The following is a 268362-nucleotide window of genomic DNA, read 5'->3' on the forward strand; positions in this document are numbered from 1 at the left end:
TGGAGCATTTTCTAGAACCTATCTCCTGCATTTGATTGACTGTATCCCTTCTTGTAAGTATAATTATGAAGGAAAGGAATACATTAACGGTAAAAAGACAGAAAGGTGATTTTAAAGAATTTCATCCTTTGATTGCCTTGAAGTTTGAATACGTCATTTTCTTTTAATAATTTTTTTTTTACGTGAAATAGTTCGGTTTTTCTTCTTACACTTGCTGATGAATTTCCTGTTGCAAAATAACTACTTAACCTTGATCTCTCTATTGCTATCCTCTGTTACACGAACTTTATAGAAAAAATGTCGAAACAAGGTTTTTTTTAATTTATTTTTTTTATTTGTTATTGTTTTTTTTTTTAATTCCTGTTTCGAAGCTCGAGAAAATTTTTAGTTTGCTGAAACTACATTAATACATGTATATATTAGATCCACACAAGAGTTGAGCTTTTGTAACGAATGTCGCCCTGTTCTGTTATCATTAAAACCATGATTAGAAGTCTAAGGGGTCATTTATTTCATTATCTAAAAAATATCAAAGAAGGGGTATCAACGGAGTGAAGGGCAGTGATACGTTGTAGGAGAAATCATAAAGGAAATGCCGTTATTTCTGCTATGTATTGTTTTGGATTCGTTCCTTGCAACGAAATGAACTAAATGTTTTATGTATTTTTATATTTGAACACATGATTTATCGAATTTTCTCACGTGTCATTTTGATATTTGCAAAAATGAGGTAATGACCTGCACCCCCTTTACATTTGAAAGATGATATATCAACAAAATTTATAAAAGTAAGGTTTATTTTATAAAGAAAACGGCAAGAAAAACTTATACAATACAAAGTATATAAAACATTTTTACAGTTGATATACATTAAGTAAAATAAAATAAAGTGAATACTCTTCATGCGTTTTGAATAATTCATATCTTTTTAATTTTTGGACAATATAAGAACGAAATTAATACTTTAAGATGAATACAGAGTCGAAAAAAAATTTCCATGAATTTCCATGAATTTCAACAAAATCTTGTGTGTATTTAAGACGACATCTTGTAGATCGTGATTTTTACATTTTTAATTTCTAAAACAAAATATACAAACAAATAGAAAAGTATATCAAAACGTGAAATACGGACTATCATAAACGATCAAAATGAATGAAAATATACATAAATGCAGTTACATGTAAAACATTATATATACTTTATCATTAACATGTGTCAAGTGAAACCAGTTCCTTACACAGGAAGACATTCTGTAAATTTTCATGGAGCTTAAAATTTTTAATGGCGGTATCCCATGTTGATATGGACTTGATCTGGATTTCTAAAAATAGAGAAAAATAATTAATTGGCAATAATATTTAACATCCTTTCAGTCGTTGGGTAGGTTTCATTTCGCAATTCGTTAACATTGTAAGTTCTATATACCAAATATATTAAAATAAATTCTCAAAGTGAAATTAACTTTTGCTTAAATAAACTCAAAATCTAGAGATAAGAATTCTTCAATAGATAATTAAAAAAAACGCTGAAGAATACATTGCACTTTGTCGGTTTTGACAATAGCATTTGATGTACAGAGTACTATAATATATGTGCATGTATATTTGATATATTATCGGAGTAAAAATATATACTGTGTATAGAATAAACATGCAGTACTATATTTACTATACTAGGTTTTGCCACTATAAATGCTAAACATGAAAATTTCATGCCTAGTACATTTAGCACTAATCTAACACAGGAATACTAGTACATAAATAGTGGACAGTAACAGGAAATCAGTAGGATATGATTGGTACGAGGCGTCCGGGAAAATTGAGGCATGCTGTGAAAACGAAAGGTACATGCACATGAAGAAGGAAACTTTTGGGGAAATGCAGGGATGAAGTAAAAAGAACATACGTTTAACTTGCATGACAAAATGGAATTATAATTATTTTTTTAAAAAAGCTGGCATTCATGATGCCAATTCATTAAGTAAAGAGGACACAAGTTCATGAAATAATTTATTAAAATACACCAAAATGTTATCCCTCCTTGATCGATATGTACATAGTTTGAAGAAAAAGACATTTATAATTGATAATTATATTTTTTCATGAACCCCAGTGAATTACAAGCAATTTGAATTTTTCAATAAAATTTACTAGTGTTGCCTTTTGTACAAAGGTTTACAGGACAAATTCGATTTGATAGTAAAGTCAAGACCGTTGGAACGGAGGGGGTGTTGGGTGCCCCCCCTCCTTAAAAACACGTGAAAATATGATGTTTGAAACAGATCAATTTAATTTTGTTTATTTTAACATATACTACAATATTTTGGTATGTTAAGAAACTTCTTCAAGATCGCACCAGAAGGCACGAAAACTGAACACAGGACACTGGTTATGAAAATTCTGGCTTTGAGAAAGGAAGAACCCTCTTAGACCCCCCTCCCCAGTGCCCCCTCTCCCAAAAACTTGTTGATGGCCATGAAAACACATTACTCACATAAATGATTTATTCATATTTAGTTACACGAATTTCAAGTACCTTTTAAAAAGAATATTCCTGTTTTATGGAAAAAAAATTCATCCAGTCAAGTAAAATCTTAACCTAAGCTACATTTTGAACGAAATCCCCTTTCTGTTACTGAATGAATAAAAGGATAAATTTTATATAAGCAAGCATGCATTACATAGCAGAAGAAGGGACATTGTTGTCAAAAACGCCGCTGAATTGCCTTGTATTGCTGTAAAGGTCCTCTTGGTCATTGTCGTCTGGGACGGGAGGTGGCGCGCGACGTCGTGGTCTCTGCAGACGTTGCGTCAAACCACGTGATCTACGCTTCTCAAACTTGGCTGCTTTTGGTGCAGAAGGAGGCTCGAATACCTATAATCAGAATAAAAACATATTATGAAAAAGAGATGAAAATTTAAAACAAAATGTTTTGGGAGGTACAAGAGTAGAGTGCGTTCACGTAAGCTCTGATATAAAAGCAATAACCAAGAAAGGATTTTTCAAGAAGCTTTAAAAATGAAAATGGGATCAGCAATCAACAACTAGTGTTGACTTTGAATCTACTAGTATATCATCAGGTAAAGAGTAGTGGTGTTCAAACCAGCACTATGAGAGTTATGATTTAAACAAAAACAAATGATACATAAGTACTGTAACGTACTGGAGGTTCATATATTTCGTCATCGTCGTCGTCATCATCTTCTGCCGCCGCTGCTTCAGAGGTTCGTGGCGGGCGGGTGACGCTGTGACTGCCATTCGGTTTTCCGTCCACAGGGGACATTTCCATGCCGTTCTTTTTCTCGATAGTATCAAAATTATCTCCTTTATCAAAAAGAAATCAAGAGAAAAAGTGCAATATTTACATTGTCATTATAAGGGATTTACTAAAGACCAAGAAAATTTTTTAGAACACTACCTTGTATAAAATTGTCATCCTGCAGAGGGTCGACACCAAAGAAATTGGTGACTAGTTCCGGGAATCGGAGATCGAGGATCCAGATAATAACACCCAATACAATGCATAATAAACCTAAAAATCATTTATTTTACTATGTTGTATATCAATATTAATTTTGAAAAGGAACAATAGCAAAATTTCACTTTAAAGAATAATTCAAGAAAACTGTCCAAACCTGTGATCAAATTTAAATAAAAAGACGGTCCGAAATGAAATTCGAGCTTGTGTTCGGCACTAAACGGAATTAAAAGTTCGTTAACATTTCTTATGGTGGCCCAGAGAATATTGGCAATCACCATGACACCGCCGGTCAACATGAGGAAATACGCGCCATATTTTAAAAGAATGAAGAAAAGGATTATTGTCAGAACCCAGAGAGGAAGGGCCAACCTGAAAGATGAGGGTAACATTTAAATTAGTATGACTAGGGACAATGGTAATTTGGGAACAAAGAGTGATGATTACAGGTAGTAAGTAATTTAGATTTGAAAAATATTATATTAAAATGAAGTAAAATATTTTAAAGTTTAATGCGTACTTACCACATCATGATATGGGCGTACCACCCTGCCTGTCTGTAATGTCGCCCCCATCTGATCCCCTCCCCGTCAAATATAAAGTACTCAGCAATCCAGATAATGGGAAGGGGGGTTCCTCTAAACTGAGCAGAGCGAAACTCTTGTTGAAAACGACCAGCTATAATGATGAAAAATAAAAAATATAGAAAAGTGGGTTTTTTGTCATGTATATTTTCGATATTGCAAAGATTTATGACAATAACAAAATGAATCTGCACACCTTTCTGATATTCATGTTATTTTACGTTAGATGTTATACTTACAAAATATACCGAATCCTATTCTGCCCTGCTCCCATCTCCAGTCGAAGTGTTCGTTGTAGTTTATGGTCTCATTAAAAGGACCGCGGTTTTCGCCCTCAGCTGGAACCAAAATTTGAATTCAAAAATGCACATACAGCTTTTATAGTTAGTTAAAATTTATTATTTTAAGATACTTTAAGTTAGATTATATTAACTAAACACAGCAGATGGGTTTAAGTTATATACTTCGATCCAAATAAAGCTGCTTAAACTGGGTGAGCTTTTATTCCTCAGGCCAAGCCAGTAATTATATCTGGTAGAGCTTACACAAAGCAAGCTTTCCCAAAGGTGGAATGGGCTACTATTATAAAAATAACAACTGAAAAATCCTATTTCGGGGGTAGGGTAGATCTTTCTATAACTTATTTATCTATAACAACACAGTTATGCATTCACATTTTTGAAATAGAAATCATAACTGTAGTACATATTGAACGTATAGTCACCCGCGAGGCGCAGTGGTTTGAGTGTCTTGAATTTATCCTTGTGTCTCGGGTTCGAATCCACTACGGGACGTGGAGACCGGTCCTTCGGATGAGACCGTATAAACTGCGGTCCCATGGACAACCGCAATAGGTGTTGTCACGAAAAAGATCCCTCACTGCCCAATGGCCCAAAGTGCCGAGAGTAAGTAAAAATTTGCAGCCCTCAGCCGGTGAATGGTGGTGTCTCCATATGAATGAAAACTTTTCGAGAGGGACGTTAATCAAACAACAAACAAACAAAACACACACATTACTCATTGATATAATGGGAGCCTGGATCAGATGACATTGGAGTAATTACCTTTCAGTGTTACATTGATCCCTCGGAGGCCCATGTATACGGCGATATCTGCGGTAATCTCCCCTGCTGATCCCGCTTTATACTTGGTCCTTACGTTTTTGGCCTCGGCGACTTCCCATTCATATCCAAAGTTAGTCACTAGAATTGGAAAGGTTGTCATTAGAATTGTAAAGTAAATAACTGGAATTGTAAAGTTAATAACTAGAATAATTGTAAAATTTAAATACAGAATTGTGAAGTGTGCCTCAAATTTTAAAGTCAGTCTCTAAAATTGTGAAGATAATCATCTCTAGAACTGTAAAGTTTGCGACTAGAATTGTAAATTCCGTCACTATAATTGCAATATATCTACTGTGCAGCAGTAATTTATACTTTAAAATATGTGCAAATTATTACATTTACGTGGATATCATACTTACACATAATAACTCCTCCAATAAATAATGTCACTGTTACACGTATGAACACAAAAATTCTCTGAAATCGTAAACGATACCCTTTGAAAATCTTGAATATAGCTTAGGTGAATATTTGTGAAAAATATATTTTGTAAAATAGTTTATGTTGCGTTTCTTAATTATTATCTATTTGACATAGTATGGTGTATATGTACTGTCATACACGGTCATGAACAACTTGTAAGGCGGCAGCATCTTGAACAAGTTAAGACAGATCGTCAAAATTTCCATACCTCTTTGCCTCGAATTCCAGGTAGGATGATGAAGAATGAAAAAGCTAATATCACAAAGGCGTAAATAAGTCCAGACTCCAGAATATCCGCCATAAAAGGCGTCTTGTCGGAGTCGTAATAGGTCGGGGCGCCATTGGATCGAAGGGCGTCAAACAGGCCCGGAGAAGACATTTTGACTAAATTTTTCTTCTGTTACGTTTCCTCTGAAAAGAAAACAAACAAAAGTTGATAAATTTGCAATATGAAAGATATACATCATATTTACGCATTGGACTATGCAATAAAGGTACTCTAATTAAACTTTTCTAGCTTTATTTATTGGTTGTTTTTTTTTTGTAGATACTATTTAGAAGATTGATTTTGTCTTTCTGAAAATAGAACTTAATTTTTGAAAACAACGACTATGTAAACATGGTTTAATAACTGGTTTAAGTAGGAAGTATTTCATAGAAATTATCAATCCTTTCTTTTTTTCAAGCAATGAGTGATGTTTTTGGGATTTTTTTTAATCGGTTTGGGGAGGGGTGGGGTGGTGGCGGTCATTCAAATTACAAAAGAGAATATCATCATTCTTCGAAAAGGAGGGGGTTGAATGCATGCATTTGTAGTCTGGTGGCAAACCCTATCGCTGTGATGTCTCGTTAATTTTCATACTGTCCGGTTTTTAAGCACAGGTACTCATCAGAGGATGATATTCCACTTGTCCCTTGTCTCACAGGAAACTTAACTGATGTCACAATTACATGGTTAGTATAACGTCGGATATGGCTAAGTGTTAGACGAGGCTTACATTGGATGGTGGTGGTCATGACTCAATCCTATAGTCTTACTTGTGAGAAATATCATATACTACGATGCTCCCCATGTTATACTGAAAAGCCTCCTTTTCTAATTTATTCAACTTTGAGTAGTTTAAAGCATTTAAAATTCTTCTGAAATAATAATGGGAATAAAAACACAGCTATTGCTTATGACATTAACAAGCACTGTTAAAATTGTGTTTCACTTGTATTTATTTATTTTTTTTCATTTTTAGAAAATAAATTTTACATTAAACTGCATTTAGGTACTTAAATCATGTACGGGAAACAAGACAGTTTCCACTCTAGCATCATAAGATCGTATCATTCCTAAATCACCCCGAACAAAAGTCGTGGTATTTAAATTTTACAAAGGTGGAGATAATATTTAGCTTGTCAAAATTCACTTCCCCTTTCATATTTTAGTTGTAAATACCAAAGGTCAGTGATTTTAAACGAGGGTTAACGTTACTTCTTTGAAAACCCATCGTCTATCTATATTGGAAAGCCATATATATAGCAAAGAGGAAAAGTTCGGTGTTTACTTACACTTATTGCTAACAATCTTTTGTGATTGAATGTATATCTCTATATGCATGTAGAATATTAGGCAAAAAAATATGTAATAATAACATAATCTATCAGTTATAAAATCATATCAATAACATTTTTATCAAACAAATACAAAATAGAGCAGACAGCAACAATGTGAAAACAGACAAAATGTGCAGTGTTTAAGATTGTGGAGATTTCGCCTTCACATAAGATAAATTTAGTTTACATGCGTGAACAGGATAAGTTTCTTTAAAGCACTTATAAAAGATACAAAAGATTGGTTTAATTAGCAGGAAGCTGATTAGAAAAAATGCAACAAAAACTACAACAGTACCTACCTTATATCGACATTTCGCTAAACAGCGTTTTAAACTTCCCGTTTCGGGCTGATAGGTTTGTGTCACGTGATACGATCCAATTGGCAATACACCAAATGCGGAAGTACATATTTTGGTGAGACAAGTTGACTGAAGCCCTCTTCAGAAATCACGACAGTCAAACTTTTTTTCTTTCTTTATTCTTTAAGCCAAAGGCTCATCAGATTTACATGTACAACATATAAACACAATAAAGAAAACAGAATAAATATTATATATACAAAAATACACAAAGGATATAGATATCAATAGTAGTTACAAATTCGACTTTCGTAGAGCAGTAGCTTTATATAAAAATTTCCCCAAATTAGACAATTCTTTAACATTTTCGCTACTCATTAAACATACAACTTTAAAAACACTTGGTTTGACATAATAATATTTCTTAATGTACATACTTCTCAAATTTTCATAAAATGGACATTTTAATATGAAATGAAATTCATCTTCAATATCATTACAGGCGCAAAGTGTGCAAATTCTTTGAGATCTAAGTGTATTATTATATCTACCAGTTTCATTTTTTAATTGGTGGTTTGATAATCTAATCTTGGTAAGCATTCTCCTATATCTATCATCAATAGGTTTTGTTAAATATCTTTGTAAGACAAAATCATTCACAACATATTGGTACAATTGTCCTTTTGAAGATGAAGTTACAAATGAAAAAATATTTTGTCTATAAATATCAGTCATCCTTTGTTCAATTATTTTATATGTACAACTATCAACAATGTTAGATTCCCATAAATAGCTCAAACCTAGTCTCTCCAACTCTTCTTTAATACACATAATCCACTTATCGTTACGTAAAACCATATCTTCATAACAGGCCCTAATTATACAATTATCAGTCCCTCTTAACTTGAGCCAATATTTGAAAATTTTTAATTTCATTTTTACTGCTAGTGGATATCTTCCTAATTCACAATATATGAAATTATTAACTGTTTTCTGACCCACTCCTAAGACTCTTTTACAAAAGTTAAGGTGGATTTTTTCGATATCAGTAGCTTTATGCCATCCCCATACCTCTGATGCATTTAAAAGTACACTACTTACGTAAGTATCAAAGACCGATAAACAGTTTTACCTACCGTGATTTCATAAAGTGCAGTCCCAGAAAAAGCTCATCATATTGTTTATTTAAATAAAAGAGGGGGGGTTGGGGGTTGGGGTTAAACCGGCCACGAGCACGATTTCATATTTGATTTGAATATATTTAAATTGATGGAAAGGGAAAAACAACAAGCAAACAACATTGATTTTAAAAAAATTGTAATTTGAAAGATTTTTAATATTTATTGATTCATTGAACTTGTCTGACTAAATGGTTCCAAAGATTTTACTTTAAATCAAATTAAATGATTTATCTACCCGGTTAATAAAGGGAGGGGGGACTTGTAGACCGAAAACACGGTTTCAGATATATGAAATTATTTATTATTTTAAGAAATAAAACGAACAAACAGCATAAGAAGAAAATAAAACAAAACAAACAAGATGTGTTTGTGAAACCCCGATGCCCCCGTATGATTAAAGTTTCTCAAATGCAAGCTACGCTCAAAGGTCAAAGCCAAGAGATAAAAATGCTGTAACCCTAAGAAAAGAATTCAAAAGACATGCCTGGTAAATATGAACGCTCAAACACCAACCACTCAAACGGTTAATGTTTCCTAAAAGTGGGTCAAAGTCCTAGGTAACAAATCTTGTCATAAGAGATACACGTGCAAAATATAAAAGCCCTAGCACCAAAAGTTCAAAACTTATAAGGTCAAGGTCAGAAGGTCAAAAATATTTACACCCGTGGAATGGTCTTGTCACGATAAAACCACATGTGAAATATGAAAGTCCTGCGTAATCCAACTGTTGAAAAGTCATGACCTAGGTTAAAGTTTAATAATTTTTTTTTGCAAAAGTGGATCAAACTCTAAGGTCAAGGTCAAGAGGTCAAATATTTTGGTACCTAAAGGAAGGCCTTGTCACAAGGAAGATACGTGTGAATTATGAAAGCCATATCTCTACACAATCAAAAGTTATGGGCAATGTTAAAGTCTGTGTGGACAAGCAGACAGACGGACGGACAGGGTAAATATATGTACTATATACACCCGAATCTTCGATTACGGGGCATAAAATGTGTGAGTTTTTTTTAATATAATTATGAATTTAGAGATTATAGTATTTATTGATTTATAGATCTTTTCCATGGATACTTTCATTGATTTTTCCTGTAAATAATTGATCTAGTCTGTAAAATATTTTAACAAATCCATCCAAAGCAGATACGATGATTAAATTTTAACCTTGTAATATTCCTTAATCAGGCTAATCGTGCTCTGATAATCGATGGAGTTATTTGTTTTCAACTTTACAAAAACCTTCAACGGATATTTGATTAATATTTCAATGTTACTTTATCTTTTTACATATAATCTGATACTAATTATACTGGAATTCTTATGGGGATCATTGATACATTATTGCAATATTGAAGCGTTTTTTATTGCATTATGTTTTTGTAAAGAAAAGAATGACTAAACAGATAGTATTCTCCCTGTCGTCATTTTCTCCTGTTTGTCACTCAATTGTGTGTGTGTGTGTGTGTGTGTGGGGGGGGGGGGGGGGTAATACTAGGACACTAGGTAGTTTGGTCCGACGCTTGCCAATTGCCAAGTAAGTTTTCTAGGTCCAAGATATGCCCCCTCTCCATCTGGATCAACCCAGACTATTTATAAACAAAATGTAACAACAATATATAGAAACTTATACTACTATACGGTATATATGTTTGAGCATTGCTTACGATCATTAATTTATTTTCAAAAACTATCTATCAAAAGAGAGGGGATGTAATATATAAACCATCATAACTAAAATTCTTTGTTAGATCCACTTCTTACATATTTTTCCATTCTTAAAATGTTTTTTTTTTAAATCGTCTAACGTCTTCATAATAATTTTTGAATTTCATCTTGATATACAATTTATTAGAATTTGTTGGGGAGGAGGGGGAATACCTTGGAAACATCAAGACTCTCCTCAGAGCAGTGGAAATTTAAGTTTATGTGTAATCGATCATTTTATCGATTGCTACGCCATTACTCATTGGAGCAATATTACTTTGTTTACGCGTTGAAGCCATCTCGTTACATTTTGTTGCTGGAGAAATTGGAATCGGTTGTCATGGTAATATATTTTCGCGCATGATCAGCAAGCTGACATCCATCGCTGTCTGCACTCTTAGACATTGATGCGTCTGAGTCTTTTCTTCTAGATTACATCATTAAATGTTCATTATGAAATTCCAGTTCTTCGAGGATTAATGGTTTATACATTCACTGCATTTCTTGTAAGTATGATTCTTTCCTTGGTATAGATACACTAAGTAAATATCGATTCACCTTTTCAAAGAAATTGGCAGAATGTATGTGTTATCGCCTTCGTACGTGTTGATTTGTTGATTATAACTACTAGTATACTCCCAAAGAAAAAATATCATGGGCGGATCTAAAGGTATTCTCTATTAAGAAGTTCATGGCTCGTTTTAATACCCCCCTCCACCCTTCAAGGAGTATTAAAACGAGCCACCAACTTTTCAATAGAGAATAGATTTGAAGGGTATATACATGCAGCGAAAGATATATAATACAAAGAATCGGCTTGCTTGGAAATCTCAGAGTAAACAATTTTAATTACATTGTATATAGCCATACATAGTTTTACCAGTTTAACCTATTGACCCATCCATCCCAATGTGAAAAGAACAAATATCCTTACACTGTTCTTTTGTAAAAAACCAATGATAACGCGCACATATCACTTGAAGGCAGTTGACGTGGGACCAGAAGTAATTGTATGTTTTAAAACTGGGGTGGGGGTGAGGGTTCATATGCAAGGTGATGTCTCTCTCGTAAATGAATGAAGTACTGCCACTGCTGATATTTTGTATTCAGTAATTCGTATGGTTATGAATAGGCCTAACTGATGTACGTGATGAAATACAACTCCGTATCAAACTGTCATTTAAAGTGGAAGTCTAAAAACTGGTATATTTGAGCATTGAAAATACCATAAATTGAGAGTAAAGAGACTTAAATTTCAGTAGATGATTTGCGCTCCAACAATTATTGAGCGACACATACAGGTACACATGCACTGCTCCTTAAGCTACTGTATTATAAAATTGAATTATTTATAAGCCGTTGCAAAATCAAGCATTGTTCTAGAATCCATTCATTCGAACCTGACCTGTGCTGTAATATTTCATTATTCTGAAATCTATTCATTTATTCATAAAATCGTCATTTTTGAAATTGAAATCATATACGAACATGTACCAGTAAAATGTATACATGTATCTGCATCACAGGCACCTGACTTTACTTATTTTTCTTTTAGTAACAAAAAATCTATCCCTTACCTTACGTGGGGGGGGGATATTTTTTTCATAAAAAGAAAAATAAGTAACGTCAGGTGCCTGTGATCTGCTGGATAAATCACCATGCAATTTTCGTGTGTCTCAAAAGGGGTAAAATTAAATGCTTGAAAATAAAGAACAAAAATTATGATTAGTAACCAACAGGATAAATCAATATAAACGTGTGAATGTAGATTCGAGGGAGGGAAAATATTTAGGGGAAATTCATATTGTGGACTCAAAGTCAGAACCAGGAATTCCAGTGGGGCGAGGGGACCACGCGCTTTTAAACGTACTAATTTATACTATTAAATTAATTTCTTTAAGGGTTGTTGCAACCCCCCCCCCCCCCAAAAAAAAGAAAACAATACTGGACGAAAAGCAGCATGCAGTAATCAGTTTTGTAAAAATAACATAGGAATTACTAGTAATTAAAAGCTAAATTTCATCAAGGACAACAAGAATAGCCACAAAATTCTTACAATACTTGGTCCTGATGAATGCAAGGAATAAAATTAATCGCAGTATCAATATAATTGTTAGTCTACAAACTTAGTAATTCAATAGCACGGTCAAGAATCCAAGAAAATCGACCGTGCCTAGCTAAATGCACGTAAAAGCCTTAATATAAGCGTACAATATTATCAATATTGACATAGTGCCCATACATTTCAGTGACCCATTGACCAGTGATGTAGGGAAGATGAGACAGCGAGAACCTGCTACATGTGTACTTACCATATTCACAGGACTGCTACTTTGTTCTTACAGTGGTGAGTCGCCATCGTGTGTTCAGTTAGATGCAAAATTTTATATTAATTAGAAATTTAGAATGCAAGATGTGTTCTTGTTCTCCCTTGCAAATATCCATATCCACGGTCCGTATGAAGCAATCTCAGTTAATGGGAGAGAGAGGGCAAAAGAAATAACCTACTATAAGCAAAAAGTATACGCTTTTATTGAAAACTGCAACCGTAATATAGCTATTGATATTAATTTCTTCTCTTTCTAGCGAATGCCATTGGATGTTTTGTTTGTACCTCACTCAACAGAGGAAACTCAGGTTGTGAAGACACTTTCAATAATACAGGGAAATACTACAGATCCGATTGTAAAGCCAGCCGAGACGGGAGAATGGGGATGTTTCCAGCGACACAGTGTATAAAGATGGTGGCCGAAGACAGTGAGTAAAGAAAGTATTACTTTCAGTTTTAGCTCACCTGAGCCATTCACTCAGGTGAGCATAATGGACCATGGCCCTTCATTTCGTATGCCAGACATATAAATATGAATGACTTTATTTCAGCTGATGCTGGCTTTTCTTTGATTGTGAGAGATTGTGTAGTGGACAATGGCGGTACGACGTCAGAAACAGAGATTGGGAGACAGAGTCACTGCGGCTGGATGAAGGTCATTAAGTACAATGGACGCCGCATGAGTGGCTGTATTCTTAGTTGTGGACAAGATGGTTGTAACATGGCTAGTTGGAGTAGACACATATCAGTTGTTACCGTTATGCTGGTTTTTATTATTACTAAAACATTGTGCTAGTTTTGAGTGAAATATGTATATATATACAAATAAAATCAGGGGAAATTCATCAATATCATTGTAACAATCCATCCAAATTGTACTATATAAATCATTTTCTGCAAATATCAGATAATACATTAATTCCCTCCTGGATATTTAAATATGAATATTAGAATTTAGAAAAACATTTATGGTATTAAATTGGTTTTGTTTGGGAAAAAAGAGTACAATATTGAATCCTATAAACAAGGAATATTGTATCCAGTATAACTTCTACATGTACAGTCAAACTCTGATTTCTTAAACTCAAATGGGTCAAGAAAAAGTTATGAATATCCAAGGATTTAAGATATCAAAAGTAAAATACTGAAGGAATGATTATTTGGGATTTCCAAATCACTTCGACTATTCACGGTGTTCAAGATATCAGAATTCAAGATAATAAGGTTCAACTGTATAAGGAAATATAGCTACATAATATTTTTAAAGTATTCCTAACTGTTTAACAAATTATGTAAAAGTTAATCTTACCAATTGGATTTTACCTTAGTACAAAACTCATACAGTCTTTTCAATATAGTTACACAAAATGACATTTTTTCTAAACTTGTTAAAAGATCTTGAAGCAGATATGTGCCAAATTTTTTTGAAATAGAAATTTCAAATGGACCATGTATACTTCTAGAAAATGTTATTTTGTAACCAAAGTTTTATATGTTGCAGAAAAATGTTAATTAATAATTTTTGATTGTACCTATATCATTTATTTAACACTACCTTAATTATGATGTTAAAGTTCATAACATTCTATACTGCAAGTGATCTTCAATTGTGGAAGTATATTTTTCCCTCTTTGCATACATTATTTTGCAAAAATAAAAGAATGAAAATGTTACTTTAAATATCACCTTTTCAAGACTCTGTGTTGCAGCTTTGGGATTATGTATATTGAATGTTCACATGTAATTCTTGGATTCATTGTAATGTCAAGATAATCTCTATTATCCTGCCTAATTGTTTTAATTGTATTGAAGTTATTCTGTTGTGTCTCTTTTCAAGACCTTTTTTGTATAAAAACATTCAAAAAGATGAGGAATATATACAGATGTTGTTGTTTTTTTCTTTGTTCACTTACTTGCATTTTTAGATTTTCTATACAAGTCCAAACACAACTGCCAAGATACACTTCATAACTTTTAATTTTTTTTTCTATGAAATATAGAAATTGACATATCATTGTGTGGTAGGAGCAATATTAAAATAAACATGATTTAAAATCTTGAAATCACTGAGTTAGAGAAATACGCTGTACAAATTTTCACACAATATAAAAAGCTGACAACAAGTGTGGCTCAAACCAACTCTGAAGGGTGTGTTCCGCGAACGTCTAAAACCTATATAAACAGTATAATTATCACACTCAATTAAGAGGCCCTCTGAGGGGCAAGGGTAGCGTTTACCTGTGTTACCTGTGTCTTAAACTGTATGAATAAACTACCTGCATTTATATGACTCTTTCAAAGACTTGTAAGTTATATTGGAAAAATCTTAGCGATAAGTCCTATAAAATGAATTAAATGTTGTTCAAATTTTTAAATATTTTTTACTCATATGTTCAAAGTATTTACTAGGTATTTTAGTCAAGCTATATTAATCAATGTTTCAATTACCAATAATTCCTATAAATTGAATTAAATGTTTTTCAAATGTTAAAAATATTTTTCTACTCAAATTTTTATAGTATTTATTTTAATTTTGTAGCATAAAACTACCTTCATTTAGATTAGAAAAAAGTTTATTTTATTGTGCTAATTGATCTTGACATTGTAGATATATATATATATTTTTTTTTTCAATGTTGAATTCTTTTATTTTTTTTATCTTAATAATTTTCATGTCCGTTTTTAGCTTAAGTTTTAAGCATTTACTCTGAATACATTTAATGTAATAACAATTTACCATTTTCAAAATCGTTTTAAGTCTCCATGATAAAACTTAAATCTTAAGACTATTAATTTTATTTTATGTATTTGTGAAAATGTAAACATGTAGCATTCAATAATTTGAAAACAAATCACTTTACTGTGAATTTTGAATATAATTTCAACTAACAACATAAATTATGAATAATTGGTATTGAGACTGGTTAGATCAGTTCACTTTGAAAGTTAGATAAGACTTTTTCTGTGACTCATTTTACACCTGACCTGTCCCAGCCTCAAAATCTGAGCTAATGAGATGAGAGATTAAACCCAATAAATGTGAAAAAAGTTCTAATAAATGTAGAGAACTGAAGTGATATAAACTCTGCTTCCCACATTAATATAAGATATGAAAAGCGTATTAAATAGTACTTAAAATGTGATTTTAATGAAGAGTACTCAAAGTGTTTTATGTATTTTAAAAATTAAATATTTGTAAATAATAAACTTGTCATCACTTTACATATTTGTATGAAAAAACACTTGTTTGGTGTCTTGAAATATAGTTATTTAATCAAATAAATTATGGTTTGGTTCATATTCTTTCTCAGAAAAATAAATATATTTGATTTAGAATATTAAAGCAAGATAACTTTCTCAAAAAAATAAATATATTTAATTTAGAATATCAAATCAAGATAACACAGGTAAACTCTACCTGTGCCCCTCAGAGGGCCTCTTAATTGAGTGTGATAATTACGCTGTTTATATAGGTTTTAGACATTTGGGGAATAAACCCTCTGAAGTGTTAAAATGAAAATTCATTGTCAATCATAATGGATTCAACAAAACAACAAATAAACCAAAAAGTAACTTGATTCCATGTACATGTCTGTTTAAAATTGTCATAATTGATATTTTGTATGCTCTCATGGTCATTGATGACAATTAAGACGTAATAAAATTCTCCACTTTTTTTTTTAATCCAAAGAAATTGAATAAATCACACTAAATGTAGTTCATAAATTGTCCTGCACAAATTATGATTCAATCTACAAAATTACTAAATTAAAAAGAAGAAACAATAAAAGAAACTTTAACCCTTACTAGGTCATAGCACCAAACTAACCAGTACATGTATTTCTGATCTAGACATGTACCAGGTAAACATGGAATAAAAGGCCTTGTCTGAAGTTGGACAATGCTGGATGGAGTTCTCTCCCCTCTAATGCACAAACCAAACAGGTCAGGTAAATATGGAGGAATAGGTAGGAATTTTGGATTTCAGAATCAAAAGTGAGTCCTAAAATGAGGTGGAAAAAATATTAAAGAATATCTTATCCATTCAAATAGATGGGGAAATTCACCACTTATTTTTATAATGATCAAGTTCAATTTATTTCTTTCAAACCAATTAATGGCACATGAGGTTCTATGTACAATATATACAAAGACCTATAGACCTATTTATTAACAGAAAGTGATTCCTAGGGTATTTAATGTTGTAGTGTATTTCCTAGCTAGTACCGTATTTAAATTTAGATACAGTAAACCTAAAATGAAGAATGGAATATTAATCCATATAGTTTTCATGGATTTAGATGACAAAAAACACAAGTATTCTTTAATTAAGGATATTTAATAACTAACCTTTCCACCATTTTGTTCCAATCGCTGCACCACCTCAGTGATACGATCCTTATATTTCTTGTCCATCATTCTCTTTGATACCTAAAATCAGAGACAGGAAAAAGATGTTTTTGTTGCGACGTATCTACTTTTCAGAAAAATAAAAGTGCAGATATTGGGAATGTTGGAGATGCCTACTGGTACTAATATTGTCTTAAGATGTTGATTAAGCTCTGGTCCCACAACATCACTCAACTGAACTAAAGCATCAAGGCCGCCTTCAAACACCGAGTTTTCTTTGTGGCTCTACAAAATAAAGATTAAAAATTTACCTTCGTTTTCAACTTTTTATTTATACATAAACTTGTGCAATAAATCAGAATATAATATTAGCCTGTTGATAGATGTTTTATTGCAATACATGTACTGATCCTAAAAATGGAATGTTACTTGTGTATCGATATTATCACCTCACTTCCTTTTCTACACTTAAACACTTGTTTCCTTATATTGTAATCTTTCAAGGAAGATAGAGGCACATTGTACATTCCATACAAGCATTTTACTTTAGTGAATGTATATGTATTAAAACATAGATCACCAGTGCAGCTCTAATGGAGAAAGTGATTTTTGGCAAGATAGGCAGGACTTTCTGTTGGGCTCCGTCCACCTCTAACATTTCCTGGAAGCCAACCCGGGACACAAATGTATAGGGATGTACAGTCTCCTTCAGGCCCTGTAACCATAAATATAATCTTGTAGCATTATCATCTTCCATATTTTCTGAGCTTTTTTTTTTTTTTAATACATTTCACATTTTTTTCTCAAACAGAAAGCTTCAGATAGATGAAACTTTGATCATTCCTATTTAAATGTTTAAAAAACAATCCAGAGTTATATACATGTAGCTAGATAAACTGTAAGTGAAAAAATCCTACATCAGCAAGAGTGACTAGAACTGGATCAAATGGGAGTTCATCAGGTGGAGTGGACCACTGTAACTTGTGTTTCACAGAACCATGCACCAATCTGTAATATACAATGACCTTTATTTTTATTTTTTTTATTTTTTGTCATGGAGAAATGAAATTTAGTTTGGCAAAAAATAATACATGTACACCCATGTCTACACAGAACATCTGAAGACTAAGGAGTTTCTATTTCCTTTTGAAGCATAAAAAAAGTTGGTCATAAGCTCCATGATAAAATAAACAAAAAAGACTATCTAAAATTCATTCATACTCTGAAAGAAAGCAACTGAAATCTTATATTATACATGCTATAGTTGCTATGAAGGAAAACCAAACAGCAGTTGTCTGGCAATGCATTATTTAGTTATTTAGATGATGTGCAACATGGCCACCATCATATCATTTTCCTCTCACAATGGAGTTGGAGGATACAGTAATGTGTGTGTTGGGGGAAGAAGGGTTTTGTTTGTCCTTGTGTGCATAATGGAAGAGATGTAATTGCAGGCATCGGGATCTATATTCTCAAATACTGCCTTGATTTATGCCCTTTTGCATAGGGATGCTCCACTTTGAATGGGCGCCCATACATTTTTATGATTTTAATTAAAAAGTTCACTGACCTGCAAGGAAGACCACCAGTCATATAAACAGATGCAAAGGCAGACTGATTTTTTGTGGTGGCTGCAAACTGAAAAGAAAATAGACAATAGAATTCTTATTACATGATACAGTGTTTTCCCTTTAGGCCTAGAAAAAAAGGATGTTTGTTTCCGCTTTCAGGCTGAAAAAAATATAGGGTAGGTCGGTAGGCAAATTTTTTTTTTTTTGAAAATTATTTTTACTTCTTTAATCAAAACGTGTATAGAAGTAACATTAATGACAAAAGAAATGGTGTTTTCAAGCATTTCTGTGACTTAAACTTATAATAGAAAATCAAACTTCTTTCTGTCTTGAAAAGCTTGCGAAGTTGGAGACTATAATTCCCTTGAAATCTTTACATGGGACAAAAGCATTAAAAAATTTTTTAGGGTCGGCACTATAAATTAGGGTCGGTCGGGAAAGCGGAAACAAACATATTTTTTTTTCTAGGCCTTATTTCAAAGTAAAGGGTTAGAGATAAGTTGTAACAGGCTAGGGGCTGAGGTTTATGAACAAAATCTCTGTGGACCTTACAACAAATTTTTATTTCAAAGCAGCATTTTTGTCAATTGAAGCGGTCAATTTGGCTGGTAGCCGGTTCTTAGGGAAAACACTCTGATATGATTTGAAGAAAAAATGAAGATAACTTTGGAATAAACACTAAACAGATAAAGCCTTAATTTGCATGAAAACCATCCCTATCTCCCCCTCACATTCCAGCATCAGTTAAAAAACACAAAATCTAAGTAACATGAATTGATCCATATCTGAATTTCTGGACAGTAGATTTACTAAGGTTTTGATAACATAAATAAGTGATTTTAAAAGGATGGCTTTAATTAATGAAATGATGTTCCATATAGTCTATGTTGTCCAGATAGGATCAATTACATAAGTTCAACAGTGCTCTCAGAAAAACTTGGCAATCGTGCTAACATACAACATGCAATTATGCCAACATGCTTTCAAACAACACACTGTTGGGCTTACAAAGCTTAACACAACTCACAAACACACAACAAGTCGTCATGCTAACAAAATTTAACACAACTAAATGTCACGCTAAAACAACATCACACAACACACCATCACACAACATGCCTCTGGCTTACACACAATTAACACACGGTCACACTAACACAATTATATACAAATGTGTAAGTGAGACCGTGTGTTGTGCAAACTTGTATTAGCTTGACAGCGTGTTGTTCAATGTTGTTAAAGGGCAACTATGCGTTGTGCGTTAGAGCGACAGTGTGTTGTGTATAAGTGCAGTGTGTCGTGCGAACTTAATTGTGTTAGTGTGACAGCGTGTCGTTCATTATTGTGTGTTAGTGTGTTGGGAGAGCTTGTGTTAACGCATTGTTTAATGATGTGTTAGTTTAATGATGTTCATTTGTTTTGTGTTAGCATGACGGCTTGTTGTGTGTTGAATCGTTGGCATGTTTTTCTGAACACTGCTGAATGCTCGTGCATGCTGTTGAGCTTTTGCAATTGCCCCAATCCGAACACCATAAAAGTCAGATAACCAAGGCAATTTGTTTCATCAATTTTTTTCTGTTCACGAGAGATATAATAATATTTGAACAAACTCATTTAAAGTACTAACTGGATTAACAGTCTTTGGATTAAGCTTATCAGATGGTCTTGATAGCTTTTGAGGTTTTGTATTCATCAAAGTTTCTGATGAACTTTTCACTGATTTGTGTTGGCCACTCTTTTTCCCTGCACTACCGGGTGTTGACATGGATCTTGAAGATGCCATTCCAATGTGTAAATATGAAAAAAAAATCTTGATCACATTTCTAAATTCAGACCATGTTTACACCGGAAGCAGGTTTCACATGGATCGGAAGTAAAAGTGTTTCTACGACAACTTAAATTAATACGCCATGTGGAAAAATTATTCTTAATAATACAAACAGTGAAATTTATACAAATAAATTTTAATTCTTATTTAATTAATTTTGCATAAATTCGAAGAATATACTAGATATAGGCCAATATCTAAGATTAATCATGATATAGTTTGCACTTATTCTTTGAGCGTAATGGTGGAATTAGTGTAATAAACAACATGGCGGGAGTCGGTGCTCGACGGTTTCTTGAAAACTAAAAGAACTTGATTTCTCGTTTAAATTTGAAAGGAAGATTAGTAGGAAAGATGGATACAAGTATTAGAACATTGCTTACTAAAGCACAGGCAGTTATAGGTGCATATTATTTCATTTTCTTGGTTTTTTTTTTTGATTGCATCAATATTCAAAGTTCGAATTTCCTCAATAATTCTGATAGATTTGAACTACCTTTTTTTGTAGCATTTGCATCACAATTAGTAATTACGTTATTTTGTAGCCATTTTTATTAATCGAGTACAAACTTTGATTCACAGGACAGGAAAACAATCAGCATTTACAACAGGCCTACCAGTTACTGAGAAATGTTGCTGAAAGCAAACCAGCCGTTGACACACCGGAATCTTTTGGTTCAGATTTATATGTCATATGTGCAGAGACTGCATTCCAGGTGTGAAATCTTCATAAGAACAAAATTAAATTCATAATGTTTACAATGCACTATATCTTCCAAAATGCCATTTTTTGCACATAAAGACTGTGATCTTTATTTAAAAAATTAGAAATTAATACTTCTTTCTCAAACACAGCATCCAATAAATAGAAAGTAAAAATGAAAAATTGAAATTTCTTTAACAAACATATATTCATAAGAAAAAACAAATTAAATTCACATTCAGACACATTTGACTGTATGTTGTTATTTTTCTTTTTTTCTGATTAGCATACATGTTAACTCTACAAAATATTTAGGAAAAGGGTCTATACTCTATACCTTCCAAAATGCCTTTTTGCACATAAAGATGATGATCTTTATTTAAAAATTAGAAATAAAAATTCTTTCTCAAAAACAGCATCTAATAAAATAGAAAGTTGGGTATCCATTTTTAAGCCACTCTCATAAAACCTCGATTTAATATGTTTAACAGTGTTTAATGACGTTTATAAAAATAAAACTGCTTTTTTTGTATCGATGTGTACATAGATTTCAAGCATGAATTTGACAACGACAACAGCACAAGATTACCAGTGATTACATTGGTTACGCAAAAGTTAGCCTTGGTCATACACACTGCCATGAAAAAGGAGATACAGCTTTTAATAATTAGATGAAAACGTTTTTTTCTATAAAAGCACATGAATACAAATTTTATCATAAAATTAAAGTCAATAGAAATCTCCGGCCCGGGTTTTGTTACACATTTTATGGCACATCTCCCGATGTGTAGTTTGTCTACACACGTGCATGCGCAGGGATTGAAAATTCCGTCATTTATATAACACACACAGAATGATTATTTTTTTTTTTTAGGAAATATATGATAATTAATGAACAATGTAACATGATTTTTTTGTTGATATAGTACAACCAATTGAACAGTGAAAAAATATCAACCGAAGAATGACCTATATTCTCTGTTATCAAACATGTTAAAAAAAAAAGCTGAGGAGGGAAACAGCCAATCACATTTTTTATTTGCAAGCAAAGTGATGAGCATGAAAAATATTTGAATTTTGTTTCAATTTATGTCAGCAATTCTTATCAAGGACAATTATGTTGTTTCTACTTATTAATGCAGTTGATATTTAAGATCGAAACAATTTGTGTGGTTTCATTTAAGGTAATATATCATGTATATATTGCATGAAATATATTAAAAATGACTTTCTTTAATGTTTGTGATCTTCTGAACAATAACAACATCAAAATTAAAATTCAGACGTTTGACTATAGTTTGTTGTATTTTTTTTTTCTGAAGAAATTAATAGAATTAGGATGATCATCATGATAGATTTTCTATTTTAATAAAAATTCTCTTTTTTCTTGGGGTATATAATATAAACATATTGTTTATAATTTAGAATGGAATGCCAGATATGGCCAGAGAATGTCTTAAAATGTACTTTATGAAGCCTCCACCAGCCAACCAGTTCTTCTGTAGAGCTTACCTATGCCAGGCTCAGCTCCTAGCTCCCAAAGAGGCCAACAATCCAGTAAGATTGCCTTTGTGCTGATTCATTAATCAAATCATAACTTCTTCTAATAATTGTTACTTGATCATCACATGAAAATCTTTATAAAGGTTTCAGGGAATTGTTTTTTGCAACTTGAGTTAACCCTGTAATCATGCATAGTCATGGCTTATAGATTTAATACATGTACCTCGTACTCAACACAGAATAATCATCTTTAACAGGAACAACTGGAAAAGGCAGTAGTGTACCTTGTAAAAGCAATATCATTTGCCAAGAAGAACCCAAGGTGAATAACTCATGACTGAAGTTTATTACTGAAGTTTCTATTACAAATTTTTAATTCTGCATTCATGTACAGTACCTAATTTGTACCTCATGTACATTTACATGGTTTTAGTAATTGTTTATAGTGCTTTAAAGCTTACTGATTTATTTCCCTGAGGTGAAGACTCTGGGGTTTTAAATTATCAGACTCATGAAATTTACAAAGCAAAAGGGGTAAAAAATTTCAGCTTAACGTAGTACATGTATTCAAACTTTGTTTTATTCAGATATCATTTCCTAGTATACAATGCTTCTGTGATATACTGGCAATTTTGCCGACCTTTTCTGAAGCCTAACTATCGTCAGTATCTAGCTCGCAGTTTGCACCAAGTTGTCAAGGCACTGGATGATATTGATGACAAAGACTTTGAATGGCGGGCACAGCTGATGATGTATGTTATTTATGAGATGTAGTTCTTGAAATGTTCATTGTGTAACTTTTTTGAAATTAACGAAAGTTGCTTTTTAGCTATGATATCAATACATGTTGTTCAAAATGTTGATATAAAATTTTTAAATTAAATTTGTTATAATTTTGAAGCATCTCATTGCAACAGTTACTTTTCTTGAAAAGAGCTGAACATGGTGATTGAATAAAATTTCCATATTTGTAGTGCCCTGATGGAGTGTCATTTAGATGCTGGGAGAAAAACTGATGCCTCTAGTGTGGCAGGAGCTGCTGCTACATTTATTAAACAGAATGTACCTCACCTCTATAAACAAGTGTTTGGTCTGATTGTAAGTTTATATTTGTACTTCTGCTTTCATACTTTTTATTTGTCTATTTATAGCTAGCACAATTTCTACTGCACAAATTAAAGTCTTCAGAGCAAATATTTCATATGAGAAACTGTTTGAACTTAAACATATTTTATTTGATGTGATTTTTAATAATTTTTTCTTGCAGGTAAGAAACCAACTGTTGGATTCATCAAAACTTCATAAAGATGTCAAGAACTCTCCTGAATTGTCCGTCTATTACAAAATTCTTAAACTCAAAGTGTATGTATGCAAATCAAATGAATATTGAATGATTTTCTTGTAAATTGTACATTTGTATTAAGTTAACCAATTTTATTTTATCTAAATAACTATATTAATTGGTGTAGATCTTGTGACTTGAATGAGCCTCGTGAGTACTACAGTGAGATTCAGTCCATTTTGAATCAGATGGGCGTCGCTCATACCAGTATAGTTCAGGTGGAAACGCCCACTGGCAAAGGGTCAAAGTCCAAATCTATCAGGACTCACTCCCCTGCAGGTCCCACCAAAATGGAAGAATTAGAGAAAGACAGGTATGATGAAAAAAAATGAAATAGAGAGATAGATAAATGAAAAAGGAAATATTTCTAACTTAAATGATATAGTCAGGAAATCTAATGGCCAACAATGACACAATCTTGAACTCCTGTTAAAGTTGATTTCAATATAAATACTGTAATCCTTTATCTAAAAATAATTTTTAAATATATATTTGTGAAGATTTCTTTCTCCTGGAAATATGTGAGTCTTATTACAAATGACCCATTTAATTAAAAAAAATTACAGTGTTCAGTTATTCAATTTACAGAGTTCAATTTGTCTTTATGAAATGCTCTTTTTTAAGTTTCTCTTTTTTTCTTTATTATTTGATCCATGCATTTTTTATTAGCTTTGCTCACTTTTTTTTCATATTTTAAATTTCAATTTTTTTAAAGTATCAGTAGTTTCTATATACATTTTTAAAAAGTGTGTAACAATGATTGAAATCAAATGTTTATTAGAGCTGATTAAAATATGAATTATTGCATTTGATAATACCATTGAGAGAATGCTGTATAGGAGATAAAAAAAATAGATTAAAAATATCTATTGAAAGATAAAATATTTCAGAGTCATTGATACTCATTGGAAAGAGGAAGAAATGATTTGCTATCCCTTTGTGCTTTAGGAGAGTCACATTATAGTCGCAAATATGTTGGTCTGGAATATTTGAGATATTTTTGTCCACATCATAGCCTATTATGTCTGTGACACTTATTTAAATGAAACTGATTCTTATAGATAAGATTCGCCCAAAATATAAATAAATTATCTAATTATCTGCTACTGTTTTACCCTGAAGGGCCTCAAGCTCTGCTGGATCGGTCTTGTCAAACATTGACAAAGATCCGGGGTCCAGGGTGTCTCAGTGAGTATATCCACCGTGTTAGTTACCAGTACACAGATTTACACTGTCTAGTGTGGACACCAACCTCATAAACAAAGGATCTTATATAATTTGGAAATCAAAAATAGACCCTTCTTTACAAAAAAAAACAATTAAAACACTGAGTTATGATTTTATACAGTTGATAACAATCCGGTATCTGTTTTCCTCCAGGTTTGCTTTTAACTTCCAGTTTTATCCAAAAGTTTTTATAAACAATGTGAATTTCCTTGAATAACATATTTGCCATAGCATTCATGCCTCAATATGAATTGTATACTAGAAATTTGTCAACAATTTTTATTTTCTAAGGTATGTATTTTTCAACCAATGTGGCCATTTAACATGTTGCAAAGTCAGAATTAATAGACCTACCCCCAAAAATAAATTCAGATAAAATGATCTATATCTGTTCATCCTTTGACATCTGTCCTAAGTTTCAATTCACATTAACAAATCACCTTTACGTTCAACAGTTCAGAATTAAGTCAACAAACTTTAAGTGATCGAGAAAATTCAGAAGAGTCTGATGTGTAAGTTCTTTAGATGAACCAGTAGCTAGCATGTGATGTGTTTGAACCTCGTGTTCATAGCTGTGTGAACATGGTTGAATGATGTTTTTGTACCCTTTTGGGGCACTAGGCATTTTGAACTCCAACCAACAATGCATGATTGATGAATGAATATTTGATTATCTTGAGCATGGAATAGTACTAGTAAATTACAATTGCCAGATAATGATTAATGCATGCTCAGACAAAAATGTACTGTTTAATACAATAAATGTACTAGAGGGAAAAAAAACTTACAGTATTTAATTAATGATCATTAAGATCAAGACAGTATATACCGGACACATTTCCCCCATTTCAATCACTTGATCAGTAACTAATGCTTTCATTCACAGTCAACAAAAAAGATTCTTCAAAATAATTGCACAATTAAAGTGTTTTTTTAAAAAGATTGAAATGAGTGGCTTAATTTTGCCTTGGAAATTATGAGTTTAGTAACACTTGGTGATCACATGTATTTGTACATATATTGTACATGGCATTCTCTGAATATACTTTCGAATTCTGCACCAAGTTAGAAAGTTACACATAATTATTTTATACATGTATTAAGTACTGGTATGTGAAAACCATGTTTTAACTTTGAATTCATCCTTACCATGTTTTTGGAAACATTTTTCTCCCTTCCAAAGCTTTGGCTTCTGATGTGAGTTTTAGATGTTGGTTCTATGTTAAAACATGTATATATATACTAGGTATACAATACCATAAGTGTTGAATCATTTTGACAAACAACATGATTTCTCAGAAATCATATGAAACTTAATTCACCAATAAAGATATTTAATTTGTGCCACTTATTATTATAGTAAAAAAATTGATAAATAGTTACATAATTTTTTTAACTTACTGTTTATCCATGTAGTTAGCCAGAATGTTTGAGTAGGTTTTAGGTTAGTTTTATATAGCTATAAACATTACATGTAGCAGATTTCACTGAAAAACAAAAGGTCAGTTTTTCAATCTTTAATAGAACAATACAAAGTCAAAAGGCCAATTTTCATTTACTAAAGCATATTAATGACAGTTTAATCAGCTGAGCTTACTTTTGTTTACAAATATAAGGAAGCACATGCATAGAAAATTTTACAACTTTTGCTCTAGCATTTAAAATAGTGTAACTTGCTTCATGTACTAACAATTTTATTATGATAACCTTTTCATCAGAAAAAGCCCCACCAAAGGAGCTGGGCGGAGAACCCCCACCCCCACCACAACCAAGAGACTGGCCACTGATAGTGCAGATAAGTGAGTCATTATATAACATTGTGTGGAGTCATTATATATTGGTGATTGAATATTTGAAAATATATTATTGGTGAAGGTTGCAACCAATAGTTGATCTGATGGTGAAGTCTTTCTTCTTTTAATTTTGAGTTTGGAATGGTAATGTAGAGAATCTTTTACCTACAAGTAATTATATCAGAAAATGGAAATTTCGCAGCTTTAACTTTTTTTTTAAGACATTAATTTGTTTGGTTCTTTAATATCGTATAGAAGAGTCATTCTGGTTTTGTATTATGTTGGATAGTATTATTGAATTAAATGTCTTGCTCAGATTTGTACCTGTCCAGTAATTCAAACAGTGTATCTCCCAGTATTAGGAAAAGAGTCCACATGACTGGTTTTTATTGACAGGCAAAAGGCTTATTTGCTGCATAACTAATCTTTTAAGGACAGAAGATCTTTTCAAATTGCTCATAACATTATAAACTGTTGCACTAAGACACAGTTCTAATGCTGTGAATTTGTTAAATAAATGTAGCATGAAACTTATAAGCATGTTTAGCATGCCAACTAATTTGTTTCTATATACATGTGTACTTAAAAATATGATTTCAGAATAGCATTGCCAGATGCAGAAAGGTTGGCAATACTTTCTTAGTGTTGAGTTGAATTGTGAGAATTTTATGTTCAATTTTTGTCTGTTTTTATTGCATGCATGTTTTTTGATGAAGTTTTTCATGAGATTATGTTATCATACATAAAAATTTGATTACAAAATGTGTGGATGATAAAATGTGTGAGTTGATTGATTTGATTAGGATATTGAATTTATTTTACATCTGAGGTTTTTTTTCTGCTGCTTTAAAATACATTAGTTCTGTTATTTTGTAAAATAAAAGATATATCTAGACACATCTTAGTAGAAGATTTTTTTTAATTACACACTGCCTTAGAATCTAGCAAAGTTAGATTGGCACTTTTTTATACCAAGTTTATGTTGTTTTCCAATTGCAGCTTTATTACCCATCTTATAGAAAATAAAATTTTAAATCTGAAATTTGTATAGTATGATGTACCCAACTATGTAAAAGTAGTCAAACTTGGTGGGCTGTTTATCAAAATTAGCTTTTCTTTAATTCCAGACCATACCTTCTTGTGGAGTTGGCCAGGTTTTGTGTTGAGTTAGACTTCCCAGACTTGGCACAAAACTGTGTAGATCATATGAAAACCTGTGTTGTTAAGGTAACAAGCTTAATGTTGTAGCTAAAATCTAGAATGTAGAAGTCACTCATGTTCGCCTGCTGGTAGTCAGTTTTAATTTTCTTTCTTTCTCTGTAACATTTGTGATTGGTTTTGTAGGACCCCAGCTTTTACCTTGAGTTGGAGTTTCTTCAGTGTGAGCTGATGGTGAGAAGTCTAGGAGACAAACAAGAGACCTTCAATAAATCTGTGGTGGATGTATGTTCATTTGTTTATATCTATCTTATCTTCCATTTTTATATAGTCACAGAAAATCATGTTTATAAATGGCATTACTGCAAGATATGTATATTAATATACAGTTAATTCTCCAATCATTGCCATCTCAAAATCGTAATGCATATATATCATTTAAATGAATTTATCATATAAGAAATTGCAGGAAAGTTAAAGCACTCAAACAAAACATCTGTTGTTTACAGCTGAGAATACAAGCCATTAAGAGATGTGAGGAGACAATAATGAATGCCATCAGACAGGGGGACCCCAATGTGATACAGGCCGGTTGTGTGACCCAGTGGAACCTTATCCTCCCCCTCCTACAGCCAAACCTCCGTAAACATGTCAGGAAACCCCTCACCCTGCTGGCAGAGGCCCTGGAGGATATACAGAGGTACAGGACAAACATAACAGAGGAAAGGGGAAAAAAATTCTATCATAAGACAAAGGATCACTTTGATAGACAGTTTATCTATGTGAATTTTTCACTAAGAAAATGTAAAATGCTTATGTTTTGATATGTTTTCTGTGGCAATCTTTTCTGCAAGTTGTTACAGCAATTTATAACCTACCCACATGCAAAATGGTTATCAGGTGATAAGACTTGATTTTCTCCCTTTCAGCTTGTTAATCAGCCTGAGGTGTCAAATTCACACGGAACTCTCCAAATGTGAGGAAGACCAGGAGCAGATTCAGGTTGCCATGGAGCACCTCAGAAAGGTACACAGTAGTTTCAGTGCTTCTATCTTAGCCATCAATTCTTGTATGTTAACCATTGTCTTATTTCCGCTCCTCCCCTTTGTTTCTAGGCCCTTTCTCTGGATGATGGTGGCCTCTATAAAGAGAGACTGGAAGTTGCTCTGCACAGGCTAGATCTCCGATCCCAACTTTACAAGCAGCCAGAAAGAGCAGAAGACATTGCAGCCATGATCATTGAACAAGTAGGTTGCTGTCATGAACAAGTAGGTTACAGTTATGAATAAGAAGATAACTGTCATGAACAAGAAGGTCAGTCATGAAATAGTAGGTTACTGTCATGAACAAGTAGGTTATAGTTATGAACAAGCAGGTTACATCCATGAACATGTAAGTTGCAGTCATGAACAAGTAGGTACCATCCATGAACAAGTAAGTTGCAGTCATGAACATGTAGATTACAATCATTAACAAGTAGGTTACATCCATGAACAAGTAGGTTATAGTCATGAACAAGTAAGTTACATCCATGAACAGTAGGTTATTGCAGTATGACAGTAGGGGCCCTGATTGAGATTTACTGTATGAAACTTATTTTTAGAAAGCTATAGAACATCAAAGGGAAGAATTGAATATATTTCCTTATTTGAACTTCTTTAAATATATTTGAAAATAAAGATTTAATGAGCTGTTGTGATTAATTCTACCACGATTACTGAAAACTTCAAAGGAAACCGACGGACATTATTCTCCAATAAATCACGAATGTCATAAAAAAATTATCAGATCAGAAACACGTATCAAATCTGAACAATTCAAATGCATGTTTGGCTGTAGAATGAAATACTTGTTTACACCGCATCGATGTGTTGTCTTTTGCAGTATAAACACTGTAAATTGCATCAAGTTGCTGATGAATGTCGGTTTTTATAGCTAAGCGGGGCTATTCCACGGACCTCCCTACATATTAAACAACGTTTTAGCAGTAAAACAGGAACATGATTTTGTTATTGTATGTTCATTCTAACTGATCAATACATATTACGAACAAATTTGTAATCTAAAAAGGCTATTTTTAATGCAACGAAAGCTCAAATTGTCTGCATTCTATACACAGGTAAGCAAACAAATTTTACTTCTGGTGTTAAATGGAACAGTGAAATCGAGACATGGTGACCTAATTCATTTCTCTATAGAGGAAACGATCAGCAGTATTTATCGATCTTGGCAGAATAGAAATAACGTCCTTTTTGTCTATGAATGATGCAGGAATAACTTCTTTACATATATTTGAAAAGAAATGCTTAATTGTTGTGAAAGATTAAAGAAAAAGCTCTCGGCTAACGCCTCGGCTTTCATCTTTCAAACAACATTTTCGACCTTAAATTAAAGGTATATGTCTGCAACATTCACGAAAACGCGGACTTTATTTCTTAAAGAGAATCCACTCTCTGCTTATCACAATATTATAATCTTGGCCAGTGGTGCTAACTATAAATAGGATTTTGGTCATACAGGATCAAACGTAACTTTTGAAGGTAATGAAATTTAAAATGTATTTGTTAAAAAAATAATATATACTTGTTAAAGTAATATAATGGGACATTCATGATGCATAGGCATATGTTTAGTTCAGAAAGAGAAAAGAATCTCAAATGAACAGTCACTGTAATCACAGGACTTCTTTATTGCTTTATATAAATACAGACAGTAAAATAAAAGAAAGTGAAATTTTGATATGAGGTAAAAACAAAAGAAAAACAATTTTTCATTAAGATTTGGATTTTTTTAGGCCAGGAAAGCAGACTCAGGAACAATGAGAATGAAGAGGTCCCTGTTGGTGAAGGTGGGGGAGGCCTTGGCCCCTGATGCCTTCCAGTTAGTGTTGGACAGTGAGAGCGACACAAAAGGTAGGGGGAGGGGGAACATTGTACTTATTTTTACATACATGTTCTTCTCTTTGTATATCTGTGAATGTTTGTCTATTTCATTTTGCATTGTGCCAGAGCTTTGTAAATAGTTTTTGTCAATTTTAAGAAATGGTTTTATGATATGCTTTTATATGTCATGCTTATGTATGTTTCTTTTACTTGCATCAATATACTACGATATTGCTTACTTTTTGATCCAGATAAAGCTGTTGATTACCATTAAATGTTAAAGGTTTTGTTAAACATTTTCAGATGTTCTTTTATTATTGAGTAAGGGAATAATTCAAAAATGCATGATTATAAGTATTAAAACTAAGATTACGGCATGAAAATAAATTGATAGATAACTTAAAAACAAAAATTATATTAGGAGTGACTTAATACAGAATTATCACCAGTCATAATAATTTGCAGTTCTTTGTGCTAACTCTTTAAGTTTTGAAAACAAAAAGCTGTTACCATATTTGCTTTCAATAAAAAAAATCTTGTCTCTTTTCATATGTTTATTAAGTATAATCTGCTTGAACAAATATGATATGCTTTTTCATGTGTTTTCACTCTTTACCGGTACTTTTTGAAACATGGATGTTATTCATGCAGCATAGTTTTTAACATATTTATTGCTTGCTTTTATTTCAGAAAAAAGCTCAACTGAAAACAAAAAAGGTTTTAGAACACATTCAAATTTATATCAAAGTTGTCATTGCTTGTTTCCAGATTTTCAACCTTCTAAGACATCATGGCATACAAAATCTCCATTGAATGGAAAATTGAATTTTCATTAAATGATAGACTTTGTCTTTTTCTTTTTTAAAATCTGGAAACAATCCACAGTGACTACTATTATGGTTATAGTTCTGTTCTATCAACCTGAAAAACTAGGTTTGGTGTGACTTCAGTCTTTATGTTTCAATAGTCCTATCACTTGAATCCAAATATTAAAAGGAAAAAAGTCTTCTCTAGCGAAAAATAAATGAATAAATAAAATAAAATAGGTTTAATGTCTTTAATAATGATCCATTGAGTTTGAGTGCACCTCAGTTTTTTGAAACTGTAGAAACCATATAATTTCTTTGTAGTAAAGTTTTATTAAATGTGAACTTTGTCAGCAAACATACTACAATCATTTAGATTTTTTTATTGTGGAAATTAGAATGTTGACATGGAACTATAGAACAGGACTAAATCAGAAAAAAAATCAATAAACCATTGCATGTAGTTGCAAAATTTTAATATACAAAAAAATCTAGATGCACCATTAACAGTTTAGATGGGAAAATTTTTATCACATGTATTCTAGTATCATATGTGTACATATAATGTAGTTCAAAGCTACTGGGTACATGTAAAAAGTGAAAGTGTACATTTTACACTGAAAAAAAAGAAAACATAGATGACTTTAAAGCAATATAATGCCCTCATATCCATTAGAGAGTAGTTTTTAAAATTCAGAATTTAGTAATTTTGTATTGGATAGTTTATATGGTTCCTATAAATTTTAGCAAATATATTGAAATAATTATTTGGTAAAGTAGGAAATTGAAAGAATTTTGCACATTCTGTATCACCCAAGATTGATACCAAAAGAAAAGAAAAAATATTTAACCACAATTAGAGATTTTCTTAATGCTATTTAGATGTCATAGATGTATCAGTAGATTAACATTATATAAAGAACTGAGATATCTGCAATGAATTTAGTTTGTTCACATTGCATGTTATTGGTGTTCTTAAGATTTATTTTTTTTTATTGAAGCAAAATCTGTTTTATCGTAGTTTGCATGATTGCAATCAAAGAAATACCCATACTTGTAATATTTTTACAACTTACAGTTCAACAATATTTCATCTTTGTTCATTTAATTTACTTCTGGATTTATGGAAAACTCTTTCAGATCTAGTCTTTTAACACTGGAATTGGCATTCTTTGATCAATATTATATTGTTGGAAATTTTGGGGGAGCAGACTTTCTTTTCTCTCTTGGTCAGAAACTATATATATTAATTATTGTAAGGTACACAGATGATTTCTATTCTTATTAAGTCATATTTAAGTTTATGTTCCTTTTAATCAGCTGTTGGAGGAGTTACCTGCCCTTAATCGTGGGTCACACAATGTATTTTGTTGCTTATTTAAGTTTAATATTTTATCAGATGTCACAGGAGGTAAAGCCCCTCAAACAGCAATCCAGAAACTGGCAAACAAGGCTCGACAGTTCAACAAGTGTGTAAGAAAAGCAGAGGGGCATCTAAAGAGACTCGGGGACGAAAACGACAGGGAAAGGTACACATTAGCGAACAAGACAAGTCTTTAAAAATAGGTCAACACATTTTGAAACTCTGGCCCTCAGTCTAGCATTTTTTTCCTAATTAATAGAATAAAAACTTGCAGAATTTGTTACAATTCTGATTTTTTTTATCGCATAGTCCAGTTTGTTTGAAATTTATGTTTTAAGAATTAAACAAATTTTGCTTATATCCTAAGACAGATATTTGATATATTCTAGTCCTGTTGAGTTAGAAGATACACTTTAATTTGAATACATCATTGCACTTTTCTAAGAATTTAGAATTCATTTTAAGTACATACATGTATATTATATAAAGTAGATTGATTTGTGAATTAAATTTTTTTTTTCACTTATAAACAATCAATTGGTTCCAGAGTTGAAAATGATAGAGAACAGTTAAGTATTGTGTGATAAACTACATACAGCTAATAAAAAAAATCCATTTGCTTAGTCAGCTGTTGGTATTGTTGTGTTGTAGCTTTCAAAAAAAATCATATTCATAAAATTCATAGTAGTATGTACAATGTACATGTAAAAATTATTAAACCTCCTAATTTTGAATAGAGAATAGGGATTTTGAGTCTGTAATTTGAACAACCCCAGTCCATGTAATAAATATTAACTTTGAAATATACTATAATTTAGATTATGGTATAAATTGTATTAATGTAGAATTTTAGTTAGTGCTACATATTTACACAATGTAAATTATTTGATTTTCAACAAGATCATTAATTCACTCTATTTATCATCAAAGGGTTCTTAAAGAATAAATGGATGAAAATTTATTTTATATTTTTAAAAAGAATTAGATAATTGTAATACACTTGAAATACTTAATGTAAACAGGAAATACTAATGACATTGACAGCTGCAACTTTTAATTCATTAAATCTATTAAACAGATTCACTGCATTAAACTTTAAATGTTTGAACTAATGATATGCATGAAATATCATAGTCTTTGACTAAAAATTTTAGAATTTTATGAATTTCATGATTATTTCTTATAAAGTCAGGACAAAATCCATTTTCTACATAGTCTTACATGTAGATTTTTTTCAACCCCTGAATCTTATATTGAATTAAGATTACATTTAATGATTTTCAGAGCGAGACTTTGGGGAGACTTGGCAAAGACAGCACGTAAACAGGAAGTCTGGGATGTTTGTCGAGTCGCTGCTCGATTCTGTCTCCTATATGATGATGAACGATGGAAAAATGTCCCACCCCCTAAAATGGAAAGGTATGGCTCAGAACTTGGTTTAATTATTTAACTGAAAAATATGGTTTTTAAGAATATGAATATATTGCAGCAGTAATTTTATGTTGGTCTTAAAGCACAGTGGCATCCAGATGACAGTCGCTTCTGGATGATAATTTTGAATACATGTAGTGTATTTTACAAAGCTTTTACAAAGGGGATTTAGTGATATGGCAGGTTTATCTATCCTCTGCATCGACTTTATTCATAATGAAATATTCATATAAATCTTTCATGATTTGTCCTTGTGAATGATTTAAGAGTATGGTAATTCTCTTTGAAATTTAATTTAAACACTATTGTTTTATTTGTGGTGATAGCATAACGTAAGTATAAATAAATTGCATGCTCTTTGATGTGGAAGCTAGTCAGTTTTTCAATCAAAATCATGAAAAATGTCATTTCTCAGCTATTTCAGTCAGCTATTTCTACCTGCAGTGTGCTGTGGTATAAACTGTGATCCTTTGCTTTTTATCTTTGTCAATGCATATACCAAATTTGGTATTCAGTGAACTAGTAAAGTTTTAAACATATATGATATTTGAATTGTTTTTCCATTGATATTTTATCTTCAGTGACAGAAAATCTTTTAATTTTTGCTAGAATACATAGTAAATAAAAAAAATTTTGTCTCTAAATTTCTTGTGATACCTGTATATGAATTTAAAATATTTATATTTTGGTAATGCATAATTATTTTAAAATATATTCAAACCGGTCAAAATTTTCAAATTTTTACCTAAATATATATATTTTTAGCCCAAAACCTTCAGAGAAGGCCAAGACTCCGGCGCCACCTGTTGAGCAGTCTACCACTACAGCTGGGGGTGAAGTGGCTCCCTCTACTGTTGACATGTCAGACAGGAAGAGCCGCATGATGACCCAGCAGTCCATGGGAGGCAGTCGACCCACAAGTCCAGAGCGGACCGTACCACTGTATGACAAAGATCTCATCAGAATGCTGGCAGAGGTCGCCTTCATTCAGGGGGAGGTAAGCAGCATCACAGTGTGCGCGAAAAACTTTTTTCAGCACTAGCAGAAATCGAGAGCTAGTTGTCCAGAACAATTACTAGCCCGAATCAGATTTTGCTAGCCCACATACTTTACAACAGTAAGTACAAGTCATGGTCTTTTTCACCTCGTGGTATTGCAGCCAAGGCCGCCCCTCCTTCCACTTGATTGAATATTGGTCTTGTCCTTTTGACTATATATATTGAAATTAGGAATGTCAACGAATTCTGTCGACTATCGTTCTCATACCGACTATCGACTAAAATTTCTTTAGTCGGTTATTCTTAAAAAATGTATTTCATCAAAGTAATTTTGAATTCAAGGAATAAACTTATATTTGCCATCATTTACATGTAAGTAAATGCGATATTTTCATATGTAAAATAAGGGTATGGTATAACTATTCAAAGGAAATTATTTGTACCTCGATGTATGTTCGGCAAACATGTCTATTAGGAAGAATTATATTAAACTAGTAAACAGCTATTTCAAAAATCGTAAATACATGAAACAGTTTATATGAGAATAATTAAAACGTATTTTATTACTTTTGATATTAGATTTATACAATCAATAAATGTAAAATGCATGCAATTTAAATTTATCCCAAGCTCTTGCTCTCTCTTTGTTTTTATAAGAGGCGCGCTTTAATTGTTTACCTGTCAAAGATTTGACGGACACGCATAATTGGCTTCAATTATGGGGCACATGTAAAGATAGAACAAATTTTTCGTGTGATATCTGCATTTAGATAAAATTGCAGCTAGTATATGAATTTTGAAAGAAATGACAGATACATATTGATGTAGTTTTTATTGCACTACGTACACGTTTACAATTCAGAAATTCGTTGTACTAGTATTATGGTGATAGCGTAGGTTAAATATTGTGAACTAGTCTGTGAAAGACAAACAGTGAAACTGATACGAAAAAATAATTAAATTAAACGAATATTCAACTATCGTTCGACTAAAGCATCCGACTATTGGTAATTCAGGAGCATATTGACTATATATATTGAGATATCATTTCAAGTTAGATTTTAGTATAAATTATGTCCCACTTAAATTATCAGAAATTAAGATCATGTGGACAAGTCCTATGTGAGTTAAGATAAGATGAATTTATCCTTTATCTTATCATATTTCATTGAATATAAAATTTTACTTTGAATCAAAATCCTTTACAGTGATTGGATAAAGTCTCTGTCAGCTGATGCCACTCAGAGTTTCCTGAGGGGTCTGGAGTTGGGGGTGGAGCTAGAGGAACCCTGGCTTGTGTGCAGTGCTGCAGCTTATATCTGGAACTATAACAATCATGTTCTGACACAGAGGAGGCACAGAGAGGTCATGGACACTTTGACAAAGGTCGTAGAGGGCATTAAAAAAGTAGGACATGATGGGTAAGCAAAAGGTCATATTGGCCTTTATGATTCATTGTATTTAAATTTGATTTCAATAGGTAATTTCATTGACCTCTTTTTTCATGATATTTATTTTCTACATATTTTATGTCCTTTTATGCAATTTTATTTTTTTTGAAAATTAGAATTTTAAAGTATTAATGACTATTTTGTTTTACTTTACTTAAACAGAGAAACCATGATGTTGGTGAACATTTGCGGAGCTCTGGCCTTCGCTTTGATGTGCCCCTGGATACCAGATGAACCAGTCAAAGAAATGCAAGAACCCTCCTCTCCCTCCCCCACAGCTGCCCCATCCCCAGGGGGAGGCAAAAAGGGGGGTAAAGGAGGACCCCCTGCTGCTGCCTCCCCAGCCAAGGGAAAAGCTCCCCTTCCCAGCAACCAGGTCACCATCAGCCCTGACGCCATGCCTGATCTCAAAAAAGCCATCGAAGTATGAAAATTTTATGTCTGAGAATATTGATCATAGTTGATAAAAGTGTAGTATTTATTACACAGCACTTCAAAGGAAAAAAATTACCTCCTCTGCAAATGATAAGTTATAAAGAGAATATTTAGGTTAGTGTTTTGCTATTTGACTTAAAATGTTGATATTATTATCGGCAAGCACCAGTGTTTCTTGAAAACCCTCGAAGTACATGTATTTCCAAGATTATTGTACACATTATCACATTATTTTCACTACGTAAAGAGTAGAACATCTATGTATAATGGTAATTGTAGGTATGTGACTATGCTATAGAAGTAACCAATGGCAGTAAGGAGGCTAATGTTGTTCCTATTGGGGTGAGACAACCATTGCTACAGACCTGGGTCCTGGCTAAACAGATGGCTCAACAGCAGATCCCCAAGACACTGGGAGCTGATGACGAGGTAAAATATGTGTCAGGGCTGTAGATCTGTAATGAGGGTTAGTAAGCTCCTAGATATACACACTGTAAGGAGAAGTATTTATGTTTTTCGAGGACCAATAAATCTGCCAAGGTTCTATGTCTCCGATTTTTCAATGGAGCTATTATTAAAAGCATAAACTGATTTCTTGCTATGCTTATTCATCAGTGAAATACATTAGAACAATGTTAAACTTTAAATCAACTGTTTAAGATATAGATTTTCCTGTTTGTAGCCCTACTCTGAGGGTCAGAGACAGATGACCAGGGCTATTGTAGCAGTAGAGCTGGTACATGTGTCCAGGAATGGAATCATGGAATTCAAAGAGGCACCAAATTGCAATGAGGTAAAACACAAAGAACATCATTTACTAGTATTTCTAGTATTAATACTAGCTAGATAAGTACAAGTTAAGTACACATTTTTGTGTGTTTTTGGTAACTCAAATTTTTTTTTAATTTCCAGATTGCTAACATGATAGAGGACTGTAAGTGGTCTGATAAGTTTGTGGAGCTCCAGCTGTGGACCCGCCTGGCCTCCCTGTCCTACCAGGCCAAGAACCACCAGCTGGTGGTGCGGTGCAGCAAGAAGGCCCTCAGGTTCGCTACTGTTGGCACTCAACCAAAGAACAGGAAAATGGACGCGTAAGTCTCAGCTAGCTATCTTTTAAAAAAGCTGAAAATTAGGCTGTCTTTTTAATCTGAAAGTGAACTTTTTTCCACCTGAAACTAAAGCTATCTTTTTAATAATTATTGGTAGGTAACTTTTAGATTAATTGTGCTTTGATGTATTGTTCTCTGCATAAATATTTATCATTTTTATTATTATCTGTGTCAAAAGATTTTATTTCCATTTGAAATAATTTGTTATTAAACTGATTTCTTTCAGTCACCGCTATGCGGTGGAGCAGGAGATGTTGTCCTACGCCAGTGGTGTGCTGGGTCAGAGCCTGATAGACAACATGTCTGGTAAGAACGCCATCAGACGCGAGGCTCTGGAGGCATTCCTCAACAGCGCAAGGTAAAATATCTCAAGAAAAAGCTCAGTTAACAACATACTCTGAAAACATGAAAAATGAATGATGATTTTAAAGTGAAACAATAGAGAAATGTTATAACAAAGTTTTCCAATGTCATAATATATGATTTTTATGGATGCATCAAAGAAATTCCCAAAAATACAAAAGATTTTTTCATGATTTATATTGATTGTTTTTCTTTCAGATTTGCAAGAAATGCAGAAAATTACGATCTAGTGATGACAGCTGTCCGTCACTACTGGAATGCCTGCCTCCCTCTTGTCAGTCAACCAATAGAAAGAGAACTTCTCAGAGAGCCAATTAAAGTCATGCTCCAGTGTATAACAGCCACAGCAGAAAAAGTCAAGAAGACTGAGGTATGCCTCTTATGCTTAGGGAGGGAAGGGAGGAGCCTAATCCTTGTCAAAAGATTGCAATTTTTTTTTAATTTCATTTTCTCCAAATGCATTGTGGCAACGCACTTTGAAAAAATTACGCACTTTGAAAAAAATTTTCAAAGTGCGTTAATTTTTGGGATCATGTTAACGCACTTTGAAAAAAAAATTTTTTTTTCAAAGTGCGTTAATATCGACCATATTAACGCACTTTGAAAAAAAATTCTGCATGGCTTAGTCAATATTCCTACAAATCTCAGGTATGATAAATTATCATTTGAACCTGATTTGATACTTTTTGTCCCCCGCTTGAAAAGTGGGGGACATTAATTTGGGTCTATCTGTCCGTATGTCCGTCTAGCTGTCCGTCCATCCGTCTTTCTGTAACGCTTTCGTTTCCACACGATATCTCGACAACCCTTTGAGCTTTTGCAATGAAATTCAACATAACAGAATCCTTGTGGCCTTAGGAAGACCCCTTTTGAATTTGGGGTCAAAAGGTTAAGATTCAAGGGCGTAAAGAACTACGAAGGATAGTATTATTCTTCCGCCTATCTCTAAGTCAATTCTCAAAAGTTAACATATTGGAATGATTCTCAAAATTTTTATAGATATTCATATGAATTTTCATAAAACTTTACTTATTTGGGATACCAAAGAGAGATAACTCTATAATTTTGGCAAAACTTGTGTTTTCACTATAGAAATCAACGGAAAACTGAAAAATATTTTTAAAACATACCCCCCCCCCGTGAAACAAAAATTCCTTATTTACCGGTAATATGGACTGTCATTTTACAAATTTATGCCAAAGCTTTTTGTGTTTCACGGGGGGGGGGCATATGTTTATAGACAAAACACGAAAAAAAAAATGCTTATTTTTCACCAATTTTAAAGCTATTTAAAACTAAATAATTGTATTTTATTAATGTATATATGCTTTATTTATTTGCGTAAGACATGAGAAAAGATATTAGATACATGTTATCATATTTATGATTATTTCAAAATATGGCGATTCTTGAAAGTTCATCACTATATGATATATCCCATCATACGTTGCGAGGGGATAATACTGTTGTCTATTTCTAAAATATATGTCTAATTCCTTTTGTTTCATGAAAATTTTTTCAAAGTGCGTTAAATGTTTACATGGTGTAAAATTATGATGTACAGTCTTAACGCACTTTGAAAAAATTTTTCAAAGTGCGTTGATTTGGTCCCAAATTCAACGCACTTTGAAAAAATTTTTCAAAGTGCGTTAACCTGGTCCCAAAAATTAACGCACTTTGAAAAATTTTTTCAAAGTGCGTAATTTTTCAAAGTGCGTTGTAACAATGCATGTTGATAAAATTGTGTCTAAAATTTTTCATTCTAAGTCAAGTTGAATTATTTCATTGAGGTTGTAAAAAGATATGTTTGAAATTAATAAGAGATGTTATACATGTGCATGCATTGTTGCAAACCACAGCCAAAATGTACGATCCTCTCCCATTCTGGCATGAGAAGAGAATATTTCTTAGCTCATTAAAACATTGACCAATGGGAGTAAAGCATAGTTGGATAATGAACTTTGAGGCGACCTTTCAATACCCAATCGCAGTGTACGAAATACCGCTGATGTAAATTGTTGATTTCAAATTGCAATGGAAACAAAACTTGTCATTGACTGAATATGATGTCACCATGGAGAGGCGTAAATATTCAAGATTGTGTCACTTTTTGTGATCAAGCAGCCATGGGTAGGAGAGAGCTGTATGTGGACTCCGTATTGTGGCTTGAGACGATGATGTGCATGTTGAATGTACATATATAATCGAAAATGTCAGATAAGCATACTAGTCCAGTTCTGACATAGAAATGTAAAGCTTAATCTTTTATTTATATTTATAGGAGAAGACAGAGGAGGATGAGGAGGAGGGAGGTGAAGATGATCAGGGTGTGGAGACAGCCCCAGAGAAACCAAAGAGTTCCACCATCGGCAGTCCCGAGGATGACCTGACTCTGAGGGCCTCCATGTATGGAGTTCTGTTTCAGTCTTATGCTGACAAGGTGAGCTTACATTTAAAGAGTTTCCCAAGACTGGGGTAATAAAAAAAAAAACAACTTATAAAAACCAATTCAAAGTCTTACATTTAGTATGTACCAAGCATGAGTGATAAAATTTAGATGGAATTTATATTTAATAGTTTGTCACCTTTATAAGACATTGTCTAAAAGAAAGGTGATTTTTTAATCCTTAAAAATATTGGAGAAGTAAGATAACTTTGAAATTCAATGATTTTTGGATTTTTTCATCAGCAACAATGGGAAGAGGGTCTTCAAGCTATGGACCAGGCCATTAATGACATGCCACGAACCAAGCACAGACTGTAAGTGTATCGTCAAACTATGAAGCAAGGCACAAATTGTAAATATAATGCCAAACTCTAAATGACATTGATTAACAAAATATTTCTGCTGTATTTTCATTGCATTGAAATTAAAGTGCTCAATTTTGTCAAACTTATCTACTTTAAAAATTCTTAAAGATCATAGAGGTTATGATGTTATAAATTGCAAAGAAATCGAATATTTAATAAAATAACTGTCTTTTTTGTAGATTGATATTTAAGCACAGGGTTATGACCAAAGCAAAACTAGGACGAAGAGTTAATATGGATATTCAGAAATTCAAGGTAATCTTAGAGTTTATAACTGTTGCTTCTGTCATCACAGTTAATCTTCTCTAATAACATTTAGTTTTGATGAAATTCCAATGTTTCAAAATTAAAATAAAACTTTATAATGATTAATATTGCATCTAACAAATAATATGCATGTATATTCAATCCAAATATTGATATATATCAGCTTTATGGAAGAAGAGTAAGTGAAGTCATTTGAAAAATTATCTTCATCTTGATTTAATTCACAGAAAGTTGCAAAGTTTTTGTTTTTTTGGTGCAATTATTTATTTCCAGGAAGTTATTAATTTTATTATAGTGTTTATAGAAGTGTTTTAATTTCACTAGGTATATGCTTGTCTTTTTTCAAAAGTTGATTTTAAAATTTTAGTCTTGCTTGACCAGTTCTTCATATAAAATATTATTTCAACCTTTAATTTTTTTTTCAAAATAATAGTAGTGATTGTGTTTTTCTTCAGTTTTATATGCATTTGAAGATAAATGCAGTTTTAAAAATATATCATTATGGTTTGATAAATGACGTACATTTCCAGCTTTGATTTTTTTTTGAAAGGGGGGGGGGGGTGTTGATATGAGCATTTTTTTTTAATTTTGATTTGTTAGATTTAATTCTAATAAATGTGATGTTTTATTGCATCTGCAGGAAGAGGTAAAACAAACAGATTAGAAACTGTAGCTTGAATAAGCGACAATAACTATAATAGAGCTTACACAACACAGATGCTAAGATACATACTGACACTGCCTTCCTACAAATTGTGTGTCCCTCCATAGCGTAGAAAATAATAAGTTTCAGTTGGAGTTTGTATATGTTTAAAAGAACAGGAAATGCATGGCAATGTCCTGATATTAAGGGGTAAAATGATGTACTGCTTAGCACCAGAGAATGTCAGCCGTTAAAATGCAGTCAGCACAACCCACTTATTAAACAAATTCCCTCAAAGCTTGTTTGGCTTACATTTATTTTGAGTTTTGTTGCAAGAATTTATACATATCAAGTTTAAGAAAAAAAGGCAGAATGTACCAGTAATGAAAAGAGATAACATTATAGAAAGTGTCTAAAATTTTTAAATGGGGCTATTTGATGATTTCATTTTGCAACTCATTTGGACCCCTACTTACAGTTGTACCCCACACTTCTATAATGCTGCAAATGACCAGAACATCAGTAGGATTTACATGTAGTTGAAAAGCTCTGTTCAAATTTCCAGTGATCAACTTAAAATCTGAATTTAAAAAGTATACATATACATCATGCAAGTGTGGATTTATTTTTACAGTGACGGTAGAGGATATATAGAATATAAACTCTTGTTTAACATTAAAATCTGTATTTAGAAAATATATATACATCATGTATTAAATATGCAAGTCTGGAATTTTTTTTTACAGTGACTGTAGAGGATCAATGTAAACTCTAGTTTAAAAAAATGTAATTTCAAAAAAATATGAACATCATGTGAATTTATTTATTTTGTAAACTCTCAATATTACTATGTAAAGTGTTATAAGCCTTTTATGTACTTTAAAATATGTCAGAGTTAAGCCCTGTGTACACGGAGAATCTGTAGATTTGATTCTAGTGAATTAAATTAAGCTTACAAAGAGAGATAGAGTAATGTTGAGATGTATCTCCCCTCCTTGCTTCAGTAAATCCAGTGTTTCCAAGCAATGATAGTTGTATATCTGTTAACTTGTGTAATCATGAAATTAGACATTTTAAATATTTTTTATTAGAAGCTAATAATACATCGTACAGATTTACATTACTTCTAATGATAAAAGAATGACATTTATCATTTTTAATTGTTTTCTTGAGATTGTGATATGAAATTTTGAATACACAGCATATGGCTATAACCTAACTTTTAGTTCTGTACCATGATATATATTTTGATTTTATTTTACTAATTTATTCTGATTTCCTGTGACAGGATGAGAGTGAGGACTATGTAGCTCACATGTGGAGAAGAGTCGCCCTGAGCTCAAAAGAAACACTGGAACAGCTGATCTCCTATCAGGCAGCTATTGAGGCCCTGAATGTAAGCAAACTGCACATGCCTATTTTAGTCCTTTAAAAAATTACATGAATTCAAAGTTTAAATAGATTTACCAATTACTGGAAATGTTGATACAATTAAGATAATATTTTTTCTGTCATTCTTTATTCATTACATGACATTTCCACCCGAAACTCCCTGTGTGAAGATTTATGCAAGGAAAATGGCATTGTTTCATATTTAATTAGTATTGTAATACACTTACTTTGTTCAAAGAAAAATGTCAATCTCCGGACTCATTATATTAAACATTATCAATTGACCATTTCAGAGTCCAAGCAACGAGTGGCTTAAGGTGGACTACCTACTGGAGTTTGGACAGTGGCTGTACTCCAATGAGTTCCCCCTCCAGGATGCTGTTGACCAGCTGGAGTGGGCAGTGGACATCATGTTAAACATGAAGACTGAGACCGACCTCAAAAAGGAGGCAGAAGCAGGTCAGAGAACTATACACTCTAAAGAGATTTTCTTTTCGATCATTTAATCAGAGTTTTAAATATTAGAAAACCGTCTAAGTGATGTACTTCATTCTGGAAATGAGTAAGTGTAGAATGGAATTAGAATCAATATAGAAAGAGGAGGTTAGCTTTTTAATGTTTTAAGGAAAGAAAAGTTTCTGAGTATCCTGTTAATGTATTACTATCTGCGTATTTTTGTTGACTTGTAACCTTCCTTACAACAGCATTATCTTCAGTTGATGTAAAATCTACTCGTAAGTGTGTTTCCCGTGTATAATGTGTAGCATCCAGGAGATGGGCTAGAATTTTATTGCTTAGCTTTCATCTGTTTCAAATCTGTGATAGAAAATCTGCCGGTTCAATGACTTTATCTTGAAATTTAATATATAAATGAAAAGTTTTCAATACATGTATTAGAAAAAAATAAAGGGGAGGAATAATTTTAAGATATTTAATATTTCTTTAATATGTCAAAAGTAGTGCTAGTTCTGCTCTATACTGTAAAATGCTGAAGTTTTTTTTTATTATCTTAAATAATTAGTTACATGTAAACCAAATAATTATAAACTGATTTTAGTTTTTGTGCTCAAAATACATATCTGTTAATTAGAATATTTAAGCGTATGAAAAACCTATTTAAACAAATTGAAAATGTCTGCATGCAGCACTTGTTGGTGTCACGGACACGTCATATGTAGTATGACACAGCATGGTAGGGTGTTATGATGTGTTTTGTTTTGTCGTACACAGCAAAAAAAGGCTCGGCTGCTGGGAAACGTGGCAAAGGTACACAGTCAATGTCAGGCACACTCTTCACTCCTTGCACTCACTCTCTTTTGTAGCAAACCTTTTAGTGATGAAGTATTCAATATTTTCTTACCCATACTCTCTATAGAAAAATGTAGTTCCATAAGTGTATCACTTGTAGATGTATTTTATCTAATATTGAACAAAACAATCGGAAATCAGTAAATCTGCACATCTGTCTGGAGTTGCAGTAATCAAAAGAAGCTTATAATCTCCATTCAATAACGTATGCATTTGATATGTGTATGAATACTCTGTATTGCTATGATTTTAAATAGCCATCATGAAGTGCATGTTGATCTGTTTGAGATTTTGAATTGTAAACCAAATTTGAGTAGTTTTATAATACCTTGCACATTATGTTGTGAAGCTATTCTTTTTCACTTTGAAAAGTGAACATTTTTGCATCTTTCTTTAGAAGTTAATCTTTGCAGATATCTGTTTTAGCACAATCTCATACCTTTGTTTTTACTTGTGTTTAGCATACGATCTTATTTTCCTTATTTGTCTGTAGTTATTATAAGTTATACAGTAAAACATGCTTATATTGAACAGTCATCTGAATTGATGCAGCAAAGTGATTATCATTCCCCATGACTTTAATATATATTAAAACTTAACTGATATAAAGAATTTTGCTTATAACAAAGCATAATTGTCAATCCTTGGCATTTTGTTTTAAGCATGTTTTACTGTATTAATTTATGGATTTAGAGATTGAATCAAACTACAATGTACCACCTTAACTAGGAGTTCTATATCCCCTTTTCTATTAGAATCTTGAACATATTTTTTTCTCAGTGGCAAGCATAGCACTCTATCATTCATTAGTCTGGATTTCATAAACAGTGACTCTTCATCAGCAGTTTAATCATTTTCCTTGCAAATCTTTCTTTTACACAATATGAGCTGTTCACTTAAAAGCAGTTTTTACTACACTATCTACTGCAGGTTTTGTAAATGTATAATGAGTATGTTGCAAAAGATTTTCAAATATAAAATATGGGTCTAAATTGTAATAATAAAGATATCTTTCATATTTTGTTGAAGGATTTTACATTAAAAATATTACATAATATAAACCTTGTGCGTACATTTTATGACAATCCAGGAAACAAATTATATGTTTGAAGTGTTCCTAGATTAAAAAAAAATTTACATCCATAACAGGAGCCGCAAAAGGAAAAGCCGACAAGAAGAGGCCAGGAAAGGGGTCCGCCAAGGCTAAGCCACCCCAGATGCAGACCCTGAGTAAAACCCCCATCCCCGGGGACAAAGCGTCTGACGCTGCCTCTGACAGTAAGAGTGTGACCAGTGAAGCTGACAGTGACCTGATGGCTGAAGGCATCATCCCAGTGGCTAAACAGGCCATCATCGGTCAGTGATAACCCCAGAATATGTTTGTTTAAAAATTCATTCTTTGCTCTTAAAGTCATTTTTTTATGCCCAGTCTTTGAAAAAATTACATATGAAATAATGTTATTTATAGTCAAACATACATTGTATTTGTACAATATTTTGCTCATAGTAGAAATTTGCAACACATAAGTTTTTAACTGATTTTCATCATTGTATGTTTTCTGATATGTATACCCCACGCAAGTAGTTGCGGGAGGTATAATGTTTTTGACCCGTCCATCAGTCAGTCAGTCCGTCAGTCAGTCAGTCAGTCAGTCAGTCCTCTTTTTTTGTCAGCGCAACTCCTATTTCGTCAAACTTTGCAGATATTTAGGACACAATGTGTAGATGTGCATATTCCCAGGAAATTCCGATTCCATTATTTTTTCCGGGAAATTCTGCACTTTTTAACTTAGGCATTTGGCCATACCTTGAATATAGAGATGAACAGTTTGTCAGCGCAATTCCTCATAAACCGCTGCACAGAATTTCGTCAAACTTTGCAGATATGTAGGACACAATGTGTAGATGTGCATATTCCCAGGAAATTCCGATTCCAATATTTTTTCCGGGAATTTCCGCACTTTTTAACTTAGGCATTTGGCCATACCTTGAATATAGAGATGAACAGTTTGTCAGCGCAACTCCTCATAAACCGCTGCACAGAATTTCGTCAAACTTTGCAGATATATAGGACACAATATGTAGATGTGCATATTCCCAGGAAATTCCGATTCCATTATTTTTTCTGGGACTTTCCGCACTAAATACTTAGGTTTTTGGCCATACCTTGAATATAGAGATGAACAGTTTGTCAGCGCAACTCCTCATAAACTGCTGCACAGAATTTCGTTAAACTTTGCAGATATTTAGGACACAATATGTAGATGTGCATATTACCAGGAAATTCCGATTCCTTTATTTTTTCTGGGACTTTTCACACTAAAAACTTAGGTTTTTGGCCATACTTTTTACAAAGAGTTGATAAGTTTGTCAGCGCAACTCCTCTTAAACCTCAGATATTTAGGACATATTAAACCAAGAAAAAATACTCACCCCCTCCCCAACCACTTCAAATTAATGTTTGGATTTGTATAATGCCAAGAAATTTTTATTCCATTATTTATCTAGAAACTTCTTTACACATTTAAATTTCCTCATATGCAAGACAGCTCACCTCAACGAAGTTGGGGGAGCTTATGTAATACCCTCGGCGTCGGCGTTTCGTTGGCGTCCCAGGTTAAGTTTTTTGGAGCAGTTTTCTTTTTAACTACTTCTATGTCCTATATGGATTAGACATTGGAGGATGGTTCTGGTGTGTTTCACATTCAAAGTTTCAGATGCTGCAATTTCAGCAGGAATGACCAGGTTAATGGAGCAGGTTAACAGAGTTTTTGGTGCAGTAACTATAAGCCCATGTTGACCAAACTTGCATGGATGATACATCTAAGGATGCATACTATCGGGCTTGCTTTTGCTGAATTGACCTACATTTTCGGGTGAACAATGCAGGTTTCATTTCCACACTATTTATGTTGACCAAACATTTTAGGCCATATTTTGAATATACAGATGAACAGTTTGTCAGCACCACTCCTTTTAAACTGTTGTACATAGTTTCGTCAACCTATGCAGATATTTAGGACATATTCCATTATTTTATCCCAAAGAGCTTTGCCTATTTTCCAAGAAAAAATACTCCCCAAACTTCCCCAACCACTTCAAATTAATGTTTGGATTTGTATAATGCCAAGAAATTTTGATTCCATTATTTATCTAGAAACTTCATTCCACATTTAAATTTCCTCATATGCAAGACATTTTGATGTGAAGATTTTTTTGCAATTATTGCCTTTTTTGATCTATACTATGTATTTAAAGTGCACTAGCTGTGCCTTTCATTATGTGTTTCACCATCAAGTTTTGGGAGAGCGTGGGGTATGTGAGCTAGCTCACTTTTTCTTTCATTTTAATTACCAGGGTAATAATGTTTGCTATTTTACCTTTATTTATATAGGTGTGTTGCCTAACAACCCTGGCCTGACCATTAATGACTTGGATGACGTCAGACAGATTGATGGACTATTTAGGGCCCACGTCCTGCTGGCAGAATTAGCTGGACGCTCATCTCAAGACTACAAGGATTATCTCCTCATGGCCCATGCCTATCTTGTTAGACTTTGGCAGGTTGGTATCTCTATCATATGCTCCAAATTGCACAGTTATGATACTTGTAAGTAAAAGACACAAATCTTAATGAACCAAAAATAATTCAATTTATAATCTTGTTATTTGTGTCACACCTAACTTTTTTAAGTAGAACCCCTGAAACTTCTTTTAAAAAAGCTTTAAAAAGTGCACTGATCTCTTTTAGATCACAGTTCCAATATCTGGCCCAGTAATGAAGGAAATTGCCAAGAATCCCCCCGCAGCAGCTGATGATAAAAATGCTGCCTCAGCCAAGGGAAAAGGCAAGGGAGGGAAGGACGACAAGAAGGAGCCCGTCAAGGAAAAGCCCAAGAGGAAGGGCCCACTCGACATACTGCCCACCACCGTGGAGGAATGGGCACAGTATGACATCCCTGATGAGGTCTGTGTTTTCAGAGCTTATTGTTTTATACCCTGTATAATTGGGTATTGCTGGTAGGATAAGAAGAAAATGTTGCAAAATTGTTCAGCTGTCTTACTCTAATATTCATTTTTTTTTTTGTGACCTTCTCCAGATTATTGAAGCATTCCATCATGATATGATGAAAGTGACAGGAGTTAACTCCCATACCATTCAGAAGCCGGTAAGTTATTAGGGCCCCACAAGGATTTGCGGGTGCCCTATAGTAATCACTCTGTCCGTCCGTCTGTCCGTCTGTCTGTCTTTCTGTCTGTCTGTCTGTCACTCTTCCGTCCACAAATTTTCTGTTTTTTTCTAAGAACTTTTTTTGTGGTTGCCCAATCAAGTTCAAATTTGGTATGGTAGTTCAGTAGGCAGAAATACATATTTTGATGCAAAGTTTGGTTCTCTATGTCTTCTGGTTTGGAGCTGGGGTGGTGTGTTGCATAAGAATGAATGGGCAACTTTTTTTATTGTTGCCCAATCAAGTACAAATTAGGTATGGTAGTTCAGTAGGCAGAAATACACATTTTGATGCTAAGTTTGGTTCTCTCAGTCCCCTGGTTTGGAGCTGGGGTGGTGGGGTAGATTCCTTAACTTTATATACGAAAGCATTGGCAAAGAGAGATAACTGCTGAAGATGTTCCCATTGTAAACTGAATGCTGCTATGAGTCCCTTGGGATTAATTAGCTTTCCTCCTGAAGAAAATCCAGAGCATTATCTTTATCTGTCAAATTGAGATGAATTACCACCTCTGTCTGCAAATGAAGTTTGTTTTGAAGTTAAGTCAATCTGGAATGCTATGAACACTCTGAAATGTGGATTTAAATATAAATTTTTATAATTTAAATTTGTTTAATAGTTATGATTTCATTGAATTCTAATAACAAGAAATAGATTAAAGAGGATTTTTTGATTTACTTTTTTCACTTTATGTTAATTCAAGAATATTATTAATTTTTAGGATAGTTGTATAAAAACCCCATTCTAACATTAATACTGAAAAAGTTCTTTTGTAACTGAAGAAGAAAATGATGAGAGAGGTACAATTAATCCCTTGGGATTAATTATCTAGCCTGCTGCAGAAAATTTAGTAGGCTTTTCTTTATCTGTCACTTTAAGATTAATGAAAACCTTTGTCTGCAACTGCTGTTTGTTTGAAGTTAAGGTCAAGCCTTCATGATATTTGCATTCATTGAAGGTTGGCATTTTATATAACACAAGCTTCATAATTGTTTAAATATACATTCAATGTTAAGTTGTTCTTTACTGCCTAATGTAAATACAAGGATATTATTTTCAGGTTTTTGAATATTCAGGAATAATCTTGAAATTTTAAGAATACAGTTGCTGTTGCTTATTCTTCGTACATTTTTTAATCATTCCGTAAGCTGCACCCTATTAATTCTACCCCATGGCAGGGCCCTTGCTGACTGGTCAGTTTTCTAGTTGTTCATATTATATAGCCACTGTTAATAAGATGTAAGGTGCAAACAGTTTTGCTAGCATTGGATTCATTTTTGTTGCAGGCTTATGTTATACATTATCTTTTTAAAATAACTTGACTGTCTTTAGATTGACATACTCCAATCCATATTGCTTCTTGATGCTAATGTTATGATTTCCTCTGTAGATGCTGACTCTGTACTACCTGGACACTCTGGTGAACTGTTTGAGGGACATTGGCTACAACCACCTGACATTACCAATCCTGGCCTTTGAAGATCTGATGTCCAGAGATTTACTGAAGAGTGAACCCCTCCATGTCCTAGTTCATGCCAAGTATGAATCTAGACAGTCTCACTTCTGGAACTTAAAATACAGAAGCTGTGATTTATGTATCAAATAATTTCTTAAGGGAGGGATGAATTCAAAGTTTTTATTTATTTTCGGAAGAATGACATATGAATTTTCAATTTTTATTCCCAGGGCTGCTGAAGTGTGTTTGGAGCTGAATTTGAAGAATGGGTACAACTTCCATGAGAAAACAGCGGGCCCTGTTGTATTGAATGAGGAGCATCAGGCACTGTGAGTTATCAGTTTAAAAGGACATTTGTTTCCAGGTTTTGATTTCTATCGAAAGTTTAAAAACAATTTCTACATATTCATTTGCATGGCTTGTGAATTCAGTAAATATCAATGGCCATCTGCATCTGTTTGCATCCTTCAGAAGTAAAATCTAATGATAATTTGTCAATTGAATTATTATACCTAGATAAGTGTATCAAACTTGCAATGAAGTTACTGTGTTATTTTTGCATTTTATAGGTCTAGAGATGAAATAGCCCTGTGGAAGGAGAAACAGATGCAGGTGGAGAGAGAGGAAGCCAGAGTAAAGGAGTCATTGGCCAAACTGGCAGAGGAGAGCAGGGGGAGTCAGCTGACCAAGAGGACAACCAACAAAGGAGGGACATCCCTCCCAGACAACAAGGTAAGGTTATAGGTCAGCTGACCAAGAGGGCCACCAACAAAGGAGGAACATCCCTCCCAGACAACAAGGTAAGGTTATAGGTCAGCTGATCAAGAGGGCCACCAACAAAGGAGGGACATCCCTCTCAAACAACAACAACGTAAGGTCATAAGTCAACTGACCGAAAGGGCCACCAACAAAGGAAGATCTTAATAAAGGGGAATAATTAGGGAAATCAGCTGATTTAAGAATGGACAATACATGTGATATATTGAATGATTTTTTTTATAGGAGGAAACAATAGAGTCCCATCTTGGTAAAACTTTGGGTAATGTTACATACAGAGATGTGTGGACAGACACCGCTGAGCTGCTTATCAGACAGGTAAGATTATCGCAAACAAATTCTATTTAGAACTTAGTGATTTGTCTACAAAATAAAAAAAATATGAAAGAAGTCAGGACTTAATAGTATTTTGTTATTTTACCATTACAGTGTCACTACCAGAGTGCTAGGGAATTCCTGAATGAGGCCAACAATGCAGCCCTGGTAAGAACCTCAGCAAATCAAAATATGCTACTTCTATCAGTACTGCATCTAACAGTTAATACAGAATTTATCCAATAATTATTTGGGACATGTTTATTATAAGGGTTTGTATTTTTTAGGCCTTTGAAGACAATGTTTTACGAGGCAGAATCCTGTATCTGTTGGGTCAGTTATCATTAGAGGAAGCCCAGTACAAACAGGCCTTTAATTTAGCTCTGGAAGCGCAGGTTTGTATCCATGCTATGAAATAGATCTGATTTTAGCAAGTCTTTTCAATTCATGCAGAAGCGTAAAATGCCTTCATCTTTACACAGAGAGAATTTAATGGTGATGAGATGTTCTGGTACAAGACAAGCATGCTGATGGTGGAGGCCACTTTGAAAGATTATGAGAATCGTAAAGCACAGAGAATTGTGAGTTCAAACTGTTTATAAGGATTTTATAGAAATAAATACAGCTGGAAATGTCCTTAACCTGCAAGCTCTAATATTTGTACGGGATTATAAAGCATAATGAAATTATTGTCTCTAGGCCCGAGGAATACTTGTCCACAGTATCAATGATATCTGTATATGATTATTATAAATATTGTCACCAGGCCCGAGGAATACTTGTCCACAGTATCAATGAGTTCCAGAGGATTGCTGACGAGAGACCAAACAGAACAAGTGTCAACACCTACATCCTGGCCATGATGGAGGCCAAGTAAGTAGAAGAGGTTCTTATATAAATCGCTAATTAGCTGAAAAAAAGAAAGACATTCAGAACTTCATTCACCTGACTGGTTGATAGATTAGTACATGTACAACAATATGTGAAAATCTGATTTTATATTTGATTGTGATGATAAAGAGGGAGGGATAAACTGAAAAATATAGGGAGATAAATACTGATAGATATTCTGATTTTGACAGACTGGCCAGTGTCCAGACTCAGGTGATACTCAGTGGAGACAAGGACATCAATGACCCGAAAGTCATGAAGAAAATGCTGGCCGCTTGTGAGGTCAGTCGGATTACTATGTGAATTCAGGTTGTTCAGGGGAAACAACTCTGTGATAAGTAAAAAAAAAAAATTCTGTAAATGCTGATAATTTTCTAAAAAGAAACGCAGGCAAATTCAGTGTGCAAAATCTGATACAATCTCTGCTAAAAATATTTTTTATATGATAGAAACCTCTCTCCTAGACTTGTTCATACTTCTTTAATTTAGACATATGGAATGAAAAGTTTTGATGATTTCATCTCAGATTAAGACTCTTTTAACTTGGAAACTTCATGAAAAAAATTGCTGATGTTTTTATCCTTTTACATGTAGAAATTTGAGTCTTCCTCGGAGAAACTGATAAAGTTAGGCTACAAGAGGGAAGCTTTCCCTGTGATGAAGGAACATGCTATGGTGCTGTGTAACATGGCTAGACACTCAATAGAGAAGGAGATCATACACACATACTATCTACAGTCCATGATGGTGCTGAAGGAGGGGGTAAATCTGGCCGAGGAGACCTTCAGAGACACACTCACCCTCACATCACTGCAAGAGGTGACAGAAAAGTTATCTAGATAATAGGAAAATTTTAATTGATCTCTCAATATTTAAATTTTTTCTTTGATAAAATATTCTTTTGATTAAGTTATTTTTGGTCCCTAACAGTAACTGCAGTAGTGTTATAGATATTAAGATCATCTTAAATGTAAGCACTGACATTTTTTCATGAGATAATTTTGTATATTCTAGGTGCGTAATGTAAGCCTGCCCACTCAGAGAGAGCTAGCAGACATGTACATCGTGTGTGGAGAGATCATGCTGGAGTTGTTCAGAGTTCATGCCAAGGAAACTCGATCTCAGCAACTGGAAGATCTCAGGAAAGGATCAGTGGTCAAGGTAAACTCAAACTGGAACTTCAAATCAAACACACTAAAATAACTTCTCTGAACGCTTTACTTATTATCTGTCTGTCTATTGTTTGGAAAATTGAAGTATTGGGCAAATACTTTTTTTCTTTTCAAAAGCTAACGGTACATTTATATCCATCAGATTTTCTTATAAAATATCTTTTCAGAAGTCTGTGGAATCAAAATGACTTTATAATGTTCTAGTAAATGCATTAAGTTTTTATTTTTAAGATGGTGGAGGACTTTATCAGTACAACCCCACAGTTTTATTCTCACATGGAAAAAGAATGGCTAGAAGCCACAAAGTAAGTATAACTTTTTTGTAGCATTGAACAATGTAATTTTAGAGTTATTTAATTTTACATTCTCTACATTGATTACTTTTCTAACAAAATATACTCTGTGTTTGAAGGGTGATTGCTGAGGATGCCCTGCTGAAGTTTGTTTCTGCCCACAACATGTCTGGACATATTCTCAAACTGAGGGCCAGGGTAAGGAATTTTAACATAAGAAGTTAAACATACTTGCTATAGCATATTATTGTAGGATTTGTTATTTATGACAGAAACTGTATTGTTTATTGATTTGCTTTTCTTATTAGGCTTTGTGTGGAGTAGGGAAAACTCTACATGCCTTTGCCCTGTTTGCTAGTCCTGATCCTCCAACTCAGTGGGTGGTACATGAAATGGTGAGTTAACAGTTCAGGAAATGGTAAAAATTATGTAGCTATAACCTGTAATGAATAAATAAAAAAAATAGTTTTGCAATCATTAGATAAGCACAATTTAAAACTGAGCAGCTTTATATCACCAATTTGTTTTGTGTGTATGAAGGAGCTGAGCAGGATAGAGCACCCAGAGGACCAGGCCTCAGAACGCAGTGAGGACCCAGAGTCTAACCAGTTCCTCCGCTACACCAAACAGATCAAGAAAATCAAGGTGGCGGATCCAACTTCAGCTTTTCTAACATTTTCTTCAAAATTGTTCCCCTATAAAGCAGAACTAATCATTTACCGGTATCATAATGAAACAATATAGATATAAAAAGAACCAGTAAATTGCAGATTATTTTTTATTGACCTTGATAGCTATGATTTAAAGACCACTTGGTATGTTGTACTTCCAGAAACATGATGACATATGCCACCACTATCTGGCCCAGGCTTCTGAATGTCTTGTACAAGGGCTTAATGTGGCTCTACAGAACCACTTCTCTGTGAGTATGTCTCCTACTCAAAACACTCAGTGAAAAAAAACAGTGCATCCCCCTGACCATACAATATAAAAAAATTTCATGTCTGCTGCACTAGATACAGATACATCTTTGGTGAAAATCTCTGCTGGGGGTGTTTGTGTATTATTTTTTAAAGTGAAAAGTATATTTTTGCACATTTAATGTCAACTTATTCATGTTAAAATACAAATTCATAATACATTATTTAAAACTCTTACTTGTCATTTTCAATTTCTATTCGACTGTGCTTATCAGAATAAAGAAGATGCTTTTGGATTTTTATTACACATTGTTCATCTATGTTTATGCAACATGTGAATACTATAATAGCAATAAAATTAACACTTCTGACTTTACGTAGGACATTGCTGGCAGTATCTCTCTAGAGCTGGTGGAATGTTGCGGACAATACGACCCCCAGTCTGCCAGTCTCTTCTTAGCATTACATCAGGTATGTTAACAAAAAAAGATTTCCAAGCTAAGGAAAATCTTTAGCTTAGCCTATACATCTGAAATGTAATCTTTTCTAAATTTCACATTATATTTACTTCTAACAATACGTTTTAAGTTGTGTTTTAATTACTGAAAAAAGTAAGTTTTGGGTTTGTTTGAATTTCAGAGTTGTTCTGCATCAATGGAGTTGGAGAAGCTTCTGAAGAGAGCCCAGATGGATCCCTGTACTTCACGCTTGGCTGCACTGCTACATCAGAGGAAGGCGATGTTGGAGCGAGAAGTCAGTCTGAATCTGTCAGTGAGCGAGATGATGAAAACGGTCACGCAGTCACTGGAGCAGAACTGGCAGGTACACTAATAACAACGAAATGGGTACATTATGTAGGCCTTGAATGGGAAAATAAGACGAATATTCACCCTGATAGGAATGAAGAGTAAATTTAACAGATACATAATGAATGTTATTTTAAGTCTTTTATTATATTAATTATTCTTTTGTACAGGCTTGGAAGAATCTAGAGGTCCAAACCAATCATTTGGAACTCCTCAAGGATTTCCCACCTCACTTCAATTTCATTATTCTCCAGCATTCTCCAGACAAGTAGGTTCTAAAATAATATGCCTGGAAATATGGAAAAAATGGATTTTCTTCAAATCATATTTTGTTAAAACAAGTATGAGTGACTTAGGAAAATTCAATAAGTATAATGGAATCAATAACTTTCTGACTATTATCATTGTTAAATCTTTGAAATGTTCTTTTGTAGGTCGTTCTTGTATGGTGCTATTTTAGACAAACCCAAAAACACTGCCTTAGCTGGAGGCAAAAACCCCAAACAACAAGCACCACCAGGTATTTATTAGGATTCTGAAGACCTTATAAAAGATAAATTGCCCTATATTACTTGACATTTCCATAACCTCAGCACACACAACTAAAGGAACTAAAGGATGAGGCATAATGGGGGGGTGGGGGGGCTATTGAACAAAGGTCGAGGTCATTAGGGAACGTAAAGATCAAGATACCAGATGTTGTAATTTCAAGGAAAGGGACTTTAAAATTAATGTACGTGTGCTTTCAAAATTAAAGTTTAAAATATACATCATTAAACTTGCTCTGACCAGATAAAACATAACCAGTGTAACTCTTACAGCACACAGTAGAGCTAAGGTGTTTGGAGCAGAGACAAGCCCCCAGCTTCTGACAGAGCTGCTGAGTAAGTTTGAGGAGCACCATCAGAGTGTACAGACCTTCCTTCTGAAGCAGGAGTATCAGCGCTCCCAGGCCATGATGAGGCAGAAAATGCTGGAAAATCTAGACGAAAGTCTCAAGAAACACACACAGGTATGACTATTAGTCTCTTATCAAGTATGTTTAGTGGAATTCATTTAATTTTTCTTAATAATGTCATGCAAGATGACAATTTTTCTTAATAATGTCATGCAAGATGACAATCATTTTTTATATAGCTGTGTAGAATATTTTAAAACCAAACTTTTCTATATTTTTAAATAAAAAAATTAAGATTACATGTATCATCAGACAATTAAAGAATAGGAAATGTACGAGGTGTGAGTTCCTTTCTGTTTTCTTCAGCATCATCATGATGAGAAAGATCATGAGGAGGAGGCCAGACTTCAGGAAGAATTCAGAGGTCTCCTCAAGGACATGGAGACTTATCTCAAACCCCTCACTTCCCAGCTAGTGGGGCTTCTGACGTAAATACCTTAAAACTTACTCTCATGTACTGCGAATTTATTTTTTTAAAGTTATTATTTTAAACCTCCACCTCCCATCTAGTGGGACTTCTGATCAGTCTTTCACATTTCAAGTGATGGTCATATATAACTTAGTAACCGATGAAAGTAATAAAAAATCAATGATATAAACGTAAACATTTTAAAATGAAATTTAACCTAGGAGGTTGCTATAGCTGCATTTTGGTGTATATAAGAGATATTTGATAGTTACTGTGCATCAAATATTGATGCTGCACTGAAAGGCTTTTATAGACTTTAATATAAAGTTACAGGTACAAACTAGACAGTAATTCTTTAAATGTAAATCTATTTTAGGCCCCATGTAGTGACCCCCACCAGCACCAATAAAGACAACAAGGGACAGCCTGAGGCCCCGCCCAATGAGTACGTTATCCTGTTAGTGGACTCCATGTTAATGCACATGCCGCTAGAGGCCCTGGAGTTCCTACAGGTGGAGAACGTCACCGCCCTGTGTAGGGACTTCTCTCTGTCTGTGTTCCATCATAGGTTCTACAAGGACGAAGCTACAGGTGAGAATCCAGGGGAGGAAATAAGGGGTGGATCAATGATTTTGAATTCTGGTTGAATTGGATATGAGCTCTCTGTTATTTTGCATAATGTTTCAGAAATTTTGAAAAAAAAATCTAAAATTCCCAAAGATCTAATGAAAGGATATTTTAAGAATATTAAAGCTGATGTGCTTTGGTTGTATTTGTTGACAGCAGTCAACCATGTGTGTTGTAAATTATGAATTCATAAAGCTTTGAAATTTGCATGCATCCATGTTTTGTAAATTTCATAATACAATTTCATTTAATTTTCAAAGATATGGCTAATGGTAGGTAGACATAACTGCCATATATTCTATATCAGATGTTGATGGGATTTCTGGTATATATGAACTAAAAACAATATCTTTTAATTAATAACTAATTAACATCTTAATTGTCTAACTGGTTCTGTAGATTCTCAGTTACAAGGATCTCGTAAACGTAAACCAGCTGGTAACGTGGTTCACTTTTATCTCAGTAGCTTTTAGCTTTCATAGCTATATTTGGTATTTTAGATATCATACATCCAATGTCAAAATTCATTGTATTAGCCAATGAAGGAATCAGACAGGATAACAATTCATACGGCCAGTAAAATTAAGAAAAAATCAGAATGATATAGTGTTTACTGATTGTTTTCTCTGAACCCCATCTAAAAATTAACTGTGAAATATTAGTCAGGTGTCTTTTAACATTTCTGCAGAAAAGGGAGAAAAATGTTGGTGAAAAGAACTCAACAAGTTTAATATTGTGAAATGATTGAGAGAATACGCCTTCACAATTTATATGGTATTAGAAGATGAAGAAAGTACACTCTTTTGAATAATTTTGAAATCACAAGTAGAATTTTTCATGTTGTTACCATTGATGATATTTTTCTCCCTTGAACTTCATTGTTTGTAAAAACTGACTGGATGAAAATTCAGACTTTTCATTCTTTACAAAATCTGCTATTTTTATGGTGTATTTATGTCAGTGTATCAGTGTGTGTACATGTATATACATTACAGCTTTTGATGTGCTTTATGTCAATGTATCAATGAATGCTTGGATTTTCAGACCGTAAAACGCCAACTAACGCCTCTCGTGCTGGAAAAAATGTGGAGTCAGGTAGCCCTACTAAGCACTCAGTCAGTAGACTCCAGATTCTTGGACATTTTCTCTTTTTATTCTGACTTTACAACTAGATTTTTATTGCATGTTTATATGGAAGTAGGAATGTTGAAAATTTAATTCAATTATAATTTCATATTAATGGATGCTATTTGAAATCAGAAAGCTTTGTAAAATTATGCTTACAGTAAAAGTGTTGATAGATTTAGAGCACACACAGTTGAAAGTTTATCATATGTTAAATTCAGAATATTTCTTACAGTTATTTGTCTTTTAGTTTTTAGTTTAAATGCATGCATATTCTTGTTTCAGGTTTCTTATAGGAACAGTTTTTCTGCATAGTCTTTTGTTACTTTGATTTTTCTAGATGCATTGCATTCTTCATCACTACAAGTAGTTAGAAAATCACTTCATACAAAAAAGTCCCATTAGTTATGTAAGATGCTTAGGATTTTTACAGTAGCTGCAGACTTTACCATCTTTTACTTTAGTTTTTAGTGTTCATTTGGATTTAACTTCAGATGGAACTGTTAGACTACATATACAATAAAATATTGGCTAAGATTATAATTCTGCTGTTAAAATTCGAAAAACATTTGTTTTCTTTCATGGTTTTTCAATTCTGTAAATGAAAAATTGAAGTTTTTATTATTAAAGACAAGAAGAAGAAATTGCTGCCAAAATAAATACATACTTTATGATATATACATGACTGTTTGTTCATTATTTTCCAATTATAATACAATTTTGTTTTTCTTTCAAGGGGAGGCAAAGATGTTTATAAACTTATTAGCATTGCTGTTTATCTTATCAAGTATATTCATTATTTTTAGAACAACAAAATGAGGAGAAGAAGAAACAGAAGGCTAAGAACCAAGACAACCCCCTGTCTAGAATCCCCGGGCTCAGGGACGCCAGTAAAAAACAGGCCAAGATTGTAAGTCACAGATAACTGTACAATCAATACTGAAAACAATTACTAGTATATTAATATTTCAAAGACAAAAATGTAACAGCTCTACCATTTTGCTTAATTGATATTCCTTAAACACTATACTAGAACATCAGACTCATCAATGCTATATTGGTTCATAATGATCCATTTGAAAATAGTTTTGAATTCAGTATATTTTATTTCATACAGATTCCATTACACAGAGATCTACAGCCTTGGCATCACACTGTGGATACTATGAACTTCAGATGTATCCTTCACTGCTTGACAATTATTGCAGTCAAATTGATAAATTTATCACTAGAAAGATTTAAAGTAAAATCCATCGATTCTAAATGGCATAAATTAATTATTAAGCATTTATGGTCTAAAAACTCTGAAACAAAGAAGGGAAAATCTGCAAGTTGTACATGTAAGTACAGTTAGATTCATTTATGATCAAAAACAATTCTTTTTGCACAGCAAAATTGCAAGATCCTTGTAACAATTCTTCATTTTTAGTGAATGAATGCTCTATTTTGTTACATTTTATATCTTTAACAAAAAATAGACATTGTGGATTCTCATCTGGATTGTGCAGAAACAGGTTAGTTTAAATTCATTATTGAAACAGATAAAGTTGGAAAAGTCTTAGGTCCTTATACAAAAATATTAAGTTTTTATTGAAGAAGTGGATCAAATTCAATTAATTTTTTCAAGTGATCTCACATTCTACAGTTCATGAAATAATCAGTAATTATACTTAATGACAAACATATTCCTGATTTATTATCTCTGTCATCTAAAACTTTCAGAGGTAAATAAACCAATAGAAATATTCAACAAGCTGATGGAGGAATATGAACAGCAGTTTACTCCCAGATGGTTGGGTGTACCGGGAGATGATCATACACCAAGGTCTGTTGTACTGAGATTCTGTTTCTCTTGCTGCTTTAATAATGTTAACTAATTGAAAAATAGATGTCAGCATGCATTAAATTCTGTTTCAAGGTATATTCCTGGATGCCTATAAATGCTCAATCCTTATTTATAATCACAAACTGAAATGTACATGAAGTCAAGTCTTGTTGATATGGATGCTTCTTTTTATAATGGTAGATATAAAAGTAAATTCTGATCCCCACAAACTTGTCTAGAAAGTGAAATATCTGGATTAACAAGGCTTGACTGTGTAGTAATATTATCACAAGGTGTGAGATAATCAATCCCTGCTGTCCTTGCTCTATGATGTTATTATTACTTTTTATTGTAGTGTAGGAGAGTGGGAGATCTACCTGACAGACAACAGTTCCTTTATCTTCTATGGAATGGAAAAATTCATCAACTACATTCCACCAGCCAAACTCTCAGCCTTAAACATTCCAGGTGTGTAAACAACTATAAATTTTTCAATTTAGTCATTTGTAACAAGTTGTTAGTCAAGTAATACATGATACCATGTGATCATTAATTGCATATAGCCCAACTTTGCCCTCTATGTACAGGTATTGAAAAATCTGGATTGTTGTTTACATATATTATTTTATTAAACTACAACAGATTAAGTTAATGTTGCTTTGTAAATATCTATTAGTAGCTGTCTTGGTCTATTAGAAAGCTCTAGTTTTCATATAGAATTTGATTTGGATATGATAAAGACTTATTGCCATTTTCTTTTTCAGATTGCTCAATAATATATTCACTGGATATGGCAGAAACAAGCAAGAGTTTCACAAGGCAGTCCAAACTGGATGTCAGAAAGAGGTCGGTTTGATGCTTTATGGATACCGTAAATCTGGAAATTTTTACGTCGATTTTATTTTGCGAATCTGGGTCAAAATGCTGTTGATTAATTTTTACGTTTCAAAATTTTGCGAATGACCACTACTTTGTATACATTTTCAAAATTCATGCAAATTTGCTAAAAAAACAGCAAAAATTTAGATTTGTTATCCAACAAAATTTATGAAAAAAACAAATATTCAATTTACCAACAAATTCAATGAAATTTCTTTTTTCATTTCAGTGAGAATATTCTTTCATTGGAGAAACCTGTTGAGACAGCCATGTTGGTTAGTCTTACAGGAGTAAAATGTCTGATGTCCAATCAATGGCACTGTACCCTGGCAGAAAATGCTGACAGACTTAAAGTCTCCATGAAAGGTAAGCCAGAGTGAGATTTATTTATAAACTAAATTGTTAACTGTCATGCAAATATGAAAAAGTTTAAAAGTGTTACTTTTCATTGATTATTCATCTTAACTCTCAGGGAATCATTTATTTGGTCTTGAGCATTCCATAAACTTTTACAGCTTTTTAAAACAAGATAGGGTGAATTCACCATGCATCGGATACCCTTGTACTTCAACAAGTTCTAGCGATATCGCTACCGGTGAAAATTATCAAAATGGAGTTTAACATTTAGTTTGTGATTAAAATAACAATTAAGGACACAATTATATGCCGTTTATTGATAAAATATTGCCAAAAATCGAGTTTTTTGAAAAAGCTGAAAATTCACCATGGATCGGACATTGTTCACCATTCATCGGACAGACGGTATGGAGACCGGAAAAATATCATACCTTTATCACAATGCTTTAAATCCTTAATATGGATATACATCTTTTATCTAAGAAATAATTGAGCTGTAATTTAATGGTATATTGCACAAATGTAGAAAGATTCTAGAGACCTCACTCTGCCTTGGAAATGCTTTAAAATGCTTATAATGCGGTAATTCGCGCCTTTTTCTCATGGTTTATCATACTGATTTTTGAAATAAATTAAAATGGCATTATCGATAACTTGTATTTTTGAAAAAATAATCGCTTAAAAACAGCTGTCAGCTGGGTTCTGTGTGAAAATGGTAGCACTTACCTTTGCATCGAAAAGTGTCCGATGCATGGTTAATTTGTGTCCGATGTACGGTGTAAATAGCATACTAGTAAAAACCAGCTCTAATAAGAATTAAACAAACATTGAAGTGAAATTTAATTATAATTTATGTAAAATTACCAATTGACAAAATTCACCAAAGTTACTCGTTCCGTGGAAGTCGAATTTAAAAGAACGATAACTCTAAAAATTGCAAAATCATAAATTTCGGGTTATTCCCCTTTGATGATGTAAAATATGACGTAACTTCAAGGCCATTTGCGGGGTATTTTTATCACAATATGATAAACACAATCGGTATCATCCTTTATGACAGAAACAAATAAATACACAGAACTCATTAGTTGAAAGAGAGTTTATTGCCTAAAGTTGTCCGAAGCAAGGTATGTGTCCGATGCATGGTGAACTCACCCTATCAAATTCATTTTTTGAAACAAAATATTTCATATTAACAATTTTGAGAAAATTCTCTAACATTACAAGTAGAAAAGCCTGAGACGATACAGACAGACTGTACAGATTAACCAAATTTGACTATTGCTGTACACTCCCTATGATCAGCTTTAATGCATAGTTCATCCAATTTCACAGTTTTTTTCCACTTCTTGATTGGTTTTCAAACATTCTTTCATCAATTTGTACTTTATCCTCTAACTCATGTGACAATGATTTACCAAGAGACTTCATTTTGATGATGTCTTCCAAAAAGCCTAAATGTTTGCCCTCCCGTCTCTGCATATCATTCAACTTCTGCATTTTTGTACATAAAAGATAACTAAAATATGGTGGAACCCATTTTGAAATTTGTAAAAATGACACAAAAAGTCTAATTAATAAGTCAGGTGCATATCTTATATCTAAGCAGAGATGACAGTAAATAAGGTTGTAAGTGTTCATGGTTCATTTACAGATCTATTAGAGGGAGGTAAGACCACTGGGGAAACGGTCCGTTTGCTTTTTGCACCTAATCAGAGAGAACAACCAAAAACAGAGCCTGAAGAAAAGCCACCTACCCCAGAGACTGCGAAGGAGGACGGGGAAAACCAAGCGGAGGTCACTCCAGCCGAGAAGGAGCCCGAGGTAGAACAGGAACCACAGCCCAATAGATCATGGTACAACATGGTGTGCTACGGCCTGCCAAATCTGATGGTGGCACAGATTTAGACACATAAAACATTTCTTCAGTGTGACCGTATGAAGTTCAGTGAAATCTACAAACCTAAATTAATTTTTGAAGAAAAACATTTACATGTATTTGAACCTTTTGTTGAGGTCTATTGCTGTCAGTTTATACAATGTACACATATTTGTTTTGACTGTGATCCATTATCGTTTTACACTTGAATTTCCGTCCAAAATTCTTTATTGCTTTTATATTTTAATTTAAGATATTAAAATTATACTGTTATGCCATTACATTTCTTTTATTTGCAAAGCAATGGAAAATAAATTTTTATACTAAATAATTTTTTTGGTTATTATTTGTTCACATCTATTATCCTAAGCAGAGTTTTGAGGAACATCACCATCTCTGTCTTTCATCAGTCTTATCTATATCTATACAATGTGATGTAAATCATACAAATGTCCATTTTACCGAGAAACCAGAATATCCCTACATCCAAGAATATTGAAAACAAAACATCTCTCTAAAACAATCAGATTTATTCATCAAATTTTTCTCCCACAATCAATATGATTAATTCATACTTTCATTCATTTTTTTAAACCGGTAGAAAACTACAACATTTGACACTCATTTATCCATTGTCCCTTATTCCCACATTTATACATCATCAAAATCAAATTCACCTAATTCATACAAGTTTTTAACTTTTCAGGCATGCACCATTAGAAAAGATAATGTATTAGGATGTAAATAGTACATATGTATATTCATTTTTTCAAGTTTTCCAACTCATTGTGTAGCAAACATGCATAATACAAGTATAAATGTACTGGTACATACATGTACATAACAGCATACATAGTAATGTTGATTTTGTATTAAACCACAAAAATTTTCACTCCTCAATAAATATTATTAATATATGTAACATACTCTTTACCTGTATTTTTGCTATAAAAAGTTTATAATGATTTTACAAATACATTGGCAAAAGATTGAATAGTATGTGTACTGATGTGATATTAACAAGTATATGCAGGTACTATACATACATGTACATCATAACATAGGTATCAAAAACAATGCTTAACTATACAACCAAACATGTTTATTCTTTTGAGAGCAGAATTTATAAAATAAACATTGAAAGCAGAACGAAATTGGAGAAAACACCCTTTTGTCAACCAGTCATTTTCTGGCTAAGACTATCTAAGTAAAAGAGCTTCTGCATCCCACAAATTAATTCCAACTAATAATTGTTTTACCAAAAACTGAACAAATTCTCCCATCGCGAGAGGTGCATTCACATTTACTAATGATCAAATTTAGATAAACTTGGGGACTTTTTTTTTGCAATCTTGCAGCATGCTTCAAATTGGCAACTTTGCATGTGCCAAGATTTGAACAATCAAGTGACATAATGAAGATCCATGTCAATTATGTACTGCTTTCACTTTGTAGATGGAGAGCTTTTAATTATCATTTATGATTTGCAGTCAAACATAAATGTTTTATAAATGTACAGTACAGTATAAATATGGTTCAATGATTACAATCTTTTCAGTTTATTATTGCCAAATGAATGAAGTACCCATGCTTTCCTTAATTTCCATTTAAACAGAATTGAAAATGTGTAAAGCTATCTAAAATACGAGTTTAATGAAAAAAAAATCACTCAAATGGATGGGTTCTTCATTAAACAGCATTTATCAAGTACATGTATAAATATTTCTGTACATGTACGTATATGTAGCTTAAGATTTCTACAGACTTCATACTTTGAAAAACAATGTACATGCATTTTGATTGAGTTTTGTAACTTCTTTAAATTGTATATTAATCAAATATGAATAGCATTAATTTGTGACTTAAAATTTAAAAAAAAAATGCTTTGTTGCAAAAATTTTACACTTTCAAATGATCACACCAGAATGGCCTTAATTTCACATCTTGCACATAAAAATTGTGCCATCTTGCATAAAAAATTGTGCAGCTCATCATATTAATAAAGTTTGTCAAAAGGATTTCCAGGATCATAATAGAGACACAACTACCAAACATAAAATACATTTAAAAATGAAACTTGTAGATCAGAGAAACATTTTGTTAAAACAATTTTTCCTTGCAAGTTTACAAAACTACTGCATAAAATTTCTGAAAACATGTTATGCTTACACAAAAATTGTTTGACAACTGTAATCAGTATGGAATGTTTACTATTAAAATCTTTAATTTTGAAAACCAAAAGAGCCCCTAAAATAAAAATGTACATATTATTAATTTTTTGTTGCATAAAGAAACAATATTAATGTATTTCATCAACTAAGAGTTGTAAACATGCTGCAAAATGAAAACTGACTGATGTCTTGAATAAAGAGTTCAAGATAATGCACTTAGAATTTTCTCCCCCAATCAGAGGAGGAAATCAGTAGAATCGTTTGCTATTGAAGCCGGAATCTTTATTGAATACAACATATCCCACCACCCCACAGACAGCCAGGCCGATGATCGCTATGATGATGATGATAAACACTTTCCACCCAGACATACTGCCCGACATGAAGCCACCTTTTGGATCCTCCACATGATCTATAAAAATAAGAGATCCATGAGCATATATACTGGTACTAAACAAAACATTCACACATCTATGAAATTTTGTCATCTTCATTTTCACTACTGTTCTACTTAAAACAGTCAAAATCAGTCCAACTAGAGGGTCAAATAAAGATCTATGTCAGAGAAAAAGATTGCAAGCTTTTACTTAAAATCACTTCATATTTAATAACAATTTATTCTTTGTCTCTATGTCTCAGTCCTGTTATAAATGGAAATGGGTTACAAGAATTGTTAACACAAGCACAAGTGTACTTACCTCTGGGGGAGGCAAAGAACTGAGCAGAAGGCAGCCCTGTGTAATCCGAAGAATCTTCCTGATAATCAAGAGTGGAAATTTGAGTTTTGTTTGTTTTAAAATAAAAGTTTAAACACCAGTATGTTCAATAACATTCCACTTTCTATAATTTACTGCTATTGTAGTTTAAGAAATCCTTTTTGATTTTCAATTTTTTTTTATTTTCTTACCTTTTTTAAAGATTCCAATTCATATAATTTCATAGAAATAATATCATGATTATCTGAAAAAGAAGGAAAATATATAAACATATATGTAGAAAGTCTGCTTTGAATAACAAGAGGCCTATGGGCCTTATAGGTCACCTGAGCATTATGCAACAACATTCCAGTGATTGAATTTGCATTTCTGCATTCACTATTTTTCACTTAGCAATATATAAAATTGGAACAAAAAATACATTTCAACTAACAGTAATAATTTCAGCCCCTACCACACATTATTGTCCACACATTGCACAAGTATCCTTGCTTTTCAAAAATATTTGATATCAGATTTATTGGTACATACCCTGTGGCCTTGAAATTCACAATTCTGAAAGATTATCATAACTATATAGGTAGTTCATCTGCTTAATACCCAGGAGCAAAGAAGAAAATTTTCAAAGATTTAATATATTTTCACCAATATAATACCCTGGGGCCATAAAATTCACAATTTTGGTAAAGGCACTCTTGCTCACCATAACTATGCACTTAGTTAGACAACAGAGAAGAAGATTTTCAAAGAAAACTATATTCCTTCCATAAAATTTCAATTTTTCATTGCTCATCATAACTATGCACTTAGTTAGTTTATAACACCTAGGAGCAGAGAAGAAGATTTTCAAAGAATTCATGTATTTTCACTACATAATCAATAGAGCCCCACCCTAACTGACAATTTCAATTTTGGTAAAGGCATGCTCATCATAACTTTGCACTAAGTTAGTTTATTTAATGCCCAGGAGCAAAGAAGAAGATTTTCAAAGAAATAATGATTTTTCACTATATCAGCCCTGCCCTAGCACTAGAATGCCATGAATTTCACAATAGAGGACTCAAGATTAAAATGCAAACAGTTTGACTGCTTGATTCAGGAGAAGATTTTTAAAGATTGCATTAATTTGAGTGGTTTTGGCCCCACCCATGAGGCCCCAGGGGGGCAGGGACCATAAAATTCACAATTCATAGATGCACCAAATAATCTGAAAATGTTCAAATGTTAACACACGACGGACGACGCACAGCGACAGACGAAAACAGATAGCAATAGGTCACCTGAGTGACTCAGGTGTAAAAATATTGCCATATATAAAATTATTTGCTCATATCATTATTGGTACATTGCTAATTTAAAGCACCAATATAATACCCTGTTGGAAGTTTGACTCCATTGACAACAAAACATTCCTTCCATTTGTTTTCATTGTCTATATCTGTGGAAACCTACAATGACAATTTCAATGATTCAGAGTCTCTGCATTTATGAAGTCAAAATGGTCTTGTTCAGAGAAACTAAATATTTCATTCCAAAATAATCAGTTTCAAAAGATACCATAATTTTCAAAGTAAAAATATTGTAATTTCTCTAAGGTATTGATTAAAGATTGAAGCTCATCCATAAACATCTCTTACACATTTGTTGAAATGCTTGTTAATTAAATGATATTCCCTCTATTAACAGTACACTTTACTAAAATATCATTGAGTTTAATTGTGCACCTTCAGTGTTTCATCTTGATATCGGATGGCAACGTAGGTGTCGTAATCTTTATTGCGGAATTTCGCCTCGCAGCCAGCTATCTCCGTGTGTGTGCCGTCCCGATCGTGGTCATAATGTAATGTCCCATTGTTCACCATGGCAGAAATGTATGGGTGCTCATGCTGAAATGACAAAAAAAAATTTTTGAAATCAAAATACATTTATCAGTTCATCTGATATATCAGCACATTCTTCCACAACATGAACAGCTTGTGTGTCTTATACACTGCAAAAGGCTTTGGTTTGTTTCTCCATAATTTGTGTTGCAGTTCTGCAATACTGCATATTTATTTTGTCCGGTGCACCAGATATTTTAGTTGAAGCCCTGATGACACACATGGAAAATTGTGACTTACTTTCTGTAGCCTGCCAAGAGAATGAGTACAGTCTTTTCTGTACAGAAATATATTAAGTACTTGCTTTTGTCTTGGTTTTTAGCTATTTGTTTGGTACGAAACAATATCTTCTCCACAGCGACTTTCACTTCTACATTCATTTTCTCCAACGTCATTTAAATATGATCTCTCACAATAAAATTTTAATGAATATTTTAATTAGAAAGGTCACCAGATGACCCTGAATGGGGTTTCTTCTGATCCTTGTGTAGCGATCTATGTGAACGGATCAAAAGGTCTGATTTTAATCAGATTGTTCTTCCTTGTAGCATTTTATCTGTTTGTGTTATTTGTTGCCTCAACAGTCTTATAAGGATGACAATGTACAACTCATTCTTACATTGTGAGGTCCATTGTGGTTGCTGTATGTATCCAAGAAAATTCCTAGTCCAACAAAAAAATCCTTATTTCCAAATACTGGACCTACAAAACCAACGAATTAAATAAAATTAGCATTGTTTTGCATGAATGCAAAATGCAGTAAGCTTCATTTTCTTAATAATTTGAAATTATTGTTATACATGTAAGTTTAATTTACCTAATTGATTTCTGTCTCTTGCATACCATACTGCAAAACCATCTCCAAACAGGTTCTTTCCACTCCCATGCACTTTAAAATGGACATGTAATTCCCAGTTTTTTACCATTAATGGCTGAAAAATACCAAAAATTTGTTGACCTATTTTTGCGTTTTCAACCTTTTGGGAACTCTAAATATTTAGCATATCATTTTTTTTTTCAATAAAATATTCACAACTGTAATACAGCAAAAATTACACTGAAAAATAATTTAAAAGGCAATAGATAACAAGAGGCCTATGGGCCTTATAGGTCACCTGAGCATCATGCAACAACTTTCCAACGATTGAATTTGGTTTATGTTTTAAACTAGATGTCATGACATTCACAATTTTGAAAGAGGCACCATTACTTATCATCACTATACACTTTACATGCTTACCATGCTTACCTTGGTTACTTAATACCCATAGATCGACAGAGCAAGGGTACAAAAAAATGCATTTTGACTAATCAGTAATATTCAGCAGTACTCAATAGTGCCACTACCACAAATGAACCCCTGACCCTTGGCCCACACATTTCACAATCTTGGAAAAGCACCCTTGCTTATCAAAAATGTCTGATTAATACCATGGAGCAGATTTCAAACAATTAATTCATTTTCAGTATATAAGTAAAGCCCCCCCCCCTTGTACCCCTGACCCAGGGGTCTTGAAATTCAAAATTCAGAAAGAATGACCCCTGCTCATCATAGCTATATAGATAGTTCATCTGCTTAATACCCAGGAGCAGAGAAGAAAATTTTCAAAGATTTAATGTATTTTCAATATATTATCAAAAGAGTCCCGTCCTAGCATTAGAACCCTGATCCTGGGGCCATGAATTTCACAATTTTGGTAGAGGACTCAATGCTCATTGCATTCATGCCAACAGTTTGTCTGCTTGATGTCCAGAAGTAAAGAAGAAGATTTTTAAAGATTTCATTAATTTTAGTGGTTTTGGCCCCACCCCTTAGGCCCCAGGGGGGGGGGGGACCACAAAATTAACAGTTTTTGTTCCTCTTCACCCTTAGATGCTGTATACCAAATTTGGTTGAAATTGGTACAGTGGTTTCAGAGAAGAGGCTGAAAATGTTCAAATGTTAACACGACACACGACGACAGACGAAAACAGATAGCATTAGGTCATCTGAGTGACTCAAGTGACCTAATAAAACCTATACATATTACTAACCATAGTATTCCATATTCCTCCTTGTCTACTTTGATAATCTGGTGTTAATCGTACATAATTATTTGTAACCATAGTAGTTCCTACAAAGTCCCATAATGGCACAGAAAATCCTGATCCTGAAAAAAAAAGAATTCAAAGGGGATTTTGAAAGATCTGAAAGGTACACCACTGGGTACAAAATAGAGTCAGTGGGAACAAGATATTTATCTGTTTATGCATGTTTATAGACAACAACTGTAAAACACACATACCTTCCAACCCATGACACCCCCACCCCCACTTTGGTTTTAACAGTTCGGACTTCCTCACATATTCATACAACAGCCCAACGTGTAGATCACAGACTTAACATCAGATAATATGATATGTTTCATGTGGTCAATAAGTACCGAGTTGGAATTTTTGGTGATTGAGAAAAAATTTCAGCGAGCAGTGAGCGTCACGAAGCGTTGCTCGCAAAGCAAGCTCAATAAACTAATGTGTAAGAACAGAGGAAATACAGAAAGGTATCTGTACATACGCCAAGCAAATTTTTGTGTGAAACCTTCCCAGAATTTCTTTGCTACCAGGATTCCATGCGATGATAGTGAATAAATAAATAACATAAAACAAAACAAGAAAATACACTACGACTTTCGTCAAAAATTGCACTAGATCTATAGTTTCAACCAGACGCTCGGCTTTCTCCGTAAGCGCCAACAAGCTCCATGACGTCACAGCTAGACGAGATGTCTCGTGCGACTTGGTGTTTGAAGTGGCTGATCAATGTTTCAAGTGTGTTTTTGATACAACTGCGCTTGCCCCAACGGTCACATTGTAAAACATATATTATTCGAACAAGTAAATTCATGACTTGTTTAAATACACAAGGATAAGGTCAACACTGAGCCTTGTTACACAAATTTCATTATGCTAACAAATTTCTGGCGGAAAAATGCAGAGCTTGTTAGCTAAATATATTCCTCTTAATTCTGGATCCCAGGGTGGGGCCAATCGGCAATCCTCGGCTGACTCCGCTACGCTCCATTCAAACCTCGGATGTGATTGGTGGAGGAATACGCATCAGATCCTTACATTTCTCCGCCGGAAACTGCCTTATCACTCGTTTCATATTTCGCTCTGCATAATGTTCTTCGAAATTGTTTCTTAATTTGTGCAATTCCTTATCGTAAACAGGTTTTGATTACAACCTCATGTAAGTAGGCTTTGAAAGCAAGAACAAACTGTTGAGTGTGCCACAAAATAACCCCGATTTCAAATGTATGATATTTGAAAGAAATTCAAAAAAGATCACATGACTGAATCAGCAAGATGGTAGATCACCGTTGACGTCCGAGGTTATGTGCGAGGTACGAGTCATCCGAGGAACTCCGAGTGGGGTGGGGCAATATGAGGAAATTCGAGTTACCGCCGTCTTTAACACCAAAGAGAAAAGAATCAAATTCATGATGTTTTGATGACGGTTGAGTAAAAATGTAATTTTTCCGCTGTAACAGAAATAAGATAATGAAACTTTTCAAGTTTGCTTAATCATTTTTTGTAACAAAACATTTCTTTTATGAAACTGCGTTTGACAAACCACTTACAATTTGGCTGTTGACTGTCAAACATTACAAAAAAAAAGGACTTAATTACCGGAGTATGGTTTAACAAGAGTGTGTTCTCTCTTCAAATAATCTCTCCTGTCGAAATCACCAATTACGTCTGATAAAAACAAGAAAAGCCCAATTATCCAAGAAATCTGCCACCTGCACACGTCCATTTTGGATTATCTTCCCTTTAGTTGGATTAATTTTACGATTGTAACGTCCGCTAAAATTTAACAAACCGAAAAAGAATAGCATGTTTTGTGAGCTTAGCGTAGATAATGAAGGAGACAATAAATACATGTAACAGGTTTCAATATAATTTAATACGCAGGAGTAGATAAAAATAAACCAAACATAAATAATGCATTTTTTCATTATACATATTTAAAGACTCCCCATCCCCTTGGAATTTCCTGGCCCAGAGCAACACAGATTTCAAAGATGCCCATCACAACTATGCACTTACTTCTTAGACTTAGTTATCTGTCAGGAGTAGAGAAGAAGATTTTTACAAAGTTGATGCATTTTCACCATTCAGATTGCCATCCTTACCCATCATTATAGTCATGCACTTTGATTTCTAATCCAGGAGAAAATTGTGTAACAGGAAAGGAGAAAATGTATGGCTGGACCAGGAATCAAACCCGGGACCCCTGTATCACCAGTCAGGTGCCCTACCTACTGAGCTATCCAGGCCAATATCCACGACCCAAACCATTTCATTCCTCCCTCCTTAAATGGTCTTCGCCCTCAAAGACACATGCAACCCAAGTTCTTATTGCCCCTGGCAGGACTTCCACCTGCAATTCCAGGGGTGGTCAACAGCACCAAATCTGTAACAGGAAAGGAGAAAATGTATGGCTGGACCGGGAATCAAACCCGGGACCCCTGTATCTCCAGTCATGTGCTCTATAGCTACCTACTGAGCTATCCAGTCCGATATCCACGACCCAAACCATTACAAATGATATTTAAGAGAAAGAAAGTATTTTCAAATATAACTAATAGAACCCCATTTCATTCCAGGTCCCATGACCAAGGAGCCACAAATTCCACAATTTAGGAGAAGTACCCTGCCCTTCACCTAAATACCTGGGAGTAAAGAAAAAATTCAAAGAAATAATGAAGTTTTTACTATGTGATCAATAGATCCCCCAGCAGCAATATCCCCTAACACTATAGCTAGAGTCACAAATTTTTATCATTTTGGAATACTCACACTTGCTTGTCACAACTTAGCTGCAGAACTGTAGCTCTCTGAAAAAAATATATTGACAGACCGGACAGCTATACAGTTCCACCCATTGTAAAAACTGTATATTTATTGCACACAAAAAGTTGCGCTTAGTTCTGGATTAATCTTTCCAAATTCTTATATAGCTCAATCATGAAAAAATAGATTTTAGAAAATCCCTTACTCCTCTATGAAGTACTCTCGTCATTGACATCTGCACGAAGTTCGTTATACAGAATTATCTTGCAAACTAAAATGGCAGTGTAAAAAGACAAAATTTTCGACAATCTCATTTTTAGGGCGAGGAGGACTATTGACAATAATAATAAGGAATGTATAGTTGTAGAAACAGTGAAAGAAAATGTTAGGAACACATGGATAGTAATATTTTGAGATGACAGTTTAATGGCATGGAGAAATAAATCGACAAACAGCGCACTTTTTTGTGTGCAATAAATATACAGTTTTTACAATAGGCGGCACTGTAGCTCTCCGGTCTGTCAATATATTTTTTCGGAGAGCTACAGTTCTGCAGCTAGTCACAACTTTGCGCTTATAGATGGTTTTCCTATAACATATTTTTCCTCGGAGTTATTCCCCTAATCGCCGCCATCTTGTAGGGCAAAGCAGTGAATTTTCCTCTTTGAGCAACCAATTTTAAACACTCGTGCCAGAAATATATGGGGGGAAATATTTACAATCTTAAAATAATGAATTAATAGAGGCTTCAACAGACATATATTCATAAGAAAAATAGTGTTATCTTTACCTCAGTAACCTGTATAACAAATTGAACTTGGTTGAATAATGAAAGGATCTGGGAATGTTGCCCTACAATATGGCGGCCATGGGGAATAACTCTTTCTTAAATCACCTCATTGGAAAAACCATCTATTTAATCTGGTAAATATCAAGGAGCAGAGAGAGGATTTTCGAGAATTACAAGTATTTTCTTTTTATGATCAACAGAGCTCCACTCTGACATAAGAACACATTTCATTTCTAAAATTCATGTACCCAAAAACTGGTAAATATACTGAATACATGTTGATAACTTCACAGAATTTTTATTCAGATTTTTAAAACAGATTCTGGTTTCAAATGTAAAAGCAGAATAAAAGATCTTTACTCCATACTTTTATTCACAACACAAAAAATCTAACAATAATTTTACTGCATTTGAGCTGACATATTAATATACAACATATTTAAAGTAAAATCCATTTTATCAATCATTTTCAAAAACAATTGAATTCTAAAACAGATCTCATATAATAATGTACTTCTTTCCTTATTTTATAAACCATCTACCAAAACCACCTACAGTCCCGTTAAGTCTGAATAGATAAATTGATTTTTAGGACTTATCACATTTTCTATAAAAATTTTGTAATTTTATGAAAATATCATTTTCAGCCACTTAGTTAAAATACATTACCATTCTTGTAACTATATTAATTTCAAGTGATATATTGAGAGTCAAAATTAAAACATAGTAAATTGCATATTTGAATCACTGTTCTATGCCATGTTTCTATGACATCAAGGGTGACAATTCAGTGAGAGTCAGATGGTAATAAAAAAAAAAAATAAAAGAGTTTCCAAAGTTAGATTTTTTTCATCTTACCCTAAAGTAAATTACCTCTTAGCATTTAAGTTGTTACAATGAAGTTATAAAATCATGGACTGGATTGCTTGATCATATTTACCAGTAATGTAAAGAACAACTTCAATAACAAGCACACCTTGTCCAAGTTTCTGGAAAAGCAATTCAGGAGAGGGTCTGGGATGAACCCCCCCCCCCCCCCCTTGCACCAATATGTTTTAAATAAGTGGATACCTGATCTGTTAATTTTGGTTTGTTTTGGTGCAATCTTGAATTAGTCATTTCCTCACATATCAAATAAAAAAAATATTGAGCAGCCTTACTTAAAACAGACAATTAATTAATTAAATTTGTGTTAAAAAGATATTTTTGAGAATTGTTTCTCTTGTGGGGATGGGTGGGTGAGGGTTGCACCCAACAACTGTCCTCACGACCTACACATGTAGATATGACTACATTATACACAGTATAACATTTTTTTTTTTCAAAAAAGATTACTCAAAGAGGTTACTTTAGTCATCATATAAAAACATATTCTAATACACTGAATCTGTAAAAGCATGATAAAAAGAATATATTGTCTAACATTTGTAAATATAAGATCAACAATAACATTCTATGTAATTCATGCAAAACTTATCTTAATGCTAGAAGTATGTAAAAAAAAAAAAAAATTAAAATGCTTTAAAAAAAAAAATCAAAACTATTTCACTAACATTAATGTTATGAGTAAAATGCATAAGGTAAAAAAAAAAATCATAAATTAATAAAAACAAATTAGCATAAATTTGAGATAACAATTTAAGAATCTCAAAATTAACACATAGTACATGTATTCACTATTCTCAAAAATTGCACTGCAATTCAGTACAAGCAAATTCATTCTATGATAAAACATTTATATTCAAAACATGTACACTTCAACTACTCTAAAACAAAAACACAAACAAACAAACAAACTAAAGTAAACTGTCACCAAAACACTCTTCCCTTCATTTTTCCAAATTATGAATTTAGACAGCCGATAATTGTCAAATTTAAAATGTTAAACTTGTTGAAAAAGCACCATAAACAGTATCAATTTAATAATGGAGAAGCTTTAAAAGCAGATGAGCAAAATTTTCCAAAAATATTAAGAAGAGAAATGTAAACTATTTCCAAAGCAATTAAAGCAAACACTGCTTAGCAAAAAAAGAAAAAAAATGAAATAAATTGTATCGGAATAAAATCAAAGCTTTTAAATTCCAATATTCCCTTAAAAGGGGTCAAATTTGATCCTACCACAAAGAATTTTTTATTCCGAATTAAGGAATATCATACTAAGTTGTTTTATTTTTCTTTATGGACAATAAATTTTAAGGTTGAGTTTATGTATCAAATTTAAAGTATATGTATTATAAACCATATACATGTATATTCAATTGTAAAATTGAATTACATCTTATGTTAAATTAAATTATTATTTAATAACAATGAAATCATAATTAATGCCTCTAATACTGATAAAAATATACAGACGTTACAAGATATTGAGGCTAATTTCAGACAAATTTTAGATTTCAATATTAATTTGAAACCAACACCACACATGAAAGGCAAGCCATCACACTTAGACTAGATAAAGGACTAGAAGCACCAGTCACCACTACAAAAAAATCACTACAAAAAACTTCTATATTTAAAACATTATCAGCATATCAGACACACTAAATAAAATATTACACTAGTCTATCAATCTTCCATTAAATTCCATTGCCATAAAAAAAAAAATTGGCCATTGCGACTCAAATATTTGCTACTTTTGATAAATTCAATGCAGACAAGTATTGAAGATTACATGTAGTAAAACACATGATAGCATCATGTACAATACATTTTAGTCAGCCAGGTGTTTTTGGTCCGATACTTTACAAAAAAGTCTTAATTTTTTAACTTGTAATATTGCAAACTCAATACTTCAGAGAAACAGTTCGACCTCCATTTTCCCAATTGCCATATTTTAATATAGAATAAAATATTCACTGAAAGGCTAGGTGCCCCCTTCCTTTTGGTAACAAACTGAAATCTTTTATTGTCAAAAAAGAAAAAAAAAACTCCCCTCCCCCACAAAATCATCTATTTTAGGCTTGTCAAAGATTTTTCAGGTAAATTATCCCCCTTTGAAACTGAAATTCCATGCCAGTGTTATTTATGCAGGAGAAATATTTGTGAGATAGGCCTATTATTTTTGACTAAAAAATTCTTTCTTCCATAAAAGAGACTTCTTATTTGTATTTAGTTTTAATAAACAAGTCTTCACAAAATGATGAACAAATGATATTTGTTGCATGCATGGTAAGACTTTGCCTAACATTGTTCCATTTCTTAATAAAATGCCATACACTTGTTCAACATACACATAAATTTACAATAATTTTTGTTTCTATCGAAGTCTTAAAGGTTTTTGAGATGAAATTTAATATTTTACCCTTTTATCACATTGAGCTATCAGAAGAAATAGCTTAGGCAATTTATATATGTATGTCAAATGAATGCCTTGGATTTCAGAAAATACCTAATAACCCGTATTATTAGTAAAAACATTACAGAATTTAAAACATAACACATTTTCTGTTTCAAATTAAATACAAGTAGTCCTTCAATTCTGACACACAAAAGATATCTGGGATTTCTTGACCAAAAAATACTGCCATAATTTGAAATATAAAAGTTAACAATGTACTTCAGTTTTTAAGTCAGATTTGATACACTTACATTTTGTATAATATACTATATTGAAAAGGTAACCTAAATCATAACAAAAAAGAAACAAGTGAAATAAATTATCATTGTGCAAAACATTATAAACTAACAACAAACATATTCATTAACAGATATGTCTTGAGCAAGCAAGGCAAAAATCTGTGACATTGTTCAAAACATTGTTATGTTACAAAATTGGCTTGCAAGACTGTATCATGTACAAGTAATTCAAATGAAAGATTTAAAAAACTGATTGATTCTTTATCCTCAACAACTGCTATGCAGGGTCAAAATAAAATACAAGTGAGGTCTAAATGTACTAAAGAGTACATGTTTATATTGCCCATCATACAGACAAGATGAAATTAAATATATTTTCCTTGCTCATACATACAACATTTAAGGATTCTATTTGCAACATTAAAATACAATCTTGGCAGTGACTTTCTAAATCAGAGATGCAAAGTAGGTGGGATTCTATCATACAGCTGAGTCTTTCTCTTTTGACTTGACATCATCCCACCAATCCATTAACTTTGTTTATCCTTTTCTGCTTGGTTCATAAGTAAGTCATAACACACACCACAAACTAGGACCATTTCAGACTGTGCTTGTGGAGCTAAAAAAAGAATTGTGAACACATTTACATACTGTTTTAGCAATGTATTTGTATATACTGTAAAACATTGCTTATAACAAAGAGTCAGGGACAGGCAATTTTGCTTCATTATATAGGTAATTTGTTATATCCATTAGCTTCAAAATATTTTTACAACCCAAAGGGAATGAAAATCCCTTCACTATAAATGCTGATTTATTATCTAAGCATGTTTAAATTTTATACAAGATGATACCTGTTGCTCCAAACATTGATTTGGGAACTTTTTGGTTACAGCATTTTGAACAGAAGTTATTTCCACAATGTCGGCAGTAGAACTACAAATAATATCCCCCAAAATTATCCTTTTTTTTCATATGTTGAATAACAAAACTTCATTTACATTACATTAGGAATGAAATATATTTATTTTTCAAATAAATGACACAAAAATTTATGTGTAGTAATGATTGATTTGGTTGATGTAAAATTTCATCCTTTAAAACAAATTCAAAATTAAGTAGTTATCTTTTACTTGAACTTGATTAATATATACAGAATGAAATACTTACTCTCCTCTTCAATATGGAAGCAAATGAAACATCACATTTATGACAAGTTTCTGAAAAATGGAGGTAAGAACATCAGTTAGGAAAGAAAGCACCCAGAATCATGTATACACTCCAAATTTAGAAGTAAACCATGACAGTATATCTTAAAGTGATACATGTATAGCTAGTTTAAGCATCAAATTTTTAATTTTTCGAAGATTTTTATTTCAATATGAGTGGTCTAAAAACCCCTTGTGCTGATGGCTTAATATCCCAAATGTTCTTCTGTGTAAATGTAACTCACCATGTGCAATATGCTGTCTTCGTTTCCGTAGCTCTAGGAGCCGCTCCACCATGCTGGGTTTGGAGTAGATGGAACTCTTCAGTTCCGAGTCATCAGACATGATCTCCAGCTGACTTGGGTCACAATCCTGGGATTAATATCAATAATGTAATCATAGGAATATCACACTTTCTGTGGTTGTATCATTATGTCAATCCTGATAATGGCTGATTTGGTCTTTTAAATCTATATATTACAACCACTAAGCTTGCTAACACATGAATTCAGCAACTTTTTTTCAGAATCTACTGCATAATTGTGAACAAATAATATTCACAGCTTTAATGCTGGTTCAAAACAGTAAAACTCTGCCACTCTGATTGATTTTCCGGTCTAGACCTTACCTCTGACTGCTCTTTTGTGTCCTCTTCCTTAGATTTCTGTTGATCTTCTTCCAAAACAGTGGACTAAAATATTAATATAGATGAATGAAATTATACAAACAAAAATTCTTGTGGATCAAATCCCTGCTTGAAAATATAATATAATGTATATTCAGCATATTGTTAAACTAAAGGAAGTAAAACATTTTTTTTTATCTGACAACATCCAGTCTGCAGCTGTAACACTGTTTTAGATCTAATTAGTAAACTGAATTAGTCAGAATTTAACACAAACCTCTATACTAACCTTGATGGGCCCATTGTCTTTGATTGGTATGGGAGACAGGGAAATGCCCCACACTTTTTCTCCATATTTTAACAATTCTGTGAAAGGAACAGATACTCATTGTTTTTAACAGGCTTACAAATCCAATACCAATGATTTTTTTAAAAATTCTCGGAAAAATTTCTGTAAATAATATACAATTATACTCACTGTAAAACACAACCTCATTGGCCAAAAAGAACCAGTTAACTAGCATAAAACAAATTCCTCTTGTTGGCAAGACAACCAAACTTAACAAGAATACACATATCTCCACATGGAATCTATAAAATATAATGAAAATTAGCAACCACATTAGAGACAGAATTTCAAAAAAAGATGTTGCAATATACTTGCATTATCAATCTCATTATTAATATTAAACCCTACAATGTTAAATCTAGAAAATTTGGCTAGCAAGTTTCCATGAATTTGCATTCTACATTGATACATATCTTTTTTATTTTCTTTATCTTGATCAAAATATTTTTCATTTTATTTACCTGAGAGAGGCAAGAGTGTTGTCCCATTTGAGAATTCTGTAAAACTGTGTTAGTCCTTCATTGCAAAGTACAATAAAATCATACATTTGTAGGAGGCTACAAAAAAAAAAAAACTTTTTCAAGTGCCAATGGTCATAAAATCTCTCATACATAAAGATAGATTTATGTCATTTCAATGCTTTTTTTTTAAATAAAGAAAAATTTTGATATAATTTGGTTAGTTGTCTCCGTATATTTTATGCAGTTCTTCACAATTAATCAAAATTGTCTTTCCAACATAACTGAGAATGTAAGTATCTAACCTATAGCGGAACTGTTTGACAGTCTTCATTGCTTCTTCATCTTCTATGTCTTCATCCTCTTCCTCTTTTTGAGATGAGGTAGAGGGAAGACATTTATCCAGGATTCTGGTATGTAGTTGTACCAAGGACGTAGTAGCAATGCATATTACCAGCAAAGAAATCAGAGTAAACACAGCACCTGCAAATACCAGAATACACACAGTACATTTGTGATTCTCTTTCCACGTATCAGAACATTTTTATACACTGTAATAGGATATTTCAACTGAATTATTAGTGGAAATGAAATTTTTGTAAATACTTTATCTCAGTCACATGGATACAGTTACGATTATAATTATCTATTTATTAGCTGAATATTCATATTCATTCCCAACAAAAGAATGCCTATATTTTTACCTTTAGTTAAAACAAGACAACCAATATTGCACAGAATCCACACAACCAAAGTCCCAATTGTATATTTCCATCTGTTAAAAGAAATTATGGTTTGAAATTAATTTTAGTTATTATGATATAATGATAACTATTAATGATAATAATAAATTATAATGATATAATGATAAATTTCAAAAGTATACACCAGCTGGTATAAAAAAAAAAGATGATGTTCAAGTTCTGTGCCATAATAAATAATCAACTTCTTAAAACTTAGCTGAAAAATCTTAATACAAAGAAGGCTTTAATTACTATTTCCTTCAAATTTTCTAAGCACATAGAAAGGGGTTGCATGCTGTGACAAGAATTCTTTGTTCATCGAATATAAGAATATGAGGAGTAGAAACCTACTTTCGTATATCTTCAATGCAGTACACAACAAATGCAATCGGTTCTACTAGACGAGAAAATGTTTCAACTTCTGTAACAAAGTCGGCTAGATCCATTCTTCCATACTTTGAACCATTTTCAGTAGATTTTCGTTTTCCATTTGGAACCTGAGGGTCGTTACTCATTTCCTTAAAAATAACAGTAGATATATGAATAATTAAGTTGCTTCATCTATTTGTATATGTACATCTGCAAGTTTCATATCATATTACATTAGGGTACAATCTTGACTTGAATGCCCTGATACACATACTGAACCGTAGGTTTACGGATGATAATAGATCTGATTTGAGGAAGTGGAAATCCAATTTTTAACATTAACAAGTTTAAGGTGATTTATACATCCCTCAGGCTATACGATTGAGTGTTCCGACACGGGTAGATTTCCCAGTCACAGACATAGCCGTCGTGCTCAATATTTATCAATTTTTTAAACAAACCCATATACAGTTGCAATAAAATGAGCAATTCATCTTGAAGTTTCAACAAAAAATAAGATATTTTTAGTGTAAAGTACCAAAAATTCCTGGAATGTTCTTACCATTTCGTTCTTGATATTTCTGTTTTCATTTCGCATTCTGTTACTTCCGGTTCAAATTGTAAACAGAAAAACCTATTTTCCTCAAAAATTAATTTCCCGGATTTATTTACTTTAGGTTGTATGAACAGATGAACAACGAACTTGATAATATTTGTTTGCAAACGTTTTAGTATTTTATAATATTTTTTCAAAACTCAGAAAAAAAACCTGTCATATTTTTGAAATATATATAATATTATTTAAAAAAGAAAGAAAGAAAATTTAGTAATAATAATTTTTAAAAATGGAAATGAATTAAAAAAGGAAGAAAAATGTAATAAAAGATTTTTTGTATAAAGTTAGGAAATTAATTTATTTTTCCTTGAGATATGTTTATTACTATTTTATGATCATTTCTTACTTCGTATTCAGGGAAAAAAAAACACACCCGTGAAATTATTCCACTTCGAAGTGCAAATTCTGAATATTCATATATTTTTATCAATCGTTTGCGACCCCTTTTAATTTTTTTTTCTAATATCATATAATTAAGCAATTACAAGGGCTTGTACTTTAAAGACATTCGAATAGATTGTATTTGACACGTGATAATTTCTCGAGAGTTGCACCACCATTTATAATTACCAGCGATTAAAAAATTACCGTTACACACAATTTCGACAATTTTTTTGAGTTTTCATAGCTGTCACTTCAAGGAAAAATAAGTAACACTCGGCCCTATGATCTATATAGCTAGATGTTTCATCGTGTTTTGTATGTCAACCTGCTCTTGGCGGTTCTTTTATTTTGAATTTATTGGAATTTTCATTCTGTGATATAACTATTACACATATTTTGATTCTTTTAAAATAAGGTAATCAAATTATCGGCTTTCGGTTTATCTGAACAAAAAAAAAATTACAAACCTCGGTTTTCATTAATTAATTTGAGATTCAAATATGGCGAAAATAAATGAATTGCGAGATCGCCTGAGAGAGCAGGAGACATATTACGGCATGGCTTGTCTGCAACTGACGGTACTAAACCAGCGGTTTGAGCAACTGGCCAAGCGGTACGACTGCGCAGACAAACTAGGTCAGAAGTCCTTCCGATATTCTCTAAGAATGAAAATGGCAATCTTAGAGGGTGTTCGAAACATGTTCTATGAATTTGCTACATACAAAGCCTGTAGTGTCAACAAGCTCCGTCAAGAAATCTTAATCGAACACGCCTTCTTGGAAAATAATGGCCAGTACAGCGATTCGGGTTCACTTTACGGTCGCTATGGTAACCCAGTTTTCCTCCTAGAGGATGCTGATGGTGATGAAGCAGACGATGAGATTGACGATGAGGATATTTACGGTACTGATACAGAGAGTGACGAGGACTTGTGACGTAATCAAGGGGGTAAGTCTCGACAACCTGTTTACAACATCAGTCCTGTATAAGCCAAGTATTTTGTTTTTGATTTTTTTCAAATATAAATTTGATTTGAAATTGCCAAAACAAAGAACACAAAGAAGTACTTTAAATGTAATGTATTGATTGGTAACTTTTATGACCTGTTTCAGATTCAGTACTCACCTCGTCTTTTTCCCAGAAGACACACCAACACGTTCTCAGGGAAGTATATTTATATGATTATCTTTTCCGCTCTACAACGTCAACATTGTTTTTTTTTAATTCCTCGTTAAGCTATATCTTCTCATTTACTGATTTCCTAACTTTGGACATGTATAAAGCACATTTTTTAGATAGTTTACATTATACTAACCCTTGAAATGACATTATTTGATGGCTATTGTAGCATCAAAGTGAGCTGTATGAAGCACTCCAATGTGTATGCTGGAGAAGTAGACAGAAGCACTGGAAGCACATACAAGGAAGTGTTGGAAAAGGCGAATGTGAATTCGAGGAGAGAGAATGGAAGAGACGGAAGAGAGAGAGAAAGGAAGAGATAAAGAAAGAGACAGAGCGAACTGTGTAATGTTTTAGCCATATGAAAATGATTTTCTAATTTCTCAGAACTAAACAAGAGATAACAACGTTTAAAGTACGGCGTGAAGATTCATTTCAAGTAGTTGATCGATGAATAGAATTACAGTGAACATATACTGAAGACAGAGCAAAAAGAATAAGAAGTGTTTGGACTAATTATAAAGAAACAAGGAAGAAGAAACAACAAGCGATTAATGAAGCAATCAAAACTAATGTTATAGTCTTTGTTTTGCCTTCTTTGTTAAATTTCAATTTTAAAGGAAATAAAATTTGATGCATGCACTGCACCCTAACACTACAACTTTTTTTGTTTTTTGTCTTGCTATATCAAAATTCACGTATCTAAAAACTTGAAATAAAAGAGACTATAAATCTTACATATTAATTTGTTTCATATTTGGATATTTTACTATAGAAATATAAATAAAGGACAAACTAAGAACTATACTTTATGATAAACACGATGACTTCGACTTTTTTATCGTCAGCTTCCCTTATTTATACAGCAATGTCCTATTATCTCTATTTTTCTCAGTTGATTTGATAATCATACGCAAGAGTATGTTCTAAAACAGAACAATTTTTAAATCAAGGAAAGCTACTGACAAGTTAGTTGATGATCCAAGGATACTCAATGATGACAGCACACAGTGGCCGATCAACAGGGGAAGCTTACTCCTCCATGGCACCTGATCCCACCCGTTTTAGAGGCTCGTGTTTGTGTTCCTTTTGTGGACGTTTGAGCTGAATGTCGTTTATTAAACGTTTGTAAAATCTGTATAGGGATGGAGGGAGAGGGGTTAGTCAGATTTTTAAAAGATAGGTAGAAACAGGGATCATGGTGTATTGCTTTTGTCTCCATCAACTGTTTGCATTTCAAGGAATTATTTTTTAACATTGCTATAACTGTAGTTTTAGAAAGACCCAAGTCGGGGGCAAGGAAGACCAATAATATGAACAATGCAGACATAGATTCCACAAAAATTTGCTTAAATCTAATTCATCTTCCAACATTGCTTTTGCAGATTCAACATTGACAACTGCTCTATAGTCTGGCAAGTAACATTTTAGCATTTTGTTGCGGTGTAGGGAAGTAACAGAAAAGTAGTTGAAAAAAAGTAGTTTTGAAAGAAGTCCCCCCCCCCCTTACGAAATAGGATTGTTGAGTTTAGACAAATATCCTTTTTACCCAAGTAATGGAAGATCCAGGGGTACATGTTTATAGTTTTTGTTCTGTACCCCCTCTGTCTGTTTGTCCACAAAAAGTTAAACCTTGCCTGTAACTTTTGACTGGGTGGAGCTATGGCATTCCTATTTCACAGGTGTATTCCTTATGACAAGACCTCTTTTTGGGTACCACCAAATTTGACCTTGGAGTTTGACCCACTTTTACAGAAAAATACATAACCTTGGCCATAACTTAAGAACAGTTTGTGCTAGGGCTTCATACTACACATGTGCATTCATTGTGACAGGACCTTTCAATTGGTTTAAACAATTTTTGGCCCTTTGACCTTGACCTTAAAGTTAGAGTTGTAATTAATAAATTTTAGGCGCAAAATACAAATTTGAAAACTTATAGACATATATACGGTAGATCAAAGTTCTAATAAACATTAATTTTCAAATGTCACTTTTTCCTGGAAATTGTTCTCTCCTTTGAAATTGTGATTACATCCTTTATTCTTATGTTACAAAAGCAGGTCCATATTGATTAAATTCCTACATGTTTGCCTCAATGGTGAAAACACATATTTTAAATTCAGAACAAAAGCTCATAGGAATGACACTGAATTTATTTGACCTGATATGTTTCACACACATACTGTTTCTCCAACATTGACTTGTGTCTTATTTTTTTTGTACAAAACTATACAAACACAAAAAATAGCATCGTCTTGTTATGACAAGATGAAAGACAATATCCACAAACAGTTTATATATCTGCCACTCAGACATCAAAATGACCCTGTCATTAATTCAATGATGACTTTAGCGAAATGATAAAAATAATGACATGCACAATTTAAGGCAACTGGAAAAACTCCTTGTTCGAACAAATATTTTCTATATTGCTTCAAAAACAAATGGACACTAAATGGAAAATTTTGTGCATATTTCATATGCCATTAACTTGACAATTGAAAAAGTCATGATCGTTAATTTTCAATGACCATACGGTAAAAAACATACAAATGAAAATCATGAATTTGAAAAAATGTGATATTTGGTCACTATATGTTGGTATTTCTGGTACCTCTTTCAATCTTATACATTTCTGTGTACCATTCAAATTGCTGGTTGTAAAAACTTGATAAGTTAATAAACAATTATTTAAGCTTGGTCAATATGAAAGTAAATTTGTGACTTTGTGGCACAAGCCAGATATATTATGTCATAAATAACAAATTTGTATACATGTATAAATATATTTATATTCAACAAGGGAAACAAAAACTGCAATGGCCACAACAAATATAAATAAGAGGAAATGCTAACATTGCAACAAATGTATTTGAGAATACACAAAAAAGAAAATATTTTTAACAATGGTATTTATCAACAACCTTTGTTTGGGACAATTCAAAAACTTAATACAGAGGATAAAAAGTATTAATTGATCAAATGTAAATAGAAATTTGCTTGTACATCCACAACTTTTTGCTAATAGAATGCTACAGCAATGAAACTCTCCCTCTCTCATAAAATAAAATAAAATGCACCTCTACATCTCCTGCCAATATCCTAGATACCAGGCATTCAACCAAACAACAAATCACATAGAAAAGTTGGGATTGTAGTGCAAAAAAAATTTAAGGGTTGTAAACTCTAAGATTTTGCAGGAATTAACAAGTGAAGATGTTCACACCTCCCTCCATACCTCAAACATCAACAAACACATAGCAATAGTAATGTCCAATATATTATCAACGAAATGTACATTTTAGTGAAAAATGACCAAAATGCACCACAAACAAAGTCTGGTTGTTTATAATAGGCTGCCAAAAGGGCTTTAATCTAGCTGAATTCTAGAATGTAAAAATGACCATTCTCATATACACCTTAAATAGTCAGCTCAAACATAACATCCATTTTAAAAAGTTGTATCCTTTCATGCACCTCAAGAGAACACCTGGGTTTCTGCATCAGAAACCAAAACAACTCATCAAAATTGATTCAGTAAGTAAACAGATCCCTTCCTGGTAAAGAAATATGCTCCAAGCTGACCCTTTGTTTTATCTTGATTAAAAAAAGAAAGAAGGGAAATTGTTATAAAAAAATCCTTAAATACCAATCCTTATTAAGAAAGAAAAAAAAATACAAAACCGTAATTAATTAAACATTTCTTTGCACTGTGGCATATTAAAAGTGGATGTAACTGTAATACATTAGCAATTAAATTTCATTGTATTCATAAATGTTACATGTATCTTCTCAAGTGACCAAATTAAATTCACTAGAATAAGTGTTCTCGTCTGCATACATTATGAAATAATACTGGCAAGTAAAACCAATTGGTGCAATGACTGCCTCTGTGAACAGAACATTGCTAGTTTCAGTAGCTCAAAAGCACAGCTCTTTTCAAGTGTTCAAAACTAGTACATGTGTACCATTAATATAACATACCACTACAAAGATTGTACAGCTGCATTTTAATCAGTTTTTAATTTGTGAAAACTTAATTTTCGCAAAACTATGCAAGACAATCTGCTCAAAATTTTTTGTCTTGTGTATACATGTATTTTTATACTTGATTGAATACAATAACCAAAATTTGCAAAAATGTTGTTTCAATTATAAATTGATATCAAATAACTTTCTTGTGAGAATAAAGTGACATGAAAATTTGATGATCTACAGATATTCTTTTATAGAATGTGTCTCTAATTGCTCATTCATAAAAATACACTGAAAAATAGTTATTACCATATCTTCATGATATCTTTATATTAAATTTACCCCTGAGTTAGTAAGATCTGAATTTGATGCAATCAAATGACACTGATTTTTTTCCCCTAGATAAAGATAATTTGTTCCTTGTAGCAAGAGTATTAAACAGAAGGATGTCATCTGATCAAAATAAAAGACAGGGTCCATATAGAAAACAAGACTCCTATAGGGGAATAAATGGATTCATAGTATTCATGTACATTAATTTTCCAGCCATTTCTACAAAAGTAACATTCCATGCCATACATGTTCTATTAAACATCAAGAATGTCTTTAGAATTGATACACAAACAGGGAAATTTAAGTTCGGTGACCTCAGAAAGCTCAATGGCATTTTTCTTTGAGAGTACTTATATGGACAACAACTGGAAAATTATATTTCAGGAATGTTCAAGTCTGGGTTAACACCACTTCCCTGTTTGTGGCATGGTTTATAAAAACCTTCTACAGAAACCTTTGTTCTGCTTCTGTTTATCTCTAACAGGTCCAATTTCTATTTTGTTCTAGTTGCAGAAAGTTTGGTGCTGAATGGGTTTCATTTCCTTCCAACATCAGTACAAAATTTCTCAACTCTCAAACCACTTGACTGGTTCTCCTCGACTAGTTGTCAACCGTTAGGATGATTGACACTTCTGTCCACCATTGCAGACCTCCACCACTCTGAGAGTCTACCTCCTGACATGAGGACCCCTCCACTGTGAGGTGGTTCTGTCACTTGCTGAGCTTGTTGGTGATCTTGGAGGAGATCTTCTTCAGTCTGGAGGAGGACAGGCTGGGACTAGAGGGCTCACTGGGACTCCGATTACTCTCCTGCCAGGACAACGCCCGGGTGTGGGTCCGAGGGTGCTCTGTGTAGAAGGGTAGAGGTTAAAGGTCAAACACAGCATTAGAACTTTAACCCATTTAGGGAAAAGGCATAAATGATCATTCTTGAAAATTGTTGAAGCCTTGACATAACAACACTAAGAGGGTAAAAAAATAATGTTTTAATTGTTACAGGATATAAACATTTCTTAAATTTACCTGAAGTTAGAGATCTGGACTTTGGCCCCTTATTTATAAATCCCTTTCTTTTCTTCTCACACTGAAGTAAAACAAGAAAATTATGATACACTCACAGAATAAACTCATGTTCTGCTTAGCACTTCTTAATGTTTTATAAACTGTGCACAATTCTGTTTCTTACTGGATTTTCCTCCATCTCTGCTTGATGTCTATCCATGATGACAAACTTTCCGTTGGTCTTCCATTCACTCTGTGCCAGATACACATTCTCGTCATCCATCAGTATCCGCCTCTCAACGCTCTCGGAGCTGTGGCGCCGCCCTAACTGGGAGTCCGCACCCGATACTTCCAGCTCCTCCACCAACACAAAATTCCTCAGGTCCTCTAAATCTGAGCGGTGAGCCTTCATCATAGCCTATAATGTATTTTAATTTCATTAAAGCTAAATTAACTCTAATATTGGGTAAGATAAAATTTCTAGATGAGTAAATCACATGCAATGCTTTCCTTGATGGGACTTTTAAGATGCCGTGTCAACAATTGTAAGTTCTTGGAGAGATGCAGTAATAATATATCCAGTGCTGAAATCTGTTCATCCTATTTCTGATTGTCCGTTACCGAGATACACATATACCACAAAATTCTTGTTCATCTAACAAGCTGTGGCACATGAAAACATTTCAGTTAATGTCCAGATTTTTACCTGTGTGATAATGTCCTGTGCGTTGCTGGATGTGGGGGCCTTAAATATGGTGTAGGGCTGGTCAGGTGCTACATTATACACACACACCAGGAACACCTGCTCCACACTCTCCCAGTCTCCTGTGTTGTTCTCAGATTCCTGCTTCCTCTGGAAAGAAAATGGTCATTAGGATGTCAATATGCTTGTTGAGAAAGTTATATGGTACTGATAATGAAACAATGAACAAATATCATAAATTTTAATGTAGAGAGGCACTAACCTGCTGTTCCCTTGATAACATTGTGGTCATCCAAGCTCTGCTGCTGGGATCCTAAATTGATCAAAAATAAAATTTTATCTTCCTATACAAAATTGTAATGAATATTTGCTAAAATCACAATTCTGATGAGGATATATATACACATCTGTCAAAAAGAAGGGGGATGACCAAACCAGCAATAAGTTTTCAATGATAGAAGTATTTCCCTTACATTGCTTAGTTTCCTGAGGAGGAACTTGCCGGCCCCTCTCCACTTGTTCTGGGCCTGGAGAACTTTCTCTGACATGTCCAGTATCCTCTGGACACTCTGCCTGTCCTGGTCTTTCTTCTCCCACCCCACCTGGACATCCTCTACCAACACATGATCAGACACCTTGTCCTCAGCCCGACCCGCCTTGGCTAGAGCCTGGGGTTCAAAAATTAAATTAGAAATGTAGTCTTTTTTTTTCTTTGAATTGTGAACTTCAAAATACTGGAAGATATCCAGTGCATGACAAAATTCATTATCACTGACAATAAACTTTAATGCACAAAGAACTGATCCTCTAACAGTCTTGTAGCACCCTCTCACCTGACTGATGGCCTCATAAACAGATGTATCCTGGGTAACCTTCAGAATGATGTACTCATCAGGGGAGTTAACTCCAAACACGCTCACAAAGAACATTCTCCGCTTCACTTTTGTTCCAAGTGGTGTCACTCCTGGCTATAAATTATCATAAAAATATCACATATTAACTTCATCCACTGCAGATATGACAAGAAAGAAATCATGTCAGAGGATTTTCCATCACAGAATAATCCTACCTCTTTTGAAGCATCGGAAGCCTCCTTGACTTTAGATTTCATGCTCTTGGAAGAAGCTGAGGTATGGAAGCCATTGACTTCAGGCATATCACAGGAAACAAGCAGCTCCTCCTCATGTTTGGAGTAGATGAACAGGGTAGACAACTCAAGAGGCTGGTTATTGGGACTGCGTAAACGGACATGGCGATATCCTAAGTCAAAACAAAAAATAACCAATGAGCAATTATTGTTCTCAACCTTAGCATGCCAGTATTCAAGAATCCATAAATTAACCTATTTGTCATTGAGGCTCTTAAGGGGATAATGTTCTACATACCTGCTCTGAGGCACTTAAGGGGGATTATTCTCTGAGATATAACATGACTAGTGTTGGCGTCCACCACAACAAAACGGATGAAGGCTAGATCAAGAAACATTACCTGTAAAGTAGAAGAAAATGATTATAAAATCTTAATGTTCAAATATACGTGTATAATGTATGGTGGTATTCTAATGAATATATTATTTTCATAGAATAGGGGGATTCATTTACCTGAAAAGAAAAGAGATCATTCCATATAGGATTGAGAGCGTTTCTGGAGACGACTTTAGTTTTGTGTTTGACACAGTCCACGGGGATCCCGATGACCTCTACCTCTATATAAGTACTGGCGGTGTGGTTAGTGCTGACGTACTGACCAGATATTATCTGGTAAAAAAGATTCCATTCATAGTGATTTCAAACAGACATAAAACAAAATAGAAAATACTGAACTTTTAAATTAAGTTATGCCGATGTTTCAGAGTAAAATATAGTAAAACTTCATTATCTTGATGCAAAACTTCCAGATTTCTAAGGAATCAAGATAATATGGTAGAATGTTTTAACAATAAGTGGTTTGGTCTTCAAAATGTTTTAGACATAGAAATGGAATTCAAGATACTGGTGTTCAAGATACAGAAGTTCATCAGTATAAAAGAGAGTCTACCTGTAGAGTAAGAACAGTGGCATGAAGTCCATCAAACTCCTTGTCCATGGGGTTAAAATGGTTATACATCATGTGACTTTTATCCCACATGACAGCCGGCTTTAGGACATAGCCACTCTGACCATTCTGTTCAAACATGGATGTGTTCAAGGCCATAGCTGTGTCTGTAATAAATAGAGATACTGTTACATAAAATTATTATCTAGATATCTTAAGAGTTTACAGGCCTGATATATTTTTTGATCACTGACCTTCAGTTTGGTAATTGAGGGCCACCATTTGAAGTCCGAAGGCCCAGAAGATGACAGGGTTAAAGTTGGAGGAGTCGATCCTCATTCCTGAGGGGTAGGTCCTCATAATCTGCTTCTCTGTATGAGTGACACAGTTAAGGAGGCAAAGGCATTCATACTAAATGTTACTGAGGGAAAGGATTACTGCTAGTAACCCTACAGGGCAACTAGAAAAAAGTCATACTTTAGAAGAGCTTAAATGAAAACCCTACTATCTTGATAAAGATTTTTTTTAATTAAAAATTGCCATGGATTTGCTGAATGTAGTTAGTTTAAGTTGTACCACATGGGAAAAGAAATAAATCTACAGCAACAAAATAATATTTTTTTCTGTTAGTAAAATTTTCAATCCAGTCTTGAATGCATGTTATTTGTACAGTAATAAAGGATATTTGATGACGCCTATCGGGTTGCGGCGACACAGTTGTTTGGCTTTACTCTCGTTGAGTGAGGACACTAGGTAACACACAGGGGTACTGTCTGGTCGTCTCTGTCTCATAATCCCTGTAGGAATACTCAACTCTCCCTTGTCTGAAAGAATGAAGAGGGACTTATTGTCATAAGTTTATTAACCAGATATATGCTTTTTACTTCTTAAAATGCACTAAAATACCGCATTTTAAATTCATGGTGCATCTTTACAATGCACTTTTGACCCTACCGAACAGTAGAGTAAAACACTGTTATAGCAAAGTCACTGGGACCTATCAAATTACTTCGCTATATCCGTAATTCGTTATATCAGTATAAGGAATTCTTTACATGTATTTGACTGGGGATCCAAAATAACTTCGCTATATCCGTGTGTGTACTAAACAACTTTTACTGTATTTTGCAGATGGAGATCAACTTTGATTTACCAACCTTAATTTACGGGTATAGAAAAATGTTTGACTCACTGACCTATTTAGGGGTGGAGGCAAACTTTTGACCTATTGACCTGTATTTAGAGGAGACAAACTGACCTGTATTTAGGGGAGGAGACAAACTTTTGACCTACTGACCTGTATTTAGGGGAGGTGTTCCAGGGTTGTTGCCAAGGAGAGCTCTTCTGGCACCACTTTTCTTCTTCACTGAAGTATTAGGACTGACATTCAGACCTGAACAAAGTCACAGACTGATTTATCAAGGTCAAAAATCTACACTTCCTAACTTGGAGGTTACTTATTTTGATATTAAAATCTGAGTATTTATTTAAATTGATTTTTTTTAACTGAATTTAATAAATGTTTAAAATTTCTTAATCAAGATCAGTTAAATATTTGTTTCTGACCTCTGAACTTGACAGCTTGTAGGTACACCACAAGGTCAGACAATTCCTTAGCAATCTGACTGGTCTTCTTCTGATGCTTGTTGTTCCTTGGCTGCTTCTCTGGGGGTTGAAGGTCAAGGTCAAACTGCCAGTCAAAGTCTGGATGACTTTTTGGTCTACATTTCTCCCCACTAAAGGAACCACTAGAAGACCTAGATAGATTAGTGTTTTGTTCTGTAATATTTTTACTATAGACACATAAGTAATTGGGTTTGAAGCATTTTACTTTAAGGAAGGATTCTTCTCATATTTCTTGTATTTAAAAATCAATGAAATTTTCACAAAATCAAGAAGACAATATCAGTAAGTGATAGTATCAGTGAAATTAAATTTGACCGTTTTATATGAGAGGCAAGGTCAGGTCAAGGTCATTATCTTTTTCCTTGACATTTAGAATAAAAAATACTGTTGCAAATCATGTTATGCCTACTTCTATTTCAAAAGTTTAAAGATTGTTTTTTTGCATAAAAAGATATTACTATATCGGGTCTTTAGAATGATATTACCAAATTTTCATAAATAATTTAACTAAACTGGATATTGGCTAATCCAAATTTTCTCTGTTTTTCTTAATTTTTTAGGATATATTAGTTATTTTCATATGCTTCCTATATTTAACTTTTTCTTATTTTCACATATAATAAAGTAGTCTTATGAATCTAAAAAATGATACAAAAACAAAAAGTTTTGATCGTTACTAAGAGAGAAAAAATACTTTTTATGGATTTTTGGCTCAAATCTGCACTTTGATGCGAAGCATTTAAAAGCTAACATAGTTCTGGTTTGTTTGAAAAATCATATTTATGCGATATATTTTGAAAGTTGATCCCCTTATTATTAATTTAACTTACATTTGAAAATTTCTCAAAGTCTTCGATTGTGTAAAAATTATAACTAAACTCATTGTTCTATTATAATTTTGAGAGGCAGAAAAGCAGATATTTTCATACGCCACCATTCCGCCAAAAATATAGTCCCTGCTAGTTTTCAAATGCAGTTTACTACCATTTCTATTTTAAGTTGTACAATTGTGATGAGGAAAGAAAAATATGGTCTTTTAAATCCCTTACATCTAAATATATAAGAAATATAAGCAAATATACTTTGAATGTTTCATCTAGTCAGAAACCATAGAAGAATCCTACCTTAAGCATGTTTCTGAGCTTTAAATAAAACTATAGGTAAATAATTTTGGTCTTAATGAGTTTCTGTTAAGGAATCTGTATGAGGACTATATTTTACCTTTGTTGGTCGACAAAAGAGTCTGCCCTGGGTCTTACTGAGGGAGTGGAACTCCTCCCTCGGTCATCTTGTTCCCCCACCTGGCTGTCCTGACTGTCCACAGACTGACGCATTTCAGGGTCCTTCACTGAAAGTAAAGAAAAAAATCAACGTATATTCTGTCATTATTACTACGAACACTAAACCTTTATGTCGCAGATGCTTCAAAAAATGAAAAATTTTGTTTAAAGGATGCGATTCTATCAAAGAATTAAATCTTCACAGCTATAGATGCAATATATTTCTTTTTTTGGGGGGGTGTCAAATTTTGAATTGCTACCATCTGTTATATCATCGTCATCATCATCTTCATCATCATCGTCATCAAAATCGTTGATTGACATTGAGGTATCTGTAGAGGCCATACTGTTGGTTCTCGGACAGGAGGGCACCTGTTGAAAAAAGATTTACAAAAAAAATAAAATAATTAACAAAAGGCAACAACTGGTCTAAGTCAAATAAATATTTTACTTGAGAAATCAATTTCATTTAAGGAATAAACAGATTCTTAAAGTGTAATCACTAGAAAATTGATTTCAGTTCCTTATAATAACTCTGTCATAGTCATTTTTTTTTTGCAACAATTTTGATTTTTTTAAAAATCAAATATATCAAATCTTATGTCCAAAAATTTATGAGAGCTATGCTCTTCAACAGTTTGTTGTACTTCAATATCATTAAATTCTTGCAATCAATGAAAAGAGGAAACTGGATATAACATGAATTGGAATCCTTTTTGCACAGCTGTCTCATAATTCCAACAAAATTGAATATGCTGAACAAGAAATCAATGTTAATTTTATTTGAAATGAGGAAGAGAAGAAAATAGATTAGTAAAGATAAGGAAGCTCATCTATAACAATGTTAAACATAATCTAGGCGGTCGATCTCCTTATCAGATGAATATTTATTACAGTACATTAGTACTGGGTCACTTCATCGATAGAGAGCTTCCATTTAACAAGAGATGTTGCTTGCAGCATCTTTAGCAAGGCTGCTACTAAGCCTTACTACTAAATCACTATCATAAGTAAGTGCAATGGATGGATGATTTCACTTTATCACTTTGTTATATTCATTAAGTATTATTCTCTCATCTTGCAAAATATAGGTCAGATGCAGCATCTGAAGCAAATCTATTGATGTGTATCGATCTTTAAATGCATCATCCATGAAAGTTAGGTTCAGAAAAGGTAATTTACTATTTAATTGGAAATGGGCCTTCTTCAAAAACTAACCTTAGACACTGATAGCTCACACTGACTTTGGTGAGGTGTGTAAATATGCTTGGGAGAAGTTTTCTTACCTTTTTCAGAGGATACGTATCGAAGTCTCTAATCTTCTTATTCTTGACCAGAATTTTGTGTTTGAGTTGGCAGGGTGATGGAAGCTGGGGGTCCTCACAAAAATCACTCTCAAACAGAAGTGATGTTACCAACTTATCCCCAAATACTGACTGCAAAGCAATAAGTAATGTCACTAACTTATCCCCAAATACTGACTGCAAAGCAATAAGTAATGTCACTAACTTATCCCAAAACACTGACTGCAAAGCAAAAAGTACTAGAAAACTGACCAGTCAGCAAGGGCCCCGCCATGAGGTAGAATTATAAAGGTGCAGCTTATGGAATGATTAAAAATATATGACGAATAAGAAACAGCAACTGTATTCTTAAAATTTCAAGATAATTCCTGAATATCCAAAAACCTGTAAATAATATCCTTGTATTTATTTTACATAAGGCAGTAAATAACAACTCAAATACTGAATGTATATCTAAACAATAATGAAGCTTGTGTTATATAAAATGCCAGCCTTCAATGAATGCAAATACATATCATGAAGGCTTGCAGACCTTAACTTCAAAACAAACAGCAGTTGCAGACAAAGGTTTTCATTAATCTTAAAGTGACAGATAAAAGATGAGCCTTCTAAAATTTCTGCAGCAGACTAGATATTTAATCCCTAGGGATTAATTGTACTTCTCTCTCATCATTTTCTTCTTAATTTAGAATAAGAACTTTTTCAGTAATGATAAAATGAGTTTTTTATCCTACTGCCTTAAAAATTAATAATATTCTTGAATTTTCATGAAGAAAAAAAAAAAATTATAAATAAAAATAAATAAATAAATAAAAATAAAAAATATATCTTCTTTAATCTATTTCTTGTTTTTAGAATTCAATGAAATCAGAACTCATTGTGTAGGGTATTTCAACAAAAACAAGCAAATTCAAAGAATTGTGGTCCCCCGCTTTCGGTGTCTTTGTTGGTGAGATGTTATTTTTTATGACATATTGTGTCTAATATGAACATCATATGTCATTTCATAGAAATTATCATTGAAGTTGATTTTTTTGAAGGATGAAAACACTTATCCTGACCGTTAAAAAGTTATGGCCAAAGTTAACGTTTTTTAAAAGTAGGTCAACTCCAAGGTCAAGATCAAAGGGTCAAAGTTGTTGATGAAAGGATTTCTCACAAGGATTACATATGTGAAGTATGAAAGCCCTAGCCCTTACTGTTCAAAAGTTGTGGTCAAGGTTAAAGTTTTTAAATAAGTACGTAAATCTTTAAGGTCAAGGTCAAAAGGTCAAAATTGTTGATATCCAATGAAAGGACTTGCCACAAAGAATACATATGTGAAATATAAAAGTCCTAGTATCTACCGTTCAAAAGTTGTGACCAAAGTTAAAGTTTTTTTTAAAAGTAGTTAAAACTCCAAGGTCAAAGGGTAAAAGTTGTTGGTATCCAATGAAAGGTCTTCTCAAAAAGATTACATATGTGAAGTACGAAAGCCCTAGCCCTCACCGTTCAAAAGTTATAGTCAAGGTTAAAGTTTTTTTATAAGTATGTAAATCTCCAAGGTCAAGGTCAAAAGGTCGAGGTTGTTGGTATCCAATGAAATGTCTTGCAACAAGGAATAAATATGTGAAATATGAAAGTCCTAGTATCTACTGTTTAAAAGTTGTGACCAAGGTTAAAGTTTTTAAAAAGTAGTCAAAACTCCAAGGTCAAGGTCAAAGGGTATAAGTTCTTGGTATCCAATAAAAGGTCTTCTCATAAGGATTACATATGTGAAGTACGAAAGCCTTAGTCCTCACCGTTCAAATCTTATGGTCAAGGTTAACGTTTTCTCATAAGTACGTAAATCTCCAAGGTCAAGGTCAAAAGGTCAAGGTTGTTGGTATCCAATGAAAGATCTTGCCACAAACAATACATTTGTGAAATATGAAAGTCCTAGTACCTTCCATTCAAAAGTTATGGCCAAAGTAAAAGTTTGAAATTTCTGTGTAAAAGTGGGTCAAACTCCAAGGTCAAGGTTTAAAGGTCAAATTTGGTGGTACCCAAAGAAAGGTCTTGTCACAAGGAATACACGTGTGAAATATGAAAGTCATAGCTCAACTAAATCAAAAGTTATGGGCAAGGTTAAAGTTTTTGTGACGGACAGACTGACAGACGGACAGACTGACGGACAGACGAGTGAGATTTAATGTCCCCTCACTTTCGCGAAAGCGGGGGACAATAAAGTAAAAACATTTATACTTTAATCCACATTTCAGAGCGTTCATAGCATTCCAAATGGACTTAACTTCAAAACAAACTTCATTTGCAGACAGAGGTGGTAATTAATCTCAATGTGACAGATAAAGATAATACTTTGGATTTTCTTCAAGAGGAAAGCTAATCAATCCCAAGGGACTCATTCATTGCAGTATTCAGTTTACAATGGAAACATTTTCAGAAGTTATCTCTCTTTGCCAATTCATTCTTATATAAAGTTAAGGAATCTACCCCACCACCCCAGCTCCAAACCAGAGGACATAGAGAAACAAACTTAGCATCAAAATATGTCTTTTTGCCTACTGAACTACCATACCAAATTTGAACTTAATTGGGCTACCATAAAAAAAGTTATTAGGAAAAAACAGAAAATTTGTGGACGGAAGAATGACAGACGGACAGACAGACGGACAGACAGACAGAAAGAGTGATTACTATAGGGCACCCGCAAATCCTTGCGGGGCCCTAAATATGTCACTAACATATCCCCAAATACTGACTGCAAATCAATGAGTAATACATTACTAAACTTATCCCCAAATACTGACCGCAAAGCAATAAGTTATCATAAAGTTCTTAGTGGTTTACTGTATGCTTTTTTGAAGACTTATCATTAACATTAAAGAGCTTTATTTATTGCTATAATGTTTGACATTTGAATAATTTTAAAATCAAGAAAACCCCCTTTCCCATCCCACTAAAGTACGTAAATTTTGTACTGCCGATTTTAATGTTTCGATCTAGAGTCAACTTACAGTAAAAATCTGAGCCATTTTCTGCTGCTGTAGGATAGAGCAGTGGTTTTCTATGGAGAGTATTACTGGGTAGGGAGACATGACAAAAGCACTCCTGTTGATGGCTTCTACCACAGCCTACAAAAAACATCATAAAGAATACAACTTACTGCAATTCTAATTATAGATAAAAATACTTCAAACAATTTTCTTTTGAATTTGTTTATAGTTCTGCTTCCTGTTGAATTACTGACCTTGAATGAGATTTTGGTGGTGAGAGTGTGTCCATGGTAAATAATGGGCATACCGTCATCTCCATCCCAACAATCCAGCTCCACACAACGACAACCCATCAACAGCACCTATAAATATAGAGCAACCTATCAACAGCACCTATAAAATAAAAATTAATCCATCAAACGAACCTGTTTAAAAAGAAACAACACATCAACAGCAAATATAAAATATATAAATCAACCCATCAACCAAACTTGTGTAATAAATGACTACCCATCAACCAAACCTGTGTGATAACAAGTCAATAAACTCTGTTTTGCCTTGTTCCCTGTCACTTGTCGAGCAGATGCAATGTTGAACAGTTAAAAATTGCATCATATATAATAACTTCAGTTTGCTACATTCTCAGTAAGTAGACCTACCTGACTGTACAGTTCCACTGACGACTCCCCCGTCAACTGATGTCCCGTTAAGTACGTGTTGTGGGAGGAAGCTACATAGTAGTGGGATAGAGGATGATCCATGTCCTAAGGAGAATAACAATTTTACTGTTAGGTGTTGTTATATACAAAAAGGATGAAATTATTAAGTAAATTTCAACAAGGCAGTCATCACTTTGACATCATGTAATTTTCAAAGAGGATTCAGTGTGTGTAATTTTCAAAGATGATGCCATCATCATGTATAATTATGTGATTTTCAAAGAGATAGTACCTGGTCCTAATCATATTAAATTTCAAAGACTAGTTCAGAATTAAATGTTAATCACAATTGGAGTATAGATATTTTCAGTGCAAGTTGATGATTCTATTTTTAAAACATAAGGCAATCATACACCTTTTCAGTTCAAAGAAAAAATGAATATCTTTAGAAAACAGTGCAGACAGTCTGAGACTCCAAGCACCTGCTATATAGAGAATCTCACTACAGGAATATCTTTGTACTTGTGACTAGCCTCACCTCATCATTGTGTTTAGTTTTCTCGTACAAGTACGCATAGTTATCCTTATCCATCAGGAATCGAGCGAACCCCTCAAAGGACAGACAGCAGCTCCTCCTTAGATTAGAATCAGGTTCGTGTCTCTGTAAATCAAATATCCAGAATTAGCCAATCATCAAAGGTGTGTTACTAAATAAGGAAAGAGCTGTAAAGTGCTTCTATCTTAGGCTTCCTTATCTCTTTAGGCCATTAGTTCACAAGATTCAAGAGTACAAAGTTTAAATCAGATGGGCTATTTCAGAAGTTCTATTGGAAACTATTTGCTCTTGTGGAAGGACAAGACGGACCTAGATACAAAAGTTACAGCCATATTTACACACACAGTACCTCTATTCTAACCAGGATCAGCTCTATAATTATTGTCACTGACTTACCTGTATCAGCTCTATAATGTCCTCATCTTCCAGATGCTCCTCCTGATAATCCTCGAGGAATTCCCGGAACTCCCTCAGTCCCAGACACCGGTTCTGGTTTGACTCGACTCCGGCACAGTTAGCCACGATACTGGCTACGGCCAGAGCATCACAGATCTTCCTTCTCTGTTGATTGTCCTTTGTACGGTCATAGGAACTATTTCTGGTTATTATACCTGGAGAAAAAGCCAAGTGTTATTGACTCCACTAATAATAAGTTCAATGTACTTTTTGATCAATCTCTAATGGATACAATTCATTCGAAACTTTTTAGCAAGTTTTCTACTAAATTTAATTCCTTTATCTTAATTCTAAAATCCTTTAAATAACCTTTATTTCAACACAAAAAAAATCAAAAATAAAAATGCTGAAAATAATGACGACTTACATGTATCATTGCTGGGTGGAATGTAACCCTGTGTTCTATTCACTGGAATGTCCTTGTCATTAGGTTTGGGTGTCATGGCAAATTGCTCAAATAAATCCTTTAGGTCCTTCCTACAGCGCAGTCCAAAAGCTTTAAACAAATCTACAAAGTCCAGGAATGTCAGTTGTGTGGAATGTGTGATGGAACTCATTTTGTTATCCCCTGTACCAACGCCAAGTGAAATTCTCCTCCTCTTCATCCTGTAGCGATTGGTAAAACTGAAAGTAGAACTCCGCGGTCGGAATCCCAGGTTGGGACTAAGTTTACCAAGGTTCTGGTTTAAGTTGGGATCACTAGCACTATTAGCTGACCGATTCATTTCGGATTTAGTTTGTCTTAAGGGACTAGGTGAATTCTTTTGGCTCTGTGAAACCTTCTCTTTCTGCTTCTGGGTTGAGTTGGGTACTGATGACCCAGATTTTGGACTCTCCTGCAATGAGGAAATGTTCTTGCTAAAATATAACTCTGTCTTCATTTTGTGTCTAGTTCGTGTGATTGTAGAGTTAGAAATGAATCATTTTATAATCTGTTAGATGCAATATGTTACATTCAGCATAATCTACAATGTTCATCTCTAGGATTTTCATCCCGTCTTCCCGAGTTTTAAATGACACAAGCACACCATTGGACAATAACTCAAGTGAGAGAGAGCAGTAGCAGGACTTTCTTATTTAAAAATTCCCCTCAAATTCATCATATTTAGTAGCCTGCTGCACAATATCCTGTATAATACTGATAATATTGATAAATAATAAACACCATATTTACATTCATATTAGGAGACTGAGGCAATGAAAAAAATCTGATCATTGTTCAATAAAATGTCCACCAAATTTTTGTCTTTTTGAAAAGGATCACGAAAAATTTATATGTATTTATGTGAAATATCTGACCCTTATAAATGTGTAGCTTAATGTCCCAGTACCTCCCTACCCCTTAAAAGTAATGGAGCTGAGGCCCAAAAGGGACTATCAGGCCCATTGGTTTTCAGGAATGGAGAGATACTGGGATATTGACCAATTTAAAACAATTGCTTTAAATGCTTGTTTACAAGTAATGCTTGTCTAGATGTGATGCTGATGTGGTTTGATTAGATTGATTGATTATATGTTGTATTTAAGTTAATGTACCGGTAATATTGGAGAATTTTCCACTGAGACAGAGACAGGACTCCAGACTTGGACCTTTACTCTGCAATCAGGACCATTTAGCCATGGTGCTCATATATTTCAGAGTAGCCGTAATATTCTATTAGAATTATACATTTTCATCAGAACTTGAATTTGCTTAGTATTAGGTCAAGGGGGTCATTGGCTGTGAGAATTACTGAAATTTTTCTGAAGAAGAGGCAAAGCAAAAAAATTATTCTTTTGGATTGTTAAATCTCAAGTATGACTCAATTAGCACAGAAACAATAATTTTATAAGTCACATAAGTGACACACGATTTATTTTTATTAATGCTTAAGTCCTCCGCTAATTTTATGTTTTCTCTGCTTCAAAATGTGCATCATTACTTTGATTATTTTTATAGAATAAATTTTGATAGAGTGCCATGCACATTATGAAAGATTTTTGGTCGATGGCAATTAGGAATGAAAATCTTCCACAACTATATACATACATGGCAAGAGACCAAAGTTATTGCTGAAGATGGAATTGTTGATTTACCATGCTTATCATAAAGTCTGGAACTAGCTTGTGTAATTTTTGCTTAAGCCTTTTTATTAAAGAAACCCTATACAAGTTCAGATACCAACTTTCTCCTGTGAAAAATTGTTTTAAGGTAATATTCTCTTTTATACTAAACACACAATTAAATGAGGGAAGGCTGAACTTTTATGAAACAATATTTAATTCCACAAGTCATCCAACTACCTTGACAAAACACTTTAATCAACAGTCAAATACTGCATTATATGTGACACATTGCATTATCACAAAAAGTTCATTTTAACTCAATTCCGATAAATGGTTGATATTTTTATAAATCAATATTCAATACTTTTTAACTGTCCATGTTTTTTGCATGAATAGTCAATTGCAAAGTTCTATTATAAATTGTAGATTTGAAAATTTCCAAGGGGCAATTAAAGAAGTACTTTAGCTGATAAATATTCATAAATCTGACTGTTGGAAAGGATATACCATAATAAAAGAGTGAAAAAAAATGGAACTATTATCACTGGGACTTATCTGTACTATCCATGCTTAATACGGTAAACATATATACATCAAAATATCTGGAGACAGAATATCTCTTATTTCCAACAAACTGTACTAGTCTAGGTGATTAATTCATAATGGAGAGAAACACAATCTTTGATTATGACCCTTGTATTGGCAAGTAATACATCATTTTGGAGTCCACAGTTTCTGGATGCTTCTATACTTTCCTAATAGCTGTAGAACAGTCTAGAACCTTGCTGATGCTTTCAATGATATACTACTATTGATTGGGGTATAGTCTTAATGATGAATAAATCTTTTATATTCAATACAGTTCCAATTAAGTTAAAAATTCTTTGGGAAGTTGGAGGGTAGCTCAGGATACTTAAAATTCACTTTGTATGATTTTCATATGTACTGTAGATTCTTTATTTTTCAGGAGTACTAAATCATATCACATTAGACACAAAAAGGCTCTGCTGCACCAAACTGCAAGAGCAATACTTTGAGAATGGATGGTTGAACAAAAGAATTAACATGGATTTCAGCGTCATAGATAAAAAATAAAAGTGTATAATTTCATATATTGAAAGCTGTGCTTCTTGTGAAATTACACCATCATTAATTACTTGTGTATATTAAGGTATCTACATACAAGTATTTATGCATGATATTAACTTGCACAGAGTATCTAAGTCTAGATTCTGCATGAACATTGAAAGAAACATCAAATTGCATTCATCCCTACTTATATAATATTCACAGAAATGCAAGAATACTCTTGCTTCCGTAAATGTACCATTAACTGATTTGAACTGCATATAAAATGGCAAAATGATGGCTTGACAGTTCATTACCATACAGTAGGTCAATGGCTGCAGCCAAACAAACTCTCCCACACAATCCTAATTAGAGAAATAAATGCCATTGTGAATTCTGGCAATATAAGGAAAAGTGACAGCCTCAGAATAAGAACAATTGATAATCAGTGGTGACTATACATTAAGATGCTTATTGCTCACACATGAACTCAAAATTATCGGAGAAAATGGAGTTTTAACTCCAAGAAAATGACACTTACTGCTTGTAAACAAAGTCAACATCAAACAAGGACAGTTGCACTGCTTGTCAACAGTCAAGTTCTATCAATGACCATTTCACAATTCTTGTAAACAAAGTCAACATCAACCCAGGACAATTGCACTAATTGTAAACAGTCAACTTCAACCATATACTTGTTAACATTCAGTCAACTAACTTAGTTGCATTCAAGTTCTTTGGATAAAGTCCACATAAACCAAGGATAACTGCACTGCTTGTCAACAGTCAACCTCAATCTAAGACAACTACACTCTTGTCAACAAAATCAACCTCAACCTAAGACAACTGCACTTTTGTCTACAAAATCAACTTCAACCAAAGGCAATTACACTCTTGTCAACAAAATCAACCTTAACCAAAGACAATTGCAGTCTTGTCAACAAAATCAGTCAACTTCAACCTAAGACAACTGCACTTTTGTCAACAAAATCAACTTGAACCAAAGCTATCTGCCACTCTGTTACCCAAGTTAATGTCAGTTTCTAGGCTCTAGATGGACTTTTTAATATTTGGAATCAGTTCTCAAGACAACACTGCATGATTAATGTATTGTAGAGTTTCAGGAAGAGGTCTCATTTGATATGCTTATAGCAAGGCTGTGTAGAAATATTCATTTGCAAATGCCTCAGTATAAAATTCACTACATGTACTACAAGCATAGAACAGGAGTATATTACTAAATAAATTATGAGGATCACTATGAATATTAATTAATCAAATTAGAAAAAATATATATTTTTTTTAAGTTTTAAGGATTTTTTTTATGATGAGATACATTATAGACAACAAATTGATTGTAACAGTTGATATTAGAGAAGACTTTGCACTTCATTGCTCAGTTGTTTACATGAGAGGGACAACAACTTACAGAATAAAACATGTAATTTTTATTTTTTTTAATTATTTTTTTTGTTTTACTAATGAATGTAAGTAAAATGAAAGAGGTTCCCTCTATATAAGCTGTATATTGAATTTATTCACAAAAATTGTACACTGAATTAATGAACTTTTAAGCTGTACATTGAATTTATTAACTTTATAGCTGTACATTGAATTTATAAACTTACCATGGTATTAAACGAGAAAACAGATGAAGAGGCACTACAAATGATTAACTCCAAGACAGCACATTAATACTGATCTCCAACAAATCAAACGCAATTAAATTGCAACATATCCCCTGAAAACTACACCGCCATTGTAGAAGTCCCACTCCTATTGTTTGAACAGGTTGTGGATCATAAGACGCCACTGACAGCACATTCTCATCAGAAATCCATTTGTTCTTCTGAATCAGAGCAAAGTTTTGTCCCAACTTTCTGTCCCTTAATGCTTCATAATACTTGGATAATTAAATTGTCCAAGCCACGGAGGGCAAACAACAGAAATGAATTCAATCCTGACAAATTCCATATTAGCCGCTTCCTGCAGTCTCCCCAAACTTGTCAATATGAATCATTCTTGACCATTGCTGCATGTTTTGTCTGTTTTTGCCAATTTCTTCATTTCCCAATTTGACAAAGTGCCATCGACTTCAAGAAAACCAAACTTTCACATCACTGTTATAAATGATGGTAGTCTTTCTTAACGTTAAAACATTTTAATAAAATTTACACATCTGTTATATAACAATACTCTTCCCTAGCTGTTGCAGAGTTGCTGCATTTTCCTGATCTGAAAACAGGATTTTGTCGAGAGGATTGCAAACAAATTTTTTGGACTCCAAATTGGTGATTATTGGTTTTCAGCTGAGCTTCTTCATCAGCAATAAAACCCCCTTCGCTTCATTAACATATACTTCTAATCTGGCATAAAACATGCTACAATCATGAATATAGTGTTGGACACTCAAGTATTTATGAATGCAGCGAGGATTATAATCAACACTTTTCACAAATGGTCAATAATTGATCTGATACAGCGTATAAACATTTTCCGAGAGCTTTCTTTCTGCAGAACAAAAAGGAGGAAGAGAGAAAGCTTTAATCCTTAGAACTTTGTGTGATGAGAGCTGGGCTATACTGGCTAATGAAGTCAGATCAAAATAGAGGGTGCAAAAGGGTGACAAGTATAATTTACCTGAAAAACCGACTGAGAAAATATACCTCCAACTTGGAGAACCAGAAATCAAAGAATCTCTTCACTTGAATTCAAAACTTTGGCCAAAGGACTGATAACTGCTGCAAGTCATACAAATTAAACTTATCAATTCGTATGTGCCAAATATTTGTGAACGACTTGGCCGGGTTTTATGTTTCACTTACTTTTAGGCATTTTGCTATTCTAGAGAACTCGGCTTCTATAGTAAACAGTATTTGGGTTATCTGATGTATTCTTTATGCTTATTCTTAATAAGACACCTGCACTTGCCTACATCTTAGTACAAATGTCCTCAGCATACCTGAAGTTCTATAAAGTACGGCGACTTCAGCCTCCCACTAATAACCAGAGATCTTATACTAAATCTACACATTGCATCACTCTTATTATCAAGAACAAATCTATTATTGCACCAATTATTTGCTAATGCAAATCAATCTCTTTACAATGGAAAATCCACAACAAATATTAATCATTCCATGCTACTGTTCTGATTGTTTTAAGGTCCTCCTGGGAATCTACTTAAGCTATCAATTCTTGCATTTTTCTTTCTGGTATAACTATTATTAGAAAATATAATATGTATTACAAGAATTTTTTTCTCCTCCATCTTTTTAAAGGTTTTACAAACTTCCGCAAAATATGAACAAGCAGAAATGTTTAGAAGATGTTAAGAGATAAAAGTGAGCTTTGTAAGGTTTTCCTTTTATGTTGAAAGCATTAAGAAGCTTCGGTTTCGATATCTCTTTATCTCTTGGGAAGCCTGGAAATTTAAGGCAAACATAGAAAAATTGAAGAAGTCTTATCCTTCCTATAGAAAACCTGCAAACAAGCTATACATGTAGCTATGACACTTCTTTAATATGGACACATTCTATTAGTATATTGGTATGGGAATCCTTAAAATAACAATTATTTTCCGACGTTTTTAAATAATTCTCCAGAAATCTAATGCAAACATATACATGCCAATGCTGCTTTTTAAAGAAACTTAATATATTAATAATACCAATATCTGTTTTTGCTCAAGAAGTTTACTATTGTTTGCAGCTAACTGTAAAGTTTCACGTCTCGTCACGATCTTTTTCGTCAGATGCATCCAGCGTAAACAATTCACATGATTGGTCAACTCAAATCATCAACATTGATACGGAAATAGTCTGTTGCACGAGCAACCAATCAGGAATAAGAAGAAAGTTCCAGTCGTAAAGCTTGCGGTTGGGAGGCGTGTACAATTTACCTTGAGTGCAGCTGTCAACTAGATCGTGACGTAACATGAAACTTTACAGTCAGCTGCAAACAATAGTATTAAACAAAAATGAATACTTTGATAAACATTTTTCAATCGATTTTTTTTCATTTCTTCTTTTAAATCCAGTTTTTTTTCCTTAAACTTTTATTAAAACCAGTTAAGAGTTATTCTAGAATAAAACTTAAGAAAACAAATCTGTAAAGGCAAAGCCAACCCTTTACATAGCGCAGTGCTAGCTGGGTCTGGCTTTGTAACAGCTATAAATTCATTAACAATCAATCTGATAGATCACATCCAGAATCAGCTGAATGTCAAGAGCTGCTTCATCAACTTAGATAATTAATCTCAAATGACAAAATACACCAATCTTCAATTTTATCTGAAGCTTAGAATTCAAATTAAAAAAAAGTAACAAAATATAAATTCATCCTTCTTCACAATTTTTGAAACAGAAGAGATACATAATGTAAACTAGCATTGCCAAAATTGACTTTTATGTCAAATACAAATTGTATGTCAAGGTGAGTGCTGATTTACTACACAAATTGATTAGAATTCAGAATTTTGAAATCTAAAACATTTATCTTGAATCTTGATTGTTCTGAATAATGTCTTTATTGTCTAACTGTATTCTTTATAAATTAAAGTTATTTATGTATTTTGATTATATTTAAAATCATATTTCTTTTAAGAACCAGAAGTCTCTGTCAAGACTGAAGCTCTACTGGTTTGTACTTATAGCAAAGGAAGAGAAAAGTACTTAAGCAGTTGGGAATTGAAACTTTTCAACAGCAATAAATAGAATAATGATCCTTGGTTAAGTCTCTTTATGTTCTTAGTGTAGTCTACTTGCATGCCACATTATATTATAATCAGACTAAAACTGTATTTGGAGTAGCATTTTGAGAGTATTTAACAGAAATTTCTATTTTTAGTAACCATGGCAACACCGTTCATTGAAGTGAAAAACTGATACATAGAATTATATACCTTAGTTTAGTCTACTTGAGTGCCAAGTTATATTGAAATAAGACCAAAACTGTAGGAGGTGTAGCATTTTGAAAGAATTTCACAGAAATTTCCATTTCTAGTAACCACAGCAACACCGTTCATCGAAATCAAAAACGGATAAACAGAATTATGTATCTTAGTGTAGTCTACTTGTGTGCCATTGAGTTATATTGAAATCAGACCAAAACTGTAGGAGGAGTAGCATTTTGAAAGAATTTCACAGAAATTTCTATTTTTAGAACCACGGCAACACCGTTCATCAAATCAAAAACCGATAAACAGAATTATGTATCTTAGTGTAGTCTACTTGTGTGCCATTGAGTTATATTGAAATCAGACCAAAACTGTAGGAGTAGCATTTTGAAAAATTGTTTACAGACAGACAGACGGACAGCTAGACAGACGGACGGACGCATTACTATCGCATAAGCTCTTCTGGTCTCTGACCAGTAGAGCTAAAAATAAATTTAAAAACATGTCTATATTTGTGAAGTCTCAAAATTTTGAATCAAAATATTTCGAAGTACTAAATTCAATCTTTAAGCAGTGTAGCCTGAACAAAGTACTGTATTTGTGATGAATTTTTTAACAATGAAATTCCTTTAGACAAAATTCAAATTTCAAAGGTCTAATTGTGAAAAATATTTACCGATACAGTAAAACTCGGTAATAGCGAAGTCACTGGGACCTATGAAATTACTTCGTTATATCCGTAATTCGTTATATCCGTATAAGGAATTCGTTAAATTTATATAGATGGGGACCCAAGATAACTTCGCTGTATCCGTGAATTCGCAATATCCGTGTTCGTACTAAACGAGTTTTACTGTATAATTATTTTCTATGGCACTTTTAACAATGACCTTTAAAATATATTTTATTTATATCTTGAGAAATGTTCCTACCAAAAGATTTAATGAAAACTTCATGTATGTTTCAATTAAGGAAGTTGGTCAGAAATGTCACTTAGTACTCTATGTTTTTCTTCAGGACCTCTGATTAATGTGCAACTTGCATGAGACCCTTGCTTCTTTTGGAGACAATTAATTGTGATAACCTGTTTGGGATAACATGGGGAATCTCATTAGGGAGGAAAATATTGTTCCAAGGCTGTCATTCTGTGTTTGTCTTTAGTCCTAGGAGGGGTAAGCCCATGGGAATTGTAATAACCAACTCTGGACCACAGTAATCAATTTTCTGCTGAATACATCACCCTCAGAATGGAGGGTCTCTAAGAATTTTGTTGGAGAAAGCCGATAATTAAACGCTTGTCTAGTAGAATCTGACAGACTTTATGTACACTGGGTGTCATTCTTAATAATAAATACAACTTTCTCCACAAAATTTCCCCTCTGTGTGATTCAATTTAGACTTTAGCAAGATTAATAGAAAAAGTCTGAAAAAATCTTGCTCCCATTTAGTCTAAAAAGGGTAATGATTGATTAACTTTTCTTGATGTTAGCAATTTGGATAGTTTTGGATAATTTCAGTCATATCGTCCATATATAACAGAGGAGATTTTCCTAAGTGTCCTTTTAAAATAGATTGGAATTATCACTCTGGCTCTTGGAGACTCTCTGGGAATATAAATCCTGATAAACTAACATTATTGGACTGCTGATGCACTTGTATAACCTGAATTCTCTAGTCCAAAGACATCAACCACCTACTAAATGACCTTAGTTTGACATCATAAAAAAAAAATAATAATAACCCATAGCAAAGCTGTATCTATATAAGGACTGCTTGTGTTTCAATATGTACATGCTATATAATACTCTCAACTCAAATTTTTAATTGTATTCTATAGCTTAAATAAATGTATTAAATAATACTTTGATATATCTGTTAATTTGCTATACCCATGTTTGTAAAACATCTTTTACTATAACTGCTTTTAATTATTACAATTTCTAACATTTAATGTTTAAAACTTACCAGAAAGTTAAAGGAAGTTATCCTCCAACTACAGAAACTACTTGTTATAGGACAAAACATTACTGCCAAGAAGGCACTGCCAGCAAACAGATAAGTTAAAGAGGAAACCCCAGCACAGAAGCACGAAGGCCACACCGAACATTACCGAGCACACAAATCTTCCTACTCTCATTGGTGCACAGCAATTTCCAAAAATGTATTTATATTTCAAAAATTTTAAAAATTATAAAATTCAAAAACTCAAGATAATGAAACTTCTGACAGAAAAGCTCTGAGTGATAAAACATTTTATATACCAATATGCCTTCCTATATTGACCAATCACAACCATGCTTGAGTGCATTCAAAATGTCATTTTTACCCCCATCTTTTACAATTTCATTAGGAAGAAGACAGAAACCATACAATGGATTTAAAAATATCCACAGACCTGGTTAATTCACAGAACAGAAGTCTCCTTTTCTAAGGTTTCCTTAACCTTTTCTTTACATCAAATCCACTCAATATAGCAAGAAGCAAAGTAAATCCATCCCAATATTCCCTTACGTCAAAATTACGTCGTTTTAATAAATCTTTTTTAAACGTATCTTCAATTATTTCAACTCACTTTTATTGTGATGGTTTTTTTTCTGTGTTACCATCCTTTTTTTATTTTCCTTAAAGGAAAACAGACATCTTATAAATCAGTAACAATATATACAAGATGAGGAATCAAAGCATAAACAAAATGGTGCAGACTCATCTTCAAAAACATTAATCCTCTTTGTTTCCTTTTAATTGTCTTAACAGTTTCCTCTGTTCTTTGCCAGTGTAATACAATAATAAGTTTACAAGGACCACCAAAATCACCACTTTTCTTTGGACTTTATTTCCCATGAATATAAATAATGATTACAGAACCTTAAATTTATACACATGTTGTTCCATTAGTAAGATTTTGTTGTACGACAATTACTTTAATTAATACATCACTACATATCGTTTTCTTACTTTGTATGAAGCAGCAGTGTTGTTGGATTTTTTGGGCTTTGTTGTGGAGAAGAAGCTTGGCGTTCTTTTGAAGGATGCTGGGATTTCTTGGCTTCCGACTAATTGAGGTCCTCCCTGCCATCGTCTGCCTCCAAAGATCTAAAAAATAAATTTACTTAATTATAAATATTTGGAAAAATACTCCTTGTCTACAGGAAAGAAACAGGAATAAATATATAACATATCAATACTATCATACAAGTGTCATGGGCATAGGAAAGGGCAAGGTCAAAAATTGTGATGCAGGTCAAGACAATTACTGAAATGCATCAGAATATTAATATATGAAGTATGATAAAAATATCTTGATTTTTTGTTTCTCTAAAACTGAGTTTACAAACAAAATTGAGAAACTGACTTGGGGGTAAATGGGAAAACAGTACATGTACTATTGTTCACAGTTATTTTGAAAATTGAGGTCAAGGTCATAGGCAGGTCAAAGTAAATATTGAGGATGTTGAATAGATCTCACTATCAATACAGAGTTTGGTCAAAATATCTTGAAAAAAAGATTCTTTGAAATTGAGCTAAACCCAATGCAAAGTGTGACAGAAGGACAGATGATGGACATGACAAACACAATATGCCCTGGCCATATTCACAACAGAGTATGAAAAAAAAATTTTGATACCTGTCAGCTCTCCCTCAGAAACTTTTCAAAATCAAATACTTATCACAGTGGTTCCATACCAAATATTTGTTATTCAACTACTATAGATAACAAATTTCCATGACATCTTATTTTCTCAAGATAGAGAGGCAACATTTTCACAAATTTGGGTTATTGGTAGATATAAATCATACTAATGAAGTAGATGCAATAAATAAAATGTGATTTATTGTACGTAATCAAAAACGTATACAATCTTCCATCTAACATCAATCAATAGTGGGATAATATACAAGTTATACCTGCAGTTATTTTTTTATGATCTAAAGTTGCACTTGATAATTCTATTGCGTGCAGCATATTGAAAATAATATTCTATAAATTAAAGCTTCAATACCTCACAGCTGATAGGACAAACTATAGAAATGTTGACCAAATCTGTTTCTTTGTGCAATTTTTGTCTTTGGTACTCTAGCAGGTAAAATTTAAATCTTTTTAGAACTTAAAAAAATTTTTTTTTGATTATGTACTTTCAATACTAAGGTATAAGACTTGGTTTATATGATGATTTTTGTAACAGAAACACAGCAAACTTCAAGCAAAAGTCCAAATTTTTGAAGGGTCATATTGATTAAAATTTGCCATATTACCTAACTTTCAATAACCCCAATTACCTTAATCAAGCTATTTTGAATCTTTTTTCCAGACAAATACATTTATATAGGTTGCATGCAAGAAGTGTCGCACAGATTATTATCTGCAAAAGCTGGAAAACTAAAAGTCAACAGTCCATGGCATTGCCAGGATTTCTGCAAGAGTTATCTCTACTTTGGAGTACAAGTACATAATTATTCTTTTATAATAATTCACTTTACAAATGCAAACAGATTCATTTTGCATGCTATGGAATCATCCATGGGGGAAGGGGTGGGGGTGGGGGGTTGCAATGTTTGTAGATTTCAGGGCCAACACAGATTTCACAGTATTTGAAATGTAGTGCAAAAAATCATGATGTCTTGCATTTTTTGGTCTACAGTTCAACCATTTCTGCATGGAGGTATCAGTATGTTAATAAAATTAAATTCAATATATTTTTTGTGATCACGATGTTGATCAAATAATAAATTACTGCATCAAATTATTAAGCACACAAAAATCTTTGCAATAACTAAATGACCATGAACTTGTACAGAAGTAACATAAGTTAAAGCTTTCTTCAACTATTGTTTAAATATTTCTTTACAGTATGGAAGGGAATGTTTCTGTGGCAACAACTTTTCAGGAAATCTAGTAAAGGTTTCTAAGTGTACTATGCAATGTGCTGGAAACACCCTTCTGATCTGTGGTGTGTGGCAACGCACTTTGAAAAAATTACGCACTTTGAAAAAATTTTTCAAAGTGCGTTAATTTTTGGGACCAGGTTAACGCACTTTGAAAAAAAAATTTTTTTTTCAAAGTGCGTTAATATAGACCATATTAACGCACTTTGAAAAAAAAAATCTGCATGGCTTAGTCAATATTCCTACAAATCTTAAGTATGATAACTTATCATTTGAACCTGATTTGATACTTTTTGTCCCCCGCTTGCCCCGCTTGAAAAGTGGGGGATCTGAAAAAGATCCGAATTGACAAGTATGTCTTGCATTATATTTTTCTAGAGCATACACACCGAGCTGTTTCATATTAATAAACAATTAATCAAGAAATTAAAAAATAAACTCTAAACCAAAGATTCGCAGACTATTTAAGAAAAAAGCAACTAGATAAATGCGTGGACAATCGCCTCCTCGCACACATATTCACCCTAAATCTTTCAGAAAAATTGTCATGTCAAAAAAACTTACTTTGTATATCTTAGAGTTGTTCACAACTTCACAACTTTTTAAAAAACATTTACGGTTGAAATTTAATTGCAAAGGAGGATCCAGGCGCGCGGGGCGGGCCCCCCCCCCCCCCCCGTTTGAAATTGTTTGTATGTAAAATTATATGTACACTTGTTTGTATGTAAAATTATATGTACACTACCCTATTAAAAATCAATGAAAAAAATCTCTTATTTATTAGAACTTCTCAGCTTTCGGGTCGCCCCCGGACCCCCTATAAAGACCTTGCATTAGACCCAATTGGGGCTTCATTACCCCCACATGCCCCCCGTCTGCCGTTTACCCCCCCCACCCCCACCCGTTATGAAATTCCTTGATCCGCCACTAAATTGCACGTTCTATTTTAATTCCTGGTGAACTAATTAATGTGCAGTCCAAATCAGAGACGTTTTTAAGAGGGGGAAGATGAGGAATAAAATTCAATTTTCAAATTCACCTGAAAAGGTTTTGACATTCAAAAATATTGTATTTTAAATTAACAATTCCTATGAAAATATCATGTAAGTTAAATACCTGGAGGTTAACAAAGAGATTATCAGATATGGTATCAAATTAACATCGAAAAGCAGACAGGTACTTAATATAATTAAATGTAATTAATGTAATTAATATTCTGATTTTCCTGAAAATGAAAATAGATAGACTTTGAGATTTAAAAGAACAAATTTCCATTTACTACAGACTTCCTTGTACACTGCTTATACTGAATTGCTCTTTTTTTTCAAATATCATTGACACTTAAGTTTACGAGTAATAGAAATAGATACATCTGGGTGGGAATGATAAAGAGTTGAGCTGATAGACCTTAATTCAGCCAGTCTTTTCTTCGTTGTTCATTTCTTGGTTTTCTTCAATCCATCAGTTTTTAGAAAGAAACACATCAAAGTAAGGGCACCGCCAAGAGGAGCATTCCTTCCCAAAAAGCATGTTCAGTAAATCAAGGCAGCATTTGACATCGATCGCGATACAAATTACGTCAATTCCACACAGAAAAAAATAACATACACATAAAGTAATAACACACATAATCGCATCACTATATCCCATCATACGTTGCGAGGGGGTAATACTGTTGTCTATTTCTAAAATATAAGTCTAATTCCTTTTGTTTCATGAAAATTTTTTCAAAGTGCGTTAAATCTTTACATGGTGTAAAATTATGATGTACAGTCCTAACGCACTTTGAAAAATTTTTTCAAAGTGCGTTGATTTGGTCCCAAATTTAACGCACTTTGAAAAATTTTTTCAAAGTGCGTTAACCTGGTCCCAAAAATTAACGCACTTTGAAAAATTTTTTCAAAGTGCGTAATTTTTCAAAGTGCGTTGTAACAGTGGTGGCAACATGGCAATGGATATATATGCCAGAGTCTTTTGAAATGTTTATTTTAATAAATAATTATAAACTTATATGGCTTGTAGTCTGAATTTTATTTAAAGAAAAAGCAAAATTTTAAAAATACTAAATTAGATAGAGTTAAACACTCTACGTCAATCAAATTTAATTATAATCGTAATTTAACATATAGGTAAATAAGCAACATAACTAAAATAGAGCATGAAATTCCTCATCATATCCATCATTTTTTATATGAAGACTTGTGGCACTAATTAAAGCAGATTGCAATGAGAACAGGAACTCAAATGTACTAACTGGGCTTAGCTTCTGTTATTAACAAAGTACACATAGAAAATCAATTCCTTATTCAAAATATATTGAATTTGAATTTGAGCAGACCAGGAAGTAGCTTGAATTCAAGGCCGGGTAAAAGTTTGAATTCACTTTTTCTTCTGTGGAAATAACAAATAACCTGACGTGAGAGGATAACCAGAAGTCTCTGTCGAGACTGTAGCTCTACTGGTTTGTACTTATAAAAAAGGATGAGAAAAGAAGCCATTGCCATCAGACCAAAACTGTAGAAGGAGTAGCGTTTTAAAGGAATTTCGCAGACATTTCTATTTTTAGTAACAATGGCAACACTGTTCATCGAAAACAAAACCCGATGCATTATTTTATGTATCTTAGTGAAGTCTACTTGTGTGCCAAGTTATATTGAAATCAGACCAAAATTGTAGGAGGAGTTGCGTTTTAAAGGAATTTCACAGAAAATTCTATTTTTAGTAACCATTGCAACACCGTTCATCGAAATCAAAAACTGATGCCCTGTTCTATGTATCTTAGTGTACGTAGTCTACTTGTGTGCCAAGTAATATTGAAATCAGATCAAAACTGTAGAAGGAGTAGCGTTTTAAAGGAATTTCACAGAAAATTCTATTTTTAGTAACCATGGCAACACAGTTCATCAAAATCAAAAACCCATGCACTATTTTATGTATCTTAGTGTAGTCTACTTGTGTGCCAAGTAATATTGAAAACTGTAGAAGGAGTAGCGTTTTAAAGGAATTTCACAGAAAAATCTATTTTTAGTAACCATGGCAACACCATTCATCGAAATCAAAAACCGATGCACTATTTTATGTATCTTAGTGTAGTCTAATTGTGTGTCAAGTTATATTGAAATCAGATGAAAACTGTAGGAGGAGTAGCATTTCAAAGGAATTTCACAGAAAATTTTATTTTTAGTAACCATGGCAACACCGTTCATTGAAATCAAAAACCGATGCACTATTTTATGTATCTTATAGTAGTCTACTTGTGTGCCAAGTTATACTGAAATCAGACCAAAACTGTAGGAGGAGTAGCGTTTTGAAAAATTGTTTACAGACAGATGGACAAACAGCTAGACGGACGGACGACGGACACCTTACTATCGCATAAGCTCTTCTGGTCTCTGACCAGTAGAGCTAAAAATCTTGACTTGAACATCATATATGGTCTCATATAATGTAAGGGTACTAAGGAGAACAGTTATTAATCTATAGATTGGTTTTTTCAATAAGATTAATCAAAAATTTCATTAGATTTGAACAATTCAAAAATCATGTTTCAGTCGCATGATATCTCTCCACAAAATGGGTCATAACAATGGTGATCATGAGGAAATCCACTTTTCCTGCAACATTTCCGCATTTACGTAAGAGAATCCCAGAATTCTAAACGCGGTCAGGGCATTCTAAATTTCCCTTAGCCGCTGACAAAGAGATGCCTTAACTATGTCGTTTACGATTTTGCGGTGTCATTTTTGATAAATTAGTCGAGTCGTGTTGGCTTCTTCGGACTGAGTTTATGTCAAATCTATAAAATTACCATACCGACTGTAAATTTATTCATATGAAACCAAAGACATAACACTCTTGTACAGTTGCAGGGCACAGTGTGCTAAAAGTTATTACTTTCATTAATAAATTGATAGAAACTGCACATCAAAAAAGAATAGACTGGCTTATCCCAGTTAATATGACAATAAAGCAGGCCTTAATCTCTCACAAATACTGTTATTGATGCATAGGCTGACGAATATCTTACACAACCTAATTTTTTGTGTGTGTGCTTTATGTCTTAACAGGATTACAATACAAATTTCAATGAATTAATCATCACTTTCTTTAAAATTGGGCACTTTTCTTAATTTTTTTCTAGTACTGAAAAAAATTTAATCATGAACAGCTTAGATTATATACTATTCATATGTTATAAATTAAAATATTTACATTTGCAAATATCTTTCTTAGATGAACCTATTTTTTTTTTGACGAGAAAATATGTTCAATTCTGTGTGCATGTTATTTGGGGGTCAGAGGTCATAGCGCGACCGAATCACCGAGCGAGGTGATATAATGTCTACATATTTCTGTCACGATGCAACTTGTTTGGGAATATTTCTAAGTTAATAACGATGAAAAGGGTAAAATGATAACCAATATGGATATTTTTCAACCACGAGATGTACAATAAATCTTCTTTTGATGTGAATAATGTTTTGAATACTATAATTAGCCTAAAACCACAGTTACCTTTTTATGCCGAAATTCCTTTGGAGTTATGTAAACTAAAACAGTTGATACCACCGCTTTTGACTTCAAATATTGTAAGAACTTATGAAATAGTTAGATTATTCTCAGCAGCGATCATTATTCTTTCACTGTATATAGATATTTCCTGAACTGGAGTGCTAAACATGAATGTAAACATTCAAATGCTGGAGCGAGGTAAACTAACTTTGACCAAACAACTTCTAGGTCATTGTGCGTCACAACATAGCAATACGGCGGCCTGTTAGTGTAATAAATGCATTTTTACTTGAAATTTATTTGCATCTCAAATGTAAATATAAGTAATAAACAACAATGTTAAAAAGTTTTCTGGGAAATGAACTTTTAGTTGGTACGTGGACAAATCTATTGAGAAGCCCTTCGGGCTTCACAGGATTTGATCATGTGACCAACTAAAAGTTCATTTCCCAGAGAACTTTTTAACATTGTTGTCTATTTCTTAAATATACCTTGCAGAATTCACTTTAATTAAATACATGCTTTAAATACATGTATTAAACTATAATTATCTATAAATGACCATACAATCTTTACTCCCACTATATTGATTCCCTTATTTGTGGCATCACCCTAGCTCCAAGGGCTTATGATTTCAGAAAATTTGAATCCACACAACATGGGAATGCTGTAATATGATTTATACAGCCGTGTTCAGGAGATTTTTTTTTTCTGCATTATGAGAAATTTGAATCTTAATTTTATCTCAACTATAACCTCTTGGCATAAAAAAAATCTAAAATTCCTCTTCTGAGAATGTTTGCATATCAATACAATTTAGTGTGGCTATAAACTACCCCGTTATTCTTGTAAAGAATTCAACTGCATTATGCTTGATTACTTCAAATGGATTTCCATAAAAGTTATTACTGTCATTTTTTTTTCAAAGCAGGAAGTGATTTGAGAATTTAATAATTTCATTTGCTTCAGTGCAGTTTGTAGATGTCATTTAGCACTAAAAATCTTATACATTATGTATAATCTGTTTTTTTTTTTTAAATCAATTATTTTTTATCATTAAATACAAGAATGGTAGTACAATATTCTTTAACCTTGAAGCAGGGTAAATAAATTTAAATGCATTGTAGTCTCTGAAATATCAATGAATGAAAGTGTTGGATTTTAGTCTTTCCATATTGTATTTTTAACTTAATATTTTAAATCTTCATATATATCATTTTTTTTTTCCTCAGTCCAAACATGTCCAAGATAATGGGTACATGCAATATCAAGCTTTCAAAACATTGCCCACATTGAATTGATATAACACTTTACACTAGTTTTAAGTGATCTAAAGGCCCATGGTTTGACATATGAAATGAAATTCTCTCATAAATACTGAATACTATGTAAGGATAAAAATTTTGAAGTCAAATGCATAATTTTTACTATTTCATTCACCATTTATTCACTACCATATATTATTCCCATATGTCAATCTGATCAATAAAAATTCCACACAGCTGCGGTTCCATTCATCCTATATTGGTAAACAATATTTCCTGGATATCTCATTACATACAATTTTTCCTCTTATAATGAAGCACTTAATTCGTAAACATTGGGAGTTGACCCATTCAGTGATCAAAATACCGTAAGTGAAAACAAACAGCCCATGTTGCACACTTCCCGAAAGGAAAGCCTGGTACAAATTAGATCACCCAGGGGAAGTCTGATGGTCCAAAGTGATCAACTCATTTGATAAAATTTGATTATCAATGTTACTATCACGATATATTATTTCAATATTAAATCTTTGAATATCAATCTTCAACAATCCCAATATTAACTTCAAGTTATTTCATATAATTACACTAGTTTTGGATATTAATCTTTTGATAAAGTCATTTGTACACACTTGCCCATTTCTATAAAACGGTGTTTTTAACGCATATTTCTGCGTATTTTACACATAAAAAATACTTTTTACCCTCTAAAACATCACCTAAAGGGTCAACAGGACGCAAAAAAAAAATACATATATAAAAACGAATTCTAAAAATCCAGTTCAATATTGATGCCTTCATAGAAGAATATATTTTACATGTTAAATTTACATTCTGGAAAACTTTCTAGGAATTAATCAATTATTTTAGTTTAATTTCAAAGTGGCAGTGATTGAAATCGGCATTTCCACATCAACAATCTATAAAATTCTTTTGTACAATCTATCAAATTCTTAACAAAACCGGAAGTGCAGATAAAAAAATGGCACTTCAGCATGTTCAGTCTTACAAAGGCATATTTATATCAGCTTGGCTTTGTCAAAAAGGCTAATAATGGTAATATAAAGGTGAGCAAAGTTGAAATCATCAATAAACAGTTTTGAAAAACATTCAAACCACTTTCAATTGTTTTCTTTTAATTGAGATATTCATGAAATCCTAATGATGGAATCGGTAAAATTTGACCTGTTGACAGTGTACCGGTAAATAAAAGAAGTATATCAATTATAGTTTACTTTCATTTTTTTAAAATTTTAAACACCATATTATGATTTTAGAGGGCAGAGCTAATATAAGAACTGAAAGCAAAACCAGAATATATTTTTTTACTCTCAAAAGTTTACTTCAAAGGGTCATAATGACCCTTGGTTTTAAAAGTTAGCAGAAACACTGATAAAATACAATATGCAAGTAGACAGATAAACCATATAGGTATTTGGAAAATAAGTAAAATTTCTACGAGACTATATTGACAGTCATAGAAATTACATACTTTTGAACTTCAGTATCTAGAACACCAATATCTTGAATACAATGGATATTAGGTAATTTTGACTCCTTATTCAAGTCTGGATATCTCTAATTCTTGGATATCTCAGTCCCACTGAGTTTGAGATAATGAGGTTTGACTACATATCCAGCTTCCTCATTTTTTCCACTTTCCCCAGTACAAAATCATGGCCTCCCTACCTTAATGGCTTCAGCCGGAGTAGGTCCCTGGCATTTCTCTCCTTCATAAAACAACTGCAGATACTGAAACTTCAGATGCTGAATCCGTTTGTCTGTCTGCCACCTCATCTTCTGAAACGCATTGATGATCTTCCTAAGTCCTGTTAGCCAGATCTTGGCCATGTTATAGGGGGCCACAAAATACAGCTTCCTGTTCTCTGAATGCCCCACCCCGTACAGGAGGGATATGACGTTTTGACGGGGAGTAAGGCCGTCGATGCAGTATCTCTTGGATAGGGCTGCGATATCAATGGACTCCTCCACCCCTGAATTCACGGCCTTCACCAGACGGAGATCTATGTAGCCATCTTCTAACATGTCATCTACATCTTGTCCATTTGAATACCTGAAAGATTTTCCAGAATAATTAAATTTTGTGAGTCCTGAAAAGTCTTAGTAGAAGATTCAACCTAAATTAATATCATTTTTAAAGAGCAAAACTTAAATTTGAAGTAAATCTTGTTTTCAATCTAATTTTAATTATTATTTATTTGTGTTTTTCTAATGACAGAAAAAGAAATATCTCTAAAATTTAAGATTTTCATAGTAAACACACTATTTTTTAGGATAGTCTTAACATAAGAATTACAATTTTGATAAAGTAAAAAAATGTTTTAAAGCAGCAAATCGATTCCTGTTAATTCCGAGATATGATACACATCCTGATATATGAAACAGTTCCTTCTCACCTTGAACACAACACCTGGGAGGACGCTGACTCCGACTCTCCTCTCTGACCGTAATCAGGGTAGGACCAGGTGTTCCCCACTAGAGAGCTCCACGCTGGGCGGTGCCAGGACAGGGTGGCGTTGTCTACCTCCAGCCTCAGGTAACACATACAGGAGCGGCTGCTATCATTGTCCACGTGCACCACCGTACTGCCGTGGTGCATACATTGTAGGTAGTGCTGACTTAGATTGGCTATTTTTGGAGTGACGATCATCACTTCGTGTTCACTGAATACTGGACGAATTGGCTGGTAGGAATCTAGGTCAAGGTCATAATCACTGTCTCCATCATTCTCAAAATCAAAACTAATGCTGGATCTGTAAAAATTTTTTTCGATTATTAAAGTTAACAGTTACAGCATACATTATATTTCATTCTTTCTAGAATTTCATTTCACAGAGCATTATGAAGAGTTAAATCTTTTAAAAGTTGCTATAATACCCATAAATTCTTTTTATTGTTCTATAATAATTTTTACTCTTCTTCCGAGAATACAGAACTTGATTTAGATAACTATAATTCATGTAAGAATTTTCTCAACACAATCAAAGGGAGATTACTCAATTTACAAACCTGTTGCTGACATTGTCAACATGTTGTTTGGCGTGATAATGGAAGAGAGCAATGTCATTCAACACATGATGTGTCTGCTTCAACTTGTCCATGTTAATCAGCCCTCCTACCCCAATCCTGGTCATGAAGCGGTCTTCTCCATTGTAATCAGAAATAAACTAAAACAAACACAATGAAGACTTCAGTCGAATATGAATGAAAATTTGAAATTCAAAATTTGAATGTCAGTTTTAAAACAAATACTGTGAAATCATGAATTTTCACAGGGATTTCATTTTCCTTATTTTCAAAGCATGCAAAGACCAACAAATTCATGTTATGTAAAATTTCACATATATTACTATTCAATGCATCTTCAACAACTAATTCAAACCCTCACATACCAACAAGTTTCCCTTATCCATGAAACTTGGACCTCACAAAAATATGTGATTTGACAGTATCAAGTAGTTATACAGCTCACATACATAATATATTTTTTATTTCATTCATATAAAAATTTTCCTCACTCTACCTCTAATGATTGGTTTTCCTCTGAAGGCAAGACGATGATACTTGGCACATTGTGAAACAGAGATCTCAAATCACGAAGGAATCCCCCAAAGAAAGGCACCACTTTACAGTCTGGGATGTCCAGTGAGCGACTGACCGCCTCTCGGTATTCATCGGTCAGTTCTCGAGACATCAGAGCTGTACACAACCAGTTAAAAGTAGAGAGATCTTCATCCACCATGGACAACCAGAAAGGCTTCAACTTGTCTGACCTGAAATCATGTGGGAAAAGTTCTTCTATCAAAATGAAGACCTCTGATTTCTTTCTATTAAAGATTACTTTCTACCTTCCAGTTGAAGCAGATTGGAGTAAAATATGGAAAAAAAAAGTAAATGTTAGATAAATATTGACTTACTTGAGGCCTGCTACAATTTCCATGGTAGTGTTGAAGTTTCCTATGCACCAGCAGTAGAAGGCCAGTCTGATAATACAGGACAGAATGGCCTTACGGTCCTCATGTGTAGGCTGGGTAATAAGAAGCTGGGTCACCCAAGAACTGACCTAAAAAGACAATATATGTCAAGTAGTAAGGGAACATTAATGCATCAATAAATAATATTTTATTATGATACAACAGTGTAGCTTCGGTTTTCTGATGATTTACTTTTTTGTGAAAGTTAAAGGCTTTCCAGGTTGTTTAATTCACATTAAAGTGTCCAAACCTTCAGGCCCCAGGGAACTTGGGAAATTTAAATTCACAAATTTTGTTCATCTTACTACACAACAAAGTTGATTTAACAGTTTCAGGGGAAAAGCTAAAAATGTTTAAAAGTTTATGAATGATGGTGGATAGAAACCTAAAGCAATAGGTCACCTGGAGGACTGAATGGAACATCAACTTCATTTCTTGCACTGATGCACAAAATTTTAGCCTTAATAACTGGAGGATATTTTATTAATTCCTGAACTGACCCTAGGAGCACTACCTACCTCATTAAACCTCTGTATGAGATCCTCCACACTGGAGACTTTGTGGTAGACGAGGGACCCCCGGGAGATGTCCGTGGTCACCTGACGGATGTAGTGGGCGGGAGGAACACAGGTAAACAGAGCATGCTCAGTCTCTGTCAGTAAAAGCGCCACTTCCTCTGGGAAATGCAGCATCTTCTGAAGATTCTGGAGTTCCTGAGAGTATTTAGTTCCTCTGTCTGTAGCTGGTTTAAGTATTGGAGGCTTTCGATGAAAATCTACACTCAACCAGAAAAAAGATTAAAGTGAATATTTTACATGTTTAGAAGTCAAGACTACAAATTTCGTTCAAGAAAAATCATCTTTTTTTCTTCAACATTTTAATTAAAAAACAGAACACTGTAACATTACTGTCACTTTAAATATCATATCCAGAACTAGGTTTTACATGAAAAGCAAATTAAATACTTAATACTTCTGTCAAAAAAAAAAAGAAGTTACCAAAATCAAAACTTTCTCGACGTAAAGTCCCATTGTTAAGAAACCTCCCATCCATATCTAGCGCATCAAATAGAATAGCGGTAACAGATTTGAGGTTCTCTTGTGACGACATAGTAAGCTGCCACGGCTTAGAGCCTCGAAATTCCAGCATTAATCCATCGTGGGATTTCCCGGATCCTGTGTTCCACACCTCTAACTCTGCAATGCTCTGGGATTTCAAAAGAAGTTTGGTCTTGCTGTCCAGGAGTATTATTTTCTCATTGTTGACACCAAGTAGCCTTGCGATCTATACAAAAAGAACTTGAGATCAACTGAAGGAATTTGAAACGGCATTCTTGATCTTCCAATGAAAAAATATCATACATGAATTTGATAATCACATAATGCTGAGATCACATATTGTAAATAAACAAAAATCTTGTGATACAGTTTTACTGGTAACCCAGAAGTTGCATAACTAACAAGAATTATCACTGATTATGCATCCTTAGATGAAGTAAAAATGCTCTATGTTGATCTAACAGCTTTATTGTGTAACGGTATCATAAACTTAGATTTCATAAATTTTTGTGTCTTTATCTGGATGACCTATTACTCAATGCAATGTGCACAATGCACTCAAGCTAGTCAACGAAATATGTAGTCGGCAGATTTTGTGTGGGTTTCTAGTCATGCACTACCTTAAATATTTTATTTATTGATTACATAACTATTGAAAATACTTTTAAAATAAGAGTACCAATAAGCACAATATTTTCTTTTCTCAATATAATCCATTTCATTGTAAAATTTGCTAAACCATTTTGGATTCCTTTACATTAATTCAGAATTTTATGAATGATTGCAAGGGGTAATACTGTATAAGGAGAAATTTTAGCAAGGATTTAATTTTGGCACTTTTGACAAAGATATTAAGGTAACTGAAATTGAATATTGGTAATAATACATTCCGCAGTAAAGGTTAACGTAATCTTGTTATGAACTTAAAAATCCCTTAAATTACTTCACACTAAAATTACATACCTTTTTCTTTTAAAACAAAAAATTGCTAAATTTGCATCTGGCTATATTAAAGATTTCCACTTAATATGGTGTTTGTATATATAGGGGGATTTTTTTTTTTTTTTTTTTTTTTTTTACATCTATTTTAAACTATTTATTCTCAGAAATAGCCATCATTTGATTGCATTAGTTTGCATATAAGCTATAACTTGCAGAAACTGAAATTAATAAAACTATCATTAGGTTACAATTCTGACTTAGAGATGCAGTTATCAATACAAAATCTTGTATGCTCTCTCTTTGCAAAATATTTCATGTTTTACTACAGCTGAATTTTGCTCTTCAATAAAAGATTAAATAACAAAATTCTGGCCTTAAACACATATACATTCTTCATAAAATGTCCAGACTTGCTCACTAAAGTCTCACCTTTTTCTCTGAGTTTCCCTTTAGTAGCTCTTTGACCTGGTAATGTCTCACCTTTTTCTGCGAGTTTCACCTCAGAAACTCCTTCACCTGGTAAAGTTACACCCAAAAGCTAAAGTCTCACCTTTTTCTGTGAGTTTCCCCTCAGTAGCTCCTTGACTTGGTAAAGTTTACACCCAAAAGCTGGGAGATTCTTACAGATCTTGATGTACTGTTGCTTGAGTTTGATCTCACTGTCATAGTACGGAGCATGCCATAACTTCTTCTGCTTCTCCTGTCCGTACAAAATAACCATGTCAAAATTCATTTTTGTCATACAATATAATGTACCTGCTGCATCCCCAAGAGGAAGATATAAATAACAGGTTTTCTTTTTGATGTCATCCTTTTTCTCCCTCAAATTTTATTATTATTTGATTATTTTTTCATTTCTGAAGGAAGTATGATTCATTTCCAAAATGATTAGGTATTGATGACAATCTACAGATTGTAATCTTGCATTAAATCAATACAACATGAAATTCTGATTAAATGCAGTTATAGGATTCATAAAACATTCTTTTTCCCTTGCATATAAACTTAATGAATAGACTCTTTTGTCATTATTTCCCCCATCTCCAAAAGATTACTTTTTTCTGTGTTCGGAGGACAGATTGAATCAAATGGAGCTAGCAAATTTCATGTCTCTGATTTTCATACACTTATTCAATACAGTTTTTATGGTGAAAAGCTAATAAACCTGGAAATCACTAAATGAAAAATATAGCCCTTTAAGAAAATTGCATTCTCTTTTAGTTGCAACATAGTTAAGGGAGATAATGCTATCAGAAAAGAGGGAATCTAAAAACTATCCTTAATTAAGTCCATTTGAATGATTAGTCCATGTTCTTCCCTCTTCCAATAACATAGTAGTTCAATATCAAATATCAAAGGTAGGGCAATGTTTGCCCATTCTTAAAACTTTTTGTTACATTTCTTAGAAAGAGAGTCTCAACTTAATATAACGTTAACTTTACATACTTGTAAAATGTAGCGTATTTTCTTTGAGGTGGTGAAGTCTGGAGGTAGAAATCTCGTCAGGTCGACCTCATTATGGTTGGTCTCCTCGTGGTCACTGACACAGGTCAGCTGACGGACTAACCGCCCCTTCCGTCGACTCTGGGTGATCCTGAGAGCCCGATTGTTGCGGATCAATTCTTTCCGTCTCCGCAGGTTCTCCTGAGGATCAGCTGACTTGGACAGGTATTTGTGGGAGTCGAGGAGTTTCTTGTTAAATAGGGCGAGGTCAGACTTGGTGTAGTTTGGGAGGTTTTCCTCGGGCCACGCCTCCTCTATGTGGAGTTGTATGCTGGCCAGCGTGGCCACGTCCTCCTTAGAACATGGCAGTTCTCCTCCCACCACTAACTTTTGTAACTGAAAATGTAAAGAATTCAGATGCAAAAACTTAATGAACTTAACCATCAGAGAACTTTTTACTAATATCAATATATACTAGGAGGATATAGTCATGCTCTCTGCATCTAGCAAAAATGACATTACATGTAAAATTACTTCACTATATCTTTATTTGCTTATATCTGTATAAGGAACTTATTTTAAAATTATATAGCTGGGGATCCAAAATTAGGGGTGTGTTAGGGTGTGTGTGGGTGTGTGTTTGTCCTGGTACGAAATGGAAGTGACACAGTTTGCATTGGGATATTTTAACACACTTGTGTGTGATAGTTTGCCCTTGTGCAAAACAGAAGTAACAGAATTTGCATCACGATCAATGCTGAATGCTACCTTGATCTACAGATCTATATGTTCTTTGAAAAATGCTCTGCTTCGTTGTGCCCTTGGTAGTTTTGAGATGAATATTCCTTATAATTCTGAAGATTGAAAAAATGTGCTTTTATACAGATATAAATATTCCTACAACTTCATCTGATTTTGTCATTCTCTTGTTGCTGTCACCCCCAGACATCTTGTTTTAAACTTTATCCCAGTGTAAACAGTTTTTAAGAGCCATTATCCCATTTGATAAATAGCTAACTTGATTTTTGAAATGTGTCAACTCCTAGGGTATTGACAAAGTAATAAATTTACATACTAGATTTCTCAAGTATACCTCTCCTTTTAAACTGCGCTATGTCTTGAGAAAAATGCAGTAATAAATTGCCGTAAATCTGCAGTGATCCAAAGTTTTGATATCAATGTTAGATCTAAATCAGGTGTGTCTCTTAAGAAGCTAATAAAATCTGAAGGGGATCATAAGTCTCCCACAGCAAAGAGGGTAGGGGAAGGAGATAGGAAATGGACTGCAGACATAAACAGTCATAAAGTTTTATACAGCAATCATGTGCTAGGTTCGTGTAAATTACTACCACTTACAAGCTAAATGTTGGATAGATATTGAATCATTAATTTACATGTACTCAATAATACCAATGTTTGACTTTCCAAGTTTAAACAAAATCCTAAAGATTTTTCTTTATCACACTAAGAAATTTAATATTGTATACAAAATTTATGTTTAATAAATAAATAATGATAACAGAAGGTTATAATATCAAGCAATTTTTTTTTGGAAATATGTACTTAAAAAATTAAGATTGCAATGCTATATATAGGCAATTATAACCCTTCAGTTACAATTCATTCATATGTAATGAACAGCTAGTAGGACAACTGCCTCTAATGGTGCAAAGTAAGACCTCAGTCATTTCAAAACCAGCCTCTTGTAGAAATATCAATCAGTTTAAGTGTGAGCTCACACATGTAGTGCAATTTAATGAATTATGGGTTAACCAAACACTTGTCTTCCATTCAGCAACTCAAGTTACACTTGACATTACCAAAATGACAATGATTTTTTTTTTCACGTTGCTTACTCTTCTGTAAATAAATATTTATAGTAAAATTTTCTGAGGTCTTCAAACATTTAATTTTCTTTTCCATATTTTTCTTCTCTTTCTTTTTTTATGGATGGGGGGATTTTTTTTTTTGACATTTTGATTATTCAGTTAAAATAATTTTTCTGCTAAAATCAGAACTAAGGATTTTCTAATATCTTTTCAAAATTTTAAATGTAATGAATAGGATTCAATCCTTAAAAATTACCTGAGAATCAGCAATTCCTGTAATTTTATCCATTCTGAAAATCTATCCAAGAACACATTTTGATGTGAATATAAACAGATAAAATCCTAAATCTTTGGACCACTGAATTTTCGTCCAATAGCTCCTGTTCTTTCTACTACACAATTATAAAAAAAAAACTTTGAGAAAATTAAGAGCAAGTGCAAGGACATTCTTAATTCAATATTTCTAAATTCCAAGACCTCAAACTGTGTGTCAACGTAGATAAAAAATTAACACTTCCTTTGTAATTTGCCCATGTAGAAAAAATGTGATAATAAATTTCAGGGAAAAAATTAAATAGCTCCAATTAGTTTTTACTTGCTTTGTGCATTTCAGATTTGTGTAGGAACCCAGAAAACTCATTAATCATTTCACCACTTTGTTGAAATATCCAAATTAGGACATCTTCATCACAACAAATTAATTGACCATAAGATCTCATCAAATGATTCTTCAAGACATAAATTTCCTTTCAACACATTTTTTCAAAAATGATGAAGAAAACAGGTTTCTTTATGAAATCCAGATCACAAAAAACATGAACAGACTTTCCACAGCATATGGTGATTCTGCATCAAACAGATTTCAATCAAGTCCAGTTTCAATAGTACTACAAACACATAACAACAGTAGGCACAAGTGTCTACTGGCCGTAAAACCCCGAGTTGTAAATATCTGATATTGCATCGGAGACTACACCTTGTAAGGGAACCCCCCTTTGATATTGATCAAGGGAACCGATGGCTCATCGTAAGTACAAACAAAAGGGGGCTCCTAGTCAAGAGGGAAAGCACCATCACCTTAATAACTCCTTAATCAACAATAAGTTGACAAAGCTCTTATATTCTTTTGTTTGTTCATATTGCCTTTATCTGCTAATACGGGTTAGATGAAACTGAGTTTTCCTTCTGTCGCTCTCAGTCCTGTATTTAATAAGTTTACATGCACTAAAGCCTACCTCCTTAGATTCTTTTTGATTTTGAAGATAGTCAATATATGTCAAAATAATGGATCAATTGATATGAAATTCAAGAATAGACTTAGGGGAAATCAAAGCATATAGGGTGACTCACATAGGCCAATAATTAATATGCGCAGATGTATTTTTTCAATATTCAATATTTCCCAAGGTAAAAAATGGGACATCACCAGGGATATTTGAAGTACTCAGATGTTTAAGCTGCATAATGTACCATATCCTGATCAATTGCATTGCAAGACAAATTTATACATAAACATCTCTTTGTAAATGCCTGCCAAAATATCACTGTTACATGTATTATCTTCTACGAGATTCTACAAAGTCTCAAATAGCAGGGAAATGACTCTTTGAATTATATCCATCTTCTCAGTGTATCGGATAAACCATTCTGCCATGTACCCTATTCCAAGATCCAGAACCATGTTATACTGTGTCATATAATAGATCTGAAATCATCCAGCACAATAATTAGAAATATCAATGTACAAGAATACATGATTCTTTATATAGTCAAATACAGGGACCAACTTTTTTTTTCTTTACATACGTAATTTGCTTAAAACATCCATTTAGTTTTCAACACGTTTTAAACCCATGGGAAATAAAAAAAAAAACTTTCGCTGTAAGTGTAAATTCATTATAAGTGGGTTTGCTATAACCATATTTTACTGTACTCATGCAATCTTAAGACAGGTTATAGCAGAAAGAATATAAGATTTGTTCTCCCATATAAAGTATTTTTACCAATTAAAAAATAGCATGCATTTTCTCAATAACAGCTAGTATATTTAAAATGGGAAGTTCAGCAAAAGTACACCTCAATAATATTAACTTTAATAATAAAATTTTTCATTTTAATTTTTTAAAACTTGAAATCAAATAAAAAAAACAAAAAAAAAAACAACATTCCTGGAGGATTTTTTGTCCTTATAAAAAAGACAAAACTTCCTGAAAGAAATCCTTCCCCCTGACAATGACAGATTGCAGTGGAACTCTGGAATGTGTAGAGCCCTGCACGACTTTCCCCCATTGTATAGGGATACAATCTTTATTATATGTTATTGATCACAAAGGCTTGATTTCATCACACAATTATAACTGAACCCCTGGAATCTATACAAGAACATTGAGATTTTCTATGGAGATTTGTCAAGCTGTTGTGTCAATTACTGCCTTAGATCTAGATAAGGACACGATCACATTTCCTTTATCCTGTATTATTCCAGTTTGTTACTTATTTTTATTAGCATGTATACACTGTTTTCTTAATATCTGGGAGGAACCCAGTGTTGATAATTTTCACAAACCTCGTAAAATACATGTAGTAGAAATGATAAAGTTCTAGACATTCCTTTACAGCTATCATTTGCTTTCTGTTTTCTTTCTATTTTATTTCTCTAGGAATATTTGTAGTGGGTTTACTGACATTTAACAGATAAGTAATAAAATTTTAAGTAAAGGGAAAGAACTCCAGTAAAGTATTGTAGAAATTCGAAATGAAACTTATCTTGCACAGGCCATACTCTAAAGTTATAAGACAGCTTTGGCTGCCCTGTTTTACCACAATATTGGTTTTGCAGTCAGTCTACCTTTCTGCAACTACTCTGCACTGCTTTTCAGCCATTGGTTTTACTGTATACAGGGAAATTTTCGCTCCCGTTTTATTTTCGCTCCTTTCGCCCTTCTGTCATTTGGTCGAATTTAAAACAGATTGAAATCAAATAATACAGTATAATTTCTTTAATAAAATTATGAATGGGCAAATTTAAAATGGGGCAAAATTGTCTTCATGTGTGAAAAGGCGAAAATAACAAGGGACCAGAAAAAACCTGTAAACAGTATATGATATGCGTTACCTCCCTTTTTATACCTCCTGCCCAATTTACCAGTTTAAGAAGTTAACATCAAACCATTACTGATATTACCTGTTTTTTCAGAAAGAGAAGCAGAGGGCAACAGTCTTACTTGACTAGCAGAAGAGGAACAAAATAGTTGGAGAAAAACAAAAAAATATAAATCGTGGAAAAGCAGTATTAAACTTTTTGCGGAAAAGCTGTGTTGAATCTCAGAAAACTGAAACTTCGAGTGGTTTTACACCAGTTATAACTAAACATTAAAGTAAAAGACAAATAAGACTGAATTATTCAGGTATGTTAAGCTAGCTTATGATCAGTATATTTGCCATTGATTCTGATGGATTCTCACCTGCCCACGGCACCCCCCATACAAATAGTCAATGTCAGGTAAACAGAGTTCTCTCCTGCGACACGAGGCCTTGGCAAACTGCTGAACGAGTCTATCATAACGTCTTAGAGACACTCTCCTCACTACTTTGTAACGATAATGTGGATGATGTGTGGCAAAATAAAATTTAAGGGAGTTCACATTCCACAATGTGGAGATTACCGAGTTTAAATGTGGGTAACTGAGACCATTTGTCTGGGATGATTGGTCAAAAGTCATCTGAAGTGGAACATGGAAAAGATTCAGACCAAGGGTTAGAGTGACAGGGATGTTCACCTCAAGATAGGGAAACAAACTTTTTGTGGACAACAAGACTCCATTTCCATGTGATAAGGCTCCAAGGTGATTGCCTCCATGCAAAGTTGTTTCAAACTTGCTGCTTCTGTCTGCACTTCCAGCATTAGACATTCTGCAATAATGATGTCTTCTGTTCTTTAAGGATCTTTTTTTCTCCCCTTTACATTACATCTTCAATGCTGCATCATAAAATTTGAAAACCTTCTTGTTTTATTTCCTCACATCAATAAAGCTGATGGAACATGATGCGCAACTTCAAAAGTTCTTCTTAGACAAAAGTCTGCTGCAGCAGAACCACAAGCTCTTTTTAACTTTGATTAAAATAATTACCAGGAAACACAGATTCCATCAAAAGAGAGAAAAGAAAATTTCATCACCTCACATGAAATTATCCATCACTTAATAAATAATTCCTTTTATTTTTATTGCACATATTGCTGACCACTACACCTTTGCTTAATTTTTTCTTTTTCATAAAATAAAATTTTTCACACTGAATACGACATACACTGAATAAATTTCCACTGAAGTTTTTCACATACTAAATATCCAAAATCTGAAGATTTCAAAAGAAGAATTCACTAGACTTACAACTGATAATAAAAACTTAGGTTCAAATCCAAAATATGTTTTTGAACATACATGTTCCTCAAACAATTAGGCTAGATTTGAACAGCCTGCATCTCCCAACATAACGGTGTGTGTTTACTTTCACGCTTGACTCGATAAGCAACTCTGATGAGGCGATTTCTTTTGCGTGGGATTACCAACTTCCAGCAACAGTAATTAATCTTAACAATTAATTGCAGAACTTCTACTATAGAATACACTAAATGTTCTAGATATTCCTTAGGGCAAAGGAACTTTACCCAATTTGTGAAAAAACTTTTCTTTAAATAAAAAAAAATTAATTAAATTGAAAATTTATCCTTTTTGAAACTTTGTGAAAACTGTAATGATTTTAAATTTTTTTGTTATAAAATACACATATATAAGATGTACTTTTTTTCTTATTATCATCCCTAAAACTTTCTTTTTCCAAAATAAAAAAATAAATAAAATACAACTTATAAAAGGCATTGAAAAAGTTTGAAAATTAATGCTTCAAGAAAAATTTTGAAAAAATTTAAATCTTTTCAAAATCTGGGCATGCATTTTTGAAAACTAGATTCTAGTTGTTTATTACATTACTACAGTGCATTAATGTGTAACAAAGGTGAAGAATATAATTTATGTTTGCTCCATGCAGAATAATGTTTATTAGACCCATTAATATAAATCAGCTACTGTATTAGAGAGGACAGTTATAGTGTGATGTAAATAGCACTTAACGAAGGCCTTAGGGTTCAAAACACCTTTAAACATTACTTCACATACATACCGAGAATGAGATGGATACTCGAAATTAAATCAAGCTGAGACCAACTTGTCATATCATGCAACTATTTTCAGTGACAAGGTTTATATTTATTTATAATACTTTTATATTATAAAATACTAATTTTCAAAATCAGAAAGAGGATCTAAAATAATAATAATTAAAAAAAAGACTTAGTTATAGTTACAATTAATTTTTAACTTCATAAAAATATAAAACTAAAGTTTTCTTTTTTTAATCAATGGGGGGGGGGGGGGGGTCAAAGAATGTAGCAGGGATATTAAATACTTCTTCAAAAAGAAAAAATTGTTATATATGAAAAACAAAATAAATACAGGGAGAGCTAGGACATAAAAATACCAGGCTGAAAATGTGACCCTTTATTAACCCTAGATGACCATACAGAACTCTGTAACAGACAAGGTATGCCCCACACAGAAGGCCTGGACTGTGACATTATTATGACGTTACAGTAAACAGTCTCCTGTCTCTCAATCCATCATCCTCCTTACAATGAGCCTAGTATCTGATGACAAACATCTTATACTGGTATAGGCAGCACCTTACCAGAATCCCAATCAATTCAAATTCTCGATCTCTTTTCCTTTCTTTATATTCAGTTTGAAAATATGTTTATTTTCATAAGTACTGAATATTTTTAAAAAGAAATGCAACCACCTGAATGGATGAAAAAAATTTCACAAAAATAGTGAATAATGTCATCTATGTGAATTTTATCCATAAACCTAAACATACTCCGTCAGTGTGCAAGATAACACTCTGAGTAAAGGGCAGTAACTCTTATACACCTCAGCCTCTTCAGTTGATTATCTGTCTAGTACTTACCCTTTTATATTGAGCATGGATATTCTGTGGGTCATCTTCTTTCTCAGATCTTTGTTTGGTCGTATTCTTCTCCTAAAGAGATGATAATTTCAGTCAACCACATTATCCCATCAACATGCATACAAAAAGAAAACACACTTACTTTACTATACTGTATAAATTGAAAGAATTATTTTCATATACAATTTATACAATTTTGTACTACAGTGGCTGCAACATTATTGTTGACAAACCAATCATGTAGAATCGTTCATGTATCGTGCGTGATCGTTCGTGTTACGTGCAAGATTGTGCGTGCATCAGACTCAATCGTCTGCGGTTTTAATCATGCGCGATTGTGAGTTTAGAAACGTGTAAATTTCGTTTTGTAAGTTTTAATCGGAATCTTAATTGTTAAACAAGCATTTCATTTGTTTTTATATTTTTTAAAATCCAAATATAATGAATAAAGCGCAATTTACATAACTGAATGCAGAACGAACTAATTATCGCTCGTAAACAAGCAATATAGTAAGTCGTACAATATTATGTTCTTGTCAAATAGTGCGATCTGTATAATTTGACAAACCGTACTTAGATGTTTAACTTTTTATTTCTCTGATTTTCATTCTTGTTTACTGCTAATTGTGGTCAAGATATTTTTAAAATCAGTTCATCAAAAATAAAATGTTTTACAAATAAAAAAAAAAAAACATTTCTCAATGCTTACATGAATATTTAGTCGGCAAATAATTATACATGCACTCGACATGATTTTTGGGGGTTTGTTTATCAGTGTTTTTCTCTGTAACGTACAATGTACTTTTAATTATTTTCTTTAATTTCTGCTAATAAAAATGTGAAGTTATTGGCAAGTTCATTTTAGAGAATCACAAACATTGAATCAATGGAAATATATGGATATACATGCAACACGTAATTCAAATCATTCGATCCATGCTGCGATATTTTTTGAATCGTTTCTACCTTTCTGCATATTATGAAATCGGATTCAATCAAATTTTACGGCCCAACTACATGTGCATCTTATGACAGAGCAAAAAAAAAACCAGTTTATTAGGTTGGAGAATTTCGTATTAAAATTATAATAATTTACAATCTAAAATAATAAATAAGTCTTACATGTGGTATGTTACAGAAATATCCACTTCCGCTTTCCTTTTCAAAGTCTATGAAATTATAGTGATAATTCTTTGAAATCTATAATCAGTATCGAGTCGTATTTCGTTTTGAAAACATTGATTCCTAAATATTTTGAATTATTTTGAGTGAAGAATCGTGCGTTTGCGTTAGCAATCGTGTAAGATCATGTAATGTGTAGAATCGTTTGCGTGAAGGATCGTTCGTATAACAGGTTTAATCGTGCGTTAATCGTGCGGAATTGTTCGTGTAACGTGATGGTTCATGTAAGTTCTCAACAATAACGTTGCAGCCACTGTAGTATATTTCAAAAAAATTTCCAGTATTAACTCTGCTTTGAAATTAAATACAAAAAATTATTACATCAAACCATGTAAGCTATTTCTCAGCAAAAATAATGAATTAGTTTTAAAGTAATTATAATAATGAAGACATAAGTTGATCACTTTTAACCTAATGCATGTACTTCCTGTTACGTTTATACCTCTAGATGTAGACATGATCCAATCCGCTGGCACCAAGCTTTGTACTCCAGACCAAGAACAGAAATCTTCCGTAGGAAGTCCCTCATTTCGTGGATGATAAGGCTACTGCAGTCAAGGTCAATACTACAGACCTTGATCCAGGTCTCAATGACCTTGAGAACTCCAAAGTGAGGCTTGGGAATCTCTGGATGAGTGACCTTCAAGAATGATATAAAGGTAAGTATCTGCACTACTGCAGAAACATTTTTAGATGCCACTGCTCATCAATTAAGACAGAGAAGAATGTAACTGTTTCACCTATAATTCTTTCCATGAACCTGGCAATACTATTATTACAGACATTACCTCTCAATTAAGTCAAGTGCAGAACACTTGAGCTGCTATTACAAAGCTAGCAACATATCCTTTTTAGAGTTTGTAGCATTGAGCAACATTTGCCCAAAAGAAAGATAACAATGAAAGAAAAGCTTCCGAAGTATATGAAAATTAATTTAAATCAGAAGTTTTACTTTAAAAATAAATCATTTTTTTTTTAATTTAGGCTGGAAAACACTCTACATGTATGCATTAACAGTAATACTGGTATTGAAAGTGATGTAACTTCAAATCAACAATACAATCTTCATGGTATGAAACTGAAAATTTTGTGCAGAAAGTGTTATCTTTATCAAAAGCACAATGATTCCTAAAAAAAAAAATGTGTGAAGTATTGCATTAATGCTTTGTGACAGCAATAGAGAAGCTGAACAAATGCCTGTGTGGTACCTGCATGTTAACATTGTTGGTGTGGTATGATGGTGACCACGGTGAGGTGACTGAGGTGTTAGTGGTGATAGAGACATTGGAGGTGGTGGGGGAGGGGATGAGGAAGTTAGCGGAGGTGGTGCCCGCAGTGGATGTGATGTTCAGCTGGGACTGCTTCTCACAGACACCAGGCACCTGCTGGCCACCGTTTGGCTTGGAGCTATCAAAGGGACTGGGAAAATCAAAGATCTGGGGGCTCTGGCTAGCACTAGACATGGGGGAGGCAGGGGCCTCAAAATGCACTTCAATGTTGGCCACTTTGGAGTCAGTAATGGAATCGGAGGACTCCCCTGGGAGGAATCCAGTGTCCACTTCCGTAGGGCAGTTAGTCCAATCAGTCGTAGTAATGGTGATCACTGATGGTGAATTTGGCACTTTGGTTTTGGAAGTTTCAGGAAACACTTCTGCACTGCGCTTTTGATTGTTCAAATGCTCAGAACTGCAAGAGGAGAGTTCCGTAGGGGAGGGATCACTACATCCCGTTCTGGCTAAATTCTCCGGCACTGAACTTGAGCGCGAGAAGATGGGAGATACGTCTGTGGCAGGGGTGTCCATCACAAAGGTTGGCAAGTTAATGAGCTCTCGTTGAAATGCAACAATATCTACATCAGCTCTGGAAGGAGAATTCAAAGAGTCGTCTGAACCCATATCCATACTGTCATTATTATTGTCAGACTGAGGGGTCGACATGCTACTTTGAGATTTACACAGATGCTTTTTACTTGACCAATGAAAGAGTTTGGATTTGGCGGAATGATTGGTGTTACTTCTCTCGTGTTTATTGTCACCTGACGACTCTGGACTACTAATTGCATTGCCGCTGCTGGATTCAGATATCTGGTTAATCTGCCCACTAGAATTGGACTGCACTGGATTGGCTAAGCTCTGACCCATTGCTTTCAGAGCTAACTGGGTAGGCTTATTTTTGGACTGAAAACCATTATGTTTGACATAATCCCCTGGGCTGGATACATTTGGGGAGTCCATTTCATCGGAGGAGGAATTTTTAGCAGTTGTTATGGAAATCTTTAGGTTCGTCCTCTTTTTCTTAATCAGGTCCTTCTTCAGTTCATATTTAACACTTTCTGAATTACTTCTCGGTGGACATACTTCCTCCACTGGATTTTCGGGAGGTCGTAACTTGGTCTCTATTGTATTGTAGGAAGATTTTCGGCGTATCATATTCCCGAATAACTTGTGAGCCAGAAGTCTCAGAATTATAACAGGGTGGACAAGCATAGGCAAAGCCATTAACAACTGCTCCCTGAATGGTTTCTTGTCTATTTCTGTCAAGAACTCCATTGAACACGATGGGGAAATAAAGGGAGATAAGACTGTATTTTGACTCTGTTTGACAAGAGTGGCTAGGCTCTGTACAGAGGTAGACAGGTTTATTGTTGATGGAGAGGAGTCGGATTCATCCCCCACAGCCTCCTGAAATAATACAGAAAACTCAGTCACGATCAAGTTATAGAATATCATTACCTCCTTGTTTTACAATTATCAACATCCTTAAATAGACTGAAATTTTTAGGACAACAAATTTAAAGGGAAATATATGTCATATTAACAACAGATTTAAATTCCACCAACTATCTTTTTTTCAGGAAAAAAAAACTTCAGAATTAGATACATGTATTAGTATCATATACTGGAATTTTTAGCAAGACCCAAATTTAGAATTTTTGCCTTAGATATCAACGTTAAAATTTAGCAAGAAATAATTGGTATTTACCCAATGATAAAATGACTCTGAATTATTAATTTCTTGTTAACTCATATGGTATCAAAATCATAAAATCCTATTTTAATCTCAATGCATTTTTCCCATGATCATTGATTTTCTTCCCGACATAAAAACCAGCTATTTAATCCTACATGTATTAAATATGCATGCTCTGTTCTTAATCAGTAAATACTCCTACAGTTCCGAGAAAGTTGTCTTTCTTTGCATGTTCAATTATTTTGCCATATTCCGGAAAAAAAAAGTTTTCCAACCAACGTTTTTCAAATGGGCAGGAAAGTATATACAATTTGATTTGTTTTTTTAATTTTTTGAATTATCTAACATAATACAATCTCAACCTTAGAAATGTATTGATAAATCATATAATACACCAACAAGAAGACAATGCAGATTTATATCTATACATGTGTCTTTAAAACTTTCAACCTGTTTAAAACTTTCAACCTAAAAACTGTCTCAGACAACTTCAAACAAGAGGCCCATGGGCCACATCGCTCACCTGAGAAGCCTTGACCATCCTGTTCTTTACCAGATTTCCCTCTTGTTATACATAATGCATCCCTACCCTATCCACTGATCATAATTTAGACATTTTTAAATCTACACTACCCCAGGTTCCTCCCATGTGCACATAAGTTTCAGTTATTCTTGCCCAGTGGTTCATGAGAAGAAGATTTTCGAAGATTTTTCATATATATTTCTATGTAAAACTTTGATTCCCCATTGTGGCCCCGCCCTTCCCCCGGGGGTCATGATTTGAACAATTTAGAATCTACACTACCCCAGGATGCTTCCACATAAGTTTCAGCTTTTCTGGCCCAGTGGTTCTTGAGAAGAAGATTTTCAAAGATTTTTCATATATATTTCTATGTAAAACTTTGATTCCCCATTGTGGCCCTGCCCTTCCCCCGGGGGTCATGATTTGAACAATTTAGAATCTACACTATACCATGATGCTTCAACATAAGTTTCAGCTTTTCTGGCCCAGTGGTTCTGGAGAAGAAGATTTTCAAAGATTTTTCCTATATATTTCTATGTAAAACTTTGATTCCCCATTGTGGCCCCGCCCTTCCCCCGGGGGTCATGATTTGAACAATTTAGAATCTACACTACCCCAGGATGCTTCCACATAAGTATCAGCTTTTCTGGCCCAGTGGTTCTTGAGAAGAAGATTTTCAAAGATTTTTCCTATATATTTCTATGCAAAAATTGATTCCCCTATTGTGGCCCCGCCCTTCCCCTGGGGGTCATGATTTGAACAATTTAGAATCTACACTACCCTAGGATGCTTCCATATAAGTTTCAACTTTTCTGACCCAGTGGTTCTTAAGAAGAAGATTTTTTAATGACCCCACCCTATTTTCGTCTTATTTATCTCCCCTTGTGAGGGAACTTGGCCCTTTATTTTAACAATTTAAATTCCCCTTCACCCAAGGATGCTTTGTACTAAGTTTGGTCAAAATCAGACAAAATGTTATCAGAAAAGCTCACTTGAGCCTTCGGCTCAGGTGAGCTAAATATATATATATATATAAAAAAAGACGCTCTGAATTTTCCTATATAAACAAAACAAAGAAATATATACATGTAGTTTAAAGTACATGTACCTTACAAAATGATTGGGAAGGAGAAATTCTAACAGGTCAGTTAAAGTACATCAAATAGTTTTTTTATTGACCTTTTTTTCTCACTTAAAGAGCCTGAATATTTCTGTTAACTAAAGGAAAACATGCACTTGAAGAATCTCGTTTCAAAATATCTGTTCCAAGTTCCTATCTACATGATTCTTCAATTGCACTAAAAAAGCCTAACTGCTGAGCTTAAGCATGAGAGTATGCCAGAGCTGCTGTCTATGTCAATTAATGTCTGTCTGTGCCTATGTATGCTTACCTAACAGGCTGTTTGAATAGTTTATCTATAGTTAAAATATGTGTCAGCATTTGTATTTTTATTACATTCTTAACAAATAGATAAATAGCAAATGATGAATACTTTAATTTATAGAATAATGCCACAATTATATCATACAGTCAAATCCCATTATCTCAAACTCGAAGGGATGGGTGTAAATTTATCCTTTTCATTATAAAGACCATTCAGACCAAAATGCAATTTCTTTTTGCTTTTAAGCTTTTTTTACCTTCAAAATATGGGCAAAATAACATTTTTATTTTTTGGGAACAATTTTATTCAACATGTCGTACTGCAGCTGAATTATGGCAATGGCAATTATGTAAATCTTTTTTATAAAGAGTTGGACTTCCAATTTTGCTTCTTTATATCCAAGATTATTTAATTGATATTCATAAAAGTTTCCTTATAAAGCTTGAGTTCCTCCATTTAACAAGCTCTTTATAACCAATTAAGTTTGATTGTACATTACTATATCAAAGTCTAACAGAATTGCTTTAACATTTTAACTGTTTTTGTACTAAGTGGGAGCCAGTGGACCCACCTCGATGAGTTCCGCCACCAGCCCCTCTAGGGATGCCGCCTGTAGGTGGTGGTTCTCGTTCCACATCACCACCCTCCCGATCGCCATCAGCTCAATAAAACTGTCCTCAGGGGAGTGGACTTGGAGGTGGGAGTTGGTGTCTGTGTCCATAAACACTAAAAATACACCAATGGAAAGGTTAAACCACAGCGTTAATCAAGAATCTGTCTAAATATAGAAAGATGAAAGTGGTGTCAGTTTCAACAGCAAGTTACTTTCATGGCTGCAATGATTAAAGGGAGGAAAGTATAGATCTATGCTACAGTATATCTTCAGTTAAACTACTGAACTGTACATCAATATTAATTAAAATCAGTCCTAGATCATAACAAACACTACAATATATTTTTCAAGATATATTTCAGCAGTGTTCATGAATTTTTTAGCACAAAAATGACTAGAATTTTAAATTTACCACATATATTTCCCAATGCCATATACTAGTAACTTAATTTATAAGGATTTTTTGTTCTTTCGAGATTTATTCTATAACATATATTTATTTTTAGAGTTGGGGGAAAAAAAATTAAGTTAGACTTTTAAGGGTAAATGTGAATAGTTAACAAATACTGAGAGTAAATTCAAGTTCATAGCAGATACTGAAAATGTATTGTATTGGGCTGTGTATTTTTTTTAGCACTTTTGGCAGAAAGAAACTTTAAATCCGCTAATTCAAGTAAACGCTAAATGTCTTGCACATATACAATGTATACATAAATAAGAACATTAAGAAATGCACTAAATCAAAACTTCGCTAACTTTTCAAAAATCAAATTCCGCCAAATATAATACATTTTCAGTATGTGTAGCCTTGACCTAGAACTATGAGCTTGTGAAGACTGGATGACATATTTTTAGCTTTATAGGCTACATAGGGATATTCACATAAATATTTGATGCCTAAGTAAAGCAAATCAAAGATTGCAATCTTAGATACACTTTTTATCACAGAAAAACTTGCATAAAAAGTCTGCTGTTTTTTTTTTATTCTAAGTATATATACCCGGTATATATATATACATGTATAACTAAATGTTAATTTTATGTAAACATACTTTTTTCACTTGATTCGTCTGATTTGTTTTAATTATTTTTTTTACCTAAGTACTAAGATATATTTCGTAATCAAGATCTGATATAAAGCAGCTACAGTTAGATATCTAACACCTAATTGCTAGGTTAGCCGCTAAGTGATCTTGACTGTAACCCAGCTAAAATCTTTAAAGTACATGACAGTGTTTAAACTCATATGTTCAATAATTTCTTTGAATATGATAAAAAAAACCCTCCTGTTTCCTTGACCTAAATAGTGTAAAAATGAAGGGTTCACTCTGAAACTGTGTACATCTTAAATAATTAATACATAAAAAATACTCCATAAAAATCTACAGTTAAGTCAAAACAGAATCAATACATGGGTTATGATGACCTTGTTTGATGTAATAGGCATTGATAGGAGAGAAAATGTTAACTTTTGGAAATAAATGGATGGTGACAGTGATTACATGAAACAAATAATGCAAAATTTGTTTCTATAATACTATTACATACCGTATAAGTAGAATTTTTAGCGAGGATTTAATTTTGGCATTATTAGCTAGGGTGCTGACATCGCTAAAATTGAATATCACTAAAAATTAATTGTGTATTATTTGCAATAGCTTCTTTAGTTAGCATTTCAAAACCGCTAAGTTAACTTCTCGCTAAAAATAAAATACCAGATTTTAGGTAGAAATCTCTAAATTTGCGTCTCGCTAAAATTTCCACATATACGGTATTTAAATATGTAGGTAACTTGGAAATGAGGAGGAATGATACTACAGCTGATTCAAATTTCAGTTTTCCTCACTAGAATTTCTACAATTTGTAACAAATTTCAAAAGTAAAATTTTGGTCAACCTAACTAGTACTTCCATTCTCTACAGATGAACTTTTGTGCTTCAGAGTATTTTTCTCATATATCCTCTAATTTACATCAGTTGGCCTGTTCATACCCTATAGGTTTAAATACAATCCATTACCGCCTAGTTTCTTTGAGGCACAATTCCCTTAATGGCCCTTATAATATCTATCAAGATGACAACTGGATGGCTGCAGCAGCATATGGAACCCTTTCTACTGCCTGACCATCAGAGACAGCTTTATCTGCTTCAGTGGGGGTTAATTTGTGTCATTATGTTGTATTTATCTTTGTCCACTGCTTAAGTCCTGGCAATGACCCCAGATAAATCTACGTCCAGACACGGGGGCCATGGTCGGCATCTTTGCTGTATTGTAGCGTACTTTGATCTATGGAGGACTGTTGTGATTGGGGAATCAATGTTAATGACTCCTGGGGAATCTCGGTAGCTTTTCTATTATGCTGTGGGCCATTTTCTGTATGTTGACAAGCATTTGCTTTTTACTTATTTGATTTGTTGACCGAGTTGCATTATTCCCTTTTAGCACTCGCTTGAGTAAATTTTCTGTGATTATGTTCTGCTTTCATGTTATTTGTATACATTTATCCATACTCTAATTGTCTGTGTGATCAACAAGTTTGGAATTCAAGGATATTAATTGGAAATCAGAGGTTATTGATATCTGAATTTGCATTATATCTGGCACGTTTTAGCATCAGGAAATCTGTATATCTAAAGATCTTGAGAAGTATAGGCAATGGACAAAAAACATTCTAGCTTACATAATATAATCAACTGCATTTCAGTAAAAAAAAAAACCTTGTTTCAGAATAAAGTATATTTAATTATCATTTGAAATTCTTCAATAATAATTCAAGCATTATATTCCTTCAGCATATATTATACTATGGGTGAAAAATAAAAATAAATATTGCTGATTAAATACCTATCCGTTTGACTGGCATTAAAATCTCTGTTCATGAAATTCTAGACAACTTGGAGGTTAATTTCTATTATAGATATTCTGAAAAGGTTAGCTAGTTTATACAGCAACAATAGAGAAAAAAAATGAAAAAGCAAAAGTACTGACTGACCAGCTTAAATCAAGTTGTTTATTGGAGAAAAAAAAAAAAGCTGATTTTAATCAGATCATTCTCAAATAATCATGTCTCTTTGTAGAATGCAACAGGGAGTGAAATGTACCTACTAACTGTAAGGCAGAAACAAACTTGATGAACTCAGGGAACTGTAAATATGGTAAAATTACTTATCTAGGAAAATACTGTTTTAAATAATCATCATATTTTTTAACCTATATCAAATTTGAAAGAAATATTTAGTTGAGCCTGTAAAAATATCATAATTAGAAATGTGCATCACTCAGCATTAATCTCAATTGGTCTGTCATATATTTGTTGAGACTAGAAATCTGAAGCAAAAATACAATTTTGGTGTGGGAGGGGGTAAAATTAAGCACAAAATTTATAAATTCTACGACAAAATAGCCAAAGTAATGACCAACAAGATAACTGTTTTCCTTTAATTGGACTTTAGAGTCTCGATCTTCTACATTTGGCTACAATAACCCTGAATTCCAGACATATATGCTAGCATTATAGTTTATAACATACAGTGACAACATGCAGCCTTAGTCCCTGACAATAGTTTTACTTACACTTTCTATCAAACAGGTCCACACGACCTCCAAGTTTATGTAACAGTCCCATGTACACTAGTATTCGTGCTGCGTGGTACTTGATGTACTTGGCATACTTAGTACTATGGTTGGTGTAGTACCACTCATCAGATGGTAGTAGAAGCTGCATCAGCATGTCGGAAATGTCTGCATCGTTCAGGGACTGGTGATGGTGGGGGTTCAGGGCTATAGAGGCCAAAGCCTGCAGCAGGAGACACAGTAAGTGCTGAAAAATAAATATTGCATGTACAGTACTGATCGAAGTACATACAGTAAAAGATTAAGTTCAAAGACAGCTAGGTGCACGCAAAGAAGGTCATTAAAGTGTTAGCATTAATTAAATCAACTTAAATGTTGAATGCATAGGTTTTGCAGCAGTTGTCAATTCTAACATATTACAACCTTTCGGACTGAAAATTTTAACCTTGAATTTGAAAAACAGTCACAAGTTAGAGTCTGCATACCTCATAATTATGTGCATATCAATAACTTTGAAGGACAACTAAGAACAAGCATAAGCAAAAAAACCTGCAATTTTTTTTTTCCATCATAGAATGATATATTAATTTTTTTTTCTTTTCAATGTTTATTGATCTATTTGTACACAATAAAACTATTTTAGATGTGCATGTCTACATAAATAAATTTATATATAGTACATATGTACTGAAAGTATTAGTTTCATGACTGCTTACCGGTAAATGTATTATTATATTAGCTTAATGATGTGCTGATCAAGACAAGATACTGATAGCATGGAATGGATATACATTTGTATAGTCCCACTTTATTTAATTTATCCCACGATTTTTTTTTGATAATGGGAGAATCTGAGAGATGGAAATGGATAAATATCAAATAATATCTCCGACAAGTACATCTAAACTCTCCCCAGACCAGTAGTCTGATTATCTGACCAATCAGAGAGGAAATTTTACATCCTCTTTCTGTCCTGGAGATGACACCTGCTATATTATCAAATTAATTTTGTCCTTCCAAAAATCAATGCCATGATTGGTACTTAGACTGATAAAAAAACCTCCTCTCAGTTTCTCTATATGTGCTACACAGGCATCAAGTGTTAAATTCAATGTCTAACATCAAATTACTTTTGTTAATTAATCTCTACATTTTATACACCATCTGCTTATCGGATTTTCTTTCTTTATTGCCATTTTAATGTAAATAAGCAAATGCATCAATCATTTTAGTTCAACAGATGTTTCCTATAACACATTTGCCCCCCCCCCCCCCCCCCCCCCCAAAAAAAAAAGGAAAAAAAGAAATTCATTAAATGTTAAAACTGCAACAAACATTGATTTAAATACATCTCGATTATCTTTAAAACTTAACGAGGCCCGATCTGCTTGATCTGCGCATACGTTTTTACGCAGCGTCGACCCAGGCACATCACAATACCCTTGACTGCCGTCACAATTGAACACAATAACGTCACAATTAAAATGACGTCAAATTGCGCTAAAATGTTTCGCTGATCTTGCTTACCTGGTAATTCTACAGACTATGCATTGAAAGCTGGCATTTCTTTCTTTTTTTTTTTTAAATATTTAAATTAATAAACAACTTTGGAACCTAATTAATTTGAGGGATCAATTTTTTGGTACAGATTCATTAATTTTGTCTTGTTTCATTTCAATTTGTGAGTTTAAAAAAACAAACACTGCAACTAAAAGTAAACGATTTTAGTCTTTCTCTTTGAACATGTTGAAGTGTTTATACACACTCTTTTTTATATTGCGGACTTAAATATGCATGGATTATCTTCAATTCTAAAAAATACAATAAGTCCATAAATCATTTAAATTGAACCCCCGAAATATTTTATGTTTCTATATATAACATATTAGTAAAAATCGCAATTTTTGTCGCCTTTACCCCCCCCCCCCCCCCTCCTCCCTCTACCCCTTTTTTCCACGTAAAACAACGTTGCGTGTTAAGAGAAAAATAAAGCATGGCGAGAAAATTATTTCATAATGTAAGAATTATTTATTTTTTAGATACTAATACAGTATTGCAATCGTTTGTTGGTGTTATGTTAACCCATAGCGACCTATAAAATACGTAGTTGGATAGAATAAATCCAAATTTTGTGTTTTGACATGCCCCCTTTTCATTGCAATAAAGGCTACCTCCAATTTTCTTTTCATTTTTTATAAGAAGAATGAAAATTGCATGACATATGTGAAAAACAAAGAATTCCATCATATATTTTTTTTAATTTGTAAATTTCTTTGTTTATTGAAGAGTTTTAGTATGTAATTGTGTATAAAAACACGAAAAATGGTCCGTATATTGAGAGTACCCCCATTTCACTACAATAAAGGCAAGGTAACACAATTTCATTCTAATTTTTCTAAGCATAAAATACACAAGTATATTTCCAAAAATTAAAATTTTTTATCATTCCATTTTCGTAATTTTCAACTAGATCGGGCCTCGTTAAATAAGGAAATGAATAATATTTTTTGTTTTATAAATCTCTAGACATTCAAAAATAAGATATGTATATTTTATGAAGATTCGAAATATTGAGGGTAACATACATTAAGAAACAGCGGACTTCAGTGAGTGCAACTTACTGGATCATGGTTTGGATCTAAAGCCTCTACAAGTGTTTTAATGTGTCCATCCGCAATAATCCGGTGTTGAACATACGACCCATGGCTCATCACAACTAAAATCCGAGCACTAAGTATCTGTAAACAGTGATGCGTACAAGTCCGAAGTCGTGTACTAGGGGTGCACTTTTGTCGTGTCCCAATAATTCGCTTGTGCATGGTGATACTGTTATGTAAAATGCTTAAAATTTGACTAGGATTATAGGAAGTCAAGATTTCCAATGGGGAAAAACTAAACTGGGGAGAGAGATTAACTCTCCCCATGTCAGCACCATCATCAGTTTTATCACAGTGAGTATCGTGGTTTCCACTTTTCTGAAAGTTTGCGAAGGGCCGCTTAAATGCGGCACTAGCACCACTACCATCCTCATGCTTGGCCGCATTATTTCCCGAGTGTTTAGGACTTTTGTGTAAAGTGTCTGAACTACCTTGATCCAGGTACTCTCGTATAGTACTCTGAGAAACAGCAGAAGGAATCTCATAGTTTTTATGAACAATACACATATCAATGATCCTATTGACAATGCTAAGGGCGGTGAAATGTAACGACTGTCCGCCACGAAGAAGCTCCAAAGAAGCGGTGAGGAGTTTGGATAACTGAATGAATAACTCATATTTTTCATCTGGGTCTTGGGTCAACTGAAGCTGCTCGTAACAAGTCTGAAATAATATAGAAAATTGTGATGAAAATCTTGTATGTGAAATGAAAATTTAAGAAAACTCAAAAGTGTGTTCAAAGGTCAAAGGGAAAGATCTAAGTCCAAGTTTTTTACCCTGTGGAAAAGAGCTCACCCAAATGATTAAATTGATAAATATTTTTTGATTTGTATCTTAAGGAAAAAAGGTCAAGGTCAATGGAGACTCAACATAATACAGTGAACCTTCAGATATCCGGACGCCAGATATCCGGATGCTTCAGTATCCGGACGATTTTTCAACGGAACGAAAATTTTAAATGTTATTTTGTCTTGTTTAACTGGTGATTCAGATATCCGGATGCTTCACATATCCGGACAATTTGGCTGGGAACCAAAGTGTCCGGATAAATGAGGGTCCACTGTATAACATTTGAAATTTCAAAATATTTTGCAATGCACCTTAAAACTGAGTAAAGAGGACTCTGATGGATGGAGAGACATCTGAGGACATAAGGAAAGAAGACATACATGACAAACAGTGTATGCCTCGACCATATTCATGAAGAGGCATGGAAAATTAAAACGTTTTGATTATCCAAAGCACTCACATACTGACAGATTTATTTTCGCACAAAGTGTAAATCACCCAATAAATTTTCTGTGAAATGTGATTACTTTCCAATCCTATTGTACGGCAAAATGAAGTTAAAAATTCCCGTCAGTTGAATATTACCTGCAATATTTGATTAAGTAGTTCGTTAATGGCCTTCTCTACTGATGGATATTCGGAATTGTCTGCCAGTGTTAGCACAATTCTAATGTAATTTGTAAGTCCATCCAAAAGCGATGTTATGCACTCCTTGTTGGCTGCTAACTTCTTCAGAGCATACAGGGTCCTTTCTGCCTCTTCAAGATTCGACTTATCTGAAATTAACAAAAAAATTAGCCAATAAAAAGTCTAATAACGTCTGTAATGAAAAGACTTTTTCTTTTAAACAAGAGGCCCAAGGGCCTTAACAGTCACCTGTGTACATTACTGTAAAGGATTCGAAGAATGATAAATAATTACAATATAAAATACAGTGAAACTCAAGAAAATAGGATGACCAGGGATCATAAAAATAGTCAGTCTGGTAATTAGCAACAACTCAGAAACCACTCTCTATTATGACAGTACTAAATACCACTCATCATCAGCATTAGGACTGGCACAAAAGTGCTTCATCAGAAAATATACTACAGTGTACACATGTATATACACATAATACATTCAACATTATTTACCATACTCACCTCTCTTGGAATTTGAATAATATTTAACGTACATATTAAGTATTTCTGTCTTACATTTTATTTCATTCACTTATTAGTCTACCTTGCTATTCAAAACTAAGTAAGTAGTAGTTAGTAATTTAAAAGTACTTTTCACATTACATTTATTAAAGATTCTTGTGTCATTCTTTAATTCAGTTTACCTATTAATTGCATTACTTACATCGATTAATTATTACTATAAAGTGAATAACTCTTCCACAAGCAGAGTAAATAACCTAATACTTGATCATAAAAGAACCCAACCCTAACTCCAGGACCTGTTCCCGGAGCCACTGATATGAGAATTTTGAAACACAGACCTTTTCTAATAATAATAACTTATAAATTTGTTTCTCTGTTAAACACTAACAAACAGAGTAAGATGATTTTCAAAGAACTGCTAGGAATGCATAGCAGCATTTACAATATATTAATTGATGTAATGAGCTATGCAGCATTTTCAAAAACTGTTATATTCATGACCCCTGGGATAGTATTGTGGAGTTGCAAAAGCCCTTTAAAGGACTCATTTAAATATATTGTAAATGCTGCTATGCATTCGTAGCAGTTCTTTGAAAATCATCTTACTCTGCTTGTTAGTGTTTAACAGAGAAACAAATTTATAAGTTATTATTATTAGAAAAAGTCCGTGTTTCAAAATTCAAACAGCAGATAATGGCCACGTGACCAAGGCAATAATTCCTGGACACATGAAAGATAAAATTAACAAAATCCAAAGGAAGACCAATAGAAACATGTAAAGACACAATAGAACGAAATGAAAACTGTGGCGGGAAGCCGCCGTGAAAACCAAAGGGTGATATTGAAATGGATACGACACGACCTGATCATTACCAAACCTTGAAAGAATTAAATTGCTGATACATCATAACAATAACATATATGGCATGGAAAGAAAATTGAATCTAGGAGCATTGCTGAAAATTGCTGTATCGAAATGAAACATGCAGATATAAGTACATTGCAGCTTTCTGACACGCAGAAATTAGTACCTTCGCGGGTCTTGTCCTCTTTTGTTGCATTACGAACCCGATTCAAATTCGAGATCAATCTGTTGTATGTCATTGAAATGCCATAATGATTCTGTTAATGCAAGTCTTTCGGGTTTTAATGAGTAATAAAATTTTTAAATTTACAAGCATAGAAATTTTCTTGACATTTACTTTTATGTCCCGTTTACCGATAGCTTTTAGTACTGTAGTTAAATCCAGGGACATTCTACTGTTCTAAAACCCTTTAGTTAGGCCTAGAAGTTCGATTACACTTAGTTTTCACTATGTAAACCTTTAAAGACCCATTCTATATATATTAATATTATTAAGAAAATTACAAAAATCTAAACTGCAAGCATCCGTTTTTATAATAGAAACAGTGAACGTAACATATCATCGATTACACCGAATTAAAAAAAAAATCGTCACCTCCTTGCACATCACGAAGCAGTCAGACTACACTATTATTCATAAACTGGATGTTTTTTATATAGGCCTACTGACTCTTGAAAATTAAAAATGAACAACATAAAAGAGAAACAGTTCAAGACATCACAATTTTCAAATGTTAATAAATTATTCATCGGTTTTCATTAATTAAACTTTAAAACAATGTACCACAGGAGTCTGAATTTTTTATAGTAAAAAAAAAATCCGAAAAAAAAATCCCACCCTCAACTAAAACCCACGTGTTATTTTATTTGAGGGTAGGACATTTTTTCCGATTTTTTTTACGACAAAACCTTCAGACTCAGGATTGTGAATCTACAAATTCTTATTAAACTGCTTCGTGATCCAGGGCTAGGGGTCTGTAAAAAAAATTAAATCAATAAAATTATAATCATAATGTTAAACTTTACAAACAAATTAAAATTTACTTGTGGTGACACTGGACAGAATTTGAATTCCGAGAATTTTAAGTCTGTAACCTCGGTTAGGTTGTGACCATGGTGACCCTTACCCGGCCATTTCAGTGAGTGACTGCGTCTCCAAGATTTATGGCACTGATCCGTCGTCTGATCATACTCAGAGGGGTAGATTACATCCCTGTGGCATACCCAGGGCTCCATCAGCCCGAAAGACGCTCTCTCGTGAAACATGAACTTTTCGTTGTATTCAGATATCAGTGTGTGAATACAGAGTTAATTCAATGGAAAGAAGTAATCACGTGACTTTGTGTCGGGAAAAGGTTAAGACAACTTACGCACGTACTAGTAATCAAAGCAAAAAAGTTACTCTTCGTCAACAGCAAAATCACACAGAAGTAGTGGGATATACATACAGAGTTAAAACAATATTAGTACCTCAAATGAAAATGATTGAACGTTCACATGGAGTGTCTGGAAAAACAAATCGAACGCACTCTTTTCGTTTAAAATCCTCAAATAATCACAACAGAACAATTTTCATAAATCATCTCAAAAATTTTCCCATCAACAGATAGTTTTTTATCCAAGGACATTACTTGATGAACAGTCCTCAACACAACAAAAACATAACGCCACATCAAACACTATATTTTCTTTCTCTCTAAAATTGACGAATACGAATAACTTAATTCACAAAGGCGCCTCCATTGAGAAAATGATTAATAAATTTCTAGACACAACAATGTACCATATCATGTTGCAATAATAGTAAATGGATGTTTGGACATACATCTCCAAGATTTAAATACGAACGCTCCTTTCCTTGGGGACAAGTGGATGGCTCGATTGATATTGATTCCGTCAATGTTGTGCTATTTAGATGATTCGTCCATCTTTATTGCCCGCCAAAGGACATGATCACAAAGTCAAAATCAAAACATTGTCTGCAACTTTTAATATTTTAAAATCATTTTATTCCAGGTCTACCTAGAGATGAATGCAAAAACAATGCGGATTTGTTCTATGGTATTACTTTTTTAATAGACAGTTCCTGATCGACTTAATTACACGTAATACACGCACTTGTATCGCAGACTTGCGTGTAGTAAACGTTTGATATTTAGAACAAAATAAGAAGACATCTTCTAAAAATTGATAAATAACAAAGTATCAGTCCAGCAACCACTGAAACTACGCCATTTTTACACTTCGATGACAATTTATATTTTGTAACGATAACCTTGAACCAAACTGTTAATTGTAGTCACCAGTCATACAACACTAGTGCCCGAGTCCTCGAAGGTTTACATGCCAATGTACAAGAACACGGTGACCTGAACTTGAGCTTTTTTATTTTTTGCTCCCGGACTTAACCGGAATCGGTTTGTAGAATCTGTTTTGTTTTGCTGCTTTGAAAAAATGCAATAGCAATGGAATGCAAAATCGCACGCAACAATTGGATTTTCCTCCTTTTCAAATGAAATCGTTTTTTATTTGTGGAAGATTTTTGATAACACAATATGACGTGAATATAAATCACGCTGATATTGGAGCGTGTTTGGGTGGTTTGTTTTCTCTATGTTGCTGGATTATCAGAAGTTTCATAAAAATTATATTTACACAGCTAGACAAATTACACATCAATTTGACATCAAATACTGAAAAAGTCCTTAATTGTTTTTCACTCAGATATGGGATCGTGTTTTCTATAATACAAAATGGATTCAACGTGCTTTAAAATCGACGATTTATCAGCATTTTCTTTATTTTGAGGTATTTTAATAGCAATACATGTAATCCGTGAATTAATGAAAATATTTGCTATTCAAGAATGAACAAATATACATGTACATTGTAGCAATGTCTCCAATTCTTCCTTTTAATGATACATACATGTACATCCATGCACTGGTATTTAAAATTTATTTACCTTATACTTTTTTTGTTTTTTTTTTTTGTTTAGAGTTTCGACGAAGAACTTTGACCTGTTGCAGTTTCAAATTATAACATTGTAAACTGAGAAAAAAAGTTATGCTCTTTTGTATTTATTGATAATTCTAATAGAGAATCTCTTAAAATTTCAAACGCAGTGAGAGAGAGAGAGAGAGAGATGTATCATTTGAGAATCCCAGTTTCTTGAAAGTATTTTTAATTAAACAGTTGTGCATTCCATTACAAAGCTATTAACATTTTAAGCACTTTCTCTGGTATAAACACAAAGGGCATTACACAAACATTGCGATGTTCGCGCAAGCAATGGCGGTAAACAATGATTCTGCTTATCCGTGCCAGCTTTTTGCTACAAGACTTGAAAGAAATCATTAGGGAAATATTTTTTTTCATCTTAAGAGGCTGCAAATTTCAAAGTATTGAGCGAAACATAGAAAACAGTTCAATATTGCCAAAATCAATGAAATCTTATTTTGTTTGACAATTTTCAAATGCAACACTTCAGTGGCAAAAGCTATCAAAATTCATGCATTTTGCATTGATTGGTCATGGAAATCTGATGTAAATCTGGAAAATATATCTAGGTCACGTAAAATCGATAGCTATATTGGTAGCATTAGTATAAGAATATAGTAAGCGTTACCGGTTACTACAAAAATGACAGTTCCTAGAATGAACATTTAATTGTCATGGTAGGACCTATTATAATACGGCAGTATTTAATTGTAATAAAAAACAGCTTTTGAAATATTAACGTTCGCTTTAAAAACTATACCAAATGTAACAGACTAAAGTTCAACGTATCCTATGTATGTCAAGGCAACAGCGTACCTTTAAGCTTTTAGCCGAAATTGCAAAACTACTCGTATTAGGAAAAGTCAAGGTCATTCAAATATGTAAAATTCTTTAAAAGTACACAGTAAAATCTTCAGGGCAGGGTAAGATGTTGTTTCAAGGGGATAAATGAGCATCTTGTTTTCGTCATTTCCATATTAATTTGGATCAACATAAAAAAATTAACGAATTATTAAAAAAAATTAACATAAACCTCAAATAACTTTTCTATTATAATTCTTAAACGGACAAGTAGATTTATATATACATTAACTTGTTTTAATTGAATCGAGCTCAAATTGGTATGCTAATATAAGCTTGAGAATATATCACAAATTTTGCTACCACTGGCATTACCACGTGAATTCAAAACCCGCAGAATTTTATCACAAAATAGCAATCGTTGTTTTCTGAAGTTGTAAATAAAAGGAAGAAAATCACTGCAAAACAATAAGATTCCTTTACATTTATAGTATATATTCTGAAGTTCCACTAAATACATACATGTATAACCACAATACCTGGTCATGCAACAACTTTTCAAAAGAAACGTAAATTCTACTATGTTTCTAAAAAATCAACGTATGAATAAGAGGAATTCAAATTTTGAAATGACATTTACTGTTTTCCACTTATTTTTCTAATTTTTCCCTCCCCAGAAATTAAGCAATACCTTTGTGGAGATGGTTCTTCCCCTTACATCTCGACATGGAACACCTATTCTCCAATGCCGGGAAGGTATCACACGACACAAATAGCTTGCTTTCATCATGCAGTAAATGAACTTGGTCCAAATTACCCACCGAGGCACTCAAGGACATAACACAGTTTAATTTCGGAATATTAGAAGCGGACTTTTGCTTAAAACTATAATTGCGCAAATTTTATTTTCCTGCTCTTCTCCAAATGTCCCTTGCGTAATGACAATGAGAGAAAGAAAATAAACCAAAGTGACATGCGAATATTCCTCCGACTTTTAACATTTAGATATGTTAATCCCACTACATTTACAAACAAATCCGCAATGCATTATACCGAAGTCTTTGCGGGAGCGGCACCGTTCCAGAATCATTGACCACCAGTACAAAAAGGGGACTAGTACAGCCCAACTCTGTAAAAACAATATCCAAGCGCACACATATGAGAATTATTGCGATTTTTACTCTACGTTTTAAAACATTGAAGCTTCTTCTCGCGTTACTGTTTGATCGGTTGGTAATTAGAAGTAGAGGCGTTAAAACACATAAGAGTACGTCTGTTGCTTCATTTTGCAGTTATTTTCCTAGCGATTTTCAATTAAGGCGAATGCACACAATAAATCTAAAAATTCTGTCCTTCTATTTCGAAAAAAATATAAACTATCAGCATAAGCAACCGTATTTTGGCTTTTGTTCTCATGCTTTATTCATCTTGTGGTCTTAGTAACAAATATCGACATGGATTCGAAAACTAGGAGCATGCATTTATTCACCGTTTTCTCCGATAAGTAAAGCCTCTAACTTTACATGTATTGCTGTATCTTGATCGCTAATGCAGATGATTTCAGCCTATCATAACTTTGATTGTTCCGCCATTCCTTAAAAAATCTTTGATCTCCTGAATAATAGATCTCGAAAACTACAAATTTCTCCAAATTACCATTAGTAGGCTCCTTAATACACCAATCTCATGCAAACATATCACAATAACACAGAAAATGCCGCTGCCTTGTGTCAATGTAAAAGTTTCACTCGCTCAATCCATACCGTCTACTGGTGCACACGGTAACATATAAACTTTTTCTATTTAACGACGAAAGAAAATGACTATATTTAACTTCGAAATAATTAGTCTGCGACTAAAGTTAATTTGGAGGACAAAAATACTTTGTCGCCATAGCTACCCAGGCCAGATTTTGTTTTATCAGGCTCTAATAGAATTTTTTGTCGTCTATTACTGAAGTATTTAACAGTAGCAACAAGGAACTTTATATTTTTGTCCGTGTTGATCGGCGACAGATTGATGTCTCGAAACTCTGATTTATGTTTGAACTCCAAGACGCCTAGTTGATACCTAACACGTCATATGACGTTCGGGGTGTCAATAAAACAGCGAATGGTTATAATTGATGCCACTATCTAATCAGGGCAACATTAAAGTAACACCTCGATCATATTAATTCCAGCGTAATGAGGATGAACTTTTCACTGCATCAAAAATGGAAGGGAAAAATGAAGGCATTTAGTGAATATATTCTTTTAATAAGAATAAAAAATTTGGACAACTATTGGTTAAAACACAAATCAAATATCTCTTAATGAGGGAGATAGAGATGAAAACTAGCGCATTATTATTACATGACCTTTGGAAAATTGTCACAGAACTTAAAAAAAACGAAGACATTTTATATAATACGTAAGAAAATTAATGCTAAGGATTCTACTATGGACCAGAAGACATAAATGAAACAGTATTGATTTTGTCCACAGAATACGCCCAAAGCCTTAAAAAGTTTCCATCATCTTTTTTTTTTATTGCAAGCTTGCCTTTTAGTTCAAATCAGTTCTCGATAACTTTGCAGATGAAGAATTTCATGAATTTGATAGCATTGCAACTTCAGAATTTTAAGAACTACGTCATGTTTTGAAAGCGAAAACATTTGTGGTTAATAATTATTTAATCTTAAAAGATGTCTTCATTGATTAATTTTGACATGCAGTTAGAATGTTACCAAATTTTTTGATCACGATAAGTAATTTAAAAAAATAATTAATTTTTTTAATATTTAGTCGTCAGTTGTAGTTATGAATTGATAGAAATCTCTCACAGGTGAGGTAATCAGTTTATCCCCTCCCCCATGAGAGAGAGAGAGAGAGTCGTTCTCCAATTTAATAAATTTCTTGTGGCCCTTATTTCTATTATTAGATATATTGATAGTCGCTTGAAGACTTTGTAATATATATATGTAAGATAGAAGCATTTAATCAACATAAATAAATATTATCTTTTTAAGGATGAGTACCCTTTTGGAGAAACATTTCCATTTTATACATCAAAGCAATTCAACCAAAATATTTGGTTAAAAAGATTTTAAAATCCATCACCACATCAGCAAATATGATGTTTATATGCTGCCTTATATGTTCATAACTTTGGCGAAGAAATTGTATTGGCAATTAGCACAGATTCCTTTTAAAGCGTTTTTGAAAAACAACTGTTCCAAATACAGTGACTTCTCGATACGCAGACACACATAAAAATCAAAGTTCAATCGTAAAATCCTACACTCTCGAGTGGCTCGTAAAATGACGTGCTTTGGGAAATGAAATTGTCAGAAATGTTTGACGCTGGATTTTCCGAGTTCGTCGCTTTTTAATTGTTGGAAGCTTTATGATAAATTGTATCTCTATGGAATTCAATCAGTTTGTACATTAATCTTTAAATGTCTCCTTCACTGATAATAATATAAAAATCCCTTTTAAAGAAAATGATGAAGTGACAAAAAACCTACAACATTTTAAATTCTTAAATATTTCACGTAAGAATTAGCAAAGAATTCCCTAAAGAAAATCTTTGCACCTATATATTCATGTAATTTTTTTTACCGAATCAATCAATAGTTCATGTATTTTTTTTACCGAATCAATCAATATCGAATTAATTTTGTCCAAATGTTGAGCTCGACTATAGTCTAAGAAACGTAGGACTTGAAGGTAGTAACCTGGTTTACGATGCTGACAATTTCAGGCAAGAGATGAAAGTCGCCATCTACGAGTTTCTTTACTGTAGTTAATTCTTGGCTCTGTTACTTTTGAGCAATGGACATGTGCTGTCCCCTTGAAAATTTAGAATTTGTTCAATTTACCCGGTATTTAACTTTGTACATGAAAATAGAAAAAGTCATATTGCAGTTTTTTTTATATTATATCAAATAACATGAGATGCATTAAATCATGAAAATTATTTTGTATTAGTAGAATTACGTAAAGCAGTGTAAATTATTAAAACATGTACTCTTAAAAATAAATTGTAAGTTTTAAAAATTTCCTGAAAGAATAAGTTTGTCAATGAGTTAAAAAAATCGCTTTAAAAAATTAATCAAGAAGAAAACTAGAAAATCAGGTCGAGAATTCAGCATAGGAGTAACGGAAACAACGTATTTTCTCCTATTTACTCAAGAGAGTAACACAATCGATAAATTCTGATTAGTCGTTTTTCACATTTTTGTTGTATTTACGCAATATTTGTAATGATTCATGTACTCCTGGACCCTAAATCACAGTCACAATTAATTTTGGTCTTCTGGTGTAAAAACAACAACAAACCACTCCTCTCATTCTCACTGATTAACCCCCTTCTTCAGACTTCAGATACTGCACTGTTATCCAATTATATCATAGATATCTCTTTCTCTGCTCGTTAAACCCTTTTATCATCAATTACTTCATAAAATTCGCAAAACCTTTCATTAAGCCACATTGGGATTCGTATTAGTATCGACCTTTTACAAGCAAATAGTTCCAATCTATTGATGTATTATAGATTACACAGTGAAAAAAAGATCAGGGAAGTCATTCAGGAATAGGTCGAACTGTACTGTAAACAAAAAAACCTTTTGAAATCAACAAAAACAGCCGTTAGGGTTTATATAATGCAAGAGATCACATACCGAACTAAGACATCTACAGCTACTGTATAAAGCAAAGAACCACACGAGCAGCTGTGGCCAGAGATTCCGAATAAAAAATCACACAGACTCAATCATTGAATGCAGTTCAGACAAGCTATGTTTGATCTTCGTAATCTAGACATATTGGCAGAAATTCGAATTTAATCAAAAAGAAGCAGACAGAAAAATGCACATTAACCCATTACATGACAGAATGTAAGATCCCAAGGGATCATAATTAAACCTTGATCTGTGTGGTCATATTTCACGATTATTTCAAAACAAGGTCTTGCTTGTTGGTCTTGAAAACAATGGTTGAAACAAATCGCACTGAGGCGCTCTTGTCATCAGCAAACCGATTTGAAAGAAACATGCAGTTAACCTTAGATCAAGGTTAGATCTTCCCAACTGATATAACCCGTAAAGTCAGATCAATATTATATCAGCACAATTTACATGTAACACTCAACGTTAGATTTCCACAATATAACACTCAGCTTTAGATCTACACAATGAAACACTCAAATAAGATCAACATAATGTAACTCAACGTTAGATTTTTCACAATGTAACACTCAAAGTTAGAGTTTCACAAATGAATGCTACACTAAACGATAGATTAACACAATGAAATACTCAACGTTAGATCTTCATAATGTAACACTTAACTCTATCTCCACGATTTAACACTTAAATGTTATATAACATCACAAGGTAAAACCTCACTTTAGATCTTCACAATGTAACTCTATCTTAATGTTTAATCTTCACAATAAAACACTCAACTTTATATCTTCAAGATTTAACACTTTCAATAATGTTTACTAACTTCACAAGGTAAATTTCATGTTAGATATTTACAAGGTAAAAAATTCATGTTGGATTTTTACAAGGTAATAACATTCAACGCTATATATTTCCAATGTAAATGTAACATCCAACGTATGTCTTTGCAATTTGCCCCTTATGTTACATGTAGATCTTCACACAATGTAACACTTATATCTTCGCAATTTAACACTTAAGGGTACGTCTTTTCAATGTAATATTTAACGTAAGATCTTCACAATGTAGATACCACACGGCAGATGACATTCTGGGCCTGTTACGTATTATTTAGACAATATTAGATTGATCTTTTACACCTTGCTTACACATTTGTGATAACGAAACTGCATTTAAAGGCGCAACATAAAGAAATAGAATAGCGTATAACATAACAGTAAGAATTAGTATGGTGTATAATACAACAACATACAAACAAAATAGTGCAGTGTATAACACAACAGCAAGAGTAACAGAATAGCGTATAAAACGACAGAAAAGAAAGAATAGTCTAGTGTATAACATAACGACAGAAAGAAACAGAATAGTGAATAACACAACGACGGAAAGAAACAGAATTGTGTATAACACACGAAAAGAAACAGAATAGTGTATAATAAAAGAAAAGAAACAGAATAGTGTATAGTACAACAGAAAGAAACAAAATAGTGTATTTTACAAGGAAAAGAAACAAAATAGTGTATAATACAACAGAATGAAACAGAATAGTGTATAAAACAAGAAAAAAAAAACAGAATAGTGAATAACACAACGACGGAAAGAAACAGAATTGTGTATAATACAAGAAAAGAAACAGAATAGTGTATAAAACAAGAAAAGAAACAGACCCAGTGTATAGTACAACAGAAAGAAACAAAACAGTGTATCACAAGAAAAAGAAACAAAATAGTGTATTTTACAAGGAAAAGAAACAAAATAGTTTATTTTACAAGAAAAAGAAACAAAATAGTGTATTTTACAAGGAAAAGAAACAAAATAGTGTATTTTACAAGAAAAAGAAACAAAATAGTGTATTTTACAAGGAAAAGAAACAAAATAGTGTATAATACAACAGAATGAAACAGAATAGTGTATAATACAAGGAAATAAACAGAATAGTGTATTACACAAAAAGCAGAATAATATTTAAAAAAATTAAAATAGGTATAAACAGAATTGTACGCAAAATCAACAACGGTAAGAAACAGAATAATTTAGATCTACAATATAAGAACAGAAATAAACAAAATATTGCCTACCAAAGGATAGAACAACAACCGAAAGTACACGAATAATTGAACAACATGCACTTTATTCTAACAACAAATTTCATCAATTAAATTGGAAAAAGAACGTCTTGTCATTCCTTGCAATCTTTCAGCTCCCTAAATTGCATTTTACGTTCGCTAATTGCAGATAGAAGAACTCAATACCTCAGCACTTCAGATCCTCAATCTTTATTTAAATGTACGAAGCGGTAAAACAATATTCTTATGTAACTTTCTGTGTTTCCTCCTGACTTCTGAACACGTGCAGGGTCGGTATGTAGGCACTTACTAAAGAGGTTAAAAAACTCATTGAAATCTCAGTGGTTTCTCTCAGGACACCGAGATACTGTTTAAGTACTACCCCACCCCCCTCTCAAGTTTTTTAACAGTAAATAATAAGGTAAAATATAGAGTAAATTTTCAACATTTGTTTCAAATTATTCAATGCTTCAATTTATATATAGGCATATCAAATCATTACAATTCACTCCTTATAAATAAACATGGTATTGATAAAATTTCGACTTGGCTCACTATAATAAACAAGAAAAAAATAAGCTACATGTAAATTATAAAACGGTATAATATTGGAACCCCTGGTATGGTATCATAGTTTGCTCAACTACAGTAGAAGAAGATGCACCCCTGCATGACTGTATCATGTAAACTTTCAGTCAAAATTAAGGCAAAAGTAATGAATGTTGGTCGTGTTATTGCCAGTAAATCAATGTATTTCCTAAAACCATTTTCACTAATAGAAGTGTCCTTGCTAATGAGCTATAATAGTCAGTCCTAATTAGTTTTTCACTTGATGTAATCAGTCCAGCCCTGCTCGCTGTAGTCTTCTCCAAACAAATGATTTTCATTCCCTTCACCAGATTATGCTTTGTCTAATCTCAAATTACACATCCTGGTCATGTCCAATTTAATCCCCCTACAAGCTGTATATCAGTATTAGCATTTTCGCCTACTCACAAACATTGCAATACTGAGGACACGGGAAATTCGATGGATTGGCCGAATCCTTCATTATCACATAAATGAGAAAATATGAAAGAATGAGAAAGTTTGTCGCAAACTGTAAATGAATTATGATTTACATGTCGATGATTATGTTTTCTTTTCAGCGAAGCAAAATGGTGTCCGGGAAAATAAACTCATAGCTTTTGTAGGTGCTACCAAGATGTCGTGTCCAGGATTTTTGATGTCATTGACAGCTACTTTTTCAATAAAAATGAAACTCGTAATTTTTTTTACCTTGTCATAAGTCAGTTGCAAAATTATTTTGTTAAAAAACAATTTGATTATATACACAATTACTCTAAAGTTGACATTAAAAAGATGCTTGAGTTTCTGATTGACAATATCTATGTGGTATTTGGAAACAAGGTCTTCCAACAACCTGCTGAAATTCCGATTGGTACCGATTGGGCCGTTATAAGCAGACCTATTTTTGCATTCATATGAACTCGAATTTGTGCAAAATGTTATGCGTAAAAAGAAGAAAACACTTGCTGTGGCCTTAAACTCGACATTTAGATATATCGACGACGTGTTGTCCAATAACAATGGTTATTTCCATTCTTATGTCGATACGATATATCTCTGAGGTAAAAGATACCACAAAGTCTGACAAATCTGTTTCATATTTATATATTTCACTTGAAAAAGACGTTAATGGTAATCTATCAACAAAACTCTATGATAAACGTGATGACTTTAACTTTTCAATTGTCAGCTTCCCTTACTTATGCAGCAATATACCTTAATCACCTGCATACGGAGTTTATATATCTCAGTTGAGAGAGCAAGGAAGAGCATGCTCTACGTATGTACAATTCCTTAAACGAGTTAAATTATTGACAAACAAGTTGATGAAACAAGAATATCAGCAGTCTCGTTTAAAGTCATTATTTCGTAAGTTCTACGGTCGATACAATGACCTTGTCAGCAAATACAATTTATCATTGAGTAAAATGCTGACTGATGTATTTCATACTAATTGTTAGTCCCTTACCAATTGTTCATACGTAGAGCATGCTCTTGCGTATCGAATCAACTGAGACATATAAGCTTGGTTGTTAGATTACCACTAATGTCTTTTTCAAGTACAATATCCAAGTACGAAACAGATGTGTGACTCTGTGGTATCCTTTATTTCAAGCTCACCAGGATATATCGTATCGATTTAGGAATGAAAATTACCTTTGTTAATTGACAATACGTCGTCGATATATCTAAATGTTGAGTTGGCGGCCACAGCAAGTGTTTTCTTCTTTTCACGCATAACATTTTGCACAAATTCTGCTTCTCATGAATCCAAAAACAGGTTTGCTAATAACGGAGCGCAATTGGTACCCATGTGAATTCCACTAGATTGTTGGAATACATGGTCTCCAGAAACCACATAGATATTGTCAATCTGAAACTCAAGCATCTTATTTATGACAATTTTAGAGTACTTGTGAGTGCAATCAGAATGTGTTTTAACAAAATAGTTTTGCAAATTACCAATGACCAAGTAAGTAAATTTATGAATTCCATTTTTATTGAAAAAAAAACCAGCTGTCAATGACATCAAAAAGCCTGGACTTTAATTTACCGTGGGGAATGGTTGTGTATACAGTTGAAAAGTCGTAAGTTTTTAAGCTGTTGATTTTGGTAAAATCCTGTGATTTCAGATTGTCCAAAAGTTCTTTGGAATTTTTGAGTATCCACATCTGATTCATACCACTTCTTGAATATATTGTTACACGGTACTCTTGAAGTTTTTTCCTTCACTACAGTCAATATCTTAGTGAGGAGTACAGAAAGACGCTTGGTTGAACATTTGCTGGAACCCGCAATGTATCTTTGTTTGTTTGTAAAAAGACCCCTTAAAAATAACCCATAGAATTAATTGAAATGAAAAATAAGGACAGGCATATTTTAAGGTGAGGCTACATTACGGAGATGCCTCCGATAGAATCAACTGCTACCTGCCACTGGCGATCATAGTTCAATTAAAGAATAAATTAAAAAGAAACCCAAGTTATACTTTTTAGTGTGTGTATAACCAGGGTTGACATATATTTCAGTAATTGGATGTTTATTTCAAGTAAAAAATGCTTAATAAACCGCGAAGCGGTTTATACAAAAAGCATTTTTGCTCCAACCAGGGTTATAGCAGTATAACTTGGGTTTCTTTTTAATTCATTCCTTATAATTTAATTTTCAATCATTAATTATAGATAACAATAACAAGACAATTTCAACCTTAAAAACGTCTTCAAATTGTTTATATTTTAAACGTAACCTATAGAGAATTGATACGTTTTAGACGTAAGTCATTGTGACGAAGGCAACCCAGGTTATACAATTTAGATTAATTTTTTATCCAATGAAATGACGCGTTACTGCCAAAATTAAATTATTCTGCCTGAAGTCAGGACATCAAAGGACATAATTTTTATTTATTTTGATTCAAACATTCAAATACAGTATTTTCTAAAAATGTTAAACCATACCAAACCAAACAAATGTTTATCTAGTAATAATTAAAAAGTTCAATTGACATGCATAAAATTACAAAATTTAAGACCAACTGTCTGCCCTTTACCTAATTCTTTCTCTTAATTTTAAAACACCTGGTTCAATGTAATCAATGAACAGGTCATACGGTATTCTACAGTGGTTTGTTTCTGGCAAAACAGCGCTGTGTATATTTTTTCACAAAATCGCTAATTGCGTAATTTGCAATTGAATCAATGAAACAAATCAGACAAAAATCACCTTTGTTGTCTGCTCACCGATTTGTTAAATTCAACGATATCGGTAACATAGTATGAGTACGGTTTAATATTTTTTTTCTGACCGATTTCTTACAATGCATTTTGGCATAGAATGGATGTTTAGGTCCAGACGGAAGGAACTGATTCACCCATTCTAAGCATTATTCTATCTTTAAACTATTTCTTGATGAAATATTTCGTTACGTCATCACTCTAGAATCTTGGAATCATTTATATAAACTAATCACTTATCGCCGTCAGAGAGAGAGAGAGAGAGAGAGAGAGAGAGAGAGAGAGAGAGAGAGAGAGAGAAGATAATCTCAATACACAATGTTTCTGTACAAAGGTACACAAGCTATGAGGAGCAAATAGATCAATTCTTTTTTTTTTTAAATAAAAGCGTACGCAACTCAGAGTAACAAACACTTAAGGTAGGATTCTTCTCTGGTTTCTGACTAGATGAAATATTCAGTATATTTGCTTGTATCTCTTATATATTTAAATGTAAGAAATTTAAAGCAACATGTTTTTCTTTTCTCACCAGAATTGTACTAATTTAAATAGATATGGTAATCTGAGTTTGGAATCTTGCAGGGACTATATTTTTGCGGAATGGTGGCGTATGAAAATATCTTCTTTTCTGATTCTCAAAATTATTAAGAACAATGAATTTTGTTATAATTTTTACACAATCAAAGACCTGAAGAAGAATTTTTTTCAAATGTTAGTTCAATCAATAATAAGGCACTAAAGTTTTATATGATCAAATTAATATGATTTTCTAAATAAACAACAATTATGTAAGCTTCCAATCTAAGTACAGATATGAGCCAAAAATATGTTATCATCTTATGGATCCTATATGATTATATCTTTTTAAGCAAAAAGAAAAAAAAAATTAATCATCTTAAATAGAAGGAGAGATCGCATGATTTGATGCAGTAATTTATTTTATTTTATTCTTAATGTCCAGGGAAAAGGCAATGATCTTGACCTGACCTTTCCTCTAATATAAAACGGCCAAATCTTTGTGGTGTTGTCTTCTTGATTCTGTAAAAATTTCATTAATTTTAAACAAATACATTTTTGTTGAAGAGAATTCTAACATAATATATATATATATATATATATATATATAACAAAAGGCCCAAGGACATTGACGGTCACCTGAATATAAAACAACACTGAAAAGAGTTCATGAGATGAGAGTTCAAGAGAAGAAACTACAAATGTTAACACACGACACAGGAGGTCTGACGAAGACAGAAAGGATACATAAAGTGAGTAAGTAGCAATGAGTGAATTGAATTACACGCCATTATTATAAATTAGAAAAAGAAGGATTTCTTAATCATACCTATATCAATTATCTAATTAAAATCATTTTCATGAAAGTTGATTGAATTGAAAGTGGTTAGAATTGAGCAAGTAATATTTTTTATCTCTAGTTAAAAAAATATTTTAAAAATCTAATCATAAAAAAGAACTTAAATAGTCTCAGAAAAATTAAGTTGCATTCTCTATTTTTAGACGTGCAATGATGGGCGGTTATGCTTCATTTCCGTATTTTTCAAAAAGTCACGTAAAAATGACTGTATAAAAGGTCTGTATGTAAATGCAGTATAGATTGTTAGTTTGTAATACATTGTACAAGCGTGGCGAAGTATTAAGCCGAATGAAGGGGTTCTCTATTCAGAGACTGTAGTTGGTACCTCAAAATCCATGTATCAAATAAACACAAGACATGATTATATCATGTCTGTTCACATCCAATAAAATACAATAAACTACATGTATTTATCGAAAAACAGGCGATTTTCATTGAAATATTTGCTGAAGAAAAATTAATGAGAAGAAAGGAAATCCATCCATAATTTACGTTCTTCACAAAAAATGAAAACAGCTGACGGTGATCGATGACGTAATGAAAAAGATTTTTCGACAGAGGCAAGTGAACTGCATGTACTCTAAACTTCTTTTACGAATAAAATGCTGAATTAACAGCATAGTGCAAAATCATTAACTAATCGACAGCGGCTTAGGTACTTTGTCCAAGCTAGGAGGTGCTAGTAGAAAACAACACATTTCTGAACAGTTAAAATTCCATTTAACTGAAGATCACACAGGTTTTCTGGGATAATCTATCAGTTTTATGTATCACAAGTGCAACATAAAATACTTTGCAGCACGCAATTATGTTCGATACATTATCGATTACTTTTAATGTATTTTAAATTTTGGCCCACGGGCATTTTAAAGATTGTTTCTAGCTCCTTAAGGACCATATTTCAATCAAATCAACTCTATCTGACTCGTTCCGATGACCTTTTCTACGACAGTATTTGTTAGTTCAATATTTTTTGTATTTAGTGACAAAGGGAAGGGAACTAGCCAAATTTGTTTGGTTCTCAATCAGAGGTTGCTGACCTATGGATGCTTTGATAACTGATAATGATAAAAGTTCGCGCACGGCCATTTATTTCCGGTTGGAGATTGACTTCCGTATATTACCGACACCGATTCTTGAAATTACAATTACAGAGATTTGATGGAGTATCAAGAAATCCATTGTAATCCCAATGACTTTTTCTCACCTCCACAGAATATACTGCAAAAAATAGGGTTACAGCAAAACCTTTCAATTAAGAGATCGTATTCTGCTTAATTTTGATATAGCTGCTGTTTTGATGCTTACATTGACCGATTCACGTCATTAAAATGTTTGTTTTTTTCTTGCTCAGCATCACGTGCCCAATATTATTCCATTGTCTGCTGTTGTCATCCTTGACAAGTCACAAAATTATTAGATCTACAGGATTTTTTTAAAAAAAGATTCATCAACACTTACTGTAACTTTATTGTGATAAATACGCTCTACTGACAATTATAATTTATTTAGTTTTACTAATGAAGAGCAAAAAACTATCTTAAAAACTTCCATTGTCACCAAAGCAATAAATTAGCTATTTGACCTACGTCCTTGCGACTACTGATCAAGACCCGATAATCAAACATCCGGGTTCAGTACTATATCACTTTGATATCCGGGTAAAGTACAATGCCTCGACAAAATGATTTTTTATTGGAGTTTGAACAAAATTAAATGAGAGGGGGAAATGCAAACTGTCTTGGGATACTTTTTTATCAATAAAAAATCAATTATTCAATACAGTTTAAAAATTCATTCAATAAACTATTGAAAATGCTTCTCTTACATCATATTACATTTTTATTTATTTTTTTTTTTTACAAAGCTTGATAATTTACGACACAACATGCAGCAGTAGTTTCTGAAGAAGGATTCGATAAGCTGACGTCTTGAAGCAAAGTATCTGGCAGTGACAGCAATATTTTAAATATATAAAGAGTGGAATATTTACAGCCGCGTAGTAACCTGCGGACTTGGCGCTTGAAAGTCAATTAACTCTAACTACTCTCACCAGAAAAATCTTGAACATTGCGGAGCGCGCCGCGCGTGCGCACATGAGAGAGAAAGAGAGAGGACTCACATTTTTTTTCTGATCTCGAAATAGTTTACCGAACGCATTTAACATCTTGACTCTTTGAATGAAACTGAAACAAAGTATATAAATTTTCTTGATGTAAAATTCAAAGAGAAAAAAATAACGTCGAGACATCGTAAAGGTAAAACGAGGTGCTAACGAGATTATGCCGATACTTATAAAAGGATGTAACATGACGACTTCCGGTGGGATGTTCTTTACTAAAAAAATAAACTGTTACACGAAAAGTTTACATGAAAACAGCTACAGGTTTCTGACCCGATTTCTAAGCATATACAATTGAGGATGCTGGCAGTGAAGTAATTTCACTCAACCACTCTACATTCCGAACACAAGCGCAATTTGAATGTTAATTTCTGAAACAATGCCTCAGGTGATTTACTGCTACTGTGTCACAGTATGTCCAACACGGCCATATTGATCGAAAACAGGAGGAGAAGTTAGAATCAAAGACAAACGGGTATCCCTATTACCTTTAATACAAAGCTGCAATGCCGGGAATTTCCAACAGAATCTCTCGTTGTTCTGGATGAGAAGTGAAGGGAATGAGACAATTTATTTTAAAAAATCTGACTTTTTTTCAAACATTGCCCTGTACGTTTGTCTTGAAATAGGATTCGTTCCTGAAATTTCTATTTAAGTTTTAAATTGAATTCTTTTTTTATTCCTTTTTGTACAGTGTGTATAAAAGAATGTATTCAAATATGAATTTCAGAATTGTTTACTGGAAAAAATACAGTTTCTGTGCTTTCGTACTCTTAGTAAATATAAATGTGAAACATGTGTTTCTCTCTTCTTATGATATCTAAATGAATGGAATTCAAAAGAAACCAATTGTATCTAGTTTGGAAGCACCAAAGGGAGCCTCATATAGAAAAAAAACCAATATTAGTTCTAAACATTTCAGTACTTCAAATCGACAATTTTCTATTCCTATTTAATACCGTCCGTGAATTACTGAGTATACCATATAAATGTAAATTCAAGCCATGTATCTCCCCTTATTAGATCCGCGCCCCATTCTTACCTTGTTCCGGAAGGCAGCTATTCCTGTGTTTGGACCGGTCTCGACGTAGACTCATCCTGGTTTTGTGTCGATCATGACTGGAGAGCGATTCTGCTGGTGCCGTCTGCTGAAAAAGATAATAACCGAATCAACAGACGTCAAACCTAATTAAAACCAACGTAATTGCTTCAGAGGCTGTATACAAAATTGTGCTTAAGTGAAGACGCTAAAGAAATTTAAACTAGGTCTTAAAAAATCAAGTTAATGTCTTACCAACTGACTTTTGATATGCTATTTTGAAGTTTACAAAGGATATTGTTTATGACGTAATGCGGAGAGGTTCGGAAACTATCACATTTCCAAATGCCCTACCGATAGAAACCCAAATAAATAAAGTACTGTATCCGTTGGCCTTCAAGACACCCTTTTTTATAACATGGACTACCATTAAATCACTCTAAATAGCTATACGTTTTATGACAGCTGAAAATAGAATTCGATTCAGAAACCTGCTTCATCATGGTATAGATTTATCGACGAGGAGCTTAAATTAAATTGGATTAGGCGGGGGTGTTTCCAGTTTCTTTTTAAAATACCAAATGGGCATCTATCTTCGGTTCAGATTTTTTTTAAACATCTGAATTAATTGTCTGCATTTTCACCTAATAAAATTCTGCAGGCCAATTGATTAGGTACTTAATATTCTTTTTCCGATATAAATTACCATTTAAAATGGAAGCAGCCAAAGAACTACATGTACCTTCAATCATCATTATACCTTCCAGTTCTCTACAAAGCTGCAATACGTACTTACCTTTCATGAGCTCACCTTCCAAAGCTTACAAGTTTTATAGATCAAAAATAAAATTCTACAATGGCAGAAACTTTTTCGAAGATTGTTTTTGCACAATTTCTGCAATCTTAGAAAGTCGAGACTAAACAGACAGCTAGAAGCCAAGCCAACTGTAGAGTAAATCAAGCCCTAAAATCTCTGAAGTTGCGATTTTCTTTGGTAGATAGCTTCAGATTTGATACGTTTTAAAAACAATTAAATATTGCTTACATACAAAACGCTAGAGTATTGCAAAAACTGCAATATTTACAAAATCATTGTTTATTTGTTTTTTTAATAAAAATATTGTCATATTCAAATTACATGTATTATATTTGCCTATAGAATTGATGTTAATTCACGTTTTAGAACACGGGCGCTTTAATTTGTTCAGTATTTTTTTTCTTTTTACACTCATCAAGATAAAAAAAGATGAGTAAATTCTCTCAAATTCAAGTTTTTTCGATTTCCTACGATAAATTAAAGGCCAGGCTTTTTGATTTCATTACAGCTGCTTTTTTATAAAAAATAAAATGGAGCTCGTTTCCTTACTTACGTAGTCATTGGTCATTTGCAAAATTATTTTGTTAAAAAACGTTCTGATTATCCCCACAATAAACTGAAGTTAACATTAAAAAATGCTTGGGTTTCTGATTGAAATATCTATGTGGTTTTTGGAGACCTGGTTTTCCAACAATCAATGGTACCAATTGCTCCCCGTTATAAGCAGACCTACATGTATTTTTGTATTCATATGAAACATAATTTGTCCAATATCTTATACGTGAGAAGAAGAAAACACTTTCTGTGACCTTTAAACTCGACATTTAGATATATCGACGACGCATTGTTAATTAACAATGGTTATTTCCTTGCTTATGTCGATACGATATATCCCGGTGAGCTTGAGATAAATGATACCACAGAGTCTAACACATCTGTTTCATATTTGGATATTTTACTTGAAAAAGACGTTAATGGTAATCTAACAACCATGCAAGTTTTATGTTAAACATGATGACTTTAACTTTAAAATTGTCAACTTCCCTTACTTATGCAGCAATATACCTTCATCACCTGCATACGTGGTGTATATCTCTTAGTTGATTAGACACGCAAGAGCATGCTCTACGTATGTAAAATTACTAAATCTAGGAAAATTATTAGCAAAAAAGAAATAAAAAAATAAGATAAAACAAGAAAAATCAGCAGCCCCGTTTAAAGTCATCATTTCGTATGTTCTATGGTCGATACAATGACCTTGTCAGCAAATAAAATTTATCATCGAGTCAAATGCTGAATGACGTTTTTCATACTAATTGTACGTCCATTGTTTACAAGCTGAATTGTAAACGGATTTTCCCGTTATTACCCAATCATGACAAGGAGCACACGGAGGGTGTTACCAGTCGACAGGGGATGCTCACTCCTCCATGGCACCTGATTCCATCTCTGATGTACGTTTTGGAGGTCCGTGTTTGTTCTGTTCCAAATCTTTTTGCTTTAAGGTATAGAATCACAATCATTTCGTAAATATTTTGAATTCTGTAGAAGATAATGCAATGCATGGGTCAAATATGAAGATCTCGCGTGAAAACTTTAAAATGTCACGAATCTCCTCTTCATATTTGTCAGAATGGATTAAAAGTATAAGATGGATGTTAAATTATCGTGTCTAATGGTCTAGAGGCAAATTCTACATGAACACTATCTATCCTCCAGTCTCCAATAATTTAGAAGCGAAAACAATTTAAACTTACTCTCATTATTTCTTTTCTAAGGAGGACATTTTTCGAGAGAGTCACTTTTAAAATATTTCTAAAATTCCAATCTGAATCTATACTAGATTAGATTCCTTTAATAATTTCCTACGAACTGTAACAAAGGCTAGAACTTTGGTTTAAACCAAATCAATTGCATCAAAACGTATGACTTTTCGACACTTGAAGAAACTTTTCCCCGCTATATATCTAAAACAAGACTTCTGGTCTTTACGGACAGCATACCTGTACTTTTCTCTTCAAGTAAAAAAAATTTATTAATTTCCATATATTATCACTGGTTATTAATGTGCAAACTTATTTTTTTAAAAATTCATTGATTCTCCAGAGTGGTGTCAATTCGAAAACAAGAGGCCCATGGGCCACATCGCTCACCTGAGTAACTTGGGTGATGCAGATCTTTTTAAAAGATTTGTTCTATATATATTTCTATGTAAAACTTGGATTCCCCATTGTGGCCCCGCCCTATGCCCGAGGGTCATGATTTTAACAATTTAAAAATCTACACTACTCAAGGATGCTTCCACATAAGTTTCAGCTTTCCTGGCCAAGTGGTTCTTGAAAAGAAGATTTTAAAAGATTTGTTCTATATATTTCTATGTAAAACTTGGATTCCCTATTGTGGCCCCGCCCTACCCCCGGGGGTCATGATTTTAACAATTTAATATTTACACTACCCAAGGATGCTCCCACAAAGTTTCAAAGTGGTTCTTGAGAAGAAGATTTTCAAAGATTTGTTCTATATATTTCTATGTAAAACTTGGATTCCCTATTGTGGCCCCGCCCTAACCTTGGGGGTCATGATTTTAATAATTTAATATCTACACTACCCAAGGATGCTTCCACATAAGTTTCAGCTTTCCTGGCCCAGTGGTTCTTGAGAAGAAGATTTTTAAAGATTTGTTCTATATATTTCTATGTAAAACTTGGATTCCCTATTGTGGCCCCGCCCTACCCCGGGGGGTCATGATTTTAACAATTTAATATCTAATATCTACACTACCCAAGGATGCTTCCACATAAGTTTCAGCTTTCCTGGCCTAGTGGTTCTTGAGAGGAAGATTTTTAAAGATTTGTTCTATATATTTCTATGTAAAATTTGGATTCCCTATTGTGGCCCCGCCCTACCCCCGGGGGTCATGATTTTAAAAATTTAATATCTACACTACCCAAGGATGCTCCCACATAAGTTTCAGCTTTCCTGGCCAAGTGGTTCTTGAGAAGAAGATTTTTAAAGATTTATTCTATATATTTCTAGGTTAAACTTGGATTCCCTATTGTGGCCCCGCCCTACCCCCGGGGGTCATGATTTTAACAATTTAATATCTACACTACCCAAGGATGCTCCCACATAAGTTTCAGCTTTCCTGGCCAAGTGGTTCTTGAGAAGAAGATTTTTAAAGATTTATTCTATATATTTCTAGGTTAAACTTGGATTCCCTATTGTGGCCCCGCCCTTCATGATTTTTACAATTTAATATCTACACTACCCAAGGATGCTTCCACATAAGTTTCAGCTTTCCTGGCCCAGTGGTTCTTGAGAAGAAGATTTTTAAAGATTTGTTCTATATATTTCTATGTAAAACTTGGATTCCTTATTGTGGCCCCGCCCTACCCCGGGGGGTCATGATTTTCACAATTTAATATCTACACTACCCCAGGATGCTTCCACATAAATTTCAGCTTTTCTGGCCCAGTGGTTCTTGAGAAGAAGATTTTTTAATGACCCCACCCTATTTTCGTATTTTCTTGATTATCTCCCCTTGGAAGGGGTCTTGGCCCTTGATTTTAACAATTTAAATTCCCCTTCACCCAAGGATGCTTTGTACCAAGTTTGGTTGAAATTGGCCCAGTGGTTCTTGAGAAGAAGTTGAAAATGTGAAAAGTTTACAGACGGACGGACGGACGGACGGACAGACAGACGGACGGACGGACGACGGACACTGGGTGATCAGAAAAGCTCACTTGAGCTTTCAGCTCAGGTGAGCTAAAAATATAATTCACTCTCATTTCATTTTTTTTTTAAAGTCAGGGAAATATATGCTAGATACATGCTAAACAGGGAAAGTGCATCTGATGCCCTCTTGAACGCAGTTAAATTGTTATACTGCAAAGAAAAGAAATTAAGTAGGCAATGGGAGAAAACTTTCAGATGGATCACAAAAGAAAAAAAAAATCGTGTAAGAGCTTTAAAATTTTAAGAGCTGTCTGGAATCAGTAATTTAGAATAAATTGATCTTGGGAATCTCTGGAAAGTTAATATTCTCAATAGTAACACATCATCAACGGAGTGATAATTAAATCATTGCAACATTTAACCTCTTCAACGTGTCGCCCTCTATCGAATTCCAATTTAAGCCGATTAGTTCAACTCTTCTGAACGACTATACGATTCAACGTAATTAATGTACTCTAAATGCCTTCAGAAGTAATAATATAATTTAATTATGTTTCTTTGTTAATTCGCTCTCTTCAGACCCAGATTCAATCGTCAGAGGAAGCGAAATAACGCCATGGAGAAAAAAGATCTTTGGTTCTAAGCGTATATTCGGGTCAATGAAATTCTATATCTCTTGCATGTAAATTACATTAATTAGTAAAGAAGTTGTTCACTGGGCCAAAAGGTCAAAATCAATGAATGAGATTAAACCAGATTTCCTCTTGTCGTCATAAGTTTGTCAGTACATGTATGCTGTCACTTTGTTCAAATTTATCTTCAAAACGATTTTGGTTATAAGTATTTTTCTTTGTTTTACTTTTTTAAATACTCCGAATCTCATAAAACTCTAAATTGCATAGAAGACTACATGTACTTATATTTAAATTAAAAAGATTTTTTTCTGAAACAAAGTATGGTTTTCAAAATCCAATTGCATTATTGTTCTAGTCATTTGTTCAATAATTTTTCCGCGGTTTAAAGACAATGTATCATCATAAATGGTGATTCACGAGTCATCTTTTTGCTCCTGTTAACATACGAAATTATTTCAAGCTTTTGATTTAATGTCAAATAGTTTGCCATTTACAAAAAAGTAAAAATACGTATATACACGGCCATTTCACTGGAATGAAAACATATATGTCTCATTTTAAGGTAGGATTCTTCTCACACAAAACTGTATTTCTTGTATTTAAAAATTAATGAAATTTTCACAGAATCAAGGAGACAATATTAATAAGTGATGGTATCAGTTAGATTAGTTTTGACCGTTTTAAATTAGAGTCAAGGTCAGGTCAAGGTCATTACCTTTCTCCTGGACATTAAGAATAAGAATAATTGTATCCAATCATGCGTTAGGGAATTCTATTTTAAAAGATTAAATGTTTTTCTTTTTGCATAAAAAGATATTACCATATAGAGTCTATTAGATGATAGTACTTGACACAAACAGTTTAACAAAAATGGATTTTAGCTAATGCGAATTTTCTCTATTATTCTTAAATTTTTAGGATATTTAAGGTAGGTCCGTACTTTCAGAATTTTCTGTCAAACTCTTTATTTTTTGATTTGAAAATCTTGAATAAGTCATAATCTAACTAAAACACCCATAAAAAACATATCTTTGCAGGTTAATTTTCATGCAACTTGTCTCGGAGTATATACCTCTAAAAATGCAACAGCAAAAATTCAACATATAGAAGTGTAACATCATATTTTATTTAGCTATGTACCAAATCAGATCCAATTATTGTTATAACTTAAGAAAATCATAAATATTTATTTGTCAAGAAAATATTTGAAATTTCTATTTGAAAACACTAAAAAATTTATGTTGATTCTGTCAAAATCTCTGAAAGAAAAAGCTCAAAATATCTTTATTTTAAATATTTCTCAAAATATTATATGTTTATATGCTATTTTTTCTTCACAATTATTTAGAATTATATCTTAGGTTAGCAAAAAAACATACTTTATTATGGTCGACCAGAAAATTTTTACAAAACAGCCAAAACCCCCATTTTTGGTCGTTCTTCGCAAAACATATTAAAAAGTAAATTAAAAAAGATGATATAGGCTAAAAATTAAAGATGAATAGATCTCAAGTTAGTTTGTTTAAAAAAATTGAAAGCTTTAGGTCCATGAAGGCAATTAAGAATTCTCTGTCTGTGTATGTACTAAATTACATATAGATCCTATGAACAGAGTGCAAAGTGGTTATTCCTATAAATAACGTATATTAAATGCTTTGTGTGCATAAGGCCATATAAAATTAATCTTTAGATTCTCATCCCCGCCCGCTCCTCTCAAAATGTCCCGCCCCGATGTTTTTTATTTGATTTTTTGGGTATTTTCATGTAGTATATTTTCAGTAAGAATTTGGGTCAAAGGTTAAGAGTTATCTCCCGTCTGTATTAAAAGTCGCGTGTCGCTATTTATAGCAAAAACGCCATGTGAAGAATGGAGAAAAATCGGCAATAAAAGCAGTTTAAATGTGTAAGGAAAAGATAATTTGTCAGTATAGATTGAGAAGGCAGAGAAGAAAAAATAGCATAAACACTCTCACTGGCAGGAGCAAGTATGTAGAGAGATTGTAACTAAGTAAAAATAGACAAGGAAAATGACACCTGGTCAAGTTATATATAACGATCTCCAGGTGTGTGATTTAGCTTTGAAATAAAAAAAAATCTACAACATCGTAGACAGACTTAAGAGAAGGCCTAGATTTTTCAGTAGAATAATTATTAGAACATTTATAGATTTTGCAAAATAAGAAGTCACGCATACACAATTTATTACCTCAAGGGTGTGCCGTTAATGTGTACTTGATAATTTGTTAATTAACAATACATTTTTAACTTTTAAAGCAAAAATTTTCTTTAAAAATTTAAAAGAATATGAAAAGAATTAAATCTATTCATATTTGCATTAAGGTAATGAAAAAAATGTGTATGGGGTGTCCATTGCTTTGTTGATACTTAGGCCTATATATAAATTAACAATTATAAAAAATAAAAAATAAAATCCGCCCACCTGCCCCAATTTTTTTGCAAATTAGGATGAGAATCTAAAGATTAATTTTACCTGGCCTAACAAACAAATATATACTTGCTAAATTATTTTTAATCATCCAAAAAGATTTTATTTTAATAGATAAGGATAATCAAAATTTTATATAGGTGTGTAAAATTAAAACCGGATCCGTAAAAGTGTGGACCTGCCTTAAGTTATTTTTATATGCGCCCTATATTTAAATTTTTCTTATTTTCATATATGGTAAAGAAGTCATATAGAGATACAAAATGATACAAAAACAAAAAGTTTTGACCGTTTACTAAGAGAGTAAAAACACTTTCTACGGATTTTTGGCTCATATCTGTACTTAGATTGGAAGCTTTTAAAAGCTAACATTGTAGTTTGTTTGGAAAATCATATTTATTTGATATATTTTAAAACTTTAGTCCTTATTATTAATTTAGCTAACATTTGAAAAATTCTTGAAGTCTTTGATTGTGTAAAAAGTATTACTAAATTCGTTGTTCTATAATAATTTTGAGAGGCAGAAAAGAAGATATTTTCATACGCCACCATTCCGCCAAAAATATAGTCCCTGCTAGTTTTCGAACACAATTTGCCATTTCTAGTTTAAGTTGTACAATTGTGATGAGAAAAGAAAAACATGTTCTTTTAAATCTCTTTCACCTAAATGTATAAGGCGTATAGGCAAATATACATTGTTGAACATTTCATCTACTCAGAAACCAGAGAAGAATCCTAACTTAAAACGTTTTTCGTCGATAAATACATGCATATCTTAAATCGTGTTTCAGTGATATCACAATATCCACCAAATTGAAAAAAAAACCAATAGTCGTAGTTAGTGTTATTCCATTTAGCGCTTATATCATAGAGACACGTGACATTCATGTAATTAATGGAAATAGACGTTGATTGTGAATTGGATTGTTGCGCAGTATTCTAGTTTTTTTTTGTCGTTTCACTAAAGAATATATAAATTATACAGATAAACATGGTATGAATTCCATTTTTTGACCTACCTTTTTTCAGATATAAGTATCGATCTTAAAACTTTTCTGCACTACACAGAATGTTAATGTGCGTATTTTAAAGAACGATTTCAATAATTCTGCATGTGTTTTTTGTGCGAAACAATATCAATTGGATTCTTTTCAAAAATGGGTTGATCCCTTGGAGCATGAATTGCTCATATCGCTGTTGAGTGTTTATTATTCATCTGTATTTCATAATAATTGTCGATATTCTACAGAAAAATAGTAAAGGCAACTTCATTAAGAAGATTGTTTTCGCACCAAACAATAAAATTTCATTTGTTGCCCCATTTGATAGGTGCCTTGTACTGAAATCGGAAAATGATCGCGTTTTTTTTTCTTGTTCACTCCCCGAACAAATGTCGCCACAATGTGATAAGAAACTCTGCACTTTTACCATACTTATCACATTGTACTTTTGCCATCGCAGTCCATTTTGTTGCAAACTTAAAATTTTGTCTCCCTTCAATAGAAAGAATTGTTTTTGAGACAGTTTTCTGTCTAAATGTTTATCCGCCATTCATCTGAACTGTGTCTAGGTGTAACAAACGTAATTATATCTTCCTTAAAGAAAGCAAAGATGTGTTTTTTGGATTTTTCCGCCTGTCAGGAATTGGGTCTGGGTTGTAACTACAAACATGATATTACGACTACCTTCAATTAATAGCACAGTTGTCTATGTATATAAAATTTTTATTAGTTTTCAACTGTCATACCTTGAAATATATGGAGAAATCGAAAAGTATTCAAGATCAACAGTCTTTTAAACATTAAAAATTTGGAGCAGAGCAATCACGGACCCCCAAAATATCAGAGGTTGGATCAGGTGCCATGGAGGAGTGAGTATCCTCTGCTGGCCGGTCACACCCATCGTATGCTCCTTGTCATGATTGGGAAATGACATTAAAATTCGTCGATAATTCAGTGTATATATAATGGCCTAACAATGAGTATGAAGAACGTCAGTCAGCATTTGATTAAATGATAAATTGTATTGGCTAACAATGTCATTGTAGCGACCATAGAACTTAAGAAATGATGACTGTTGATATTCTGGTTGCATCTGCTTTTTTGTCAATCATAACTAACTTCGTTTTTAGAAATTGTTCATATGTAGAGCATGCTCTTGCGTATCGAATCAACTGACAGATATATATATACTCCATATGCAGGTGATAAAGGTATATTGCTGAATAATTAAGGGTTCTTTGAATTGAAAAGTTAAAGTCATCGTGTTTACCATAAAGCTTAAGTGTTAGATTACCATTAAAGCCTTTTAAAAGTAAAATATCCAAAATGAAATAGGTGTGTCAGACTCTGTGGTGTTTTTTTGAATCTCACCAGGATATATCATATCGAAAAATAAGAATGGAAATAACCATTGTTAATTGACAATACGTCGTCGATATATTTAATTATCAAGTTGAAGGCCACAGCAAGTATTTTTTTCTTTTCATGTATAAGATTTTGAATGAATTCAGTTTCATATGAATATAAAAATAGGTCTGCTAATAACGGGTCGAAATTGGTACCCATGATGCCAATAGATTGTTAGAAGACATGCTCTCCAAAAAAAAAACCCACATAGATATTGTCCATCATAAACTCAAGCATCTTTTTAATTTCAACTTCAGAGTACTTGTATGTGCAAAATTAGAATGTTTTTAAACAAAACAATTTTGCAAATGACCAATGACAAGGTAAGTTACCGGTAATTTATAAGTACCAAAAAGCAGATGTCAATGATATCAAAAAGCTTGTACTTTAAATCATTTGGGAACGGTTGTACAGTACCTGGCTATAAGTGAGTCAAAATTTTATTTTTCCACTAAATATTCCATTGAAAAACGCATTTTTCTAAAATACTACTGCAGTTTTATTTTTTTGCTCATTTTTTATGACTAAACACCATAAAATGCAAATTTTTTTGTAGTTTTTTCACATTATATCAAAATAACTTTATCTTTAGGCATTACAGTGACATTACAGGTCAAGTGCAAAATAAGAATTTTAAGCCTTCAATTTGATGAGAAATCATAGTAATTTGAGATTAGAAATTTTTGTTTGGACAATTTTATAATTTATTCTCAATGATTTGAGTATCATTTTGTTTATCATTTTCAGACAAGAAAATTTTAATAATTCTGCATGATTCAGTGAAAAAAAATCATGAAAATTGAGCTAAAATTGACTTCACAAGAAGTTTCTTTTTTATATATAAAATTGGTTTTTCAATGAAATATATAGCGTAAAAATGCAATTACGACTCACTTATGGCCACATATTGTATATAAGGTTCAAAAGCTATTTTTAGCATATGACACAGAAAAGTCATTTAAAAGATCTTGAAGTTTTTATGATATTGGTTTTGAAGGTTCAAAAAAGCTATTTTTAGCAATGACACAGTCAAGGTCACAAGGTCATTGTTCTTGGTGTCATTTGAAAGAATGATTATTCAAATTCTTTAATGGTTCAAAAGTTATTGTTATTATTAATATTAAAAATATTCAAAATCGACATATGATTTTTTCTTCCATGGTTCAAAAGTTATGGTGAAAAGGGGCTATGGGTGAAAGAGTAAGTTGGTCAAATATTAACATCTCAAAAGTTATGTCGAAGGTTAAAGTTTGCAATAAAATCTACTTTGAGCATATAGGTCACAGTCAAACACTGAATTTAAATAATAGATTAAGCATACCAAATATGGATCCTTCCAAACAAAGACACTGTTTTTACCTGCTTCGTCAGACAAAAACAATATATACTGATGAAAATTGTAAAATTGACTTATCTATATATAAAATTTTTTTTTAATATATCGTAAAAATGAATTACTGCCAACTTATATACAGAAGAAAAGTTTATATATTGGTTTTTAATACCCTTAAATATGATTATTCAAATTCAGGTTGATTGTTATCATTAATATTAAAAATATTCAAAATCGACATACAATTAGTCCATTCTGACAAAGTGTCAAGCAAATCCCAGTTCCTCAAACACTGAATTTAAATAATGATCCTTCCAAACAAAGACACTGCTTTTACCTGCTTCGTCAGCACATACTGATCATGTATTCTATCTAATTATTTTTTTTTACTTCTGAATTACTGAACACAGAAGAAAAGTTTGTTTTTATTTAACCCCTTAATCGCTTAATGTGAGATTTTAAAGTGTCAAGCTCTTCTTTTTCATGTTTGAGTGTATTTCATAGCAAACATCATAACAACCTTCAAAGCAAACCTTGCCAGGAATAAATAATCTAAATAAAAAAATTTACGGTAAATACATTTTCCCGAGGGTGATTCTCTTTCAAGTAAATATTTCAACATTCATATGTAGTCTCGATATTTCAGCATTTTGCAAGTTCTTTGGTCTTACAAGGACCTTGTCGACAATGACATACTATGATTATATTGAATGCTGACTGACGTTTACCATACCATTTTGTTCAAACATTATTTAAACACTGAATTGTCGATTGATTTTTCCCGTGCCTGACTATGACAAGGAGCACACAGCGGGTGTGACCGGTCAGCAGGGCATGCTTACTCCTCCATGGTATCTGATCCCACCTCTGATGTTTTAGAGAATTGTGTTTGCTTTGCTCCAGATTTGTGCTGTTTCAGGAGACTTTTCAGTTTGAATGCTGTTCTTTATTTCCATATTTCATGCACAGAAATTTTCACCTCTTTACTCTATTATATGATGTATATGATGACATTTAAAACGATATACTAGAAATTCAATCGCACAGCAATAATAATTTCTTTTAGATTCAATTTCAACTTCAAGTTGTAATTTACTGAACAGTGATACCGTTTTTACACTTCACTTCAAAAAGAAATAAATTTCTTTGCTTCCTTCGGATCAATATACTCTGATTATCACGATTTTTTTTTTCAATTTCACAAACGAAAAAAATATCAGAGGTTAAGCTTAGTAGAGCATATTATTTCACAATTGTTTTTTCCTATAACAGGATGCTTAGCTGGGGATGTGTATTTCAGGGCCAAGTTGCACTGTAATGTAAATTGCAGACAAATCGATCTATATTCTGGGGCCTTTTTTGTACACTTATGTTTGTCATGATATTGCACTATAAACAAATGTATCTTCAGAATAGCGCTCTTGGGATTTTTTAGTAATGAAATGACTGTGATCTATTGTTTTTCACAGAAAATGGATTAACAGAAAAAATCCTCGGCGAATGAAGGTCGACAAAGAACTCTAAATTCAGTTTTGAAATAAATATATCTATAAATTGCATTTTCTGTTTTCTTTGATGAAGTTCAATGTTTATTGAATAAGATGTTGAGAATTAGAATTTGCATGATGAAAGCAATATTTACTCTTTTGTCAATTAATTAATATTAATACCTAAGTACATTTTCTGTTATAATTAACTTTTTTGCAAGAATTCAAATACAACTTCTGATAATTTCAAAAAGTGTAAAGCACACTCATTAAGGGAAGACGATTCAAAGAAAAAAATGAATGCCTGGATTGGTATACACCAGGTATTTTTGGGTATATTTTTGTTGTGAATGATGCAGATAATAAATTTCTACAATATCAAGAAATTGTACACATTCCGTGATGTTCAAAGTTCTACCTTTCTGTAACCATCCTTATTAATCTATACAAATATTTTTCACTTTGAATCCAATTTTTGTAAAATTTTGAATGAAAAATTTAAAAGTACGCGGTGAAACTTGTACATTTTACTCATTTAAACAAGACTCGATGTTTTATTTTAACATTTTTTGACAAAGTTTGTTTGTCTGTCCTTAATATAACTTACATTGTATATACTCCCCCCTTTGTTTTTTTTTTAAAGCAAAGAATTGTTTAAAATGTTGATTAACAAATTGTTCATCTCTGGACCCAGTCAATGATAATAAGACCCAGAGGTTACATCACCACTCATGGTAGGTCAATATCATTTACAAATCAGAACTTAAACTCAGATTACCGCAATAAAAACCATGGAAAGTATCTTTTTATGCCTTGTGTATGTAAACGTGTCGCCTACCAAAACGTAGATTTATTTCGTGTTATACAATAACTCTGCCACAAGTTTTATAAAGCTATTCCATGATTAAAAAAAAAACACCTTGCTTTTCTACACACAACATCTACTAGTATTATTTTTTCTATTCATGTGTTCTCTAAGCAATGTTTTTTTTCACCAGAATTGTAACAAACAATTAAATGATGTTTTTAAAAAGTGTACAATAAAATGATAAAGAAGTAAATGATACAGTTTATGCAATTACTAATTTATATTGTATAGCATATATATTACATTTATCCTGCGCAAATCCAATATAAAGTTCTTTAAATAATCAGGTTTGACCGTTTATACATTAAGTTGTGAATTCCTTGTCTTATGAAAGCAAATATAAATAATGCATACTAGTAATTATATGATTCCGAACTAATTACATTCAATACAACTGAAATGTGCTGGTACAATATTTGCAAGTTTTATCTTGGACACAGCTTAGCACCAGTAGAAGAAGAAAATACTATGTGTTGCTAGTTTTTAAAACAAAATTTAAATAAAAATATTTCAAAAATGTACCGAATTTGACCAGAAGTCCAGGAGAGGTGAAAATCGATTGCGCTTTCAAAACGAAACAAAAGATACTATACGCTTGTAAATCTAGCTGCAGGTTAAAGTAGCACAAATCTGCACGAGCAACAATTAATTTGCTCGTTCAATTAACAACAGCAATCCTGATGTTGCTAGTCTTTCTTTTTTGCACTCCATGGAAAATAAATGCCATAATTATTGACACATCTCGAAAATACAAAGAGAAGGCTTTTTTTTTTAATTTCACATAATCTTATTCTCTTGATGTTTTTTTTTAAAAAACCCTAATCTGCATTATTTTTGCGAGTAATACATGTATACGAATTGTGTTTTATGTTTATAATCACTTTACAGCAACTTCATAAGGGTCATGAAGTTCCTTTAATTCATACAACACACATATTCTTTTTTATTCTCAGATAAAAGAATAGAAATAAGATTCATACAATGACGGTACGATTAAGAAAAATAAAATGTCATGTTTTTGAAAGCTTTTACACTGGATTTATTCTATGGCATATTTTTAATTAGGAGAGATCTTTTGCAGCGTCAACATAGGAGCAAGCAATCTCTTTAAAACGCATGTTTGATCCTTAGAAAATTACATTTCAGGCATCACGTCCTCTTCTTTTTCGAATTAAATTGTCAATCTTTGAAAATTTAGTTGAAGTCAATAAGATGTTTGTCCATTCGAAATAAATATGTGTAGAGCAAATTTGCTCAATTGCATCTGGGTTTGCCTTAATTTTTTTTTTTCATTTTCGGATGCTTACCCTCAAGGACAACGAAAATTATAGAAAACATTTTCTTCAAATAAAGATAAGAGAAACCAGCCTTGCAAGTTCAGCTACGATTTTTAAACCACTCACTGCAAGACCCCCAAAATAAAACATTGTTTTTAAAGATTAAAGGATTTAAGTCTGAAAATGATCTTTTCCTTGTGTGGGACTACTCGATATATTCCCATGCACACGGTATTAAATATGTTGACTTTTTCGAGACCTGTTAATAAAACACTAAGTAGAAAAAGTGTTTCGAATTTATTTAATCCGTGTTTGAATTCTAGTGAAAATAAAAGCTTAAAACATTAATCATATTAAATTGTCTACATTCGTGGGTTTTTAAGCGTTTGTTCAAAGATTGTAATCCTTCGTTTTCATTTTGCTGGCTAAAGAACACTTTTTATTTGGACATATTATAAGTACAGAACAAATCGTGTTCTATCGATTTTCATAATCATGCCAAAGATATTTGGAAAACGCCCTAATTACGATTTTCGCAGTAATTAATAAAAACTGCTTGACACAGGGATCGAGGAAACATTACAAGACCAGCTTCCGGATCGATTGCAACATCATTCGGAACCCCTTTGTTCATATATTGATGTAATCAAAACATTTTTTCTTGAAGCGTGCACTTCAAAGTCTGCTCTATTTTAAACTTAACTTGCAACACTGATATTATAATTATTAACAGTTCTGAGAGCGAAAAAGAGACATGAAATAATTACTTATTCGGAAGAAAATTATAAATTATATTTTGCAAATTCTGCTTTGTAGATTTTTTGAATTGCAGATATTAATCTACCTATATATCCACTCGGTTAGTTAAAAAAACATAATGTTAATGAGTTTGACCTTTGACAAAATTTTTTTTGCGCAGTTTCCTTTTCGTTCACTTTTTCCTGCGGCTCATGCTAATCAGATTGCCTTTGTTAGAACACTGTTTTGTTATTTAATTGCTATTTGATCCTTCTATATTATATTCTTCATTGCCCTGATAATCGATTTTAAAGTGAAAACCTTACAGAAGTGGGAAATTTATGTTTCACCGTGTCCGTTTTCATTTATCGCTCAGACATTTTATATAACATTCATGAATGTGTTTGTTAAAATGATCCTGTTCCCTAATATTTCTATCGATGTTAAAAATTGTTTTTAAAAGAAATATGACATTATAGACATAACGGCTCTTTCATCATAGAAAAATTAATGACATAGACAGCAATAATATAATATTTAACGTTCTTGATTCAACTTTGTATTGTTTTTATAAGGATATAAATATAAACAATAAAATTTCTTTTTTTTTTTAGCGTGTGATTTAACGTTGCAACTATTTTAGAAAAAAATGCATAACCCGCTTATGCACGTTATTCATTTTTGTTCATCATTTCTTATCATACAAACGACCAAAGGAAGCATTTTATTCTTTAAATAAATAAAAGAAAGAAGGAAAAATGCAAAGAATACACATGTCCATTGCTACATTTGAAAAGTATTATAGGTGTTTAATTTGCAGCAAGCATTCAAATCAATTGCTAACTTGTGTATTTTTAGAATTTCTAAATTCTGTCCAAAACCAAATATCTAACCGGGATCTCAGATATGCTTCTTGAACCTTCCATTTTACTTTGAATAATCAATCCATCAATTTCTGGAAAAAATATATTTAATGAAACAAACAATTCAAGCTGAATCAATATGACATATTTATTGCAATGGTTAAGTCATAAATCTTATAATATTTAATTATATTTTAATCGACAAGTAAAAAACGTTTTTTGATGTGAAATATGTATTTTAACATTTCTTTAAATAGAGCGCATAAAATGAAATATCCCGGCACAATCTTTATTCTAAGACAGGAAACACCAACATACTCAAATCAGATGTAATGAAATATGTGGAGATAAGGAGCATAATTCAAGATCAAAAGTCCATTCAAACAACATAGGCCAGGAGCAGAGAAAGAACAGGGACATATAAAATATCAGAGGTTGGATCAGGGGCCATGGAGGTGTGAGCATTCTCTGTCGATCAATTGTAATGATCGGGAAATAACGTAAAAATCAATCGAAAATTCGATGTGCAAAAGATAGTCTAACAAAAATAACATCAGTAAGCATTTGACTTAATGATAGACGGTATCTGCTGACAAGGTCATTGTATCGACCAGAGAACTTACGAAATGATGTCTTTCAACGAGACTATTGATAATCTTATTTCATCGAGTTGTTTGTTAATAACTTACCCAGTTTTACAATTTGTTGATACGTAGAGCATGGTCTTGCAAGAGAGATATAAACACTATATGCAGGTAATGAGGGTATATTGCTACATACATGTAGGTTAGGAAAGTTGACAATTGAAAAGTTTAATTCATTACGTTTTGTTAGATGATCATTATCGTCTTTTTCTATTACAATGTCCTAATATGAAACAGATGTTTCAGACTCTGTGGTTTGGGATATACATGTATTGTGTCGACACATGAATGAAAAATGATTATTGTTAATTGATATTAAATATCTAAATGTCAAGTTGAAGGCTACAGCAAGTGCTTTCGTCCTCTCATGTGTAAGACTTTGAAGAAAATACTTCAATCATACAGGAGACTTTTGATTTAATTTGTAAATTCATATATACTGCCACCAGTTGTCATGTTGTAAATTTGTATTTACAGCTGCCATTCGGTAAATTTTAAGTTTACAAAATGACGGTTTCATCCTCCCTTTGGAGAAATCACTTTACAGTTTTATCTTTTCCTATTCTCTTAACATATACACGAGCATGGGAATGAAAAGGTTATCCTTCGCATATTCCTTAAAATAATTTTTAATTAATGTCGAATGCATGCACATGTATCAAAACTTTGGATTTGGGTGCTTAAGTCGCCAGAATGATTTTTTTATGCATTAGCAGGGTATTAGTCCACTATTGTTTGTTAGACTGCTTAGCGAGATATATCATCCTCTTCTACCGTTAATTCAACAGCATTTATAATGTAAAAAAAACATTGAAACCTTACACATGTAACTGTTAAAGACGTTTTCTTAATTGAAACACAAATGAAAATTTCTATCCTTACTCAAGTAGACGTGCTTTCGTTTTGTTCACATATATACAACGTACAGGTTTTTATCAGAATATAGATATATGAAAATAGATTGTGATGCTTGAATCGATTCAAGACGTTTAAAGATAATAGGTAGCTACATGTCAAACGAAGTAATGTTAATTAACCAAGAGATATACGCGCAAATAATTGTAATACATTTCCTTGTTGCATGCATGATCTGATGGAATCCATTTTGACCGTACGTACGTGCAAGAAATACTGTAACATTAACTATTGTATATAGGGAGTCTACTCTGATTTAGACGTGATAATGACGTCATGACATTCTGGTTAGCAACACACTTAACGTCCATGCATACAATCCATTGAAAATGTAATACCTTTTCCAGCAAATATACGGAAGCATAACAGTTTATCATTCTAATCGATTGTATTTACCTACATCGTACTTAGCTTTTTTGTTCACAATTCATTCTTGGTAAAAACGAATGCCTAATAATTGATGTCACATTTGTACTAATTTTTGATGTAATATTTTATGATAAACTAGTGTTATTAAACAGCAAAATCAGAGGATCTTTTTGAGATTTTTACTTATTACGTATTCTCAAAATCCCACAATGATCCAATACGGCGAAAATTGAAAATGGAAACTTGATTTTCCATGGCTGGAGGTGACACAATCAGCTGCCTTTGGAATGTCATTTTTCTCTTTTATCTAGTTCATTAGTATTGATTGAAGATGAACTGTTTTGTTATCGATCGTGAGATAATGAGTTCGGCGTGAAATAAATAGTTTATGATTCTATATGACAAAATATCTACTGTGCTGTTTGAATTCTGATCCGTCAAGCATAATTAAACAAAAGGGTCATGTCCTCAATTCCGATTAATTAATGTACCATTGAGACATTTGAGACGCTAATGAACAAACTGAGTTACATCAATTTTTTTAGGTCACGCAGGTTATTGTATCTACAAAAATATAAAATATTCACATCATTGCAGATTAAAGGACGTTTTACAAAAATTGATGCATTCAAAAGTCGTATTTCACAGCAAATGAAGCAACAAGTCATCTTTGATGAGTAAGCTTTCTTTGTATTGATTATTTTGATATACAGTTTTCTTTTGATGTTAATCTTTTATTGGTCTCTGTTTCAAATTATAAAATAATATTATATTCGGATTTATGATTGGCAATATCTTGTGTTTAAGAAGTGCACCTTGATTGCCATTTTATAAATTCTTCGACTTTCTCTTCAAATCTGGGCTGGCTATTTTCATCAATATTCCAATTTTAAATTTTAAAGGAAATGTCTACTTAATTCTATAATCAATATATTAAAAAAAATATACGGCTTTTGAAATGAACAAAACTAATAAGATTAGCAAGAGCGATTGTTGGAACTTATGCTAGTCAGCAGGATGATTATATGTGAGGAAAGATAACGATGTCTAAATTTGAAATAGTAGCAAACTGTTTGATGACCCTTAAAGAAAAAAAAAATCAAATGCAACAAGAAAATCATAGACTACTTAATACGAAATGCAAAAAAGCTAAAAAATAATGAAACTCACCAGTGAAACATCGCTATCCAAATCTTCTGCAATGACAGATTGGTGCTTGCTACGCGCGCTCCTACCCGAACTCGCAGACGACAACCTCTCCCTCATTTCATGAAATATTTCCTTTGTCGATCCAACATTGGGACGAAATTTGGCAGATTTTGAGAACCTTCGCAATAGTCGCCCCGATAACGTGTCAGAATTTGTGTCACTCTTACTGCTTTTGCAGCTGTCTTCCAGGACCAGACTAACGTTGGGGTCTGCTATCCTACTTACTGAGAGGCCTGACAGTAAAGCATGTATTACCGTCTGCTGCTCAACACTTACGTTGCGATGGATATCAAAAGGTGTGTTTCCATCGAGATTTTTTTCTTGCGTTTTCGCACCGTATTGCAATAATTCTCTAACACAATGTAGATTGAAATACGCGGATGATACGGCGAGATGCAAAGGTGTATTTCCACGTGCGTCTTGCACGGTGGGGTCAGCCCCGTGCAGCAACAACAAGTGTGTCAACACAGGCTTCTGCTCAACAACGCACAAAAACAGAGGAGGGAGGTGATAGAGATCATCGACTGAGTAGTCTCCAAAATCGTTGCTGGTGACGGGTGCGGGCGGAGCTAAACTGTTGTTCGTCTCATCATTATTGATGCCGAAGTGATCAGCCCTCGTGTTATGATAATCGATCTGTGGACTCAAGCTTCCTCTCTGTGCAGAAGAAGGCTTTACTATATTAATTTTCAGTGCGTCGATAGCATGGCATCCTGGTTTTATGTGACTGATCAAATTAGCGGTGGGGAAATTAGGATCAATATTGCATCTTAACAAAAGTTTGACAGCATCAGTTGAGTTGTTATGAATAGCAACATGCAGAGCAGTTCTAAATATTAATGGAATGTCACACTCAGGCGTCACGCTTTCTCGACGATCGAAAGACTCTATTGGGGTCGGACATCTCCTGTTGATCTCTGTGTCGGTGCTAAACCGGCTGCTTGGGCGTCGACTTCGCGAACCTACACTCAACCTGTCCTCCCTGGTTTTCCGCGGAAATTTTGCAAAGTGGATTTCAAAAATCTTTTGAAGACTTTTAGTGTCATCTTCCACCAAAGCTTTTTCTAATTGCGCGCTCTCGAATGACAAATCAAAAATTGAAGACGTAATACTGCTGGCACGTGCGGCAGATGAACCGGAACTTCGGGGAGACAAGAATGTTTGGGTACATAGCAACCCTGGGCTAACTTCTTGAAACGAATTTTGTTCCTGAAGTTCTGGTACCACCACAAGGTCTGGGATCGGGCTGCGCATGCCCGTGCATTCTTTTCCAGGTTGAAGTCCCCGGAAATCGCTGTAATCATGTCCTAGGCCATTTGTTCTTGTCCATTCCCAATGATGACTCATTTTAAATTCATGCTGTAACTGTAAAAAAAAAATGAATAAGATTTATTAAACATGTGAAACAAAATGAATCATATTAACCTTCCTCCCTGTGTCATTCCACTCCTTCCTCTACACATACATGAAAAAAGTTAGACCATTTTATTCACGAATACGTATGTGCATGTGTAAAATAGGAAGCGGAAGAAATCTCTTTTGATGCAAATTCGAATTTAAGGTATTGTGGTTGCATGAGTTATAAACGGTCTGAAGCAATAAATAGGTTCTACATATATATTTTACTTCCAATATGTATATCTTGCTTAGTTTTCCTCCATTTTATTGAATGAAATATACGTTTTTAAGTCTTTGTGTGCCTAAATGGATCTATTTTATATTTCTTTTTGGATTTATGACTCGGTTAATGTTTTAAGCACATATTTTACTTAAAGGTTTTTACTATTTTGATGGCTAATCAGTCAGGAATTATATTATTTATGAATATTAATGATTATGATAATAAGGATAAGACGATTTTAGTAATAATATAAAAGCAAATACATATATACAGCGATTAAAAATAAAATAAATGGAGATAACGAACAGTATTCTAGCTCAAAAGTCCATAAAACAATACAAAATAGGGACAGAAAAAACACGGACCTCCATAACATTAAAGGTGGGATGCAATGTCATATAGGATCTCCTGCATCTCCTGCCGACCGAAATAACAGAAAAATCCGTCCTCAATTCAGTTTGTAAAATAATAGCCTAACAATATTAACATGAAAAAACGTCAGACAGCATTGGACTCAATGATAAATTGTATTCGCTGACAAGGTCATTGTATCGACCATAGAACTTACAAAATGATGACTTTAAACGAGACTGCTGATATTCATGTTTAATCAATTTGTTTGTCAAAAATATACTTCGTTTTAAAAATTGTGCTTACGTAGAGCATGCTCTTGCATATCGAATCAACTTAGAGATATAAACCCCGTATGCAGGTGATGAAGGTATATTGTTACATGAGTAAGGGAAGTTGACGATTGAAATTTAAAGTCATCACGTTTATCATAGAGCGTGGTTGTTAGATTACCGCTAGCGTCTTTTCTTTCAAGTAAACTATCCTTATAACACTCATATAAACGGATATATGAAAAGTTTCTGTAAAAAATCAAAATGCTTCAGAAAGATTTTTAATGTAAATACATGTTCACATAAAATAAACATTTACTTTTGATTTAAAAAAAAACGTTTGGAATTCGTTTTTATTCATCTCTTCTCCAACTAAGTAATATTATGCATGAGAAAAAGAAGAAACATTTGCAGTGTCCTTCAACTCGACATTTAGATATATTGACGGTATATCACAATAATTATTTCCATTCATATGTCGATGCAGTGTTTTCCTGATCTTGAAATAATTAGCTACCACAGAGTCTGACACATCTGTTTCACATTTATTAATTTTATCAGAAAAGGACGTTAATGTTGACGTTACATTCAAGCTTCATGATAAACATGACGACTTTTAAATCTTCATCTTCCCTCACTCATGCAGTAGTATACCCATATCATCTACCTACGGAGTTAACATCTCTAAACTGAACCGATGTACAAAAGCATACTCTACGTATGAATTATTTCTGAAACAATGTAAGTTGTTGACAAACGAGTAGATGAAACAATAATATCAACAGTTCTGTGGCTCATACAATAAACTTATCAGCAAATATAATGCAGTGTGTAATATTAAGTCAAATGTTGACAGACTAATTGTTAGGCTATGATTAACACACTGCATTTCCCCCCTTATTTCCAGATTATGACCAGAAACACTCGGTGAGTGTGACCGGTCAGCAAGGGATACTCACTCCTCCAAGGCAACTGATCCTACCTCTAATGTTTAAGAGGTTCTTGTTTTCTCTGCTCCTGATTTGTGTTGTTTGACTTTCGAACTTGAATACACATGTACTGTTCGTTATCCCCATACATGTATATTTCACTGTAACTAATATTTACTGCTAAAAGTGTTTTACTAGTGAATGTGTACATGATCTGAGAAAAAAATGACCACATCTGACGTCAGAAGGATGGTTGTGATTAATAACCTACATCTGGCATTCCGTAATGTCGTTTTGTAATCATCATTAAGCAAATCTATTTCTAGTGCTGAAATTTAGCCCAAACATAAAAATAGGTCTACCCCCCGTGATTGTTGCACTACGGCTTTCATTCAATAATTCCCATTGTTGTTTTGTAATAAAACGTCGATAAACAGAAGAAAGGAACAGATTTCCATGTGTTCAGAACTCTGTTTCATGTCTTCTTGGAGATCATTATTAATTTACGTGTGCCCTCTCTAATTTCAGATGTAAGAACTTTAAAGTTCGTTTTATTTGGTCATTCTTGCTTTGTCATGCACCGATTTGCATGCCTTAACCCTCTGGAGAGATTGTTTTCCTTATCGTAATCAGCACGACTTTTATTTGCTCTACAGATATATAATTAATGGCCTGAAAAGAAACAAAAAACTGTTTCCAAAATACCCATATGCAGCCAATAAATGTGACATATATTTCACTTTGATTCCCCATTGTGGCCCCGCCCTATATGATTTGAACAATTTACAATCTACACTACCCAGGGTGCATATATAGTAGAAGATTTTTAAAGTATAATACTAGTAAATAAAATTAACGGAATTTCAATTTTGTATTACTAGTATTATGGAACATTGCTGAACAAATCATTCTTCTTTGCAAAGTTCTTGAAGAACACAGACGGACTCAGAAAAGCTCACTTTTATATCATAGGCAATATGTAAAATGAGAGAAATTGAGGAAGTGATGCAGCCAATAAATGTGACCACTTTGTTTTATATATATTAGTATAATACTAGTAAATAAAATTAACGGAATTTCAAAAACGACATTCTTCTTTGTAATATACATGTATATATATATATATATATATATATATATATATATATATAGAGAGAGAGAGAGAGAGAGAGAGAGAGAGAGAGAGAGAGAGAGAGAGAGAGAGAGAGAGAGAGAGAGAGAGAGAGAGAGAGAGAGAGAGAGAGAGAGAGAGAGAGAGAGAGAGAGAGAGAGAGAGAGAGAGTGAGAGAGCAGAAAAATATATAATTATAGTTATTATTTTCAGAGACATGATGGGTTTCATTTGCGTCCAGCATTAGCACCGAAATGCCTTGTAAGTAATGAGATTACCATCCACCCATAATCGGCTTCTAACCTGTAGACTCCTGCAGTACTGTTTCCACACTGAGTCGCACTTTTAAGTCTTAATGTCTATAGTGTACAACTGCAACACCAACCAGGAAACAAAAATTCGGATGCACTGAGTCAGCAATATGCATATAATCAAGAAAAAATACTAAAAGGTAAAAAGAAGGGAGAGCAAGAGCCAAAGATCAAATAAACACACTACTTTCCCAAGCGTGAAAAGAAGGATTGTACTAGGATTGAAATTTAGATAACGACATTCACAACAATATATATTCCTTCTTAGATGCTGGCTCTAAGAGGATATTATGATGTAAAAATAGCTGCATATGAAACAAATGTTATATGAAACTACATTTAGATAAAACAACATTTACAAGAATGCAAATAGTAGAATGGAAATGGTAGTTCCTCACTTGAAAAAATAGCAATGACGTGGATCAGCAAAAATATCAAGGGAGAACTATTAACCATGGATGATGTCAACAAAACTTTTCAAATTATTTCAAGAAGAAAAAGGAACGGTCCCATTCGCAAACAAGCAAGCAAAGATAGTAGGTACTCTTACTGTTAGTAAAAGTATCTTCCTACTCAAACTTCGACCGCGACAGCCGATGCATCAGAAACAGGAAAAGGGACCAACCAAAATAACATGTAATCTGTTAAGCAATGGAATGTTAGTCTTAAGGATTTTAACAAGACCTTTGTAAATATAGCAGAATGAAGTATATACACCAAGTGACCGTATTACTAATTAAAATAAAAACGTACACTCCCATTCCTGATTCTGAAAGTGTTAATGCCACGTGACATGATGTCCAAAGTGCATTTTTGTAAAGGGTCAAAGAATACAGAAAATACAAAATTGACAATGACTCAACAGAAGTATGGAGACTAAAGGAAAACAAGTCAGGTTAAGGTACATGTGATTTTTCTTCTTTGAAAATGAGCAACTTCTGTTGCCACTTGACAAAATGTCCAAAATGCATAGAAATTGATCATGTTAATGAAATGTGGAAAAATCAAGTCAAATCATGGCCTATATAGAGTGAAGAAAACCTAATGCGGTGAAGATTATATAATTTGTGTTCATCAGATGTTGATGAACTGCAAAATCATATAAATAAGGTGGAATACAACTAAGATACAGATATTAAGTGGCATAGAAAATCTATTACGGGAGATACCGTTGGCAAAATGAAGCGGCGCCGCGTGGCAAAGTGGTTAGAGTAATTGCTCTAGAGTCACGAAGTTGATCTATACGTCGCTGGTTGGATTCCAACTGCGTGACGTGGAGACCAGTACTTCGGATAAAACCGTATAAACATAAGTCCAAAAATATTCAGAAAAAAGATGAGTTGGCTTCTGCTTCAGTCTTTCTCTTAGGATTTTGGGGAGAAAGTATAGTGAGATAGACGAGCGGAAGGACTGACGGATCAATATATATAAAACCAATTTGAAACTTTCTTCAGTAAGTGCTAGCATAAAGAGTATATAATTTGTTAAATTTCATTCAGATTTTATTTTAGATGCTTTGAGAAATCGTTTAGATGTCAAAAATGTTCAGGGTTGATTTAAATCAAAAATTGATACTATTTAACCTCAGCTATGAAATTAAAACTGCTGACGTCATGAGGTACATGGTATACATATGTTAGTCGAATTTAGTGCCTGGTCAGAGAACAACGCATATACGTCTTTGGTCTGTCTTGAAGAAGTAAATTCTTGTACGTTCTTTCAATCGATTCTTTTTCTCCGAGAAGCCCAATAAAGCAAATATTTGAAAGGTAAAACGTAGAGTAAAATCTTAGTGGCACGAAATTAGATTTTTTAGACTACACTTTCTAATAAAAACTATTTCTGTGTACAATGTCTGGTTATTGATCATGAATTCATTTAGAAGACAGATTATAACATGACAGGCAGACAAGTAAATCTCAGAAATAGCTTTGGATATTACAACGTATTTTGCACCTGGACCGGTCATCCAACTTAGAATATTTCAGTTCGCTTTCATGCCTGATGTATCTTTGTATTTCCAGTTTGTCTTTTAATGAAGTTGCGGAGCTCATCTCTCTTATATTTCAATACTGTTCCAAAAATTAGAAATGGGAATTCTTTTTGAAAGGGAATAAATATGATATTTAAAACCAAAGAATTCCTTCCTTCTTAATTTATCAGTGCAACGTTTAGCGATGTACTGAATGATGGGAATTGTTTGTTCTGTTTACAAAAATATTGGATATTACTGCGCTTGCCTTGCTGTATTTGTTATATTTTTTTCATAAATCAATATATTCTTTAAAAAAAAGTCAAGTAGATTTGGTCCTGAAGTGTTTTCTGTCTATTTGAAGTTCAGATATAGGCGATTAAACTGAATCATGTTAATGCCACAGTGAACTACATTAAATTATTAACTTATCAATAATCACACTAATTCACGACAATTTAATCGTTTTTATGGACGTCGGTGACGGTCTCACTACTTCCTGTGGCAAAATGACCTTTTTAAAGTGGCAAATACATCTGCCTTAATTGTTTTATTTGTTCCATAAAACGGTTCTTCTGAACAAGTTACAGACAATTCCGTGTCCATCTGATGACGATTGATGTCATCAGAGCAAACCAATAATTTCTTTGGTTATTTCAATGTAATAAAATTTCGTTAAAATGTTTCTGTTTTTACCGCAACAAGATTAAAACAATGTGATAGAATAGAATGTTTTATCCTGTAAATTTGATTGGTTGTTTGAAATTTAAATCGCTATATGTGCAACTGTCATATCATATTGCATGCCTGTTCGACTTAAGAAACAAGTGTCTTCCATGTTCAACCCGGACAGAATCGACTTGAGACTTCTAGGTTGATTGTTTCATTTATCTTTTAAAAAGGAATAATATATTCTACAAATAATTAATATTGTTCCAAATGTTTGCTAACACACACACAAAATATATATTCCAAAATGACACCCAGAGATCACGAAAATGATTTGAAATTGTATTGACAGCTGCCATGATTCTTTACCATAAAGCAAAGTAATATATTGTTTTATCCTAATTACTCGTCTATACAACTTGAATGACACTAGACGAAACATTTCACAATCGACCTAACGGCTGGACCATGTTAGGAGAAGCAATTTCCATCTGTTTATCTCTTAAAACGGAACTGAAAGGACAATTATGCAAAAATGTGCAAATTCAAATTTTTTGAAGAGCACACAGATAGATTTTATCTACTTAAGCATCGATTTTCCCCCCACATGTTTAGCCCTTTAATATCCAGCGGATATCAGTCGATTGATGGATAAAATCTTCATATCCTACACTTCATATTCCAACGCCTCGTGATGTAATGTAAACAAATACATAATATTTCTGAATTTTTGACGAAAGATGTAGAATTCATAAAAACTAGATTCCCCACGATCAATGAAAGTGCTGCGGTTTTTTTGATAAACTTGACAACTGCTTTTTCAATAAAAATGGAACTCGTACATTTTCTTACCTTTTCATTGTGTATTTGCAAAATTAATTTGTTTAAAATAATTTTGGTTGGTAAACAGAATTAGACTGATGTTGATATTAAAAAGATCCTTGAGTTTCTGACAATATCTATGTGGTTTTTGGAGACCGGGCCTTTCGACAATCAGTTGGAATTCTAATGGGTACCAATCGCGCCCTATTATTACCAAACCTATATTTGTACTTATCTGAAGCAAACTTTGTCCAAAATCTTATACGTGAAAAGAGGAAATGACTTGTTGTGGCCTTCAAATTGACATTTAGATATATCGGCGACGTATTGTCAATTAAGATTGTAATTTCCATGCTTATTTCGATTAGATAAATATCGATGAGCTTGGAATAAAAGATACCACAGAGTTTGACACATCTGTTTTAAAACTGAATATTTTACCTGGAGAGGCGTTAATGGTGACCTGACGATCAATCTTTATGATAAACCAGGTGACTTTAACTTATCAATTGTCTACTTCCCTTATACTTCATCACCTGAATATGGAGTTCATATATATCAGTTAATTCGATACGCAAAAGCATGTATCTATGAATGTACAATTTCTAAAACGAAGTAAATTATTGACAAACAAGTTGATGAAACAAGAATATCAGCAGTCTCGTTGAAAGGCGTCATTTCTTAATGACAATGGTCGAGACCTTGTCAGCAATTATATTATTGAGTCAAAACTGACCGAAGTTGTTCATACCTATTGTTAGGCAATTATAAACACACTGAATTGTCGACGGTTTTTTTTTTCATTTTTTCCCGATCATGTCAAGGAGAACACGCCGGATTTGACCGGTCGGCAGGGGATGCCCACTCTTCAATGGTACCCGATCCCACCTCTGGTGTTTTAGAGGTCCATATTTATTCTGCTCAAAATTTGTATTGTTTAATGGATTTTTGAGCGTGAATACTGTTCGTTATCTCCTTAAAATTCATTTTTAAAGTTCAGTGACCTAAAACTAAAACTTTAAGGGGATTATTTGAACTCTTATTTCAGGGCAATGTTTTTATCTTTGACATCTGTATATAATGTCATAGAATGTAGTCAACGGTTAAGAAAAAGAAGTATATTTTGAAACTACAAAAATAATGACAAAAAAAGAGAACTTATGATAAAAACATGTGATAAAAAGAATCCTTCGTGTTTTGTGATAGTACATTTTTATCCAACTTTATGTCCCCAACGCAAAGGCAAAAACTCGCATTAAATCACAAAACTATGATTCCCATCTATATATTTTTTCAGTGTATCATGCATGTTTTTATTGAGTAAGAAAATAACACAAAGTTTTGAATCGATATTGATTTCTGTTGACCCTCCACGGGTTCATTGGTTAAGGTTCGAATATTTCTTACATTTGAAAGCTCTGATTGATCAAATACAAAATGGATTTGGCAACCGTAGATTTCCTCACATTTTTGACAATAAAGCTTTTCTGCTATAAAGCATAATCATGCAGAAGGGAACGCAGTAAAAGTAACATAATTCCGAAAAATAGAACGAACTGTTTGTCTGCTGTCGCGTAGTAAAGCTTTCATAATGCCTGATGTGCGAGTTTCTTAGGTTCTACCTTTACAAATTTCGTCCCATTTAAATTAATTATGACAAAAGTATATCAAAGCCTTCAAATATGAATAGAACCTATTTAAAAAAATCATAAATATGAAAGACTGACATTTACCTTTTACTAACCTTAAGTTTAAATTAAAATTATTTGGGATTTTTCCCATTTTTTTTTTCTAAAATGCCCACTATCTAACAAAAGTTTTTAAATGTACTTATTAAAGATTATTCATTACATAAGGAGAAATAAAGTTTTGTTAAGTACACTGAATGCAAGTTCATATAATAGGAAAAGTTGAAGGTTGTTGGTAGAAATATATCTAATCTTTCACGACAGGGCGCACTATGTAAACTTCAGGCTCACTAATATTAAGTTTAGCTCGCTTAGTCTGTCATCTTGTGTGCTACGTGTAACCCTGATGTCGATTAGAAACGGCAAAAAGGAAGATGGTATTTAATCGCAGTAAGAACAAATATTGCTAAAGCATACAATCATTCAATAATGAAGTACCTTCTAAGAGTGCACTTTGAAGCCCATTTTAACCTTGATTTGCATCTATATGAATAATGCAGGAAGTGATTTGTATGAACGGTAAACTTCAAGGTTTGAGATACCAGATGTCAGTTTTTATTTTAAATGGAATGAAAAATCTCATTTTGATTGAAAATCTTGAATGCACGATTTTATGCAAATAAAATACAAATGCAGCCCTTGCTTATAAGGCTTAAGGTCATTGTCCTATATGCACCGTTGCCAATTCAAGTTCATTCAATATGTTAAACAATTAAGATATTGACTGACTCTGACTAATACTTTTGTTTGAAATAAAGATTTTGCTGACACAGATTCGAAGATAAGATAAAAATCGTTACTTTTGTGTAACTGTACATATCAGATTTCACAATACATACATGTAACGCTATTCGTTTTTATCGTTTGAATTTTCTTTTTAAATTTCAGTTTTAGCTTCTCTTGTGAATTTTTACCAGAGTTTAAGGCGAGATAGGAACAATAATATAGAATTTTATTGTACGTGTATCACCGTGTACGTGGCCTGGGTCCTAAGTTATTGCAATCTTTGGATTATCTAAGAGACATTTTACGCAAGTCCTATTCAATGAAACATATGGGTATAACGAACAGTATTCCAGATCAAAAGTCCATAAAACAATACAAAACAGGAGCAGAGCAAACACGGACCTCCAAAACATCACATGTGGAATCAGGTGCCATGGAGGAGTGAGCAATTCTCGCCAAACGACAAAGCCCGCCTTGTGATGATTGGGAAACACGGAAAAATACGTCGACAATTAAGTGTGTATGTAATGGTTTAACAATGAGTATGAATACTTCAGACAGCATTTGACCAAATGATCCATATTTAGGATGTAAATGCTGAAAATTTATAGTATCGACCATAAGACTTGAAAAAATGATTAACTCAAACGAGATTCATTATTTTGTTTATCATAAGCTTGCCTTTTTAAAGAAACTTTCCATACGTAGAGAATGCTCTATTTTTATTGAATTACCTGAGAGACACAAAATCCATATGCAGGTGATAATTGTATTTGCTACATATGCAAGGAAATTTGACACGTTAAAGCCATCACATGTATATCACTGATATAATAAGTAATAAAGTTTTGCGTAAAGTTACCATTAAAGTCTTTTTCTGGTAAAAAATCAGAATATTCAACAGCGATGTGTCAGACTCTGTGATATCGTTTATTTCAACTTTACTGGGATATATCGAGTCGACATTCGAATAGAAGTAATTATTGTTAATTTACATTGTTAATTATTGTTAATTTACGTCTCCGATATATCAAAATACCGGGTTGAAGGCCACAAGAAGTGTTTTCTTTTTTCATGTAGAAATTTTTAAATAAATTGTGCTTTATATGAATGCAAATATAGAATTAATAATAGAAAGGCGCAAATCGTACACTTGGGATCTCAAAAAACTACATCAGTATTGTCAATCAGAAACGCGAGCATCTTTTTATTCTCATCTTCGGAGACCATAAGCTTGTGTGAATTATCAAAATATTAAAAAAAATAAATCCACAACTGACCAATGGCACGGTAAATATATTAATGAGTTTCATTTTCATTTTAAACAAATACAGTTGTCGAAATGTCAATAAGCCTGTGCATTGCATATATATATATTTTCATAACCATCTTTAATGTATATATGTGACTTAATATCATTTTGTACCTTGTTGTATCACTATCATAAATCAGTAATACTACTGACTTTCCCACTTAAGATATATAGATACATTGGAAATCAATAGACATTGTCAAGACCTGTACAAGCTCTAAGCGCTTTGAATTTTTGCATAATAAGTTTCTTTCTGATAGCTTAATTTGAATAATTACCAGCAAGGTTTGTATAACGAGTTGCTCTACAAAATGATAAATTTTACAATTTTTCTGACGAGTCAACAGAAACGACTATGATTAAGATTCATTAATACTTCAACAAAATTTTCTTGGGAAAATCTTAGTTTGAAGGAACTTTTCTGTGCTATCCTGAAAAAAAACTTAATTACATGTACATTACAAATGATATTCCTTAATTGTAACATGTTCTTTAATTAAGGGAGGATCAGAACAATTTTTTTCATGAGAATTAGGTGAAATTAGCAATCATTAGCTCTAACACAAAATATCAGTTCATCTACAATTATTTTTACTAACACTTCTTATGAATAAACCAGAGTTGCTCTTTTGCTAATGATTTGGAGAATTTAATGAATATAAAAAAAGTTCTGTTTCTTGATCGTTGTTTTGGATACTGCAAGAGCTTGCTTTTAAATATACTGTTAAAATAATAAAATGTAAAACAGGATATAACATTTACAACGATCGCAGTAAACCCCAAGTTTTAAACTGCAAGGTTAGAATTACTTTACCGTTCAACCGAACAATGACAGCATTTTATGGCTAACAAGAACAACTTTTTAACAAGTAACAAGTAAAGAAATGCTATTTTTTTTAATTTATACTTTGCACACACAGTCATTTTGCTTAACTTGCAGAATTTCTTTCGTGAAATGTCCTAGAAACACTTGCTTGTCTGAAAATTCTAAATAATGGTAACAGTGCATTTAATCATTTGTCAAAGGAAACTTGTTTATTTCGAACGCAAATTCATTTACTTCTTCCTATAAAATTTACATCAGATTCACATTTTATGTCAAGAGTTAAATGTTATCACACGTTTTGTTTGAACACTTTTACCAAACAGCGGCCTTGTTTGCAAGAGTTGATTGCAGAACTGGGACTTTGGGAGTCAAGAGGCTTAATAATAACGCACAAATTCGCAAACATATATTAAAACATCATTGAGAAAATCACACATATTATTTAGCTATGTATTCAAGACCTACGACATAGGCCTGTGCCTCAGGAAACTATATTTCTTCAATCCATTCATTATCTGTCTTCTTTCCTCTTTTCCTTCGGTTCTTCATTAAATTTCCTTTTCTCTTCCAAGTTATTTTTACTTATTGAACCATTTTTACTCTCATATTGATCGAAACATACGAACAGTTCTTCTTATCTTTTCTGTACAGTATATTATATTGTGCATTATTTAGCCGTTCTTCTTCAATGTTCTGATTCTTATTAACATTCCTTTACAATTTTATGTCTAGTAACTATTTTTAAAAATCTATTTTCAAATAAAATATATAGGGCTTTAGAAAGAGGATGGTCACATGATCAATCCTACATATCATTCAAAACTCAACGATATAAATTGAATCAATTTACAATGTCACTGAAATATCTGTCAATCATGGGACTCTCGGTCAAGCAACAATCCTGTATCTATATTAAATTTTTAACACTAAAATGCTTATTTTGGTCGTGAGTTTAGGATAAATGTTGCAAAAAACCCCAAACACATAAGTATGTATGTATCGTTATCTTAATACTTGACTGTTATGGTATATTTCGTAGATGGAAAAGCCATTTTTCAAAACGCTTGCTTGGCGGTGTTTACTGGCTGTTGAAAGACTATGGTTCTCATAACAAAGGAGACAGCATTCATTGCAAGGAGATGTAGATATATATGTCTGCTCAAATACATGGATATGTTATTTACCGTCTTCTTAACTAGCAAATATAAAAATAAATATATACATGTAAGACCTTGGTTTTAATAAAGTGTTTTCCTTCGATTCTGCTATCTAGCAAGTATCTTGTATACAGATATGATCACTTACAGGTAATTTTGCAGAGTAGATATATGGTACATGTATTTTATTGATTTATATTTCATATCTTATAATACTTTTAAATCACAGATATATCATTTTACATATCTGATATTAAACTTGTGTCCTTAACATCCCCAATAAATGCATGGATCCAGAATCTGGTTCATTTCACCACCAAAGTCAGAAAAGGTCAATATATGTTCCTGTTCTTCCAAAATATTTTTACAAACCAACAAAAAATACTATATCACACTGACATCCATAATACGTAGGGTCCTTTTATTTATTGAATATCTATCAAACTTCTCAAGAAGTCTGACAACTACCAAAAAGTCTAATGGTACTTGTATCTTTAAATGTCTTTAGCTAAAATACTTTGTAAATTAACCATACACTAATCATGTTGGAAGTTGAACACTTGTCAAAATCTATACGAAACAATAATTGCACAAATGCTTTACAAACTCCTCATTTCCTGAAAATTGGATTAAGAACAGCATTTTGCATAATGATCGAGGGTAGAATTGGATCACCCACAGTACAAGAATATAAATCTATCTACAAGATCCGTTTGGGATAGGAAAATCATGATTAGGTCTGTAATTCATTGCCAGAGGATGACATCTAGATCAAGACTAAATCAACAGTCGATATTATGCGCAATTGGTTATGATAAGGTACGACTTTGGCCGTGGGAAATCCAATTCATATGATAAAGATATAACAAAAATGGGATTGCGGGAAAATTAAAAGCACTTAATTATTCGTACAAGGTAACATTTACTTATCCTAAATATATAACAAAATTAAAAATATTGAATAAAAAGTGCACGTCAACCTATGATTCGGCGTGTTCTCTGGAAGCCTCTTTCAGAATTCTTCACTCATATTGAGACGCCGCCCTTGTCGGTGAAGGGCTAAAAATTAAAAAGTACTTGGCATTTTTGAACAGTGAGAAGTGAGGGATATTTTTCGTACCAGTTCCTTTTGTGACATGGGAACTCGCTTTATAAAGTCTAATCTGAAGGAACGGCCTCCATGTTCTGCAGTTAGATTCGAACCTGCAACGACTTTTTACTCTATGTCTCTAGAGCAAAAGCTCCAACCGCTGCGCCACGCGAGCGACAATATCTGGCCATAATATGTGTAGATAATTGTTATTATATGATAAATTACCGGGTACTTCCTATCTTTCTAATTGCACGTGACCTTCCAGGTGAATATAAGAATATATTTCCTCTACATTAGTCTAAAAATAGACCGGGAAATTCAAAATTGATAGAAATACTTTTTGTTTTCCAAAATTGATTTTTCCTTTTCATTTCCACCCAGGTGAACATAGCATTAGGGAATATAAAATTAGGAGTGGAGGTGGTGATGAAGGGGGTGCATGGGAAACCTCTCACCTCCAAAAATCTTTTTCTAAAGGTTAATGTTTACTTTTCATTTAAACTAAAATACTTATTGAAAGGCTAGACCACACTTAGGAACTTCAATCCCTCACCCCTAGCCGGAAAACAAAATCCAAAGAGAATACTCTTTACATGGGGTTTCAAATGTTTTCTCGGATAAGCCCCATCCCTGCTCTCAAACATTATTTAGTTTTTTTCATAGCAATTAAAGTCGATTTTTAAAAAATCCTTAATAAACTGGTATTGATTTTTCAACCCTGTTTTCCTATTTGAATTTGGTTCGGACTTCTGCGAATGTGAACAATTAAGATGGCATAATCTGCATAATGAGTTTGTGTCATTTAATTATTGAATTACGTAATTATAAAACAATTATTATGTGTGTTTTTTTCAGTCAATACGATGATGTAGCGACCTTTGAAGTACAATATTCACCTCTTTCCTCATTCTTGAGTTAATATTGTGCTCATCAGGAGGCAATATCATGGCGTTGACCTAAAAATACAGCAATAATTGTAAAATATACAAATATTCAACAATTAACATGTATGCATCAGAGGTACGATATACTGTGTGACAACCAATAAACAGATTCGTCATTTATGGTCGATACAATGACCTTGTCAGCAAATACAATTTATCATTGAGTCAAATGCTGACTGACGTTTTTCATACTAATTGTTAGTCCATTATTTATCTATTTCCCGATCATGACAAGGAGCACACGGCGGTTGTGACCGGTCTGCAGGGATGCTCACTCCTCCATGGTACCTCAACCCACCTCTGATGTTTTGGAGGTCCTATTTTATATTGTTTTATGGACTTTTGATCTGGAATACTGTCCATTATTTCCATATGTTTCATTTTTTCATAGTGGTATCCCATATACTCCACAAAACAGTGTCGGATGCGCAGTTTGAAAGATACATGTATAAGGAAGCACTGACACATGCAAAGAAAATTTATTACGGTAACCCCTTCAAGCTTCATGTACATGTAGTTATAATCCAATTGACAAAATTTGACGGCGTTGAATCTCCATACTAAGGACTTTCCAACTTTATGCTTGGAAACAACTGAACGAATGTACAATGCAGTGCTTTGCTACATTTCTTTTATATAAGAAAGATGTACAGGCCTGTGATCGCTATGTATCTAAGTCATACAACTTCGATAAAAATAAGTTCCTTGATGGACAAGCTTGGTATTAAGCATATACCGAGGATGACGGGTGAGAAATGCCATGAACGGTCCGAAATTATCGTCCTGTCTCACCATGATCTCAAAGAAGCAAACCAGGTACAGTTCATAGCATTGCAAATGACCTCTATAATAGTCATGAGGATAATTTGTCTGAGAGACTTTCTTTGAAATTTCTTCATCACTCACAACCTTATGATTTTAAAGAACAAAGCAAGTTCATTGTCACTCACATTTAAAAAAAATTAGCAAACTTATTTTGTATTAATATTAACATTAAAAAGAAAGAAGAAGAAAAAAATTGCTGTTGTCTTCAACCTGACATTTGGCTATGCCCTGACGTATTATCAGTTAGGAATAAGTACTTCCAATCATATATCGACTCGGTTTATCTCAGGGAACAAATAAAACATACCACAGTTAGACCCAATTGTTCCATGTTTCAATATATCACTAGAAAAAGATATGAATGGTAACCTAACAACAAAACGTAATGATAAACTTGATTACTTCAATTTTATAATGTCACGTTTCCTCATTTATTTAGCAATATACACATGTAACAAATGGCTTGCACATGAAATTCATGTATTCATGCTCATTCGATAGGCAAGGGTATGTTTTACATATGAACAGTTTCTAGAACGAGGCAAGCTATGAGCAGTTACAATCTATCATACCGTCTAATGCTAATACAATTGCTAAGGCCATTATCAACACACTGAATCGTCTAAAGATTTCTTTCTTTGTATATTTGTGACAAAGAACACAGGTGTGTTCGGTCGACAGGAGATGGTCATTCCTCCATGGCATCCCATCCCACCTCTTATGTTTTTGCGGATTCGTGTTTGATCCGCCTCAAATTCTTTGTGTGTTTCAATAGACTTTTAAGCTTGATTAGTCCTTGTTATTTGCCTAATTTAGTAAATAACAAAACAACAACAAAAACCGATAAAAAGGAAGATTCAGACTATGGACGAGAAAAATTCTTTAATTAATCTAAATCATGGTTTGAATCTGGAGTTAGTTTTCACGTAAAATTTAAAAAGAAAATATGTTCGGTTTTTCGTGACATTTGATATTACCTTTGGTTAAATAAAACTTACGTAATAAAATAGAATTAATAATTCATTGTGTGTGAGTGGGGACAAAAAAATTCCATCCTCGTCCGTTGAACTCCACAAGCATCGCCAAAGTTGGTGAAAGTAACATTTTTTGGGTCGAATTTATCCTCTTTACATGTTAAAATCATATCCCTATCATTTATTCATTAGGTATTATTTGAATCGACTTTTCACCACAAAAACCTAATTTACAAATGTTTATTGACTTGACATAAACAAGAAAGAAAGAAGAGAGCAAAATGAAAATTATTCAGGAAAGATCGATAGACGACAAAAGGAAATAAAAAAGATAAAAGAGGAATAGAATGCAATTGTAGTTTTGTATGGAATTTTGTTATCTGATTTTCACTCAAAAGTCGCGAATCCAGGAAAAATTATTTACAATAAAAGAAAAGCAACTCATACCCATCAAAGACTTTGAATCGTATTGATTTTTTATTCATTCAATTAAATATCACTGATTTTTACCAGTATTAAGTTGTATTTTATGAGTGAATTTGGATTGTCCTTCTACCATTTTTAGTGAAAAAAAAAATAATTCATTTTCAAATTAGCAAAAAACGAAACAAAGAAATATTTTTGATATAGAAAGAATTGTCTCTCTTTCCTTGTGGAGAACTGAATAACATTGCAATGATGCGCTAAAACTTAAAGGGATCGATATATTGATATTTTGAATCGAAGGCAAGAATAAAAGAATATTTATATCCCTACAATTAAATCACCTAATTATATATTAGCTACTACCTATTTGTCATATAAGATTCAAGGCTATCAATTATTCCTAATATTTACTTTATATAAAAATAAATCCCCAAATTTAAAGACTCTCTCTCTCTCTCTCTCTCTCTCTCTCTCAACCCCCTCCTTAATTTTGAACCAAATCCTGATGGCAAAATGAAATATGGAGATACCGTACAGTAATCAAGCTCAAATTTTATTAAAACAATCCAGATAGAGAACAAAGCAAACATCTGAAACGTTAGAGATGGATAAAATGCCATGGGGGAGAAAGTATCACCTGTCAAACGGTCACATACATCATGTGCTCCTTGTCACGATGAGGATATCACACATAATAAAAATCCGTAGACAATTCAGTGTTTAGATAATGACCTAACAATGAATATGAAAAACCTCAATCAGCATTCCACTTAGATTGCGCGGGGTATTTGCTGACAAGGTCAGTTTATCTACCAAGAAACTTGCAAAGAAACTTGCAAGAGGATGATTATAACAAATCTGTCATTATTCTTGTTCCATTAACTTGTTTTCAATGCCTCGAATTAGAAATTGTTCGTATGTAGAACCTGTTCTTGTATGTCGAATGAATTTAAACCGATATGAGGTGTAAAGGGCATATTGCTATATGTTCATAAGTAAGGGAAGTTGATGATGAAAATTTTTGTCATTATACATGTATTTATAATAAAGTTTTATTAACTTTTTTTGTAGTAAAATATTTAGGTATAAAACACGTGTCAGAATCTGTAGTATATTTTATTTCAAGTTCACTGGGTTTTATCAAGTCATCATTTGAATGGAAGTAAAAGTGTTAATTGAAAATACACCCTCGATATATCTTAATGTCGAGTTGAAGCCCACAGTAAGTGTTTTATTTTCTTCTAATGTAGATTTTTAAAATAAATTCTACTTCATTCAAAAAAGGTCAGCTAGAAACAGGTGTAGTTGGTATTCAATACTACTCATGGGAATTCGGGCAGATTGTTGAATGTCCTTATTTAAAAAAATAAAAAAACTACATAGAGTACCTTACAAAATAATCTTAAATCAATGACAAGGTAAGTAAAAACATCTTCGAAGTTTTTGAGACTCGGAATATCCTGAAATATGAATTCTTGAAAAGCAAAAAATTGAGGAAGGAATTAGGAAATTTATTAGCGATGGTTTTGATTATAAATCTGTTCTCCTCTGGAGAGGTAATCAAAGGGCTATAAGGATTTCCTGCACCACATTTATGTCCACGAGTACCAAGCTTAAAAGGAATAATTTGAGCTTGTAAGGAGTAGAGTGAAGTCCTGCTAATTAAAGGAGATGATATGGTTATTTACGTTTTCTATTTGCCAATAGCTAATTGAGGATTTCACGTGATCTTTCAAAAATTTTTTGACACCTACATTTTGAAAAAAGTTTTTAAATATTAGTTTGAACTTTAGTCTAAGATCAAATAACCTGTGTGCCAATGTCTATATAAAATATTTAAAACAATGTTTAATATATGTTTTGTAGTAATACATTTGCTAAAGTACAAGCCAAGTACAAAGCTTTTCTACAGTATTTTTTTCAAAGAACACTGTTACATATACATTTTGAAAAACAGTTTTTAAACATGTTAGTTGTGCACTTGATAGTTGCTTCTTTTATTTTTGACAGAGGAATATTTCTTGCTACATTTATAGAAAGAGTTACAAATAGGTCATGATTCAAAAAATGTGTTTGCAATGAGTGTAGCGTGGATTTGTCCGATTTTGGTATGCCTTTTAATCTCATTTTCCGATCCTGTGATTTGAAAATACGAGTAAACAACCTTGAAGAATACAAAGAGAAACAAAATGTAATTATCTTACATCAGTTGAATTTAATTAACTATGTAAAACAAGAACATAAAGTCAATTACATTATATAGGTGATGTTTCCTCAAGGACATTTGAAGAAAAAAATTTGTACGGAGGACCTGGGTTTTCAGCTAATGGATGCCATTAGATAATCTTATTAGGATTTTTATCCTCGTTGAGTGTCAGAAGAAACAATATCATAATTAAAAATAGCGCCGAAAGACCAGAAAAAATGGAGACTGTTGATAAAAGATATGAAAAGTAATTGTCTGGAGAGATTTATTTTTCCCAGAATGACGATATCGCAAAACAAGTTAAAAGTGTAGAAGATGAAATTAGACTATAATTTTCAAAAATTCAAAGTGAAGACAAGTAATAGATTTTTGAATCTTTATATTCTGAGCCCTTAGTCGAGTGTCCGATATTATATAAATGCATGATTTAACTCATTAACTCATCATTTGTCGGAGTATTCAGCCAAAGGAAGTACTTGACTGCACTGTTACAATATGTTTTTTTTTATTAAAAGATATAAATTAGACATATTTTTTTTTCAAAGATCGGGGAAAATAACTTTTTATTGAATACCAAAAACTCTACAACATATTCCCATCATGTAAAAAATCACTGAGTTATAAGGATAATTAATGCTATATAAAGATTCAACTTAAAAAATGAATAAGGAAGAGTAACACCAGTTCCAATATTAACATCCACCAAATTGCTTTAAACTTCTTAAAGTATAAATAAACACGGGCTTCTGAAAACACCAGAAATGAGATCAGGTGCAAAGGAGGAGTAAGTATCCTCTGTTAACCGGTCAATCAGCTGCGAGCCCTCTAATGGTCGGTTAAACGGATAATTCGTTAAACAAAATTCATTTCAAATTATGGCATAACAACTGGTATAATACGTTTGTATTTACAGGCAAAGTTATTGTATACTATTATATAAAAAATTAGCGAAATAATGATTTTAAACAAGAATGTTACAACCTATAATTTAGAAGCATGTCTCGTTTTAAAGGACATGCTCTTGCAAACCTGATCAGCTGGGAGAGATTAACACCATGCATGTATAGACATAAGATGATAGTGAAATATTACTAATTCATCAAGGCAAAGTTAACGTCAATTGTATAGTTAAGTTGGTATTTGTCTTAAGTTAGAAAAACATACAAATGTGAACAAAAAATGGATGACTAAATGATTTCTTCATATAACAGGTTCTTTAGAACATATAGAGTTGACATAAAAATTGTAATAATTGTAATTATTGGAAATTGATAAAACATCATTAGATAAACCTAAATGTCATAAAGGTCATGAAGGTGTCAGCAAGATTCTTTTTTGAACAGGTTCTGCTACCTAAGAATATAAAATAGGTCGATTTTTAAACATTGCAACAAAAGTTTGTTGGAAAATTGGGTCTCCAAAGACTAAATACAGTGGATTCCTTATTTTTCGCGAGAACTTATTATCGCGAAACGGTTCTTTCACGTCAAATCGCGTGAATAATAATTAGCTAATGGACGGTTGATCAACAGAATTAACATTGATTTCAGCACCATAAAAAAACAAGCGAGAAATATTTCGCGAGTGATGCTTCCCGCGAAATTACGCGATAATTAATTCCTCGCGTATAATTAGGAATCTACATTAGATATTGTCAAGGAAGAACATTCCCTTAATAATTACATGGACAGGGAACTTGTGTGTAGCATCGGGATGTTTTACAGTGGTTTGACCTATCACGAGATATGTTTTATATTTATTCAAAAGGCTGAACATGTTTCATCTTTTGAAACCAAACTGTAGAAATAATTCTAACAAAAAAATGGGTAAAGTTCTTTGAATTTCAGTACGAGAGAAGAACATCATCATTTTATGTAAGTATTTTGCTTAACTATATATCCAATTTCATGTAAAACTGGTATTTATTTATGGTATTGATCTTGCAAACTTTTTATTAAGAGCATTATTGATAAACTTTCAGTGTGATAAGCTTATGACAAAAAAACAAAATATAACATTTTGTTTTTAACATTAATTCAAATGTAAATCCTTTTTCGTTTTGCTTGTTTTTTTAAACAATATGAGCTGCAACTTTAATGGCTGAAATTTTCAATGCTATATTGAAATTAACTGTTTCAACGACAGAAAAAAAGAACATTTTTAAACTTCTGTTGTTCATATTTGCAATAAAAGAGCTATTTTTATATATGAATGAAGAAAAATTACATTATTGTGGTCCATTGCAATATTAATTTCTTATATTATACTATACTTTCTTCTTCAACGAAAAATTAATACTTCATTCCAGTCTCATTGTTCATAAAGGATCAAATTACATACTTTATAAAAATAGCAAGTTTTAACAGCAAATTAGAATCAAAAATGCAGCTCGTATTGCTATAAATAAAAACAATTTCTCTACATAGTATTAAGCAAAAATTTACAATTTTTTTCAATTTAAGAATCGTTAATTTGTATGCTTGAAACATATCTTTTACGCTTTAGTAGATATAGCAATTTCAGCTCAAACTCCGTTTGGTATTATGTTGTTTATTGGAGCCTCTTACATTGTATGTACACTGATAGTAGGAAAAAAGTGATTGTTCCATTCATTGTAACTATGTCCTCTCATCCCCAGCCTGTCATGTCGTATTCATCGGAAGAAGAAATAACTGGTATTTGATATCAAGTATCAAGATATTTAAAGATATAAAAGATTGAAAAGTCCATACTCAAATTTCTCTTATTAATAGCATTGGCTTGTACTTTCTTTGACCAAACTTTGGAGTGCATTCAAATTTCAAGGGGACTTAGTTTCATCATCTTCCCAACTCAAGGGATTCCGATCCGTCCCGCTCCATATAAACATTATGTGGATCGGAGCGGATCAGAAACCCTTGACCTAAGAAGATGAGTTTCATAGGTATTTTAAAAACTTTTTTAAAAAGTTCAAAAACTCCAGTGGGAATTATGTTGTATGACAGAGGAGAAAATAACAGGAAAACTCTGGCCTTTTATGTAGTAATCAAACACAATTAAGTTTAAATGGTTTATAAAATTAAAAACCCTTAAACTTTTCTAAATATAAAAAGCTTTACCTTGCTGTGGCCTTCAATTCAGTATTTATACATATGACATATCAATAAATAATATTCCTTTTAATTCTAAGTTGATCGATATAAATATATCCCTTTGAGCTTGAAAAAAAAGATACCATAGTCTGACACATCTGCTTAATATTTGGATATTTTTCTTTAAAAAAAAAGATATTTATTGCATACTAACTATAAAAATTTATAATAAATGTGATGACTTCAAAGTCTCTATCGTCAACTTCCCATTTTCCCATTTTATGTACCTATATCAGCTGCACATTAAGTTATGTTCCCCAGTTGATTCAAAACACAAGAGCATGCTCTATTTATGAAAAAACTATCAACAAACTCTTTAAAAGACATTATTTCGCAAAGTCAATGGTGTTAGAGACTTTGTCTGCAAAAATATGTCATTAAGTAGAATGCTGTCTGACATTATTCATACAAATTGTCAAAGGTATTATTTACACAATGAATTCTGTGGGACATGGTCATTTGAATCGGTCAATAAAACCAGACACAGATTTGAAGTATAAAACTTATATATTTTAAACACGATAAAAATCTCGTTTAAAAGATATTGAAATTTCAAATTTTTCGCAGTAATTGTTGCACTCTCACAAATTTAATTTTAAATCCTTAGGAAAAGTGGCCTCGTTTTGTATAAATGAAAAATATTAATCTCCAGAAAATTCTCATTGGCAAAACAAACACACAAATATAGTCCCAAATAAAGATATAAATTTGCAAAAAGTACATAACACGAGTGTGCCACCGGCATGTGATGGTGTTTTCTCCATATGAATAAAATTAATAAAAGAAAAATTTTCCTAAGGGAATAAAGTTAAAATTTGGAAACAAGGATTAACAACAACAAATAAAACAAACAACACAATTTTCCAGTTTCCCTAAAATGACAAGGAGCAAATGGCATGGATGCTTACTCTCCAATGGCATCTGATCCAGCCCCTTGTGTTTTAGAGGTAAGTGTTTGCTCTTTTTTCAATTTGTCGTTTCAATAAACTTTTGGGCTTGATTATCGTTCCATATGTAAACATTTTAAATGCATATACTTTATTTATATTGCATGTTAAAATATGTATTCTTATGATATAAGTATAACAATCACGATGGTGATCGTATAAATGCACATCAAGGTAGATCTGAAAGTTAATAATTTGAAAGAAAGACTTTTATTAAAACTTCACAGTCCAAAACTTCAAAGGCACTGAAAATAAAGTATTTATATAATAATCACTTAGTTTTAACTATCAAAGAAGAAAAAAATAATTAAATCACTAACCCAAAATTCCCATATGACTATAGATCATTTATCATGACCTGATTCAAAGTTTTTCCGTGTTAATGTATTGCATATAGCAGAAAAAAATTTAAACTTGTAAGAACTTCATCCCCAAAGATAGTGGTATCGATTCCAAAAGGTAAACTTGACCCAATGGTCAAGGTTTTCGTGAAATATGGAGTGGGAAGGAAGAGTTACTAGTATCAAGAGATAATGAAGGACGTTGTGGTATGCTTGTATACCAAACAAACCAGTCAGTCATTCCTTATCATTATATCTATTTAAATTTATTTAAATGCAACACAAAAGATATCACAGAATCAGATACATCTGTTTCATGTCTGGATATTTATCTAGAAAACGACAATAATGGTAATTTAACAACAAAACTATGATAAATGTGATGAACCTTAATTTGTGTATTTTCAACCCTGTGTAGTAATATACCCTTACCATCATTCTGCATTAAGGGTGTTTTAGTTGATTTCGATACACGAGAGCAAGCTGTACATGCGAACAACTTTTTTTTTTTAAACGAGGCTAGCTATTGAGAAACAAATTGAAAAAAAAAACGATATGAAGTCATCATTTTAATAATTTTATCGTCGATACAATGACTTTGTTAAATCTATCATTAAGTTAAATGCTTACAATTTTTTATAACAAATGTTAGACTATTATTTACACACTGAATTGTCCACATTTTTTCTGTTTTCCCGATCATAGCGGTGAAACTGGTTGACAGGAGATAGTTATTCCTCTATGGTACCTGATTCCACTTCTGATCTTGTTTACTCAGCTCTCAATTTGTATGAACTTTGGAGCTTAGATAATATCTTCAGCATACCGATATTTCAAATATTAAATTTTGTCTACTAGGATTGAAATATGGGAAGCATTTCCATCATAATTTTAAAGAGTCGTGACAGAATGACCTCTTTTCAAATAGAAAACAGCTGGAAATCTACACATGATATTAAATAGAGGGTATTTAATTTTGCAGTGTTTCAGGAACCAAAACCTCCTCCACTGCCCAAGAAAACAAAGTACTACAGCTATATGCCACATTGAGGAAAATTTCAAAGAAATATATCATCAAATTATTCATTTAAATTTTTATTGAATTTATAAAGAGGGCTTACGCCTCTGTCCAAGTGGACAAACAACGTTTTGTATAACTGATTCCAGATCGTCTAAAAATAATACATTGTACTGAAAAACAAGATGTACAATGACCTTTATGTATCAATGGCTATTAATTTACAGTCTATAATAAGAGAATTCATCGTGATGGATAACCGTACATAATCTGTACATAGACCTTAGCACAGGTGAATCATATTATATGTAAAAAGCAACGGCTACATTGCTCCATTACCTTCAGATAATTCTGTATTGTCCCAATTATCACCATGAAAATTACATATTGGACAAAACTGAGTCATTGAGGGACACAAGGTTAAAGGAATGGGGGATAAACAAATATAAACAAAAGTAAAAGAAATTCATTTCAAATTAACGAAAGTTTGTGAGATCAGAGGTAGAAGTGAATCACTTTTACTTGAGTTTAATTAAACTCAGTCGAACATTTGTCATTAAACATATATCAGTTTGTGAATTTCAATTCAATCTGATAGTACTAGAAATGTTGAGTTCCGCTAGAATAAATTATAGGTGAATTGAAGTGAAACTGTATTTCATATCATTTCAATTCACGATATCAATCAAAAATGTAGCTTGATGTATAAATTATGTTATTTGCTTTTAGATATATATAACAGTTACACCAAAGGTCCTATGTGTATGAGAGGGACGAAGAGTAAAATTGAGATAAAGAATTTTAGTTTTATATGGTTATCTGTCTGTGTGTTCGTCCTATTTAGATCAGATCCATCTTTTTGTAAAGGTGGATGCGAACTTTGGGATCTTTTTGGTTATTAATTCTAGTATCTGTTTTGATTCAGTCAAAGGTCAAGGCTAATGATTAATAAGAAGTAGAATTGAAATCCCGTCCCGTTTGTTTATATCAAACTGGAGTAGGTTGTTCTTATAATGTAAATGCGAAGCAAGGCAATTCAAGATCATACATTAAAAGGTCGTTAATATTGTATATCTCAGGTCATGTGGAGAAACTCAGTGGGTATAAATGAAGAAGAGTGAGTACTTTTAGGTTTAAACAAGTCTTAGCGTGCCAATCATTTTAGATGTCCCTAAAATAATGTTGACATTTCACTGAAACTTATCTCCAATAAGTATTCTATTGCTTCTTTGGAACCTTCCACGAAAGTTGGTGTAATATGTATATCAAAGCACAACAAACGTTACAACCTTTTTCAGATTTTTTTTTTTTTTTAAAGTTTGAACTTCAATCCGAGGAATCTCAATTAAAAAGTGCAAGACCCCAGTTTTGTTAATAACAGGCGCATCACTATATTCTCTCCAACTCAGTTGCGAGGGAATAATAATGAAACATGGAACATCGCGCTTGGTGCAAAAAACACAGTTTAAACATACATGAATGTAAACATTTTTTGGGGCTTTTCTACATCAAAATTATGGAAATTTTAAATTGCTTAGTAAAAAAAAGTAAACTTACCCGAACATGTCATAAAATCCTTTGCCAATAAATTTATCCGATCGACGTCGGGAAAAAATCACACTGGAGTCATTATATGAAATTCACAATATCATTTCATTTCATTTCCGCTATCATCTGAAAAATAAAAGTAATCGAGAGTACACCACATTGATTTCACTAATTCTCAACCGCTCATAAGTAACAGGTGTGTTAATATGGACGTAATTTATTGACTAGGAGTTAAGTATGACGCTAGATCACGAAGCAGAGTGACTTGATTTCAGCAACTTCTGTGTATATTTACACAACACAGAAACTGATGTGATACTTTGTCCTTAAAGAAGGATTTTCCCCTGATTAATATCTAAAAAAAAAACGATTCTATGAAAAGAATCGATCAGAGATTAAAGCTTCTCTGCTATCATTCTCCGTCATCTAGTGAGAAATAAAAGTATTTATCAATCAACTGTCACGGATCAAGGAATATAGTGGTATCTGAAATATATTTGAGGTAAATGGATTGGTGTGCTGTAAAACAAATAATATTGTATATATTTAAAACAAATAAGTAATGTATTTAAAAAATGAAGACAATGTGAAACAGATGAAACGCAAACATTTTTGAGAGCTTCTTGGGGTTAAATTAAATGTATGCAGCATTATAAAATACATTTTGCAGAACGTTTCCTATTTTAATTGAAGCGAGTGTTCAGTGTATTATGTCAGAGATGTACATACATTTATCCAGCAAGAATAAGAAAACACTATGCAGGTACTGTAGGTAATTATTCTACTTTTAAAAGAGACCCGCATAACGCAGCTGCAACATGTATAATCAAAGAGATGAACCATGTCACGTAATAAAATGATCTAGAAACATAACTTAATTTGAAAATACTTAAAAACTACAGCTTTTAGACGTAGTAAAAGAAGTAGTAATAGTGTCTGTAGTAACAGTGGTCCATGTTATATATCAGTAAAATAATACCAGTAAGTACATCCTTGCAATACCAGGGGTCCAGAGGCAATGTCTTAACTCAGTATCCCTGTCATTGTGAGGATGTAGTAAGTAGTACTAGTAGAATTATTTAAACACGATAGTCGTATTTGTGCATAAAAAAGACGTTAGAGTAATCTATATTATAGGATTAGAAGTTAAAGAAGTAGAATTTTACGAAAGCAGAGGTATGTACTTAACATACTATATACCGTAATTGGTAATTCTATCGTATAGTATTATGGATTTATAAATTATGCGCAGGAGTAACTCTCTGTGGATTTTCGACCTTGTTAACGGAAATCAATTTTTGTAAAGTCCTCGATTAAAAGTAATTGATTTACATATGTTAACAGATGTGATATTAATGACATTGGTTTCATATTTGCTTTCACATCATGTTAACTCTATGGATGATTACATCCTCCGAAGCTTCCGCAATAAGCTACCGATAATCAAGACCAAAAAAAGCAATTTTCAATAATTGTGGAGCAGTGTTTTAATTCTAATAAAAGATCATTTAATGAAATTATTAATAATGATGTAGCATGCTTACATAATTAATGCTTACAAGTCTTCATAGTTACATTAAAATACATAGTATTACGTTCATTGGATAATAGTCCTGAATTTAAACAGTCCTGAATATCCAATGATGTAGGTTCTTAACAGCTTGAGATATGCTTAAGTTCATCATATTCTCTTAAGATTATGAGACTTGGTTTAATTTACGTGTATAATTTTGAACATACAAGATTTAAATGAGATTTTTTAAGCATGTTGTTCTTAATTTTCTTTTCTAGCCAAAATTTCAGACATGATAATTCTATTAATTTCTATGAAGCAAATATATAATTTTTATTTTAAATATAGCTAGACATTAATTAATTCATTAAAATCCCATGAGCAAATAAAAAAATATATTATTCCAAAGTTTCTTCATGATTTAAATTGAAATTCTTAATTCCACTTTTAATAATTTAAGTGCTTCTTTTTGTGGTGGGTTTATTAAAAATACTGATTAAATTGTTTTTAATCTGCTGGTCTGACGGAGGTGTCAGACAAGACATTTCTGTATTCGTGTGAAGACAATGTTTCTATATTAACTAACCAGACAATGATTAAATATCCTTATAAGTCAAGACATATAAAAAATTCTTCCTAATTGATCTCATTAATTGGAATTCTTTATTTCTTTTTTTAAATGGGTTACTAGAAAATATTGTAAAATTCAGGAGGAGAAACGTTCTTTTCTAAATCTTTATGTGCGTTTAAACCGAGAAAGAAAAAAATTTCAGATATTTTCCTCATAAGTTTTCTCTCCTTTCTACATCCACTATTGTACGGTCGCTTTTCTAATACTTATAAAGATTTTTTGTCACTTTCATTTGCTGTAAAGTTTTCTCGGCTTTCTATTTGCTATAAAGTTCTTCATCCATATCTACTATTTGCAATATGCCTAAAGATCTTCTCGCCTCCTGTTCTCTAAATAGTTTTCGTCGCTTTCTATCAAGCACTGGTGGTTTTCTATTTGCTATATTGTTATGTTCCCCAAACGAAGTTGGGGAACATATTGTTTTTACTCTGTTTCTTATTATTATTAAGGTCTTCCGTCTTCAGCGGAAGACCTTTCTGTTATTCTTAGGTTTCTTTTCCACAGTTTTTATTATTTTTTTTCTTACATATTTTGTGCACGCGAGTTCTCGAAAACGGCTTGATCGATTTTCATGAAACTTTCAGGACTGATAGAACTTCAAAAAATCTAGGTATATATTTTTTTGTTTTGATGACGTCACTTCCGGTTCGGAGATTTCCGCGATTTTGTCACTTTTAGAGGGTAACATTGTCCGGCAATGTTCTCAAAAATCATTGAAGATAGAAGTGTGAAATTTTCAGGGATGCTAGAGCAATCTTTGGAGAAGTGCCTTTTGTATATTACAACTACCGGAAGTACGAAGCGCCGACGCTCGCTATGGCCCGAAAATAGTCCTATTTAGAATTTCAAAATTTTTAACACCTTTTCTACATTAACTTTTTACCTAGAAATATTTTGTTAAAACATGTAAAACCAAAAAAGTGTAGAATTACACGATCTTTCAAGTGATATCTCCAAAAAAGGGCTGGCCCCTAAAATGAAGGGCCTACAGGGGCCGAAAGTTTTTCCTTTATATCTCAAAAAGTATTGAGAATTTGTAATACGTCAAAGAAGCAAAGTTGTTCAAAATGTCAAGCTTAATTTACTGGCGTCATCAAAATACGTCCGACGACGTCACTTCCGGCCAAACCGGAAGTAGTCGAAAAACGCGTATTTTTGCCGTTCTTGACAAGTTTTTGGGTAACATATGTCTCTGGGAGCTTAAAAATTAATTTTCCGTGTGTCATCGTTACTTCCGGTCAAACCGGAAGTAGCAAAAAATGGCTTGTTTTTGTATTAATTAACTTAGCTTTAGAGGATTCAAAGCATTTTTGGTCGTTATTTCTCATTTTTGTCAAAAATGAAAGCTACCTCCGGTCAAACAGGACGGAAGACCTACTCGTTGCTTTGCAACGAGCTTTGCTCTGGTTATTCTTATTAAGGTCTTCCGTCTTCACGGAAGACCTTATAGTGATTCTACTGTTTCTTATTATTCTTATTATTATTATTTTTTTTGACAAAATTTTGTGCAGGCGATTTCTCGAAAACTATTCAGTGGTTTTTCATGAAACTTTCACAAAATATGTGTCATTATATGAAATTGTTACATCCGAAGAGAAATTTGGAAAATTCGCTTCTGGTGCCAAGTTATGGACAATTTCCTGATTTTAAAATGCAATTTTGTCGCCCCTTTTTATCGAAAATGGCTAAGGATATGAACTGGAGACTTATTGGAGACGATAGTTTGTCACTTTGTGGTTTGCGGAATCACCTTTTCGTGCGTCGTCAGTACTTCCGGTTGTTACGAGTTGCAAATGTTAAAAAATCGTATTTTCTAACTTTTTTGTTTTTCAGTATTTTTCATTTATTTTTGGTATGGTAATAGAAGTCCTCCTTATAATGCTTACTATATAATTTGTTTGAATGTTGATAAATCTAAACTCTAGATATTAGCATTCAAAAATCTGAAGCGGGTCCAAAATGGCGGCTGTCTCTGTCAACGCCGACATTTCGCAATAGGGGTTTACGGAGGCAGCCGAGCGTTTGCTTGAACGAAAGTAACATAAGGATATATGAAATGTGTAGGAATACTTGGATTGTCACGTCGTAGTTTCGTTGCAGTTCTGTGTCAAACTAACGTCTTATATATTTGGTAAAAGACTAAATGTGCAAATGAAATTCGATACCTAATATCTTTTGTACACCATGGAAAAACAGATCTCTAATCATGCTTATAAGTAATGCTTTCTCAAAAAAGAATATCAATTAATTTAAGTATAAATCTTAACCAGTTTTTCCTATGCACAGTTGTGTCATATTAAACTAATAAATAAGACAAAAAAAAAAGATTTTTTTAAAAAAAAAGATCGCTTCATGGAGTTTATTTTAGCATTCTTGTCTCAGAGTTATTGAGCAAGAATGAGATCTGATTCCATGACCGTTGTAGGACGAGCCATGTTTTTCGGCGAAACATTTCAACCTTTTTCAATTAACTTATCGGAATAGTTCAATTTGGGAATGAACAGGAAATTGAAAAAAAGTTAAAAACTCATACCCGTTTCACGGCTTCCGTGTTACTTGCTTATATACGATAAAGTGTGTTAAATATACTTTCTAAACCTCGAATTGAGAATATAAGAATGTTCTTTATTTAATTTCATTAAAGCTATCACACCTTTTTAATAGAATATCCAAAGAAAAGTTGCGAAGATTAACTCGTGGCTTTTGTCGCTGAATTTTGAATAGTGACCTGCCTTTCATAATATTAAGACAGAAGCACTGTTTTATACATATATACAAGTAGATTTAGAGTAGAGGTCGCGATATCCTAGTATTTAGTGCGTTTGAGTTTCATGCTGGCGACTTGGGTTCAATCCCCCTTGTGTGCAAATCTTTTTCAATTTTTCTGTTCGATCTAACGTTTTCCTTCCGGAATCGGACGGAAGACCTCTCGTTGCTCGCAACGAGTTTCATATCTAGTTATTATTATTTTTCTTCCTGGGAAAATTTTGTCCGCGAGTGATCTTGTAAACTACATATCCGACTTAGGTGAAACCTTTCTAGGGTAAGTAGGCATGTTATGTAGATTTGCGGAATCAAGGTCATTTTGCGCGCACGTGCTTGCAAGAGCGCGCACGTGCAAAACTTAAAATGACCAATATATAATGGATATAACCGTAACTTCTCTATTTTGTGACGAAATGTTTTGAAACTTATAATGTAAGGATATATTAGTAGTATGCACAAGATGCCATGGTCAAAAAAGCAAGATCGCACGCGCATACACGTGTGCTTCGCTCTGATTGGCTGAAACTAAAGTCTCAATATCTTTTTTGTTTTTTGATAAAATCATTTGAAATTTTGAACATAGTCATACATTAGGGAGATCTACAGCCTGTAATATAAGATTTTTCATGAAAGCATGTGCATGCACATGTGCTTGCAAGAGCTCGCACGTGCAACACGAGAAAGTCCAATATAATTGATACAGACGTAACTATTAAAATTATTGATGAAATGCTTTTAAACTCATTTTATAAGTATATATTAGTAGTATGCACAAGATGACTTGGTCAAAATAGCAAGATCGCACGCGCATGCACGTGTGCTTCGCTCTGATTGGCTGAAACTAAATTCTCAATATCTTTCTTGTTTCTTGTCATAATCCTTTGAAATTTTGAACAAAGACCTACATTATGAAGATCTACAGCATGATATATAAGAATTTTCATGAAAGCTTGCGCATGCCCGCGTGCTGCAATCTGATTGGCTGAAACTTTAAATGGCTACATCTACTTTGTTTTTTGACGAAATGCTTTGAAATTTAAAACATTGTCATGCATTAGGATATCCTACAATATGATATAGAAAAAAAACATGAAAACACGCGCATGCACGTGTGCTGCAATCTGATTGGCTTAAACTTGAAATGGCTATAACTCCCTTGTTTTTCAACCAAACAGGATGGGATTTAGAAATAGATAGATGTAAGGGACTCCTACAAGAAGGTATGGTCATCATGCACGTGCACGCACGTGCGTGCATTTGGAACGAGTGAAATGAAAATTACACTTGAAAGAGTGATTTTTCATACTTTTGGACTGAATGCTTTAATATATTGCATATTAAAATATGTAGATAGTGTAGACAAGATGATATGATCATAACGGACATGCATTCACATGCGCACGGGTGCAATTTAAAATTTGAATATAATTGGTATCCTTCTGAGAAAACGTTGTTAAAGTCAAAATGCACAGAGTTTGTCTTATATAATGAAGCTTACAGGGAATATGGCACCAAAAAGGAGTTGGGGAGCGTTTGGGGAACATCTGTAACGGTCCCCGTTACAATTAGCACTAGTTCTTGTTGCTTTCTACTTTACTTGATATTAAGTTCGCGTCGCTCTCTATCTGCTTTTATTATTCTCGTCGCTTTCTGTTTGTTATCAACTCTTGGAATCTTTCTTTTGGTACTTGTTGTCGCTTTCTATTTGCTAATATATTTCTATATTCTATAAACTTGTCTTTCTTTTTAATTGCTAATAAGTTGTTGTCGCCTTTTTAATATTTTTTTTTTTTCTTTTTGCCAAAAAAGTTAAATCTGCTGTCTATTTGTTTTTCTGGTTTCTTTTTGCTTTAAAGCGATTATCGTTTTCTATTTCCTCTAAAATTCCTGTCGTTTTCTTTATTTGCTATAAAATTTATATTCATGTCGATTTGTTATACAGACCCTGTAGCTTTCTTTTTGCTACATATTACGTGTTTGTTGTCCCCTTTTCTAACTACTGTAAAATTCTTGTTGTTCCGTTTTCGATTTACTATAAGATTCTTGTTGTCCCGTTTTCTTTTTGCTATAAAGTTCTTGGTGGTGTCCCGCTTTCTATTCGCTCTAAAAGTCTTGCGTCCCGTTTTCGATTTGCTATAAAGTTCTTGTTGTCCCGTTTTATTTTTTTCTATAACGTTCTTGTTGTTGTCCCGTTTTCTATTTGCTATAAAATTCTTGTAGTCTCGTTTCTATTTGCTATTATAAAGTTCCTGATGTTCCCTTCTCGATTTGCTAGGAAGTTCTTGTTGTACCGTTTTCTTTTTTTCTACAACATTCTTGTTGTCCCGTTTTCTATTTGCTATAAAGTTGTTGTTGTCCCGTTTGCTATAAAATTCTTGTTGTCCCTTTTTCTATTTGCTACAAAGTTTCTGTTGTCCCGTTTTCTTTTTGCTTTAAGTTCTTGTCCTATCTTCTATTTGCTATAAAGTTCTTGGCGTCCCGCTTTCTATTTGCTCTAAAAGCCTTGCGTCCCGTTTTCTATTTGCTTTAAAGTTCTTGTTCCGTTTTCTATTTGCTATAAAGTTCTTGTTCCGTTTTCTATTTGCTATAAAGTTCTTGGTGTCCCGTTTCCTATTTGCTTTAAAAGTCTTGCGTCCAATTTTCTATTTCCTATAAAGTTCGAAGAATTATCCTTTCTAGACTGTCAGTGCCTTCACATTCCGAGGTCATTGACATGGATCTAATGGCGAAACTAAATCAATTACCAATGGATTAGAAGAAAATGGAAATTGCTAATTAATTTCATTCCCTTTAACAAAGTAGACACTAGCTCTGAATAAATGTTGGTAATTTCTAATAGAGGCAGAGTGAGAAAGTTAGACAAGGGAAAACTTATGTTCCCCAAACGAAGTTGGGGAACATATTGTTTTTACTCTGTTTCTTCTCCTTCTTATTTTTCTTCTTCTTCTTCCTGGGAGTGATCTTGTAAACTACACATCCGACTTAGGTAAAACCTTTTTAAGATCAGTAGGCATGTTATGTAGATTTGCGGAATGAAGGTCATTTTGCGCCCACGTGCTTGCAAAATCTTGTACGTGCAACACGTGAAATGACCGATTTAATTGATATAGACGTAACTTTTTTACATTTTTGATGAAATGCTTTGAAACTCATAATATAAGGATATATTAGTAGCATAGACAATATGACATGGTCAAAATAGCAAGATCTCACGCGCATGCACGTGCGCTTCGCTCTGATTGGCTGAAACTAAAGTCTCAATATCTTTCTTGTTTTTTGACAAAATCCTTTGAAATTTTGGACAGAGCCATGCATTAGGATATCCTACAACATGATATAGCAATTATCATGAAAACACGTGCATGCACGTGCGCTGCAATCGGATTGGTTTAAACTTTAAATAGCTAGAACTCCCTTGGTTTTCAACCAAACAGGATGGGATTTGGAACATAGATAGATATAATAGACTTCTACAAGAAGGTATGGTCATCATGCACATCCATACATGTGCGTGTACGTGCGCTACAATCTGATTGGCTTAAACTTTAAACAGCTGTAACTCCCTTTGTTTTCAACCAAACGGGGTGGGATTTAGAACATAGACAGATGTAATGGACTTCTACAAGAAGGTATGGGCACCATGCTCATGTATGCACGTGCGTGCACGTGAAATGATTAAAATCCAAAATACATTTGAATGAACGTATTTTTAATACTTTTGGACTAAATACTTTAATATTTAGTATAGTAAAACATATAGATTGAGTAGACAAGATGATATGGTCATTACGCACATGCATTCACATGCGCATGGGTGTAATGCTTAAATTTGAATGAACTTGGTACACTTCCGGGTAAACGTTGTTAAAGTCTCAAATGCATAGAGTTTGCTTTATTTAATGAAGCTACAGGGAATATGGCATCAAAAGGGAGTTGGGGAGCGTTTGAGGAACATCTGTAACGGTCCCCGTTACAATTAGCACTAGTTTTTGATTGCTATGATATCTTTAATAATCGCAGTAATCAACAAAAACCATGTACAAACTAATACCCGTCGCCCGCATGGGGCACTGGTTAGAGCGTCTGCTCTAGAGTCGCGAAGTAAGGACTTGATCCTTATGTAGCGAGTTCGAATCCCCCATGCCAAGAAAACCTTAGCAGTCTGTCCTGAGAGCGAACTCAATAAAAGCCGAATTAACGTTAATCTGTGAAACTCCCCCGAGAGATGTTGGCGAGGCAATTAATGTCAGCAGTTTTGAGGGAGGGATCTTAAGTTTTACTGGGTTTAAAACATAGGTACAAAACTAATTATTTGGAAGCCTTTGTACCCCTTCTTTGCTTTTTGTTGTTTTTGTTGTTTTTTTTTGGGGGGGGGGGGTCATATTTATCAAATTCTGTAAGAAAAAAAAGTAAGTTAAAGAAAAACAAAATTATTAATTATTGTAAACTAATTTGTCAGTAGAAATAACTTAAAGGTGTCTTTCAATTTTTTACGTAATTTCATATAGTTTTTTTTTTCCTGAACATAAATTAACGTCGGGTACGATGAACATGGTAGTTGTGGAAGTAGCGCGCGTCGAATTATGGGAAAAGGGGTACCAGATTCCCGGAAGTTGACATCATTTCCTGGTTAAACAAGAGGGGAGAGGAGTACTAAATGGGTAGAGGTATCACACCGGTAATTAACCAATCAAAATGAACTTAGTCAAATGTAGGTCCATACATTTAAAATTGATTTTCCTTTCTTTTGAGACGTTTTTCTATTCTATTCCAAGCCATTTTTACAACTTTGGTACCCGTGCCTAGTAAATTTTATGTACTTTTTGAACAGATAAAGGTTTTCGACAGGAACTATTTTTTTCCCGGGAATAGGGGGCTACTTCCTGCGGTACACTCGGAATGTTTATAGACACATTGAAAACACGTGGATTTGAGGGTAGCCCTGTTTACAGATAGAAAAAGTCAGAAAATGCCGTGTAGGTACCGTTTTGTGTGTGAGAGTGTGTCAGCTAGTGTGACAGGTTATGTTTAACACCTCCTGCTAGATATTTTTTCAAGTAAACAACTACCAATTTTTTTTTAAAGACTTTTTATTTCATATGGAATTTTACAGTCAAAACAATTACCCGTGTGACGCAACCTGATTGGCTATGTTAAAATTTTCATTTTAATGTAAAAATATCACTGATAGAAATAAATGATGGAATATATCAAGTTTATTTTCTTTAACTAAAAAAAGCTGAAAACTTATGACCCCCTCCCCCTAAAATCGAAATCTGCTGCCGTAAATTGTCTTGCTAGCGTTTGGGGAATATGGGTGATTTGCATCAATTACACTTTTATTGACTTCATCAGTGCGTAAACCGGGCGAGATTTCTTGGCATGCTTCGGATGAGACCGTATAAACCGAGGTCCCATGTCGCAGTAGGTGTTGACACGAAAAAGATCCCTCACTGCTTAATGGACCTCAGTGCTGAACATAGGACAGAATTTGCAGCTCTCCATTGGCAAGTGTGGTGCCTCCATATGAGTGAAAAATTTTTGAGAGGGACGTTAAACAACAAGCAAACTAATCCCCCCTTTAAAAATAACATTTTGCCTTTAAATTTCATATACTTAACTTTACTTTTTAAAACATAACGATAATTACAAACTCAAGCTTTGTCTTTCGCCATACAGCAAGAATATCACCTATGTAATATGAAGTTACTTTCCGAAACTTATTATTTTCTTACAAGCCTTTCCGGTGCACCTTTTCAATCACCATTATTGCCGTTTTGCCATTTTGCTGCAAAGGTTTTTGATTTGAGGTGTTGAATTCAAATAATTTTTACTTTTCAAACGAAATTTATATTTTTTGGGGAGCTTAGGTACCCATTGGCTATAAATGAGTGCTGAAGAAACACTTCATAAAGACATCTGTTCATTTTTGCTATATGACCATTGACGAGACCTGACGTGTGTTTATTTAGCTGCAATAATGTAGCCCTCTCCGATTTTTTTTTATCTGATGTTTTCTGGAGAGGGCTTCAATTCCACAGCATCTCTGTAATGGTGCAAAAATATTTTTTAAATACGGGCGACGGCAGGCAGAAATAATAGTTTTTTACATTCAACTTACATCTAAAAAGACGAGATTTTTATTCACTGTCGATAACATAACCCGTTAAACGCGAAAAACATGTAAAATAAATCTGCGCCTACTTCTTGTTTATCTTCAACAGCCATGACAGTTCACGCGTGACGTACCGAGACTTGCGCTTAAAATTTAGAATAACTAAATAAAGCAGGTTTCGGAGTTTATAAGTAATTATGATGAATAGTATCACTAAACATCGATAAATAAAATCATTCCATGTGTTATCTTTTCGTAAACAGCGATATTTAGGCTTAAAATAAGGTAATTCCAAAGAAATCCGCTCCCTATAGATCCTTAATCTCATTGGCTGTCCCAGAATAAAATCTGTCAAGGTCAGTAAACATGGCGGATAAATTTAAGTTGTGTTGTTGACATACACGAAAACTAATTGATATATGGATTGTTCTGTATATTTTTGGATTGATTTATGTCTTGGATAACTACATTTTTGAAGTCAAGGTAAGAAATGTTAATAAAATAGCCATTTACTAACAATTTTCAGCTGCACCATTATGGAGAAAGCCCTCTGCTACATTATTGCAGCTAGTGTTTATTATGCTTAATATTTCAGAGATTACTGCATATACGTATATCGAAATTTAAAGACAGGGGTAAAAATAGATGAGTTATATATAACTTTTTAATGAAAACTAATAGCAGTTGTGACATTACTTTTGCATCAACCCTTGTGTAAACTGAATTTTCAGAAATTACCATGATTAGTGTTACTCTTGCTCGCCAGTCAGTATGAGCCACAACACTCGTTTTATCGTTTATTGACTTGCTTAACTTTCAGAAACTTCCTAAATATACATGATACAAGATATATCCATTAAGAAAAAAATAAAAATGCTGGAGTTTTATTTAATTTAGCAAGGTTTATTAATATTGAATTGATTTTGGATTAATAATTAAACTAATTGGTTTTATTTTCTTCACACATATTCACAATTTCGACAAGACAAAATAGATTTTCTGTTTGAAAGAAAAATGCTAATAAGTAAAAATAAAAACTATATAAATAGATTTCAATGTCGTTTAAGGCAGGAGGAAATACATGTACTGATTAATTTATCAATCATGAAATTTAAAACATATGAACTTAAAGATCATCTACCGTTTTTTTTAATTGCTACATGTATCTGTTTAAAAGTTAAAAAAGTTAGAAATGTACAAACAATTGAAAAGTTCTATTTTTTTTTTTTTTTTGAATATTGCCTTTTACTACTGACAAGTAGACATAATAAAATGGCATTGAAATATGAAAGAAGTAACAATAACCCCTAATTGGTGATGCTTACATCATTTAATAATGGTTTTGAGCTTGGAGTTATATTGGTTATTTGTGACGTACAATCAGAAGCCGTTGAGAAACTCGAATTGCCAACTGGTGAGTTATTTGTGTTACAACAAAACAGATGGAGGAAGTACGAAAAAACTTTGATTTCCATTTTCAGTTATGTAAAAAAAAAATCACAATCACATCCACGGGAGAGAATTGTAGGAGCTTACTTCCTGAAAATGACGTCATGAAAAAAAAAAACTTCGCTTTTTCCTTGATGTGCTGGTAGCAATTTTACTTTCTTTGTCATAGCATGCTAAAATCTAAGCATTTTTTTAATGCTTGATCCTTACATATATCCATTAAAATACAATTTCAAAAACTGACACTCATCTACAGTTACATGTCCTAGCGGTAGGATTCACAACTTGACTTAGCTTCTCTGCCATCATGTTCTCTATCCGAGGGTGACGGTCCGCTCCTCTCCTCTTTTCTGAATAGAGGAGAGGAGCGGATCATCACCCATGGCTAGCGAAGATGTTCTCCCATAAGGTTCAATATGTCATGCACAGTGCATGAAACAATGTTCCTTTACATTCAAATAGATAACATTTCAATGCATAAATAACAGTACTCATATTTTAAAATCAGTTTTCTCTTATTAGCTCGCACACTGAATCAGCTGGAATATTTTCCCCGTATATTTTCTTTGAAGACAATTGCTGGACGTACAAGTTTGGACTGTCATGATTTACTTTAAAGCAACACCACAAAACAAATTCGCTGATTGCTTTACTTTAAGTAATAAGAGATATGAGAGGAGAGGGAATAGTTAAATTATCTCACTCTAAACCTATGATATCTAAATGTGTATGAAATTTGTAAGCGTCGATGCATATAAATACAATAAATTTGTCCTTGCCTCTGAATCTGGAATAGAGACGTACATCAAATTTCTACTTAGCTCGGCGCCTGACAATGTTTGAGCATAATGGAATGCGTAGAATATAAGCGTACATTTGCTGTAATGGTTCTTTACATGCACATATTACAAATGATTTCTTTTTACTGGTGATTTTACGATGATAAAGCGTAAGAGTAAATTATTTTCAAGGATCTCATTCGTCTTCTTGAGCGATGATCGATGATTAAATTACACGGCCTTATATGGGACGCACGTTGCCAGTGAGTTAAAACTTGCAACATAGGTTACAATGACCTTTTCAGTGAATTGTAGGAATTTACAAATTATGTAATACTGTTAGGAAAATCAAGGGTACATGTATCTTTTAATGAGCAATATTATACTATAACCGGAACTACATATAAATGTAGTCAATAAATGCTCTCTAAGGACCATTCGCAATCTTTAATTTTATTCGATTGTTTATCATCGATAAAAACTTATATTTCAATTATTTTTTTCAATATTTCTTCTAAATATCTAACTTTATAGACATTAAAACATGCAGGATTTGACGTCAGCAAAGGCACGTGAATTGACATGGAAATTTATTTTCTTTGAATCTGATTAAAATATACTTTTTAATAATCTTAAACATGTTAAATAAACTGTGAAAGTTTTAATATTTGTGTTAAAAATAGTTTGTATAATAAAATATTTAGAAAATGATTTCTTGACTTGTTTCTTGGGGTAAGTATAGATGTCTTGACAACACTTTCCAAATGCGAAAAGGATTTTGGACCTCTGTAGGAAAACTGGATACAGTCACAACAGATAGGGAGATAGAAAAAGAAATTACAAAGGCTTAGAAAACTCGATCGACATCGATTTAATACCCAGCTAAATCGGAATGATTGAGGCGAGATTCGCGACGTGTATTCCTTTTGTCCGCCCTCTTGAGAAGTATTAATGGAAATTCAAGAGGCGTTTTTGGGATTATGTCTCAGTCCAGAGGAGATCTAACAATGACAGGTGACAATGCTATGTGAATACTATTGATTTCAAAATCTTGATTTTATATGTTTGAAAGTTCAAAAAAATTATAAGAATTAAGAAAAAAGTGCATACACCAAAGTTAACACACTTTCAATATGTCCAACATACATTTTCAAGGAGCATTTAGATTTTACCTTTTTATAAAAAAAGAATCCTGTCTGTATACACTTTATTGTATTTGTTCTATATAAATATTCATTGATCACACTCACATAAAGACTAATTATAAATGTTTGAAGGCAAAAGATCAAGCTCAAAAAAAAAAATATTGCATGAAATTGTTTTCAGGTGACGACTCTAGTTTTCTTACTTTTGTATCTTTAATCCATAATACAAGTACTTTTTTTTTTTAAAGAAGACTCCTATTGAATTTGAAGTCAAAGGTCAAAGACCAAGGACAGAAATTTAATTTTGCAAACGTAATTTTTAAGACATGACTGTAGAAGTCTTTAAGATTTTGTAATAAGACTTACGGTCACGATCTTCTTTACATTGAAAAAAGCTAAAGATCTATTGACTCAAAGGTCAAAAGCTAAGAATCTTCGCAAGCCAAGGATTTTCGGTCCGCTTCGCTGTTTGTGGAGAGCGAAGCGGACTGAAAATCCTTGGAATGCGAAAGACGAAGCTAAGAGATCAACCATTTCTTTCCTTTCCCCATCTTTGTATTAATACAGTTCTTTAACCCTCTTCATTTTTTCACTTAATTTGGGGAAAATTCTCTGAATAATCTTGTTTTGACTTTCGTCAATTATTTTTGTCTATTATAATCGACAATATCTTCTTACTTTGATCATGAATCTCGATAGTCTCTTTGTTCTAGTGTCATAACAATTTTAATTTAATTTTAATATATCTTCAAAATACCTATAATTTTTGTACATTTTCTTTTATAAAACTCTTATGATGATTTTCAGTAGCTTTTCTGCTTTCACCGATCGTCACGTTGATCGTCTGTGATAGTTTGAGATACAGTGTTAGCGATCATTGTCATTAATGATCCAGTTTTTTAGCTCACCTGAGGAAAACTTTTTTAAAATCACACATTTTCCGGCATCTTTCTGTAAACTGTTTTCCATTTTACATTTTCAACTAAACTTGCCACAAAGTATTGTCGGGAAACAGGATTATTTTTGTTTAAATGAAGACTACTTGTAAATGTCTTCTTTCAAGGGAGAGGAGCTAAATAAAACAATTGAAAAAAATAATTTTATTTTTAACTTCTTAAGAACCATCTAGTCAGAAAATATGAAATGGATGTGAAACTATGCTCCGGTAGTGTTAATTCAAGTATCAAAAGTCAAGGTCGCATGCTTTTACCATTGACATCAACAATTTTGAAATTAATTTTTATGCGTTAACGAAGAAAGTAAGAAATAAGACCTTTCTTCAAAATGTCTCCCATTAATTGTCTCGAATCACTCTTATCGGAATATCACAGTGGATAGTGATACATGTAACTGCTTTTCTGAGTTCGCCCCCAAAGCTATTACACCGCTAAAATTTCTTCCCATGTGAGATATCAATGTAGATTAATTCATATGAGTTACAAGACATTTCTAGAAGAGAAAAAATGTAGTGAAAAGAAAAAAAAAAACATGTAAGATTTTATCTGATTTAGACATAGACGAGAAATCATAAATACTACAAAAATATGATGATTCTCTGCTTATCTCGTTCTCTCGTATCTAGTTTATTAAAAAATGACACAATTCGATGAAGATTTGTCAATGGAAGAAACTGTTACACAAAGTTCATTGTCCTCATACAAAAAAGGAGAGACGTTAATTTTAATCGCTGTGTACACAGATCTCTGATTACGTCAAACCCACACAAGTTGAAAGAATCTATAACTGCAATTAGATTGAGCTGATTTTTTTTTCGAAAACAAACACATAGTTTGTCCTCTTACAGAGACTGTGAAGTCAACAAATTGCCAGTTCAGACCCTTCAAGAAAATACGAAATATGATTTTCTAACCATAAACTATCATAAAGTAAAAGAAAATAGCATACATGTTTCGACTGCATTATTCATTATCAATACTTTCATGACAATTTTTATTCGCATGCGACAAATGTCCGTGAGTTTTGCTTTCATCTCTAACTCGCGAATATCATTCACCGAGAATCATTTTTAAAAGCTTTCCAAGTTATATTAGTATAACTTGAATTGGGGCAGTTTACGCTTCGTAAAACGCAAAGCCGTTTATAAAAAAGCGTAATCTTATTTCTTCCATCCAAGGTTATACTAGTTTAAGTTAGGTAGCTATTAAATTCATTTCTTATGATCTGTTTTTCCATAATTAAGTGTAGAAAAAATTCTCCTTTAAAGTTGTACATATGTTTTTTTAGTATCTTGAAGCGAATTCGTAAAAGTAATGTGTCCGCCATTTTAGTTCCCGAGTCTCGCTACCCTGCAGACCCCTATAAATAGGGCAAGAATTAGAGACTGTTCAGTTTAATCAGTCGACACCGGTGTAGACAGACGTATGCTATACAGGACTTGGTAGCGAGAATAAAAGCGTAATACTTCGTATAATGCAGGCAAGTAAGATATCAAATAAATTTACAATTATAGTTGTATAAGTCAGTGCAGTAAAACAACATAGTACAAACAACATAGATAAACGTAACTGCAATAAAATATAAACAAAGGTAATGCAAGAGAACCAGCACGAACAAACAATACCTGTGACAATAAAGCAGTCAGGTGTAACGAATGCACGTATACCCTAGTATTGATGTATCGTAGATAATGCTATCAAAAATATAAACTTTTTTTTATTTTATCCAATCAACTGACGCGAGGAAAAAGATTTGAAACCCAATACCCAGACAGGAAAACTTTTTCATCTCAATTAGGATTTATTCTTTTAATGCCAACCATAATCCAATTTATTCTCAGGAGAAGCCAGAAAAAAGAGGTTAGGCGACCTAATTACTACCGATATTGATGACACTTAACTGTCTTCATTCATCATTGAATACCATCGACTGCCGAGATAATCAGGCCATGTCAAGTCGTGTGCTTTGAGATACTACGGATTGCCTGTTGGGAGTGATGCTTAAATTATATTTCTGCAATGCTCAGTAAATGTTACAGCTTCAAGGGCGGTTTGGAGGGTGGGCGTCAGGTCAAGTGAGCAATTGTGTAGAAAGGAAAAAATAAAAAACATGACAATGGAAACCTAAGGAACCATGGACCATTTGTTAAAGCTTGTACTTAAAAAAAATTAATTTTTTCCTCTGACCCCTGCCCCCATCACCACCCCACCACCTCCACGCCCCCCACCCCCAACAGTAGAGTTTTTTCACTAGCTTTTTTTTTTTTTTTAGAAAAAAAATTCTCTCCAAAATTCAACTTATAAAGGAAACATAGCAAACTACTTCCACGGGAACACAAAAATGATTCATACTATTCTCCCGAGATCACAATTTTATTTTTGGCTGAATGTAAAATATCTTTTTTTTCAAATAATACTTTTCTATAACCGGAAGTACTCGTACAAAATTGAAATAATCAATAAATGCCCACAAGAACCTATGCACTATCTTTAATTTAAATCAGTTATTTATCGGTATTCGGAAATATTTTCGGTATTCATTTATGCTACTAAAATGTAATAGGCATCAAGACTAATCCTTTTGTTAAATATAAAATGTAAAATTTGCCAATTCTTAGTACTTCTTTTTATATTTAAAAAAAAAAAAAGATTTAAAACATCCAGTATTTGAAGTCAGCAAGGAGACAAGTATGTTATGCAAATTTTGAATCCAAAGAACCAATAAGAAAATCTTTGTCTAAAATTCTCGAACACAGATAGTGAATTTAATTAGAACACTTGCACTCTGAAAAGGGTATACCCCAAATGACAATATATCCGAAAAATCTTTGACACGCTAAACAAAAAGGATAGTTTTCCCTAGCTTCAAAATCCAGTTCCATTTGATGAGGGTAGATAGCGTTCTAATTATTTCGACAAGGAAAATAATAAGTGGGGAGAAATTGGCTACACACCATACATGCAGTACAAAATGAAAGATCATTTTCATATAAACAGTAAAAATTTTGTTCAGAAAAATCTGAAAAGGGGGTCAAGCCCCCTTCTCCCTTAATACTGCGCCAAACTTGCTTGCTCAGAAATTGGCAGGGTATTTTAGACCAGATATTAGCGGTAAGTAAAACAAATTATTTTAGTGATAATTGGAAAATACTCGTCTCTCGTCTCTAGGATAATGTGATAAATGCTCCGATAATATGTCAGTTAAGATGAAGTCTGGGTTTCAGTTCAGACAATAACATGGGACACCAAAGGATTAAAGAAAGAATTTTAACATAAAGAAATGTAATCTTTAGGACTCTTCCACAAACCCATACTGTATAGTACACCTATATTCTTAACCTCGAATTAGAGGGTTATGTGGTTGTCTGTTCGTTTGGAGCTCTGTTATGGAATCAATGGAAGTCGGACGTTAGTGTGCTGATGTTCTTGACATGACCGCATGTAATCATTTTGACACAGGATCATGTCTCAAACAGCAGCGTTACTGGGCATTGGGGAACATGTTAAGGATATTATCTTTGATTGTTATGAATCAATCAATACCAGTGCTTTAAAGTGCAAGAAGATGAAGCCTCAAGATAATACAGAGGTCAAGGTCAAAAATGATTCTGAAATCTTTCATGAGTTCATGTTTCTATTTAATTAATAATTTTTTTTTCTTAAAGAATTACCTCACGTCATATTAAGATTTTAAACGTGATACTTCAACTTCTGGCTTACTAATGTAGGATAAAACCAGATACTTCAGAGTGAAAAGTTTGAAAGTCTCTAGTTTTATCAGTTACACTACAGGCTAATAACCTCAAGTTTATGCATCACAAGTCTTGAAATGTCATGAAGTAATTTTCAAGGAATAACTTGTTAACATTAAAAAGCCATTACCATGGACCTCTTGAACAATATATTTGCGCAGAATAAAGTCTCTTTAAGCAAACTATGTCTTACTGCTCAATGGACTAGGCTAATGATGATGAAATACCGGCTTGAAGTGGGGGCTGAATTGAATTGGTACATTTTGGTTAAAATAAGTTAAAGATTAAGTGCCTATACTTTCATCTTACACATGAAAAGGTGAAAAGAAGAAAACACTTGCTGTAGCCTTCAACTTGACATTTAGATATATCGACCACGTATTGTCAAGTAGTAAATTGCTTATAACTGAAAATTGTAGTGCTGTCATGACCATTATTCGCCTTTAAACATAAAAAAATTAGATCTGTGTGATTTTTCTCTCATAACAATGGTTATTTACATTCTTACATCGATATGAAATATCCCGGTAGGCTTGAAATAAAAGATACCATAGGATCTGACATTTCTGTCTCATGTCTAGATATTTTACTTGAAAAACAACCAAGCTTTATGATCTACGTGATGACTTTAACTTTTCAATCGTCAACTTCCCTTACTTATGCTTAACTCTCAGTTGATTCGATACGCAAAACATGCTCTTGGTATGTACAAATTCTAAAACGAGGTAAATCATGACAAAAATAAGTTGCTGAAATAAGAATATCAGCAGTCTCGTTTAAAGTCATCATTTCGTAGTTCTGTGCATAATGGTTGATACAATGACATTGTCAGCAAATACGATTTATCATTGTCAAATGTTGACTGACGTTTTTCATACTAATTGTTAGGCAATAATATATACACACTGAACAGTCGATGGATTTTCCCGATCATAAGGAGCACATGGCGGGTGTGACCGGTCAGCAGGGGATGCCCACTCCTCCTTTGATGATATTTGTTTGCTCTGCTTCAATCTTTATTGTTTAATGGACTTTTGAGCTTAGACACTGCCCCTGTTCATTATCAGGGTAACATATGATGGTCAAATATAATATACAGTTGGGTAGCTATTAAAATTATTCCTTAAAATTAAATTTTACTTCATTAAGTGTAGAAAAATTTTAACCTTTCTCCTTTAAAATACCTTCAAATTGTGCATAGTGTAAATGTAACGTCAAGCGGATTGGTGATGTTTTGGCGCAATTCATTGTGACGAAGGCAACCCAGGTTATGTGATATACATGTAGACTGAATTTTTTATCCAATCAAATGACGAGTTACAACCAAAACCAAAATTAAATTATTTTTGAATGGCATCTGATATAGCGTTCATATTTGACACAATATGCCATATGTATAATGGTATCCAATCCATCCACAATGCTTTAAATTTGCTTTTAATGCCCGCTTAATCTAAGTTTTAGGGGTATATAGTGTTTTGTCCTATCCTATTTGTTTACCTGTTTGTCTGTTTTTCTGAAAAAAAAATACTCATAACTTTTGATTGGAAGGGACTATGACATTTATATTTCACTGGTGTATTCCTTGAGAAAAGACCTTTCTTCGGGTATCAACGAATTTGACCTCTATCTGGACCTTAGAGTTTCACCCACTTTCACAAAAAACTACCACAATTTTAGCTTGCCCACAACTTTTGAACAATTTGTGCTATAGGGCTTTCACATTCTTTATATGCGTATTCATTGTGACAAGACCTTTCAATGGGTACAAATATTTTTTACCTTTTGACTTTGACTTTATAGTCTGGCCCACTTTAAAAAAAAATAACCTCGACCATAACTTTTGAATACTTAGCACAAGGGCTTTCATATTACACAGGTGTATGCATTGTGATAAGACCCTTTTGGGAATACGTACCAACAATTTTGAACTTTTGGCCTTGACCATCGGAGTTTGACTTCAAGTTCATCTGAGAATCTTCAACCCTCGCCATTAACAATCATACAGGGGGAATCAGTGTTTCAAATTTAAACACATATTCTTTCAAATAACGTTTACTTATACCTGTTATAAAAAGTAAATTTTCTCTAGTCGTAATTCAGGATAGTGCAAGTTGTAAGTAGCGAAGTTTACAGTACTCATACGTTAGTGTTACAAAAGAGTGATGTTTGTCTTTCACCAATACCTCTTAAATTATTTATAGGTAGCGTTGGACCAATCTATATTAAGTTAAGTGGGTAATGTATCGTAATTATACAGTACAAGCCTCCAAGGTCATGTAATGATTCCATAGCTCTGGTCTATTGATTGTACTCATAGAGTAGGAACAGGTGACTGGCGGTTTAATTAAACCTTGTATTCCATGTAAGTTGTTAATTCATCAAAGAGGCAATAAAGAGTAGAAGATTGTTCATTATATTAAACCAATGTCCTGTCCTAGTAATTACGTCATCAAACACGAGATTTACTATATGTCTTCACCCAGTTGTCAAGATCTTCTAAAATCGCATGTGCATTTATTAATTACTGGTTAAATGTATATTATTTAATAACCACGACCTGTTACAGAAAATAGTGTTTGTTTGATCATTTCATAAACGCAGAAATAAGCTCTTAAATGACGTTATTGAAGAATTGTTAGCAGAATTTCACTGTAATAATTATTACCTAGTCTTTTATGATTATATATCAGCATATTCAATTTTCGGTAGAAATCTTTTATAGTTCTTTGGAAATGAAGAAAAGAATTTTGGGCTATAATAACTGACCAATGTTCAAAGTTTTTGTTAATGTAATGCGAACAAACTTTGTAACAGAAGTGTTCTGTTGTACTGGCAGTGTGTAAGTGAATCCGCAGATTAAACGGGCACCATCAAAGCAGATGCTTCTTAGTACTACGAATTTTGATATTACAGTCGTGTACTTATTTATATATTTAAAAAATTGTGTTAAATTGGCGACTGATATCTATGTCATATACATGTAATAATTGTTCAGCATTATCCTGATACTTTACTAGAAAATGGCGTCAGATTGACTACCGGGTATGGAATTACGAAGGGTCCGCCAGCTTCTGTTCAACGACACTAAGCTTACGCTCAGATGCCCCGTAAGTCTATTGCAGGTAACACAATTTATTATAATAATCTATTGTCATTTGTATGTTTTAACATCTATAAATACAATTTATTATTATTATTCCAACGTTTACATTTTATAACTCATCGGTCATTGACGGAATATGTAAATGCATTAATTAAAATTGTAAGTAGGTTTTTGACCGTGTGAACATATTTAATTATATTGTGCACCTCATAGAATTTGATTGCGCCTGATTTTCTTAACCATATAATTCTTATGCATGTTCTCTTCATGTGTCTGCTTCAAAAAATGTCTTTGCATAAAGCTTAATTTTTTTTAAAGTGGAACTTTTACACTTCCCAAGGCTTTGGCAAAAATATATAATGTGTCTTTAAAACATGCATTTGGTTATGTTCAGCAAAATAATTACTTGTACAAATCATTCTATTGAAGATTTACAATCAATGTACGTACTGGTATTCAGTGCTTACATCGAATCAAACAGTAGAAAACGATACAACTTTAATTCTACGTAGATAACACTTGTAACTTTCTATATAAAAAAAATTACGAGAAGGGGCTTTTTTGTTAACCACACATACAGTGTATAGGCATTTTTTTTTTATACAATTTTGATCTCATTATCATTGACGTAATCAAAAGTATTTTGTTTAAATTTAACATGATACTGCTGGGCTGTCAATCAAATTAGAAGCTATTGTTTTCTTAATGATTGAAAGGCGGTAAATAATTGATTTTGTATAAGGTAGAATTCGGGGGCGCTAACGTAAAATTGGGTGTTTAAATAAAACCCTACAGAATTATTGACAAAATGATAAATGTTTATATATGTATGCGAGTAAATTTTAAAAAAAGTTCAAATTACACGTCACTTTTACGCATATATTGAATGGTTGATTCTAAATTTAAGAGATTATGAATAGTAAAATGCGCAAAAAGTAAGTTTTTTTTAATAATCCCAAAATCAACCTGTATTAAATTTTCTGGTCATATTCGTCAACATGTGAATTTTGACCCTTGTAACAAGAGTTGTTGAATTGTGGAATACAACCTATGTTGTAGAAAAGATGATGGAAATTGAATTGTGGTAGAGATAACAAGTTTAAAATTCATATGAGAAGGGAATAAGAGATAAATGAATTACATGTATGTACTATAGAATTACGGAGAAAGATTCTTCAGACACAAGGGTATAAAGCATCAAATACATGTTGGACTGTGCAGTTATCTATGCACAGTGCGCTCTTTTTACGTTACAGTATGATTTCTAGGTCGATGTAACAGACAATCGGCACAGTACTAGCCATCCCCCTGAAGTCCGATTGTGAGTAAACAGAATTATAACATTACCCCCCGATGTTTGCGGGTTAATCCTCATAGCATACACTTTACATGAAAGACACATGCCTTTTGTATAAACTCTCTAATCTTCTTTATGTAAAGTCTCTATCTTATGATAAACATTCCTGTTTTTAGATTTTAGCGGTACATTATATACATATACATTTATATTATTGTTTAAATCATAAGATCTACATCGCTGATGAGATAAGGTTTGCTCCCATGGAATTTATCAATTTTAAATAAATTAAATGCAACAGTATGTAAACATATTAAACTTACCAATATCCAAAATGTACTGAGTGACACCCCGTTTTCCCTTGATTTTCCAGTTTTTTATTCCAAGCAGGTAGTTTTCAACACTGATATACACTAATTTTTATCACGCACGTTGCAACAATAAGCAATTTATCCGATAAGAAAATGAATTGTAAACAATTGACTCATGGAATTTCTTCTGAGGCTATACTGATATTTTCACAAAGATATGTTCTCAAAATTCCATCAAAATTGGTATATTTTAAGGTCGTTCTCCAGAAAACCTACAAGAGAAAAAGGATGATAAAATATTCATGTCGATAATGGTTCCTAAACTTATGTTTGCTAACGTTTGGCATTTTTCTATTGATAACGTTTGTGAGAAATAATTCAGCAATCAGAAATGAAATGTTCAGGCAATTCTTGAAATTCCAAGCTTAAACGATCCCATCTTGCGAAAAGTGACCACCTTTTCTTTCTTCCAATTTTAAAGACTGGAAAGGACTATTTTCTGGGTAATCCTGGGTGATATAAATTCGTCGATAGATTCACTGAGAAGAAGCAAGAAGGTGATGGCTCTTATGATCAAACCATCCTCGGACAGATCGAATGGCACAAAAGTGCTATCCTCTTTCAGCCGATAATATCACACTGGGAATTCCCGCCGGGTGATTCCCAACGCTCGATTGGCTCATAACGAGCCGTAAACGTGTTGCTAAGGTCAGCGAAGTTTTTGGTGATGAAATATCGACTATTTAGTAATAGGTAAAGAAAAGAATGATCAACTTTACCCCTATAAAATATTGATGGAAAAATTATGTTCTATAGTCGAGTGTAACGAGTGTTTCATGGTAATAAAATCGACTAAAAACTCATATTGCTTTTGTTGGAATTGTGCGGCATTTGTGGAGTAAATACATTGTAAATTTACTCACATTTTCATTTGGTTAATTGCAAATACTTTTGTTATTTAGACAAGCATGGTAATACTTTTTAATGTATAGTATACCATACTTGTCAAAAGAATTATATAATACGAGGGCTGTTCAATAAATAATGTCCTCGGTGCTCAGAAAGAAAGCAAAAGACGCTTTTCAATGATTTAGTCTTAATAATTTAACTTAATATTCTCTTTCAATTAAAACCCATTTCGATAAAAATTTCTATCCAACTTCTGATTGCTTTTAGAACTCAATTTTCGGTATGACCCTTAGTATACTGGAAAATGGCACAATGATTTTTATTGTTCTGTAAGGTGATTTTTCAAGTTTGGAAAATTCAAACGGCAAAAGATCTGGCGAATATTGTCAATGTGAAAAAGCATTAACTTTCTGTTTATTCCAACAGGGCGTGCGGGTTTGGACGCTGTCATGAAGAAATTTAATGTAGTGGATTACTGATTCTGGTTCCATCCTCTCATTAAACTTTCGATTTCTTTGCAAAAAAATTGCTTTCTAGACTCTTCCAGAAATTAAACTAAATCTGTCTTTGTGCTCTTGCAATTCTTTGCTCTTCTCAGACCTTTGCTGTTTTTGTCAAGTACATTTTATTGTAAATTTTGTTTCGAGGGTTTTAAGCAATAGATTCAAGTTTCATCATCTCTTTGAATTTCAAACAATCTTAGATTACTACAATTTTTCATTTTTTAAAAATAATTGTTTAGATATTCTAACACGCTGTCGTTTTCACTCATTTTTCAAAACATAGGGTGACCTTTGAGTACTAAGCTTTTTTACTGTCAAACGTTTCTTTAAAACAGTGTTAACTACTCCCGAAATGATGTCTATCAAATTTGCTATGTGTCATTATTTGTTGAAAATTGGCAAACAGTACATGAGTTGTTGTAATTTTGGTTGGCAAGGACGGTACCCATTTTTGATGCCCATTATATAATTTTTTATCATTTAAATCCCCCTGCTCATTTGTCTATAAAACAGACATTGGTTGCCGAAAATGTTACATATTTCAGTGAATATTTCTTTGGGATTCTTAACGAGTTTTACAGCAGCTTGAATGAAGCGTTTACTTTCACTCTAGTTTACTAATTCTTTACCATTCATTTTACATGCAGTGTCTCGAATAGCCCTTATTTTCCAGCTTCTCACAATGAAACTATGTGATGAAAAGTGGTCACATCAATTGTTATAAATTTATGAAAGATTCAATAATGCGAAAAAGTCAAGCTTAATGTCATATATTATGATATCTGTATTGTATGTCATACAGTTCAGGACATTATTTATTGAACAGCCCTCGTATACATATGTACAGTATATGGTGGAGAAATTATTTTAATTGATCACGTTTTTCGAGAAGCATGCAGCTTACACTCGGTTTTCAATATTTAATGTCATTAATACATGTACGTTAAAAAAATGAAGAAAGCAGTGTTTATGCTTATTTCAATTAAATTTTTGCTTTTTTGTTAACCTACAAGTTGTAGATTAAACATACATACAAGGATATCATCAGTCTCCCTTAAACTCGACACTTCACAAACTCCATTTTACAATGAATTTGTCAGCAAATACAATAAGTCGATTGCTGACTGACGTTTTCATTAAAAAATGTTAACCCATTATGTACACACTGAACTAAATTTTCCGTTTGCCAGATAATAAAAAAGCTAATAGCAAGTAAAACCGGTCGCCAGGGACATTTACTCCTTCATGGCACCTGATCCCACGAATAATGTATTTAGGGGTCCGTGTTTGGTCCGCTCTGAATGTCGTTTCAATGGACATAATTTACGCTCAGGTTCTGTTTGTGATCTCCATATTTTATTGAATTATTACGGTATTAAAAATCCCAAGGATATCACGAGACCTTTATAAAGTAATCTTATGTTCCTAAAAACTAAAATTGAGTATGTAGAAGTATGTAATATTAATTTTTTTGTCCGATCATGACAAAAAACATACGGCGGCTGTGACGGGTTGACAGGCGTTGCTTTTTTCTTCTCTAACACCTTTCCTACATCTGAAATTTTTAGAGGTCCGTGTTTTCTCTACTCCTATATGTATTGGTTCAAGTAACATTTAAGTATGATTACTATACTTTCTTTGTACATGTATATATAAGTTATTTCGTTCACTGGGGGAATAGTCGATTTTTGGAAAGAATAACTTTCATTGAAAATAAGATGCTTATCAAATGCTTCTAATATATTTATTATCAAAGCACAATTTTTCACTTTAGTTGCATGACAGATCATTTTTTTCTGATTGACAAGATATAAACTACCTTGCTACTTTACGATTTTTCCGTAAAACTTTTCTGACAAATCATCGAATGAAATATTCATATTTACTGTTATCACTTACCAGTGAAATGGATGATTACACATCCGTAGTAATGTTTTTTTGGAGAAAGATATGGCATTTAACCATTAATATTTCAATTTAAAATAGTAAATAAATGTATTTCACGTTAACATCTAAGTACAATTCATAATTTGAAGTCTGACAAAATGATTCATTTATCAAATGATAAATTCACATGTATAAAAGCTCATGCTTCAATCAGGTTGCAAAAAGGTATGTAAAGTATTATAAAAGAATGCAATTGAGACCAATGGATACATGTACGTTTTAAACAACAAAGAAGGGTTGAGAAGTTATAGCACTCATTTCTCAGATCACAAATTAGTGCTATATTATCGTGCTCTGTTTAATTTCCGTTTGCAGATCATGAAAAATGTACTCATCTTTCATGATTATAAAATCGATTAAATGATTACTGACATTTGATTGCTATTATAAACGTTTTACCTGAACGATGATAGAAGTAGGTTTAATATGAGGAGATATGATTCCTGTAAGGAGTACATCAAGGGGCAGTTTTATTTATGACAATAATTAATTAAGGACATGGACGGTAAAAAGCAATCAATGATCATTAAAAAGATATATTTTTAATGCATTTCTTTCCTGTGTTTCCTGTGTTTAATTTGATACCAGCGAAAAAAAACTATGTCTATAGAGAAAAAAATTGTGTTACACAAGTTAAAAAGCGAACATTTAAAGACAAGCTTTGAACAGTACATAAAAAAAATGAAAATTTCATTTCAAAACTCACGATAAGGTTTTTTTTATTTAAAAAAACTATCGAATTAAAGCAATTCACTATAGAGAAATAAAGGTACATTAAGTGAGAGAATTATACACCAGTCACGAAAAGAAGCCTATGGTCTTAATCGCTTTCTGCGTTTTAAGAATTCGATTACGATACTAAGATTTGTTCAAGGTTATTTTATATAAAGATAGATCTGCTTTCTTCGGTGAAAAAAAAACTTAATGCTTTGAATCAGGTAAGTTTTCACTTAGGTTCAATCGAAACAAATGCTTATCGCATGCTAGTTTTTGGAATTCATACATTTTTTTTAAAAGTTAGACCATGTTCTTGTATCTGCAACACCTTCAATTTTGCCGAGTTGTGCAGAAAAATGAAGTATTAAAATATGTTGGTCACATGGTTTGGTGTGATGTGTTTACTGCAACCAAATCAAATTAATGAAAATTATTTATTTAGTTAAAAACATTTATGGATAAACTTTATGCAAACAGTGTATGTAATAACATCATTTTTATAACATGCTTTGAACCAGAATTAGACGACCTTGCTCTTCTAAAAGATTAATATTGTATCAAAGAGTCACCGACTGTGAAGAACATCGCTTATTCTTTGATATCATCCTCAAAATCCCATCTCATCTTTGTTCAAATATTTATTCCGAGGAAAGCTGCAGAGATGAGCGACATGTATTGATACCATATTTATTCCCAGCTGATTAATGACTACCAAATGTGAAGGTGATTTGAAAACCACTGTCTACAATATCCACTTAGTTGGATGCTAATTATAATCTGGTTTTGTAATTCTATTATTTACTTTTTAAAAATAAAAATTATGCAATGTTCAGCAAATGTGATAAAAAACTGAATAAATAAAATACTACTGTAATTTGATAAATGGAAGCTCACCAAAACTGTGTAGTATTGTCCCAAGCAATGTTAAGCTTGTATTTAAGATGCTTTCATTTAAAAAAAAAAATGGGTTTTCTCCTATCATCTTAAATGCAATTTTTTATCTTAAAATTATAATAATGATTCCAACAACAATGAAACAGAGCCGCAAGGATTACTGCGGTATTTTCTACCATGGACGAACGAGAGTAAGCAAATTAGGACAAATGATCCTGCAGGCATTTTATTAATTTACGCTCCGCGCAACAGATATTGGGAAAAATTGATGGTATTTTGATAAAGCGATTTCTGCAGGTAATAAAGCCTTCCGTTCATTCTTTACAAGGCAGATCCAGCCAAAGCTTTTGTACAAGCAAAGACCAGGGCTTAAAGCACAGCGAACAAACCCAATAATTTAAGACATAAAACACATGAGGTCTAATTAAGAGATATTAAACAGCACGACTTTAAGATATTAATTGTAAGGGCTGTCATTTACCATCGATATCCGATCTGTGATATTTCATTTTAAGTTACTAAATCAGACATTTTGTCCTGTCTTTCTTCCTTTAATCGGTGTTTTCAATACAAGTTCAATTTTATAGGCCTCGAGAAAGAATTAGTCTATTACTTTTTTTTTTCAATATTTACTGGAATCACGGGTTTCTTTCGATTTTGGTTATTTAAGAACACATTCGCTAGCTTTTATATTTGGTAAACGATGGCGTTGAATCTCCTCCGTATCGTTGGGAAATCATGTTTTTAAGGGAAACTCATATTTGAACAAATCCTCCCTGTTTTAAAGGGAGAGTTTTGATTAGTCTTGCTTAAAACTCGTTCATGGTAACCACGGTTCTGCTCTTTTGCAGGGCAAATCGACTTGGTTGGCTAAAAATGACGTTATATAATAGCATTTGTTTAACAAACGTCATTTAATTTTACTTTTTCGCCAAATGCTTTTTCTCAGGTCTGTAAAAGAAAAGAACCCTTAAAGATTTTTATCACAGTTTTTCAATTCTTCAATTTCCTAACTTAATCCTCTTATTAACTTTCGACTCCTCTTCTTAAATGAATGCCATTTCATCCCTAAATCCTAAGGTGCTTTGAGAATGAGGAGATTTATCTCTGTACTCTAATAATCCTCTGAGAAAATGAAGTTTATTGTGAATTAATTCGAATAAAAAACTTTTTTTAAACCAAATAACAATCTCTCACATAAAAAAAATCATAGATGTATTTCATTTTAGTAAGTCTACTGGGGTTTTAATGTATGACAACTATAAAAGAACAAAATACTGAATTCTGTACACTTTAGATATCATATATAACTTACATTGACTTCAGTGTACAGTGACAGTACATGCTTCGTCGGATACCCACGGATGATCTCGTCTTTTACTCATCAAACGTGGTTACCCATGGGATTCCGGTATACATGCTAAGTTTCAAAAATCAGTCGTTTAAGTATTCATAGGAATCACCTCAAATACAGGAAAAACTACAGGATTTTATGGGAAAGTACTACCGGTAGTTTTTGGCACATCAAAGCAAATACTACAATAGATATTTTGCTCAAATCATAATATATAATGAAAAATAAATACTTATAACGTACCTAATATACAGGAAACACAAAATTCTATCATGAAATGTAGAGATAAAGAAGAGTATTCAGATTCAAAAGTCCATTAAACAATACAAAGCAGGAGAAGAAGAAACACGGACCTCTAAATCATCAAAGTAGGATCAGGTGCCATGAAGGAGTGAGCTTTCCTTGTCGACCGGTCACACCCGCCGTGTGCTCCTTGTAATGATCGGGAAATAAATGGAAAATTCTTAGACAATGCTGTGTGTAAATAAATAAACAATCAATATGAAAAACGTCAATCATAAAGCATTCGAATTAATGAAAGATTTATTTTACTGATCATGTCATTGTTTCGGCCATAGAACTTGGGAAATAATGACTTTAAAACAGATTGTTTTTATTCTTGTTTCATGAATTTGTTTGTCAGTAAATTACGAGGGCCGTTCAAAAATTACGCAGACTCTGCTATTAATTCTTAGAGACGTCATATCGTTATGAAATTTCACAGAAATATGTATCTTAAAGATCCCAATACATTTTTGGCAACATTTTTGTATTTTAAAAAAAAATTCTCCTAAAATTATCGCTGTGTTGATATCGCTGATGGAGATACGAAGCACGACAAAAAATTTGAAACAAAAACATATCGAATCCAAAATGTAACTCATTAATTTTCTATAATTCGCGATATTTTTCGACAGTTTTCTGAAATGTATCTTTATATTGTTCTATTATTATGTATTTAAATTTCTGGAGTGATATTTAAAGTACTAACAGAAATTTAATGTTTTTTCTCGATGCAATTCCTCTGAAAATGACTATTAAAATGACGTCTCCTACATTGACGGAGCACCACCTTTTTGTTAAGTTATGCGATATGTGTGATATAAAACATGTAGTAAACTAGGGTATTCGTGGTATTTATTTACAAATAGCAAATTGGAATTTTAGACCGTTAGACCTCTGTAAATAGGCTATACGAGAGAACGGGAAGAAGATTATCGACGAAAACTTGATCCGGACTGTAAAGAACGTAATTGAGATGACCAATGTCACAGTATATCCCATTAATACCTGAAGCTTTTGGTTTCTAAACCAAAAAATAAATGTTTTCTTGCTTTATAGATTTTAAGCTTGACAAAAAATAGTGTATGGATATTGAGCAGATAAGGTAACCCAAACTGTACAGGAACTCTTGAAAAATGTTGAGAAAATGAAAGTTCATATTTTTTTTTTATAATGCCCGTGACGCCAAAGATTTTGCTACTCCGTGACTTAATGATATGTCCAGATAAATCACCCAAAATTGATACCAATTTAAAACATTTTGATATGAAATTTTACAGACCATTTCAGTAAAGATTGTTTTCTATTACTTACTTACTTAGCCCTCTTCGTGCTTTGAGCACATAAGGCCTGCACCGAGGACCTCCATCTCTGTCTGTCTGCTGCCATTGTCTGTACAGTGCCCCAAGTCCACCCCTAATCGTTCATTTCCTTTTCAACCGACCGTCGCCATGTCTCCTTTGGTCGCCCTCTGTTTCTCTTTCCTGGTGGAGTCCATCTTAGGGCTACCCTTGGTATCTCTGATGGTTTCATTCTCATGACATGGCCAATCCATTTCCATCGTTTCTCTATAATCTGGTCAGACATAGCAACTGCGTGCGTTCTTTCATACAGCTCCTCATTGGTGATCTTGTTTGGCCAGAATATCTTTTTTTTATCCAGTTTTTGCGTGATGTTCTTTGTCACCTTCCATCACTTAGATCCATAGAGAAGGACTCCAATGACATTTGTTTTGAATATCCTTATTTTGGTATTGGATCTGATAATTGAGGATTTCCAGATGTTCCGTAGGTTGGCAAAGATGGCACTGGCTTTTGAAATTCTATTTTCTACGTCCATGGTGGAATCTCCATTGGCTGTGATCTTACTGCCAAGGTATATAAAATTGTCTACTTCTATTCTGTTGTTGTTTGCTGTAACTTCCTTATCTATCTTTGTATTTATCTTCATTAACTTTGTTTTGTTTACATTTATCTTAAGTCCAATTTGTCTGCCATACTTGACCAGGTCATCAGTTTTGTTTTGAATATCTTTGTATCGCTGTGATAGTAATGCGATATCATCTGCAAAGTCAAGATCTTCTAATGACTGTTGAAATGTCCAGGATATTCCTCTACTGGTCTGACTGGTAGTGATTTTCATAACCCAGTCTATGCAGAAACTAAACAGCAATGGTGAAAGCACACATCCCTGTCGTACCCCAGTTTGGATTGGGAAGCTGTCTGTTAGTTCTGTGCCGCAGATCACCTTTGCCTGGAAGTCCTTGTATAGCATCTGAACGATGGATATGATCTTGTTAGGGATGCCATAATGTCTGAGGATCATCCATAAAGCAGGACGATGTATACGGTCAAATGCTTTGGCAAAGTCGATGAAACTGGCATACAACGTAACATTCCATTCATTGCCTCTCCAATTATTTGTGTCAGCTAGGTCACCTTTCTTAGGCAGCTTCACTATGAGACCAACCTTCCAATCATCTGGTGCTGTTTCTGTCTGCCAAATAGTTTGCAGGATATCTGTGAGAAGTCTGGGTGTTAATACTTTAGCTTTTAACATTTCTGCATGTATTTTGATCCCTGGGGCTTTCCCATTCTTAAGAAGTTTGATGGCATGTTTTACTTCCTCAATTGTTGGTGTGTTAGTATCAATGTCCAAAGTGTCTATAGCTTCAATAATTTCAGCATGTTCAGATTGTTTTCTATTATGTGTGACATTTTGCCTGATTATGTTGTTAAATATTTTTTCTGTGCAACAAATCCGCGTAATTTTTGAACGGCCCTCATACCTCTCTTTTGATATTTTTTGTACATACAACATGCTCTGGGTATTGAATAACACCATATAAGGTGATAAGGGTACATGTATATTGTATCATAAGTAATTGAAGTTGACGATTGAAAATTTGGAGTCATCACGTTTATCATCAAGCCTTGTTGTAAGATAACCATATGTCTTTTCTAGTAAAATAATCAAATATGAAACAGATGTGCCAAACTCTACGGTATCTTTTAGTTTAAGCTTCAATGAGATAGATCGTATAGATATATATAGATGAAAGTAATAATTGTTAACTGATAAATAAAATACGTCGTAAATATATCAAATATCGAGTTGAAGGCCATAGCAAGTGTTTTCTTCTTCTAGTGTTTTTTTAAAATAAATTCAGCTTCTTACGAATACGAAAAATAGATCTGCCTATAACGGGTACAATTGATACCCAAGGGAATTCCGGTAAATCGTTGTTAGACCGATCTGTTATCCAAAAACTACAAAAATATTGTCAATCAGAGACTAGATATTTTTTTTAATTCAAAAAAGAGTACTTTTATAAACAATCAGAGAGTTTTAAACAAAATAACTTTGCAAATGACCAGTGACAAGGTACATGTTCCATCTCTATTGAAAAAGCAGGTGTCAATGACTCAAAAGAATTTATGAAATATTTTTTTTCAAAATATTTTTATGACCCCATTTTAAAGAACCTCAGTTTTCATAACGTCATAAACACACAATTACGAGGGGTGATCAAAAAGTTCGCAAACTATCTCTATATCTAGAAAACCACAATTCAGATTAGAATGAAATTCAGTACACACATAGCCATACACAAGTTCTATAAATAGCATATGCTGAATAAAGTTTCTCTCCTTGTTTGTGACGTCACAATGTGAAAATGACGTCACTATTTAGGTCACTTGTGACGAAAAATGGTTGTCTCGGTACTCGTTCAACAAACGACTGTACAATTTATTGTATATCTTAGAAATCCCTCTACAGTATCATATAATAATTTGTAGACAGTTCATTGAGATAAATTAGTTCCTATAAATTCAATTAATGATTGGATTAATCGTTTTAGTGAAGGAGGGCTGATGGTTAAAAATGATACTTGTCATCTTGCCCAGTGAAAGCAAGTTTGAAAAGATACGTATTTTTAATTAAGCAATTTGCAATCAAAGACCTCCAATTAGCACTTTGAAAAATAGTTGAATATTTGAACAATGATATAAGTATTAAATACCTAGGATATCGTTTACTTTAGATTTTAAACATATTAGATATGATAAAAAGGATGCACCCATTCTCTATCCACCTTGAATAAAGGTCTCTCCTGAGACAGAAGATTTGTGTTTTAATGGTCGCCATGCTTATTTTTGGAAAGGATATTATCCACCCATTCTGTTGCCGAGATATGACCATTTCTGACAAATGAACTGTTCTTGTCATAAAAATTAACTCATATGGAAAGAAATATAAAACTCAGAAAAATCTTTCAACTTTTGTGACAGAACGCTACGGAGGGGGTCACGTGACCGCCAATATCACGTGATTCGCGCATGCGCAGAACGGTGGTTGAGTGCATTAAAATCGGGGAGGATTAATTTGAAATATAATCAACATTAAAACCAAATATTGTTTCTTGTATGGAAGTTATTCAATTAGTTTGCGAACTTTTTGATCACCCCTCGTACAACGTCCATCTACCCATCAGTTGCAAATTCGATAAAAAGCTATTCTTAAAATTGATATTAGTTTTATTAGCCGTTTTTTGTTAGAATTGATAAATTGTGTGAAAATAGATGCTATAAAACAGTAAATACGCTCGGTTTTACTTTGATTCTCGAAATATTGCGCAATGAAAACAGCATCACCCCTCCCCCCAAATTTTAAGTTGTTCTTCCTATGTAGAACTCTCGGTGTTTACGAAACAACCACACCAATAGATATACCAGCGTGACTTGATGGAGGTATCGCTTGAGGAAAAAAGTCTGATATCTGTTTTTACATGTATTCCACATTCAGTAATGAATGTAATTCTTCGTAATTGATTAGTATACTGGTTTTATAATACTGTCAATCTAAATTACGTTTAACAACATCAAATGGGGGATTCTCTTCGGTAGAAAATTGCTTTTAAGCAACTTTATGATCGGAACTACACTAAAGAGGAATTAAATGTTAGGCTTTTTTGCTCGTTTAGAAATATCATCTGATTTCGATATAAAATTGTTAGGATATTATTGATATTCGATTAAAATTTACATATGGTCACACATAATTAACTTTTCCATTTGTAACTTGGAAGGTAGCACTGCATAGTACATGTATTTTCTAAAATTTTGTTAATTTTTAAATTGAAAAGTCAACGCATCTGTTTGAAATTTTTTTTATAAATTAATTCAAAATTGATGCTATCGGAATACGTAATAAATAATGAAGTAATGTCGAAGCATTTTGTTATTCATCAAAAGAACAACTGCTAGTAAAGAAGTGTAATAATCGGAAGTGCATTAATGCAGACATATCAACAACATATACAGAACGTTACTGCACCTTGGAGAATAAATGGTTCTAGGCCTAAATGTCAAACGCTCTAGAAATGTATTTTGCATTTGAGTTCTGATTTATAAGCTATGAAAACGGCACAATCCGTCGAAGGAAATTCCGCTTAAATTGCGAGAGTAAAAAAAAGGACTTTAAAAAGATACTGATAACGCTAATGTTTATTTGTTCTCTTCCGACTGAGGAAAAAAGGGATGATAGAAAGTTAAGGATTTTTTCCACAGAATATCTTAACATTAATACTGCAGTTTGAAAAATTAATGAAATTAGGGGTAGTTATGAAAATTAAGTAATTGTTAACAGGATCGGAAGTTATTTTAAGAAATGGGTTTAAAAGATAATTCTCAAGAGAACAGAAAAGAACAGAATTTATTTTCAAAATAGATATCCGAACTGTCTTCATATGAAACGTTTACGGTGATTTTTTTGTTTTAATCCTTTAACTCGGATTTAAAACAATGAAATGCTCAATATATTTAATTGTTTGCACTTTTAAAAACTAATGTATACTTCAATATATATGTCCCAGCCCCCCCCCCCCCCCCCAATGGACTACATCCTTGGGAGTAATAAATCTATTTAGTAGCTGGATATCTTAAATGTTTACAAAGCATTGCATTTCAGAAGGAAAAAACGGTCTACGTTGTCTTTTTAACTGTAAATACCCAAGGTCATAAAATGTAAATTGTTTACGCTATATACCTAGTTAACCTCCCGGCGGAAGCAGAGATTCATAAAACTGTATCGAATTTCCTCCGAGTCTTCCGCCAATATCAAGTCCACTGGGCATAATTACTTATACTTCTAAAAAATCAAAGATCGGTGATCAAGGTTGAAGGATCCCGGTAGCTGTAGCTTCATTATCCCTGATTTACAATATTATTCCTGATTTATATTTACTAAAACGGTTTATTAAGGACATTGCTCGAGAACGAAGCTGATATCTTCGTAACAGAGTCAACGGCATATACAAAAGTATAGGAAATTATACTCTGTGTTTTAATTTAATTCTAATAAAACATGGGGGATTTATCTTACTTACTTTTAAAATTGTGTGTGAGTCCACTTTAAGTAATAGTAGTGTTATTCATTGAATTAGGAGAAGTAAAATTTCCAAATAAAATCAAATTGGAAAAAACATTTATCACTTGCCATCTTAAAAAGTCAGGCAAAGCAGGAACAGAGTGAACACAGACCTCCAAAACATCAAGGATGAGATCGGTTGCCGTGGAGGAGTAAGCATCCCCTTCCGACTGCTCAAACCCGCCATGTATTCCTTGTAAGGATAACATAGACGGAAAAATCCAAAGAAAATTCAGTGTTTAAATAAGGCCTATAGCTAACAACCAGTATAAAAAAAAACATTAGTCAGCATTTGTCTTAATGATAGATTGCTGACAAGGTCATTGCATCAAATATCATAGAGCTTTCGAAATGATGACTATTAATTCATATTCTTGTTTCGTCGATTTATTTGTCAAAAAATTGTCCCATTTTAGAAATTGTTCTTGTGTAGAGCATGCTCTTTCGTTTTGAATCACCTATGAGACACGAACCTAATATGCAGGTGATAAGGTTATTTTGCTACATAGGTAAGGGACGTTGACGTATGAATGGTGAAGTCATCACGTATATCAGATAGTTTTGTTGTGACCATTAACGTCTTTTTTTTCTAGTAAAAATTTCAAATAATAAACAGATGTGCCAGACTTTGTGGTACTTATATTTCAAGCTCACTTGGATAGAGACGATATATGAATGGAAGTAACTTATGGAAACAACTTGTTAAATGATAATACGTCCTCGACGTACTTAAATGTCGAGTTCAAAATCAAAGGAACTAATTCCTTCTCATGTAGAAAATTTTGAATAAATTCTACTCCCTGTGAATACAAAGATAAAAATATAGGTATGCTCATGACGGGGCGCTATTGGGACCCAGGGGAATCCAACAGATTGTAAAAAGACAATCTCCAAAAAAAAAAAAAAAACCTTAGAAATTGACAATCAGAAATTTATGTATTTTTTTGTTCTTTAAATATAAACAATAGACGAATTCTCGAGTGCTCGATTGGAAAGACAGACAAGTAACATGCTACGAAAATAGATCGATAACAACAAATAAAATGGACAAACAAAAACAAATTTTACTACACCTGAAGTACTTAACCTTTCTTTGAACCAGCTTGTAGGAAATAATTGAATCTGGTCATCCTTTCGCCCCTTTCGCCGCACCCTCATTTGGGTGAATTTAAAACAGGGTGAATTCAAAGAAAACAGTAAAATTTCTTAAACAAAACCATGACTTGGTGTTTCTAGTTCACTAGATAAAGCAGGGACCAATATACTAACGTCTTGACCCAAGTACAAAATCACCAATAACAAATAAAGCAGTATACCTTACACCGAAAAAACCCAGATCTTACAGAGAGGGCACAGTTTTTGAACGGAAGGCAGATTGGGCGACGGGAAAATACATCATCCAGTTTAACAGTATAAAAAAATCTGCAAGATATTGTTATAATCTTATAAAATTGATCCTACAAAAGGGCTTTTACTACGCACTTAATGTAATAATGTTGATGCGATATATTTCATTAAGTGCATATTTCTTTTGTTTCAATTGAAAAATGGGTTAATTACAAAGTTTCCGAGTAACAAGTTCTACTTCAAAAAGGCAAATTTATTCAAGTGATTCAATTGATATCGAGATATTAGAAATGGATCTAATACAATTATGTTCATTGCACAAAAAATGGCAATGCCTTCATATCTAAGTCACACAGAGATCGACTGCTTTTAATTTCTGTGTGATGCAGCAAGCCGAATACTCTTGAGGCAGTTGTCCAGAAGTATAATGGACTTTATGTAAGGTTTTATCTGTTAATGCAAACGTTTGGTCAGATTTCGGTACAGTCAGGGAGCACCAGTAGTACTTTAAAGAGTAAATTAATCAGTATTAATTCTGCATGGAAGACCCACGTCGGTAACGTTCAGTATCACAATTCTCTGCTCCATTGCAGTTTCATGAAGATCATCACTGCTCTGAAACAAACGCCCTCTTTAATGGATGTTAGTTCTGCGTAATACGAAACCAGTTTCAAAGCAATTTGCAAATCAGTCGTTTTAGAAGGAAAAACAAAACCTAATGAGAAAAGAACTGTAAGTAAATATTTTTCTTACGTGGTTTGATACCCAATCAATGCTTTAACAACAGAAGTTAATTATACTAAAGGTCAAATCGGGCACATTTGTTTTACAGGAATACATCAACTCCCCCGTGGGCAACCAAATCAATTTCTTAAATAACTAGACGTTCTTAAAACAATTACAATGGTATTCCCAGAGATCGTTACTGTAACATCCAATGTGCAAAAGCCGACAGATTTAACCATTTATCAGAAAATTCGTCAAATGTAATTTTTCTTTGGAACAGTTCGAACCAAAGTGAAGAACAGAGATAGCAAATGGAACAGCATGTACAAAACAAACGAAAAGCTTAGTTATTCATGAAATATCCACCAGCGCCCTTGCCATTAAATTGCGTCCCTTCAGACCTATCGAATATTTCGGAATGATTGCCTATTGTGTACAAACTGTAACCTCGGCTCAGGATAAAATTTATTTTAAAATATACTGATTTCAATCTTCAAAAACGTTTCTCTGTTCTCATCTTGCAGTTATAGGGCAGTTACATTGTTTGCATGTTAGTTTTTGTACAAAATGTTTAAGGTGTGTTAAGTCATGTTGTATCAAGTGGTTGTATGCAATAACTATAAAGAATGTTTTAGAAGGTGAACTACGTACATGTATCTGCATCTCTGAATTTTCTCCTAAAAATTTTGTCATTACTACTTACTGGTCTTTTCAGTTCTTTTTCCGAAAAAAGAAGGTGCATGATCATTGGAATTTTTTTCGGCCAAAATAAAAAAAAAAGTAGAAAAAAGAGGCTCATATTTTATCGAAGGCAAAAGAGCCTCATCATTTACCTAAGTATATAGAACTGTCCTTTAAAAAATCCAGAGAATGACAATATTTAAATAATTATAAAACAAACAAGGTAAACTAAGGATCAGGAAAGCTGTTAATCTGGTACACTGTCATTTGTATTACATGCAACTATGCTGGTACACCTTTTTTTCTTTGCCCGTATACGCCATCTACGTCTACCCGTGTTTTTACTTACTCGATCAATTCTCAACTTTAAAAATATTCAAATTTCAATTAATATTTATAAGAACCCAGATCTAGCACCAACACTACAAACCAATGGGCAATGAAATGAGCAATTTAAATAGAAAGTCCCTTAATCATTCATCATAACCAAGAACTTTTTTAATTTTGCCAAATGCAGGTGCCAACGAGCAGCTAAGAACAAAAAAACTAATGCGTTTTTGCTATAATTAATCAATAAACCCCCGCTTTAGCACCAAAAACTGAAACAGGGGTCATGCATTCTACAATTAAGCAGAGGCACCCAATAATACTGTAAAATCACATATTTTCGAGGGGTCAAATTTTTGTGGTTTGAGGAAAATACATTGGTTCACTGGGATTTGTTTTGGAGTTGAAGAATTGTTCAGTAATAATATATGTAATGAATTGCATTTTGTGGTGGATATAAATTCGTGAGTCTTTTCATACCTTAAAACCACTAAAATTAAACCCCAACGAAAAATAAGTGATTTCACAGTATACATTTATATTACTCCTCCATGGCACCTGATTCCACCTTTGATGTTTTTGGAAGTCCGTGTTTACTCTGCTCCTATTTTGTAATGTTTATGGATTTTTAATCTTGAATATTGTTCTTTATTTCCATATGTTTCATTTTGTTTCAACTATCCACTTGGTTAGCTCCCAAAGTATTCATGGATGAGAGAAGAATAAAAAAACAAAGAGAATGCAATTTCACTATATAATGAATAAAGCCCTGCCTTAACACCATAATCCCTGACCCAGAGGTCATGATTTTCACAATTATGGTAGAGATCTCAATGCTCAAAAAAAAAATGCTATTCTTTTTAACTAATGATGTCAAGGAGTAAAGAAAAGGTTTTTGAAGATTGGATTAACGTTTTTAGTGTTAACCCGTTTTTCTCCATGGGGGCAGGGATCATGATTTTCCCAGCTTCTTTTTTCGTAATAGACGTTTTGTCAATTGTTTTAGAGAAGAAATAACTTCAAAATTTTATAACAGACATGCGACGCATGACGGTTGACCAAAACAGCATTACGTCACATGTGTGACTCAGGTTACCTAATAAAACTATACATCATAAAAATCATACTACGAAGAATGAGCGGTCATACATTAAACGGTATCAAGGTCATAAGAGTAGACAGTTGTAAATTTAGTCTAGACCATAGATTTATGTTTAAAAAACACAAAAAGATTGAAAGATATGCTGAATTATGTAAAAGAAATCTTCCTAGAGTAATTTTGACCTAATACTTTGCTGGCTGAGATACTAAGAGATGCTGGTGATTTTTACATATACCGATCACTTGATTGAAAGAAAGTGCGTCAAAAATATAATTTCGAAACATACATTAATATAATAAGGAGTGTTCAGGGAGCCCCATTGTCACCTACGGGTGATCGTTTGTGTTCAAGTGTGGCTTTTTCCACATTGGCAGACAGAAGAAATGCTAGAGGAATCTTTATGTTTGCTTTGTGACCGACTTATCACTAAAAGCAGACAAAAACAATTTCTGATAAGTTCTACCTACTTGTTATAATACTTAATTTTTTAGACGCTTTCGAGGAAAATTACAAAACTTGTTTCGTAAATAGGATTAGAGAATCGCTCACATATTGATATTTGTGAAAGTCTCGAATTTGAGTTGATGATGTGAATGATAATTAATCTATCTTTGCCAGTATTAATTTTGAAATAAAACCTCTTAATTCCATATTAATTAATTCTCTTTCAACTATGATATTGAAATTAATTATACAAAATTTATTTCCAGAAGGAATACACAAATCGAGAACAATGAATATGGAGATAAGATACAATACTGAAGCTCATAAGTCAATTCAAACAATACAAATCAGGAGCAGAGCTAACACAGACCTCAAAAACAACAAGGTGGGATCAGATGCCATGAAGGAGTGAGAATCTCCTGTCGATAGGTAACACACGCAGTGTCCTCCTTGTCACAATCGGGAAAACAGAGAAAAAAAATCCGTAGCCAATTCAATGTGTCATAATAGCCTAACAGTTTGAATAAATGAACGCCAGACAGTATTTTAATTTATGATAGATTTTTTATTTGTTGACAAAATAATTGTATCGACCTTAGAACTTAGATGAATGATAACTTTAAAAGCGACAATTGAAATTATTAGATAAATGATAATTTTAAAAGCGACAATTGATATTATTGCTTCCTTAACTTGTTTGTCAATAATTTTCCGCATTTTAGAAATTGTCTGTACGTAGAACATGAACTATTAAGAGGCATACACCCCTTATGCAGGGAATGTGTATATACTGCTACATAATTATATGAAATTGACAATTAAAAAGTTAAACTTTAAATTCATTACGTTTAACATGTAGCTTTGTTGATAGGTCACATCTTTTTTCTAGTCAAACGTCCAAATACTAATATGAAAAAGATGCGTCAGACTTTGTTCTGTCTCTTATTTCATGATCACTGGCATATTATTCATGGAAATAATATTGTTAATTGATAATACGTCGTTGATGCACTTAGTATCTAAAAGTCGAGTTGAAGACCAAAGCAAGTGTTTTCCTCTTCTCTTGTATAAAAGTTTGAATAAATTTTGCTTCATATGAATACAAATATAGGTCTTTTAATAATGGGGTGTATTGATACCAATTTCTAGATTGTTGGACGATCTGGCCTTCAAAAACTACATTGATATTGTCAATCAGAAACCAATTCATTTTTCAAATGTCAAGTTCAGAGTACTTGTGTGAGCAACCAGAGTGTGTTTTACAAAATAATTCAGCACATGTTAATTGACAAGATCAGTAACTTTACTTATTTTATTGATATTGAAAAACAGTTGTCAATGATGTTAAAAGCCTTCACTTCTTTAATTCATGGGAAATGCTTGTATTTAAAGTGTTGTACAGTTGTACGTTTTAATGCTATTGATTTTGGTGAAATTTCGTGATTTCTAACTTTCTTAAAGTTCTTTCAAATAGCATTAACATATGAATTGATCTACTTCACTGAATATATTGTTGTACAGTACTCATAAATTTTCTCCTTCATTGCTGTAAGTATTTTGATAAGGATAAAAAAATTGGTACAATATCCATACTTGAAAATTTGTTTGTAATGATTTTTATAAAGTTTTAGAATCTAATATGACTATAGTAGATCAAATTTATTTTGATTGTAAAAAATATTCAAAATGGGTGATAGCAACTACAAATTCTGGTTAAGTGATGGTCACCCCCCCCCCCCCCCGAAAAAAAATCCTCCTCAGCAACCCTTTTCAGAAACCGAAAGACGGAATTGCAAACATTATCTACACTGTGTTAACAAGTTTTCCCTTTTGTAAAAGCAGGAATTATATATTATTAAAATGTGCCAACAAGTCTTCACTCTTGTCAAAAAGACGGAATTCCATATATTATCAAATGTGCCAACAAGTTTTCACTACGCAGATTATGTGTTAAGGGGTAAATGCTTCCAATCGATTGATTGATTGTTATTTTACGTCCTCGGGACCTCGGTTTATACGGTCTCATCGAAAAACCGGTCTCCAATACAGATATTACATCCACGTCCCACAGTCAGATTCGAACCTGCGACATAAGATTGAGGTTGATATCAAGAATAAGTATTGCACCGCACCCCTGTCTATAGAGAATTTTAGACTTTTTTTCAACTTTCTACCCTTGCCTATTTAAGGAATGAAGCTAATTTCAACTTATGTTATACGATATAACATAACTTGGGACAGTTTACGCTTTATAAACCGCGAAGTTTTGTTATATCGTATAACATAAGTTGAAATTAGCTCCATTCCTTATCATTTAATTTCAGTATAGACAAAAAGACAATTTTTCCTCCAGAATAAGGCTTCAGATTGAGCATTATTTTAAAAGTAACGTCAAGCGGAGTAATACGTTTTGACGTAATTCATTGTGACGTAGGCAAGTTATGTTATACAAAATATTATATGTTCCTCTGAATAATTCAGCCAATGAAATTGCTTAATACAAGTGAAATTAAATTATTTACTATTAATCCATTTAAAATGAATTCATTTATTTTCTCAACGCTGACAACCTTTTTAAAAAAAAAAACCAAACAAACAAACAAACGATTTATATTCAGGCAAACCATTTTGTTGTAGTTATAGTTTGATTCCACGTACATTTTCTATAACCAACAAAGGGTAATACAAATAGTTAACTGGGACGATCCAGATATTGTTGTGATTTCTATTAATAGCCTTGCAAGTGCTACATTTATGTAAAAGGTATTGGATATACAGTGAAAGACAACCAAAGACAATTTTACTGCGTGTCAAATAATAAAAAAAGTTAAAATTTTATTGCCGATTTTGTCATTATCCTAGGCGTTGAAGAGTTCTGTTTACCGACCATTGGTTGATGATGCCTAGGTCCACAGCGAGGTGAAGAGAGTTAAATTTAACTGATATTGTGCAATCATTATTTATTTAGCTGTTATAAAGTGCATATTATCTTGAAAATAACTTGGTTCATCTTTTATCAAGATTTAGGCACCTGGAACAAGGACTTGTAACAAATAGCCAAATATCTATATACACTGTATGTGCATGTCTTCAATATGCCTATCTATAACTACTGGGTATTAGTCTGACGACGGAATAGATATAATAGTATATACACTTCCTTATCTAGAACGTGATGGTAACGAGAAAAAACTTCGAGATATCTTGGGTAAAAGAATAAGATATTAAAATCACTTCGACATATCTATATATTTCAAGACATAAGTGTTCTATATTTGTTATAAAGAAAAAAAATCTCGTGATCATTTTAAATAAATTGCAAAATTTAAGACTGATCAAATGTATAACAAACATTTTACTTACTTGTACCTTTAAAAATTGTTCCACAGTAACTGCAGAAAACGAGTAATGGAATCCAAACTTATTTTCAGATTTATGTTTCTGTTGCAATTGTGAAAATGAGATAATATTGAATGATATAACATTTTATTGTTAAATCGTTTTATATGACGTCACTTGAGCGTTCGGGGAACTGTTTAAAAGAGCCTCAATATACGATTATTTACTCTCAAAACATTGCGTAGATGATCTTTTTGCAATACCAAAATAACTCTAATATATTTATTTTTAGACTGAAAACCCCGTATTTGATTTACATCGTATCTTATAATTTTATCACATTTAATTATTCAAGAACATAGGACACCATTTGATCATATGTATCCCGATAACGTATTTTGGGTTTTAAAATCATTGATATTTCCTGAAAATAATATTGAGCTATTAATGAAAAAGCTGCTTTAGTTTGAATGAATACATTGAGCCATTATGTGTGGGGGAGATTGCAGAAAAGTTTACAGAATTAATGGTTTGGGTTCAGAATAGAGGATTTAATTAAAGCATTGAATTAGTTATACGGAATCTCATGCGTACCAACTGCGCATGATTTTAGCAGACCCATTTTTGTATACCATTCATTTGAAGTAGAATTTAGTGAAAAAATCAACATGAGGAATAGAAGTATCTTGCTGTTGCCTTCAAAATGGTTTATATAGATAAATCGACGACGTTTTATCAAATAACAAATTAAAGTTAGTATTTCTATACGTCGACTCAATATATCCAAGTGAAATGAAGATAAAAGACACAACAGAGTCTGACACATCTATTTCATTTTTGGATATTTTCTAGAAAAAAGACACTAATATGTATTTAAACAACAAAACAATGAAAACGTGATGGCTTCAATTTTTCTGTCGTCAACTTCCTTTAATTTTGTAGCACTGTACTACATAAAGGGTTAAAATCTCCCAGTTGATTCAATATGAAAGAGCATGTTATTGTTCTACATGTACATACAAACAATTTCTAAAAAGAGGCATCATTTTCCTAGTTCTGTACAATAACTTTGTCATTGCGTACAATATATAATTCAGTCGAATGTCAACTGGCTCTTTTATACCAATATGTTAGACATTTATTAACAAACCCAATTCTCTAAGAATTTTCTGTTTGTCCTGACAAATAACACACAGCGGGTACAGTGCGACTGGTCGATAGGAGATATTTGCTTTTCCATGGAACCTGATCCCGTCTTTGATTTCTTAAAAGATCGTGTTTGCTATGCTCCAAATTCAAATTTTTTCAAAGTCCTTTTAAACTTGAATTATACTGCTCGTTATCTCCAAATTTCATTTTTATTTTGCTTATGTTATACACGTATGCTTACATGTAGTTCCTCAGTTTTCTCAATTTACATTTTATTTCAAAGTATAAAAAACTTGTTCTATCACTGAAAGACATCACAGATCACATGTATTTTTATATCATACTAATAAAATGCTATTTATGTTCATACATTTTTACCTTACCCCACCTTTGATGTAAAAGTTTTATACAGTAATGTTTTGATCTATTTGGAAGTTGCATGTAGTGATATTGGTATCAAAGGTTTATAAATGTAAAATCAAACTACATTTTCATTTTTGTAATAGTTTTACAAAATTGTCATTTGATAATAAATGACCTTTTTCAACTTCAAACGGTGTTGTGTTTGAGTCAGATAATGTAATATTACATCAAACAGAGCAACCTATAGTGCGAGTATCAGGAAGATGGGCATAAATTATATTATCTAAATTGAATGATGGTAATTCGATCTCTTGGTTGAGTTTCTTATTGTCAATATCTATCTGTTTTTTCTTAGACCAAGTCTACCACTAATGTATTGGAATTCCCATGGGTATCAATTGCACCCCGTTATAAGCAAACTTATTTTTGTATTCATATGAAGCAAAATTTGTCCAAAATATTCTATGTGAAAAGAAGAAAACACTTGCTGTGATCCTTCAATCTGAAATTTCAATATATTGACGACGTATTATTAATTAACTACTAGTATTCCATTTTTGTGTCGATACGATATATCCCAGTGAGCTTAAAATAAAAGATACCAAAGAATCTGAAACATGTTTCATATTTAGATATTTTACTGGAAAAAGACTTAAATGGTTATCTAACTACCAAACTTTATGATAAACGTGATAACTTAAACTTTTCAATCGTCAACTTCCCTTACTTATGCAGCAATATCCTTTCATCACCTGCTTACGGAGTTTACAACTCTCAATTGTTTCGATACTCAAGAGCATGCTCTACGTATGCACAATTTCTGAAAAGTTGCTGAAACAAGAGTATCAGCAGTCTCGTTTAAAGTCACCATTTCGTAAGTTTTATGGTCGATACCATGACCTTGTCAGCAATTACAAAGTCAAGTGCAATGACAAAGTCAAGTGCCTACTGACGTTCAATATTCATATTCACTGCTAATGATAACAATCATACTTATTTTCCGATCATGACTAGAAGCACACGGTGGGTGTAACCGGTAGGCAGGGGACGCTCAGTCCTCCATGGCATATGATCCCACCTCTTGATTTATTGGAGGTCCGTGTTTGCTCTGCTCCAATTTTGTATTGTTTAATGGACTTTTGAGCTTGAATACTGTTCGTTATCTCAATATATTTCATTTAGAAATGTAATTGCATTGTTCTCTCATGAGGTTGAATTCTAAGAATCCAAAGAACCTTGAATAATACAGATATGCGGTCAAGTTTTCTTCAGCCTGTACCTAAGCGTTCAAGCCATGGATCAAACTAGAACTCGTGGACATCAATCATTAATTACTTCTCTGAAGAGATTGAAAAGGAAGCGCATGGATATTGTGGGCTTATATGGACTTAGCCAGTTTCAAAGGCCACATCATTGATATCATCATTCTACCGAATCGGCATAAAAATGTGCATATAAATCACAATAATTTGAAGATATATATTAATGTTTAAAAGAAATTGCAATCAACCAAAATTACAAGGAAACATCCGATTTATTAAAGCAGTTGAGATAAAGTGATAAAGAGTTTGCAGCATTGCTTTCTTCCTTCCAATGAACATTCCTTAAAAAAAATCACTCGTGGCGATGCAACAAATTGCCGATGAAAAGCCGCAAATTTATATTTGTCGCTTATGGCAATTGAGTTAAAATTGCGTGTCAATATATACTATGTAACGGTATCATCCAAAGAACGGGTCTGCACGTCCTGCAGTGTGACAAAATGAGTGAAAGCGATGCAAAAAAGCAAGTTTTTTTTATTTTACCGGTTAGATAATTGCTTTAAGGATACATACAAATATTTTATTCTTGTCGAATTCGAAAAGCAAGTGCCAAATGAATGCACTTGAGATTTGTTCTCGAGATTTATACATCTCACTGCACATAGATATTTAAAATACTCCATACTAAAATGTTTTTTTATCATTTATCAAAATTTATTGGTAAGCAAAATTATGAGTTATGAAAATACTCCAATTGCATAAAAAAGAAAGTGTGAAATTGATATTTCTTGTATCACATCGACTTCAAGAAAACTTCTTAAGCTATTAAAACAAAGAAAAATTTCCGAATTAAATCAAATTTCTCGTACATATATAAAAGTATATATTTTTTTTCAATCATGCATATTGAATTTTTCCCTGAAAATTGCAGTTCTCTTTTTTGAATTTTTTTTTTTTAAAAATTGGCAAAATAAGAAGTTTTTCTTTGATTCTCATTAAGAAGATAGATTCAGAAAGCCTAATTACTAGTATTACACATATAAGCAACTACTTTTTCTTACCTCTGTCCTTTGCAATCAACAGGAAGTTTTCCGTGCCTGGAATACGATTTCACTCAATTCAGCTAATACGCACGAGCAAATGACCAGATCAATCAGTAGTTTTAAAAAAAGCTGCAAGGATGTCGCACACTTAAAAGGGATGTCATCGATTGATACAAATTGTTTAAACACCCCGTGGTATAGCGGATAGAAATACAATTCTGACTTTTATTTCTAATGAAGTACCGGTTTTGTGTGGACAGCAAAGTGTATCGTCCCTGTAACACACATAATTGACGTCTTCCCCAAATAGATGAGATAAACTTGGAAGCAGCCCTTTCGTAAAATGGAGAGAATATGTTTCAAACACTCCTTAACGGACTTTCGGTGTCCATGTTAAATTTGATGTCGTAAGTGGAAGTCTATTTTCATCACTCTGACTGTCCTATACAATTGTCTCTGACAATTAATTCGGAGTCAATAGTGTAGCAGATTTTATCACAGGAAAAACGACAGACTATGGTTAACGGAATGCCTTGAGTTTCCTCTTCACCCTCCTTTCCTTTTCTAGTGCACCTCACATCCTTTCTCAAATTTACAATTCTGTCATCTTGCTGTTATATTTTTAGTATTAATTCTGGGAAAAGTTTAAATGGAGGCTATTTTTGTTACAGAACGATTCCTGTCATTTGACGTATACATTTTGTTTCCATAATTCATAAGTGGAATCGATCTTTGATAATACTTTTTGCAAGATCGGCAAATATTGTAAATGATTTCCTCGAAAGTTGCTTTTTTTTTTCTTTTAAAAAAAATTCTGTTCCGTAACCCTATGTTTACTTTCTTGTAATTAATAGCTCATTCATTTGAAAAATAATTTGGGAATCATATAAATTATTTCCACGTAACTTTTTTCAATAATTTTGTTTTGCCGTTTTAACTTACTAACCAAACATTAAAACACTTAAATTATTACACTATATAAACTATAGTTCACTGTAATAGTAAAGTCGATGAAAATTTTATAAAAGCATAAAACTTTTCTCGATAGTTTAATTTGAGAGTAAGAAGCCTAAAATCTATTGAATAATAAAATGTTTGCATACAATATGTGATTGAATATACAAGTTATACTTAGTATGTCATTTATATAAAAATGGAATTGCAACAAAATGGTGCAAGACACGGAGTAATTAAACATACCAATTTGAAATCAAAGTAAAAATACTCCGATTACTGCAGAGAAAACTTTGATGATTCTACGTATGTAATGAACTTCTAGTTAACTAAAGTATACTGTTGACAACTATGGTATATTTCAAAAGAAGTGTTCTGAGGTGGTACAGAAAGAGAGATAAATTCACGAGAAATTTCAAATATAAGAATAACGAACAGTGTTTAAATTGAAATGTCCATTTAACAATACAAACAGCAGAGCAAACACGACCTTCTTAAACATAAGAGATGATATCAAGTGTTATGAGGGAGTTAGCATTCCCTGCAGACTGGTGATTCTTGTCATGATCAAGAAAAACGAAAAAATTCGTAGACAATTCAGCGTGTGACCTAACAGTTACTGTAGTATGAAAATCGTCACTTATGTTAGTATTTTATAGGTTGTATTTGCTGACAAGATCATCGTATTGACCACAGACCTTGCAAAATTGTGATTATAATAAGATTTTTGATAACCTTGTTTCATCAACTTGTTTGTTAAAAGCTTACCTCGTTTTAGATATTGTTTTTACAAGGAGCTTATTATAATTAGCTAGCAGCTAAGACTAGCTGCAGATCTGAAGCGTTATGGTTTTATATATTTATCTTTGACCATAACGCCACAGATCCCGTAATGAAAAAAAGGTGCAGTTTACGGCGCAATACTTTTTGCGCACTTTTAGGGAGAATTTTTCCACTTACCAGCATCGGTCAATTAACTACCTTTCACTCCCTAATTCTAGCCACATTTTTTAACTGATCTGTATATTTTATCCATCTCCCAACCGTTTATAGTCGTCTCTACAAGTGATAAACTCGCTTGATTAAAATTATTTGTTATATTGCTGAAAATTCACTTCAAACGAGTTCATTGCCTGCAGAGACAACTATAAATGCTTGGGAGGTGGATAAAGTATACATATGGATACAGAATGTGTCTAGAATTAGGGAGTGAAAGGTAGCTGATTGACCAATGCTAGAAAGTGGAGAAATTCTCCCCAAAAGTGCGCAAAAAATATTGCGCCGTAAATTGCACCTTTTTGCATTACGGGATCTGTACGTTATGGTAAAAGACAAATATATAAAATCATAATGCTACAGATCTGCAGCTACGCCAAGACGACTTTACATAACTCGCTGTTGCTCTAACACAAAATACACCGACGTTTTGTGAAAAGTTGTATTAGTTTGTTGATGTGTTTTGAAAGTTGCCTCAGCGCGAGAGTAAATTTGAACACCAAAACCGCCGTTTCTTGATTCATGCAATTTAGTTTAAACGGTAAAAAGTGGATGTTATCAATTAACGGCGCCATTGTTTTCAGATATGAAAAAGAAAAGACAATGACACCTTCTCAGAATGGATTAATTGAATCAGATCCATGATAAAGTCACGTATTAAAAGATTGAGGGGCAATATGAAAACCATCTATCCTTCTGTGTTCGATAAACCAGAAGTGAAAAAAGAATTAGACAGATTTCATGATAGTACGTACTGGTCCCTGCTGACAAAGCAGGTAACAACATTGTCTTCGTTTGTAAGGCTCATTATATAAATTGTATTCTAGATGAACTTGGATTTAATTCTACAAGTGGTAATCCCACTTATACTCATACTTCCCTTTCTAAGGAAGAAATTCTTCAGAATCATATGTCAGTTTTGAATATTTTTAATATTCCACAGAGCCAAAATGAATTTGAACTACCTTATATATATTGGATTCCGAAACTTCATAAGAATCCTTACAATCAAAGATATATTGCGGGTTCCAGTAAATATTCAACCAAGCCTCTTTCGTTACTCCTCACTAAAATATTGACAGTAGTGAAGGAAAAACTTCAAGAGTACTGTGCAACTATATATTCAAGAAGTGGTG

General features: G+C 33.0%; 8 protein-coding genes across 11 annotated transcripts; 3 read left to right on the forward strand and 5 right to left on the reverse strand.

The window, feature by feature from the left end:
* Window positions 1-399: 399 nt before the first annotated feature.
* Window positions 400-7641, reverse strand: LOC134252877 (dual oxidase maturation factor 1-like). The gene is made up of 11 exons (XM_062735422.1): window positions 7514-7641; window positions 5821-6023; window positions 5549-5606; window positions 5130-5267; window positions 4305-4403; window positions 4006-4159; window positions 3639-3853; window positions 3422-3535; window positions 3167-3327; window positions 2729-2877; window positions 400-1324 (listed from the first exon to the last, which is right to left on the reverse strand). The coding sequence occupies exons 2-11, from the start codon at window positions 5989-5991 to the stop codon at window positions 1282-1284; spliced, it is 1302 nt and encodes a 433-aa protein (XP_062591406.1). The 5' UTR covers window positions 5992-6023; window positions 7514-7641; the 3' UTR covers window positions 400-1281.
* Window positions 7642-10688: 3047 nt separating this feature from the next.
* Window positions 10689-14605, forward strand: LOC134252879 (uncharacterized). The gene is made up of 4 exons (XM_062735423.1): window positions 10689-10904; window positions 12648-12745; window positions 12985-13155; window positions 13279-14605. The coding sequence occupies exons 2-4, from the start codon at window positions 12676-12678 to the stop codon at window positions 13521-13523; spliced, it is 486 nt and encodes a 161-aa protein (XP_062591407.1). The 5' UTR covers window positions 10689-10904; window positions 12648-12675; the 3' UTR covers window positions 13524-14605.
* Window positions 14606-16231: 1626 nt separating this feature from the next.
* LOC134252881 (PACRG-like protein) lies at window positions 16232-20505 on the reverse strand. Its single transcript, XM_062735425.1, has 7 exons — window positions 20276-20505; window positions 18648-18715; window positions 17995-18085; window positions 17658-17792; window positions 17255-17362; window positions 17078-17158; window positions 16232-16730 (listed from the first exon to the last, which is right to left on the reverse strand). Exons 1-7 carry the CDS (start codon window positions 20429-20431, stop codon window positions 16674-16676), a joined length of 696 nt encoding a protein of 231 aa, XP_062591409.1. The 5' UTR covers window positions 20432-20505; the 3' UTR covers window positions 16232-16673.
* Window positions 20506-20722: 217 nt separating this feature from the next.
* Window positions 20723-64625, forward strand: LOC134252865 (cilia- and flagella-associated protein 46-like). The gene is made up of 71 exons (XM_062735408.1): window positions 20723-20879; window positions 21059-21192; window positions 22605-22736; window positions 22940-23004; window positions 23270-23434; window positions 23657-23780; window positions 23950-24044; window positions 24152-24337; window positions 25707-25763; window positions 26970-27050; window positions 28172-28271; window positions 28389-28487; window positions 28712-28902; window positions 29132-29228; window positions 29318-29449; window positions 30997-31114; window positions 31775-31801; window positions 33290-33419; window positions 34538-34672; window positions 35450-35698; window positions 36891-37103; window positions 37296-37557; window positions 37848-37997; window positions 38251-38361; window positions 38481-38659; window positions 38904-39035; window positions 39239-39410; window positions 41322-41480; window positions 41730-41800; window positions 42031-42106; window positions 42282-42296; window positions 44050-44157; window positions 44447-44612; window positions 45384-45419; window positions 46611-46817; window positions 48856-49025; window positions 49213-49428; window positions 49562-49630; window positions 51081-51229; window positions 51377-51475; window positions 51716-51878; window positions 52149-52241; window positions 52353-52406; window positions 52526-52633; window positions 52721-52819; window positions 53005-53111; window positions 53321-53411; window positions 53724-53948; window positions 54144-54290; window positions 54533-54606; window positions 54714-54792; window positions 54903-54989; window positions 55135-55239; window positions 55427-55516; window positions 55896-55985; window positions 56154-56336; window positions 56491-56588; window positions 56755-56840; window positions 57142-57332; window positions 57585-57706; window positions 58064-58278; window positions 58714-58752; window positions 59359-59409; window positions 60246-60349; window positions 60557-60617; window positions 60918-60953; window positions 61162-61264; window positions 61620-61732; window positions 62029-62110; window positions 62373-62509; window positions 64155-64625. The coding sequence occupies exons 1-71, from the start codon at window positions 20831-20833 to the stop codon at window positions 64406-64408; spliced, it is 8613 nt and encodes a 2870-aa protein (XP_062591392.1). The 5' UTR covers window positions 20723-20830; the 3' UTR covers window positions 64409-64625.
* Window positions 64626-64894: 269 nt separating this feature from the next.
* On the reverse strand, window positions 64895-72970 carry LOC134252882 (vesicular integral-membrane protein VIP36-like). The gene is made up of 9 exons (XM_062735426.1): window positions 72816-72970; window positions 71181-71296; window positions 69964-70078; window positions 69766-69848; window positions 68991-69152; window positions 68621-68714; window positions 67458-67549; window positions 67249-67306; window positions 64895-66962 (listed from the first exon to the last, which is right to left on the reverse strand). Exons 1-9 carry the CDS (start codon window positions 72940-72942, stop codon window positions 66799-66801), a joined length of 1011 nt encoding a protein of 336 aa, XP_062591410.1. The 5' UTR covers window positions 72943-72970; the 3' UTR covers window positions 64895-66798.
* A 2148-nt stretch (window positions 72971-75118) lies between these two features.
* Window positions 75119-82716, reverse strand: LOC134252875 (protrudin-like). 2 transcript variants are annotated; one of them, XM_062735419.1, is made up of 12 exons: window positions 82666-82716; window positions 82086-82252; window positions 81696-81766; window positions 81297-81474; window positions 80995-81090; window positions 80663-80775; window positions 80474-80550; window positions 80188-80250; window positions 79805-79931; window positions 79522-79571; window positions 79206-79287; window positions 75119-78970 (listed from the first exon to the last, which is right to left on the reverse strand). In XM_062735419.1, the coding sequence occupies exons 1-12, from the start codon at window positions 82699-82701 to the stop codon at window positions 78882-78884; spliced, it is 1149 nt and encodes a 382-aa protein (XP_062591403.1). In that variant the 5' UTR covers window positions 82702-82716; the 3' UTR covers window positions 75119-78881. The 2 variants fall into 2 exon arrangements, with proteins under 2 accessions (XP_062591403.1, XP_062591402.1); XM_062735418.1 differs by having other exon boundaries at window positions 80462-80550.
* An 887-nt stretch (window positions 82717-83603) lies between these two features.
* Window positions 83604-84045, forward strand: LOC134252876 (uncharacterized). Its single transcript, XM_062735421.1, has one exon. It carries the CDS (start codon window positions 83604-83606, stop codon window positions 84036-84038), a length of 435 nt encoding a protein of 144 aa, XP_062591405.1. The 3' UTR covers window positions 84039-84045.
* A 2372-nt stretch (window positions 84046-86417) lies between these two features.
* On the reverse strand, window positions 86418-216755 carry LOC134252848 (1-phosphatidylinositol 4,5-bisphosphate phosphodiesterase epsilon-1-like). 3 transcript variants are annotated; one of them, XM_062735393.1, is made up of 45 exons: window positions 216648-216755; window positions 189380-190783; window positions 169738-169843; window positions 149429-149619; window positions 148019-148717; window positions 145398-145644; window positions 141783-141937; window positions 137542-139014; window positions 136776-136973; window positions 135152-135223; window positions 127302-127694; window positions 126406-126555; window positions 124854-125139; window positions 124374-124630; window positions 123799-123944; window positions 123405-123654; window positions 122891-123048; window positions 122278-122634; window positions 121550-121934; window positions 112155-112292; window positions 101556-102024; window positions 101129-101343; window positions 100715-100837; window positions 100177-100281; window positions 99772-99879; window positions 99539-99655; window positions 96525-96674; window positions 95499-95610; window positions 95180-95306; window positions 93899-94089; window positions 93630-93725; window positions 93018-93156; window positions 92587-92711; window positions 92336-92499; window positions 91900-92055; window positions 91684-91786; window positions 91368-91558; window positions 91132-91266; window positions 90772-90966; window positions 90561-90611; window positions 90302-90448; window positions 89780-90013; window positions 89617-89677; window positions 88380-89441; window positions 86418-88320 (listed from the first exon to the last, which is right to left on the reverse strand). In XM_062735393.1, exons 2-44 carry the CDS (start codon window positions 190763-190765, stop codon window positions 89305-89307), a joined length of 10698 nt encoding a protein of 3565 aa, XP_062591377.1. In that variant the 5' UTR covers window positions 190766-190783; window positions 216648-216755; the 3' UTR covers window positions 86418-88320; window positions 88380-89304. The 3 variants fall into 3 exon arrangements, with proteins under 3 accessions (XP_062591377.1, XP_062591379.1, XP_062591378.1); XM_062735395.1 differs by lacking the exons at window positions 169738-169843; window positions 189380-190783; window positions 216648-216755 and adding an exon at window positions 151984-152122 and having other exon boundaries at window positions 93899-94080; XM_062735394.1 differs by lacking the exons at window positions 169738-169843; window positions 189380-190783; window positions 216648-216755 and adding an exon at window positions 151984-152122.
* Window positions 216756-268362: the final 51607 nt, after the last annotated feature.

The sequence above is a fragment of the Saccostrea cucullata genome, unplaced genomic scaffold (assembly GCF_032062105.1).
Source record: "Saccostrea cucullata isolate Sc308-1 unplaced genomic scaffold, CSIRO_AGI_Scuc_v1 ctg142, whole genome shotgun sequence".
Taxonomy (NCBI): Eukaryota; Metazoa; Mollusca; class Bivalvia; order Ostreida; family Ostreidae; genus Saccostrea; species Saccostrea cuccullata.

Excerpts from the sequence above, each read along its gene's own strand:
- LOC134252848 (XM_062735393.1), bottom strand. The coding sequence starts at position 190,765 with ATGAGTCATCATTGGGAATGGACAAGAACAAATGGCCTAGGACATGAT. Across the intron at positions 145,645-148,018 it reads TAGATCCAAACCATGATCCA|CACTTACTGTGTCTCCTGCT; the intron begins GTAAGTTGCACT and ends TTTATTTTTCAG. Across the intron at positions 93,726-93,898 it reads ACAAGCTGTCAAGTTCAGAG|GTCTGAATGTCAGTCCTAAT; the intron begins GTCAGAAACAAA and ends GACTTTGTTCAG.
- LOC134252882 (XM_062735426.1), bottom strand. The coding sequence starts at position 72,942 with ATGGACGTGTGCAGGTGGCAGATTTCTTGGATAATTGGGCTTTTCTTG. Across the intron at positions 71,297-72,815 it reads TCTTGTTAAACCATACTCCG|GATCAGGATTTTCTGTGCCA; the intron begins GTAATTAAGTCC and ends TTTTTTTTTCAG. Across the intron at positions 69,849-69,963 it reads AAGAGACAGAAATCAATTAG|GTCCAGTATTTGGAAATAAG; the intron begins GTAAATTAAACT and ends TTGGTTTTGTAG.
- LOC134252876 (XM_062735421.1), top strand. The coding sequence starts at position 83,604 with ATGGCGAAAATAAATGAATTGCGAGATCGCCTGAGAGAGCAGGAGACA.
- LOC134252877 (XM_062735422.1), bottom strand. The coding sequence starts at position 5,991 with ATGTCTTCTCCGGGCCTGTTTGACGCCCTTCGATCCAATGGCGCCCCG. Across the intron at positions 3,854-4,005 it reads TACGCCCATATCATGATGTG|GTTGGCCCTTCCTCTCTGGG; the intron begins GTAAGTACGCAT and ends CTCATCTTTCAG. Across the intron at positions 3,328-3,421 it reads GGATGACAATTTTATACAAG|GAGATAATTTTGATACTATC; the intron begins GTAGTGTTCTAA and ends TTTTTGATAAAG.
- LOC134252875 (XM_062735418.1), bottom strand. The coding sequence starts at position 82,701 with ATGCGAAATGAAAACAGAAATATCAAGAACGAAATG. Across the intron at positions 80,251-80,461 it reads CCATCAAGGTTAGTATAGAG|TCCACTGTTTTGGAAGAAGA; the intron begins GTTTGTGTTAAA and ends TTAATATTTTAG. Across the intron at positions 79,572-79,804 it reads AAGACAGCATATTGCACATG|AAACTTGTCATAAATGTGAT; the intron begins GTGAGTTACATT and ends TCCATTTTTCAG.
- LOC134252879 (XM_062735423.1), top strand. The coding sequence starts at position 12,676 with ATGAGACAGCGAGAACCTGCTACATGTGTACTTACCATATTCACAGGA. Across the intron at positions 12,746-12,984 it reads GCTACTTTGTTCTTACAGTG|CGAATGCCATTGGATGTTTT; the intron begins GTGAGTCGCCAT and ends TTCTCTTTCTAG. Across the intron at positions 13,156-13,278 it reads AAAGATGGTGGCCGAAGACA|CTGATGCTGGCTTTTCTTTG; the intron begins GTGAGTAAAGAA and ends ACTTTATTTCAG.
- LOC134252865 (XM_062735408.1), top strand. The coding sequence starts at position 20,831 with ATGGATACAAGTATTAGAACATTGCTTACTAAAGCACAGGCAGTTATA. Across the intron at positions 24,045-24,151 it reads AAAATTCTTAAACTCAAAGT|ATCTTGTGACTTGAATGAGC; the intron begins GTATGTATGCAA and ends TAATTGGTGTAG. Across the intron at positions 28,903-29,131 it reads GCCCTGGAGGATATACAGAG|CTTGTTAATCAGCCTGAGGT; the intron begins GTACAGGACAAA and ends TCTCCCTTTCAG.
- LOC134252881 (XM_062735425.1), bottom strand. The coding sequence starts at position 20,431 with ATGGCATCTTCAAGATCCATGTCAACACCCGGTAGTGCAGGGAAAAAG. Across the intron at positions 17,159-17,254 it reads TTAAGACAATATTAGTACCA|GTATCAAAGAGAATGATGGA; the intron begins GTAGGCATCTCC and ends CTCTGATTTTAG. Across the intron at positions 16,731-17,077 it reads TGGAACAAAATGGTGGAAAG|GACTCACTTTTGATTCTGAA; the intron begins GTTAGTTATTAA and ends ACCTCATTTTAG.